Source organism: Balaenoptera ricei, chromosome 1 (assembly GCF_028023285.1).
Source record: "Balaenoptera ricei isolate mBalRic1 chromosome 1, mBalRic1.hap2, whole genome shotgun sequence".
Lineage (NCBI taxonomy): Eukaryota > Metazoa > Chordata > Mammalia > Artiodactyla > Balaenopteridae > Balaenoptera > Balaenoptera ricei.
The window spans coordinates 30,851,983-31,140,340 of record NC_082639.1 but is presented as its reverse complement, the minus strand read 5'-3'; positions in this window follow the sequence as shown (position 1 = coordinate 31,140,340).

The following is a 288,358-nucleotide window of genomic DNA, read 5'->3' as shown; positions in this document are numbered from 1 at the left end:
GCTGGATCTTGGCATTGAGACGGAGATCTCTGGTAGAGCTCTTGCCAATTGATATTACTTGCGGCTGGGAGGTCTCCAGTGGTCCAGTATCCTGAACTTGGCTCCCCCACCTCAGATGCTCAGGCCTGACACCAGGCCAGAGCACCAAGACCCTGTCAGCCACACGGCTGGGAAATCAGATGTTTCCCAAAGGTTCTGATTGATGCTTTTTCTTGTGAAATCCAAGGTCCTCTGGAAGTGGTTCTGTAGTATGAATTGATTGTACTAGATTACTGGTTTACTACACAAGGATATAACTCAGGAACTGCAAGATGGAAGAGATGCATAGAGAAAAGTATGTGGGATGGGTCACAAAGCTTCCATGCTCTTTCCAGGTGCACCACTCTCCCCACCTAATTTTTTTAAATAAAAAATTATTGAGGAACTTGAGACATTTCCCCACATAGCTAGTGAGTGGTGAAACTAAAATGAGAATTCAAATTGCCTTATTCTAAATCACATATTACCTGCTATGAACTGAATTGTGTCCTCCCTAAAATTTGTATATTGAAGCCCTAACACCCAATTTGACTGTATTGGAAATAGGGCCTTTAGGAAGTAATTAAGATTAAATGAGGTAATCAGGGTGGGTCCCTAATCCAATAGGATTGGCAGCCTTATAAGAAAAGGAAGAGATCTCTCTCTCCACCCTCCCCCTACCTCATGCACACACCAATGAAACGCCATGTGAGGACAAATCAACCATCCGCAAGGCAGGAAGGGAGAGCTCTCACCAGAAACTGAAAGCTGCTGGGCAATGACCTTGGACGTTCCAACTCCAGAATGGTGAGAAAATAAATTTCTGTTGTTTAAGCCACCCAGTCAGTGGTATTTTGTTACAGCAGGCAGAGCAGATTACCTTAAAAAAAAAATACTGTCATTTATTGAGTTCTATGTCCAAGCACTGTTCTGAGAGCTTTATAGACAGGCAAATCTCACAGCAATTATGAAAGGTGGTTAAGCAACATTTCTTCCCCATTTTACAGGTGAGAAACCTGAGGCTTAGAAAGGGTAACTTGCCTGAGATCAACAGCTAACAAGAGTCAGAGGTGGGGCTCCCACTCATGATTATTTGATCTTAAAGCCCAAACTCTTTCAACCCCTCCCCAGGATCTATTTGTGGGGAGTAGGGAGTTATGCTCCAGGTCCTTGAGGACAGAGCTGCTGCACAAATTATTTGGAATTCTCCTGCATGGGAGATTTGTCCCTTCTGCCCCATTTATTACTTTTTCCAATCTTTTATTTCTATCAGTATGGACTTGTGGATATTTATTTTATACAATGTGTTATAATCCAATACTACTTCATTTATTTTGTTATTCAGATTGTTCCAGTTTGGGCCACTGGGAGCTCTTTCAGTGGCTCCTATGTCCCTTTGACATATTCCCATCATTATGTGTTTGTTTTTGCTTTTTTAGTTAGTTTTTTAGAACACTTCTTTAGTTCCTAGCACTACAAGATCCTCCAGGATTGTCTTGTATATTTTCTGCTCCAGTCCTAGATTCAACCATCTTTCCTAAGAACCCTGGTTCCTTTCACTGGAGAAGGCTATTAGAAACCAAGACTTGGGCATTAGGTATAGTCATTGCTACTGCTCTGTCTTTGTTTCTAGGCCCTCTCAGTTGACAGAGCAAAAAACATGTGTTTATACTAATCCATGTATAGACACATATCTATAAATATTTCTGTATGAAACTTTTGTGTCTATACTAAGCTAAGCATGAGTTCATGGTATGTCTCCCACTCAAATCCACTACCACATGGATTATTCTAGTTTCTTCCTTTGCTTATTTGTAACCTCCCACTGTAACAGTGAGAAACCTCACCCCCACCATCTGCCATCCATTTACTTAATTGTTCGATTCCAGTGAACATGCTTATTGCTATCAGAATTGTTAACTCATACTCCCATGGGAAACAAGTTTATCAGCTAGAGTCCAGTGCTTATTTATAGGCTGTCTTTTTGTTTGTTTGTTTACCTTTAGTTGTAAAGGTAAACATACACACTTATTTCCGAAGTTACTTAGTTCAGGACCGGTTCCCCCCACCACCTTCAGTGAAGTTGTTCCATACATTTGTAATATAGTTAGATTGCTTTGTCACATTCTCTCCTAGACCTTGACTTCCTTAAGGATTTGTTTTAATTCAAAAACGTTAAGGTTCCCTTTTTTGTGCTGTAAAGTTCTATGAGTTTGCATAAATGCAATTTGTCATGTATCTACCATTGCAGTATCATACAGAATAGTTTCAGTGCCCTAAAAACTTTTCTGTTCTTCATCCATTCAACCCTCTTCCCAAACCCCTAGCAACCACTGATCTTTTTACCCTTGCTACCTTTGTTTTTTCCAAAATGTTATGTAATTGGGATCATATAGTATGTAGTCTTTTCAGGCTTCTCTCATTTAGCAATATGCACTGAAGATTTATTCATATCTTTTCAAGTTCTAAAAAATCATTTCTTTTTATCACTGAATAATATTCCATTGTTATGGATGTACCATTTGTTTATCCACTTACCTATTAAAGGACATCTTGGTTGCTTCCAGATTTGGGCAATTATAAATAAAATTGCTATAAACATTTGTATGCAGGTTTTAGTGTGGACACATTTTCAAACCAATAGGGGAAATACCTAGGACCACAGTTTCCGGATCATATGGAAAGATTATGTCCAGCTTTGTAAGTCCTCAAATTTGTTGTACCAGTTTGCCTTCCCATAATCAGTTAATGAGAGTTCCTGCTGCTCTGCATTCTCATTAACAATTGATATTGTCAGGTTTTTTATTTTAGCCATTCTAATAGGTGTGTATTGGTATCTTATTTTTGTTTCAGTTTGGAATTCCTAGTGACATAGGATGTTGAGCATCTTTTCATATGCTTATTTGTCATCTGTAATATCTTCTTCGTGATGTTGCTTTTCAGATCTTTTGCCCATTTTTAATTTAGTTGTCTGTGTTAGTATTATGTTTTAAGAGTTCTTTGTATATTTTGGGTACTAGTCCTTTCTCAGATAACTGTGTTTCAGATATTTTCTCCCAGTCTGTGGCTTGTCTTTTCATTCTCTTAACAGTATCTTTTACAGAGCTGAAGTTTTAAATTTTAATAAAATCCAGCTTACTTTTTTATTTCATGGATCATGTTTCTAGCGTTATAGCTAAAAACTCAACACCAAACCAAGGTCATAGATTTTTCTCTCATTTAATCATTTTGACAAACATAACTCATATGTTAAGGGTTGAATTGTGTCCCCCCAAAAGAAATATTGAAGTCCTAACTCCTGGTGCCTGCAAATGTGACCTTATTTGGAAATGAGGTCTTTGCAGATGTAATCAAGTTAAGATGAAGTCATTAAGGTGGGTCTTAATCCTATATGATGAGTGTCCTTATGAGAAGAGGGAAACTTGGACACAGAGACACTGAGATTGCCATGTGAAGATGGAGATAGAGATTGGAGTGATGCATCTACAAGCCAAGGAACACCAAAGATTGCCAGCCATCACCAGAAGCTAGGAGAGAGGCATGGAACAGATTCTCCCTTAGAGCCCTCAGAAGGAAATGACCCTCCCAATATGCTGATTTTGAACTTCTAGACTCCTGAAATGTGACAGAATAAATTTCTGTTGTTTTAAGCCACCTGCTTTATGTTATTTTGTTATGATAGCTAACTAAAACATCATATGTGACCACTACCTCAATAAAAATATAGACTATTTCTATGACCCCAGAAAATTCCCTCATTCTATTCCAGTCTATTTCCCACTTAAAGATAACCATTATTCTTGTTTCTATCACCATACCTTAGTTTTCCTGTTCTAGAATATCTTATAAACATAATAATGCAGTATGGGCTTGTTTTTTTCTCAAGCTCCTTTCACCCAGTATAAATGTTTTTTATATTTATCCATGTTGTTACACGTTAGTAGTTTCTTTTATTTATTGCTGAGTAGTATTTTTTATTTATATGTTACAACATGTTTATCCATTCACCTATTAATGGACAATTGGGTTGCTTCCAGTTTGTTGCTATTATGAGTAAAGCTGCAATGACTATTCTTGCACAAATCTTTTTGTGAATGTATGTTTAAATACTTACGAGTAGAATTGCTGGACCGGAGTGAATGTATGTTTAACTTTATATTCTGAATATAAGTCCTTTATTATTTACAGGATTTGCAAATATTTTCTCTGAGTCTGTGGCTTGTTTTTTCATTCTTTTAATAGTGTCTTTCAAAGAATAGAGGTTCTTAATTTTGATGAAGTACAATTTATGTAATTGTTTTCTTTTATGGATAGTGCTTTCAGTGTTCTATCTAAAAGATCTTTGCCTAACCCAGGTTCACAGATTTTCCTCCTATGCTTTCTCTTAGAAGTTCTACAGTTTTAAGTTTTACATTTAGATCTACAGTTCATTTTTAGTCATTTTAAAATTTGGTGCAAGGTATAGATCAAAATTATTATTATTATTATTATTATTATTATTATTATTAATTTATTTTTTACATATGGCCATCCAATTGTCAAAGCACCACTTGTTAAAAAGACTATCCATCCTCCACTGAATTGATTTTGTACTTTTAAAAACTCAATTGGCTATATTATATGTGGGTCTATTTCTGAACTTTCCATCCTGTCCCATTTATTTCTCTGTCTTGAAGCCATTACCACATTATTTTGATAACAATAGCTTTATAATAAGTCTTACAATCATGCAGTGTTAAGTCCTTCCATGCAGTTCTTCATTTTCAAAGTCTTTTTTTTTTTGGCTATTCTAGGTTCTTTGTACTTTCATATGAATTATAGAATCTGTTTGTCAATTTCTACAAAAAAAAAAAATCCTGCTAGAATTTAGATAGGGATCCAGTTGAATCTGTAGATTCATTTGGGGAGATTTACAATCTTAATATAAATTTTTCCAGTCTAAGGACATGGCATATCTCTCAATTTGTTTATGTCTTTAATTTTTCTCAAAAATGTTTTGTAGTTTTCAAATATAAATATCTTAAACATTTTGTCAGAGTAATCCTTATTTCTTATTTTTGATGCAATGTAAACACTATTATTTTTAACTTTAATTTTCAATTTTGTGTTGCTGATATATTAAAATATATTGATTTTTGTATCTTGCAATCCTGTTAAGTTCTTTTACCAGTTCTAGGTCTTTGTTAGCACTTCTACTACACTACTGAATAGAGGTGGTGAGAGTGAGCATTCTTGCCTTTTTCATGATGTTAGGGAGAAAGTGTTCAGTCTTTCACCATAATTATGGTGTTAACTGTTAGATATTCTCATATGCCCTTTATCAGGTTGAGAAAGTTCCCTTTCTAAAAAAAATTTTTATTTAAGTATAGCTGATTTACAATGTTGTGTTAGTTTCGGGTGTATGGCAAAGTGATTCAGATATATATATATATTCTTCTTCAGATTCTTTTCCATTATAGGAAAAGAAGCTACTGAATGTATTTCTCTGTGCTATACAGTAAGTCCTTGCTGTTTATGTATTTTATATATAGTATTGTGTATCTGTTAATCCCAAACTCCTAATTTTCCCTCCCCCGCCCTTTCCCTTTGGTAACCATAAGTTGGTTTTCTGTGTCTGTGAGACTGTTTCTTTTTTGTAAATAAGTTCATTTGTATCATTATTTTAGGTTCCACATATAAGTGATATCTTATGATATTTGTCTTTCTGTGTCTGACTTACTTCACTTAGTATGATAATCTCTAGGTCCATCCATGTTGCTGCAAATGGCATTATTTCATTCTTTTTGATGGCTGAGTAATATTCCATTATGTTATTTATATATATATATATATATATATATATATATATATATATATATATCTCACATCTTCTTTATCCATTCCTCTGTTGATGGACATTTAGGTTGCTTCCATGTCTTGGCTATTGTAAACAGTGCTGCTATCAACATTGGGATGCATGTAGCTTTTTGACCTAGAGTTTTCTTCTTTTCCAGATATACGCTCAGGAATGGGATTGTTGGATCATATGGTAGCTCTATTTTTATTTTTTTAAGGAATCTCCATACTGTTCTCCATAGTGGCTGCACCAATTTACATTCCCACCAACAGTGTAGGAGGGTTCCCTTTTCTCCACATCTTCTCCAGCATTTATTATTTGTAGACTTTTTGATGATGGCCATTCTGACTGGAGTGAGGTGATACCTCATTGTAGTTTTGATTTGTATTTTTCTAATAATTAGTGATGTTGAGCATTTTTTCATGTGCCTGTTGACCATCTGTATGTCTTCTTTGGAGAAATATCTATTTAGGTCTTCTGCCCATTTTTTGATTGGGTTGTTTGGTTCTTGATATTGAGTTGTATGTGAGAAAATTCCCTTTTATTCTTAGTTTGTAAGAGTTTTTATTAGGAATGGATGTTGAATTTTATAAAATTCTTTTTCTGCATCTAGTGAGAAAATCTTATGGTTTTTAGTCTGTTGTTATGGTGAATTATATCTCTTGATTTGATAACGTCAAACTAAACCGTCATTCCAGGGATTAAACCCAATGTGGTCATAATGTATTATTATTTTTATATATTGTTGCATCTGATTTACTAAAATTTTGTTAAGAATTTTTGAATTTATGTTCATGATAGAAATTGATCTTTAGAATTCTTTCCTTAATGTTTATCTGGTTTTAATATCAGATTAAAATTGGCCTTATAGAGTGAATTGGGAAGTATTTCCTCCCTACCCCTTCACCTTTCTGGAAGAGTTCATATAGAATTGGTATTTCTTTCTGAAATGTTTGCTATAATTAGCCAGCAAAATTATCTGGGCATGGAGTTTTCTTTGTGAGAAGGTTTCAGCTAAAAATTCAATTTCTTTAATAAATACAGGACTATTCACACTATCAATTTCTTCTCGAGTGAGATTTGGTAAATTGAGCTTTTAAAGAAATTTGTCCATTTCATCTAACTTTTAGAATTTATTGACATAAAGTTGTTCCTAATATTCCCCTACTACACTTTTAAAATCTGTAGACACTGTAGTGATATCACCTCTATAATCCCTGATATTGATGATTTGTGTCATCTCTCTCTTTTATTTTTTCCTAATTAGCCTACATGGAGGTTTAATAATCTTAGTGGAGTTCTCAAAGAACTTGCTCTTGGTTTCATTTCTTTTCTCTATTGTTTTGTTTTTTCTTTTTTATTAATTTCTACTCTGATATTTATTTCCTTTTTCCTGCTTATTATGGGTTTGATTTACTCTTCCTTTTCTAGTTTCTTAGAGTGAAAGCTGATGTCATTGATTTGATACCTTTCTTCTTTTCCAATATTGGAGTATAAATTTCCCTCTAAGTACTGCTTTAGCAACATTCCACATATTTCGAGATACTGTGTTTTCATTTTAATTCAGGCCAAAGTACTTGCTAATTTACTTTTTGATTACTTTATGACAGAAGGGTTATTTAGAACTGGGGTGTATAGTTTCCAATACTTGGGAATTTTCTAGATATCTTTCTGTTATTGATTTCTAACATAATTCCATCTTGTTCATAGAATATGCTTTGTATGACTTGAATCATTTTAAATTTATTGAGACATAATTTATGGTCCAGACATATTTTATGTTCTAGCTAGTTTATGTTTTGTTTTAATGTGTACTTGAAAAAATTTGGATATTGTTGTTGTTGAGTGGAGTGTTCTATAAATGCCAAATAGGTCAAATTGGATGATAGTGTTGTTCAAGTCTTCTGTATCCTTACTTGTTCTATAAATTATTGAGAAAGAAGAACTGAAATCACCAACTATAATTGTGGACTTGTCTATTTCTCCTTGCAGTTCTGTCAGTTTTTACTTCATGTATTTTGAATATTTGTTATTTGGTGCATAAACATTTTAGATTGTTTTGTCCTCTTGATGAGTTAACCCCTTTATCATTATTAAATTACCCTCTTTATCCTTTCTAATGTTTTTGTGATGAGATTTACTTTGATTTTAATGTAGCCACTTCAGTTTTCTTTTGATTAGTGATAGCATGGTTGCTTTTATTTTTAACCTATTTGTGTCTTTTTAAACCCATCTATATTTTTAACCCACATACAAGTGGATTTCACATAGGTAGCACACACAGGCATATCTCGTTTTATTGCACTTCACTTTATTGCTCTTCATAGATACTGCATTTTTTACAAATTAAAATTTTTTGGTAACCCTACCTCAAGCAAATCTATAAGGACTACTTTTCCAACAACATTATTTTAAATTAAGGTATGTAAGTTATTTTTTAGACATAATGCTATTGCACATTTAATAGACTACAGTATAGTGTAAACATAAATTTTATATGCACTGGGAAACCAAAATATTTGTGTGACTTGCTTTATTATGATATTCACTTTATTGTGGTGGTCTGAAACATAACCTGCAATATATATGACGTATGTCTGTACTTGGATATTGCTTTTTTAATCTAATCCGATCATGCCTACCTTTTAAGTGAAGTGTTTAGACCATTTATATTTAATGTGATTATTGATACAATTGTGTCTAAATATACCATCTTGCTATTTGTTTTGTATTTGTCCTAGTTGTTCTTTGCTCCTCTTTTTATTTCTTCTTTTGGTTTCAGTATTTTCTATGATCTCATTTTATCTTCTTTGTTGGATTATTAGCTGTAAATCTTTGTTCTGTTATTTAGTGGTTGCTCCATGGTTTATAGTATACATCTTTTACTTACCACAGTCTAACTTTAAGTGATATTTTACTACTTCCTGCATAGTACAAGAAACTTCCAAGTATATTTTGGTTCTCTCTTAACAGTTTTTGTGCCTTATTATCATACATTTTACTTCTACATATTTTAGGTATTTCATAATAAGTTGTTATTATGCTTTAAAGAGATGATTATTTTTAAAGATATTTAAATAATAATTTAAAATCGTTATATTTACTCATGTAATACTATTTCCTGTGCTGCTCAATACTCTGTATAGATCAGGGGTCAGAAATTTTTCTGTAAAGAGCCAGGTAATAAGTATTTTAGGATTTGCAGAACATGTGCTTTCTGTCACGACTACTCAACTCTGCCATTGTAGCACAAAATCTGCCATAGACAATACATAAATGAGTGGGCATGTAAACTTTATTTACAAAATAGGCAGCAGGTCAGATTTGGTTCATGGACCATATTTGGTTCATGTGGTTATCCCTCTCCTGGGTCATTTATACCTTTTTCCTTTGCTTCATTAATTCCTACCTTCTCTGAATGGGACAAATTCCCCTGTCATATGCTCTCAGATGACCATACACCTTCTCTTCATAAGGACTTATCACTTTTAAAACTTTACATTTATTCATATGATCACTGGATTGTCTTGCTTTTGCTGTAAGCTCCATGGCTGTCTTCTTGTCACTGTATTCTCAACACTTAACACAGCGAATAACTGTTGAATGGCAATAAAATGGCTTTGTGTTTGTGTGTGGCTAGATGCACAAAGTAGTTTAACCCTACCCCTCACCCTAATTACAAGTCACAGTTGGTAATTCACCATGAAAAAAAAAAAAGAAAAAAACTGATATAGGTCTAGGTTTCCATCTGATATCATCTTTATTTTTCTTCTTGAAGAACTTCTCTTTACATTTCTTGTTCTGGCAATCTTCTGCTAATGAATTTTTTTTTTCAGCTTTTCTGTGTCTAAAAAAGTATTTATTTTGCCTTCACTTTTTAAAGATATTTTTGCTTGGTAAAGAATTCTAGGTTGACAGATTTTTTTTTTTTTTCTTTTGCACTACTGTCTTCTAGCTTACACTGTTTCTGACAAGAAATCTGCTGTCATCCTTATCTTTATTGCCCTGTATGTAATGTATCTTTTTTTCTCTATCTGCTTTTCAAATTTTATCTTTGTCACTGGTTTAAAGCCATTTAACTGTGTTATGTGTTAGTGTAGTCTTCTTCATATTTCCTGTTTTTGGTGTTCATTGACCTTCTCAAATCTGTGGGCTTATAATTTTCATCAAATTTGAAATATTTAGTCACTATTTCTTCGAATGCTCTTCTGTCCTTCTCCTCTTTTCAAGACCCCAGTTACACACATATTTGACCACTTGAAGTTGTCATTGTTGCTCTGCTCTTTTTTTTTTTTTAATAGATCTTTATTGGAGTATAAATGCTTCACAATACTGTGTTAGTTTCTTTTGCACAACAAAGCAAACCAGCCATATGCATACACGTGTCCCCATATCCCCTCCCTCTTGAGCCTCCCTCCCATTCTCCTTATCCCACCCCTCTAGGTCATCGCAAATCACTGAGCCAATCTCCCTGTGCTATGCTGCTGCTTCCCACCAGCCAACTATTTTACATTCAGTAGTGTATATATGTCGATGCTACTCTCACTTTGCCCCAGCTTCACCCTCCCACACCATGTCATCAAGTCCATTCTCTATGTCTACCTCTTTATTCCTGCCCTGCAAGTAGGTTCCTCAGTACCTTTTTTTTTTTTTTTAAGATTCCACATATATGTGTTAGCACATGGTATTTGTTTTTCTCTTTCTGACTTACTTCATTCTGTTTGACAGACTCTAGGTCCATCCACCTCACTACAAATAACTCAATTTGGTTTCTTTTTATGGCTGAGTAATATTCCATTGTATATATGTGTCACATCTTCTTTATCCATTCATCTGTCGATGGACATTTAGGTTGGTTCCATGTCCTGGCTATTGTAAATAGTGCTGCAGTGAACATTGTGGTGCATGTCTCTTTTTGAATTATGGTTTCTCAGGGCATATACCCAGTAGTGGGATTGCTGGGTCATATGATAGGTCTATTTTTAGTTTTTTAAGGAACCTCCGTACTGTTTTCCATAGTCATTGTTGCTTTTTTTTTTTTTAAACTCTTTTTCACTTTGTGTTTCATTTTTGGTAGTTTTTATTGCTATGTCTTCAAGTTTACTATTCATCTCCTCTGAAATGTCTGATCTTCTGTTAATTCCATCCATTATGTTTTTCAACTCAGGCATGGTTATTTTCTTCTCTAGAAGTTCGGTTTGGGTCTTTCTAACATCTTCCATGTCTCTACTTAACGTTCAATCTTTTCTCTAGCTTCTTGAACATATGCAACACAGTCATAAAAACAGTTTTAATGTTCTTGTCTATTAATTCTAACATTCATATCATTTCTGGGTGAGTTTTGATTGATTTTTCTCCTCACTATAGATTTTAATTTCCTGGTTCTCTGTGTGTCTGATAATTTTTTTACTGGATACCAAATAGTGTGAATTTTACATTGTTGGGTGCTGAATATTTTTGTATTCCTGAAGGTATTCTTGAGCTTTGTTTTAGGATGTGGTTAAGTTACTTGGAAACAGCTTAATCCTTTTGGTCCTGGCTTTTAAGCTCAGTTAGGCAGGATCAGAGCAGAATTTAGCTAGGGTTAATTTTTCCCACCTCTAAGGTAAGACCCTACTTATTATTCCAACTGTTATCACATGACTTATGATGTTTTTCACTCTGGCTATTCCATCCTTGTGTGAGTTGCAAGCACTGTTCCCTCTAAGCTTTTTGGGTAATTATTTTCTTGGTCTCAGATAGTTCCTCACATACACGTGCTGATGGTCACTCAATCAAATACTCAAGGGAAACTTCTGCAGACTTCTGAATTTCTCTCTGTGTGCAGCTCTCCACCTCAATACACTGCATTGAGAATTCTAGATGCCTTGGTTTTTCTGGACCTCCAATTTAGACTTTTCAACTCAGGAATATGGTGAGGCTCTGCCAGGGTTCTGTCTTCCTGCATCATTGTCTGGTAATATTCTCCAGGCAGTAAACTGGGTCAGTAATAGGGCTATATTTGTTTTCTGTTACTTAGGGATTACTATCCTTCATTGTCTGATGTCCAATGTCTGAAGAGCCATTGTTTCCCACATTTTGTTCAGTTTTTAAAATTTGTTTCAGGTGGGAGGTTAGAGCCAGCCCCATCTTGAGCAGAAGTCCCATCAATTCATTTTTTTAAATATTTAATAAAAGAAAGAAAAAATTTTTAATATTTTTCACATGGTTACCATTTCCAGTGTCCTTTATTCTTTCCTTTAGATCTGAATTTCCATATTGTCTCATTTCTCTTCAGCTTGAAGAACTTTCTTTAGCATTTCTTATAGTTAGGTATCTTAAAGACGTATTATCTTGCCTTTCATTTGTCTGAAATTATCTTTATTTTACGTTCACTTTCATAAAGTATTTTCCCTTGATATAGAATTTTAGGTTGGCAGGTGTTTTTTGCTCTTTTTTTTTTTTTTTCTTTTAGCATTTTAATGATGTCTTCTGGCCTCAGTTGCTTCTGATGAGAAATCAGCTATCTCTGACTGCTTTTAAGATTTTCTGTTTATTTGTGTTTTGGGGAAATTTAACTTTGATGTGCCTATATGTGATTTTCTTTGTATTTATCTTACTAGAAGTGTGCTGAACTTTCTGAATATGTGGGTTTCTTTTTCTTGACCAAAATTTGAAAATACTTAGCCAGTATTTCTCCAAATATTTTTTCAACCCTCTCCTTCTGGGGCTGCTGTTGCTCATTTGTTCAGCCACTTGATGCTGTCTCACAAATCACTGAGGCAATGTTAATTGTTTTTCAACCTTTTTTTCCCCCTCCATGCTTCAGTTCAAATGATTTCTATTGAAATGTCTTCCAGTTCACTGATCCTGTCCTCTTCTTTGTCCAATCTACTATGATATTTTCTAATGAATATTTTTAAATTTCTGATGTTACATTTTTCAGTTCTAGTATTTCCTTTTGATTTTTAATAGTATTCATATTTCTTCTCAAACTCCCCATCTCTTCACACATTAGATATACCTTTTCTTACAGATTTGTTATCACATATATCATAGTTATTTTGATGTTCCCTTCTGCTAATTTTGGTATCTGGTTCATTTGTCACTTTGTTTTTGTCAACTGATTTTTCTTTTCACTGGGTTATATTTTTCTGTCTCTTCACATATTTAATAGTTTTTGTAAAAATTGTGTGTGTGTGTGTGCATGCTACTCTTTATATTTTATTGGGAAGGAGTTCACTTCCAATTATATAATTGGTTTTCTCTCTCAGAGTTATACCAGAATTAAGTGGGGTAATTTTAAGTAAAACATACAGAATAAGAGGTATAAAACTATTGAAACTTGACTAACCATTCTGACCAGCATTCACCTAATGGATGAAAAACAAAACAAACACTCCAAAAAACCCAACTATACCATTTGTTACGATTGTATGGCCATTTCAAAAGAAAAAAATCTCTTTTTCTCAGAATTCCAGCTATTGTTTTCCCCGTGGGCTTCTTGGAATCTCATCCACTGTTTCAGGGTTTAAGTGTCAGCCAAGGACTGGAGTGGGGGCTCTTCCCACTATGGTTCCTTTCTTTCTGGGATTTCTCCCCTTTAATTTCCAACCACTCTGGCAAGTCCAATATTCATCCTTTGAATCCTCAAGCCAATATGATTGCAGCTTTCTGCTTGAGCTCTCTCTGAAGTGCCCCAGCACACCACACAGACTGGAGATTGCCCTCGCATGAAAAGCTGCATAAATGGATATTGCCTTGTGTGGTTCCCTTCTTTCAAGAGTCAAATCACCTCTAGTTTCTGCCTGATTAGGGTCATTTTCCAGTACCTTCAAACAGTTCATTTTTTTTTCTATTTTGCACAGAGTTTATAATTACCATTGGTAAGAGAGCACAAAACAAACTACTATTACCCTAAGTTGTAAGTCTCCCAGTTACTTGCTTTTAAAATGAGGATAATATCTACTTCATAGGTTTATTTTTCCTCTGTGCAAGAATTAAATAGGAATATACATGTAAAATGCCTGGCATAGATACATATTCAAGAAATATTAGTTTCCTTCTCTTTATGTTGAATTGGCATTGGCTTCCTTTTATCTTCCCCTCATTAGCCCTTGCTTTGCTCTCTGGCTCCAACCTATATAGGATAATTTCTTTCCCATGTGGCAGCTTGTCAGGGATTTGGTGACAGAGATCACATTTTGTACCTCCAAGTCTCCTTTATCTTCAGGCCAAAAACCCCAGTTCTTCCTGCCATTTCTCAGGCCATAGTTTTCTCCCCAGGGAACTTGGAATCTCTTTAACCACCCTATTTCTTTTTTATTTTTTTAATTGGAGTATAATTGTGGAATCTCCTAAGTTCAAGCTCCAGTCCTGCCATTTATAAACTCTATAATTTGAGGGAGTCAACTTATCTTCTGAGTTTCAATATCTCCTTTTGGAAAATGGCATAATAATCCCTATCTAGTGTGTGCCTTACAAACCCAGACACCTGAAACTTTAGCTACTGTTGGTGGGAGAGTCTGAGGCAAGGTCTCCACTGCCCAGGTTTCTGCTGGCACTGATGGAGGGGCCTGGGCTCCCTTCCTCTGATTGTCTTGGTCAGGGGGGAGAAGAGGAGAAAGGAAATATTAAACCATAATTCAGTCTCTCTCCATCAGGGAAGCCTGAAGCTAGTTTTCTCTTGAATTACCAAAGGCCATCATATCTTCCTGTTGCAAGTTTCACTTTTCTTCCAAAGACCACACAGCCTAATCTCACCTGAGAAATGCATATTCTTCCTGTGATTATAACTTTGACTCTGTTTTTTATAAAATAACACTGGTCTTATTATGCCATAGAATTATTTTCCTCCCTCCTGAGTGTCTCTGTCACTAGTGTCACCACACTAGTGGTGGGGTGGCGGGGGGGGAGCTTAGACATGATCACCTGTGCAGAGCCACCAGAGAAAAGGACTGATGTGGGCACTTTTGTCTGAAGCATGGACTCAGCTCTAGAGGCAAAGACTTGAGCTCAGATCACCTTCTTGCAAGTCAAGGACTCACTGCCCCTCATTGAGCTGTGTCCTGCCTGGCTAATACCTGTTTACTCACACAGCTTCCGCAAAAGGTCACTGCCTTCCCCCAGAGGTGCTTGTTTGCATGTAACAGAGCTACAAAGTGACCCTCCTCTCCTCCAGCTCAGTTCAGCCCTAGTCCCAGCCCAAGTCTAAGTCCCAAACAGAATATTCAAGAAATACACAAGTTGCACTCTTCTTGCTATTTTCTGAACAAGGCATGCTTTTTCATGTGTTGCACCTTTCCAACTGCTATTATTGTGTCTAAAATGCCTTCATCCTTTCTAATCTTTTCTGTCTGGTAAGATTTTACTCATTTTTCAAGTCCCAACTCAAATAGCATGTGCTCTGTGAAGCCTTTCCTGACACCTCTCACCTCTACTAATCTTTTCAGGTGTCAGAATTCATTAGGATTTGCTTCTGCTAACATAATAAAAAAAATTTTTTTTAAAGCATGACAGTTGTTTAAAAAAGATAGGACTCTATTTCACTTTCACATAGTAGAAGTCAGAAGGTCAATAGTCCAAGGCTAGTACGGTGGCTCCCTGGTACCTTTAGGGATTCAGGCTCCTACCTTTCTGCTTTGCAATCCTCAGAAGGTCACTTCATGGTTCAAGATAACTGCTGGAGCCACAGCTGCATGTCTGTATCACAGCTGGAAGAAGAAACAGTAGAAGGACAAAAAATGGATTTTCCTGCTAATCATGTCTTTTTTATGTTAATGTTATGAATTACATGAAAAAATTTTTCCATACATTAAACCAACCTTGAATTCCTGAAATTAATCCAACTTGGCCAAATGTATTAGCATTTATACTTATTGCTGGATGCCACTTGCTAATGCTTTAAGATTTTTGCACCTGTGGTTCATAAGTGAAAATGATCTGTAATTTACCTTTGTCATGCAGTCCTTGTCAAGTTTTGGTGTGATGATTATTTTAATGTCATAAAGCAGGTAGAAACTACTTCCTTTTTTTTCTGATGCTTTGGAATGTTTATGTAAGATTAGAATTATTTGCTCCCTTGAATGTTTGGTAGAACTCACTGATAAAACTTCTGGACATGGGCACTTCCCTGGTCGTCCAGTGGTTAAGATTCAGCACTTCCATTGCAGGGGAGCACGGGTTCCATCCCTGGTCGGGAAGTTCTGCATGCCATGAGTTGTGGCCAAAAAGCAAACAAACAAACAAACAAAAAACCTCTGGATCTGGAGTTTTCTTTATAAGACTATTAGAGTTTTCTATTTCTTCTTGATAAGTTGTGTTTTCTAGGTAGATGTGCATTTCATCTAAATTTTCTTTAATATATTCTATCTTTTTGTCTGGTTCTTCCATCTACTGTTTCTGCTGCATTCCAGATAATATCTTCAGTTCTGTCTTTTGTTCATTGATTCTTATTTTTTATTTTTAGGTTTTTCTTTGATTCTTCAAATCCACTTGCTCTTTTCTGATATTTTCGAGCATTTAGCATCTTTATTGAGTTATAGCTAACATAAAATAAATGACACATGTTTATAGTATACAATTTGATGTTTTAACCTGGGTATACACCTGTGAAACCATCATCACGGTCCAGAAAATGAACAAATACATCACCCCACAAATTTTCCCTGTTCCCTTGTATAACCCCCTTTTCTGTCCCTCCTTGCCCACCTCCCATTCCCAGGCAATCACTGATCTGATTTCTGTCACTATAATTTAGTTTTCATTTTTAGAATTTTATATTAATGAAATAATATCATAGGCACTCTTTTTTGTTGTTGTCTGGATTCTTTCATTCAATATAATTACTGTGAGATTTATTATATTCTGACAAGGATCAATATTTCATTCCTTTTTATTGCTGAGTGTATTCTACTCTATGACTATACAAAAATGTGTCTTTTCATTCACCTCTTGGTGGCCATCTGGGTTGTTTCAGTTTGGGGCTATTACAAATAAAGGTGCTATGAGCATTTATACACAAGTCTTTGAGTGGACATATGCTTTCAATTCTACTTAGTACCTGCAGATGGAATGATCAGGTTATATGGTAGGTGAATGTTTAACCTTTTAAGAAACTGCCAACTGTTTTCAAAGTGGTTCTACTATTTTACATTTCTGTCAACAGCATATGAGGTTCTGGCTGTTCCACATCTTTGCTAATACTTGGTAGTTAGTCTTTTTAGACAGTCCAATAGATGTGCAGAGGTATCTTATTACAGTTTAAGTTTTCATTTTCCTAATATCTAATGAAGGTGTATCTTTTCTCTTTTTTTTTCTGATCAGTCTGGCTAGAGATTTATCAATTTTATGATCTTCTCAAAGAACTAGCTCTTCATTTCACTATTTTCTTTATTGTTTCTCTTTTCTATTTCATCGATTTCCACTCTGATTTTTATTATTTCCTTTCTTATGTTTCTTTTAAGTTTCATTTACTTTTTGTTTTCTAGTTTCTTAAGGTGGAAGCTGTGGCTCTTGATTTGAGACCATTTTTTTAAATATATGAGTTTAAAGCTATAAATTTCCCTCTAAGTACTCCTTTAGCTACATTTCATAATTTTGAAATGGTACATTTTCATTTATATTCAGGTTAGGTCAAAATACTTTCTAAATTTCTTTTTTTTTTCCTTCTTCTAGCCATGGGCTATTTAAAGTATGTTATTTAACTTCCAAATATTTGGAGATTTTCTATGTATCTTTCTGTTACTGATTCCTAATTGAACTCAGCTGTGCTCTGAGAACATAACTGGATGAATTGAATTCTTTTAAATGTATTGAGACTTGTTTTGTGTTCCAGAATTTGGTTAGTCATAGTGAATGCTCCATGCACACTTGAAAAGTATATATATTCTTCTGTTATTTGGTGGAATATTCCATAAATGTCAATAAGATTGTTTCATAGTACTGTTCAAGTCTTCTATTCCTTTATTGATTTTCTGTCTATTGTCCTAACAATTCCTGAGAGAGGAGTACTGAAATATTTGACTGTTATTGTGGATTTGTCTATTTCTCTTTGAAATTCTATGTTTTTACTTTAAATATTTTGTTACTTTGTGATTAAGCGCATAAGTATTTAGGTTTGCTATGTCTTCTTGATAAATTGTCTCTTTTGTCATTATAAAATAATGCTTTTTATTCCTAGCAGTATTTTTTGCTTTGAAATATACTTTGATGTTAATGTAGCCACTCCAACTTTCTTTTGATTAGTGTTAGCATAGTGTATTTTTTTCTATCCTTTTATTTTTAATACATTGTGTCTTCATATTTAAAGTGGGTTTCTTACAAGCAATTGAATCTTGTTTTGTTTTGTTTTTTATCTAATCTGATCATCTCTACCTTTTAATTGGAGTCTATAGACCATTTACAAATTTAGTGTTTTTATTTACATGATTAGTTTTAAATCTATTAGCTATTCTTTTTCTATTTATCCCAGCTATTCTTTGTTCCCTCTTCCTCTTTTTCTGCCTTCTTTTGAATTAATTATGTTTTTATGATTTCTTTTATCTCCTTTGTTTGTTTATTAGCTGTAACTCTTTGTTGTGTTATATTAGGACAAGCATTCCTGCATACCTCATTTTATTGCACTTTGCTTTATTGCACTTCAGAGATGCATTTTTTTTTACAAATTGAAAGTTTATGGCAACCCTATGTGGAGCAAGTCTATTAGCACCATTTTTCTAACAGCTTTTTCACACTTTGTGTCTCAGTGTCACATTTTGGTAATTCTAACCATATATCAAATTTTTTCATTATTATTATATTTGTTATGGTGATCTGTGATCAGCGATCTTTGATGTTACTACTACCAATTGAAGTCTCAGGTGATGGTTAGCATTTTTTGGCAATAAAATACTTTTTAAATTAAAGTATGTACTTTTTTTTAGACATAATGCTATTGCACACTTAATAGACTATAGTGTAAACATAACATTTATATTTATATGCACTGTGAAGCCAAAAAATTCATGTGACTCACGTTATTGCGATATTTGCTTTATTGTGGTGGTCTGGAAATAAACCTGCAATGTTTCCAAGGTCTGCCAGTAGTTGATTTAGAGTTTACAGCATACATCTTTACCATCACATTCTACCTTCAAAAGGTATACTACTTCATCCATAGTGTAAGAACCTTACAAATGTACTTCCATTTCTCCCCATCCCAGCTTCTGTGCTACTCTTGTCATGTATTCGACTTCTATATCATACCTTACAATGCATTTCTTTTTTTGCTTTAAGTGGTCAATTATCTTTTAAAGATATTTAAATAATAATAGTTATGGATTGCCACCTCTTACTAGAGTTTCCTTTCAGGGAATTTTTTGCTATTCTGTAGCTCTTTCTCCATGCTACTCTTAGTTGTTCTTTACTGCTTCACCCCAAGGCTAGATACAAAATCTTCCATTAATTCCTTCAAAGAACACTCAGGACAGTAAGGGTATGTGTGTGTTGCAGAGGGAGGGACAGTGTCAGGAGGGGGGAAGAACATGTATGAGGCTAACAAAAGTAATGGAAAAATTAAAACCGGATATCAGATATACCTATTCCTAGGGTCCATCAATTGTGCCCTCCATTGTGGTCACCCTTGGGCACCTCTGCTTCTCACTCTAGAACTACTTCTAGAACTACTGCCATGTTCTGGGCCAACTTACCTCCACAGATGGGAGGCCCCTTTGACCACATCCTTCTCCATGGACTTCAGGCCCTGGAAAGACAGTGAGATCCTCTTTTCCCCCAATCCGAGGCCTACCTCATTTCCTTCCCAGGGGACTGACAGTGAGAACCTCCAACTCTTACAGACTAAATACCCTCCCTCCATTCCCAAGGCAAGGTTGGACCCTATGGCCTGGCAGTCAGTCACAGGGTCACCAGTATATTTCCCAAAGACTATGCAAATCCCCTCTACTTCCATGTCACAGTTCTTTGTCTCCAATGTGGGATGAAAAGAACATCAAGCTTGTACATCCCTCCTTATTGAATATAGGCTCATGATCTCAATAGCACATATTTGAAAACAATACACACACATCTCCCAAGAAATGAGTGAAGACATTGTTGGGTAGTCCTTTAAATTTTTACTTTTAGAAAAATAGTCTCTCCACAAAGTCCTGGTCCCACTAAAGATACAGCTGATCCACAATATTGAATGGAACACTCAACATCTCGGCGTACATTTGGACCATGGCACTGGTTGAACAGTGGGCATATCTACCGCCCTTGCATCTGCAGTACAGTGTGGTGGTTAAGAGTATAGACTGAAAGGCCTCCCCTTAATGGCTCTTCTCAGAATGAAAGGAAGGTCTTCTCGATAAAAAAAATTCCTGTTTCCCCCTAGAAGCAGACACTTTTCATGACTTCCAAATGAAAGGTTCCCAGCCCTACCAATTTTAAAATCTAGAACTAACTCTAGGTAAACTTTCTGCTAGCAACCTTAACCTAATATCTCCACTGTGTGGAGTTTTGAGACAGAATACTATAAAATCTTTAATCATCATTGCCACCAAATGTGCACAGGAACTAGAACATGACATTACTTGCCTTACCCAGAGTGCATTTGAGGAAGCCTGCTCAACCTCAAAAGGGCTGTCTCATGTTCTGCATATTCCTGCCCTTCTTTTTCCACAGCATGTATTTGGACCAGGTCTGGACACTTGTCCCAAGGCCAGTCATGGGCCAATGAAACCATATTACTCCAGAATTTAAATAAGAATCAGCACTTGGTAGGTAATGATGGGAATTTGAGTTCAAATATACAGTTGAGGATAGAGTAGGTTCCATATGCAATACCTCACACACTCTGAAGTTATAGGGAGCAGAAATCACAAAGGCAGCAGAGGAAACAGGCTAGTAGGAGAGGAGAACAAAGCAAGAACCATGTTTTCCCTGGAAAAGAGATGAGGAGAGAGATGCTGCCTCCATTCCTAATATCACTGACCTTAGTTGCAGGCCCAGTTGTTGCTTTTGCCCTGGATCCTGTGACATCTCTCCATGTGATGTGATTTTTCCATCCAAACCTTACTCTCCCATTCTTGGTTTTATTCCATGTAGTGTGCACAACAAAAAGAGGGCACCTCCCACCTCCCTAACAGTAAGAATAGCTTTAGCCTAAGTCCTGGCCAAAGAAACTTAAGTGGAAATTGTTGGGTTGAACTTCCTGAAAAGCTCTTAAAATGGCTTAAATGCAGCTGGAATGTACTTTTTGCCCTTCCCACACTCCTTCTAACTGCCACCTGGAATGCAGAGTTGATGGCTAAAGCCCTAGTTTAAGGGTGGACTTCTTAGCTAAGAATGGAGGAGCAGATTTTCATCTCTGATGACAATCAAGCTGCTATACTAGCCTGAGATTGCCTGCCTCTCAATTTCTTTTAATGAGAGAAAAACAAACTCTTCATGCCAACTTTGCTCCACTGAGAGCCAGAGGCAGTCAGCAATACAGGTCCCTCACAGAGCCAGAACTCCCTCAGCAAATGGTCCATGCTAAACACATGTTGGTGGCCCATGAGCTGAGACATGGGCCCTCCCTCACCGTGGTCACTGCCTTCCAAGACCCCATTTCCACAGAAGAGGTGAAAGAGCAGGTGCTGACCACCTAGAACAGAAACAGAACTACTTTGTGGAGTGGCATCAAGGTGGCTGTGTGGGGCACCCTTTTCGAGGGCTCCAGATGGTCATGTGAGGAATTCCTTCTTGGGGTCTCAAGTTGGCATCCATGCTATGGACAACAACACCACTATTCATAAGTTTTAAAAACTCATCTGGGAATGGTTTTCTGTAATGGTCATGTCAAGACTTCCTTCACTAGTTTATAGGAAAAGAGATGGATGGGATGGAATTCACAAAAGTTGAAAATGACATGATGATCTGGTGTTGTAATACCAGCAGTGTGAAGAAGCTATAGTTAATGACAGAGAAGAAACTTTTATAGATGGTGAGAACACCATCAATGAATAAAGGAGACTTCCTGCCTCTAATTCTAAAATAAAACCATGGTATTTCTTTAACTCTTTATAACCCTTTGAAGACTTGAGCATCTTCAAACTTAATGGCCACTGAGTCTAATGGCTCACATGTTTCTAAATAAGTTTAAATAGGACCCTCAAAGACATGAGAAAATTGAAATAGCGGCCATCTGGAATATAGGAAGTACACTAAAATAGCAAGAGATTGGCAACCCCACCAAACTGATCAGACGATGAGGACTTTCTAGTACAGGACTTGAAAGATCTGGTGGGCCATAAAAGGCTAAATAAATAAGCCTTATTTTCCATTAAGCCATGTCTGAGATTTAGCATGGAGTGTAGTTAAAATAATTAGTACTTTTTTATCCCTTTTGATGAAACCCTGAAGTTGTACAGGAATATCATGTCTTGAATATGCAATACTAAACTTTGAAACAATCTTTTCATAATAAAATAGTAAAAATTATAAAAAACAGTTTGCTAAAAAAAATTAATTGGTATTATCTAGTAGCATTGAAAGTATACAAATCCAAATGATGCAACCAGCAAGGGCTTAATTTCCAAAATATACAAACAGCTCATACAGCTCAATAACAAAAAAAAAAACAGGATGAATTGGGAGATTGGGATTGACTTATACACACTACTATGTTTAAAATAGACAACTAATGAGAACCTACTGTATAGCACAGGAAACTACTCAATGCTCTGTGGTGACTTAAATGGGAAGGAAATCCAAAAAGGAGGGGCTGTATATATATGTATAGCTGATTCACTTTGCTGTACAACAGAAACTAACACAACATTGTAAAGCAACTATACTCCAGTAAAAACTAAAAAAAAAAAAAAACCCAATCAAAAAATGGGCAGAAGACCTAAAGTGACATTTCTCCAAAGAAGACATACAGATGGTCAACAGGCACATGAAAAGATGTTCAACATCACTAATTATTAGAAAAATACAAATCAAAACTACAATGAGGTCCCACCTCTCACCAATCAGAATGGCCATCATTAAAAAGTCTACAAATAACAAATGCTGGAGAGGGTGTGGAGAAAAGGGAACCCTCCTACACTGTTGGTGAGAATGTAAATTGGTGCAGCCATTATGGAAAACAGTATGGAGTTTCCTTAAAAAACTAAAAATAGAGTTGCCATATAATCCAGCAATCCCACTCCTGGGCATATATCTGGACAAAACTATAATTCAAAAAGTTACATGCACCCCTATGTTGATAGCAGCACTATTCACAATAGCCAAGACATGGAAACGACCTAAATGTCCATTGACAGATGAATGGATAAAGAAGATGTGGTATATATATATATATATATATATATATATATATATATATATATACAAGGGAATACTACTCAGCCATAAAAAAGAATGAAATAATGCCATTTGCAGCAACATGAATGCAACTAGAGATTATCATACTAAAGGAAGTAAGTCAGAAAGAGAAAGACAAATACCATATGATATCACTTATATGTGGAATCTAAAATATGACACAAATGAACTTATCCATGAAACAGACTCACAGACATAAAGAACAGACTTGTGGTTGCCAAGGGGGAAGAAGGGGTGAGGGAGGGATGGATTAGGAGTTTGGGATTAGCAGATGCAAATTATTATATATAGAATAGATAAACAACAAGGTCCTACTGTATAACACAGGGAATTATATTCAATATCTCATGATAAACCATTATGGAAAAGAATATGAAAAAGAATGTATATATATGTATAACTGAATCACTTTGCTGTACAGCAGAAATTAACACAACATGGTAAATCAACTATGCTTCAATGAAATAAATTTTTAAAAAAAGTATGCAAACCCCATAATCATACAATTCCTTCATAAGCATATGCCTTAGAACAGGGGTTAGCAAACTTTTTCCGAAAAAGGCGAGATAGTGCACATTGTCAGTTTTACAGGCCATGTAGTCTCTGTTGCAACCTTCAACTCTGCATTCATAGCATAAAAACAGCCATAGACAATATGTAAACAAATGGGCATGGCTACATTCCAATAATGCTTCACAAAACTAGTGTTGGGCCAGATTTAGACCAAGGGTTATAGTTTGTCAACTCCTACTATAAAAACTCATGCAGATGTGTACCAAAATATGGGTACAAGATTATTATTGCAGTATCGTTTGTAATAGCCCCGAACTGGAAACAACCCAAACCCAAATGTCCATCAACAGGAAACTCAATAAATAAATCATGGTATATGTATCAATAGAATATCAAACAGCAAGTCAAATGACCTCTGTGTACACATAACAACATTTTTTTTTAAGATTCATGAGTGAATCTTAAATGTTGAGCAAAAGTAGCCAGACACAAAGGAATACGTGCTGTATTATGTTTGATTTGGTGAGACTAAACTATTGTCTAGGAATGCTGTCACATAAAGCAAACTGGCAACTATGATGAAAGTCCAAAGGCAAAAACAGGTTCATAGTGGAGCTTTGGGTACTTTCACCATCCTATTTCTTGACTTACCTGATGGTTGCATAGATAGTCACTATTCAATGTTTTATAGAAGTTGTACATATATTGTTTTGTATGTGTGTAAATTCCATAAGAATAATGTGAGTTTTTTAGTTCTTTCCATCTATAAAATACTACAGACATGACAGGTGTTAATAATATGATGTCTGAGTCTCTCTTGAATAAAAGGGGCTACTCACAGTTTTCATTTTCTGGGTAAGAGAAGGCTCCTGTCTTGTCCTATGTGCTGTGAGCTGAGGTCGACCAGCAGTACGAACCAATCAGAAGCGTATTAGCCAGGGCTCTGTATCTGTGTCCTTTCATGTGCATGAAATGTAATTTCTTAGTAGTGCATATACCTTTTTTTGAATTTTTAAAAAATTTTTATTGGAGTATAGTTGCTTTACAATGTTGTGTTAGTGTCTACTGTACAGCAAAGTGAATCAGCTGTATGTATACATATATCCCCTCTTTTTTGGATTTCTTTCCCATTTAGGTCACCACAGAGCACTGAGTAGAGTTCCCTGTGCTTTACAGTAGGTTCTCATTAGTTATCCATTTTACACATAGTATCAATAGTGTATACATGTCAATCCCAATCTCCCAATTCATCCCACCTGATATGCCTTTTATTTTGTAATCTGCAAAATATGAATGTGCAAACTCTTGAGAAAACATCTGCATCATTTCTGTAAGTGAAATCAGACATTGACTACATGGTATTCTGGAGTAGCTGGGGTCTGTAGTTGTCTTCCCTATTTCACTCTGAAAAATATTATGAAATTGAGAAGTGCTATCTTTGATAGTGTCTCCTGGGAGCAAAGCACGTGATGAACAGACTTCCACCATGGAAGAGATGGGTGAGGAGGTTAAGTAAATTTTCTTTGTGTAGTTTCCATTAAACTTCAATCAGAGTTACAGAAAGAAATTTCCTCCGGGTGGCTGCGAATACAGGTATTGGTTTCACTTTAATAAAAGTCATAACTGATCTCTCTCAGGTCTCTTGTGGAATGAGCTCAGCAGAATTCAGGCAGGTCCTTCAGAGGGAAAGCGCCCACTTTAACAACGCATTATCCTAATAATCCCATTCCAGAGCTGCCGTCCCATTATTTTAAAGGTCTTCATTTGCAAATTGTGGTATTTGAAAGTTTTCTTTTTATATTATTGCAGAAAGCGGGGCTGGATCTTTCTGAGGGCCCCATACCTATTTACACACTTCCTCTGCTTCCAGACCTGCATAAGACAGCTTTGTGGGTCATCCGGGCTGCCCAGAACCTTTGCATCATCACTTTGATTAAACCACCCGTTTAAAGTGACACCTACTTCAGAGGTAGGACTGATTTTTAATGAGATTTGTTAAGAAAGGGAAAAAAAAAAACCTCTCTCATTTCTAAGAATAGCCCTGGTCAGAATGGAGATCAAGAATAACATTGTCATAAGACATGAAATATCATCCATTTGGTAGTTATCCAACAAGTCTTTTCAGGGCATGTACTATGTGTTAGGTGCTATTCTAGGGACTAGAATAAAGCAGGTATCAAGGTAGACAAGGTTTTTCACAATCTAGTAAGGAAGATATGCAGGGAACACGTGAAGAGTTAGTAAGCTAATTTCAGATATAAGAAGATATAAAGAAAGTAAGATTGGATAACAGGCTAGGGGATTGGGGCACAATGTAGATAGGGCGGCCCCATTTAGAAGGTAGCATGTGAGTTGACAACTAACTAATGAGAAGGAGCCATCCATACAAATATTCCAGGGAAATGGGTTTCCCAGGAGAGGGTATAGCAAGTGTCAAATACTTAAGGGAAAACAGGAAGAAATTTGGAGCTGCCAGGGTGTCCTGAATGGGGAAAGAGGGCTGAGATGGGTCTGGAAAAGCAGACAGGGGCCAGTCCTGCAGAGCCCTGTGGGCTGTGATAAGGTGTTAGATTTTATGTACCTGCAAAATCTCTTTGCTCTTTGAATATGTAAATAAGTATTTCTTAGGATAAAGGCTGGCTTTCTTTCTGGGATGCAGCGATACAGGGTGGATGTGAGGGAAAATGCAAAGTGGCTCTGAATCCTGGCTTTGCCATTGGACTTCTGCACCACTTTGCGTAAGGGTCTCCAGCCTCTCCCAGCCCCATCTGTAAAATGGGGATATCTGCCCCCACTTTACAGTCATCAGGAGTATTAAATGTTTGTGAATATGCCCCACCCAGTGTCTGTACTCAGTAGGCACTAGATAATTTTCAGTAGAATCTTAATCTGAATAACTTTGGGGCCTGCTGAGCCTCTGGGGAAACCTTCTTTCCAGTAAAACTCATTGTTTAAAATGAGGTCAAGCCAGTGATAATGCATCAAAAAAAAAAAAAATTTGAAGATATTAACTGATCCTGGGCAGTCCGCCTTGGTATAGTGAGTGAAGCACCAGGTTCTGGTCCTAGCTCTGGTGTTCACTAACCAAATGATCTCAGGAAACTGGACCTCAGTCTCCAAATCTGGAAAACAGGAATAATCACCATTAAAATTCTGGCCCTGGCCACCTCACAGAGTTATGAGGGTTTCCGATGCAATGAAGGATATAAGCCACGAGGGCTTTGCACAGGTGAAGTTAGCTTTCTGGGCGACTTTGCTAACGCTTCTCTCTCTATCCCAGGAGATGGGGGCAAACTTATGACCTCTGAGTAAGACTGAACCATTGCTAGGAGCTGAAGGAGGGAACAGACTATCCCCTTCAGGACTTCCCTCAGTCTTATCCTCTACTGGAATGAAAGGAATTCATTTATGAATTGAATTTTCTTGGGATGGTCGGTCATTTATGCTCTTTATCAGATTTAGAATGGCTTTAGTCTAATTCCTTTGTCAAAGGTCCCCCCTCTTTGAGAGGATTCTAACGCAGAAGCTTCCTGCCCATCCTCTCCTTTCTCCCCTCCCTCTTCCCTCTCCTCTCTCCTTTTGCTGAAGCAACGCCAATTGACTGACTTTCACTCTGGGCCACCCAGGAGTCTCATCAGGAGGACTTAACAACCCTGGTCAGCACAGTTGACAAAGCAAGCCCGACAATGTTGCAGGGATTCAGCCTCTCTGATTAGAAGGGGTCCGCTAGGTTCAGGACTGCATCAGAAGCTCTAGCTACCCTTGTGCCATTAGCCCAAAGCAAAGGGTCTCAGATAAGAAAGGGACCAGGTGGGAATGAAGGGCTGCTGGGAGTAGGCAAGCCCGGCTCATCCTCAGACAGAAAGAGTGGAAAGGCAAAGCTGAAAACTGGAGAAAATCATAACAGCTCCAGCTTGACATCAACAGACACATGTGTTTCTGCGCCTAAACTGAGATGGGGACCCAAAGGGACAAGCAGTCGTGGGCACTTTAGTACGATGAGGAAGGAGAGGAGAGATGTAAATACAGAATCAGCTGGGTTTGAGTTTTGTTTTGGTTATTTTCAACTCTTGCTGGCTGGGGCAAGTCTGTTTCTAGTTCTAGAAATGATAATGGGGGGTGGGAGAGAGGCAGGGATGTGGAGGGAGATGGGGGTCTTTCCTCCAGGGAAGCCTGATGACACACATTCTACTATTTGATAGGTCAGTTCTGTGAAGTAGGATAGGATAGATTGTTACTCCTGTTTACAGGTGAGAAAACTGTGTCCAAAGGGATAAAGGACTCGTCCTTTGGGAGACAGCTTGTGAAAGGCAGGACTCTTACAAGGGGCCTCTCACCCACCCTCAACTCCACCCCCACCTCTTTCACCACCTTCGCCCTGCACACAGGAGGGAAGAGGGAGAGTCCAGATCTCGAGAAAGGATGCTGACTGCTCATTAACTGGACCCACAGCTCTCTCCTGCTTAAAGGAACAATTTGTACTGATTAGGAAGGGCATTTGTTCAAGTTGGCAAATCCTTTTAAGAACTAGAATTCACTTCTATGCTGAAAACGCCTGTGCTCAGAGCTTCTAACTGGTGATAATTACTAGTCAATGACTCTTTTGTGAAGCCCTTGAGCCCAGCAGAGCACCTTGAGGGGGTGATGCCCGCAGGCTCAACTCTGCCCTGCCCGGCTCCTCCAGCATCTCTCATTAGGAACTGGAAACCAAGCTGCTGGGCTCCAAAAGACGCCAGCAATATGCCCAAGTCTGGTCTACCGCCCATATTTTTTGCCATATAAAACGCAGGTGTGCCATTTGGGACCTACTTAGCTAAAAAATGATATGTTGTTTATCTGAAATTAAAATTAAATTAAAATTTAACTGGGTCTCCTGTATTTTAATTTGCTGAATCTGGCAACCCTACATGCCACCCACCCCTTTCGCATGAGCCCTGCCACCTGCCACCTTCAAATCATGGATGATCACTTGGGTAAAAACGCCTTTTCTCCTCTGGACCCCCCCCCCCCACCGTTTGGGCTCCCCAGAATCTGTTGAGGTCGGGGGCACAAATACAGAAAAATGCCTACTATGTGCCAGGCTCCCTTGGATACTCCACACACAGTAGGCCCCCTTATCCGTGGTTTCTCTTTCCGTGGTTTCAGTTACACACAGTCAACTGTGGCCTGAACATATTAAATGGAAAATTCCAGAAATAAACAGTTGATAAGTGTTAACTTGCACGCTGTTCTGAGTAGCATGATGAAATCTCTTGCTGTCCCGTTCTGTCCAGCGTTTCCCACTCGCTAGTCACTCAGTAGCCGTCTTGGTTATCAGATGGCCTGTCGTGGTATCACAATGCTTGTGCTCAAGTCACCCTTATTTACCTAACAATGCCCCCCCCCCCCAGCAGAAGAGTAGTGATGCTGGCAATTCAGATAAGCCAAAGAGAAGCCCTAACGTGCTTCCTTTAACTGAGAAAGTGAAAGTTCTCGACTTACTAAGAGAAGAAAAAAAATTGTATGCTGAGATCACTAAGAACAAATCTATCCGTGAGATTGTAAAGAAGCCAAAAGAAATTCGTGCTAGTTTTATTGTTGTGCCTCTAACTGCAAAAGTTACAGCCACAGTACGTGATAGTGCTTAGCTAAGATGGAAGAGGCATTAAATCGGCAAGGTATTTTGAAAGAGAGAGACCATACTCGTATAACTTTTATTACAGCATATTGTTATAATTGCTCTATTTTATTACTAGTCATTGTTGTTAATCTCTTACTGTGCCTAATTTATGTTAGACTGTAACATAGGTATGTTATGTACAGGAAAAATATAGTATATACAGAGTTTGGTGCTATCAGCAGTTTCAGGCATCCACTGGGGATGTCTTGAAACGACATATCCCCCATGATAAGAGGGGACTGCTGTATTCTAACTCATTTTAATCCCCATTACAACCCTCTGAGGTGTGTATTCTTAGCCAGTTTCACAGTTGAGGAAGTTGGGCATCAAAGATTTTTCTTAACTTACTTCCTTTGTAAGGGATCAGACCAACATTTGAGTCATGTCTATGGATTCTGGGGAGAGAATGGGTGGTGCTGTGATGTTACCTCTCTAAGCCTCCGTTTCCTCTGTACAACGGGAGATGGTCGTAATGATGCATGACTCGCACCGAGGGTTAAATGAGATGCTGTATTGACACCCGAGGGCCTGGCGTGTGTTTAGGGCTTGGTACTTGAGAATGGCTTTTGGGCTCATTTCCACTTTCTACCTGGATAGATCCCAGGCAGTCCAGTTCCCACAGCAAGGCAGAGTGGCCTATAAGATTCATTTGGGAGAAGCAACAACTTTAGGGCTGTGACTGAAGCCCAGGAGGACTTGCAGCTATGTCCTAGCTCTGTGGGGTCCCAGATGCTTCATCTCTAAGCACCTGCTTTGTGGTGTATAAAGTGGAAGATGATTATATTCAAAGCCTCAGTGTGTGGGGTGATGAGTTAATGGTTCAAAGGGACCTTTGAAATCTCAAACCCATGGGCAGTCCGAGGCCATCACCACCCGAGCCTCTCCCAACCTGTGCCCTGTGTGCCAAGGATGACCTCATTGGAAGTTCTGGGCAGTCAGACCTTGTCCTTAGGGAAGGGTGATGCCTACCTGAATGGAGTCCTGCCTCCACCTCTGCTATGGTCTGTTGCCTGACTGAACTCCCTTTCAGAACCTGCACGTGGCTCTTCCAGGTAAGTCATGGCCTCTCTCCAGTGGATGGGTCAACTTCTAGGTCCCAAGAGCCCTTGTGAGTGCATCAGCCTGGGTCATGCTCATTGGGGTCCCAAGATAACACAGGTGAGCAGTCAGAAAGAGTTCCAGGAACTGGCATTCTCAAATGTCTTCCGCAGCCTTCAGGAGAAACCCACAAGAGGCATGGTTTGTGAAGAGGGTTGAAAAAATTCTGTGGCTGAGATGCATACCTCAGAGGGCTTCCAATTCTTCTAGTTACTACATTAACTAGATATCTGGTTGCTGAAGATATGAGAGGGGCAGGAGAGGTAAAGCGAAGGGTCTCCCAGGTCTTGCCTGAATGATTAGCAGGTTAAACTCCAAATGGTGTGGCACTAGGTATACAGGTAGGTAGGTAGATAGGTATTTCTTAGCACAAGTGTCCAGAAGAGGCTTAAGATCTGAGAGGGCCATGATCATGGCTGTCTTGGTCGCTATTGTATCTCTTGTACCTAGGTGGGTGTCTTGCACATGGTAGGTTCTCAGTAAATATTTGATGATGGATGGATGGATGGATGGGTAGCACCCAACATTCAGATAGAAGACAACAGTTTAGCAAAAAAAAGAAAACAGGATGACATTCTAGAAGGAGGTCAAGAGTAGCAGTTCTGGGGCAGAAGAGGGCAGCTCATCAGGGTCCCCCTGTGTAGACGTGGTAGGGAAGGATGTAGACCTGGAATAGGAGCCATAAAATAGAGACCCTAGGTTGGTGCTTCCAAGCTCTCAGATAAAATCTAAATCCACGCTCCATTCTCTTGCATTTTGCAAAGCCAAAAACCTTGATACATTCTCGACTCCTTTCTCCTCTCATACCCTCGATCCAATGTATCATCAGATCCTGCTGTCTCTATTTTAAAAGTACATCCTGTATCACTTATATGTGGGATCTAAAATATGACACAAATGAACCTATCTACGAGGCAGAAACAGACTCACTGACATAGAGAACAGACTTGTGGTTGCCAAGGGGGAGGGGCTGGGGGAGGGATGGACTGGGGGTTTGGGGTTAGCAAATGCAAACTATTACATATAGAATGTATGGACAACAAGGTCCTACTGTATAGCACAGGGAAATGTATTCAATGTCCTGGGATAAACCATAATGGAAAAGAACATGAAAAAATATATATATATGTGTGTGTATAACTGAGTCACTTTGCTGCACAGCGGAAATTAACACAACATTGTAAACCAACTATACTTCAATTTTTAAGAAGTACATCCCGAATGCCATCACTTCTCCATCATTACGGTTTCCATCTGGATTCAAGCCCTAGCATCTCTCATCTCTCATTTCCACAGCTGCTAACCTGCTCTGCTCTTGCCCTGGCACACGCTCCCCACACAGCAGCCACAGCGATTGCTTTCAAAAGTCAGGTCAGATCATGTCACTCCTCTGCTCAGAATCCTTCAGTGCTTCTCAGCCCCGACTCATTCAGAGTAAAAAGCATGAGTGGCTGCCAAGGCCCCACAGCCCTGGGCCCCACTGCCTTGCTGACCAGCGGCCTCCACACTCACTGCTTCCCTGAAGCTCTGGCTGGCTGGAGCCCGCTCACGATTCCTCCGGCTGCTGTTGTGAAGCCTCAGGGCTTCTGCACTAGCTCTTCCTTCTGCCTGGGCATTTCTAGAAGGTTCTGGCCTAGCTCTGAGATCAGCTGGAGATGAGTGCTATACTTGAAGCTTCTGCTTTGCCATCGTGAAATTTCTGTTTCTAGCTAACTGGTCTCTTGGACCCCAAGCTGGCTCTTTTCCTGACCAGGCCTGCCTATAGCTTATTCAGGTCTTCCCAGGAGAAAAAGCCAGTAACAGTCAGTGACTCAGCCCCTGTAGTAAGGAATTTGAGAATGCATCGTTGTGTGGGTTGTACACTGCACAAGGGCATGAGTCAAGGTGGCCACTAGGGGCTGGAACCCAGCCTAAGCACTGCTTGCCAAACTTTCCAAGTACACCCCCAGGCAGGGTTGCATCCTCCCAAAGGAAGCAATGACCTGCTTAGGAAGCTGACCCAGCTACCAGGGCTGGCTGGATGGGAGGCATCTGACATTCAAGCGAGAGGCCCAGAAGGCAGGTGCTGCAGCCTGAGTCCTGAGCCTGGAAATAGTGGGTGGTGAGGAGGCCTAGCAGTGGGAAACCAGGAAGAGACAGATGCTAGGCAGCTAGGTGGATGGTGGGAAAGCCCTCAACTCTCTCTGCCTCTCCAGCGATTATACATAATTTGGATTCCAACTTGGCCAGGGATAGGGGCAGCCTCCAACTTGCTCAGAATTAATGAAAGCTGCAGACACTTCTGCAGAAAAGAACACACACACACACAAACTAAATTTTGCAAACAGTTTCTGGGGACCTACATCTACTCTATCTCCTATTGGTGGCTATTAAGTCAAGTACCCCTGGTAATCCAGGGTGTTTCTAAGAGTCGTCCCAGCTCAGATGCAGAATCTAAGCAGCATCTGAACACTCCAAGGAAGCACCTGCTCATGGCAGCTGCCTCCCCAGCCATGGCAGCTGTGCTGGGGGGTTGGGGCTACAGCGCAGGACAGAGGTTTTGGAGAAATGTAAGGGAGGGTGACCACATGGTGCTGGACCTTGCTTGACCCAAATGACCAGGAAGCTCGGAAGAAAGTTTTTCTTCCCCTCCCTACCTCCCAACGCCAGAAACCCTGTTCTGTGCCTTTTCCTTCCAGAGCCCTGGCCTCCTGCTCCTCAGCTCAGACAGCGCCATCACCAAAGGGCCCAGACAATTAATTACCCACCATCATGGCGCCATTTAGCCTTCAATTTTCCTGACGACCACAAGGATTAACTCAATCTGCGAGACTTTACCGGGCCATTTAAGGGAGCATCGTAACTCTTTCTGTTCCCCAGAAATTGTAACCCCGGACTCGGTTTTGTAATGCTAATTGCCTTATCTTCATAAATTCTACAGTCTTACATAATTTACCCGCATTGTAGCAGGATTTCCCAAGAATAAAAAAGCAGGTGCCGTCAATGGTAATTTGAATAAGAAAAGACATGTTAAGTGGTTCTTCTCTCACTAGTAATAGAAATTAATTAGCTTTGAGCGGCTTTGGAGGTTTCTGCATTTTTTGCTCTAACCTGTTATGTTTTCTAATTGTATGGAAAGAAGGTTTGATTTGATCACATTATTTGGTGACGGAGAGGTCTCTGTTTGGAGTCAAAGGTACAGGAAGGGTGGCAGCCAGAAGTACGGGAAGCCTGCGGAGGCGTGCGGAGAATGTGGGCTTTGCAGTCAGATACACATGGGTTCTGAGCCAGGGTAAGCCGCTTGCTGGCTCTGTGATCCTGGACAGATCACTTCCCCTATTTACACTTCAGCTTTCTCATCTGTATGACAAGGGTCACCAGCTCCAACTGGAAGGGAGGGGGTGTCGAGCCGAGTGGTTGGAGCATTAGATCCAGAGCTGGACGTATTCAGCTTTGAACCCTGGGTCTGCATCTTACTTGTTCTGTGACTTTTCCAGTTAGGATGGCTTTAACTTCAAGAAACGTCAAATGCCATTGAAACTGGTTTAAACAATACGAACATGTATTTGATTGATGGACCAATATCATCAAAGATCCAGGGCTATTTTCTCTCTTCACTCTGCTTTAACCTAATGCTGGTCCTCCCCTCCCCTGGCAAGGAATTTAAGTTCCCTGGTTCTCATCTAACAGAAGAGGGAGTGAGCCTCTCTCCCTAACATGGGATACAAATTTTTCCCTTCAATGTGACTGAGCCGATTAGTTTACTGGTCCACCCCTGGAGCAATAATTGACTCCAGGGGAAGGCCACCCATGGGTGGGTTGTTAGACTAATGAGGATCTATGTCCGTAGAACTGGGATGGGGTCTGCTTCCCTTAAATCACATGTTCCAGTCCCTGGTGTAGACACACTGTGCTGTAGTCTGTAGTGGTAACTACAGTGACTTTGGCAAGTTACATATCCCCTCTAAGCTCGGTTTCCTTGTCTGTAAAATGGGAACAATAAAAGCACCACCTCCTGAGGTTATTGTAAGGATTTCATAACACAGATCTATAAAGCATGGCAACCCCCCTACAACATTCTAGTTTCTTCCTCCTGCTTTCTTTTCTCTTTCCTGGAAATCCTTTCCTTAAAAGAAATCCTCCAGTAGGTTATTCAAAGCAATTCTCTGGGCTTTGGAAGAACTAAAAGCAAAAGAGGAGAGAGACAGGAGAAATCATTTCCTTGAATATATTCTCCAAAGTAGCCTCTTTTCAACCACAAGAAAATATAGTTAAGGGAATGTGCTGCCCAAGATAAAATTAAGGGAATATGACTAACATGAGAAGAAACATTATGAAAACAGGACATGAGACGTGCAGAAGATCGTCAAAGGTTGATCTGTTCTTTTACACACTTGTACCAATCAACACCACAAACCCCACCCCAGAACCCTCCCGTTGGATGGTTCCACCTTGAGTCCTGGCTTCAAATCATGGCAAGCTAGGCGACAAGCAAGTTCCTTATCTAAGGAAGAGCCTTGGGGTATCTTACCCCATTGATCAAAGCCACAGAGGCAGGAACTGAAAGGCAACTCTCCCATCAGCTGGTTGAAGCCCCTCATTGTAGAGCTTTAAAACACCTGAAGTCCAGTGATTATCAAAGTGGATAAAAATGCGAAATCCAAATATTTTCTGTCCACACACACACACACAAAATGCATTTGAAATGTAAAGACCCAGATAGGTTGAAAGGAAAACGATGGAGAAAGATAGACCAGGCTCTTTCTTATGCAAACAGTGAGCATAAGAAAGCTGTTGTGACTATATTAATATCAGACAAATTAGACTTCAAGATAAGCAGTATTATCAGAGATAAAGAGGGATATTTCATAATGATAAAAGGGTTAATTCATTAGAAAGACATGAGTATCCTAAATGTGTATACATCTATTCATGGATCCTCAGAAGAAATGAAACAAACGTTGGCTAGAATAGTTTCTCTCTCAATAATTAATAGAACGACTAGACTAAAAAATCTGTAAGGCTATAGAAAATTTGAACAACACTATCAACCAACTTTACCTAATGCACATTTCTGGAACACTCTACCCAACACCTGCAGAATATACATTCTTTTCAAGTGCACATGGAATGTTCACCAAGATAAGCCATATACTGGACCATAAAATATGTTCCAATAAATTACAGAAGATTGAAAACTTAGAGGGTGTGTTCTCTGACAACTGTGGACTTAAGTTAAATATCAATACATTTTCAACCTAATATGTAAAGACAACATTTTTTTAAAGTTGTTAAAACGCACGCTGTCATCAGAAGTACATGGTTTCCCTTTCATCCATCACTCACTGCCCATCCCACAGAAGAATCTTTCCAATGGTTTGTTTTCATTTTATTTTCTTCTCTTTATCCATTACTGGATTGGACATGTTCCTCCTCTTCATGGGTTTTACTCAAAATAATGTGGTGTGTTTCCTTTGGTTCTTATTGTCTGCAGAATACTTGGACCCAGGCTCACAGTGATAAGCTGGAGAGCTGGATTCTAGGATGGTTATACCTCTTCATCTTTCTTGCAGCCTGAGAGTGCCGCCGAGGGTATCTGCCAATGAGCCTTCCGTGAAGAGTGCACATCTCTGTGTAACTCATTTTCTCTGCCTTCAGTATATTTCCATTAAAAACAGACTCTTTTTTTCCACATCTACCTAAATTCTGCCCCAGTGGCACAGGCTCCTTTCACACCACTGCACCTGTTTCTTGCTGCAGCTATAACCAAATAGACCACAAATTTAGTGGCTCCAAGCACTGCTTGTTTATGATCTTACATTTCTGTAGGTCAGAAGTCTGACACAGGTCTTCCTGGGCAAAAAAATCAATGTCTTGGCAGGTGTGTTCCTTTCTGGAGGCTTGAGGGGAGACTCAGATTCCAAGCTCATTCTGGTTGTTGGCAGAATTCAGTTTCTTGCCCTTTTAGGACTGTGACCCCAGTTCCTGGCTGGCTGGCTGTTGAGGGCTGTCCTCAGCTTGTAGAGGCTGCCCCCCTTCCTTGGCAAGTGGTTCCTTCCTCTCCTGAAAGCCAGCGATGGTGTCTTGGTTCCTGTTCATGTCAAGTCTGAAAGACCGCTGTGACTAGGTTAAAAATCAATAACATTAAGATTTGGAAAAGCTCTAAATAATTGGCAATTAAACAATACACTTCTAAATAACCCATGCATCAAAGAAGAAATTATAAAGGAAGTTGTAAAATATTTTGGACTGAATGACAATAAAAATCAACATATAAAAACCTGTGGGATATAGTCAAAGCAGTGCTCAGAAGGAAATTTATGTGTGTATACATGTGTACTTAAATGCTTATTTTGTAAAAGAAGAGAGATTTTTCAATAAATAATCTAAGTTTCTGCAGTAAGAAACTAGAAAAAGGAAAAAAATAAATAAATGAAAGAAAGGAAAGGAAGGAAATAGTAAAGAGTGGAAAGAAATGTAATAGAAAAAAAGCAAAAAAGATAGAAAATTAACAAAGTCAAATTTCTCTCTTTGGAAAGATTAATAAAATTCAAAAATTCCTGGACTTCCCTGGTGGTCCAGTGGTTGAGACTCCGTGCTTCCACTGCAAGGAGCACAGGTTCAATCCCCAGTCAGGGAACTAAGATCCCACGTGCCGTGCACTGCATTTAAAAAAAAAATTTACTAGCAAGACTGATCAAAAAGAGAAAGAAAGAGAAATTGAGAGAGCGAGAGCTAGAGGGAGAGAAAGAGAGAGAGAGGACATAATATCAGGAATAAAAGCATCACAGATAATGAAAGCAACATAGGTACTATAGATAGTAAAAGAAAACTAGACAATATTTTGCCAATAAATCTGACAACTTAGATTAAATGGACAAATTCCTTAAAAATACACATACAAACACAACTTATCAAAATTGACACAAGAAATAGATGATTGGAATAGGTCTTTTTTATTGAATAATTTGAATGTATAATTTTTTAAATCTTCCCATAAAGAAAACTCTAGACCCAGATGATTTCCCTGGTGAGTTCAATTAAACATTTAAGGAATAAATAACATCAGTTTTACACAAATTCTTTAGAAAAATAGAGGATGAAATAATTCTCAGCTCATTCAAAAAGCCAGCATAACCCTCATACCACAACTAGACAATGATATTATAAGAAAGCCATATGACAACATTTTTCATGAACCTGGGTGTAAAAATCCTGAATAAAAAAATTAATAAAGTGAATCTAGAAATACAGAAAAGGGAGGCTATATGATAGCCCAGAAATGAAAGGCTAATTTAACATTTGAAAATTAATGTAATTCACCACATTACAAAAATAAAAGGAGAAAAATAATCTTAATAGATGCAGAAAAATCATCTGAGAAATTCAGCACCCATTCAGCTCTCAGAAAACTCCCTCATGGAAAAAACATGACAAAAATATACCTCCACCATACACAAAAATGAATTCGAATGGATAATAGACCTAAATGTAATCGCTAAAACACTAAAGTGTTTAGAAGACAACCTTTGTCATGTTAGGGTAGGCAAATATTGTTTTAGTATATAAAAAGTAATAATCATAAAATAATTGATACCTGAGACTTCATCAAAATTTCAACACTGCTCTGCCATTACTAAAATAAAAAATAAGCCACAGACTGGGAGAAAACATTCTCTATACATAAGTCTCTGTAGCTCTATAAAGAAGTCCTAGAAGTCAATAAAAAAAAGACAAACCATCCAATAAAAATGGGCAAAAAAGTTGAACATACAACTCACCAAACAATATATATGAATGAGTATAAGAACATGAAAAGTTGCTCAATATCTTAGTCACTAGAAAAATGGTCTAAAGTTGCAGTGTGATGCTTTACACACACTAAATGGCTAGAATTAAAAAGATAGAAAATACTAAGTGTTGACCAGGATGTGGAGACACTGGAACTGCTAGTCAGAGTATGAAATGGAGAACTGTTTGGTAGTAGTTAAATGTACACTTACCATATGATCCAGATATTACACTCATAGGTAGTTACCCTGGAGAAATGAAGACGTGTATCTTCTAAAAGACCCGTATGTGAATGTCACTAGCAGCATTATTCATAATAGCCCCCAAACTAGAAATAACCCAAATATCGTTAACATGTAAATTGATAAATAAATTATGGTATAGTTCCACAATTGAATAATACCCAATAATGAACAAGATTGAACTACTGATACATATTACAGCATGGATGAATCTCAAAAACACATTGAGCAAAAGAATCCTGATAAATTAATCTCTGGTAATAGAAATCAGAACAATGGTTGACTATGGTGGATAGAGATCGACCAGATGGGAAAAATGTGGGAACTTTTTAGTGATGGATATGTCCGATATCTTTACTGGGGTGGTGGTTACATGGGTATATACATTTGTCAAAACTCATCAAATTATACATTTAGAATCTGTGCAGTTTACTGTAGGTAAATTTTAGCTTAAAAAAAAAAAGAAACTGTTATGGAGAATGGATTTGAGGAAGTGTGAAATTCTGGGGGAACAGTCAGGAGGCTATTCTGTAGACAAGGTTGGAGATGATGGCCCTTGGAATACAGCAGTGGCAGAGGAGTTGAAAAGAAGTGAGCAATGTCATGAGATATTGAGGAGGTAATATAGATGGGCCTTGGTGATTAGAGGAAGAAGGTGTGTCTTGGATTACTCTCAGCTTTTGGCTTCATTCATTGAGATGAAGAACACAAAGGAGCACCCGATTTGTAAGGTAAGATCACAAAGTGCAAGAGTCAACTTTCTAGGATGAAGCTCTGACCATGTCCCTTCCCTGCTTACTCTCCTTTAGCAGGCGACATCTGCCTCAAAATACAGTCCAAGCCTCTTGCACACATGAGGCCCTATATGATCTGGACCCTGTGACTTCTCCAACCTCAGGTTCCCTAACTCTCCTACCCTCCTTCCCTTCAATCCTGTGCTACGTTCATTTCCAGGGGTGTTGTGTCTTTTCATGCCCTTACTCATGTGCATTTGCTGAACTTTCTGCTTGGAAAATTCCTCAACTTGAGTGATGTATCAATCCGTTCTTTTGGAATCCCAGACTATTCAGTGCATGCCTCTGGTGTAGGAATCTTTTGCTGCAATTTTTGCTTTACACGTCTGTCTTTCTCAATAGATTGTGAATGCCTTGAGGGTAAGGCTATTTCTCATTTAACTCTAGTACTCCCTATGCCTAGTGTCAATAATACTGAAAGAATGAGTAGATGGTGAAGGGTCAAGATGTCTATCTTTGTACTTACCATTCATTCTGTAAGATCTTGTTAAGGTTCAGGTAAGTTCTCTGCAGAAGAGGAGAAAAAACTAAATCCTTGAGGTGGTGACAGATGATCTGGCAAATGACATTTAACCAGAAAGACTCTATGAAAGTGATTTCACTACAGCCATTCTCTGAGGCTCTGTAAAATGAAAAGAGTCATAGCTGTCCCCAAGAAAGCAAGACTACCATGCAGTGTGCTTAGGTAAGGAAGGACACCCCAAAATACAGAATCTGTTTATAGCAATATCATTAATAAGGCGATACTGAAACCAAGTTAATGAGTCAGCTTTGTTAGAGTTTTGGACACAAGGGAAGTGTCAGTTAGAATATTTCCTTTCTTAAAGATCTTGAAGAGCAGAAGTAATGTTATCTTACTGGATGCTCTGCCTCCAAATCACAAATCCACTCTATCTTCCCTGCTTCTCCCTTGGTTCAAGCTCTTATCATCTCTTGCCTGAACTGCAATAGCCTTCCAGGTCTCCCTGTCTCCTAGGCTCCAGTGCCTCTAATCCATCCTAGCCTCTGGCCACCAGAGTGATCTTTTCCTAATGCAGATCTGACTGTATCACCCTCTCTTAAAACTCCATATATATCCTACAGGAGAAAAACCAAGCTTCTCAACATGATCCAAAAAGCCCTTCATGTTGATGGCCCTGTCTCCTTTCTGCAGCTAATTTTCTACATTGCTATTGGTGCCCACTGCTTCTGATGGAAGGTGTGCCATATGAGCAAAAAGATTGAAAACTATCCTAGCCACCCTGCTTTTCCTACCATTCTTTTTACATGTTGCATTTATTTTTATTGGTCAGTAACAAATTACCACAACGTTAGCAGCTTAAAATAACTTACATGTATTATCTCACAGTTTCTACAGGTCAAGAGTCCAGGCATGGTTTAGCCAGGTTTTCTGCTTCCGAATATGACCAGGTTGCAACCAAGGTGTTGCTGGGCTGTGTTCTCATCTTGAAGTTTGGCTGGGGAAGGGTCCACTTTGAGGCTCACTAAGGTTGTCAGCAGACTTCAGTTCCTTGAAACTGAAGGACTGTGGCCCTCAGCTCCAACGAAGCCCCTGCAGCTCTTTGCCACATGGGTCCCTCCACAGGCAGTTCACAACATGGGTGCTTGCTTCTTCGAAGCCAGCAGAAGAGAGAGAGCAAGACAGTTAGACATATGGGGTCTTATAAATGTAATGTAATCATGAGAATGGCATCCTATCACCTTTGTCATGATCTACTGGTTGAAAGTCGCAGCTCTCAACTGCACTTAGGGCATGAACACCCTTAGAAGGCAGAGATCATAGAGATCATCTTAGGGTCTGTCTGCCAGATGCCTTGGACTTTCAAGTTTCTGAGCCTTTGTCCATGCTGTTCCCTTTCTCTGATATGTCCTTCCCCTGATCTCTTGCCACTGGTGTAGAGGAACAAGCATTGCACTTGAGTTACCCAAACAGGTTGCAGATCCACCTCTGTTAAGATGTAAAGATGTCTGTAAGATGTCTGGCTAGACAGACAGCCTCTGAGAAGACAGATGGAAAAGCTTCGGTTCAAGTCTGCCTCTGTCGCTTAACCTGTTTGACTTTTGAAGAGATACTGATCTTCTCCCAGTGTCAGTGGTCTCATTGGTACAATGGAAAAAAAAAAAAAAAGCAATCCACTCCCAAGAATGTTTGTGAGGATTAGATGAGTTAATACATGTAAAGTGCCTGTGGAGTGCCTGGCACACAGGAAGCCCTCAGTAAGGGTTTTGTCCCATTGAAGATGATTCCTGGGTTCAGCTGCTCTGAGGCGTGTCCTAGTGAGTCCCGGATGCCATGGGAACTTGGATGGGGACATTGTCTCTGGGTGGGGGCTCCCCCTCCTCTCTGCAGACCCTACCCTTGTGTGGCTTACAGAAATGACTTTTTCCAGACGGCATCCTCCTCCTGCAACCCCTCTCCACCCAGGCCTGCCCCTCCCGAGCCTCAGAAGTGGTCAGCACTGCGGACAGCGGTCAAGCTCTCAGGGGACTGGGGTGTCTGCTCTTTAGGGGAAGAGAGAGCAGCCAGCGTAGCCCCAAGACAAGTACAGCTCCTGCCACAGCTCTCAAAGCCTGGTTCCCTGGGGGCAAGAGGGGGGGCACCATCCACCTTTTCCAGGGCTGCCTCTGAGTACTTTGAATTTCATTAGGGCAATTATTTCAAATGGAATTAAAAGGGTTTAAAATTAGACCCTAAACTCTTAACAATTAGTGACGCAGCAACCTGCCATCCACAGAGCCACAATAGACCTATGTCGATTGGTACACGAGCACAATGCCAGTCTCCAGATTTGCATGCACTATTACAATAAACGGCTTTTAATAAAATGAATATTCTTAATTACCACCGCATTAATAAGCTGCAAATTAGTCATCATTAAAGGCCCCACGGTCCCTCTCCACCTCTCTGAGAATCACTGGTGGGCTTCACCAGCTCAACTGCTTCTGCAAACTCTCCAGTTTTCCTGTGGCCTCTTAGGAGGTGCCCAGTTTGGAGATAAACCCCAGACTGGCCTCAGGCCAGAGGTTTGAATGCTGAGTTAGGTCTCTGGGATCCTTCTTGCTGCCCTGGCCTGAGGCTTCCAGTGTTTTCTAGGCCTGGGAAGCACTATGCCAGCTTAGGACCCTCAAACACCTTGACCATATCATTTATTCACTCCATTTTCCGTTCATTTATTTGCTAGACACTATGTTAGGGATACTCACTGAGAAGGTATCCAGTATCTGAGTAAACCTCTCCAGGAGCTGGGGGCAGCCCTGCTAAAGCAGGGCTGAGACCTGCCTGAACTTGACTTCTGGGGCACTGGGTTCCACCCACCCTCATGCCCAAGGAAGTTCTCTTGGGTAAGAGCACTAGACTTGTAAGTCTGGAGTCTGCCCGCAGGCCCAAACTTGGGGAGCTTGGGCAAGTCACCTGCCCTCCTGGCCTCTGGTCCCCCATCTGCATGGTGGAGGCATTGATCTAGGCCAAGAGCCAGCACATTTTTTTTTTCTGTAAAGGACCAGATAGTAAGTTTTTTAAGCTTTGTGGCCATGTGGTCTTTGTCATAAAGTGAGAGACACAACTCAGAAACTGGCAGGGACCAAATTTGGTCCCTGGGCTGTAGTTAGCTGACCCTGGCCCAAGTGAATCATAAAAGCCCTGGTAGCTCTTATATTCTATGAATCTATAAGAGGGTTATTCTTCTACTAGGAAGTTTGGGAAAAACTTTGAGCAAGCTTTCATGAAAATCATTTAGACCGAATTATTAGGATGTTTTGTTTGGAAGGTGACTGGTATCAATGGGACAGAGGATGTGCTTTTCTTTCCTGTTTCATATTACACCCACCAACACACACACACACAGAGACACACACACTGCAGTGGGATACATCACGGCCCCATGATATAGCAGATCCTAATTTCTGGAACCTGTGAATGTTACCTGTATGGTAAAGTTTTGCAACTGTGATTAAGGTCCTTGAGATGAGGGGATTATGCTGGATTAATCAGATGGGCGCTAAATGCCCTCACAGGTGTCCTTATAAGAGAAAGGAAGAGGAAAAGTAGACAGAAGAGGAGAAGACAATGGGAAGATGGAGGCAGAGACTGGAGTGATACAACCACAGCACAAGGATTGCCAGTGGCCACCAGAAGCTAGAAGAGGCAAAGCACAGATTCTCCCCTACAACCTCCAGAGCAAGTGCAGCCCTGACAACACCTTGATTTCAGCCCAGGGAAACTGATTTCAGACTTCGGGCCTCCAGAACTGTGAGAGAATAAATTTTTGTTGCTTTATGTCACCAAGTTGAAGTCATTTGTTACAGCAGCCATAAGAAACTAATACACACATCTTTTCTCCTATAGGAACCATTGACATTCTTCATGCCTATGTAGCTATATTTTGGCTAAAAGGAGAAATAATAGTAATGACGAACCTTTCCATGTACTCCTGAGCTCCACCAAGCACATACTGTGGTTTATATTGGTAAAACACTTCTATATGCATACAGAAGCCCTATGAGGAAGATGTTAAAGTCTCTATTCCATACGGGAAGAACTAGACTCCAAAATGTGAGGGGCTTTGCCCAAGGTCACTCTATTAGTAGGTGTCAGAGCCATAACTTGAACCCAGATCTTCTGATTTCAAGTCTACACTGCAGTCCACGTTGAGGGCTATGCTAAACACACCAGCTGCAGGTAAACAAGCAGGATGGGAGGATTGGAATCAAATTGTAGTTTAAGAAAGCAGTCCCCTGGGAATGGAATGATACTGCATGTGTCCCCGGGTAATGCCTGACTCAACTTCAGGCTCTGATGAGGATTTATTGTGTATTCAGTGCCCAAGTAGCTGGCAGACCCCATCTGAGGGCAGCTCCTGGCTAGCAATCAGTAGATCTACTGGGGGTTTGGACCCACCCAGGAGCCAGGACTGTTGTGTGCCCTGAAGACAACTCATTGACTTAGGCCTTTTCAAGCCATTTGGGAAAGTCCCAAGCAACACTGTGGTGATTGCCAGAAAGGGACGCTCTGCAGTTAACTACTCCAGTATTCATTCCACCATATCACAGCTGGAAAAACCAGTCAACAGATGTGCTGATGCTCTTGGATGTGCTAGTGTGAGGTGGAACAAACCCAGCCAGAAATCCCCCTTGCTAAAAAGCAACGTCCTGTAAGGGAGGCTGGTTATCTAGTTTGCAACCAGAATCATGACTGTTATAGCAGGGGACGTCACCAGCCTGGATCTTTATTTATTGCCAAATCCAAATGAGTACTTTAACTCAGCATTCTCAGAAGACCACATTATTGACAGAATAATTGAAAAACCCACACTAGGAAAGGATAATGTATACAATTTATTATACATTTAATTCAAGTACATTTATTTCTAACAATCACAAATGATATATAGCCTGGCATTCTAAAGTTGGAGGACTTATACTACCTGATTTCAAGACTCATTATAAAGCTATAGTGATCAAGGCAATGTGTTATTCACATAAAGATATATAGATAAGTCAATGGGACAGAATAAAATCAAGAAATAGATCTATACATATATATTCAGTTGATTTTTAACAAAAATGTCAAGATGATTCAATGGGGAAAAGGGTAGTCTTTCAACAAATGGTGACGGAACAACTAGGTATCCTTATGGAAAAAAAAAAATGAAATAACTTTGACCCCTCCCTCGCACCATACCAAAAAAATTAGTTTGAATGGATTATAGGCCTAAACATAAAACTATAAACTATAAAACAGAACACAAAAAGTACTTTGTCCTTTGCTTTATATATAGTATTAATTAGGGTTCTCCAGAGAAACAGAACCAATAAGATATATATATAAATATATAAGAGGAGATTTATTATAGGAATTGGCTCAAACAAGTATGGAGGCCAAGAAGTTCCACAGTCTGCCATCTGTAAGCTGGAGAATCAGGAAAACCAGTGGTATAATTCAGCTCATATCCAAAGGCCTGAAAACCAGGGGGCTGCTGGTTCATGTCTCACAGTCCAAAGGCCCAAGAATCCAGAGCTCTAACGTCTGAGAGCAGGAGAAGGTAGAGTCCCAGCTCAAGAAGAGAAAGTGTTCACCCTTCTTTCACCTTTTTATTCCATTTGCTCCCCACCCCTGCAATGGATTGAATGGTACCCACCCACATTGATGAGAGCAGATCTCTTTACTCAGTCTACTGACTCAGATACTAATCTCTTCCAGAAACACCCTCACAGACACACCCAGAAATAATGTTTACCAGCTATCTGGGCATCCTTTAGGCCAGTCAATTTAACAAATAAAATTAACCACCATATATATAATATTTTTAAATGAGTAAAATATTTTATTAGACATTTTGCAAAAGAAGATATACATATGGCCAATAAACACATGAAAAGGTGCTCAACATCATTAATCACCAAGGAAATGCACATTAAAACGTCAAAGAAGTACTGCTTCAGACTTACTACAACGGCTAAAATGAAAAGACCAACAATACTAAATGTTAGTGAATATATAGGTCCACTAGAACCCTCATACGTTTCTGATGGAGGGTGAAAAATTGTACAACGCCTTTAGAAAACAGCTCTGCAGTTTCTTAAAAATTTAAGTATATACTTACTTAATGACACAGCAATGCCTTGGTATTTACCCAAAAAAAATGCATGGCCACAGAAAGACTTGTACACAAATACAGCTTAAAACTGGAAACAACCCAAATGTCCATCAACAGGTAAATGGATAAACTGTGGCACATTCTTTTGGTGGAATGCTATTTGGCAATGAAAAAAATAAGAACTACTAATACGTACTACAACATGGATGAATCAGACGCCAGAGAAAACATATTGTGTGAATCCATGTATATGATGTTCTAGAACAGAAAAAACTAATCCATAATGATGGAGATCACAACAGCAGTTGCCTGGGGGAGAGAAATTTTGGAGGATTGACAAGGGCACTTTTTGGGGAGATAGAAGTGTTCTATATATTGATTGGTGTGGTGGTTATACAAGTGTATTCATTTGTCAAAACTCAAGTGGGTTTATTTATTGTGTATAATTAATTTTCTCAATAAAATTTATTTTGAAAAAACATATATATATATACATGTTGTGGGGTTGGGATAATTAATTTCCATATCCTACACCCAAAAGAAGCTGGTGAAAACTCACACTCAGATTTAGACACGAAGCCAAATTCAGCCCAGATTTTTCTTTTTCTTGTGCTGTTCACATATAAGGATCCTCTAGTATGGGTTCTCCCCAGTCCCCAACTCCCACTGACCTGCATTGACATGCTATGCTCTTGTATGAGGGCCTTTATCTAATTCTGAAAACTCCCAGCCTCTGCTTAGGACAGCTGTTGGGTTTGAGAGAGTGAGAGTCACTATCTGCTCTGGGTATAGAATCAACTGAGAAGGAGATATTGGAATCAGACAGACAGAACTTTGCTAAGGTTGATAAAGGTTTAGATCAGCTGTCAGCTGAGGCTCTTAATATTTCTCCCTCCATCCAGTCACAGGCCAACTAGATAGTCTAGGCCTTTTCCACAAGTGCACACTTGCCCCGTAAGTTGACCCCGTGGAGGAGGTGAGAACCCCGGCTCCTAAGCAGAGCTGCTCCAAAAGAGAGAGGACCTGGAGGGGACTGAGCTGTACTCAGTCTTCAAAACAAAGTACTCAGATTCAGCTAAATCCTGGGGAGTAGGAGGAGGAATGGGGAGAGGCCAAGAGCGGAAGTTCCGCCATCTATAAAATATAAGGAGTTGTGGTGGGGGGAGCAGTACTCATCTCTGTGGTGACCTCAAGTTCTATTCTTTCAGGAACAATCTCAATTTAAGTCTGCTGTCATGTGATAATTACAGATGGCGCCCTTTAAACACCCTCAAAATTGCACCTGTCCGGACAATTAATGATATGGTCATGCCGCCTACCAATCATTTGGAAAGGGGTGTGCTTTCCTCCATTGCTGATTGCAAATGTCCCTGCTTCTCACTGATTACTTTCTTATTTTTGAGGCCCAGCAACTCTTTCTCTCTGGGCACTCAATCTACTGCCTCTAGGTCCTGCACACACTGCAGGGTCAGGAAGGTTTTGTAAGTCTTATTTTAACCAGTCATATAAGATCCTTTGGCAAATTGGATGCAAGCTGAAAATTAGTGGCCTACTGGGCAAATTCACAACAGCCTTGATCTTTCTTTTTTTAAATTGAAATATAGTTGATGTACAATATTTTGTTAGTTTCAGATGTGCTACGTAATGATTTGACATTTGTGTACGTTTTGAAATGATCGCCATGATAAGTCTCCTGATCTTTCTTGAGCATTACCACGAAATGCTTCTCTGCTCAGAGTTTTGCTGTTTCATTTTTTCCCTCTGCTGTGACGGTGGTGGGGGGGGGGTGCTACACTGGAAGAGCCACGGGGACTTATGTGACAGGGTTTTGTCCTTGCAGAGCTTCTAACCTGGACTACTGTGGCCACTGGGTAGCTCACACGTGGTGGGCAACTCAACAGAGGGCCTTGGAGCTCAGAGAAGGAGGAAGATAATCGAACACATATGGACAAGCAGGATGAGAACACAGTACCTGGGCAGGGCCTGAGAGGTGAGAAGAACAAAGACCAGGGAGAGGCCTCTTGGCTCATGCATGCAATATGATGGCAGCCCATTGGATCTTCACTGCTACCCCTCTCCTTGTCCAGGACTTCAGCCTCTCTCACAGGATATACTCCAACAATCTAAAGTACCATCGTCTTGTCCATTCTCTGCCCCGATGCCAGAGCTATCTCCCTAAAACACAACTCTGGACATTCTACTCTCCAACTCAAGAACTTGCAATGGCGCCCCTTGCTTACAACATCGAAAAATGCACTCTCCTCTTTTCAGGAGTTTGCATCTCCAATTAAAGTCCTCACTCCCCAAGAACTAGCTCAAGTGCTCCCAGGTTGCAGGAGCCTCAAGCTTTCCCTCGTTGTATTTAGTCATACTTGTGTTTGGAACTCTCCTCAGTCTGCTTTGTCCTGTAATTCATTGGGGTCGTGTGCCTCCCACCTCCACTCCAGACTGCAAGACCCAGTAGGGCAGGTACTGCAACCTTCATCTCTTCATCTCCAGGGTCCACCCCAAGGCAGGGCTCAGAGCAGGCAATTAGGAATTTCTGCTTCGTCCTGTGGAAAGGACCCCATGGGACAGAAGCCTACCACTGCCTCCTTGACCTGTGCTCTGTCCAGGCCCAAGGCCCCACGACGCGCCGTCAATGACCAGCCAGGCCTTTCTTTGGGGGAGTTTGCAGGAGAGCCACCTGGCCCTCCAGTCATCATTTTGTCCTTTGGGTGGAACTAGAGGCGGGGGGCAGAAAATGAAGTATATTAGTTTACAGCTTGATCTTTGCTCCCGTTAAGCAGAGCCAAATCTAACGTGAATATTGATGACATTACAAAGCGCAGCGTTTGGTATTCACTGAAAACCATTGTGTATTCCCTAAATCATTTTGTTTTCAAAAGTTCTAAAAAACTCACTGTATTGAAATGCATGTTGTTGCATCGATTTTTCTAATATATACCTTGTTATCTTTTCTTTGGTAATTGGTGACTGGTAATGACTTTGGCAATTTAACATGTTCTCACAGACACTTTTTCCATTCCCCTTGATAACTGAAGTCAGGAGCGAGGGCCTGTCTGTCAATCTCTGACGCCTGTCAGCCGGCGTGATTGACGGCTTTTGGTCCCACAATAGAGACCATTTTTGCAGCCCCCGTTCTGTTATTTTCCCCTCCTTTAATACTTGTGGGGGATGGTGTTTGCCTTATAATCTGCGTTTAAAATCCAACTTGGAATGAGGCCAGCTGCAGAGAAATTATCACAGTGTCTTGTTAGCTTTGCATCAGGAAAATTCTCCAGAGGGTTCCTTAAGCCATGATTCCACCTTCTGAAATTACCTCTGCTCAAAAATCTAAGCTTCAGCCTTCATCCTGATCCCTTCAAATTCCTGGAGAAAGGCCGAGGGGTCTGCCCAGCCGTGCTCTAATAGAGGGCACGACCAGGGGGAGCGTGTGCAGCTGGAGTGGAGTCGGGCCAGCTCTCTCTCCCGGGGCCTCCGTGTATAAGCCTCCACATAATGAATGTGGGTCTGAGCGCCAGAGCTCAGCAGAATGGAGAAAGCTCTGGGTCTGCTGGGCAATTAGATTCCTCAAAAACCAGAGCAAGCAGGAGCCTCTCCCAACTAAGAAGAAGCCGCATTTGGCTCAGCTTGACACCACCAGGTCATAGGATTGTCTGAACCTTTTGGAGAAGCAACTAAAAAGCGAGATCAATGAGGGTCAAGGATTTAAGTGATGACGTGTCTCTCTGTGGTTGTGACTACTTTGGGGTTCACAGATCCATCTTAGAATCTGATGAAAACTACGGCCCCTGTCCCTAGAAAAATGCACATCCCTTCATGCTCAAATCCTGCCAACAATTTCACAAGAAGCCACGCCTCCTCCAGGGTCCATTGCCAACTCCGGTTAGATCTCTTGCTCTATGTGGAGGTAGCTGGTGATCTTAAATAGAGAATGTCACGACTCTGTAATGTTGGATGCTCATCGGGAGGTTGACTCCCAGAACAGAGTCTGTATGAGGCCAACTCTTGGAACCAGTGCCCTTGGTGGGAGCTGCCTGTACGTGCATGTGGCTGGTGGGGTGTGGGTGGGCGGCAGGGAAGCCCAGACCTGTAAACGTCCACTGCCAGGTGATTAGAGACTTGGGCAGATAGGAGAGGATAGGAGAGCACTAACCAGATTCCATGCGGCAGAGAAGAAGACTGGAAATTTGGTCAAACTGAGAACCAAACCACTGCTGGGGAACCAGAGAAAGAAGAGGCTAGGTAGTTCAGAGGATGGCCAGTTTCTGCGTCACTTATAGAAAGAACTTCAAGAACTAACTCAGCAAACACCTCCTGAGTCTAGGCCTCCCTCTTCCGTGTAACCTGGGACGTCTTGAGAAGAGATGGCAAGTCGTTCTTAAAGGGACTGAGCCTCATGGTAAAAAACAAAAAAAAAAAAGAAAAGTCCAAAATTTAGTATCTTTCCTTCCCTGCTTTCCATCTCAGCCAAACTACTGTCTATATGTTGTTCCAGGGCTTAAAACCTGGGAGTTTTTTAAGGGAAATAATCTCCATTTACTCCCCGGACCTCCCAGGATGAGGCTCAAGCCTCTTGATGTGAACTCAGAGCTCTTTATAAGAAGAATAAGGTGGGCCCTAGCTAGCAGGTACCCTGTGCCAGGCATTTAATCTTCATAACAGGAAGCAGGTGGGTGTGGTAGGCAGAATAATGACCCCGCAAAGATGTCCGAATTCCATCCACAAAATTTGCAAAAGTGTTACTTTACATGACAGAAAGGACTTTGCAGATGCCATTGAGTTAAGGATCTTGAGATGCAGAGCTTATCCTCATTGTCTGGGTGGGCCCAATGTCACCTCAACGGCCCTTATAAGAGGGAGGCAGAAGGGTCAGAGTCGGAGAAGGAGATGGGATATGATGGAAGCCGAGGTCGAGGTGTTGTGACCGTGAGCCACGCCATGTGGACCCCTGAAAAACGTAAGGAAGCAATTCTCCCCTAGGGCTTCCAGAATAACAGCTCTGTTGACACCTTGATTTGAGCCTCGTGAGACCCATTTTGGACTTCTGAACTCTATGAGAATAAATTCATTCTGTGTTAAGCCACTATGTTTGTGGTTTTGGGTTATAGCAGTAATCGGAACCTATACAATTTGATAACACCCCTCATCCGCCTCTCCTGTTTTTTCCCCAGTTGCAGAGACCAGGTCTCAGTGAGGTTATGTGACTTGGCCCAGAGTTATGGTTCTTCTAAGTATCCAAGTCTATATTCAATTCTAAGTCTTCCTGGTTCTAAAACCCATGGCCTTAACCATCTACCACGCTGCCTCAGTGGGCTCCGAGCTCATTATCAGCGGCGTCTCCCACCTCCTCCCCTACCCTCTGTACTCCTGCCAAGTTCATGTCTTTCCTCCCTCCATTCTCTCTGCTTGGACATACTTCCCCACTCACCTTTACAGTGTTGACATCTCTGGGCCAGACCATGACCACCCATCAGAAGAGCCTTCTCTCTCTTTCCCAGTGAAGCACACACTTCTCTCCCACACCTAATTCATCAGAGCCCAGGTTAGGTCAGTGTCAGATCAAGGGGTGCCTGTGGACCACCTACTTCCAAATCAAAATTCCCCAGGGCGTGGCATTTTTATGCACTAGCAGGTACATTTAAGAACCATTAGGTGGTTATTTCCTTCCCGGTGGCTCCCGGTTAGAGTATGAATTTCCCAAGGGCTGGGTCTTTCCTCTGCATTGGCCCAATTTTACATGTGAACTTGGCTGGACCACAGTGCCCAGGTGTTTATTTGGTCAAGCACATTGTGGATATTTCCGTGAAAGTGTTTTTGGGATGAGATTAAATTTAAGTCAGAGGACTTTGAGTAAAGCAGATTACACTCCACAATGTGTGGACCTCATCCAATCAGTTGAAGACCTTAATAGAACAAAGACTGACCTGCCCTGATTAAGAAGGAATTCTGCCAGCAGACAGCCTTTGGATTCAAACTGCCACTCCCTTGTCTGATGACCCACCCTGCTGATTTTGGACTTGTGAAGCCTCCACAATCGTGTGAGCCAATTCCTTAAAATAAATCTCTCTATATAGATCTCTTCATATACAGGTCTATAAATCTATAGTTATATATATATAGATGAATATATATACATACATATATACGTACATACACACACTTATACACATCCTGTTGGTTCTGACACCTATTAATGTTTGTTGGACAAGTTCAGGGTGGGGTGCATAGATGGCCTTTGTAGAAAAGCTTCAGTAAAATTTTCTTTTAGACCCAAAAGACTAGCAAGAATTATTTCACAGAAAGCCTAGGAACCCAGAGTAGATGGGCACTTTCCCCTGAATCAAGATTCCTGAGAAAATATGCTTCTTTCACTGACAGGAGGTGTCTACAAACCAGGGCAAAGCTAGAGGCAGATCCTTGGGGATGAGAGTCCCTCTAGGAAGGCTCAAAAGTGAGGAGGTTACATGTATGTGCCCTGGCACCAGAGTCCACTGGGGCAGCTAAGGGACCGTGGAGACTGGGGTCTGGGACACACAGACTGATGAAGCCCAGGGACCCCTGGCCACAAAACCATTCTGAGAATATATTTCAGAGCTTCTAATGATGTTTTCTGAGTGGTTGCTCAAAAACTAGAGCTGCAGGGGCCCTGAGAGGCCATCTCAGGTTCTGTCATACCTCGGAGCACTTCATTCATCGCTTCAATGAAACGTATATGTGCCTCCTATAAGGCAGGCACTAGGAATACAGAGGTGAACCAGACAGAAAAATGACTCTTCCACCATGGGTCTTATTTTCTAGTGGGGTGGAAGTTGGGGAGAAAGGATAATAAACAAGTCTAAAAATACATAATTAAGGCAATTTCAGGTACTGTAAGTCTCACAGATACTAGACAGTCCAGCAGGTAGTATTTTCCAAAGATGGCCACACTAATATCTCTGGTCCCATGTGTCCTTCTAGAACCTTGCCACACCCCCATGAAGAATTGGAGAAGTCCCCTCCCCTTGAATCTGGGGAGCCTTGTGACTCAACAGTAATCAAGAGAATGAGGCAGAGGGAAGCTGTATGACTTCCAAGGCTAGCCAGAAAGGCGATACTACTTCCACCTTGTGTGATAAAGCACCTGCCCTGGAGCCCTGAGTGTCATGAGAGCAGACCAGCTACCCTGAGGCTGCCATGTTGTGGGAAGCCCAAATCAGCCTCCCTCGAGAAACCACAGGAAGAGGCCCCCAGGTTACGTAAACAGAGAGAGAGAGAGGGAGGCCCGGCCAGCCTCCAGTTGCTCCTGCCCTCCACCATTCCAGCTGCAGCATCGTTACTGCAACTGCAAGAGGGATCCTGAGCCAGAATGCCCAGCCTAGTCCCTCCCAATTCCTGACCCACAGAAGCCATAAGAGATCATGAAATGAGTGCTGTCGTTTCAAGCCCCTAAATGGTGGGTTTATTTGTTGCACAGCAATAGATAACCAGAATGGAGACCGACTGGAGGAAAGGGACAACTTTATACTAGGAGGTCAGGAAAGCCTCTCTTGGGAGATGACGTGTGAGCTTAGACCTGAACGACAAGCAGTCGTGTGAAGATATGGGGGAAAAGTATTCCAGACAGAGCGTGCAAAGGTCTTGGAGTAACAATATGCTGGGAATTTTGCAAAGGAGCAAGAAGGCCAGCAGGGCTGGGGCATCGTCAATGAGGGGAGAGTGGATGGGGAGAGGTTCAGCGAGGTAGGGAGAGGCAGATCACAAGGACCTGTTAGGCAGGGTCACCTTATGTCCTAGTTTGCCTGGGATAGTCCTGGTTTAAGCTTGTAGCTCTAGCATAATTATATGGCCAGCCAGCTTGTAGGCCTTGGTAAGAGCTTGGACACTTAATATTATGTGTTTTCTCATTCTCCCCAGTCTCTGGACTGATCCCTTCCTCCCATACCCCAGCCCTCACACACTCCTCCCTGAACCTAAGACACAGCTCTTTCCCTCTCCCAACCTTGCTATTATTCCTCTTTCTTCTTATCTACGTTGGAAACAGCCAAGTCTGTTTTTTCCATGGTCCCAGACAGACCACTGTGCCTTCAACCTAAGGGAGATGTGAAGTGACCGGATGGAGGGGCCATTTAGAGTCCAAGATCTGGGTTCAAGTTCTGGACCTGCTGTGTCTGGTCTGTGTGACCTTAGATGGCTTGCTCTACCTTCCTGGTCCTTGAGATTCTTATCAAGTGGAAATTTAAAATGTCTACTCCACAGGGTTGCTGCCAAAAGAACAGGTGACTCTCACAAGTTGGTTTCAAGTCTGAGGAAGCCTGACAAGCAAAAGGGATTTTAAATCAAACAAACAAAAAAAAAAAGGTTGTGATTGGACACAAAGAGGAAATGCCTGCTGTTTGGGGAAGGGGATAAAATCACTGAAGTGATAAAAGGTGGGTTCAATGTGGAGATGTTTAAGATGAAAATAGCTGGCTGCCTCTCTGGAGGGCGGTTTATACTCCTGATCTAGAGGCTGGAGTCTGGAGCAGATGACCTCAAGACCGCTTCTGTTGATGAATAAGTTCACGTATTCATTCAAACATGTCTGGATTCAAGTCCCAGTTCTCGTACTTGCTGGTTTTGTCAGTTTGGGCAAAGCGATGCCTCAGTTTCCTCATCTGTAAAATGGGGAAATCATAGTACCTATTCTTGGGAGGTATTGGGAGGTTTAACAAGGATAAAATGAAAATGCAAATCCCTGCGTGTCACACGTGTAAGTGTTACAACGTTGTTAGCTTGCTTTTTCCTGCTGACAACGTACCAGGCCCTGGGTTATACCCTGGGCAGGGGGAGGGGAGGGAGGTACAAATATGAAGGTATTTCCAGTCATGGAGAGGAGGCAAGTACCGTACATCAGTTGCCATCACAGATTTAAATCAATGACAGGGTCGCGGCAGGAAGGCAGGTACCCACTGGGAGATGGGGAGTCACTCTCAACCCCTCATGACTTCCCAGGACCCAGTGTCAAGTCGCATGAGGTCTGGCAGAGTTTGGTTTCTCTGAGACCTCTATGTCCTTACAATAGCCACCATCTCGCCCCCTTCTTCGAGCTGGATTTCTGCTCCCTTGTAACCAATGATCCGTGAAGAATTCAAAAATGTTAGATGGTCATCAACATTTTTGAGGGAGCCCCAGGGAAGGTGAAATTGATTAGTTCCTCTTTGTGCTGAGGGAGATTGGGGGCTAGGAGCTTAAAGCTTAGGTAGGCATTGGACTTACATCGTTTGGGGGTGAGACTTCTATGGAGTAAAGAGCATGGTCAAGAGGATGGAAGCTGGAAAATGCAAGGCATGTTCAAACGCTGAGAAGTGGTACAATCCTTCAGGAATCTGGTATGTGTGAAAGGGAGTGGAGAGCCCCAGGTCCGTCGACGTAAGCAGGAGCCAGGTCCTGGAGGTTCTAGATGACAGATTAAAGAGATAGGACTGTATTCATACAAAGCAGGGCATCACCACAGATGACTTTTAAGCATGGGAATGGCAGAGTCAGGGACGGTGAGCCCCCGCTGATGCTAGATGAGCATTGCCCAGCCCTGGATGCACAGACAGCAGAGAGAAGGCTGTGGCAGTGACCTGGGCAGAGATGACGAGCCTGGGGCTAGTGCAGGGACAGTGGACATGGACAGTGGAAACTGATGGGGTTATCCTCAAGGCCGGCAGGAAGGGGTGCTCTGATAGGACACATGGTCTTGTGACTACCCCCCATCCAGTCCCAGGGGATGGCGGAGCATAAAGGCAGACACCCCAGGATCACATGGAGTGAGGCGGGAGTTCCCCAAAGGAACCAGAAGGAAGACAATGGAACCATGGACTGGATGAAAACCAAACAAACACAAACTAGCTCATCAGAAGTTTTGCTAGAACAGCAAAACTTGGGGCAGGTGGAAAAGAAAGAAAAGGCATAAAAACTCAGCGTCACAGAGGTGTTCACGGCAGCATTGTTTTTAGCAGTAAAAACTGGAAGGCGCTGGAATGTCCAGTAGCATGGGACAGGTTAAACAAATTAAGGACCATCCATTCCACGGAGCTGTCCCTTATTTAACAGGAAAGGGTAGATTTGAATGCGCAGGCGTGAAAATGCATCCGTGAGATAGCAGAGTGTGAAAAAAAAAATGGTTACTGAATAATGCGTATAACATGATCCTATTTATGCCATAGAGAGATGTAGCCATTCTTTTTCTTAACAATTCCAGGAGGGCTGAGTTTTACAATAAATGCAGTCACAGAAGAACAGCACTTGCTGAGAGCTATACTTGGGGTGAGGGCCGCATGTTGATAGGGTTCAGGAGGGCACAGCCCAGAGAAAGAAGGGATGAGTGGGAGGAAGTGAGAAGAGACTTTTCACAGCTGCTGGGAGTGAGACACTTGGGGGAGAAGGAGAGATGTCTAAAGCTGACTTTTTCAAAGCTGTAAAAAAAGCCCCGGCACCACCTTTTTAAGGAAACCAACAATAACGATTCACATAATTCTTCAGGCTTCTGGAGTCCGAGTTGGGTTATTTTGGATGCGCTGTTGGGCAGAGACTGGCCTTAAAGGCTTCTTAGGTATATCTGGGTCACATTCACATATATTTATATAAGCATTAAAAAAAGTCTGAAAGGATATACACCAAACTGTCAACAGTGGTTATCTTTGAAGGATGAAATATCAAGGGACTGTTATTTCCTCTGTATTGTTTATATGAAAAAACTATTTTTACTTGATCATGCATTATGAGAATAAAGAAAACAGATACAAAGAAAGGAGAAGGGGGAAAAAATCTACTAAAATCAGACAAAGTGCATAGTAAATAAATACATCTTAGCTACAAGCATGCTCAGTAAACAGTAATTAAGTGACAAATTAAATAAAGCTAAGAACAGAGACTAAAATGATGAAAACCCAAAAGACAATGGGAGAGTTCCCTCCCCACACCCCAGCAGTGCCAGGCAGGGTCTCTGTGGCTGGGGACAGAGGCCCGGTCTCCACTTCCAGAAGGAGCCTTAGGGTGAAAAGTCTTTAGCCCACAGGCTATGACCTGTTCCAGAAAAGACTGCTGGGAGAGGAGCCCCAGGGCAGATTCCCCAGATGCATTGGATGTTTATGCTGGTACCTGGGTTTCTCTCCTCTTCCCTCCCCTCCCCTGCCCTCCTCCCTCTCCAGCAATCTCAGTTTGGTTCAGTAAACATTATGGGAGTCAACTCTACATGAGACCCCACGGCTCTTAGGGTGAGTCGCAGTCATGGGTGGGGTGGGTTCCCAGGGAAACCAGGAGAAGCACATTTGTCTTCAAGGAACCCCCCATCCAAAGGAAAGAGGCCCCACAAAGGCCCCAGGCAACCAGATCTATGGGACAAGGAAGGTGCCCACAGAGTGGTCTGAGAGTACGGTGTAGGTCAATATCTCTCCCTGGAGGCCAAGGGGACACTGGAGCAAAGAGGGAGAATTCGGGCAAGTACACAGCAGACAGAGAGCGTGACTGGGACAGGGGCTGTCAGGCATGTAGGATGATGCGTGACAAGGAACAGCAGGACCCAGACCCCAAGGTGAAGGGCCTTGAATGCCACACGAAAGAGCTGAGACCTTATCTTCTAGGCCTGGGGGAGTCCACGACAGATTCAAATGGAGGAGTGACAGGGTCAGGTATGCTTTTGAGAACAGTGTCTGGAGATGATGTGGAGGATGGGTTCGAGAGGAATGGGTTGAAGCCAGCAGAGAGTACCAGGGCTGCAGAACAGACTGGGCATGATGTCATGAGGTCCCAAGCAAAGGCAACAGCAGTGGGGATGAGAAGACACTGGGAGAACCAGGCCCACCCTGTGCAAGGCCACCTGTGGTCTGGGGCAGAGACCACAGCACTTCCTGTCGTCTAGTTCACAGAGAGAAGTCCTTACTGTGCATCATTCATTCATCCTGTGGTGTATCATTCATTCATCTGAGAGACATGATTGATGCCTTCTCTACGCCCAGCCCAGGCCAGTCACCAATAGAGAGACATGAATGGGACATAATCCCTGCCATCTAGGAGCTCAGAGTACAGTAGAGAAGGCAAATGCAATAGACTGAGTGTAAAAATGGCCCCAATTGTTCCTCTCCATATAAATATATATGCCTTTGCACAGTTACTTTGGAGGTCCTCTCATATAAGCTGGACTCTATTTCCTATGCCATGAATCTGGGCTGTCATGTGATTTGCCATGGACAAGACCATGTGGCAGTTCCAAGCCGAGGCCTAGGAGCCTTAGGGGTCCTGCTGCTCAGTCTCTTGGACCCTTGTCATGAAAGCCCACTTGGAACAGAGCCAAGTCTGCTCAGCGTCCTAGCTGGGGTGAAGGAAGTCTAAGAAAGCACAGCCAAGATCAGCCCAGCCCAGGCCAAACCAGTGGAAGCTCCCAGATGACTCCGATTCATTAGCAATAATAAATCATTTTAAGCACCAAGTTTTGGGTGGTATGTTATATGGCCATAGCTAACTGATAGAGCATATAATAAAAGAATTCTTTTCAAAAGCAGAGTATAAAAGCTCATAACCCAGATGTCATGAAGGCATTGCAAACAGCTTCTGGTCTCATCCCACACCCATCTTGAAACAGGGATCACCACTATATCTTACTCTGGGGAGAAAATTCTCCATGAGTCTCTTGCATTTCTGCACATTTTGCAAATCAGGGTACCGACTGCCTGTGTTTGGGACTATCCTTTAATGTATGTCTGTGTAGCAAACAGCCCTGGAAACTGGAGACAGTCTCTCTCCAGAGTCAAGAGAAAGTTTGTTTGTTGTCCAACGTAAAGATGTATCTCTCTCCAGGGAAAGTTCCAGTTGGGCTTACTGCTCATAAAAGACTTGGGTTCTCTAAGCCAGGGGTTCCTTTCTTGTGACAAAACCCACTGCATGTGCTACAGGTGCTGGCTGACTCTCTTGGTGTCACCCTGCAGGAATCAGAGCTTGGGAAACCAGCACGAATGTGACACCCTGCTACTGCTATTGTCGCAAGTCACAATGTCTTCTGTGTCTTATTCCAGGGTCTCCTGTGCTCTGCCAGCATCTATGACACTGCAGCAACCTCACTTGTCAGCTCGCAAGCAGGGTGAATCTCAGACCCTTCACAGTGCTTGATACTTACCCTTCCAGAAACAATTTAATCCAATTCCACAAAGCCTTAGTGAGTCAGGTTTTCCTGAAAATGTCATGGGAAGACATCAGAGAGGTTTATAACCCACCACACACGAAACTTAACACAAACATCCCATGACACGTGTATTTCCTCCACATGGCCCCCCAAACTTCTTCTTCAGCCATCAGCGGCCTCTTCTCCCTCTAGGCCTTCCCCCATCGCCCCCTGCCCCTAGTCAGCCCCCCAGATCTATACCTCCACCCCCAAGGCTTTCTACTGCTCATCCTTTGCTTAAGCAGAGAAATTAGACACAGCACCCTCCAATTTTGCCAGTCTAGCCTTCCCATAACCATCAAAGTTATGGGACTCACCGCAACAAAGGACCCAGCTTTCTTGGAAGGTAGCTAAATGGCATAAATAATAAATAACTTTTTTTCACAGACTTTTTTTTCTAACAGAGATATAAGAAATGTGTCAATGTCCCTCCCTGGTGGCCAAGGGGACACCTGAGCAAAGAGGGAGAATTAGGGCAAGTACACAGCAGACAGAGAGTGCAGCTAGGACCAAAGTTCGGGGGCTGTCAGGAAACAGGATGGGTGGCAAGGAACAGCAGGATCCAAATCCCAAGGTTAAAGGCCTTGAATGTCACGCTACAGGTACAAAGGAGGGAAATAATATTTCTGACTACAACACCTAGTAAGGATTTGAAAAAGGTGACATTGATCCCTGCAGGATGACTAAGAGAGGCTGCCGGTGGGAATGGCGTGTGAGAGATGATGACACAGAGACAGAGAGAGGACCCTCAGAGGCTAGCGGTTAAAGACTGGCTTGGGGTATAATCCCAGACATTTGCTGGAGTTCGCGGAACAGAATGGCGCATTGAAACCACTGTGAAATGTAGCCTGTCTCCAGGAGCTGGGCACGTGTGTGAGGTTCTTTATATTCACACATGAAATATCAAAGCACAAGGACTTGTAACCAAAGGAAACACCCACTAATCATAGTTTTCGCCAGGAACACCCTAACTGACATTTTAATTAACAAGCTGTTCTCCACACCCACCCCCCGACTCCGTTTTTAATATAAGGACTTCTTGTTGCTTTAAATCTAAAATTAATTAAGTGAGAGTTCTTCTCTGGAGTAGAGTCCATGGCTCATGCTAAACGGACGGGAGTGAAAAGGTAAGATCTACGGCTGGGAGGGGGTGGGCACGGAAGAACTCTTGGCCTCCGCAGCTGAGGCAAACCCAGCCGCCTTCTCCCTGAGGACCCGGGGATCCAGGACTTTTTCCAAGAAGTAGCCCATCTGAATCTGCAGCCCAGCTAAGACCTGGGATTATAGAAGAGCTTAAAACGTGGTTACAAAGCCCTCCGTGACCCGGCCCCTGCCTGGCTCTCTGACCCTAACCTCACCACCTCCCTGCCTTGTTCACAGGCCCAGCCACCCTGGCCTTGCTCTTCTCTGAACACAGCAAGCTTATTCCCTCCTCAAGGCCTTTGTGCCTGTTCTTTCCTATGCTTGGGACACTCTTTCGCCCAACGGCCGTGGCTGGTCTCAGGTGAGAGGTCACCTCTCTCTCCATACCTTTCCTAAGTGCCCTCTCTCAAATTCTCATCAATCCCTCTCCCCGCTCTGTTACCCTGATTTAGAATGGATAAATTCATGGCACTCATCACTAACTGAAATCGTGGATCATTTATGTGTTCACTCTCTGTCTCCCTCCACTAGAATGGCAGTCCCAAGAAAGCAGGAATTTGCGCCTTGTTCACCCAGGACACAGCTGATGCTCGGTCACTATTGAATCAATGGAGGGAGGGATGCTATTCCTTCTGCTTACTCGCCTCCTTCCTCCTCTCCCCTCTCCCCAGCTTTGCCTGGCTGACTCATGCTCATTCTTCTGGCTTCAGATTAAGTATTTCTTAACCCTTCTAGATTAGACCAGGCCCCTCTCTGATACTCTCCTTTATAGCTTTCATCATAGCCCATGTTAAAAATGATTATAATTGGTTATTTCATGTCTATCTAGAATATAAGCTTCGTGAGGGCAAGGGGTTGATGAAACACTACATACTGAGTAGCTGCTATTTTAATGTTATTTTCATCATCATCATGACAGGATTTTTCTGATCAAGGCCAACAAAAGGAAGATCTTCCAAGAGAGCCTCAGACACAGCCCTGCTCTCACTGGGACATGTGAAGGTATTTGGGGACAGGAGGGGAGGCACCTGTGTGATCGGAGTTGAGGTCTACAGTACGAGGGACCTTGGCAAGTGTACAGCTGAGGCCCCTTCTTGCTATTGCAATTTGTTCCTCCAGGCAATGAGTCAGCTGTAGAGGATCTCATCCTTTTGAATATAGCATATTTTATTTATCTATTCTTCTCCTGACGGACACTTTTAGGCTGTTTCTAATTTTTTGCTGTGACAAATAATTCAGTCATTATCTCTTCACTCTCCTGCACCATCAGATCGCTTCTTCTCTACTGGATTGTTCCCACCAGCCAACAAACACATTGTCATTTCTCTTATCTTAAAAAAAAAAAAAACAAACCTTTGTCCCTCTACATCCTGTTCCAGCCACCACCCCAGTTCTCTGACCCTCTTTAGAGCCAAACTCTCCAAAAATCAGCTTTCACTCAGTGCCTCCATATTTTCTCCTTCTCCCTCTCCCTTGAGCCCACTCCCATCAGGTCCTCACCCACCACTTCACCAAAACAGCACCTGGCAAGGTCACTAGTGACCTCCGTGCTGCATCTGAGCTCGCTCGTCCTCCTTAATTGTCAGTACCCTGTGGCATCCTTACCTCTTCCTTGAAAACTCTGTGCACTTGCTTTTTTCTTGGTCCTTTTTCTAAGAAGGGCTATTTCTTCTCGGTCTCCTTTTCCGATTTGTCCTTTGTGCTCCAAACACAGGACTCACTCCTGAGACTTCTCTTCCTGAACTCCTGGTTCCCTGGGTGATTCCTCTGCCCCTGCAGCTCTACATATGAGCTACACGCTACTGACCCCCAAGTTTCTACCACCCACCTGATCTCTCACCCCAACTCCAGCCTTGTAAGTGCAGCTGCCTTCTTGACACCATCACTTGAATGTCTAATAGGCTTGTTCCTGGTAATGCTCACACACACAAACACACACACACACACACACTCACACCCCCCCCCAAGTCCTGTTACCTGTGCGGTCTCCCCCACCTTCACAACTGTCAGTTCCACTCTTGCAAGTGTTCAGGCCAAAAGTCACGGGGTCAGCCTGGACCCCTGGTTTCCTCTCACACCCCAAGTTCCATCCTCCAGCCAGTTCTGTCACCTCCAATACGTACCCAGCATTGATTCTGGATACATCTCCACGACAAGCCGCACCATCCCTCTCCTGAATTATTGTCACAGCCCCTCATCTTGCCCTCTCCCTAATCTAATTGCCAACACAGCCACAGCAGCTGGAGTGATCTTTACAAAATGTACCTCCCCAAGGGCTCCCCATCTCACTCAGAGTCAAAGCCAAAATCCTTACAATGCCTGCCAGGGCTCTACATGAGCTGGGCCTTGGTTACCCTCCTCCCACACCTCCCACTTCATCTCCTACCACCCTTGCCCCACTCTCCCGGCTCCAGCCACCCTGACCTACTTGCTGTTCCTCAAACTCCCCACGCCCGCTCCCACCTCAGGGCCTTTGCACTGGCTGGTCCCCCTGCTCAGATCCTCCCCCTCCCCGTGCAGCCTTGTCCCCATGCCTCGCTCTGTCCAGATGTCGCCTCATCAGAGCGCTCTTCCTTAACTGCCCGACGCAGAATGACAGCCCCTTCCCCAAGGGCTCCCTTCCCACCTTACCTGGCCTCACTTTCCCCCATAACCCTTATCAGCATAAAAACTGGGAGATTTACATAAAATTTTGGCTTTCCAGCTTCTTCTTGAAAATGGAAAGATCTGGCCACACTGGGCTTGATTTCCAGCCTGGCTCCAGTTGCTAAGGCTGAGCAATGTTTGTCCCTTTAGATGGGGCCTTGCTTTCATACTCTTGATTTCTTCATTGACTGATCATCACCAGTCTCTCCCCAAGTAGAACATACGCTGCATGAAGGAAGGGTCTCCCACGCATTTTTGTTTACTGTTCTATCCCCAGTACGTAGACCCCATAGCTGGGCACATAGTAAACGCTTGTGGAATGAATGAAGGATGGCCTGTAAGTGCATCGTTATGCATACCCCGCTTTCTCCAGGTCGGATGCAGGCGCAGGACAGCTCATTGATGGAGTGCGTGCGTTTTCAACTTTCCTGGATACGGCTGAGCCACTGTCCAAGGTGCCTGGCAGTGAACTTGCCCTTTTCCCAGATCCTCTCCAACACTTAAAATTTTTGCCAGACTGATGGATAAAAGCGGTAGCATGATGTTTTAATGTGTTTACCCCTGGTTATTCGTGAAGTTGAGTGCCTTTTCTTGTTTCCTATGACCTGCCTTTCATCTTCTTGCCTCATTTTTTTCCATCAGGTTGGCCTCTCTAGGCCTCAGCGCCCTCTGACAACCGAGAAGTTCTGTTCAGATGCTCCCCAAGGTCCAGGCCAGCTGTGTTCTCTGGCGTAATTCAGTTGGCAATCATTTACCAAGCAGCCCCGTGGGCCAGGCCCTTGTCTAGGCCCTGAGGCTATTCTGTGAACAACAGAGACCAAGTCTTACTCGCATAAAGCTTGTGTTCTCGGAAGGCAGGCGAGGCAGACAATGAACAAGGACACAAGTAAATGATATCAATTCAGCCCACACTCAGTGCTGTGAAGAAGAGTGGCAGGTGGGAGGGGTTGTTGCAGAAAGACTATCTGAGGAGAGGATATTTGAGCTGGCCTCTAGGCAATGAGATGGAGACAGCAGTGGAAAGACCTAGGGAAACGCAGTCCCGGCAGAAGGAACGGGAAGCTCAGAGGCCCCAGGATAAGCTTGGCAATTTTGAGGGAAAGGAAGAAGCCTGGGGACCCTGCACGAAGGAGCTGGACATGCAAAAATCTGGGGAAGAACATTCTAGTCGAAGGAACAGTAGATGCACAGGCTATCAGGAGGCAGGAGCCAGTAAGGCTGGTTGGAGGGACTGAAAGGGACCATTGATGCTGGAGCAGAGGGAAGAGGGGGATGGAGCAAGTGCAGGGCGGGGGAGGGAAGAGGGCCAGAACTACAGAGCCTTGTGTGGCATTGAAAGGGTTCTGGACTTTATCCTAAAACCAATGGGCAGACGAGGAAGGCTTTTATGCGGGGGAGACGTGTCTTCATATTGACTTCTTTAAGGGAAGCCACATAAAGCATGAATTGGAGAACAAAAACAGGCTGAAGTAGACGGGTTAGGAGGCTGGAGTAGACACTGGCTATTTTTATGAACCTCTGAAAGCCCTTCTTGGACTTGGGAGCCCATCATCCCGAGCCCTGCGGGGACGCAGGGCCAGTTCTGCACGCCAGAAGCTAAAACGACAGGGGCAGGGAACTTACAGGGGATGAGCTCGGAGAGCCACCTCACTGCTCACGCCTGGGGTTTGGGTCTGGAGTCAGTGCCACAGAAGGACCGGGGCCATTCAGAAGTCCTTCCACTGTGGAGGTGGTAGCATAGGGTGACATTCACCATGACCATCAGAAGAGGTGCTCTTCAGTTCTAATGCACACATGGGCTGGAGGACCCGGGGTATTTGGGAAAGCAAGGCCCCATCTAAAGGGACAACCATTGCTCAGCCTTAGCAACTAGAGCCAGGCTGGAAATCAAGCCCAGTGTGGCCAGATCTTTCCATTTTCAAGAAGAAGCTGGAAAGCGAAAATTTTCTGTAAATCTCCCAGTTTTTATGCTGATTACAAATTTAAACAAAATTTTTTTTAAGTAACATACATTTTTTTTTTTTTATTAAAAAATTTAAAGCCCTGCAGGTTAGAGCAGAAAGGTCAGAGAGAACTTGCCGGGAATCAGTTGATAACCTCTCCTAATGTTTTATCCTTTTGAGATCAGGAAGTCCTTCCATCTAACAAGGTGAAAAGGAAAGCATTTTAGCAAAGGGCTGGGGGATGGGCAGCTGGAGACAGAAGTCTCTTGGTTAAAAGGAAGCAGCTAAACTTCCGCTGCTCCCTAAAATACAGAAGTCCAAGGGCAGAGACTGAGCTGAATCCAGAGAAAAGTAAGTTGTGGCAGCTCTAGGTTAAAGGAGCGTAGCTGTAGAAGGCCAAGAGGGGGAAGGAGAGCAAATCGCCAGGGAGACAGCCCTCATCTGTGGGTGACCCTGCCCATCCCAGCAGCATCGCGGTTCCTCTGGAGAGAAAAAGGCAGCACCAGGCAGGAGGAGGCAAGAGCCTGCAACCTGGGCTTTGCCACCAGTGCATCCAATGACCCTGGGCCTGTTGCCAGCCTCCCTGGGCCTCAGGCTGTCCCTCTGCCCCATGAGGGGGTAGGGTAGATGAGCCCTAAAAGCATGCCCAGCCCTGCCATCCTATGCTGCTGGGATATCCCCCCACACCCCAACAGCTGTAGGATGAGCAGCCTCTCCGGAGACGTCCTTTGGGGGGGGGGGGCAGCAGAAGCATGCTGAGGACGGCCCCACCACCACCACCACGCACTGAGCAATCATTTCTGGAATAACTTCAGATTCAAGCAGCTTTTGTAAACTGCCCCGTTTAAATTAAAACAAATCAATATGCTTTCTAAAATTTAGTCTCAGCTAAACAGCTGTGACAGTTCATAGCAACCTGAACTTGAAATGAACCCACCCTATGTATAAATAAAGCCTTTGATGTCTTCATTAGTTTCTCACATGTCATTTTTTCACAGTCTATCAGGCTAAGTGCTTTGCAACTTATATATATTTTTGCAGGAGGAGTATTTAACCTTCTGATTAGTCACCGCAAGCAGCACAATGACAGAAACCCTGATTTTGCACACAATGAATTTATTGATAGATTTAGCCCATTAGCTGTATTTACCTGTCAGTTCTATGGACACTAATGAGTTGTTTTTCGAGGACTAATGAGAACTGTAATGGCTAATGGATGTTTACAGCTTCACCGCGCCGCACCATGTGATGCCGTGAGCACCCGCTCCCATCCCTCCAGTCTTTAATTGGCACCACCAGAGGACTCTTTAATTACATTTGAGCAGACAATAAAGATCCCGGCCAAATCAATGGGAGGAAGGCAGCGGGATTCCTCACGAGGCTGGTCACTCCGATGGGCAGCACAGCCCAGCGCTCCAGCCAGCACTGTGACTTCCCCTGTAACAACCTTCGGCGAGAGGAAGCGTTGCAGATGGTCCAAGCAGGATGTGTCTCTACAGATCTGTCTCCCAACTCAGCTCATGGTCCTGCCAGGGGAGTATTGTCCACAAAGTGGTGACCCCTCTGGGCTTGAGGAAATAGTGCATTCTTGGATATAGTGAAACTTCTTTATTTATCAAGGACACGTCTTCATAAGTGACACACCCAAAGATCAGCCCTGACTGAGGTTAATATTCACCAGATAATCTTAGCATTAGCAAAGGAGAATTGGCTAATGCTAAGCTGACAAAGAAAAACCTGATATTTGCAATAGTTATTCACTCATTCATGTATTTATCCATTTATTCAGCATTTAGCAAGTACCCACTGAAGATAAAATGCACCAAAAAAGATAAAAGTACAATGACATTTCACCAAGTAGGTGAATAAAGAGAAGGAGCCCCTAAATGTACAGGATGCTTTTAAAGAAGTATATTGTATGACTTTCCATTGCATAAAAACTCATTGCAAAGATAATATTTCTATACCGAGGTCCCCTACTTGCTACATGTTTCTGATCAGAGTCAATATGCCAGATGGCCAAGAGCCTCTTGTTCTTTTTAGTAAATAGAGCTGCTGTTGACCAGTTCTCCACAGAAAAGGCAGGGACCACCTTGGCTGATCAATCCAATCTTCCATCAGATGAGGCTGGTGAGAATGGGAGGAGCCTGTGGTTTGTTTCCTAACAGGAGAAGGTTATGGGGACGTTAAGGAACTGAGGCTGTCAAGCCTGGAGAAAAGTGAACTGTTGGGATGGGCAGGTTGGAGGGATGTCACGGAGAAAGGTCATCTATTTGTTGACCCAATGGTGTCACACAAAGATCACTGGGTGTGAGGCATAAGGGGGCAGCTATTTGAAGACCAACCTACCTACAGGTGAATCTACAGCTGGATGTGCTCTCCTATCAGCCTTGACTTTGCCCAGTGCCCTAGCCAATCCTGGGAGGGAGGCCTCACCTTTCTCAGTGCTTCCTATGGGCCATGAACACATTCAATTTGGTGATGAGGATGCTGCTGGAGAAATTAGAAGAGCAGTTTCCATAGAGAAGTGGGGGCGGAAGCCAGATTGCACAAGGATGAAGGAAAGAGTGGGTGGTGAGGAAGTGGCAGCAGTGACAAGTTGAATGATGGAGAGAGATAGAGCAGTCACTCAAGAGGGTCAGGAGGACCTGAGCACGTTTATAAGTTTCTAGGAAGATGTCAACTGAAAGGGAACAATTGGAAATGCAAGAAAGGGGAGGTGACTGATGGAGGAAGGTCTCAGAGGTATCAGGAGTGAGGTGAGAACAGAATAACAGAAAGAGGAAGAAGGATTGTCTTCAGAATAAGAGAGGAACCCTACAGCCAATAGCAAAGGGAAAGCAAATGAAGATGCCCCGCATTTTTGAAGTGGAAAAAGAGAGCAATGCAGGACGTGTCAGTCTCTCCTCCTTTTGTTATCTGAGAAGACCAGGAGATCTCACTCATTTTGGCCTGGAGGAGAGTGGAGAAGATTTGAGCAGCCATGTAGGCTCTCAACCAGAAGTCACTTGAAATAAACAGATTGGTCCTCCCAATAACCATCTCCAGGAGACTCAATCAACAAGGCTGCCTGGCTCTGCCCAGGAAGGAAAAGAACTGGCAGAATGGTTTTCCCAGAGTTCAGGATTAGCAAGGAGCCATGGGCAGTCAAGGGCACATTGGATGCTTGGAGGTTGTGAGATCCTTGATGGAAAAGCTGGCCACGGGGTCAAGGTTGGAAGTCTAGAGGAGAAGGATGGATGAAGAGAATCAAGAAAAATAGGGAAGGAGTGAAGTGCCTGTTGAGGATGAAGAGAAGGTTCTGAAGGAATGAATCAGGATAGGGGTAAGCCAAGGGAATTTGGGGTTCAGTAGAATTTCAGGACTGACTCCACTAAGGCGGGGCCCTTCTCCAAGGCTGGGTTGCTCTAAGTCCCTGAGACCATCTTGATTGGGGAAGGGAGGCCATAAGCAGCCTTCTCCTTTCCTGTAGCAGACAGGTGTCAGAGTTAGTGTGCTGACTTACTAGACCCAATATCTGGTATTCTTGGGGTGAATTTCTGACTCCCTTGTGCCCACCCCTAAGTCACAGCCGTCTTCCAAGTTATGGCAGGGTTTCCACCTCACTTTTCATGAACAACATCCTGAGTCCTTGTGAGAACAGAAGCATCCTCAGATCCCAGCCTGTAGAAATAGGCTCTCCTTGACCCTTTCTTTGCCTGGATCTTGTGGGTCCTTCCCTTAGGAAGATGGGGTCTTATGCTGGATCCTCTCAGGCTGACACCAGAGAGACACAAGACCATTGACCAAGTCTAGGGAGCTGTGCTGGAGAGAACCTTTCCATAGTGATGTCCTCAGCTGCACCAAGCCAGAGTTCACATCCCTCTGGTTCTGAGAAGTCCCTGAAGGGATGACAAAGCCATGATGGGCCATGTTGGCGGCATTGCGGAGGAAGCCTGAGCTGGGAGTTGTGGTCACTGAGGAAACAGGACGATGGTGGGCATGAGAAGAAGGGGGCTTGGGATGGGTTCCCCCACCGCCATTCAGCACTTCGTTCATTCAACAAGCATTTACTGAGCAAATACTACTGGACAGCAGGTTCTGTGCTTAGCAGGGGGGTGGGATACCTAGACAAGTGAGTCACAGCTCTGAAGAAAAGAACAAACCATACAATGTGGGTGCTATGGTGATGGATGAAAAGGGTGCTACGGGGGGAGAGAGGGGACCACGGACCCAGCCCAGTGAGGTAAGGGAAGACTTTCGGAAGAGGGGGAAAACAAGTGGAAGGGGAATCTCCAGAAGAAAAGACAAGATGGTATTTATTTATTTATTCACTGGCTCTCTCTGTGAGGCCCTGTTCTAGGGTCTGGAGATACAACAGTGAAGAACAAAGATCCCCAAATCCCTGTCTGCATTGAGCTTACACTCTAGGGTAAGGTCAACCATGTTGTGTTCAGGGGACTGCAAGCTTTTCAACACAATGAGAACCAAAGGTCTAAAAGGATGAGTAACAAGAGACAAGGGTGAGGAGGTGTGAGGGCTGAAATTGGAGGAGCCTTGTATTCCCTGATAGGGAGTTTGGGGCTTATCCTGAATGCAGCAGCAGTCTTACCGAACAATTTCACACAGCAAAAATCTGCATTTGAATTAGGCAGTAATTGGAAAGGTGAAGGTAGAGTAAGACTTGACATTGGAGACTAGTTAAGAGGCAGCTGGACTCTGAGAAATGAAAGGGGCTGCGGTGGGGAGGGAGAGAAGTAGATGAATTTGAGGGGTTTTTAAGAGGAAGAGTCAATAGAAGTGGGTGATCTGTTGGAGGAGAAAAGAAAGAGGAATTTGGGATGACACCCAGGTTTCTTACGTGGGTATCTGGAGGGATGCTGGTATTGAGCAGAATTTAGAAAGAGGTGGAGATTCAAGGGGAAAATAATAAGGTTTCAGACCTATTGAGTTTAAGCTGTTGAGTGTCACTGATGTGCCATGCTGGTCTGAAGCTCAGGAGAGAAACCTGGGTTGTTGAGTCATCAGAGGACCAATGGGGGCTGAGGCCATTGGGGGAGGGGGATGAGAGGGCTCAGGGAGAGGGGGTATAATGCAAAGAGAGGAGAGCTGAGGGCAACGCCTTGAGGATCCCCAACGTTGAAGGGGTAGAAAGGGCCGAGGCAGAGGAGCCTGGGAAGGACCGGTCTTTATAAGAGGGGAGCCAAGGACATTGGACATGAGACAGGAGAGGGTGGCCAGGTGTCGGGTAGCTCAGAGAGGCGCTGGAAAGGCTGAAAATAGCCATTAGACTCAGATGAAACAACATGAAGGCCTTCACGAGGTGGGTTTCCGTGGGAGTGAGGCTGAGCCTGGTAGGGGGAGCAGTGAGAGGGAGGCAAGGAGGTGGAGACGGGCTGCCCCTCCAAGAATCTGGCTCTGAAAAGGAGAGAAAAAAGGCAACGGGGATAAATAATCATTGGGCTGAAGGAGGAAGGATTTTATTTTTAGATGAAAAAATGCTCAGTTTATTCATAATCTGAGAAGAAATATCCAGGAGAGAGGGAGGAGAAGTGTGAGGTTGGCGCCATGAGGCAGCAAGGAGGTGACTGGCTGAGCAGGCTGGGTGGGGCCTGGGCAGGGGCTGGATGCAGGGCCCACGTCCAAGTTTGGCCCAGACAGGAGAGCAAGAAGGACAGCTCTGCCCCCTGGATGGGAGGAAGGGAGCTGGGCATGGATAGGTTTACGATTGAGAAGCCGGAGGGGAGGGGAGGGGAGACATGGAAGCAGGTCTCCAGCCATAACATGGTGAGTGTGGGACCCCAGCGGCCAACCTCTGGATGTGGAGGAAGCCCTAGAAAGCCTCACCTTGTGTCTGGGATTTCGGTGGCAGCTGTAGTGATGCCTCAAGAAGGGGTGCACAGATGGCCTCTGCAAAGCAGTGCGCAGGGCAGGGGATTGAAGGGGGCAGGGTGGTGTTGTGGGTGCTCTTGGCTCCCTAATCTTCAGTTTCTTGTGGTTCCTCCTGCCTTCTCTCCCCTCTGGCTCTGAAACCTCCGGAAGCCCCCTGCAGCACCACAGAATCCCACCAGCTGGCAGGAAGCACCAAGTTGCCCCTGGCACGGGAAAGAACGTGAACCAAGAAACCAAAGCTGCCATCTCCAGAGGGAAACATCTTGTGCCCATCAGCCTAGATGACAATAGAAGATTTTGATTGGACGGAGGAGTAGAAGGAAGGAGAGAGGGAGGGAGGATAGAGGAGACAGCGAGAGAGGAAGGAAAGAAACATCTATCTCATTTATATTTATTGTGGGCAACGCCACGTTGGGCGCTTTGGGAATAGTCACTTGTTCAATACTCCAACGAAGAGTTTGTGTGAAGTGGTGCTATCTCTACTGTAGTGATGAGAAACCCAAGGCTCTAGGTGGTTGCTCAAGAGTTTCCACAGAGAGGTGGTGAAGAGCTGGGCTTTCAATCCAGGCCTTTCTTCCCTCCACGGCAGGGGCCCGTCCCATGGCACACACTGCTTCCTCCAGATTGTCTCTGCCACCGCTCTTAGACCCACTACCACCTGCATCCTAACTGCAGCCACACCATAGTCCCTGCACCACAGTCGCTTGGAGGAAGACCCCTGCCTGTGTGGCCTGGAAGGGAACAGCAATGCAGTCGCACGCTGCTAAACGTAAAAATGACAACTAAAAGAGAAAAGCATTTGTCTTGCAGCCGTAGACACGGGTGAGCTCAGTTCCCGGCTCTAAGACCCACCAGCTGCGACCTTGTAGGTGTCATTTCACACTATAAGCCTCTGCAGAACAAGAATCCCTACCTCATCGGGTTGTCGGAAGGGTCAAATACAATTAGGGTGTGCTGGTAAAAGGTTAACAACCAGCTCTCCAAAAAAAAGAAGAAAGAAAAAAAGAAAGCCCAGATGTGTGCTCTTGGCCGATTTCCCTGGTACAGATACTCCCAGCACAACTGGTGTGGAACACAAACGTGACATCGCTGAACACGGAGTTGGAAAGAGACATGGGGTAACCCACCATTGCAGAGTACTTCCTCCAGACAGATCCAGTAGACGGAAAGAGCCTCTGGGGTACTCTTTCTAGGATAGAGACGATAATAAAAGAATTAGAAAATGATGTCATTTTTAGAGTTGATTGCCTTTGTTTTAAACATAATTTATTTAATTGTAAGTTTATATAATCTAATCTTTCATGATGGCTGTGTTTAACAACTGGTTCACAAAATCCGTAAATCAAACCAGCAGCTCTTGTGAGCCAGCTCCCTCATGCCCCTGATCGTAGTGGCTGTACTGGCGCAGAGTTAAGGGGTGGAATTGGGATTCAAACCCTGGTCGGGCTGACTCCAGAGTCCCCACGGCCACCAGCTTCCTGCCTGCACTGCAAGGTGGGGCTCTGGCTGCCTACAATTGCTAGTCAACCCCGGCCCTGGCGGGGAGGAGGGAGAGAGACACTGCTCCGCAGGCACCACAACAGAGAAACTTGGCAGGGCCTCCCTCCTGCTGCTGTACCAAGTTTGGGGTCAGTTCGGGTAGCAGCCTCCTTCCCTGCTTCTGTTGATCAAAGCCAGGAGCAGCCTTTGTAATAATACTGTCATAAATTCTGTTTCTGGGACCCAGTACTTTTTGTTCTTCCCAAGAGTCAGACCACCAAGTCCCTCCATCCATCTTTAACATCCCAGAGCCTCAGTTTCCTATCAAAATGAGCAGGTTGGACCAGCTAACCTTAAAAGTCCCTTCCAGATCTGAAGTCCTCGGACCTGACTCCAGACATAAGTGATGCTGGAGATTCTGACAGCTTCAGAGTCAGGGGTGACAAGATCATGGCAGGACCCCAAGGATGTGCTGAAGGAGGTTGGATGGGAGGCAGAGACCATATAGGAAGCAATCGCTCTGGTTTCCTTGAGAAGTTTCAAAGAGGTGGCTGAAAGGGCGACAAGAGACTGCATTTTTGCACAGTGGAACGATGCCTGCCCGAGCGTGAGCAGACTCCTGTAGCCCTGCTCCCCGCTGTGACGATCATGATGATGGTCACCGCCTTCTCTGACATGCACCTCCCTCTCCTCATCTATACAGTGAGGAGGTTGAGCTCTATGGCATCCGTACCAAGGGATAAAGGCGCAATTGTGGGTACGGAGATGGAGAAGAGGGGAAGGACGTGGCACGTGTGACCGCTGACCTAGGCAGGAGACGAGAAGGGCCCAGTGGCTCAGTACTCTCACTCTCAAGAGTGGAAAGAGGGTGAGAGGAATTGTTGGGGGGCGGGGTCAGTTTAGCTTTGGAAGCCAGCGTGCATGGGGCTGGCAGTACCTCCTCTACTATGTGAATAGCGCCCCAGCCCTGCGGTCGTCCCGGGGCCTGGGCACAAGGGTGACTTTTGCCTGGGGATTCTAGAGGGATGCTGGGCTGATCTTCGTGGTGTTGCCATGGAGCCCCAGGAGAACTTCAGGCTGGAAAGTGACTGCTGAGTGCAGCTCCATCTCTAAGGAGCCCACATCATGCCTTTGGCAGAATATCGGGTGGGAGTCTCAGTACACAATGAGCTATTGTTCTTGGAGACTTTACACGAAATCTGTTTCCAAGGTTTTATGAATCATTTTGCTGCCGATCTTAAAAAAATAATAATATACAAGTCTCAGTGGAGGAAGCCTTCAGCTTCTTTTCTCCGAGAGGGGGACATGAACTTGAGGAGAATTTTTTGCCGCGTCTTGCCTGCACAGACGCTTGATCTTCCCCACAACTGTCAGAAAAGCCTCTTTGAAGACTGTGATGCTGCCTGTGGCACAGGCCACCTCGGCATTGAGCCTCTCAGTCTGGGAAGCAAAGCCTGGATCCTGAGGAGGGAACAAAATGTACGTACACTTGGGGACTGCCGAGAGAAATTGATGAAGCTACTCAAGCTAAGGCCAAGCAGCTGCTGTGTGACCCGGGCAGTTGCCACACAGGCCTGAGCCCTCAGGAAGTCCAGCTCAGCAGGGGCAACCTCTCAGGAGAGCAGTTTAGGCCTCCCAGGAGTAGGAGCTTTTGCCTTAAAGTAATAAAGTTCTCCCTGTGTTTGCCAAGAACTCGCTTCCCAAAATGCACGTTCAACTCATGGCCAGACAGTTTCCTGCTTTATTCTTCACTCGTCTGCCCTCTTGCCCACTGTCCTGTCTGCTGAGGTTTCTCTTTGAAAGCCAGACTACAGAAGATCATGTGGGAACAGCCTTGGATGCCAGATACCAATGGTTCATTGGCCGTGCCACTTAAGGGGTCCTCAGCTCCCAAGCAGAAGCTAGAGCTTTGGGTCCCCTTCAGCCCACCTATTCTCGCCCCACCCCGGCCTTACAGCAGATTTTAGCAACTTGCTGAACCAACTGCCAAGAGATGAAATCCACACCAGACTGTGGTCCATGAGGTGTGCTCACTCATACGATGGTCCCTCTTGGTTTTATTTCTCCAAATGGAAAATAAGGGTAAGGGTTTGTCTAGAGTTTATCTGGCTCTGCCGCAATCATCAGTGTGGACCCTGGTTTCCAACTGCTATTCTCCAGCAAAAGCTGTATCCCTTCACCTGGTCTGATTCTTGACCTAGACATGCACCAGATTTTGCATCCCCCCTCCCCATCTGGACTTGAGCCCTGCCTCAGTCTCTCCTCTTTCCTCCAGAGCCCCAACTCTAAAACACACCCCAGCCCCCTCCCCAGCCCCAGCTGATGCTCTCCTCGCCTCCCAGTCCTCCTACTGCCTGGCTCCTCCTTACAGATGGTTCCAGCGCTGGTTATTATTTAAGCGAGCTGCTTCTGGCTCACATGTTAATTAAAACCCGCTGTCCAAAATCTCTTGGTACAATTTGCAGTGTAATCTGTAGCCTCTAGTGCATCATTGTATCTCTATTAAAAGGGATTCTCTGTAATGATGCGGGGATTTAATTAGTTTCTTTGCCAATGTTGTAAAACACAGTGATAAACGAGCCAACAGGTCCACGGATCATTATTCTCCTCAGGATGAGCTTATTAGCTGATTATGAATCATTAACAAAGTCTACACGGGATTTTCTTATCTAATTCAACGCAATTTTTAACATTCAGTGCTCAGCATCCATTTCCCTCCACCAGCAACACTGGGTGGTGATTGCAATCTGTATGTATGGCTTCCTATTCTGGGCTTGGGTTTTCCCTCTCTTGGTATTTAATTTTAGATATATCGCGAAGGAGAGCTCTATATAGGGTTTCCAAATTTAGATATACATTGGACACCATATTGTGATGAATTCAGGGACCCACTTTATGGAGAGAAACAGCCACTATGAACTGGGAATGTGTGTTTGTCTGTGCACACTTGTGTACGTGTGTCTATCTATAGTAGAGGGACTGCCTGGGGCTGTACAAGTTCCTATGTGTATGGCCGTGTGTGCTCTGAGTAGTCACATGTGTGTGTGTCCACAGGCCTGTGGATGGTGCTTGCTTGTTTAGTATGCAACTTGTGTATCTGTGTGTGCATGTACGTGCACACATGTGAGCACACTAGTATGTGCACATAGAGGAGAGCTTAACGAAAGAGAAAATTCTGGATAGGCTTTCAGAATGATGCTATTCAACCACTCCATGAGATACCAATATCCCCAAAAAGTTTCAGATGAACCCCTCTTATCTTCCCAGACTGGGGTCATTCCCCTTCCGGTCAGCACACGTATGGGTCTCTGACGTGAAGAGAAGAAAACCAAGCATTATCACTTCAAATCTGTAATGACCAAGAGACTCGACGTGGGGGACGATATACACATGAGCTTAACTGTCACAGCTTGGGTGGCTTGAAGGCCCACCAAGTTCAGACTTCAAATACATAGGCCAGAGGGAGATGAGAAAAGCTAAATTCAAGCATGATGGGTGTTATGGAGAGACTTGTGTCTCCCTGAAGTCCATATGTTGAAGTCCTAACCCCTAGTACTTCAAAATGTGACTGTATTTGCAGATAGGGTCTTTAAGGAAGTAATTCAGTTAAAAATGAAGGCATTGTGGTAGGTCCAAATCCAATATGATTGGTGTCCTTATAAGAAGAGGAAATTTGAACACAGACACATACTGAGAAAGGACCATGTGGGAACATAGGGAGAAGATGGGCATCTACAAGCTGAGGAGAAAGCCCTCGGAAGAAACCAACCCTGCCAGCACCTTGATCTCAGACTTCTAGCCTCCAGAATTGTGAGAAGATTAATTTCTGTTGTTGAAACCACCCAGTTTATGGTACTTTGTTATGGCAGCCCCGCCATACTAATACAGGGAACAAACCCTTACAGAGGAGAATTCTTCATCCAGCAGTCAATGCCATGTTCAAAGGAAAGCAACAGACAGGTGCTTACTTCAAGCCAGTGTCCACTGGTGACCAAACATGTCCAATGTGACCAGGTTGGTGAAGCAATGTACAGCTAGGCGATAAGAAATGCTCTAGATGAGGTATAGTGATTCCAAGTGATCCATCCATTCGAAGACAAAAACCATCAAGTGGGGGTGCTGAAAAGAACTTAGCAGGGATAAGGGCCCAGCCAAGCCAGTGTGGCATTAGAGCAGCTCATATCCCAGTAGGGATATGAAGTTCTGGACAAGGACACAGAGGTAGAACCTTGGTCATGCCAACAGAACCAGGACAGTGGTGGGTGGGAAAAGGCCTTGCAGAGTTTTCCACAAGCCCACAGGAGCAAAGCAGATGTCCCACAAAGGTTTGTTGAGTGATTCAGCATAAGTTAGCTACCGTTTCTATGTCAGTTAGCTCTTGCCATGTAACAAAGCATCCCAAAACTTGGTAGCTTAAGACAACCATTTATTATTACTAATAAGTTTGTAGGTCAGCTAGGCTTTCTGTTGATTTGAGTCTACTTTCTGCCAGTCTGGGCCAGGCTTCTCTGATCTTGGCTGCACTTACTCATGCATCTGCTGTGAATTAACAGTGGGCTGGGGGCTGAGTGTTCTAGGATGGCCTCATCTAGAACAACACAGGTCTCCTCCATGTGTCTCCCACTTCCCTCCACTAGGGTAGTCCAACTATCTTCCCAAGTTATCAGCAGGGATCAAGACAAGAGACACAAGAAATATCAAGACAAAAGAGAGCTAGTCTTGGACAGGGGTCCAAGAGAAAGCTAGTCTGCTTATCATGGGGAAGGCAGAGGTGCAAGACAGGACATTGAAACATACAAATACTTTTCCAGCCTCAGCCTGTATCACATTTGCAAACATCACATTGGCCACAGGACGTCATGTGGCCAAGCCCAGCGTCTGAATAGGAGGGGACTGCAAAGTTATAGAGCAAAGGGTTTGGATACAGGGAAGTCATTAATTGGAGCCATTGGTGTCATTAGTCTACCACAGTAGTGAGTTAACAAATGTTTAAAGCAGAAGTCAATGGGAGTAAAACGAAATCCAGACTCACTTGCTGGTGGGGTGAGGCCACTTACTCCTCCTGTCCTTGGTCAGGATTGATTCAAAGGAAGTAAGAGCTGAGTCTGACCCTCTGTAGCTCTGCAGGGAGAGGCTGCAAATACTCTCTTCTGGATGATCCCTGAGGCTACACCTGGCCCCAACTGTATACAATTAAAGTGCCTCTAGATTTTGTGTGGGAATCTGAAAATAATAGAGTCTTCAGAGTGTTGCCCTGAGCACTATTCTCACCCCGTACCCTCTGCCTGGATAATCATGTTCCCTCTCACCATTTCAACCACTTTTCTCCTGCCCAGACACAGCTGAGGACCCATCAGGAGTAGTGGCTCTACAGGACAATACCTTTTAGTTGGGAACTGGGGGAGAAAGGGAGAAAAATATCTCCTGAGGTACATTGAAGTAGATATCAAACTCTGAGATGTGCTGTCATAATTTAGAAGATTCTCCCAAGAAGTTCTGATAAATATTGCACCACCATCAACATTAAGAATTACAGATCTATATAAGTAGATGGTTTATAAATCTAAATCTCCAACCCAGATTGTTCTCTTGAGGAGCAAACCCATAAATCCAGCTTTCTGTATATATCTTCACTTGGACGTCCCATAGGTCACCAAAACAAAAGTGAAGTAATGCTCATCAAAATCTGATTCTCCTCCTATGTTCCTTATCTTGATGAACGGCCCCACCACCCATCCAGTCACCCAAACCTGAAGTCTGGAAGTCACCCTCAACTACTGCTTCTCCCTCATTAATTCAACCCCACCCCATATTGCCACAATTAGCAAGTTTTTGTCATTTCAACCATGTATAACAGGTTGAAGGATATTTCAGAAAATAAAACCTATTCAGTGGTTTCCCATTGCCCAAAAATCTTCACACCATTCAAACCCCCTGACCCCCTTTCCAGCCTTTACTCTCTCCAGTCTTCTGAGTGGATTTTTTCCTATCCATCTCTTTCAGTTCTTTAAATGGCATCTCGACTTCACCCTGAGGATTTTGCATGCATTATTTCTTCTGCTTGAAATACTCGCCAGCAGAGTGATATAAATAATACTTTGTATATTATTTATAATAATAAATAATCACCCCACATTGCCAAATTGCTCCTTGTGCTTCAAATCTCAACCCAGATGTCCCTTTCTGAGAGAAGACATCCTTTACCCCCATAGTTTGGTTCATGTCCTTTCCCATGGTATCCACTTTACAGGATTTGTCTCATTGTATTTTATGCCTCTTTGCAACTCTGTGTCTCCCACTAGACTATAAGCTCCTTGGAGGTAGAAACCATGTCATGATCCCCAGTTTAGTTCCTGCACGTGGTAGAGTAATTAACACAAAGTGAACATATATTATTGTTTAATAAATGAATGAAATCCAGATGAGTCACACGGGATTAATTTACATACCTGAGGGGAATTTCCAAGCTACTTATATAAAATTTCTTTGTAGGATGCCAGTAGTCACCTCTCAGTTAAGGTTTTTACATCTGTGGCTTGCTTTAAACAAGGAACTCTCAATACGCATGGAAGCAATCAACTGGGAAATTCATTCTCTGCTCTCTGCTTATATAAGAATCCTACTCCATGGCCAACACCTAATGAAACCGTCTAGAATTATTGATTAAAATTTAGATATTGATTTGCTTTTCAAACTTCCTGTTACTGTATTGCAAGCGGTTACTACACTGTAAATGGTAGCATTCATTGTGATCTACTTACATTTACAATGACCTTTAGTTGTGATTTTTAACCTAAAGAAAAAGAGAAAAAGTGAAGCTGTCATCTCTGTCTTCAAATATCTCGAAAGATTTTTGGAGGCAGATTTGAATGGTTGTCTTCATAGGACAGATCAGGACTGGGGGGAATATTTTAGCTCAGTAGAACATCTTTCTCATGGACAAAAGCAGCATAATGGGATAAACTCTAAAATGGACACACTCAAAGAGAGAATTAATGGAAGATGATACTTTTAAGAATTTCTCAAGAACATAGAACAAATAGATTTGAAATTGTAAAAGAGCAGTTTAGAGACATGTAGGATAAATTGAGAAGCTAATATTAGTCTAATGGAGCTTCAGAATATCAAAATGGAGAATTTTTCAGAATTAAAGGAAATAGAATTCATTATATCAAAAATATATTAAATGAAGATAATTCTACGCCTAGAGACATATAGAAAGCCTGTAAAATATCAAGGAGAAACATAAAATCTTTAAAACTGCCAGAAAAAAAGACAGATAATTTAGACAAGTGCTAAAGGAGAATAATTGGCAATCTTGAATTTTATACCCAGATAAAGTATCATTCAAAGTGAGGGGAAAAAAACTTTTTAAAACATAAAAAAGCTATAAGTTTCCCAATTCATTAAAAGAACTATTAGAGACTAGAGTTAAAGTTGCATCTCCAACGTGTAAAGTTGGAACTCCCATCCCTACAACAACAAAAAAAGCTGAAAAACTGAAAATCAGTGACTTTTCTTGGACCCATTAGAGAATTAAGATCAAAGAACAAACTATGCTGAAATCTGGAGAGACAGGTGAATGCAAAGAATCACAGCCAAGATCAACTTACCTAAAGCAAAACTTGCTAGGGCCATAAACTGGTAGGAACACTTCAACAGTAACTTTGATGAATTTATGGATACAGAATGTAAAATAGTGTCAGTGAGAAACTCTTCAGAGCTGCAGTCATATGGGACCTTGCACTTTCATGAGTTTTACCTCCAGGAACCCCACAAAGTTGTCTTGGTGAAGAGTAAAGCTAAAAATCCTATGTTTCTGGTAAGGAGGAGGGAATAGTAACAATTTTGAAATAATGCCCAGAGCATTCTCCTTAACAAAGACCTATTCATTGATGGAAAGATTTTAAAAGAGCTTTATCTGAAGGGAGAGAGGGAACTTATCTAATTCCAGCCCCCTCTCGCCTTCCTGTCTCATCTAAGTGGGGAAAAAATGTGAGATACATTTGTGAAGGTCACAGCTCAGGGACAAGGGCTCACTAAAGACTGAGGCTTAATCATAGAATTATAGAACTTTCCCCTCCCCCCACAACAGACCACCCATCCATAGGGCTGCAGTATAACAGTGGGTCACAGCTGAAACAGCTGCAAGACTCAGACTCTATTCAAGACGGAGATTTTATGAAAACCCAAAGATAACAGGTGAGGCATAAAACAAGGATACTAGAGGAAACTAAAGCCTTTAACACTTACAGCTACAACCAACGTTAAACCAGCCTAACTCCTAGCCACATTAACATAACACCTCATACTAAAGGCCTATTTACCTCAGTTCCTATTACCTGATACATCACATTCTACTCAATAGCATAAATAAATAAATAAGTAAATAAGTAACCCAGTTTAAAAAAAGTGGGCAAAGGACCTGAACAGACACTTTTCCAGAGAAGATATACAAATAGCCAACAGGTATATGAAAAGATGTTCAACATCAGTAATCACCAGGGAAATGGAAATCAAAACCAAAATTTAGATATCATCTTACACCTATTAGGATGGCTATTACAAAAATGCCAAAAGATAACAAGTGTTCACAAGGATGCGGAGAAAAGGGAACACTTGTACACTGTTGGTGGAAATGTAAATTGGTACAGCCATTATGGAAAACAGTTTTTAGGTTCCTCAAAATTTTTAAATATAACTACCATGTGATTCAGTAATCCCACTTCTGGGGTATATATCCAAAGGAAATAAAATCACTGTCTCAAAGAGATATCTGTACTCTTACGTTCATTGAACCATTATTTGCAATAGCCAAGATTTAGAACAACATAAGGGACCATCTACAGATGAATAGATAAAGAAAAAATACACACACACACACACACACACACACACACACCCCATGGAATATTATTTAGTCTTAAAAAAGAAGGAAATTCTGCCATTTGTGACAAATGGATGAATTTGAAGGACATTATGCTGAGTGAAATAAGCCAGACAAAGAAAGACAAATACTGCATGATCTCACTTATATGTGGAATCTTAAGTGTCAAACTCATAGTAACAGAGAATAAAATAGTGATTACCAGAGGCTGAAGAATGGGGAGAAGGGGAATTATTGATCAAAGGTTACAAACTTTCTAAGATGAGTAAGTTCTGGAAACCTAGTGTACAGCACGATGACTATAGTTAATAATGTACTATATACTTGAAAATGCTAAGAGAGTAGATCACACGTGTTGTCACAAAAATAAAATGGTAACTATGTGAGGTGATGAATATGTTAATTAACTTCATTGTGGTAATCATTTCATGACATATACATATATCAAAACATCACCTTAAATATATACAATTTTTATTTGTCAATCATACCTCAAAAAATCTGGAAAAAAATTTTAGCTTAAAAGCTTAGTGTTCTCAGAAAAATTGAAATACAAATGGCTTATAAATATATTAATGTATTTTCACATATCATTAATAAATACAAACTGAAATAATAATGAAAACAAAAAAAGTTTTTTGATAAAGCTCTAGCCCAGCTAACCAAGAAAAAAGAGAGAAGACACAAAATACCAGTAATAGAAATGAAAGAAGAGTCATCCCTACTGATCTCATGGACATCTAAGGAATAACAAAGGAATATTATGAAAAACTATACCTGCAAATTTGATACCTTAGATGAAATAGACAAATTCTTTGAAAGACATGAACTACCAAAGCTCACGAAATGAGAAATAGATAATACGAATAAGCCAATATCTATCAAAGAAATTAAATTAACAGTTAATATCCTTCAAAAAAAGAAAGCACTAGGCTCAGGTGGTTTTGTTGCTAAATTCTACCAGACATTTATGAAAGAAATAATATCAATTCCTTATAGTCTCCTCCAGAATATAGAAGCTTAATTGACACTTCCCAATTCATTCTATGAGGCCAGCATTATCCTAATACCAAAACTGAATAAATATATTACAAGAAAGAAAAGCTATAGGCCAATATCTTTCATGAACATGGATGCAAAAATTCCCAACAAAATATTAGCAAATTGAATCCAACAATGCATAAAAAAAATTGTACACCACAACCAAGTAGGATTTATTCCAGCTATGCAAGGCTGATTCAACATTTAAAAATCAATTGAGGGCTTCCCTGGTGGCACAGTGGTTGAGAATCTGCCTGCCAATGCAGGGGACATGGGTTCGAGCCCTGGTCTGGGAAGATCCCACATGCCGCGGAGCAACTAAGCCCGTGAGCCACAACTACTGAGCCTGTGCATCTGAAGCCTGTGCTCCACAACAGGAGAGGCCGCGACAGTGAGAAGCCCGTGCACCGCGATGAAGAGTGGCCCCTGCTCGCCGCGACTGGAGAAAGCCCTCGCACAGAAACGAAGACCCAACACGGACAAAAATAAATAATAAATAAATAAATAAAATCAATTGATATAATGCACCCCTTCAACAGGCTAAAGAAAATCATATCAATCAATGCAGAAAAAACATTGACAATGTCCAACATCCATTGATGATTAAAAAAAAAAACTCAACAAATCAAGAATAGAGAGGAGCTTCCTCAACTTTATTTTTTTTAACTACCAAAAAAACAAAAACAAAAACAAAACAACCCTGTGGCTAACATCATACTTAATGGTGGAATATTGAGTATTTCCCCCGAAGATTGGGAAGAAGGCAACTGTGTTCCCTCTCCCCACTTGTACTAGAAGCCCTAGCTAATGCAATAAGACAGGAAAGGGGGGCGGTGGTATACAAATCAGGAAGGAAGAAAGAAAACTATCTCTATTTGCAGATGATATTTTTGTCTGCGTAGAAAATTCCAAAGAATCAACCAAAAAACTCCTGGAACTAATAAGTGATTATGGTAAGTTTATGGGATATAAGGCTAATACACAAAAGTCAATGGTTTCTTTATATACCAACAATGAATAATTAAAAATTGAAATTTAAAACACAGTATCATTTACAATAGTACAAAAAATGAAGTACTTACATGTAAAACTAACATAATATTTACAGAATTTCTATAAGAAAAAACTACAAAATTCTGTTCAAATAAATCAAGGAATATATAAATAAATAAATGGAGAGGTATTCCATGTTCACAGATAGCAAGGCCCAAAATTGTTAAGATGTCAATTCCTTCCAACTTGATCTACAGGTTCAACACAATCCCAATTAAAATCCAAAGAACTAGTTTGTGGATGTTGAAAAACTGAGTCTAAAATTTATATGGAAAGACAAAAAATCCAGAATAGCCAACACATGAAGAAGAACAAAGTTGTGGGACTGACACTACTGAATTTCAAGACTTACTATAAATCTACACCAACCAGGACAGTGTAGCATTAAAGAAAGAATAGACACATAGATTGATGGAACAGATAGAGAGTCCAGAAATAAACACACACAAATACAGTCAACTAATCTTTGACAAAGGGAGCAAAGGCAATTCAATGGAGAAAGAATAGTATTTTCAATAAATGGTGATGAAAAAATTGGATCTCCAGATTTTCAAAAAAATAATAATCCAGATTTAGATCTTACACTTTTCAGAAAAAGTAACTTAAAATGAATCATAGACATAAATATAAAATGCAATTCTATAAAACTTTTAGAAGAAAACATAGATCTATGTGACAAACAAAATCTATGTGACAAACAAAATCTATGTGACACTGGGCTTGGCAATGAGATTTTAGATACCACACCAAAAGCATGATCCATGAAGGAAAAAATTGATCTATTAAACTTTATTAAAATCTCAAAATTCTGTTATTTGAAAGATACTGTTAAGGGAATCAAAACAGAAGCCACAGATTGGGAGAAAATACTTGCAAAACATATATCTGTATATACAAAGTACTCTAAAAACTTAACAATAAAACACAAATAACTTAATTAAAAATGGGCAAAAGATCTGAACAGACACCTCACCGAAGAAGAAATACAAATGACAAATAATGCATACCGAAATATGCTGAACATCATTTGTCATCAGAGAACTGCAAATTAAAACAATTAGATACCACTATACACTTATTAGAATGACAATTTTTTTTAAAATTTAACATGAAATATCAAATGCTGATGAGGATGTGGAGCAACAGAAACTCTCATCCTGTGATAGTGGGAATGCCAAATGGTACAATCACTTTGGAAGACAGTTTGGCAGTCTCTTACAAAGCTAAACATTGTCTTACTAAATAATCCAGCAGTCACACTCCTGGGTATTTACTGAATTGATTTGAAAATTTATGTTTACACAAAAACCTGCATGTGAAGGTTTATAGCAGTTTTTCATAATCTCCAAAAACTGGAAGCAACCAAGATATCCTTCAATAGGTAAATGGTTAAACAAACAGCAGTATATCCATACAGTGAAATATTATTTAGCAATAAAAAAGAAATAAGCTATTAAGCCACAAAATGACTTGGAGGAACCTTGAATACAAGTTGCTAAATGAAAGAAGACAGTATGAAAAGGCTACATATTTGTGATTCCAATTATATGGCATTCTGGAAAAAGCAAAATTATAGAGATGGTAAAATGACCAATGGTTGCCAGGGGCTTGGGGATAGGGGAGGGAGAGCCATGAATAAATGAAGCACAGTGGATATTTTAGAGTAGTGAAACCATATTATATGATACTGTAATGGTGGATAGAGGACAATATGCATTTGTCAAACCTATAAAACTTGACAGCATGAGTGAATCTTAATGTATGCAGTTTTTTTAAAAAGTCAATTAGGAGGAAGTCAGGGATCTCAGGAAGGAATGAAGACTATGACAAGAGACTCTAGCAGTAGTACAAATGTATGAAACAACCTCACTGAAAGAGGTGGGGGGACAAGGTGTTGACCTAAGTAACTTTGGAAATCAGTAGACACTATAAGACTAAAGACAAAAGTAACTTCATTTAAGCACTCTACTTGATAAAGTTGTTGTTTCCCATGGGGGTATGGGTTAAAAATTCCAATATCACTATACATATGTATTGGAATTGAACAATTCCATATCTGTTCCATCAATCTATGTGTCTCTTCTTTCATTAATGCTATCCTGTCTTGATTAAATACATTTACAGTAAGTCTTGAAATTGGATAGTGCCACTCCCACAACTTTGTTCTTCTTCATGTGTTGGTTATTCTTTCCGTATAAACTTTAGACTCAGTTTGTCAATATCCACAAAATAGCTCTTTGGATTTTGATTAGTATTATGTTGAATCTATAGATCAAATTGGAAAGAATTGACATCTTAACAATTTTAGGTCTTGCTATCCATGAACATGGAATACCTCTCCATTTATGTAGATCTTCTTTGATTTCTTTCAAATCAAATCAAATGGATGGTGTATGTTGGGAGCCAGGTTTCTCACTATTGGGGTGGACAATTACAGATGAGAGAAAGAGGACAGAATAATACAAGGATTTGTGTTGGCAACATCAGTACGAACTCAGGGTTAGCTTTATATTAATAAAGGTACAAATAGTTATTTACAGAAATATTTATAGATATGTGTATATACGTGGGTTAAAATAAACACATAATTTTTGCTCTATCAGCTGAGAGGGCCTGAAAGAAATGACACTTCAGTAGCAACAAGCATAGCTAAAGCCCAGATCTTGGTTTCTAATACCATTCTTCAATAAAAGGAAGCAGGGATCCTTGAAGAAACAACTGATTCTAGGACTGAGGCAGGAAATATATAAGATGATCCTGGAGCTTCTTGTAGTGCCACAAAGTAAGAAAGTATTGGAAAAAAAACATATTGATGGGGGTGTTTCAAAGGAGCACCAAAGCCAACTGAAAAACCTCCCAGTGGCACTGATGCTGGAATAATTTGAGCAAGAAAATAAAGTAGTTTTGGCTTATAACCCAAAGTATAAAGTTAATATCCATGACTTTATACTTATATAAATAAATGATTGAATAAGTTAATAAATGATTGAGAAGAGAGAAATCTTCCACACAGAAAAATCCCAAATAATTTATATAGATACTCTGCCCTCAAGGAAGGGGAACATAATGCCCCACTCCTTATATGTAGGCTGCACATGGTGACTTCCTTCCAAAGAGTAGGATATAAAAGGGGCACAGCGGCAGGGAGAATAAACTTTACAGTGGAAAAACCTGACAAACACTCTCAGCCAGGTGACCAAGGACAACTTCAACAGTCATAAATCATGTTGATAGTACATTATGTACCCTTGATATGTTGCAATGAAAATGACACTTTACCTCTATGATCTTCTTTGAGTAAGCCATAACACCAGTCTTATAGAAAAATATCAGATAAATTCCTAGAGTGGAGCATCCTACAAAATGCTAAGCCAGTACTCCTCAAAACTGCCCCGAGCATCAAAAATAAGAAAATTCTGAGAAAATGCTGAAGCTAAGAGGAGCCTAAGAAGACATGATGACTAAATGACTAAATGTAACATGGTATCACAGATGGATAGAAAGTCCAGAAAAAAGCACATTAGGTAAAAACCAAAGAAATCTGAATAAAGCACAAATTTATCAAGTAAGGTGTTTAGTTGGTAGCAGTGTATTAATATTGGTTCACCAATTGTGACAATGTATCATACTAATGTGAAATGTTGATAATAGGGGAAACTTACAAGGTATACGAGAAACCTCTAAACTAGCTTTTCAATTTTTTCTGTAAACCTAAACTCCTAAAAAGATAAGATCTGTTAAACAAATAAACAAACAAAAAAAGAACAGTTAAAGGATATACTTCAGCAAGAAGACAAGTGAGTTTAGAGGGAAGCTAATGAGCTAGGAAATAAACTATGTCAGTAAATTTAATTCACTATTAACTGAAAAAGAGACAATTATTTTGTTAATAATAGGTAAAATTATAATTAGAAAAAATAACCAAATGAAAAGGGTGTTCAGTTAGCAGTTAAAGAGGGTTAAAGTCTGTGCCATGTTTTGGAAGAGGGTAGAGATATTGAATGACTTTTAAATCTGTTTGAAAAATGTGTACTTAAGTATACTCATATAATTATGTACAAATTCAGGGGTAACCATTGTAAAAATACAGTCTATTTTCCAAACTGCCAATCAGGAGGAAACGGTATCGAGGTGGGGAGAAATAAAGAAAACTTTTTCTGTTCAACAGAAGGCAGGAAAAGGAGGAAAAAAATGAAACAAAAACCAGAAAACAGAAAACACTAAATAAGGTGGTAAAAAAAAATAAGCACAAATGTATAAGTGGCCAAAATGGACCTTGTATGAGATGCATCTTGTTCACACCCTCAAATTTTCTTGGCCTCACCTGTCTCCCAGACACTCAGCTTCCTGCTTTGCTGCAACTACTGCCAAGTGACAGTCAGCTCTGTGTGGCCCTGTGGCCAGAAGCTACTGCCCATTGTCTTCCTTCCCCCACACAGCTGACATTTTATGCCACAGTGCACGGACTAGGTAATTCAACTGGAAGTTCAGGTGAGCTAAATCCCTAAGGAGTAAACTTTGATGAATTAGAGACACGAGATTGAAGGAACCAGCAGATAAATTCCTTCTACTTTCTTCTCCTCAGTTTACTTTCCCAAGGCATGAGTATGTCTATCTATCATGTGTGAAAATGTACCAAGAGGCCAAGCAAGTGTACCTGTCAAGCATTAGCATTGCTTCATGACTTGTGAAGTCCTTACATCTGCTTTCCATTCTCCCTGCCCTGTCCCCCTTTTCTCTCTCCCTTAGTGCCTCAGAATTGCTTTAGGCACTGTTATTAAAACAAACATGAAAAAAAACAAAGTCTACTTAATAAAATAGGTTATAAAATTACATTTAAATCTAGCAAAATGCCTACAAGAGACACACCAAAAATGAAATTAGTTAGAAATATCAAAATGAAGGCATAGGAAATGTACACTCCGTAATTACCAACAGCAACAACAAAAAAATGGTGCAGCGAAACTAATATCAAAATAAAAGTTAAGGTACAATGTATTGTATAATTTATATTTTATATATATTATATATATATAACTATGATTATATACCATTTTGAGAAAACAATCCACCAAGGAAATAAAATATAGAAAACAATATAATATATTATATATTTTATACATTAAATAGAAATATAATATATTTTAATATATAATCATAATTGTATATTATATTATTTAAAGAAACTAATATATAATTATATATTACCTATTGTTTAAATGAAACAATCCACCAAGGAAACAAAGCAATAATGAATTTATATGCACCTAACAAAATTACCTCAAAATATACAACATAGAAACAGAATTACAAAGAAAAAAATGAGCAATATAGAAACATAGTGAGAGATTTTAACAAGCTTCAATTAGAAACTGTATATCAAGCAGACAAAATATTATTAACATATGAAAGTTTTTGAACAACTAAATCAACACATTTTCTAATAAATGTAGACAGAGCCTTCAACCAGTAAATAGAGAAAATGCATTCTTTCCTAGTACATATAAATCATTTACAAAAAGTGACCACATATAACAGTAGGACACAGAGGAAATCTCGACAAATACCAAAGAATCAATATCACATAGACCATTTTCTCTTGTGACAATAAAACTAAATTAGAAAGCAACCATAAAAGTTAATTCGAAACAAAACAAACTTGTTGGAAACTTTAAAATACATTTCTAAATAACTCATTGTGAAGAGGAAGTAATAGAAATTACAGAATATTTATAATATGCATCTAAAGGTTGCACATTAAAATATGTAGCTAGAAGGGTACTTAGAAGAAACTTTGTAACCGCAGATGTACTACTTAAGTAAGAGAAAGAAAATAAATTAGCATTGCTCCACTCAAGAACTGATAAAAAGGTCAGAAACAGAAACAAGATAGAAAAAAGGAAATATTAAAATTGAGTAGAAATTAACAAAATAAAAGATAGAAAACAATTTTTTAAAAAGATCTGGACTTCCTTGGTGGCGCAGTTGTTAAGAATCCGCCTGCCAATACAGGGGACATGGGTTTGAGCCCCCTGGTCCGGGAAGATCCCACACACTGCGGAGCAACGAAGCTCATGTGCCACAACTACTGAGCCTGCGCTCTAGAGCCCGCTAGCCACAACTACTGAGCCCACGTGCCACAACTACTGAAGCCTGCGCACCTAGAGCCTGTGCTCCGCAACAAGAGAAGCCACTGCAATGAGAAGCCCGCGCACCGCAACAAAGAGTAGTCCCCGCTCGCCACAACTAGAGAAAACCTGCGTGCAGCAGCAAAGACCCAATGCAGCCAAAAATACATAAGTAAATAAATTTTTTTTAAAAAAAAGATCAACAAGAACAAAAGCTATTGCTCTTAAAAATTGTTTTTAAAACTAATAAAATAGACTTCCAACAAAACTGAACAAGGAAACAGAGAAAAGGCATAAATATCCAAAATTAGGAATAGAGGATATAATCAAATTAGAGACTTAAATATCAGAGTAGAATGTGGTCAGCTTTATATTTTTAAATTTGAAAGCCTAAAGAAATTTCCTATTTCTAGAAAGTAAAAGTTACCAAAATTAGCTTAAGAAGATAGGAAACCTGAATAAATGAAGCCACTAAAAAAATAAAATAATCAACAAAAGTAAACCCTTCTCAATAAAAAGATCCACTCTTAAATGGAAACTTGTTATATGACAAAGGTGATGTCACAAGTTAATAGGAAAATGATGAATTCTTCAATAAATGGCACTGAGACAACTAGCTATCCTTAGATGCCTACATTTTCATCGTACACAGAGATTATTTCCAGGTAGATTAAAAACCTAAACAGAAAAGGCAAGCCTTTAAAACATCCAGGGGGAAAAAAATAGAGAAATGTCTTCAGGGTAGAAAAGTATTTCTTAAAGCACTGTAAGAAAAGATAAATACTGATAAATTTGACTGTTTTGTAATTAAAAACTTTGTTCAACAATAGCTACCATAAGCAAAATGAAAAACAAGCTCCAACAGCCACTTTGGAAAATAGTTTGGCACTCTAATAAAGCTGAAGATATGCACACCTGATGACTGAGAAATTCCTTTCTTAGATATGTTCTCTGGAGAAACTCTTATGTGTATGCACCAAAAGATGTGTACAAGAACATTATAGTGATATTGTTTGAAATATTCAAAAACTGGAGGGAAAAACCCAACTGTAAGATGGATAAATTGTGGAATGTTCATTTGATAAAATACCATCAGCAGAGAAAATGAGGGACTATAGCCAGCTATACATCACAAGGATTAATCTTACAAACACATGTTGAGTCAAAGAAACAAGGCATAAAAGAAAAACTACAAAATGATTTCACTTACATAAAGTTCAAAGCGAACAACACTACAGTGTTTTGGGATGCCTATATAAATAGCTAAACTATATAAAGAAGGAAGAATGTAATAAATAAAAATCGGCAGTGGTTACATCCAGAGAGGGATAGTAAACGTTATTAAGAAGGGATGAGAGGGATTTCTGGAGCTGGCAACTTTCTACTTCTTAAATCGAGTGGTAATTTCCATGAGTGTTCACTTTATGATTATAGTGGCTATTTATGTCTTAAGCTCAAGCCACAAATGAGGAGAATATCTTTGTGATGCATGTGACCAATAAATGATTAGCATTCAGAGTAAACACACACATATTTTTTTAAATTAAATTTAATTAATTAATTTTTTTATACAGCAGTTTCTCATTAGTTATCTATCTTATACATGTTAGAAACACATGTATTTTTAAACCTTTAAATCAATAAGAAAACGGGCAAAAGATATGAACAGCTTGTGGTGGTAGACAGAGAGAGGCAGAGAGATATAGCTATATTAGACAGATGGATAGATATAGATAGATAGATAATAGACATTCGATAGACGTTCGATAGTCTATATATACACATATATATCATATATGCATATATGATTCTCAACATCAGTAATAAATTGGGGAAACTCAAATTAATTAAAACAATGATGAAATGTCATTTCACAGCCATTAGACCAGCAAACATTAAAAGCCTGACAACACCAAGTATTGGAGAGTATATGGGAAAACAGAGCCACTTATGCTTCTGGGAGTGTGTTTGGGGAAGCAATTTGTCCAACACTGAAGAAAGTCACATCCTATGGCCCAACAAGGCAGCTTTGCACTGTGCAGAACAAGTCCTTTTTAAGAATATCTATCTGTGCCATTGTTTGCAATAGCTAAAAATTAGAAACAACTTTAGCATTCTGAAACAAAAGAAGGAATAAATCGTAGTATAGTAACACAAAGCAATATCACATAGCAACTTGATGAACTAGAGCTTCAAGTATCAAAATGGAAAAGCTGATTGTAGGATATTCATAGTAAGACACATTTTATATAAACTTTGAAAACATGCAAAACAACACCACATATTGTTTATGATACATACATATGTAGCAATCATATGAAAATATGCATGAGAATGATAAACACTGAATTTAGGGTGGTATTTGCCTTGGGGGAGGAAGGCAAAAAATGAGATCCATGCGGGACACACAGAGCTTCAATTATATCTGAAATATTTTACTCGTTTCAAAAAGAACCAAAGCAAAAAGAAAGTCTACCATTTTAATTCACCAGATTAACAAATTAAAGTAGAAAAACCACGTGATCATGTCAATAGATTTAGAAAAAGCTTTTGATAAAATTCAACAATGCTAATTCATGATTTTTAAAAAACCTCTTAACAAGCTAGGAAGGAAACCTTAAGCTGATAAGAGTTATCTACCAAAACCAATAACAAATATCATACATCATGGTGAAATGTTGGAAGTATTAAAAGATTAAAGTCAAGAACAGACAAAGATGTCTGCAGGGCCTAGTAAATGTCATGTGGGAACTCGGGGAGGGAGAGAGAAAGAAAAGTAAATGTAACACTGAGATAACTTTTCATGCTTAGCAGATTGGCAAAAATCAAAATCGTTGATAAAACCACATATTTTGGAGGATGGAGGAAGAAGGAACTCTCACTGTTGGTGAGGCTCTAAATGGGCAGATCACGTTGAAGAGGAAATTATTCATATCTGATAAAGTTGAAGATGTACACATAATATTATCCAGCAATTCCACCTTTAGATATTTTGAGAGAGAAAAATCAGGAAGCAACTTAAATGTCCATGAAGAGAAAATAAATAAATCAAGTGCAGTTCATTCATACAGTGAACTGTTATATAGCTGCTGAAATAAATGCACTGAATTTTCATACATCAACATGGTTAAGTCTCAAAAACATAACATTCAATGAAAAACATCAGTTGCAAAAGAGCACAGTCAGTATGATACAATTGGGGTTAATTGTAAGACCACAAAAAACAATGCTACATGTTGTTTATGGTTACATATAAATGCATTAAATGTATGAAAACTAGTATGGAGTGATTTTTTCAAAAAATCACCTTTAGGCTAATGGTTACCTCTGTGGAGGAAAGAGAAGGTGGAGACTCTAAATGCATCTGTGATTTTTCTTCCTTAGGAAAAGAGGAGAGGACTACAACAAATACAGCAAAATATTAACCTCTTAATTCTGAATGGTGAGCTATGAGTGTCACAAATTATTTTCATCTTCAAGTCTGCATGTTTGAAATATTTTGTTAAAATGATTAATTTTTTTTTAAAAGATGAAATATCATGGCACAACAGAATCTCAGAATCAAAAGCAAACTCAGAAGTAAATTAATCTAGTTGCACCATTTCCCAAGAGTCCTCCAGTCTTGATTTACATGCCCCCGCTGATGGGGAGCTCACTACCTCCAGGTGGCTCACTTCAGTTCTGGACAGGTTTGCCTATTAAATTGTATTCTCCCTGTCAAGTTAAAATCTGCCTCCTTTCACTTCCCCTGACTCTAGCACCTGAATAATAGCTTTGCCCCCACATACTCAACCCTTGCACCCTGGCCTGGTTCTGTCATGACCTCCTGGGTAGGACTTTCCAGGCTCTTGCTATCATCTCTCCATCTATCAATTGTATGATTTGAATGGTCACTCTAGGCTCTGAAATCTAAGAATTCTATAAGATAAATGTAATTCCAAAACCTTGGCTCAGCAGAAACTTTGGTAAAACATAACTATTGTATTTAATAAAATTCACATCTTTAAAAAGCGTGCATATTTTCTTAAAACAAGGTTTAACCTTCTGTCCTAAACTTGCCTTGCAAGACTGCTCCATTCTGCAAAACTGGAAACGCAGTGCGCAAACAGGCAAAGAGAAACCCTGGCCCAGGCAGCAGAGTGGAGTTACTCCAGACCAAAAGCCAACTTCCCTGTGGTAAGGCTCACGGTTTCCCAACAGCCATGTGCATCCCAGGGCCCACTGCAGCTCCGTGGAGAGGCCCTTCCCAGCCTTCCTTCGGGGAAGCCTCAAAGCTGGCCTCTTAGGGAAAGCTGTGGAAGGAACACCTTCAACCTGCTCCTTCTCCACCTCTGGAAGTCCTTCATGTCACTCAAGACACAAGCAGGTGCCCCCACCTCTCTGAGGCTGGCCCCCATGTTCTGCGAGACAATGAACTTCTCTCTCCACAGACCTTATATTTCTGATATTACACTGCACATTTTTGCTTAACAAACTCTCACATCTTGCTTACTAGATTCCAGGCACACTTCTAAGCACTTTACATATGCTGCCTTATTTCAGTGGGTGCTATTATGAATCCCCATTTTACGGATGAGAAAACTAAGGCACAGAGAGGTGGAGGCATTCATCCGAGCTTACATAGCTAGTTTTTAGCAGAGCTGGGGTTTGAATCCAGCCAACCTGGTTCTGGAGTCTGCGCTTTCTTTCTCCTATGGTACTAGGCTGATTGGAGTCTTTCTGAGCCCTCATGTTTGAGTTTATGTACATGGCTTACTGCCTCCAGTACTTCATCTGTTTTGTGCCTACTTTTTCTCATGTAACACTTTATCATGTACATCTTTCCATGCTATTAAATATTACAGGTGTATACCTCACTTTATGGCACTTTGATTCATTGCGCTTTGAAGATATTGCGTTTTTTTACAAATTGAAGTTGTGTGTCAACCCTGTGTTGAGCAAGACTATTGGCACCATTTTTCCAATAGCATTTGCCCACTTTGTGTCTCTGTATCATATTTTACTAATTCTCGCAATATTTCAAACTTTTTCATTATTATTATATTTGTTATGGTGATCTGTGATCAGTGATCTTTGACGTTACTATTGCAAAAAGATTACAATGCACTGAAGGCTCAGATAGCATTTTTTAGCAATAAAGTGTTTTTAAATTAAGGTATGTACATTGTTTTTTAGGTGTAATGCTATTGCACACTTATTAGACTATATTATAGATAAATATAACTTTTATGTGCACTGAGAGATGGAAAAAAGGTCATGTGACTTGCTTTATTGCTATATTCACTTTACTGCGTTGGTCTGGAATGGAACCAACAATATACCTGAGGTCTGCCTGTATCATTTTTAATGACTACCTAGCAATCCATTGTGATGTGTAACCAGCCTGATAGTTAGATACAAATAGCTTTCACTTTTTCAGTACCATCAACAATGTTTTGGTAAGTACACTTCTAATTAAATCTCTGTGTACATCCTTGACTGTTTCTTTAGGATCTGTTCCAGAAGGGACCACTGGATCAAAGCAGGTGCAAATTTTTAAGGCTTCTGATTCACATTGCCAAATTACCCCTGGAAAGACTCACCAGCAGTGAATGAGAGAAACTGTTCTTTGGGGCTTCGCCAACCCAGGCTACAATCACGCACTAGGAAAATAAGCAGTCTGCTTTTGTTACAGGGGAAAAAGGCATATTATTGTTTTAACTTATATTTCTTTGTTTATAAGTAAAGTAAAACTTTTATTTCCTTATTGATTCTTTGTATTTCATCTCTGTTAACATCCTTTGCCTATTATTTAAATCATTTTGCTCTTCTCCTTACTGGTTTGCAAGAAAAGAGAGAAAGACAAAGAGAGAGAGAAAGGCAAACACTTAGAAGATAAAATCCCACACTTTGTCCCTACCCTGTGGGCAGACACAGGACCTAATAAAAATGTAACATACATTTGCACGCTTTTATCAGGAGCTTTAGCAAAAATAAACACTAACAAATCCCTGCCCCTCCCAGTTTCCAGGGTCTGGGTTGTAAGGACGTTCCAGGCAGCAACCCTACCCTGTGGTGGGTGTGCGCCAAGATAGGGGCATCAAACTACTACCCAGGTCCAAATCCCAGCCCTACTACTCATGACCATGGGACCTTGAGCAAGTTATTTAACCGCTGTCTGCCTCTATTTCTCCATCTTTAGAATGAGAATCATAATAATAATACTTTATTTGGCTGTTGTAAGGTTCGAGGAAACACACACTTGGTCCTGATTACATGCCAAGTGGCTTAAGTGGTCCTTAAGCCACTTGGCATGTAATAAGGACCAAGTAAATATCAGCTATTATTATTATTACTATTGTTTATTATTATTATAGTTATTGTTATTTTGTTCAGGGTTTTCTCTGGATATAGCTACCCTGCTCCCCACTCTTTTGAAATTCACATTGAAGGAGGATTTTCTCTGGGTGTTATAGGCTTTTCCTCTGTAGAGAAAAACAATCATTTGAACCTTCTCATTCATTTACTCAGTGTGTTTGAGCCCAAATATGGAGCAAGACCCATGCTGGATATTGGGGATAAAATACAGTTCTTGTCTTCAAAGACTCCCCAGATTACACAAAACGATATGTACATAAAAACTGTCCTAGTTGGGGCTTCCCCGGTGGCGCAGTGGTTGAGAATCTGCCTGCTAATGCAGGGGACACGGGTTCGAGCTCTGGTCTGGGAAGATCCCACATGCTGCAGAGCAACTAGGCCCGTGAGCCACAACTACTGAGCCTGCGCTCCGCAACAAGAGAGGCCACGATAGTGAGAGGCCCGCGCACCGTGATGAAGAGTGGCCCCCGCTTGCTGCAACTGGAGAAAGCCCTCACACAGAAACGAAGACCCAACACAGCCAAAAATAAATTAATTAATTAATTAATTTAAAAAAAAAAAAACTGTCCTAGCAGGTAGGCTGAAAGAAGGGTCGTGTGCTGGACACTTCTCAAGTGCCACTTCAAAATGTCTCGGCAGTCCTGTCAGGCCAGCCAGCTCTGAGTGACCAGTGTGCACAGGCTTTGACCAGCTTCCCGCAGGTGCAATTTGACAGAGCCAGGTGTGAGGCCATGACACTTGCCTCTCACTTCCTGCCCTGGCCTTCTCTGACCTCGTGGGGAGAGGTAACAGAGGGAACCCGCTCGGGACACACATGTGCCACCCGGCAGGGGAAGTAGTTAATACCTGTGGGGCTTCCTTTCGTTCCCCCAGACAGACAACCCTAAGACTAATTCCTTAAGGCCTGGAATGGTGGCCAACTCAGCAACCCGTCCCTGTGTTGGTTCTCCTCACTTCCCCATTTCACTCCCCTGAACCCTCGCACCTGCTCGCTGGCACCACTTTCCAAATAAACACACCCAAGACTGTTCTTCAGGCTCTGCTTTCAGGGACACCTAGGCTAAGAGAGGTCCTAAGTGGCTGTGGGATTTCAGAGAACAATCCAGGTAGGCTCCCTGGAAAAGGTGGCATTTGGGTGGAACTTTGAAGATTGGCCATGAATTGATGGAAGGAAAACCATGGATGCAAAAATGCCCAGGGCACAAATGGGAGAAGAGGAGCTTAGATTCTCTGAAACACTGTGTGTGGATAGAGACTCAGGGGAGATAAGGTGGGAGAGAGAAGCAGAAGTCATACCTTGAAGGGCCTTGAATGTCAGGTATGGAGTGTGGTTTCCGCTGAAGGCAACAGGTGGCCAAGAGGTCAGTTCTGGGTCTTAGAAGAACCATATGGCTGTGATGTAGGGCAGTGGTCCCCAACCTTTTTGGCACCAGGGACCGGTTTCATGGAAGACAATTTTTTCCACGGACGGGGGGGATGGGGAGATGGTTCAGGCAGTAATGCAAAGCGCGAGCGATGGGGAGAGGCAGATGAAGCTTCGCTCACTCGCCCGCCGCTCACCTCCTGCTGTGCGGCCCGGTTCCTAACAGTCCACGGACCGGTACCGGCAGTTGGGGACCCCTGATGTAGGGGATGGTAAACTCCTCTCCTCTGAATGTGGAGAGGAGAAGACCAGTCCAGAGGCTTTTGGGTGGTTCTGTTGAGAGATAAGAGGGACTAACCCATGGCTGGGCAGTGGAGAGAGAGGACAAATGGGAAAGCCAGAGGTGGAATCTACAGGACTTAATGGGACATGGGTTGAGGGAGAGAGTAACGCTTACCCTATCTAATGTGCTATATCAAAGGCTACTATTGGTCTTCTTTAATTAAGATGCCTTGTATTGAATAATGCCATTTCTGTCCATGAGCAAAGATTCTTCATGTTGTCCAATGGTACACGTCTCAGTCCATTTAGTCTAACAAATTGATGCTTTTCATGATGATGTGAACTGATTTCCAAACTCCTCTCCACAGCCAGACTGTGGATTCCTGGTAACTGCTGGGCCTGGGGGTGGGGTGGGGGGCTGTGCAGACATGGTGTGAGGCTGTGTGGCCAGGAAACTCTAGTTTTAACAAATACATGTTGAAGCCAAGACATGGAAGCAACCTAAGTGTCCATCGACAGATGACTGGATAAAGAAGATGTGGTATATATACAATGGAATATTACTCAGCCATAAAAAAGAATGAAATAATGCCATTTGCAGCAACATGGATGGACCTAGAGATTATCATACTAAGTGAAGTCAGTCAGAAAGAGAAAGACAAATATTATATGATATCGCTTACATGTGGAATCTTAAAAAAAATGATACAAATGAACTTATATACAAAACAAATAGGTCCACAGACATAGAAAACAAACTTATGGTTACTAAAGGGGAAAGGGGGAGAAGGGATAAATTAGGAATTTGGGGTTAACATATACACACTACTATGTATAAAATAGATAACCAACAAGGACCTACTGTATAGCACAGGGAACTCTAGTCAATATTTTGTAATAACTTATAAGGGAAAAAAATCTGAAAAAGAATAGACATATACACATATATGTATAACTGAATCACTTCGCTGTACAGCTGAAACTAACAAAACATTGTAAATCAACTATACATCAATTAAAAAATAAAATTAAAAATTAAATTAAATTAAAAAAATACGTGTTGAGGCAAAGCAGTAAATTAGTCAACTAATGCTAGCTGTTAAAATAAGCATCCCCAAAATATCAGTGTCTTAACCCAGAAAGAGCTTATGTCACATTCATGCAAAGTCCAATGCAAACATTCCCTTTGGTCATCTCTCCTGGGGGGCTCAGGAATTCAGGGTACCTCTGTCTAGTGCCTCCTCAGAGTCCTTCACTACATCCTTTGCAGCTGGTGGAAGAATGAGGGAAGAGAGAGGGTGTAAAGGATTGGATGCCCCCTGTTTAACCACTTTTGTTCAGAAGGGACACATATCACTTCCACTCACGTCACGGCCAAAGGTAGTTACACGGATGGAAGGTTGGGATGTGTAGCCCCTATCTGGGCAGCTGCTTCCCCAAAGCAGCTCTGAGCTATGGAAGGGGAGCAGGAGTCTTTGGTGTTTGGTGGTGAACAGACACCATTGCCGCCCTCCAAGAGCTTACGTCCCAGTGGGGAACATAGACAAGGGGTTACGAGAAAGAATGTGCTAGATAAACTGCCATTAGGGTGGGTGGGTCCGGGAGCAGTGCACTCAGGGAAGGCTTTCTGGAAGAAGGGACACCTGAGATGAGACCTAAAGGGGGTATGGAATCAACCAGGAAGAGGTGGAGGAGAGGGTTCCCAGCAGAGGAGGCGGGATGTACAAAGGTAGGAAAAAACAAAGCATGCTGTATTTTAGGAACTAAAAGAAATTCAGGGAAGAGTATAGAGAGAAGGAAGCAAGAGATGGAGCTGGAGAGGTAGGCAGGGGTCAGGCCATTCACTCCCTCTACCAGCAAATATTGACTGAGTGTCTGGTCTATGCCAGACATAGTCCTAGGCAACGGGGACAAAGCAGAGGACCAAGGTCATGAGGGCTTTTTGAGTCAGGGAAAGGAGGCTGGACTTGAGCCTAAGGGCAAGGAGATCCCCTGAAGGGATCCAGATTTGGGGCCCTCCTGCCAAGGCCTTTGGTGCAGAGATGGGGTGAGCTTGCATCCTGCCGCCCGCTGCATCCTGCAGAGGCGTGATGGAGCAATCAGGGCCACAGTCTGGAATTGGCAGCTGTGTGTGGATCCAATTTCTGGCATTTGGGCAGGTGCCCTTTGCTGCGAATGGATTGTTGACTCTGCCATTTGTTGTAATCATTTCTGATCTTTTGCTTATTGTGTCAAAGATAAACACCACTTGGCTGATCCCCCGGGAGCAAGACGCCTGTTCCACGGGGCTTTGTGAGCCGTCACTTCGCACTCGAAACAACCTGTTATTTCCTCTCTTGAAAGAGACTCATAAAATGATAGATGAATCTCCAGTAACTATAATACCTTCCTAATGGTTAGAGAAACTGGAGCCATATAGCAGGAGCGCAGTCTGGAAGAAAAATAGGAGAGTTAGAAAGACAAGCTTTAAAATATAATGGTGTCGTAATGGGCAAAATGAAACACGTGGAGGCTATTAGAATTCTGCCCGATGCAGCTTGAGCACGGCATTAGCTGGAGAGCAGCCCTCTCTGCCAAGAGCCCCTGCTTTCCCCAGGGTGGATCCCATAAGAGCATTTGTTGAATGACTGAACAATGACAGTGTTTGCTGAATGACAAAATCCACAAGTACTGTTTACTGTGTAAGTGATAGATCTGTTTCTAAACAAAGTATGGGCCCCCTGAAGGCCCTGGAGAAATGCACGCTGATTAAACAAACAGATGATTCTAAATGCTCAACCCACAGGGAACTCAAAATCATGGGTATTTACCAGGCTTCAGGCCCTATGTTGAGTGCTCTATGACGAATACTTCATTGACCTCCAAAGCCACACAGCTAGTGGCTGATACACATGGTCATTATGACAGATAAACATGAAGATTAAAGGCACTGATCCCCAAAACATGTAAATGTGCAAAATAATGTTCCAAGGAAAACAAGAGAAAAAACACTGTTTTCCCCTGACTGCAACCCACTTTGACATGTCCTGTAATAGTGATTGCAAAGTGTCCCTTTGAATTCTATTTAGCTCAGTCATGGCCAGTTGCATTTTCCAAAAAGATGGCCACAACAATGTTCCACCTCGCACATGTTCTTCTCCAGGGTGGCCTTGTCACTGCCCCATCTCAAGTGTGTGGAGTCTAGTTCCCCTCCCCTTGCATCCAGGTGGGCTTGTGACTGCATCGACCAATAGAATAACAGGGAAGTGATGCTGTAGGGCCCTAAGGCTGGGTCCTAAAACGTGATGCAGCTCCACCTTTTTCACTAGAACATTTGCTCTCAGGGCCATGAGCTGCCAGGTAAGAAGCCCAACTCCCCAGAGGCCACCATGCTGGCACCATGCTGGCAGGAAGCCCAGGTACATGGGAAAGTCATTCCAGTTCCGATCCCAGTCTGTGGCATCCCAGCCCCCAGGCTAGACCGGTGATTGAATGAGCCTTCAGAGGATTCTGGCCCCCAGCCTCTGAGTTGTCCTAGCTGAGGCCCCAGATATCATGCAGCAGAGACAAGTCAGCCCTGCAATGCCCTGCCCAACATCCTAACCCACAGAATCCATGAGAATAATAAAATTGCTGTTTTAAGCTGTTAAGTTTGGACGTAATTTTGTTACACAGTGTTATAGGCTGAGTCGTGTCCCCAGAAATTCATATGTTGAAGTCCTAACCCCCAGTATGTCAGAATATAACTATATTTGGAGATAGGGTCTTTAAAGAGGAGATTAAGGTAGAATTAGATCATTAGCCTGTGTCCTAATCCAATACAACCGGTGGCCTATAAGAAGAGGAGATTAGGACACAGTCATGAACAGAGGGAAGATCATGTGAAGACATGGGGAGAAGGCGGCCATCTATGAGTCAGAGAGAGAAGCCTCAGACATCTGGACTCAGACTTCCAGCCTCCCGAACTGCAAGACAAGAAACTTCTGTTACTGAAGTCTCCCAGTCTGCGGTACTTTGTTAGGACAGATGAATACACACGGGCATAGTAAGCAGGACATCAGTTCACACTTACTGGTCCCTACTCCCGGCCAGGCCCTAGACTGGATTCTGCGGGTGCTTCCCTCACCTGAAGGAGCTCTCAGTGGGAAGGGGGAAAGAGACATATAAGCATTTAAAGTGCATGAGGTGAGGGGCGAGCCAGAATGCCAGGTCTTGTCTAGTTGCCAAGAGAAGGGAATGACAAATCAGTCTGGAGGTGAAGGGAATGCTTCAGGAAGAGGTGATGCGTGAGCTGGGCCCTAAAGGAACACAGAGGTTCACCCAGCAGAGAGAGGGGAAAGGAAACCCCAGGACGGGGACCACGTTGAGCAAAAGCACAGTTGTGTGAGAGGGTCTGGAGGTGACGACAAAGGAAAGAAGCTCCATGCAGTTCCTGGGCAGAGTCCATGGAGACGCTAAGGGTGGAGCCCAGGGAACTCACAAAGGGCCTTGAATGCTGTGCCCAGGAGTTTTCCGGGTATGTTTGCTGGGTCCCCAGAGCTGAAGGGCGCAGAGAAAGCTAACAGGAGGGTTGTGAACGGAAACTAGGGCTTGAAATCTATGAAGACGGGAGATGAGCCTCCACCAGCACCTGTTCTCAGTACGAGGTGGGCGGTGGAAGAACCATGTCCCCTGGCCTCCAAACCTCCTCCAGGGCTGCCCAGGCCAGTCAGTGAGCTGGCAGGGAGCCAGGGGTGGGGCGGTGGGCAGGCTGGAGCCCCCATGAATATACATGATCCCGCCCTGGAAGCCCGGTTTCCCACAGCGCGTTTACCAAGCTTTATCTTGACAAGGTGATGTCCTTCAGCAGAGGACATTATATGGCTCTTAGTTCAGCACTTCTGTCAAGTCCAAGACAGGCGTTTGATTTCCGCTTCATACATATGCTTAGGTGCTCAGAAAAGGCAGCAAGGAGAGGAGCAGGGAGGCCAGGGAGGGAGGTCAACCCCAAGGAGGACGGCTGGGGCTCTCCTCGGGCTGCGTCCGGCTCTGACTTACAGCTGACTTTGGCCACACCGGCCGTGGGCTGCATCTTAACAGCCCTGACACTCTGCACAGTGACTTGGGCCAGGTGCTAACCAGGAAGACTCATTCAGCTCTGCCCCTGGCCAGCTGGGTGACTATAGAGAAGTCTCTTTCCCTCTCTGGGTCACAGATCCTTCCTCTGACAATTGGAGGAATTGCATCAGCTGTCAGGAGGTCTGTTTTTTTTTTTTGAGCAGCCGGACCCTGATTTCAGCCACAATTCAAACAAATCGTAGTAACACTACCCTGATTGAAACAGAGGATGGGCAGAGTTACCCTTCCCCTCACCTCTCCATAGTTTCTGAGGCCCCTACAGAATCCCCAGGCTTCACAGAGCTCAGAGAGAGAACCCCCGCATTAAGTGGCTTCTGTATGCCCCAGGCCGACATCTGGGGAGGTGAGAACCCCTTGTTAATTTCAAAACATCCCACTGACCCCACCAAGAGGGGTAATTGTACTTTTACCAGCCCCTCTCCCCATAAAGAACACTAATGTTGAACAAAAACGCCTGTGGGTTTTTGGCAACAATTCAAGTAAATTTATATTTTGTTTATTATGAATGTTTAAATAGAAGTTCATGGAAGTTAAAGATGTATTCAGTCCACCACAGCACTTCCCAAAGTGTGTTTCTCAGAACATTAGTTCTTCTGGGGGAGTGGTTCTAAAAGCTTGGTGGCCTCTAGAATCATCTGCTGCTGGAGAAACTGGCAGATCTCAAGCGCCCCATCGGGGAGCTGCTGACGCAGGATCTGAGGGCTGGGGTGGAGGCCAAAGCCTGCATTTTTAAGAAGCTCCTCAGGTGGTTCTGATGCAGGTGGTTTGGGAAGCCACACTTTGAGAAAATCTGAACTTAGATGATTTAAAAAAAAAGAAGCATTCTTTGGTTAAATACGAGTAGAAAACTGCATCCTCTCTACCCCTCGTGGAGCATCACAGAGGCACAACAAAGGGGATCTGAGGAGTCCTGCAGTTTCTAAACTTATCTGACCACAGAAGCCTTTTTCTCCCAAGTAACACCATTTAGTTCTGGAATACGCTTTGAGAAGCGCTGGCTCATTAACAAGGTTTGACGATATACATGTGAATTTGGGGTCCTTTGCAATAATTTCTTGGTCTAATCAATACATGTTAATTCTATCTTCTCTGTTAGCTTTTGTTTATGGCTCCAAACCAAGACAGTTCGTGGGGAAGGGAGAAGGCCACTGGCCAACATGCCTCTTTTCTTTCTCCAGCAAGAGGATCAGGGCCCTTCCTTAGACATATACGGCATTCACGATCTTTCCATATCCCTCATCAGACTGATACCCTGTGAGACAGGTACATTAAAAAGTTTCTCTCTCGTTGTTTTTGCACGTTCGTTTGTTTGTTTGTTTTTTGTTGTTTTGTTTTTTAACAGAGATTGATGTAGTGTATTTGTCTTTAGTTATCTCACATCTCCCAAGTAGTGATTCTTTTTTTAAATGTTTTTTTATTGTGGTAAAAGTCACATAATATAAAACATACTATTTTAACCATATTTAACTGTACAGTTCGGTGGCACTAAGTACATTCACATTGTTGTGCAACTCTCACCATCATCCATCTCCCGAATTTTTCACCTTCCTAAACTGAAACTCTGTCCCCATTAAACACTAACTCCCCTTTCCCACTCCCCACCGCCCCACCCCCCGGCCCCTGGCATCTCCCAATGTACTTTCTGACTCTATGAATTTGACTATTCTAGGTACCTCATATAAGTGGAATCAAACAGTATTTGTCTGCTCCCAATGTATATTGGAATGCATAGTATAGTTGATTTACAGTATCATGTTAGTTTCAGGTGTACAGCACAGTGATTCAGTTATACATATATATATATATTCTTTTTCAGATTCTTTTCCCTTACAGATTATTATAAAATATTGAGTATAGTTCCCTGTACTGTACGGTAGGTCCTTGTTGATTATCTACTTTGTATATAGTAGTGTGTATATGTTAATCTCAACCTCCTAATTGATCCCTCCCCACCCCTTCCCCTTTGGTAACCATAAGTTTGTTTTCTATGTCTGTGATTGCAATAGCCAAGACATGGAAGCAACCTAGATGTCCATCAACAGATGACTGGATAAAGAAGAAGTGGTATATATACGATGGAATACTACTCGGCCATAAAAAAGAATGAAATAATGCCATTTGCAGCAACATGGGTGGACCTAGAGATTATCATATTAAGTGAAGTAAGCCAGACAAAGACAAATATCATATGATATCACATATGCAGAATCTAAAAAAAAGATGCAAATGAATTTACTCTACCTGGTTTTACAGTGAGCCTGGCAATATATCAGTGATGGATCATGACGACTTTGGAGTCCAGTGGATTGTGTTTCAAATCCATTTAATACCACCTGTGTGACAGTGGGTAGACACTATACCTCTGAGACCTTTCATTTCCTTGTCTGTAAAACAAGGATGATACTTAGCGCATAATTTTGTTAAGAAGATCAAATGAGAGAACAGAAGCAAAGCATTCAGCACAGTGTCTGGAACACAGTAAGCACTTGGTAACAAGGATGATATGATGATTCCTTATAACATCCCCAATAATATGAGTGCATATATATGGGTGGATGAGAATGGGAGCTGGTGGAGGTGAACCAAACCAGCTGGAAATGCCTGGATCAAGGCAGTGGGTAATAAAACCCCATTACAGTTTTGTGCTTTCTACCTAGGCTGGTCATTCTCAAACTAGACTATATATTAGAATCACCTGCAGCTCACATCAGTGAAATCAGAATCTCCGGAGTGGAACCCAAACAAGCATGAGGATTTTTAAAATCTTCAGCCCTAACTTTTCTTCTTGAGTTCAAGGCCTATATACCTGTCTATTTCACATCTCCCTTGGATAGCTTATCCTCAACATATCCAAGACTATCCTGGGCTTCACTCCAAATCTGGACCCCTTCCAGTGTTCCTGCTTCCAATGATGGTGCGAGCCAGCCAGTTCCAAAAGCGAGACTCATAAGAGTCCTGCTTGATCCCTCTCCTCCAATCGCCAGCTCATGTTGAGGGTTGAATGTTTCAACATCTCTTGTCCTCACCACTATCTATCATCCAGTCCAGGCTCCCAGCATCTCTCACCTGGACCACGGCAATAGCTTCCTACTAGTTTATACATACCCATTTTGGTGCCCCTCCAACTCATTCTAGCTGCAGCCAGAATGACCTTCTCTAAACACAAACCCAGTAATGCTGCACACACACACACACACACACACACACACACACACACACACACATTCCCATTTCCCACTGCTTATAGGAAAAGGACCAGATTCCTTATCTCAACGCTCCTTTTTGCTCCCTGTCATACAATACTGGCCTTTAGTCCGTCCTACTCGACATGCTCCCTCCTTCACCAGAGACTTTGCAGATGCTGTTCCCTCTCCTCAGAGCACCTTCTCATCCCTCTTTCCCTGGAGAGTTCCTACTTAAACTTCAGAACTCAGCTCAAGCAGCCACTTTGACCCCCACGACCAAGTTGAATTCACCTACTCCGGGGTCTTCCCAGCACCCACCTGCCCTTCATTGCACCTGTCAGAGCTGCAGAGTAACTTTTGTTTGGGTGACTATTTGATTCATCTCTACATCACCCGCCGCCCAGACTCTATGTTCCTTAAAGGCAAGGCCTATTTCTGTCTTGCTTGACACATTTCTGTCTTGTCTTGCTTGGTTTTGAGTACATAGTAGGCACTGAATCAATGTTTGAGTCCTTCCTGCAATCCCATTACAAACCGCTTTCCCTTTCTGGGGAATTTTCCCATCTGCATTCTTACTGGTGAGCTTTATAATGAGGATTCCCAAAGAATGTGGAGTCATAGGTATGAGTTTTAATTAACTCCAATAGGCATTTAATGTAGATTTAATAAGACAGTTATTGTATGTTAATTAAATGTCAACTGATTGCTAAAAGGTTTTTGCAATTATTGAAGTTTACTAATTATCTAATAGATAAATCAGTTTCCCATGTAAATAACTAGCATCTACATAAGCAATAAATATGCCATTAGATTCCACACATTAACATATTGAAATTAGAGGTTAGCCCCTAGGGGAATTCTAGAAACCAGTGTCCAATTCAGAGAAGGAAAGTACCGATCATATCATAGTCGTTATGCCCCATCCTTTGGGACACAGAAATCTGGTTGCCAAGATGAACCTGCTCAGAGCTGGAACCAGTTTTAGGGGTGCTTCCTTCCCATGCTTTCCGAAAGCAGAAAACTGGTAGCAGTTTTGGCCTACCCTAGAAAGGTTCCTTCATGCTCTTGAGGGTCTATCTTGTCTACTGTAAAATGGGGGTCTGGGGTCTGCAAGGCTCTCTACCTCCGGGTGTCTGTGAGCCCTGATGGCCAATATATGAGCCCCGAGCACAGAGTGAGTGTACAATGGACGGCAGCGTCCCTCTGTTCCGTTCTTCACGACTCCTGGCCCAGCCCTAGCTCTTCCGCCAGGCTTATGGTATGACCTTGGGGAGAAGACTTCCCTCCCCAAGCCTCGGTTTCCCAATCTAGAAAAGCTACCTCACTTGGTTGCACAGATGAGTGAGGAGTGGAGAGAGAAGGAAGGGGCGACAATTGAAAGCAACGGGGATGTTTCAGAAGAAAACCTGGAGAGCTGTCAGCTCTCTCCCAGGTGCTGGGTATTGCATCAGGCACTGTCAGTTATTTTCTCCTTTAATCTGTAGCCACTGTTCAGCTTGAGGTAGTTTAAATCATCCCCATTTTAGAGATGAGGGAAGAGACACAGAGAGGCTAAGGAATTTGCAAAAGGTTACATAGCAAGAGAGTGGCAGAGCCCCCAGCTCAACTACAATTACCGGGACCCTCCTGACCTTCCCCCCCTCCACCCTTGCCCTGCCACCAAAGGTCACTGAATCCCCCTAAACACAGTGCTTCCAAATCAGAAGTAAGAGCTAAATGCAAGTTAGCATTTGTTCTGTTCCAGGCAGTATTTCTAAGCACTTCACATGTACAATCTTTCTTAATTCTTACAATAACGCTCTGAGGTAAGTGCTGTTATTTTACAGATGGAAAAAAACAGGTGGCACAGAGGGATTTAGTAACTTACTCAAGGTCACATAGCTAGTAAGAGCTGAACCCAGAATCTGAACCCAGGCAGGCTGGCTGGCTCTTAGACACTGAGCCAGGCCACCTCTAACATTCTCAGGGCCCCCAGCAAGAACACGAATGGAGGCTCACATACCATGTGCCCCAATATTTAAAACGTATAACTATGTTGAATGACATACCTTGACGAATGAACATTCACAAGGACCTGGAAGGCCAGATTTGCATTTAGATTCTCGGACTCAGCAGAGTGCCACGCATGCCGCAGCCCGGCTGCCTTCGCTGTCAAGACACACCATCCCACAGCCCCGAGCCGCTGCCTTTCAACCACACCTCGCAGCGTGGCCTGCCCCGGGATGATGGACCCAGGAAAGGGGTCCACACAGGCCCTGGGAGTGGGTGTGGCGCCCTGTGCGAGGGAACGCTGGGGTCCCAGATACCCGGAACATGATCTCCTTCTAAAAGAGGAGGAGGGGTCCAGGTGGGCACTTCCCCATGGATTCCTCACCCCAGAGGAGGGCCAGAGCAGTATCCTTAAAGGCACAGGGCTCTGGGTAACAGCATCTTTTTCTCAAGTCTGGGAAGCGGGGAAGCAGCCCTGCCCTTCAGCTCTGCCACGCCGCCCACGCTAAGTGGCAGAGCTGGGATCTGAATCCAGGCAATCTGACTCTAGAGCCTAGGTGCTTAGCAGCTACACTCGAAGGCCCTGGAAGACGGCCCTGCGTGCACCTGGGGTCCTCTCTCTCGTCTGAGGGATGGGCCAGCAGTGGGAGGAATCAGGGCAGCCCGCAGCGCGGGAGCGCTCTGCCTTTGAAGTCAGACACAGGAGTGCTCAAGCCGGACAAACGCCCAGGTATTGAGCAGCTCACTTCAACCATCTGAGCATCAACTTCCTCATTTATAAAGTGGGGATAATCTCAGCTCCTCGATTTTGAAGAGTTGTTGTGGCAGAAACTGACATAATGTTTGTAAAACACGGAGTACGGTACCGGGCACATAGTAAATTCTCAATAAATGTCAGAGAGAGAGAGACACATCTCTCTCTGTCCCAAGTAAGACCATCAAGGGCTTTTCTTTCCGCAGCTGTGAATTCTCGAGCTCAGAATCCTGAGATGCTCTGTCTTTACATCTGCATCCAGCCTCCCCAGCCGGCACCTTCTCCCCCACACACACCAGCCCGTTCCAGCAAGCGGAGCTCTCACAGCCACAGCACAGCCAGGCGTGCCAGCCCCGTGGGCACCTCCCCAGCCCTTCGGGGGTCCTGCTTGGAGCCCTGGATATAAGGAGTCCCATTTACAGGAATTCTCTTCCATCCCAAGAAAGGGGCTTCTTTGGGAAATCCTCTTCCTTTCACTGGCCAGGAGAAGAGAGGGGCTTTCAGCCAATGAAAACTCACAGAGTAAATAAAGGGGGGCAAACCCCGCAAAGGGTTCCCAGGACCCCTGGGGTCAGAAGCTAGGCTCTGCATTTATGTGCAAATGGAGTCGGATTAGGGATTAAGGATTAGTGGAATCCCGAATTACAAGCAGCTGCCAGATCTCTTTGTCCAGAGGGATCAGGGAGATTTCTTGGTTTCCCCCTCCCGTCCCCTCCCCTCCCCTCCCCTCCCCTCCCTTCCCCTCCCCTCCCCTCCCCTCCCCCCCTCTCCCCTGAGGCAGAAGGCAAGAGGGATTCATACTGCCTGGAGGGGGAGGGCTGAGGAAGGGGTGGGGAGCGGCAGGCCTCTAATCGATGGGCAGCCCACGTGGCCCAGCTACCGATGGGATCAATGCACCTTCCTGCTGATTCCTGCACATCCCTCGGGGCTGGGTCGGCAGCGAGCTCAGCACCTTGCCCGAGCTCTGGCCTTTTCCCTCGCAGCACCTGGCCCTGAGAAGGGGGCCCTTCCCGACATCCATCCTCAGGTGTAGCAGTCCGCATGAAATCTTTCCTTGTCCGGACCAGTTACAGCAGCTTCGAGTCCACTCTCCAACCTTGAGCCGGGGCCCTGCCCGAGGTGACTTAGCTCCAGGGGCAGGAATGAGAACGTGGGTCTTCTGATTCCCAGTCCGGGTTTGGTTCTACACTGGGATGTTTGCACTTTGCAGCCAGTGGAAAGCAGGCCAGAAATTCAGATCTCGTGCAATGTTTTTTTTTTTTTTTGGCATTTATCTCTACTAAACGCTAATACACAACCAGAATTTTTTTATATTAAACACTTGACCCTCACAGGTAGTTATGGTTATCCCCATTTTATTTTATTTTATTTTTTTATAAATTTATTTATTTATTTTTTGGCTGTGTTGGGTCTTCGTTTCTGTGCGAGGGCTTTCTGTGGTTGCGGCGAGCGGGGGCCACTCTTCATCGCGGTGCGCGGGCCTCTCACTATCGCGGCCTCTCCTGTTGCGGAGCACAGGCTCCAGACGCGCAGGCTCAGTAATTGTGGCTCACAGGCCCAGTTGCTCCGCGGCATGTGGGATCTTCCCAGACCAGGGCTCGAACCCGTGTCCCCTGCATTGGCAGGCAGACTCCCAACCACTGCGCCACCAGGGAAGCCCTATCCCCATTTTAAACCTGAGGAAGCTGAGGCTCAGAGGAGTTTGGGAGTTTGCCCAAGGTCACCCAGGAAGATGACAGCATCAGGACTGTAGCCCTCAGACTGTTCCCTACTGCCTGGGCCCCCAAGGGTTCTGCAATCAGGCTAACAAAGCTGAAGCCTGTGGAGAAGTCGGGACAGCCCAGGCTGCGAGCTGTGTGCACCCTGGGGTCACTGGTCCCCAGAACAACTCCCTGGAAGGAGCCACCTTGGTGAGGCATCCCTGGGTGTCCCTGCCCAGGGAACCAGAGGGGGCAACTGGGGCCAAAGAGCTTTTGCAAAGCAGCCATAGACCCTCTGAGGGGGTTGACTGCCTTCCTGCCCTTCAGGGGGTTGAGATACAGACCCTACTGAGGCCTATGCGGAGGCAGCACCAGGCTTTTAGCTCAGAATGCTTACACTTGGGGAAAACTCACCTACAGAGATCACAAGCAGAAGAATAGTGTAAACCAGGGGTCAGGAAAATTTTGCTGTAAAGTAAAACTTTTGTCGGATAGTAAATATTTCAGGCTTTGTGGGCCACATACAGTCTCTGTCACATACTCTTCTTTGTTTTTCTTTATAACCCTTTAAAAAGGTAAAAGCTGTTCTTAGCTCATGGGCCAAGCAAAGGCTGGAATGGACCCTCAAGCCCCACAGTTTACAAGCCCTGGTCTAACCTGTCCCCATCACTGGGGCTGAGGCAGGGGTCTGGGCTTCTGTCGCAGCAATTGCTGCTTCTATCTCCTTGGCCTGAATGGTTTCACATGGCTGCTCTAAATGAAAGGGTGTGTAGGGAAGTATTTTTAACTGAACATGTGGCTGCCCCGAGCCAAAGACTAGGGTAGGTGCCAGGGCAGGGGCTGGGAACAGGCCGGGGCAGGAGCCAGAGCAGGGCCCAAGGGGCCAAGGCTGGGGCTGAGAGCAGGCTGGGCCGGGGCTGAGTGCAGCTGGAACAGAGCCAGACCGGAGCCCGACACTCTCCCCTGAGCTCGAATCAATAACTATTTGAATTTCTTTCATCTGAGCAGGGATCGCAACACAGGCAAACACGGAAAGGGAAAAGGCATTGATCCTTCCCAGCTGCTGCCAACCCCTCCCCACTGTTCTCACCACTCCCCGCATCTTGCCATCTGGTCTCCCCTCCCCCAGGCCTCTCCGCTTGACATAAGCTCACGGTCCCACACTCAAACGTCCACAGGACCTCCAAGGCAGCCAGTAACGCGAGGATGCTTTGGTCCTCACAACAACCAGGACCCTCCAGGGGGTGTACGTAGGAGGACTCCACCTCTCAGCCTGCCCCAAGACGGGACAAGCCTGGGCTTCCCCGGGTGAACCCCCTCTCAGGGCAGCCTGGCCCTTATTCCCTGTGCCAACTCTCCCACCCTGCTAGCTCAGGAATCCATTTTCATATTCATGAATCAGAGAGACAAAGCAGGAATCTCATGATCGGTTTCTCTTGCAGAGTGTGATTTCAGATTCAGCCAACATCAGAGTGGTTCCCTGAGGTGTTCGATAATGGATTTCGTGGGGAGAGACTGGAGGCAGGGAGTATGGTTAGGGGAATGAGGCAGAGGGACCAATGGGAGATGATGGAGGCCTGAAAATAAGGTACTAAAGACAAGAGGGGATGGGTTGAAACATATTTGTGACATAAAATTACTAGGATGTCATGATAGGATAAGGGAGAGGGAGGACTCCTAGAGAAACCTAGGATCCTCAGGTTTCTGGTTTGGGTGAGTGGGTGGCAGGTCATTCACCAAGAGAGGCAACAGGAGGGGAGGTGGGTTTGCAGGGAAAGATGGGGAGCCTGGCCTCAGATATGTTGAGCAGGAAATGCCAAGGTAACAAGAAACACAAAAGTCTCGAGGGCTGTTACACGAATCTAAATCTCACAGGGCAGCCTGCACTACAAATATGAAGTTGGGCATCCTTATCTCTCTCTCATCTTCTTGTAAACCCTTCACTCCTTTGAGACCCATGCCATTGGGCTATACTGCCCTCTCTCCTGTTCCAGTTCTCTCCTGACTACTCTTCCTCATTCAAGGCAGACTTCAGACCCTGGATCCCAGTCTCTTTTCCTACCCAACTCATTCTTGACTGTCCAGGGGGGTGGGAATCCCTCCTGCACGCTGCCTTGATAGTACTTGATTTCCTCATCTCCACTTTCTTCTCCTCCGTACTTGCCACTCTTTACGCCTTGTCACCACCAGGAACTGCACCACCTCTAAAATCACTAATTAAAAATACTCCCAACCAAAATGTATTACCATTCTAGTTTCTTTCCACAAGTATTCTTCATTGAGCTTATTGAGACCTCAAGCCACTGGTCCTTCCACTTTCTTCCTATCCTTAAGCTCCCTATGTAACTTAGAAATCGTCTTTAGCTGCATGTAATGGAAATCCAACTGAAGTGGCTGAACCAAATAGGAATCTATTTTTCCTTTCCTAGCAAGATCTGGCTCCTTCAGGAAGTCATCAAGCTCCTTTTGGCTTTCTGGTCTACCATATTTTGAAGATAGCTTTCATCTCCATTGTAGTAGATTGCATTATTGACCCCAGTGCTTTGCCCCTCTCTGTAGTCATGCCCTTTGCCATGTGACTTTGCAGTTCTTCCCACTAAAGGAGAGAAATATGTCCCCACCTCTTGGCTTTGGGTTCCATGTTTTGGCCAATAAGATGAAGCAGAAAGTTACTCTGTGCCAGTTCTAAGCCTAGGCCTTAGGAGATTTTGTGCATTTCGAATTGCTTTCCTAGGCTTCTTAGATTCCATAGTTTGTCATTATAGTCCTTCTTTTCAAATGTCCTCAACTCCCTTGCCCATCCTTCCAGCCATTACATGCACACGATAAGAGCCCAACCTTGAATGAACCCAACTATCCCTATTTTTTTACAACTTGAGCCAAGAGGCTGAATGCATTGAAAAAAATCACACAGCTAGACAGACTGGAGTCACCATGAATCAATGACCATCTATCTCAAAAAGTAATGCCTGGAAATCTTACTACATTTAAGCTCGCCCCTACATTCCCCCACAATCTTTATATCTTTGTCTCTCTCTTCAAACCTTAAATCTCCCCTTCTCTCCCTCAGTCTCAGTGGATAAACTTTCCTTATAGTTTATAGAGAGGCAGAAACCATCAGATTGGAAATTTCCTCAACTTTCTACCTCCAGATCTTCTAATCTGCAGGTACTTGCACTTGACTTATCAACATTTTGTTGTAGCTCCTTCATGGTTAAGCCTAAATGTCTCTTTTCTGAGGGCTTCTGAGGACTCCCAATCCAAAATAGATTATATTTCCTGAATTTCCATGCTTATAGCACACTATATTTCCCCATTATAGCAGTTATCATTGTTATAATTATATAAATATTTGTGTCCTTTTGCTTATTGTCTCTTTATCCCATTTATGCACTCATTCACCAAATATGTGTTGAGTATCTGGCATTGTGTTAGATGCTGGAGAGGCAACAATGATCATGAAACTTACATTCTAATCTATGAGCTCCAAGAGGGCAAGGACCATGCTTGTCTTTCTCACCTATGTTTCCCAGTGCCTGACACCTACTGGGAACCCTGTAAACAGTTGTTGGATCACATGGTAAAGAGGTAGTTAAAACCAAGAGGTCAGAAGAGCAGGTCATGAGTCCATGCCATAATCCTAGAGAGCACTAATATTTAGGGATAAGGAGAAAGAAATAATAGTCTGCCAATGACAGGGAAAAGAAACAATCAGACAGACAAGGGGAGAACCAGTCATATGCATTGTCTCAGAAGCCAAGAAGAGAAACAGTTCATGAGAGAAGGTGTAATCAACTGCAGCAAAGGCAACTGCTCTGTCTCCAGTGATGTAAGGACTGAAGCTGGACTTGTCTTAAGAAGAACATTGATTGCATTTACCAGAGAAAAATGATGGCAGTTAAAGTGTTGTTAGGTGGGGAGTGCACGGGTGCTCAGGAAGTGGACTCAATAGGTGTGAAACAACAGCTCTCTTAAGAAGCTTGTCTAGTTTGTTGAGAGATAAGTTGGAGAGAAGATCTCACTCAGACTCACAGTATCATAGAGCTAGACGAAGTTGGCCAGCAAACACTTAATGAGCAACTACTATATAGTAGACACTGATCTAGTCTAGGGTGCATGACATAGACAGAATCCGTGTCCTTAGTGGGAAGAAATAGAAAATAAACACTTACATAAGGAAAATGATAATTTTAGGCACCGAAAATCTCTATGAAGAAGATAAGACAGAAAGAATGAGCTAGAGGATGACTGGCAGACCTGTACGAGCTCAGAGGGTTGGAGAAGTCCTCCATGATGGGCCTGGCATTTGAGGTAGAAATTTAACAATTCAAAGGGAGCAGACAGTCGGTGTAAAGGCCTCAAGGTGGGAGTATGTTCAGCATATTTGAGAAACGGCAAGAAGGCTACTATGCAGTAAGTGAAGGGAATGAAGTCAGAGAAGAGGGCAGCCCTATAGGTTAGATATCTGAGTTTTTTCTAACTGGAATAGAAGTATGACTTCAACTGTTCTGTGGAGGAGGGATCACGGGGGCCAAGAGTGGAGGCAGAGATATCAGTGAGGAGATAGTGACGGTATCCAGGCAAGAGAACTTACAGAAGACATGGTAAGAAGTGCATAGATTCTGGATATATTTTTGAAGTTTAATCACAAAGATTGATAGATTAGATGCAGTTATGGACAAAGGAAAAAGAGAGGAATCAAAAATGATTTCTAGTATTCAACATTGTACTGGAGATCATAGCCAGTGCAGTAAGGTAAGAAAAATAAAAAGCATATAGATAGAAAAGAAGAAATAAACCTGTGTCTGCTTGCTTGTCTACATAGAAAATTCCAAAGAATCTACACAAAAGTTACTAGAACACATACATGAGTTTAGCAAGTTCAAAATATACAAAGTCAATATACAAAAAATCAGTTGTATATAAAGCATACACCAACACAAAAAATTGAAAATTAAAAATTTAAAGGAACCCTTTATAATAGCACCAAATACTTAAAATACTGTTATAAACATAGCAAAATATGTGCAGTATCTGTATGCTAAAAACTACAAAAACTGAGGAATGAATTCAAACATAACCTAAATAAATGGAGAGATATACTGTGTTCAGGGAATGGAAGAATATTAAGATACAAATTCTCCCCAAATTTGTCTGTAGATTCAGCAAAATCCTTATAGAAATCCCAGAAATTTTTTTTTGTAGAAATCAAAGCCTGATTCTAAACATTACATGGAAAAACAAAGGAACTAGAATAGCCAAGACAATTTTGAAAAGGACAAAGTTGGAGAAATCACACCACCTGATCAGGTCTTACTCTAACGCTAGAGTAATCAAGACATTTGGTACTGGTGAAAGGATAGACACAGAGATCAACAGAACAGAATAGTGTTGAGCAATAGACTTCTATATATATTTGATTTTTGACAAAGGTACAATGGTAATTCAATGGAAAAAGAATACACAACAAATAGTGTTAGAACAATTTGCACATCCATATGGAAGGAAGGAAGGAAGGGAGGAAGGGAAGAAAATTGATCTATACCTGTATTATATATAAAAATGAACACAAAATGGATCATAGCCCTCATAAAATTTCTAGAAAAAAACAAAGGAGGAGATCTTGGGGTTAGGAAAAGATTTCACAGATGTGACACCAAAATCATGATCCATAAAAGAAAAAATAATTAATTGTATTTTAACAAAATGTAAACCTTCTGCATTTTGAAAGACACTGTTAAGAAATGGAAAAGTAAGACATAGACTGGGAGAAAAATATTTACAAAGCACATGTCTGATAAAGAACATAAAAAGAACTAAAGAAAGAATTCTTAAAACTCAGAAATAAGAAAAGAAATAACCCAATTTTAAAATGGACGAGAATTTTAAATAGACACTTCACCAAAGAAGATATATGGATGGAAACACACACACACACACACACACACGCACACACACCCCACCACCACCACCACCACTATTATTAATAATTAGGAAAATATAAATTTAAACTACAATGAGATACCATCACACACCTATTGGAATGGCTAAAGATTATTTTAAATCAGTCAATACCAAGTGCTGACAAGAATGCAAAGCAACTGGAGCTCTCATACATTGCTGATGGGAACACAAAATGGAAAACATTTTGGCACTTTCTTATAGAATTAAATATAACTTGCCATATGAACCAGCAGTCTCACTCCTAAGTATTTACCCTTGAGAAATGAAAACTTATGTTTGCACAAAAATCTGTATGCAAATGTTTACAGCAGCTTTATACATAATTGCTAAAAATTGGAAACCATTCAGATGTCCTTCAAAGAGTGAACAGATAAGCAAATTGTGGTATATCCATACAAAGGAATACTACTCTGTAATAAAAATAAACATGCTACTGATACATCTACCCACAAGGAAGAATCACCTGAGTTAAAGAAGCCAGATTCAAAAGGCTACGTACTATTTGATTCCATTTATATCACATTCTAGAATAGGCAACACTATAAGGAAAGAAAATAGATTAGTAGCTATCAAGGGGCTGTGGATAAGGGGAATGGCTGACTACAAAGGAACTTGAAAGCTTTGGGGCAGATAAGATGATGGCAATGTTCTATATCTTGATTATGGCAATGGCTACACAATTAAATACAATTGTCACAACTCATCAAGCTACATCCTTAAGAGGGTGTATTTTACTGCGTGTAGATTATACCTTAATAAATTTGACTTTTAAAAAATGATTTCTAGGCTTTGAGATCATTTCAACCAAATTCTAGCATCCGACAGAAGTTGGTTTCATGAAGATGGGAGAAAGGTAAGGAAGGAAGAAGATGGATAAATACATGGAAGGATTGATTGATTGATGAATGGTGGCTGACCGACTAGCTGACCAGCCTCCTGGACAGACAGATGGACCGTCATCAGAGTGGAGAGATGGATTGGGCTGGACAGAACAGGAGGCTGCAGAGGACAAGCAGCTGGGGCAATGGCAAGAACACTAACTGGACTCAGACCACTTGGGTTCTAGCCCCAGCTGTGTGACCTGGGCAAATCCCTATTGCCTATCATGTAAATGGGAATAATAATCATCCCCTCCCAGTTAACCATAGTTATTCACTTAACAAGCATTTATTTAGCGCCAGCTCTGGGCCAGGCATTCCTCTAAGTACTTCCCCTATATTAGTTCATGTCATCCACACAACACTTTCTTTTTTTTTTTTAGTTGAAGTATAGTTGATTTACAATTTCATGTTAGTTTCTGGTGTACAGCAAAGTAATTCAGTTACATATATATGTGTGTATATATCTATATATATATTCTTTTTCATATTCTTTTTGATTATACTTTATTATAAAGATATTGAGGGCTTCCCTGGTGGTGCAGTGGTTAAGAATCCACCTGCCAATGCAGGGAACACGGGTTCGAGCCCTGGTCCGGGAAGATCCCACATGCCGCGGAGCAACTAGGCCCGTGAGCCACAAATACTGACCCTGCGCATCTGGAGCCTGTGCTCCGCAACAAGAGAGGCCACGATAGTGAGAGGCCCGCGCACCGCAATGAAGAGTGGCCCCTGCTTGCTGCAACTAGAGGAAGCCCTCGCACAGAAACGAAGACCCAACACAGCCAAAAAATAATAATAATAAATAAATAAATAATAATTAAAGGTGCTAATAATTAAAAAAAAAAAAAAAGAATCCGCCTGCCAATGCAGGGAACACAAGTTCGAGCCCTGGTCTGGGAAGATCCCACATGCCGCGGAGCAACTAAGCCCGCGCACCACAACTACTGAGCCTGCGCTCTAGAGCCTGTGCGCCACAACTACTGAAGCTCGCGCGCCTAGAGCCCGTGCTCCGCGACAAGAGAAGCCACCGCAATGAGAAGCCCACGCACCACAACGAAGAGTAGCCCCCACTCACCGCAACTAGAGAAAGCCCGCGTGCAGCAACGAAGACCCAATGCAGCCAAAAATAAATAAATAAAATAAATTAATTTTTTAAAAAAAGATATTGAAAAGAGTTCCCTGTGCTATACAGTAGGATCTTGTTGTTTACCTATTTTATATATAGTAATTTGTATCTGCTAATCCCAAACTCCTAATTTATCCTTCCCCACCCCACCCCTTTCCACTTTGGTAACCGTAAGTTTGCTTTCTATGTCCACACAACACTTGTATATTCCTGTTTCACAGAGAAGGAATGGGGGTACAGATAAGTTGAGCGACTTGCCCAAGGTTACCCAGGGAGCAAGTGGCGGAACCCTCAGCGCTATCCCACAGCCCCACACTAACATGAGGGTGATCTCATCCATTGATATTAGGTTACACCAGATGAAATTGCTGATATTTAGCCACTTCTGACTTACATTCTGATAAAAAATGGCATTTTTATCTGGTTCAACACTGTTTATTGAGTGCTTCCCATGGGTCAGCTGTGCCCCTAGCATTTTGCATGCATTATCTCATTTAAGGCTGTCAAAAAACACTCTTAGGTGTGAATGTTCCCATCTTACATATGAGGAAACTGAGGCTTAGAGAGGCAAGCATCTTGTACATATTCAAACTGACAGAAGTAAGATTGAGCTCTGTCTGTGACCTCAGAGCGTAGAGCACCTCTGTTTGCTGCTGGGAAAAGCCAGGTGCTGAGTCTCTCATCTCCCATTCAGCCCATTTCAGTTCCTGGAAGTCCTTGAATCTACCTTAGTCCTTCCAAACTCCCCCCACTGTGTCCACTCCCCACAAGGCTCAACAGATAAAGGAGAGACAGGCCAGCAGGGAGAAGCTGTTGGGCTTCATTTTTTTTAGAAGTTTAGGAGTTTCTGAATTCTTTGGCCGCATCCATATTTCAGGGCCTGATAGGTCCAGGACAGCTGCCTCCTTCGCCCCCATCCCCTTCCCTACAGGCCTCTCCACCACTTCCTCCAGGGCTCTGTAGCCCCTGCAAGGCCAGCCTCCTATGCCAGCCTGGTTATGAAAGGTTTCAGCATCCAGGCAGCCCTGCTTCAACAGCTGGGTCCTTGAGCCCTGGCCCCAGCCCCAGGCCCTGGCTGCCACCAGCCCAGCTTTGGCTGATGACAGGAAGGTACCCTCAGTGACCGCCAACTTCTTGTTCCACTGCTGGTGCATTGCTGGGGTCTCAGTGTGGGGACTCAGACGCCCCACACTCGAGGCTGACCTCTGCTCCCGCCTTCACAGGGCCTGAGCCCAGGCCCAGCTGAGCTGCTGCCCCAGCTCAGAGCTGGAGGAAATAGCTGCTGCTGCTATGGCAACAAGGCTTTGTACTGTCTGCCCAGAACAAAGAGGGTTTTCTTGTCCCTCTTTGGGTCCCAGGGTGGGAGAGCTGCTGCTTTAGGGCAGAGGCTGGGAGGATGCTCCATCCCCCTTAGCCCAGCTACTGTGAGGACCAAACAGCTAAGAAAAGCTCACTCCATGCCAGCCACTTTGGACACTCAGAAGCTGGGAACCACAGATCGCCAGCCCTCTGCTGTCTCCCATGGCAGACCTCTGAGCAGCATTTTCCATCCAGGGCCTAGGGGTGCCTCTTCTTGTTAAGGCAGATGTGTGAAAGAGAATGCAGAGACTATAGAATGCAGCCCCTTTTTCTAGTCCAGAGAATCAAAGATGTGTGCGCTTGAAAGTATCCAAATCCATCTCATTTGACATTCAGAGAGGGGCAAGAATTCTCCTTAGGCCACACAGCCGACTTTTATCAGGCTTGAACTGGCCACCATTTCTGCTAACTCTCAGTCCAGTTCTCAGCCCAAATATCCCACCCTCTCCCACCAGGCACTGAAGTCTGGGAGTCAGCCTCAGTGTCCTTCCTTTCATTGTCACAGCAACAAGGTGGCTTCTGGGTACTCATCCTTACACCTAAGATCCCTGAGAGGCTCACGGTGCTAGATCTGTAGCCAAATAATGACCTCTGAGCATCCAGCAAAGGCCCAGCTTTGGAAGGTCATCAATGACAGGCAGCAGTGATCCCTAAGCCAAGATGTCCTTGGGTATGAAAGAGTCACTGAGGCCAAAGAATCAAAGAGACGGATGACACTTAAAACTGAAGACTGATGGAGGGACAAGATCCAGAAATGGAGGACAAGGTCAGGCCTGGCAGACACCAGCTTGAGCTGAGAGCATCTGGGTCTGAGGCACCTGCTGTCCTCTCCAGACCTTACCTGGTTGTACTCGCCACCCCCCAGCTGCTGATGGGCGATGTTGCTTCCTTTTGGCACCAATGGAGAAAACTCTGCAGGGAAGCCCCCTAAGTGTCTAATTTTGAATGCATGGTCAGGAATTGATCCTCTTCTATGATGTTTTTCTGCTGTTTCTAAGTAAACGGCACAGTGAGAAGTTCTCCTGAGCTCTCATGAAAATAGCAGACTGCTGTGAGACAGGAGAGCATGGGGCCCACAGCATCCTGTGTCCCCTTCAGTCCCGGCAGCTCTTCCACTCACTTGCTTAGTGACCTTGGACAAGCCAGTTCTTCCCTGGGCCTCATTCTCCTCATCTGTTAAATGCAAGTGTTAAGCCAGGAGGTCTCTTAGCTCCCTCTCAACTCTGTCCCAACTCGGAAATTCTATGGGGCCAAGATTCCAACTGGTTTATTTGCTGTTAAAACTTAAATGATTTGGGGCTTCCCTGGTGGGGAAGTGGTTAAGAATCCGCCTGCCAATGCAGGGGACACGGGTTCGAGCCCTGGTCCAGGAAGATCCCACAGGTCGCGGAGCAACGAAGCCCATGCGCCAAACTACTGAGCCTGCGCTCTAGAGCTCACAAGCCACAACTACTGAGCCTGCGTGCCACAACTACTGAAGCCCACGGGCCTAGAGCCTGTGCTCCACAACAAGGGAAGCCACCGCAATGAGAAGCCTGCGCACCGCAAGGAAGAGTAGTCCCCGCTCGCCGCAACTAGGGGAAAGCCCGCGCGCAGCAATGAAGAAAGACCCAACACAGCCAAAAATAAAATAAATAAATTTATTAAAATTTTAATGATTTGGGTTAGAGAACAGATTTGTGGTTGCCAAGAGGGAAGAGGGGTGGGGGAGAAATGGAGTGGGATTTTGGTATTAGCAGTTGTAAGCTATATTATATAGAATGGTTAAAAAATAAGGTCCTACTGTATAGCACAGGGAACTGTGTTTAATATCCTGTGATAAACCATAATAGAAAAGGCTATGAAAAAGAATGTATACATGTATAACTGAATCACTTTGCTGTACAGCAGAAATTAACACAACACTGTAAATCAACTATACTTCAATACAATAAATTTTCTTTTTAAATTTAAATGTTTTGGGTTTGTTTGGGGACCAGTGTGTTAGTATTTAGCTAGGCTGTCTCAAATATTTGCATCGGCCTGGGCTTTAGGAAAGGAAAAATACACACACACACGCACACACACACACACACATATACCTCTTCTCTCAGACTCAACAGCCCACTGTCTCTGAAGTCTGAGTTCAGATCCTGACTCCACTGCTCTCTGGATGCATGACCTCGGGCAAATCACTTTCTGACTTCTCTGGACCTCAGTTTCCTAATAACAGTACCTCTATTACTGGGTGATTGTGTTTTCAATGTAGTAGAGTATATAAAGTTCTCAGCACAAGGTTTGGCAGATAGTAAGCACTCACTAAATTAGCACATGTTTAATAAATATGTGAGCGAATGAGGAATCTGCAGGGGGCGGGGAGCTTTGTTTCTAGCACTCAGCACCTGCAGCTTGGCTCAGGTAGGTATGACTCTGGGGGCAGAACTTCCACTCCAGAGCTGCCCTGTGGGGTCAGACTGAACCCACCCTCAGCGGATTCTGCCTGAAGTCACACCCCCGGGTGGCTCCCTCCCCTTCCTTGCCCCACTTCTCCCTTCCCTTACTGAAGTACTCAGGCCGGCTTCTGGATTCTCTGACCCAAGACTCTTGGCTCAAGGGGCGTCCTCCAGCTGCAATCCCAGAGCCTTGCACGGAGGGAGGACCACGGAAAACCCGGCAGGAGGAGGACATGGGCGGGTGGGTGGGCGGGATGTGTGGGGTCACAGAAGTCCAAGTAGGAGAAAGGAAATCCTTTCCTCATCGCCCTGTGAGTGGGCCATACCCGATGACCCTAGGGACGATCACGTGACCCCAGCGCGGCCAACCTGTCCTCTCTCCTGAGAATTGGGGCTTGGGAGTGAGGGCCAGCTAGTTAGTTTCTTCCCGTATCAGGAACTGTCCGGTGGGTACATGAACATCAGACAGGGGTCCAGCAGGATGGTCAGCAGGGGTTCTGGACACAGCAGCACAAAATGGATGCAGGTCAGGGCCTTGACATGTGGACAGGGGATCAAGGGCAGGATGCTGAGACCGGGAAGGAGAAATGGGCAGCATAGAGGGAGGCCAGTGGGGACTAACAACAAGGCAGAATCTCCGTGATAGAACTGGGAAAAAACGCCTGCCTCGTTCAAGAGCCCAGGGACTCAGGCTGGGACACAGGGAGGGCTTGGGAGGACCCAACGCGTGAGGGCTGGCGCCCAACCTCTGGACCTCTGGACGGCTACAGACCCTGTCCTGGGGCGGAGCCCGGAGCAGAGCCGAGTCTGTGAGTGGGGGCAGAGCAGCCGCTGGGGCAGAGAGAGGGCTCCAGATCAGGCAGGGAGATTGAGGGTCACCCTGTCCAGACACAAACGAGACTTCCTGGCCGCCTGGCTAGGGCTGCCTCCTCGGCCCTCCGGGGTCCTCAGCCCAACAGCCTCAAATTACCCTGCCATTACTGGTGATCCATCCCTTCTGAGCACCGTGCCATCTCATCGCACCGCCTCAGCATCCAGCATGAGGAGATAACCGTGCTCACAACATATGTCATTACTCATTAAGGGACTTTTTCTGGATTATGGCTGGGGCTTAATGACTTGTTAAAGATGTTTAACACTTACAATTTTGTTTTTAATTTAGGAAGCAGCATGATCAAACTGCGCCCTGAGACTCTCCTCGATTTGGTGAAATCTGGAGATGGGCCGGCTCCAAGGCTGTCTGTGTAGGGGAGGTGATCTTAAATTGAATTGCAGCCCTCCAAGGGGTGTTTGCCCGTCAGCGGCTGCCAGGATCTGACATGTTAATGGGGCTGAGGAAACAATGGGTTTCAGAGGTAATTGCTGAAGCAATGACTTCCAGGCAACATCTGACTTAAAAAAGAAGTGTTGCTGCTGCTGGGAGGGGCCGGGGGCGGGGGCTCTACCGTAGGCCTGTCTGCAGATTCCAGCCAGGTTTGCTTACCGGCAGGGCTCTGGTGGGCCCGCCCTCCACGCAGCCAAGGGTGCTTACAGCTTCCTTTCTCATGGGCCCCCTTTTTTCTGTCCATTGTCTGCAGCGGGACTTGTTCCTCTGGGGGCTGCCAAGCAGAGGAATTGGAAGATGGGGCTCCTTTTAAGCGTGCCGCAAGACGATGTGCTTGGAGTGAAAAGAAGCTGAGTCCACGTTTGTCCCCACCATGCAAGAGCTGTCTCCAGGCTTTGTGGTAAGTTTCCTTCTCTCGAGAACTCAGTGGACTCACCTGTATGACTCTATAGAGTTCTGGTAAGGATTCCGTTAGATGCCCCAGTCACATGCTTAGCTCTAGACCTGGGCCATCGTCAGTAGCAAATGATAGGAATGGCCGGCATTTGATGCTGAATCCAGCCTCTGTACCCCAACACCGAATTAAATCTCGGAGACAGAGTTTTGGGTGTAATAGAAAAGAATAGCTTTATTGCTTTGCCAGGCAAAGGGGGCCACAGCAGGCTAATGCCCTCAAAACTGTGTGTCCCGCCCTGGAGGGGGTAGTGAGGAGTTTTATCCTAATGGTTCAAAGACGAGGGCGTGATCAGCTTGTGGACCTTCTTCTGATTGGTTGGGGGTGAGGTAAGTGGAAGTCGGCATCGTCAGCCTCCGGGTTCCAATGGGTCTGGGGTCTCCGTGCTTGTGGGCAGCAGACAGTTAACTTCTCCCACCTGGTGGGGGTGTTCAGTTTCTGCAAAACAGCTCAAAGATATTGTGTGTATCCCTTGAGGGGGCGCCAGGACCCTGCCCCAAGGCTGCACTCTTGTTTCTTGACTCTTCCTCGTCTCCGCATCCCCTCCCCTCCCTGATTAGACCCCACAGGTTCCTGCTCGGTTTCACATTGAGCGAGCACCGTCTAATTCCCAAAGTCATCGAATCCACCCAACAACCCTCACAGGTAAGAACTATGATGTCCATTTTACAGCTGCGGAGACTGAGGCTCCGAGAGCTGAAGTACTGGAGTCAGAATCCAAACAGGCCACTGACTCCCACGTTCTCAGACAGCACATTAAGGCCACTGCCGTCCAGTCATTGCTTCCTGGTTGAGTGGCTCTAGGCAAGCCACTTTGTTTGTCTGCACATTGAGGCAATGATTATACCACAAGCTGGTCCTCCTCGTTGTCTGGGTTTTTCAGAGAGTTCTGGGCCTCCAGGAACACCAGACCCTCTTTATGGAAGAGCGGTCTGAGGTCCCTCAAGCCTCTTTGCTCTAAAACAAAAACAAAAACAAAAACAAAACCTGGGGAATCACATAAGAAATTTTAGCAAATGCGCAGCTGCTGCAGTAGGAAATAGGTCAGAGGTATATTCTGGCGTGAGTGACTTTAGCCTTGGACAAGGAGGTGGGAAAGACGGATGGATCCTAAGTCTGGCTCCTTGGAAAAGACATGCCAGGCTCAAATTCAAAGACGCGACGGACTGGGTTGAGATTGAAGCCCTGAATAGAAACTGAGGCTCATTGAAGAGACTGGAGGAAAGTTTCATCAAATCATCCATGTATGCATATATGCATGTATGCATGCATGTCTTTAACAAAAATTCACCCAAGCACCTACGAAGCGTGTGGGTCTGTATTGGGCAATGGTAGAAAGACAGAGATCCCTGCACGCCTGGACCCCCCAGCTGCCGTCAACCAGTGCTTAGCAAGTGCCAGACTCCAGCACAGCCTTCTCCCGACCCTTTATCCTGAGCCTGCCAGAGGCCTCAGATCTTGTTGCCACGGCCATGGATTTCGTTGGTCTTAGGTCCCCTCACTGCCCAGAAAAGCAGGAAGTCACCATTCCTTTACTACGGCAGCAACTTCCCACAGCTCAGGGCCAGGCCGGGGGAGAAGGGAGGTCTCCCACTCAGGGCCCTCTTTCACTTTTGTTGCCACTACAGAGAAACCTCCAAAGCATCAAGGCTGGGACCGGGTTCCAAAGGCCTCTGGGTGCACTTCTCCTCTGCCCTGAGCTGTTCCAGCAGGAAGGAGACCCAGGAGGTAGGCAAGTCCTCACTCACTGAGGATCAGGGTCCCCAAGCTGGGCCAGCTCCGCCACTGTGGGAGCTGCCAGCCCAGGGATGGTCCAGCCCGTTCTTGATTAATCCAGTAGAATTCTGCCAGGTCTCAGGAGACACCACTAAATGAAACTTTCTGTGACAAGAGTCATGGGTGGTGTCTTCACGTGGCCTGAAAGCCCTGAGCACCTAGCGTGGGTGCACAGCAGCCCCAAGGGAGGGAAATCCAGAGGTGGGCAGAGTCCAGCCACCCCCTCATCTGGTGCAAGGACAGAAAAGGTCCTAAGGCCATGGCCAGGGCCCTTGTTTCCGATACCAAGGCCTCCAAGGAGGAGTGTCCCCTCCGTTGATGGGCTCATTTCAGCAATGGGGAAACAACTATGGGGAACCGAGACAGAGCAGAGCTTCCTAAAGCAAAGGAGAAGGCTGTCCCCATCAATATTCTTACTTTTTTAGGCCTACTTCCCCAGCACACACATACACACACACACACACACACACACACACAAGACCAAATGCACAAGCTTAACCTCCGCACCTTTGTACCTGCTTTGCTTTCTCACTAGAAATCTTCACCACGCCCTCCCAATCACTCATCCCTCCAGCCACAGCTCAATGTCACCTCTTCTGTGAAGCCTTCCCACCCCTCCCTCCTCTGGGTTTTCACAAAACTTTGCACAAACCTCTATCATAAGATGTGACTGTTGATTCCCAAGCAGGCCCCTCCTACAAGACTAAAGCTCTTTGAGATCAAAGCTCTTATCTTGTTCATCTTTGTATCCCAAGCATCAAGCAGACAGTAGGCATCCCAAGTGTTCAAACATATTTGAAGGAGAGGGAGGGAGGAAGGATGGATGGAAGGGGGGGAGGGAAGGAGGGAGAAAAAGGGAGGAGAGGGGGAGGGAGAGGAGGGGAGAGGAATGGGAGGGAGAGGAAGGGAAGAGTAAGGATGGGATAGATGGGATGGGATGGGATGCAAGACAAGGAAATGTAAGTAGCCAATTGTAGCCATCTCCTGCTATGCACATCTACATGCCATTAGCTCAGGATATAGTAATAACCTGACTACATTCTCTTCTTTCTGGAGATGGAAGGCAGAGCCAAGCACACTTCTCACTATTCATGGTTCCGGTTCTAGTTCATGGTGACTCCTGTTCAGCCACTCACGGTTTTGCATAGTTTTTACTTTCTACCCGGATGGAAAAAGAATAACATTTATAGTGTCACTGAGCAAATAGAACTATGACTTCTGTTTCACTGGGTTTTTGTGTGTGTTGCAGTTTAGAGGGGAAAAGTGTATTGAAACTTGCCACGTTACACCAACAATGCACCCTCAAAGAAAAAAAACAGCACCTTCATTACGCATACCTTCGTTAGGAAGACATAGGCTCTGCAGTTGCAAGCTTTCTGATAAGAGTGCATTGTTCTCATCTACATCTTACTGCTCTTTCCTAAGTCTTCCTTACTAACTGTTAAAATCATCTGTTTCACTATTTATGAAGCAAATGTCTTCTTTCATTCTATGGCTTTCCCACAAACGCAGGGTTTTTCCTCCAGGAATCTGCAGGGCAGACATGGACCTGTGCTTCCCCACACCCCAGACTAATGCTATGTTTATGGCCAGAGGGACCCAGAAAACAAGTGCTCCTGGGAGAATCTTCTCACTGGACCTCTGATGGGCAAGGGCCAGGTCCCAGAGGCGGGGCTTGGAGGTCCCAGACACTGTTTTCCCTCCCAACAGCACCCTCTTTCTCCCCAGGGAGCCAAAGGCAGCATCTGAAATGAGGCAGAGGCTTCGGGAAGAAGCCAGAATGTTCACTAGAGAAAAAGAGTGGATATGGTGCCAACACTAGTGTGGGGTGTTTAATTACATTAATTAATCCCCCAAATAACCCAATTCTATAGATGAAGAAGCCAAGTCTCATGGAGGTAAAGAAATGCTATCACTGATATGTGGAATCTAAAAAAAAAATGATACAAATGAACTTATTTACAAAACAGAAACAAACTCACAGACTTAGAGGATGAATTTATGATTACCAGAGGGGAAGGGCGGGGGGAGGGATAGTTAGGGACGTTGGGATTAATATATACACACTACTATATTTAAAATGGATACCCAGCGAGGACCTACTGTACAGCACAGGGAACTCTGCCCAATATTATGTAACAACCTAAATGAGAAAAGAATTTGAAAAAGAATAGATATATGTATATGTTTAACTGAATCACTTTGCTGTACACCTGAAACTAACACAACATTGTTAATCAACTATACTCCAATATAAAATTTAAAGTTTCTTAAAAACAGAATTTTCCTGGCCATTTAGACAGACATGCTTACTTTTGAGATCTCCTGTGTGGTTCTCTCTTTCCAGAGAGCTTAGCTTTCCATCCAGATTGTAAATGCCTTGAGGTAGGGGCTGTTCTGAATACCTCTTGTATCCCAGCAGAGAGGCTAGTCTGTAATATTGCTCTGTAAATACTTGCTAATAAAGGTAATTTGCTTTCCACAAAAAAAAGAAATGCTAGTCATTCAATGAATACATTTTGATGTCCACGGCACTGTTCCCACAGAGCAGACGTTCTAGCTGGAGGGGAGGGGCGATAAAACAATAAATATAATCAATACATGAAAGGGAGAGTCAGCTAGAAGGGGATCAGTGCCGAGAGCGTGCACATACGCACAGGGTAAGGGGAAAGGGGACACCTGTCATGAGATGGGGGTGGGGGACTTAAAATAGGATGGCCAGGGGAGACCTCACCAAAAAGGTGACCTGACAGAGATAAGCGTGTGAGCCCTGTGGATACCTGGGGAAGCGTGTTCTAAGCAATGGGGCATTAGGTGCAAAGGCCTGTGGCTGGAGTGATGAGTGAGGGGGATAGTCTCTAGAGAGGTGGTCAGGGAGGTCAGGTGGATACCTCTCATGGGGGTCTTCAAGGCCATTGTAAACTTTGGCTTTTGTGCTCAGTGAAACAGGGGAGCCACTGCAAGGTTTTGAGCACAGGAGAATTACGATGTGAGTTGTATTTAAAAGGCTCTCTCTGGTTGCGGGGTTGATTTACACCTTAAAGGGCTAGGGTAGAAGAAGCACAATCATTTAAGAAGGCTGTTGCAATAATTCAGGTGAGACAGGACAGTGGCTTGGACCAAGTGCACCCATGGGTATCTCCGGGGTGGAGAAGAGTAGCGTTCCAGGCAATAGATGTGGTGAGAAGTGGTCAGATCCTAGATGTATTTGCAAAGGAAGAGGCAGCTAGTTTTCCCGATTGATCAGTTGTGGCAGGTGAGAGAAAGAGGCATGTCAGAGAGTCTCCAAACCTTTTCAGCCTGAGCAGCTGGTAGCACATGTTCGTTTGAGATGCTCTTAGACACCCAAGAGGAGATCTGGGGGACAGTTAGGTACATGAGTCTGGGGTTAGGGAGAAGAGTTCCCAGATGGAGGTATACATTTGGAAGTCATGAGCCGAGATGGTACTTAAAACCACGAGACTGGATGAGATCCCAGGGAAGTGCGGGCAAACAGAGACACGGGAGGAGCCAGGGCTGTGGCGCTCCACGGTTCAGAGGCTGCAGAGAAGAGGCTGAATCAGCCAAGAGGACCCAGGATGGGTGGCCAGTGAGGTATAGGAGAAAAGCCAGGAAACTGTGACATCCAGGAAGCCAAGAGGAAGAAAGGGTTTCAAGGAAGAGGAGGAAGTGGTCAACTCTGTCCAGCGTTGGGAGTACGACCCACTGAGATTGAACTAGGAAATGACTGTAGACTTGAACCAGGGGCTCAGGGTCACCCAGCCAGTGAGGGACGGAGCTGGGATTCAAAGCCAGGTCTCGCCCACAGTCAGGCTGCAGGGCTTTCCAGAAGAGAACCGTTTGGAGAACACTTCATTTTCACTTACTAGATGCTCTCACTTATGGCTGGATAGAGGTCTTGACATTTTAGCCAGATACCCAGGCGGTGGTTTAAAGTAAAGAGCAGACTTGGGGATGGGACATGCTCTGTTCAGGGCGCTAGTACTCGCTGTGGTGGGGCCACAGGCAGCTCACTTCACCTCTCTGAGCCTCGGTGTCTTCTTCGGGAAACAGGGATGGCCATACCCACCTCTCAGGAGCAGGAGAGCATGGCGTCCAGGCACGTGGTAATCGAGAACGCTGACGGGAGCGTGAGCATCCCCCGTTATCAGTAGGCCTGGGCGGTCCCCCCTCCCCTCTCCCGCCCTCCCTTTGTGGAACCAGTAGCGCTCTTACTTCGTGGTAATAGCACAAGTCCCTCGTGGAGGGCGTGTTGGCCATGAGGTATTTCCTGAGGGCCTGTTCCGAGCAAGGCATACGCCGCTGGGGCCTGGGGGCAGTGGCAGGCCCGGCCCAGAGGCCGTGTGGAGTGATGTCTGGACCACGCACAGGCCCTGCAGAGATTTCTGTTCAAACCAGGCCTGGACTATGGCTTTATGAAGGCGGCAATGAGAGACATTCGTGTGCATTTTCTGGAAGGGACAGAGGTAGAGAGGGTTTGGGCCCCTGCCCCCTCCCTCCTCAAAGCCTGGTATGCTGAGCTTGACCCCCAGGGTTATCTTGGGCTGTGGGGTCTGTGTTTCCAGGAAACAATAGCAAGATTATTTCCAGCCTGAGTGCTGTATGTCAGCGTGGGTGAAGATGTATGTGTGAGTGTGTGTTCGTGAATGTGCATTTTTACATATACACAAGTGTGGGGTATACACAGAGTGGCTGCACATCCCTGGGACTGTTCACGGGCGCTCATGCGTGTGCGCACGCCTTCAAGTGAGCCCCTGTGTGTGCAGTGTGCACTATAGCGGCTAGTCCTTGAACAAGCTGGTATCTAAAAGAAGTGATGGGCGAAGGCCAGCGGTCTGATGGCAGTGCCCCAGCCCAGGCAGTCTGGATCTCCTGGGAGAAGTCAAGTCCCCAGGGACTCTGCTGGCTGGGTTGTCTGCACATCACACACAGCAAGGTGCCTGCCCCCTCCCCTGGCCTGAGCATCACTGACCCACCAGGACAGCAGAGTCAACGAAAGGTTCCCACCTTGGTTTCCGTGGCCAAGTCCCAGGAAACCTTTCTCTGTCCATACCTGATGACGGCCTCACAGTCTTCGCACTGAGGACACAGAGCTCAGAGGAATGGGTAATACTGGGCCACACCCCAGTGCCAACCAAGGCCACCAAGGCAGGGACTCCATCTCTCCCTACAAGCCTGGAGCTCTGTGCTTCCCTCTGCAATAAACCAAAGTCACAGCCGCCCAGCTTCTGCCCTTGGAAATGAATCACTGAAGATTCCTCTTTCATTCTGGAACCTCTCAAACAGCCTCACGAGCTGTGTGCATGTCTCCCCAGGTAGAATTGAAGGCAGCTGCAAAATGCCTCGATATTTTCAGAGGCCTTATTGTGCTTAAACTCGTTAGAGAGGCCATGGAGTTAATTAGTATATAGATTTTTCCATAGAAAGCTAATTTTCAGGATGATTTGCAGCCACTGGGTCTGTAACAGACTGCAATCTATTTTCTTCTCAATTTTTTTTTCGCAAAGAAAAGCCCAAATTGAAGTGGCCAGATGACTTCCATACCTCGCTCCCAGCCCACCTCCTCAGGGACCTGGAGTCCCCAGAACCAGGCTGCTTCCCCACAGTCCCGTCCAACTTACCAGCCCTCAGCCAGTCACTTTCATTTCCATAGATGCCAGTACTGGCAGTTGAACCAGCTTTGAGTAAAGGGTAGAGAGAAAGTGGGCTGAGGGCTCTTGCAATGGAGCACAGTGCAAGGGTTAAGTGCATGAACCTGGGGTCAGATAGACCCGCGGACAACCCAGGCTCTGACCTTCTGGTAAGTTATTTCACCTCTCTGTACTTCACCTCCCTCATCAGTAAAATCAAGAGAGTGATCATGACTTCATAAAGAGGATTATAAGGATCATTATTAACACTGATTTTTTTTAAGGCAACATTTATTGGTGCTTCCAGTGTTCTAAGCCCTTGCTATAAGTACTTTATATCATCTCATTAAATTCTTATTACCTCCTTATTTCATGGGAGAAAACGGAGGCTCAGAGAGGTTAAGTAACTTGCTCAAGGTCACATAGCTAGTCCGTGACACAACAGGTCTTTGAATGCAGGTCTACCTGATTCCAGAGATAAAAATAGGTGAGATAACTCATGGAAAGTGGTAGTTGCTAGGATGATGATGATGATGAAGAAGAAGAATACAGCTACTTCTATGACTTTTTTCCCAGGATTCTGAGCCCTCCCTTACACTTCACAGCAATGAGATTCTGCTGTCCCGTGCTCCTAATGGCAGAGAAGTAAGAGAATCACAGAGCCTTGGATCTGGAAAGTCCCTTAGAGATTGTGGAATCATTCCTCCCCCATTGGACAGGTGGAAAGGTTGAGGCCTGGAGAGGTTAATCGATCCACCAAAGTCACCCACAGAGAGCACAAGACTGCTGTCCGCCCCCGACGCTCTTCATCCACACAGAGTCTGCTGCTCTCCCGTATTGGGACTCAGAGCTCCTCGAAGGGCCACTCAAAATGCAAAGCCAGGAGATGAGCTGACACCTGACAGCCTGGGGATGGTTTGGATTGTTTCTGAGCCTTTTGCTGAGTGAAGGCAATATTAGTCATCAGAGATCTGCGGCGCCTGGGAATCCTCGTCAGAAAATGTGACGACTTAGTGGACTGAAAATGTATTTCCCTGCTTTATCACACATCTGGAGTTCCAGCAGAGCAGCCCAGCCTCAAGAATTTGCACAGATATTGGTGTTTATCAGAAGAAGTCCAAATGGAGGCTGAGCCGGGAGGGTGACGGGGAGTAATAGCTTGAGAACATGCCAACGGCGATAAGGAAACAGTATCTGCCCATTACCCCAGAGACCTCTCCCACCACCTCAGATCTGCAGCCCTGTCTGCCCCCGGCTGTAGGAGGTGATTCCATTTGCTCTTCTGACCAGTGGTGAAGGGAGGGAAAATACTGGTTTCTTTGGGGAGAAGCCAGCAGCTTTCCCAGAACTGGGCTTCCATCCCATTGAAATACCATGTAGCAAGCATTGACTGAGCACCCTGAGAGCCAGGTCCCTGTGCTGGGTGAGCTCCCGTGGTGTGCCAGGTCCCATGAATGCCTCCTAGACACCATTGCCTTAGCACGAGGGATTGCACATACACCGGGACCTATGCTAGGTAGACGCCTACTGTGTGCCAGACCCCAGAATGGCTGGGCTTCCATAGCATCCTGGGTCCCGTGTTGTGTGGGCACCTCTAGCAAGTGCTGCTAGTGCCGGTTGCTAGGGCATAAAACCCAGTGAGGAAGAGTCCCTGCCCATAAGGCATTTGTACTTTGTCCGGGAAGAAAGGCACATGACCCAGTAGCTAAACTACCCTCTGAACCATATTTTACCCATTGGCTTACAAAGTCCTGTAGGGACCTAGCAGAGTGAGAGATTCATTCTGCATGAGGCCCTCAGGGAAGGCTTCCTGAGAAGCACACCTTTGATGTGGGCCTTGAAGGATGAGTTGGAGTTTGCCGAACAGACAACAAGGCCAGAGCATTCCAGGAAGAGGGAACAGCTTGAAGAAAGGCAGGGAAGAGTGACAGTGTGTGGCACCATTGGGGGACTGGCTAGTTGGCCAGTGATGGGGGAGAGGGGGTGTGGGTGAGGAGACAGCAGGAGATGAAGCTTCAAGGGGAGGCTAGGGCCATCTCATGAGGGGTCATCCATACTCTGAGAAGTCTTATGGGCTGCAGAGGAGGCTTAGAGAGGGTAGGTTCCGGGGATCCCAACCACACTTCAACCAGATGAGCTCCATCTTTCTTTATTTCATATATTGGGCATCTGTGTAAGAGTACACTTGAAAACAGGATTTGGCAGCTATAAAGAAAGGAAGGAAGGAAGGGATGGAAGGGGGAGGGTAGAAGGCAAAGATAAATAGTGTTAAGTTCAAATTCCATAACATGTAAATATGAGGAATCCGAGGCCCTAAGAGGTTAATTGACTCAAACAGAGTCACACAGGGAATTCAGGGCCAAGGTGGGAGTAGAACCCAGATCTGCCTGCATCCTTTCTTTTTTTTTTTTTAGGTTATTTTATTTCATTTCATTTCATTTCATTTTTTGTCTGCATTGGGTCTTCGTTACTGCATGCGGGCTTTCTCTAGTTGCGGGGAGCAGGAGCTACTCTTTGTTGTGGTGCATGGGCTTCTCACTGTGGTGGCGTCTCTTGTTGCAGAGCATGGGCTCTAGGCATGCGGTCTTCAGTAGTTGCAGCACGTGGGCTCAGTAGTTGCAGTGCACGGGCTGTAGGGCACGGGGGCTTCAGTAGTTGTGGCATGCGGGCTCAGTAGTTGTGGCTCACGGGCTCTAGAGCACAGGCTCAGTAGTTGTGGTGCACGGGCTTAGTTGCTCCATGGCATGTGGGATCTTCCCAGACCAGGGATCGAACCCCTGTCCCCTGCGCTGGCAGGCGGATTCTTAACCACTGAGCCACCAGGGAAGTCCCCTGTTACTGTTTCAGCATTGGTCTTGAACCTGTCCATGAGTGGAACCCAAGATAAACTTCTGCTGACCACGGATGCCCCACAACCTGCTAGGATGCAACAATGGCCACCTCTCCCAAATCTCAGAAAGCAATAAATCAATGGACAGAATGCTTCCCATTTACAATATTTCTGCTGTGGAAGTCTCTTACACCTTTGTCTGGGCATGCCTCTGCTCTCAGGCAGGCCTGATGGAGATGGCAGGCTGAGTTTTCCAGGTGTCTGCCATAGTAACTTCCAGCTACTCTGTCGTTTTCAAATGAGGAATCTGAGACCCAGAGGGAAGAGACATCCTATCCAAGGTCCCTTGGAGGGCAGGGCAGAACCAAGGCTAGATGCCAGGTCTGTGAGCCTGACCCCAGGCTTCCCCAATGTATCTGCCTTTCCCAAGCCCTGGGAAGCACTGAAGAAGCCTACTGAGTGCTAGTGATCATGACAGTGAGTATGTCTTACTCTTGTTTCTCAGCATGACTCTGGTGAACCCTTGTGTGAGCACATACTTGATACAAATCTGGCCTGAACCAGACATATGAGCACTCTGGGAAGTTAAGATTTGACCCACCTTCAATCTGATAGACTTGAAGGATTTTTTAGCAGTTATTTGGGGGAGAAATTGAAGATAAACAAGGCAGATGCTTGGCCTCTTCTACTTTGTGCCATCTCCTTCACAGTCCCAGAAATTCCACTCTACCCCAAACTTGCATACCTCCACTTAACAAAGCAACAGCCCTGCAATCAACTGAACCACTCTCCTTAGAAGGCAGTTTAGAAGTCATCTATTTTTCCTTTGGTCTGGGGGTGCAAGTGGGGAGACATCCCCACCCCAAGCAGCTTCTGTTCAGCCACACCCAGTGTCCTCCCTGAGACAAGTTCTGGCAAACATAATTGTCCCCATCTTATTACATCTCCAGAGTTTTTGGTGGCCCAGCCTTGGCCAATAGGAACTACCATAGCAAGGTGGATTAAGCCCTGACCTCAGGAATGAATATTTATTGAGCACCTTCTATGTGCCAGGCACTGGCCAGCAGCTTTCACAACAGTTCTCTCTTCAAACTCTCACAATGGCCCCAAGATATAGGTATGGTCACCCTCATTTCACAGATGAAGAAACAAAGGCTCAGAAAGATGTTGTCACTTGCCTGAGGTCTCACAGCTCAGGACCTGGGTTTATTCCCAGTCCTGCCATTTTCTTAACCTGCCCCGCCCCAGGAGGGGATGCATTCCTTTCTCCCTCAGTATAGAGGTCCCACTTCCTGGGTAATCCAAATGGACTCTGCAGTTATAGACTTGCCTTTGAATCCCTTTGGACCTGGTTACTTAGAAAACCCATCCCTTCTTCCAAAGTCACTCAAAAACCCTGGGATGGGGGTGCAGCCCTCACAATCACAAGTTAGGTGGGATTTCTGGAAGCCTCTGCCCTAAAAGCCCCAGCTCTCCATATAGTCCCTCCATTCCAGACACTGGCTCTCTCACTCCCTCACTGCTATTTAGTACCAGTTTCCCCAAGGGTTAAAAATGGGAACCAAATAATTTATTTCAAGATCTTCAAAAACAAATTCAAATTTTTTTTAATTATGTCAAATTAAGGCCATTAAAAGTTAAGCTGTGTACCGAGAGCATTTTCCTGGGAAAGGTGCTGTAACATCATTATTTCTCCCCAAAACGCACTTACTGTACATTTCTCAAAGCCATCAGCCTTGATTGAAGGCTAATGAAAAAGCTGTCCTGCGTCAGTTTATTCCTTGTATCCATTAAGAATAATTACGGCTGAACAATTTTTGATGCCTGTAACCTTCGAAAGCGTTGCTAATGGCATTATAAATTGCTCCTTGTCCAATGACTACGGCGAGATACTTAATTCAAAGGCGCTCTGTCAACAGGACTGATTTGTGTGGCTAATGAGTGCGTTTAAAACAACAGCCTCGGCTCATGCATCCGAATGTCAATAAGAGGACGAGGTTCAATAAGCAGGCTTGTCCGTAACAATTAGCAGGGACAAGCGCTCCGGATCAGGCCCATTTTGTGGCTTTCACAGTCCTCTTCTCAAGACACCACCAGCGGCCCCAGGGTCCGGACACAACGCTTCACTCCTGGGTTGGGGTTGGGACCAGGGCAGAGGAGGAGGTATTGCCTAGAAAGAATGTTCAAGGCAGTGATAACTAGAAGGCTAGCTACCATGTATCACACAGTTATCGATTCTGTATGCATCTGCTGAGCACCTTCTGTGTGCAGGTGCTGGGGGATACAGGGGTAAGTAGCAGACTTAGCAGACCCTGGCCTCCCTGAGTTTACCAGCTGGTGGGGCTGGCAGACAATGAACTAAGCCATAACCAGTGAGGCTGGTAAGTGTTGTAGCGGGTGGGGGGGGGGGGGCGGAGTGGCAGAGGATGCAGTGAGAACAGGGTGCCAGGGGGCAGTGTTTAAGGTAAGGCTGAAGGATCATTAGGAGTTAACCAGGCAAGGAGGGGGAGCGTCCTGCCATCAGAGGAAACAACCCCTCGGAAGGAAAAGTCATGATGAGAAAACTATAGGAAGCCCCACCTGCTGGAGTGGAGGGAGGTAAAACAGCATGTGTTGGCAGAGACCCAGAGAGGGAGGGGTGGGGAACATGGAGTGTGGGCTGTGGGGGTGGGCCAGAGGGATGGAAGTATTTTAATGTGCAGGTCTCTCCCCAGTCTCAGAATGCCCTCTCCTTTCCTGGTCCTTAAAAGGCTCAGTGCCAATGCCACCTCCCCCAGGAAGTCTGCCCTGATTTTTCCTTGATTTCTTGTCAACCTACAACCCTCAGCTAGCATCAAGGTTGCAATTGTTAGCATCTCCTTGTTTCCTGTATATCATATAAACACTCATCTCCTTAAGAATAGAGACAGAATGTCTTTATTCTTTCTTGGCCCAAAGGGCCAGCCACAAAGTTGTGTATATAGATGACCCTCAGTCAGGGCTTGTTAGCTTCTCTGTTTGACTTTTCCTGATATTCCCATGGCTACGGCTATTCCCACGGTTATCTTTCATTGCAAAAACATTCATTGGAAATTAGGATTGGAGGAAGAGTGGGAAAAGGAGAGAAGATGTCAGAGTTGGAAGAAGCACTCAGAGATGAGATGACGTGGGCCCTGACCTCCAGGACTGGCCACTTTCTGCTGGATATGAACACACATAGCATGTTTGTTAAACTGCACATTGTGCTGGGTGCTAGGATGCAAGGTCTGTGTGAGGGAGGAGGAGAGGTGAGGCCCTGCAGGCCCAGCGAAGGCATTTGGCTTTTAGTAAGCATCTGAAGGAAAGCCAACATGTGTCTTTAAGCTGGGGAGTGACAGGCAGACAAGTAATGTAAGAAAACGCCTCTGACAGCATTTGAGGAGTACGTTGGAAAGAAAAAAAATCACAGTGAAAGCAAGTGGCCAAGAGCTCAGAACCCAGCTGCCGGGTTCAAATCCCAGCCCTGTCACTTCCAAGCTGTGAGATTTCCAGCAAAAGTTACTTACTGTCTATAGCCTCAGCTTCCTCCCATTAAGAGGGGAGTAATACCTGAGCCCACCTTATGGGGCTATGGTGAGGATTCAGTGAGAAAATGTGTGTAAGGCGTTTTGCATAGTCCCTGGTACTTAATTAGTCCTGTTATTGCTATTGTCCTGGCATATCAGGCATCTAAAAAAAAAAACAGATCCTCATTTTACCAAATGAGGAAACAAAAATGCCAAAAGGTGAAACAACTGGCACCCTTCGCTAGGATGATGCGTGAGAGCTTGGATCCCAAATCAGCTCCGTTCCTTCTGAACTGAGCAACGTTCCGTTGCCTCCCCAGCGTGGTATGCAGCAGGCGGGGGCGTGCATCGGTGTGCATGCGCGTGCGCGCGTGTGCAAGCGTGTGTGTTTGCAGGTGGCAGGGTGCAGCCACACACCGTATGGCTGTCTGTCGGATGTGGGGCTTTGTCCCAGGACAGCCCTGGGCCTGCCGAGAGGGCTCCAGGTGTTTGCCTGCAGGAGCCGAGGGAAGCAGACACCGTGGGGGCCACGGCCCGCCCACCGGAGCCCGGAGCCTCCAGGGGTTCTGCAGGTGCAGAGGCAGCGGGCAGGTTTCAGAGGACAGGCTGTCATGATCTGTCTCCCCACTTCTGATGACAAGCCTCAGATTTCTATCTCAGTAGAGAGGTGCTAGAAAAATCCCAGGAGGAAATGATAAACAGGGTGTTTGTTCCAACCCATCTCCAAAGAGATATTTCGTTCAGAAAGCCCTTCACTTCGAATACTGCCAAGAGACAGCGAGAAAGCCAGTGTCATGTTGAGATCCGTGCTTGTCTTCCGTTTGCTCCAGGACGGAGGCTCCATTCTCTGCCTCGGTGAACGGAGGACAGTTTTGAGTCCTTATCTTAGCGGACCTCTGCAGCATCTGACCCTTTTCACCTTAAAAGGTCCTCTTCTTCCACTTCCGTGACAACTCTTCTGAGTTTCCTCCAAGATCTCTAACCAATCTCTCTTGGTTTCCCAGACTGGGATTTTTTTCCTCTGCCTTACTCTTACTTTCCACGTTCCTCTCACTTCCATCCTGTGTTGTCTTCTCACTCCACGCCTCCTCCTTGGGTAAGTTCATCTATCCCCACAGTTTCATGTGTCACCTGAAGGCTACTGGTCCTATAACGTCTCACTCTAGCCTGTGCTCCTCTGACCTAGATGAGCCAACTACCCTTTGAACATCTCTGTTCAGATGACTTACAGGGAACACGGGGTTGGCATGTCTGAAGCAAATGTCACTATCGTCCTCCCCAGCCAGCTCTCTTCCTGTGTCTTCCATCTCACTGAACGGTACCATCATCCATCCAGTTGGCTGAGTCAAAAATCGGGATGTAGGAAAGTCTGGCTTTAGATCTAGGCTCTACCACTCACCAGCTGTGTGACTTTAGCAAGTTACTTAACTTCTCTGAGCCTCAGCTTCCTCAACTGCAAAATGGGGATAATAATGGTTCCCACCTGATAAGCTTTTGTAAACCGTGAATGAGTTAATATATGTAAAGTTAGAAGAATAACCTCTGTATCCAATCAGTCACTACTTGGATCAGTTCTACCCCCTAAATGTTTCTTAATCCTTCTTCTCTTCCACCATATTGTCAATATTTAGACCTTCAGGACTTGCTTCAAAAACCACCTCACAATCCTGCCTCCCATGCGTCTTTCCCCCTTCGTTGTTCAACCAGAGCGGGTCTGCAGGATGAATGACATTATAACCCCTCTGTGGCTCCTCATTGCCATTGTCACAAAGTTCAAGGTTCTGACCCTGGTTTTGACTAATGAGGCCCTTTGGGGTTTTGCCCCCTGCTTACCTACCCAGGCTCCTCATTTACCGCCCCCTCTGAGCCCTGGGCTTGAGCCAGGTTACTTGCTCTTTTCCAAAAGAGAAGGGCCTCCGGGCCCCGTCATTCCCACTACCCCGCCCACCGCAACTGCCGCTCATCCTTCAAGTCTGGACGTAGGCATCAACCCTCTGGGAGACCTCCTATGGGGGATGCTGGGCTGAACCACCCAGAGCCCCTCTCGGGACCAAGGTGCTCATTCCCCAACTACCGGCAGCCAGAGCACTAGCTGCACCCTCTGGTTATACCCCGCCCTGGGGAGCCCACAGCCAGCGACTGAGCTATGAAGGCCCAGCTCCCTTGCATAACTCTGGACAACTCTGGCTTTCCCAGCCCCAGGGCTCCCTGTGGGATCGGCTGAGGCCTCTCCCCCTGCCAGGTCTGCTTCCCTCCCTTCCTCACGTGTGCGGTTCCCAAGACCACTCCCCTGGAAACTTGCCCCACACAAACCTCCATCCCGGAGTCCATCCCCAGAGACCTTGACCTAAGCCACCCTCCAGAATGTCCCTGCACCTGCACCCTAGGCTGGGTTACATTCCCTTTCTTGGAGCCCCCAAAGCCCCTCTGCTCCACTCTGCCAAAGCTCCTATGACGTGGGATGAAATTATGTGTCTTTGTCCATCCCCCACTAAGTGGAAGCTGCTTGAAAAGGACCACACTTACTCATCTCTGTCTGTACGGCACTGGGTTTGGTGCCGGCAATGGCCCCCTGATACTTAGACTCAGAGGTTTTTATGTAGCCATTTCAAGCAGGGATTTTTGATGTGCCTTACACAATAGATCAATAGATTCCACTCTGTGTTATTACCAAATAATGGATAAGATAAACATGCCAGAGCTTCATTCCATCCCTGATGCTGAAGGATGGGGGGGCGGGGCTTGGGGATAAGAGATGGGAAGAGACTTGAGAAGAGAAGGGAGAGACCAGAGATAGCGTAGGGATGAGGGAGGAGAAGGGGTCTAGTGGAGGCAATGACTGCTAGCCGCATGAATCAAAACAGCACCTTTCACACTCTGATGCAGCCACTTCGGTGGCAAAACAGGCATATCAAATACACCTGTGCTTTAGCCTGGCATTTGCTGGGTGCTCCCTAAAAGCCAATGGTTCCTAGTTACCCCCAGGATAAAGCCTGGACTTCTTAGCAAGTCCCATCGTGGGCCTCCCTCAGCTGACCCTTGCCTACTTTTCCCAGCCATATTTCCTGCCATGCTTCCCTCATATATCTTCTGCTCTGGCCCCCTCCTCCAACACCCCCCACCCCCATTCATATCCTCCTGCCTATACACGGGGCAGCTCCTATCCTGGGATGCCCTTCCCCACCTCTGCCGCCAGGGAATTCCTATTCAACTCAAGCCATGCCCCCACCCCAGATTCCTCCAGGAGATTTCCTTTCCTCCTCTGATATTTTTGGTACCACTTTGCACTGGGATCATCTGTTGTCTTGTCCGTGTCCCGAGCAGACTGTGAGCTCCATGCACATTCATCTCTATCCCCAGCACAGCACTTGACCTAACCCAGAGCGGAAGCTCAGACCCTATTGGCTGAGGAGGTGAAAGACATGTCTCTGCATCTGAGCCGGCTCAGGGCATGCCTGTGGGTATGATCTTCAGCTCCCTGGGATGTGGGTTGAAAGCTTACAGCATTCTGGTAGCTCTGGAAAACATGGAGTTAGGGGCCTGGCCGAAGTCTCCAGAGATGAAGATGGGAAAAGGTACCATGGCCTGGGTGGTCAGAGCAACATGTTTCCACGTAGACCCCACTTGGGGGAGGTGGGCACCGACAGTCTTGACACCCACCTCACATCCATGGTATCCATAGGACATCTGCCCCAGCATCATCATGATCGGTAGTATTTCTACTTCACAGCAAGCCTGAAGCCAGTGTGAGTGGCAGCCCTATTTTACAGGTGGTGAATGAGGCCCAGAGGTCTCCTAAGTTCCTTCCAGCTGCAACATTCCTTGATTTAATGACTCTTCCTGGACGTGATACATGGAGACCATCCATGACTCTGGCCATGGAGACCATGATCTCGGTGCTGGCCCTGGCTCTGGAGTCTTCTGCTGGGAGCCCAAGTCCTGTCCAAGAAGAGGCAACAGAACTGGGGGACAAAGGAGACATCTCTTCCCTTTAGTAGGGCTCACCCTGACCCTCCAAAACTGGTTTGCTCCCGGAGACCTGGTCAGGTTTGCTGAAGCCTGGCTTAAGAGCCATACTTGGCCCCATAAACCTCCCAGGAGCCCTAAGACCAACCTTGAGATGTTTTTTACAGGACAACTGATGTAACATGCATGACGGCTTTTCAAACTGCAGAGTGTCACAAATATGGAAGTTATTATCATTACTGCTATTGTTATTCTTATGTGTTTTTTATTTTTGAGGAGGGTTCCTGGCATTCCCTTTGTTCACAGAAATAGATTCAAGAGTCAGCCTGAACATGGAGATTTCAAACAAGCCATTGAATAGAATCTCTGATTACTTTTTTAAGTATTAGTTTTTATTCTAGAAAAATCTCAGACTTGCCAGAGATTAAAGGAGAAAGATAAACGATCAGGATGATTTTGAAGTTTGGGGTTTTAATTAGCAAGTGTATACATTTTAATTCCTAAAGCCTGTGTGGGTGCCAGAGGAGTAATGTGGGTGTGTACACATGCGTGGGCGCGACACACCTTGGCTGTAATGCCCAGATTTTGAGTTCCCCAAGGGCAGGGACCGTGTCTTCTTTCTTGTCCCCTGCACAGAGGCTGGCACATGACTGATGCTCAATAATTACTTGTTGAGTGAAAGAAAGTGAAGACAGTCAGTCAATAAGAAAGAGCTGATGTAGCAACCTTCCCCTGGGCAGCGTCTTGATGGGCCGTGACCTTCTGTCAGTTACCAGCAGTGGGGTTGGGGCAGGGGAAAGAAAGGGGCTGAATTGCTAATGCTACGACTCAGCAAAGTACCAGGAACTGTTTCCCAGTGTTGTCACTGCCGGCCTCACCCTATCAGAGGTTGGCATCTTCTCAATCCCCCATCCTCACCACACGAGCACACACACACACACACGCACCCGCACGCGTGCACACGCGTGCACACAGCCACTCCTCTGAGGGCCTGAACCGCTTCTGTCCTTCCTGACACCATCATCTACAGGCTCTGTGTCACTCCTCCTCACTCTCTGAAGACCTTAGCACGTGGATCTCGGTGTACATCCCAAAGGAACTCAGTGTGGGAACTAATGATCTGTCCAACCCTAGGACTCTCAGGGCATTAACTGTGCTAGGTTGGAAAATGGTCACACTTCTTTCCAGCTCCTCCCATCAAGAGGAGGAGCCCATTTCTCTACTCCTTGATTTGGGGGCAAACCTCACGACTCACTGTGGCCACTAGGCTGCAGAAGAGAGGATGCCGCACTTGTTCTCAATCTGGGCCTGAGCTGGGGGATGAGAGATACAATATCTGGCCACCCCAATAACTTGGCCAACAGTCAGCCAAACCCCAGACCTGTGAGTGAAGCCATGTCAGACCAGCCGGCACCCACCAACATGCCGCTGACCTCAGACACATGAGGGAGCCCAGCCAAGACCAGCCAAGCCTGACCAATATCAGCAGAACCTCCAGCTGACTCTAGACGGCTGATGTTTTAAGCCACCAGGTCTGTGAGTGGTTCTTTATATTTCAGTGACCCCTGCACTGCCCCTCAGCCTACGCTCCATGGCCCTTGCTCTGTGCCGCTACCCAGGACCACACGCCTCTGAAGCGGGGAGGCTCTGTCCACCCACTCTCTGACCTGAGCCCCCTCACCCTCTTACTGCCACCACACCTGTTCTTCAGTTTCAACAAAACCACCAACAATTTCTTCCCCTCTAATTTCTCCCCATCTGCCCTTCCTACCTTCCTTTCCTTCCCAATCCCACCGAGATCCCATGATCTATTACATCATCCGCTCTTTTGCCAAAGCCTTCAATTCCTTCGACCCTTGTCCTTCCATCACACTCTCAGAGAAATCCCCCTTCTGAGTCAATCCAACTGTCCACCTTCTAGGCTTCGACACCTATGCTGTCAAACGCTGCTGCAGGAAGTTGTCCAGCCTCACAGGCAGCCTTCCTGCCAGTTCATGGTTATCACCTGAGGCCCCACTGTTGCCCAGTGGGTAACACAGTGCCCAGTGTTTGCCTGGTTGGCTTCCTGTCATATGACCCTCTGAGATCTGTCCATGCCTTTACCCTTCCCTCTCTCCTTAATGCCCCACTTACTCCACAGCCAGTGACCTCAGCTACTCCACCAAGAAACGGGGCCACCAGCATCCTGCCCCCGCCTGTAAACTTGCCTGCCTCCCGTGCCTGTCTTCCTCTGACTTTGCACAATCAGAAAGCCCTCCTTCCTACCTGACATCACTCCAGGACAGTCAGTGTGACAAGTGTCATATGTGTGGAGCACAGATTCCAGCATCAGATGATCTGGGTGGGTAGAAAGTCCCCTGCATACATGGCCTGGCCCAGCAACAGACAAAGTGGCCGGAAGGGCTAAGAGCTGAAGGGCCATTCCTCTTCCAACAGGGCATCTCCTCCTGTCTTTCCCTCTCTCTCCGTCTCTGTTTCTCTAGGTTAATATGTCTGTCCCTCAGGTTCTCATTCTGTGTGTGTGTGTGTGTGTGTGTGTGTCTGGTTTGTATATGTGTGTGTTTCTCTTTCTCTCTCTCTCTCTACACACACACACACACACACAGTCAAGTGGAGCCCAGGGGTGTGAAGAGAGATGAGTCTGGAAGGGTGAACAAGGAGCCGATCAGGACCTAGCATGTCTCAATAAGGAATCTGGGATTAATCCTGAGGGCAGTGGGAGCCTTGAAGGATTTTAAGCCCGGAAAGGACACCGTCCAATTTGCATTTTAGAGAGATCGCTGTGAGAGCAGAGTAGAGAAAGGGGCAAGACTGGAGACAAAGGAACAAGCCTGAGGCCGTTACACGGATCCCAGCAAGAGGTGGTGGAGCTGAAGGAGAGTGGGGCAGGTGGGCGGAGAGAGTAGATGGATTGGGGAGGTACTGGGGGAGGAGAGAGAGAGAACAGAGATGGAGAGACAGGGGCAAGATACATAAGAAGGGACAGAAAGGAGAGAGGCAAAGGTACAGAAAATGAGACAGAGTCCATGGGAGACAAAGAGAACAGAGGGAAAAGCAAAAACAGACAAATGGAGCGAGGAAGAGAAAGACAGAAATCCATCCATGTGAGAAACCGGACAGGAAATGTTGGGGGCAGGGCTGCAGGACTCTTGGCTCCCCTCGTGGGACCCTCCCACCCCCCTCAGTGCCAGACCTCAGGTGCTGAGCCTAAGGGATGGAGGCGGGCAGGGGATGGAGAATAGAGGAGTGGAGGTGAGGGAGGGGTGGGCGGGAGGGAGGGGTGAGGGAGGGCCAGGAAGCCCAGTGGCCACAACCTCAGCTCAGCTCCTTCACCGGCTCGCACCTGCCGTTCCAGCCTTTACATGTTGGGAGACAGATTTAGAACTAGGAGCATATTTGAGTTTATCCAGCAGGGGAGCAAGGCAGAGTTGGATATTTCTCATTTGGGCGGTCCCCAGAGACCTGAGTCTCCATTAGTGAAGTGGAGAAATTATTGGGGATTTATTTCTGCTCCTTTCCTGGTAGAGGGGTGGGAGAAAAACCTGAAGGAGAGAGACGCTCGCCTCGGAGAACAGCACAAAAATTCAGCTGGAACCGGGCTGCCCAGTTCTAGAGAGGAGGCCATCAGTCCATCTGGGACCAATGACAAGGCCCCCTCCCTCCACTCCCACACGCCCTCCCCAGCGTGGCCTCGCCTCCCACCCAAGAGAGGAGGAAGACCCCAGTCCCAGCTCTCACAGACTCTCTGCTCCTCAGAGACATGACAGGCGCCAGGCCCTCCTCCAGGTCAGGTCTGCAGGCTCACTGTGCTTCCCACTCACTGCGTGACCGCAGGCAAGTCCCTCGGTCCCCCTGAGTTAAGAGAAGGGCGAAACCTCATGATTGGCCCTGGAGGTACCACGTGCCAAACGCCTCTGCTGAAGTCACTTTGTGGAAAAGCCCTCTGTAACTGAAGGGTGCAGGCCACATGTGATCTGTCCGGGCAACTGAGGCCAAAACAGGGCCCCTCCTCCAGCCGCGGGTATCGGACCTCACCCTGGCCCCTGGCTCTCAACCCCACTTGTTCCCTGTGTGCGGGTCTTGTCTTTCTGCACAGCTAGATAGATGGAGGGTCAAGGCTCAGGGAGAAAGCTCAGAGGCTGGGGAGGAAACGTACATTCAAGCTGCCTCTCAAAGAACATCTCAAGGCATCTCAGAGCTCAAGGGGTCTTCTGCCGGGCCAGTGCCAGGGCTGGGGTCAGGGCAGTCTTGGAGGGAACAGACAGGAGACTCCCTGGAAGAAACCAAGTGACAGACACCTGCCTGGGGAGAGCCTGAACCATTGCACAAAAGAGAACAAGCCTTGAGACCATCTGCTAGGAGTAGCATTTAACTGAGGGCCTCTGGACAGACCCGAAGAGGAACAGCAGCCAAGGAAGGAGACCAGGGTGGCGACTGGAGGCCCGAGGAGGGGCCCTCGCTCAGCTGGGAGGACAGCCTACTCTCCCAGTGCCGCACCCACCTCACCAGATTCTGGACAACAAAAGGAACCCACCGGCCACGTCTGGGCTGGTGGGGTGGGGGCGGGAGGCCTGAGACAAGTGTGAGGAGGAGCACGGGATTCTGTCCATAAACATCTCAATAGCGTGATTAACTGAGCATCGCAAATTGTAACCCTTTCCTTTAATGCACTTTCCCTGAATTACCGCGAGGAGCCGGCGGCCGAGGAGCCCGTACAAATTGCTGGAATGGGCAGTTAAGCGGAGAGGTCGGAGGTTAAATGAACACGGTTGTTTATGAAGACACAGCCCGAATCCATTTGCATTTTAATATTCTCTCAGTGAGACGGAAAGCCACTTTTGAGGACAGCTTGTTTGGAAATCCCATTAACGGGTTATTTATGGGGCTCGTGGCTGCATGACCCTTGCCCTTGTTTTGTTAAACATGAACCAGACATGAATCAGACGGGCAGCGGGCTAGCTGCTATTGTTTCCCGTAGCACGAAATGTCATCCGATTCAATTATTCTGAGGCTGACACTTTCTGAATTATCACCCTCATAATGCTCAATTTTCCCTTTTTTCCCCTTTGGTCAACCTGATTATTTCTGTCTTTGTAGAAAGCTGACTCTCAGAGCAGCCATTTCCCTGCCATCAGCTGTCGGCGGGGCAGGGGAGGCCTCAGACTGGGGCTGCACAAGGCCCCGCAAGGCTGCCGGCCTGGGGGTTGGATGGCTCAGGTGGCACTGAGGAGGAACCCACACCGTGGACAGCCAGCGGCCTCTGCTCCCTACTTGCAGGTCTAGGGACCAGCTCTGGTGCTCTGCATTTCCTTGAGAACTGAATTCTTTGGCTCTGTCACCCAGGTCCCTGAAAAAGCCTTCTGATCAACATTAAAATTGATTTCTCTGAAAAAATGAGCTGGAAAGTTATCGTAAAAGGTGCGGTGGTTTGGGGGGGGGAAGCATTATTCTGGCACTTGGGGTTTCTTTGTGAAAAGTTCAGTGGCTTACTAAGTCTTGTAGAGCCTAAAGGCAGAGTCTTCTTTGAATCTAAATGATATGATGGGGGCAGAGAATACTCAGAGAAGTAGGGAAACGCCCGGTGCAAGGTCACGCTCCAGTGTTTGTCACACCGAAACGAATTCAACAGTCCTCTGATGGATTTGCTTTAAATGGATGTAATTTTAAAAATAAAAAGGGATCCTTGTGTCCTGAGTCCCAAGATTAGGCCCATGGCCTGGAGCTCTCTCTCCCCGGCACTTTCTAGTGCCCACACTGAGCGCTCACAGAACCAGTAGGACTATTCCATGGGCCCGGTACCAGTGGAGAGAGTAAGGCTTCTCTCTGGTTCAGGAAATCGGGAGCCTGTCCATCTGGCCAGAGCTCTACGTTCAGCCCCATGTAGCGCAGTCCAGCTCTGTGCCAGGGCCGGGTGCTGGGAGAGGTGAGAGAATGGGTGCCTATCACCTCTCCACATCCCTCCCCGACCCCAGCCATCTAAGCCATTATTTCAGAGCAAGGAAGGACTCCAAAAGAGTATCCTAAAACACAGGGGAACATTGTGACCCAGAGATAGGGACAGAAGGACCTCAAGTTTACAGCTTGCTAGGGAAAGAGCTGAGACAAAAACACAGAGTTTATCTCCTTGGTGTGACCCTGGGATCACATAGATAGCCGGCATGGCATCTGTTTTTCTGGAATAAAATAAATGCTAGAACCCAAGGAAGAGCCCTGGGGTGGGCTTGGAATAACAATGCCAGTAGCAGGGCAGCAGAGACCTGTGCCCCTTTACTTTGACTCTCCATGACCCACTGAACTTTCCTTGCCCAGGGGCTCTCTCTGGTCCCTGGAGCTCACTTTGATACTTTCAAGGTAGAGGCCAGAAACACCAAGAAATTAAAACCACCTCGAGCAGCCTTGGAGGGATGGCTTTGGGGATTTGGTGTGTACATACCCCAGCTCCCTCACCCTTCGTGTAGGCTAACTCTGGTGCATTTTCTACTCTGCTCCCAGAGCTGCCCTCAGAGGTAGCTGCCTTGCGGTTGTGCCTTAGATGATGCCTTTCCTTAGGCATCTCACGTCCCCCCCCTCCTCTACCTTCACCTTGTATTCAAGTCCTTGTCTCAGGGTCCTCTTCTGGGGAATCCCAAACTAAGACAGCTACCCTAATGAGGGCCTCCTGCATGCCAGGATCTTTATATGCATCTCCTCTCAAATGATCCATGAAATAGGTGCTAGTATTACTCTGTTTGCAGATGACAAGACTGAGGATGGAAAGTCAAGTTCTTGTTCAGGGTCACAAAGCTGTTTGGGGTCAGGGCTGGGATTCTAATCCAAGCAGCAGGTCCCCAAAACCTGTGCACCTAATCGTCGCGTTAGACAGTAAATGTAGGGTCTACACACTTGAAGGGGGTGGGCCCCATTGTCTGGGGGAATCTGACCTCAGCAGTTAGACCACTCAAGGATGTACCCACAGTGGGTCAACTCAGGGTGGGCAGGAGCAGGCCTGCCCCCCAGGCCCAGGTGCAGGGAAGGCTGTTAGAGCACCTGCATTTCCTGGGGAACTCTCTTCCCACCACTTTCTGCAAAAGCCTTTTGACCAAGTTTAAAACAGCTTTCTCCTTATGAATTGGCCGTCTGAGGAATTCTTCTCCAGTGGTTAATTCGATCTTAATAGAAGCTGATTTTTTTTTCTCCCAGAAGAAAAGGGAACAATACATCTTTAGAACGGGTTTATAAGTGTCATGATTTTTCTACTAATTTACCCTGCATTCTCTGCTTTAAAATGTGAAATTACCTCATTGTGTCTCTGAATATCCTCCATGCTTGGGCCTGAAATTAAGCTCGCCGTAGAGAAGCCTAAATGACCACAATTTGCTATGTGAAATGCCCTGATTGCAAGTGCAATCCTCAGCAATACCAGCCCCAGCGTGGCCGGGCTCCTCTCACTCACTGATCGGCCTTCCCCATCGGCTTTGCCAGACACACCTGGAACTACCTGCCGCGTGGGGGAAGGGCGGCAGGGACCAGGAGAAATGGCTGCCCCCACCCTGCACCCCCTACCCACGGCCACCTCCCAGGAACCAAAGATTATATGCTCCCTGCTCAGCCACCAAAACTTGTGTTGGGTAAACAGGGTGGACAAACAGCCCCCAGATCCCCAGGGGCACTTCTCACCCAATCTTACAGCCAGCACAAGTTTTTCAAACCCTCGATAACATCATGACTGTCCTTCATTCTTTCTGGGTTGCTCTGTGGTTCCCCAGCTCCTGGCCTCTCGTGAGAAGACTCACTGTCACTAGATGCCAGACCGCTGAGGTACCAGGCCTTGGGTGCTGTGGGATCTGGAATCAGTCTCTCCAGGTTCAAACCCAAGCAGTACCACTTGCTGTCTGTGTGACTTTGGCTAAGTCACTTCACTTCTCCGTGTCTCAGTTTTCCTCATCTGTAAAATGGGGACAGTAATACTACACACAGAATTGTCAACAGGATTAATACATGCAGTTAACAAAATGGCTCTGCTGGGCACTCAGTAAATATTCATGGGTCTTATTTCAGGCCACATATTCAGGTGTGCAAAAATTTTAACTCTATTTTTCTATAATGCACACTAATATCTACCTCAGGTGGCTCAGTTCCCATGTAATTTTTAAAAATTCTCCTTTGGGGGAAAACGCATTGACCTGGAAGAGTCAAGAGGTGGAGGTCGACCCAACTCATCAACTTTGTCTCATCTGTCCAGAAGCAGACACCCCTGCTCCCTGCTTCAGGTTTCCAGGTGCATGTTCCAGGTCCCTCATCCCAAGACACAGATGTCCCTAAACTCAGCACCAGACCTCTGCCTGGGCTTGGAAAGCAGCCCCTCCTCCACCCAACTATTCCCAAAGGACCAGCAGTTCCCTCTGGGCTCCTGGGCCTTTTTGACAATTTTAGTTTCAGGAACGAAGATAGCCTGTGGCTTCAGCTCCAAGATCCTGAAGCAGCAAAGAGCAGATTTTATCCCTCCCCCCACTGCAGGTGCCCCTGTTCCAGCTGGTACCCAAGGCTGCATCCTAGAATCACAGAGTTGGAGAGGCTTTAGCTGGTGGGTTAGATTCCTAGAGATGCTGTAACAAGGTACCACAGACTAAGTGGCTTAAACAACAGAAATTTGTTGTCACAGTTATGGAGGCTGGAAGTCCAAGATCAAGGTGCCACCAAGGTTGGTTCCTTTTGAGGGCTGTCGAGGAAGGATGTGTCCCAGGCCTGTCTCCTAGCTTCTGGTAGATTGCTGGAAATATTTGGTGCTCCTTGACTTGTAGATGCAGCACCCCCATCTCTGCCTTCATCTTTACATGGTGCCCTCCCTGTATGCATGTCTGTGTCCCAACTCCCCCTTTTTATAAGGCACCAATCATAATGGATGAGGACCCACTCTGATGGCCTCATTTTAACTTGACTACGTCTGTAAAAGTCCTATTTCCAAATAAGGTCACATTCTGAGATATTTTGGGGTCTAGGACTTCAACATACAAATTTGGGGGCAACACAGTTCAACCCATAACAGCTAGCCATCCCTCTTATTTCATAGATGAGGATGCTGATGGCCAAGGGGGGAAGGGTTTGCCAAGTGCAATCAACTACCTGGTTCCAGACTCTCATATGTGTGTTTTGTCTCTGACCTCTTGACAGCATCGGCCCGGGGGAGGTTTGAGAGGCCTAAGGGAATAGATGTGGCCATGACCCAATAGGGCTGACTGCGACAACATCTCTGATGGGTCCCATCCAGGCCCAGAAGCTGCGCCCACGCATCCCAGCTCCAAGCTGAGTGTTCATAATGGTCAATCAGGCTGCACCAAAGAGCTTTGTAACAAACATCATTCATCTTATTCCGATGCCAGTGATGGGACCGGCTCACACACAGAGAACACAAACCCTGAATGCAGCATTAAAATGATTTTAACGCTCACCATCGAGCGCCAGAGCCGGGGTCTCCCATCTCCACCGCAGCCCATCTTGACGTGGGAGTTGGGCTCCTGAAAGGCAATTTTGTTGATGCTACTGGGAGGGGCATGCAGGTCCGGAAACTCATCCATCATCCTAACGGGCTTCGGGATGCACTGGGAAGATAAAGCTTTCATCTTCTCCACCAGGCAGAGCCTCTTCAATTAGGCGCTGCGGGCTGAAGGGGAGGGTGGAGGCAGGGACAGCCTCCCGAGGGGTGGAGGGAAGGGAAGGAAGGAGATGGAAATTCCTCCCGTGCAGAAGAGCCTGGGTATTAGGAGGACACCGCCTCCATCCTGTACAATAAGCGCAGTGTGGAAAATGAGGTGGCGGAGGAGACACAGGGTCTGAGTTTCAGAGCAGCGCCTGGGAGAGTGAGCGGAGGAGACAGGAAATGGTAACAGTGGGGGAAATTGTCTTCAAAACACCCAGAGTTTATCTGGGTTCCTTCCCCCCACACACACACAGGAAACTGGTGGGATGGAGAGGGTTCTGCCTTAGGAAACCACTGGCCCCGGTCCTTCCCCCCCTCCGAGATGTCTCTAGCCCCAGGGAAGAGTCCCAGTCTGCGCAGCCGCAGGGCTGGGAGCAGGGAACAGCTCAGAGTCTGTCAGCTGAAGCGGGTACCCGGCTGCCCGGCTGCAGAGGAGGAAACCCTAGGCTACCGGGGTCCCGATGGAGAGGCGATGGATGACAGCAGCGGGGCTCAGTGGCATTTTCACTTTCTCCTTCCCCTCTGTCGTTCTTCCCTCAGCTCACAGACCTGCAGCAGGAGCCCCTGTCCTCACGAAGTTCATAACTACCTGTCTAGGCGCCCAGGGCATCGGTCCCAACTCCTCAGGCCACCCCACCCAAGTATCTCACCCCTAGGGAGTCCCCAGAACTCCCACAGAAAGAGATGAGCAGAAGCCTTCTCTCTCCCCTTCTCTCCCCACAGCAACACTTGTTCCTCTTGGTGACACCCCCTCTCCAGGAAGTAGACAAGGGGAGGACAGGGCTATGCCATGAAAAGAAGCCACCAGATTCCGAGGCTCCCAGGGTCAGGCTGCAGGTGGACTTGGAGGGAGCCAGAAGGACTTCCCCAGAGGAGGGGTTACGTAAAAAGCCAAGTTTACCTGAACTTGGACTTGGGGTAAGGTGTTCACACTGTTACTTATGTCTTTATCCTGACACATTGTCACCTGCCATGGCTAGACTATCCCAGAGTCAATTGATTATTGATCAAGTTGCCAATAAGCAACTAGGGATTTACTGAGCAATATCCACTAGGTGCTTAATGGGCCAGTTAGCCAAGAAACATTTGTTGAAACTATCCAATAATAATAACAACAACAATAATAATGGTAGCTGCTATTTACTGAGCACTTACTATGTATTCTAAATGCTTTACATGTTTAATTCATTGCCTTTCTTGCCTGCTCCATCTCCCATCTTGCCCTGCCTCCTGTTTTAAGCTCCAGTAATACCTATCTTCCTACCCCACTGTTTCATATTTCACACTCATGCTGCTTCCCTGCTCAGAATGCTTTGCCCATCTTTCTTCAGCTGACCACCCTCTACTCATTCTACAGATGTCTGCTCAGTGTCACCTTCCCAGGAAGCTCACCTGAGCCCCAGCTTGAGACCAGAGTCCCTCCTACAAGTTCCCAACTGCACTCAGACGAGAAGAAAAATGGAGTCTTGACATTCCTGTGGCTTCACCCATGGCAGACATCACTAATGGATCACAGTACTTTCTGAGAACTTTTCGTGGCTCAGGGGGAAATGCCTGCCCTGAGTGCACACAGTGGTGATTAAATGAGACAGTGCCTGTGCAGAGCTTAGCATAAGACCTGGCTCACGGCAGCTCATTCAGCACTGCTGCATTCTCATGTCCCAACCCTGCCTGCCCTAACCCCACCATGGTCCACTTCTGTCACTTTCTTAGCATGGGTGAGAAAGAAGGACCCAACAGAAAAGAACAGAACAATAAGAAAGGGCCATTTCTAGAGAAGAATGTGAACTAATAAAACAGGGGAACAATGGCCTATATCCTCTGCCAGCAACCAGGGCCAGCAATCTACCTGTTTCTGGGTCAGAACAAGAGAAGGGCTCTCTTGGAAGGATGGGAGAGGAGGCCAGGATGGGGCAAGCGCTTGAGTTTTCCTGTTTCCTAAACCTCAGTAATATAACGACCACTTAGGGATCCTATATCCTCTACCCAGCACAGCACAGAGTGCCCCACACGCACGTACTCACTCAGTGGGGTTTATATGATCCCCATTTTACCAGCAGGGAAACTGAGGCCCTGAAGGAGTCTTTTGTCAAACATGGCCCTGGGGTTCAAATACGGGGTTCTTGACTCCAAAGCCCCTCATCTTCCCCACAGCACGCTCTGCCTTTCTGCATTCACCAAGATCGCTAGTCTTTGAAAATAGAAGCCGGGTGGTGTCGAGGCTGGGGGCGGGGCCAGGGTAACTAACAGTGGGGGGTTGGGCGGAGTGGGAAAATAGCCCTAAAAATTTCACAGGGGCATATGTAGATAAGAAATAAAATTGTTCTAAAACACGAACAAATAAATAAATGCAGACAACGAACCAGCATCTGCCTGCCCGACACCTGGCTTCTTTTTGTTCAACCTGATTTCATCCTCCCCCACCCACACTCCTGGCCAGAGGGCCCACTTAGAGTCACCCAGAAAGAGAGAGGAGGGCTCCCTAATCGCAGGTGACCGGGAGTCTCCTTTCTGAAGACAGAAGCTGCTCCCCAGCGTTCTATGTAAATGAGCTGTTTGGAAATGTGCATCCATAATGGGAGAGCTGTCAGGTCGGGCTGGGGATTGGCTGGGACGGAGGAGGAGGACAATAGATTTCATGCTCTGGGGTCAGGCCCGGGGGGAGGGGGCTGGGGTGCTCAGGAGGTGGAGGGAGAAGGAGTCGGGTGCTGGGTTAGCCTGGGCTGGGTCCCAGACAAGAGGTGCTAGGGCCCAAGTCAGAGCCTCGCTGAGACCTGGAGCCTGGGGCACAGAGGTGACAAGGAGCAGGGAGCCGGTGGTGACAGCTGGGGTCGGGGGAGTGCCATGTGCCAGGGTGAGGGGGAGCGGCCTGGGGCTTTGGGGAAGTTGGGGGCCCCCCCTGGGTGCCAGGAACAGGCCTGGGGGCAGCCTCAGCGCAGCTGCATTGGAAACAGGCAGGGAAGACTCTCCTGCATCCAGGGCAGCGCGTGTGCTCACCGTGGCATCGTGTGAGACCCAGTATCCCGGCGTGGCCCATGCCAGCAGGGAGGGGCCTGCCCAGGTCCCACAAGACAGGATAAGGTTCAGCCCAGCTCCTGATACATCTAGAAATGCTCATAAATGGTAGGGCTGATATTTAAGACTTTCATTGCAAATAAAATTCAAACGACTCCAGTGCAGCAGAAAGGAGGAATTTATTATAAGGTCCTGGGGTATCTCCTGGACCCCAAAGGGGGACTAGAGCCAGCTCTGGCCTCTCTCCATTCTCCGCAGGGCCCCCTAAGTCTCCTCCCTGTGCAGACCTGCTCCTCCCGCTTCTTTGGCAATTGGTGGAAGATGCACCCCACAGACCCTGAATTCACAGGGCTGTGTTTCTGCCGCTTGCAGAACCTCGAGAGCTCTCAAGCTGAGTTCCAAATTATCTGGAGAGAAAATCTGATTGGCCCAGCCTAGATCTGGGGTTCTTCCTGGTTTATCAGTCACAGCTGGGGGAATGGACATCATGTAATAGTCATTCATTTACTTAATCATTCATTCATTCAACAGAAAATTCATGGAGAACCTACTCTGTGCCAGGCTCTGTGATAGGTGCCAGGGGTAACAGAAAAAGGGCTGCCCGCATGGAGCTTACGTTCTAGCTCAGGGAAGACAGACGAGAAAGAGCCAATTAAATGTGTAAGATGCCAGGACAACACGGCAGAGTAGAAGGAAAGAGAGTGCTGTGGAGGGGGCAGGGAATAAAATGCCCTTTTATAAAGGCGGCCAGGGAAGGCCTCATGACCTCTGACTGGAGACCTGAAGGGAATTAAGGAGACAGGAAGACAGGTATGTGAGAGAGCATTTCAAGCAGAGAAAGGCAGGTCCCAAGGAGGGAGGGCGTGGTGGGTTTGAGGAAAGGCAGGGAGCTCGGGCGGGCGCTGCTGGAGCAAATAAGCCATGAGGGCAGTGGAAGGAGCAGGGGTCCCACAGGGGAGCGTCTGTGGCCCACTGAGGGGTGAGGAGCCGCATGGGGATTGAGCCTAGCAATGGCATCTTTCTGTTTCCCAGGGTGTCGCAGAACCTCCTGTGTGACTTCAAATCGTCTTGGCCTCGCCGGCTCTAGTGTCCTTGACTTCTTGTTTTGCCCCAGCTGTCACACTGACCGACTCTCCAGGTGGGCCAGGCTCCAGCACGGCGTCAGGAACCTGGCAATTCTGCAGCCCAAGACCTCTTCCAGGGCCTTTTGGTCCCGCAAAGAGTGACAAGACTGGGAGCAGCTCCCAATATATACAATGATGCTTCATAAATGGTAGGGGGCCAGGAATCCTCTGGATCCTCCCTCCCCTTCTGCACCCAGAGAAAAACAGCACACCGGAAGGCATGGCTTCTGATTTCTTCAGGGTCACCAAAGGGGTGCTTGACACAACCCAGAAGTGCAGGAGAATTGACATCCCGTGGGGCAAACTTGAGGTGGAGATGAGAGGAAGGCCTGAGGATAAATTCCCTGTCTAACCTCCCCCGTCACTAGATATTCACTGGTCTGTTCAGTTGGCACGTAGGGTCCTGCACCCAAGAAGATTCACCTGAGACCAGCCATCAGCTGCCCTCATTACAAAACTGTGCTTTGTGAAGCTCAGTATTGCACTTCCTGATGTCTGCTCCGCTCTCCCCTCTCCCTGTCTCCTTCTCCACCTCCCTCACTCTTGTGGCCCTGGGATTGCACTCTCCATTTGTGTGATCATATGAGGTTTGTCTCAGGCCCTGTTTTCCAGGAACCCGTGCTATGGCAGTTGGTACTAGGCATGGTCCTAGAGAGCAGACCTTCAAGATGGGATTTAGTTGGATTGCTCCTTCTGAAGCTAGTAGGGACCCCATTGCTGGTGGAGGGTGGAGTGGTGATAACCTCTGGTACGCAGGGCTTCACGAGTAGCAATAAACTTGAACCTGTGGTTAACGAGACGAGGTACAGGAAGAAGGTGAGGGCTGGGGAGGGATATGGAGTGTGTGTGGGGCTTGATCAGTCTGGAGGAAATTATAAGGATTGTGGTAAGAGCTAGCTGCTTTTGACAGCCTTGAAAGCCTTGTAAAAATAAAATGGTGGGCACAGGAAAGCCAACTGACAACTTAAGGCATGCTTTGAAAACCAGGGGTCCCATGACATCTTTAAAGGAGACTCATCTCCTGCTGCCACAGGGCTGAAAACTGGACCCAGGATTTGATTTAATAATTTGATCATTAAGGGGGAGATCTGCAAAGGAGATGAATGCACAGTCTTACAGTTGTCCTTAACGTCTGTGACAGGTAAAGAGTGGGACCTTGACATATGGGATGAGGACATTTGGGGAGACAAGCTTGAAAATCTTGAGCCTCAAATTCCCTTCTGAGGCTTCTGTGCCAGAGGAAGCAGCCTCTGCCCTCACCCCTTGCCAGTGGAAAGCAGCCTCCTTTCACCTGGAGACCCCACCCTCCCCGAAGCAGAGTGAGCTGCAAAGACTGTGTTCAGAAAGTAGGATGCTTGAGATTTTGGGAGGGAGACCGTTACTGTGAAAGGTGGGCACTAATGTAGGACCTGGGAATGAAAGGTAGAGATAGAATGGAAGAAAGGAGGTCAGGGATGTGAGAAGCAAGCCTGTTGGAAGGATCATCTCTATGTACATTGAAATCACCAAGAATTGCGATGGGCACTGTTGGAGAAACAGTGGACAAGAATTTTTAAATCTTCAGGGAATGGGAGTGGGGGTGACTAGAGGTCTATAGATGGTGCAACAGGAGGAGTATCAGAGGCATAAGTTTTGATGGCATGATTTCAAGGCAGCAGTTTTGGGGGGGATACACGAGAAGGAAGGATCTGAGAGTAGCAATGAAGAGTAGGGTGAACCCTACTCTAGAACCCTACCAGACTGAGGGTTCAAGGGCTGTGGTGTCAAGAAAGCCACCCCTTGGGAGGGTTGCAGGGAAAGCAGTGTCCCCAGCAGGGAGCATGGTTTCCACTAGAGTGAGAAGGTGAAAGGGGTCGTCCGGGTACAACGGTGAGGATGCAGGATGTTTTGCTGATGACGAACCACAGAAAGCACAGCAGAAGTTTTTCTTGAGTAGGGAAGGAGAGAGTCAGAGTCATACTGATGGACATTCAGAGCCAAATGAAGATTAGAGGCCAGGGGCTGAGGGGTAAACTGGGAGTTGGGGATTTTTGTGGTGATTAATATAAAAAAGGATAAAGGGCATGATGAGATTCGTCTGGATGGGCTCCAATGAGATTGATGTGGTGAGGCTGTGAGTGTGGGAAAGGAAGGGAAGGGGGCCTTCAGGAAATGGGGCTCTGGGATCCCTTCTTGACTCTTGCCAAATACATACAAATCTGGCTACTGGGGCTCAACTGGAGGATCAGGGCGAAGACGGAGCAGATCCTAGAGAAAGGGCAGGTAGTTAGGGTCTGGTGGGACCTGGGTTCAAATTCTCACTCTGCCTTAACTGGGTGATTTGGGACAAGTCCCTGAACCTCTCTGAGCCTGTTTATTCACCTATAAAATGGAGAGTTAGTACCTACCTACCTCGTGGGATTCTAGGATTCTAGGATTACGAGGATTCTATGAGATGGGACATGATGAGAAGGAAGCACGGAGCTCAGCTCATGCCAAGCCCTGAGCTGTTTAGTGAAATGGGCTGCACACTCGAAGAATCCAGACTGGCCCAGAACCTCGACTACAAATCTCAGAAGGTCCCCCAGTTCCAACCCCTCTTTCCTCTGCAATGTCTGATGGAGTGCTTTGGACCTCAAATATTTATTTTAAAAATGGATAAGCTGATGGGCTTCTCTGGTGGCGCAGTGGTTGAGAATCTGCCTGCCAATGCAGGGGACACGGGTTCGAGCCCTGGTCTGGGAAGATCCCACATGCCGCAGAGCAACTAGGCCCGTGAGCCACAATTACTGAGCCTGCGCGTCTGGAGCCTGTGCTCTGCAACAACAGAGGCCGCGATAGTGAGAGGCCTGCGCACCGCGATGAAGAGTGGCCCCCGCTTGTCGCAGATGGAGAAAAGCCCTCACACAGAAACGAATACCCAACACAGCCATAAATAAATAAATAAAATTTTTTTTTAAAAATGGATAAGCTGAGAATAGATAAAACCCACATTATGGAATGAACTACATACCATTTTCTAAAATGTTAATTTCCACATACAGACATGGCACACTCTAAATGCTCTATAGAATGGGTCTGAAGTCTATACCTGGCTCACTGAGGTCTTAGTATACCCCCAAGATAGACGTGACTGGTGTCACTAGAATCTAAGGTTGCTCCCTAATATTCACTATGAATTCATTCTGGACCAGTCACTTCCTTATATCAAGATTTGTTCATTCATTCAGTAAATATTTATTCACTACCTATTGTGTGCCAGGACTTGTGTCAGACAGTTCAGTCAGGAAAACAGAAACCACTGTAGGAATTCCAAGGAGGGGACTGCTTTCAAAATCTTGGAAGGGCTGGAAGGACACACATTAATGATGAAACCTGTTGCTGTATCATAATAAGTTACATGAAACAAGGAAATTGCCAAAACAGTTGCAGCTACCCCAGGACCAAGGTGTATGCTTTGCAAGAAAACATGCAGAGGCCACCACAAACATCTCGCATTTACCAAAGCCCATGCATCAGCCCATTGCTGCTGGAGAAACAATGATATTGATTCTGCCTCTCTTCCATCTTCCAAATCTTGCAGATGTGGCATTGGCAGAATCAAACCTGGAATCCTGATAGTAGGGATTCTGGAAAATGTAGTACTCAAACTTCTAGCCTTTATGATACAAGAGTGCGCAAAGAGGGGAAATGGTGCTGAGCTGCCACTGACAATCCAACATAGCCCTATTCTTGGTGCTTTGCTAGAAAGCAAAGTTCCTGCCTTCATGGAGCTTATATTCTAGTGGGGAAGGAAGGTGTTAAAATAAGTTTAGTATATATAATGTCATTAGTTAATGTAGTGAAGACACAGCTACGTTAGAGGAGAGAGATTAACTGGGATGTTCTTTTAGTTAGGGTGGTAAGAAACTTGAATTAAGTGAGGAAGCCATGTGGATATCCAGGGGCATAATGTTCCATGCAGAAGGGACAGCAGGTGCAAAAGCACTGAGTCAGGGGGAAGTTTAACTTATTCAAGAAACAGCATGACCATTGTGAGCAGAGCAAAGGAAGTGAGGGTCCCGGGGCTGGATGGCACAGAGCCTTGTAAGCCATGGTAAGTGTTTTTCTCAAACCATGATATGACGACATTTGAGCAAAAGAGTGATATGATGTGACTTACGTTGTAACAGCCCCACTCTGGCTGTTGTGTGGGAGTCAAGGTTGACCCCAAGATTTTTGACCTGAGTAACCGGATGACTGGTGGTACCATTTACTGAGGTGGGGAACTCTGGGTAAGAGGCAATGGGGGGCAGACGGAAATAAAATATCTGGTTCTGACATGTTCAGTTTTACATATGTAAGTGGAGATGTGGGGTAGAAAATTGAACATACAGGTGTGGAATTCAAGAGATAATTCAGAGCCAAGGACAGACATTTAGGAGTCATCAGCCAACAGGTGACGTTTAAAACCACAAGACAGGATGAAATCACCCAGGGAGTGAAAATTGACAGAAGAGATACGAGGTGGCGGACTGAGTCCCAAAACTGATATCAATGGCGGAGTATTCTTAGTCTCTTTAACTGAATTGCTCCAAATTCATACCTAAAGCCAGAGCCCCATCAGTTCTTCCTTATATTAGCTCACAGCCCTGTGAAAGACTGAACAAGCCCTAGGGTTCCTACTCTTCCAGGAGTAGAACTCTGCCAGTCAACTACTGGTTTGCTCTCGATCCATCCCTACCCTTCTCTGATCTGCTCAGTATCTCAGGAAACTACATTTCCCCAGCTCCCTCACCCTCTAGCTTTCTGGTATGCTCTGCCAATGAAAGCCACATGTAGAAGATTGGAGGGTGGGTGGAGGTAGGGTATTCCCCGCCCCCTTTCATTCTGGCAGTGGCAGTGGTTGTGCTGCTCCCTTCGCTGCCCTGCCCCAAACTCCATCTCCTGCAAGGTAACCCCCACCTGACAGCCCCCACTGAAACTCCAGCTCCCCGTGGATGGCCTCAACTTCTGGGCTTTGGTTACACCACCTCCTCCCACTGTCCCTACATCCCTGAGGGTAGTAGCAGCTTCTAGCTCTTGACAGTCTCTCGCATCTGCCTCACAGTCCCCTGTCTGGCTTCTCAGATCTTCTGTCACCAATTCCCTGCATTCAATTCCCTCTGTTCAAAAGACCTAGAGTGGTTTCTGTCTTCCTGGCTGGATGCTGACTGACACTGGGCCCTTTGGCAAGACATTGGCAGCAGGCGTCTGTGATCTATGAGTGGCTCCTCCTCTCCCTGCCTTTGCTTTTTCATGCAGCAGAACAGAGACACTCTGGACTACCCAGACTGTGGTGGAGAATGACTCCCAAGTCAAGGGCAATTGAAAAGAGTCTCCCCTATCATGCATAAGTCACTGACTCTATGTTACTTCCCATGTCACACTATCCCCTCCCTGCCTACCTTTTAACCATCATATGTCTCCTAGAATTGGGGTCATGCAGTGTAGAGGAAAGGGGCTGAGAAATCTTGCCTCCAAGACATACTGGGCATGTCACTTAACCTCTCTGATCCCCAGTGTCTTTACCTCTATAAAGTGACCCCAAGATCTCTTTCTGATAGAGCTGTGGGATTTGATGCGATAATAGATATGAGAACTCCCAGTGGCTGACATATAGTGGACTCAAACATTATTCCTTCTTGACGGTTATCCCCACACTGCTCCGTGTTCATTCCCTCAGTCCTTGAGTCATCCATCCCCCATTCATTCATTAAGTTTACAAGCATTTATTGTACATCTATTATGCACTAAACAATACTGGGCGGGGGGAGATACACAAATGAATAAGACACAGTCCTGCCTCCAGGGAGTTCAGAGTCTCCCAGGAGAAGTTGGACAGGTCCATCAATGACTGTATCATAGGCAGAATGAGGCACAAGGAAAAACCAACTGAACCAATAGGAATTGAGAGCGAGAGAAAACTTTATGAAGGATCAGCAAAGACCCCATGCAAGATTTCTTAACTTTTTTTTTATGCCATGGGTCCCCCAGGAAAGCCTATGGATCCTTCTCATAATGATGTTTCAAAATGCAGAAAGTAAAATCCATATGATTACAAGGAGAAACGATTTCTCTTTTTGCCGTGCCACACAGCTTGCAGGATTTTGTTCCCCCAACCAGGGATCGGATCCGGGGTCCCAGCAGTGAGAGCTCTGAGTCTTAACCACTGGACCACCAGGAATTCCCAGAGAACCAATTGTTTTGAAATACAGACATCAAAATATTAAAAATTGTATCTGTGAAATAGAAATATAAAAGCTTCTTTATTATTGTATTAAATAGTAAGATCTAGTGGTGTTCTTAAAGCAACTATAATTTCTAGGTAGTTTAAGTGATATTTCAAGATATTTGTTACAACTGCAATGTCTATAATTTCCATTGGTGACCAAGTTCTGGCACTACTAATTCTACTGTGGTTTGTTGCCTACATTCATCATAAAAGGAGATGCTGCATTTCAGTTAGAGATTGGTGAAAATAAAGATTTGATTGTTTTTCCCATGCCCATTTAAAAAATCCCATGGATTTATCCATGGACTCCAGTTTAATGAGCCCTGTAGATGGAGTGGAATATTATACAACTAACTATCAAAAACCTAAACTCTGGACTCAAGCAGGCTGGCTTCCAATCTAAGGCTCTGGCACCTGTTTCGTGACCTTTCTAACATTTCGTGACAGTCTCCTCACCTGGAAAATGGGATGATAACCCAAAACTCCTTAGTAGTCCTGCGGATTGAAGAAGTACTATTTGTAGACCCCTTAGCCCAGTGCCTGGAACCTAGTATACGCTCAATGGGCAGCTGTTACATTAACACAGAAATGAGTAATATTGAGGCAGTCCGTGCTGCAAACTAGGTTCCAGGCAGACAAGTGTCACCACCTCTCTGAGTGAGGGTTTCTCAGCTACTTTATGACTCAGAGAGATGACTTTCTAATTCTGAATTCTGAAGGCTGGACAAGGACCCAGCCTCCATGGCCAGAGACAGAGAGTGGAAGGGAAAAGCCTGTCCCGAGGGAGGAGGGTCCCTCAGCAACACATTGGTCAATGGATGGGGCTATATGAAGAGTAACAAGGGAAGGGACTAGCCAGCTCCAAAAGGTGCTCCCAGGGGCTGACACAGGACACTTACATAAGTGGACACCGAAAGAGCTCATGGAGAAGTAGAGATAGTTGATAAGGTCAGATGTTAGGATTACAAGTATGTTTTCCTCCTTTTGGAATACTTTTCCAGTAATCCTTAATGCCCCCCACCCCATCCTGTGCAGAATGAAGTCTGTTCTCTTAGAGTGAAGTTTAAGGCCCTTTTTGATCTAGCCCCTGCCTACCTCTCCAGCCCCCTCACGATTTTCCCCAGCACACACTCTGTACTTCTGGGAAAGGAAACTGGTAGGATGTCTCAACACACCCTCACTATGACCCCCTCTGGGCCTTTACTCCTACTGGTCTGTCAGCCTGAGTACCCTGGTCCCCAATCCATGACTTTCTCAGCCCATCCAGATGACACTCTTCCAGGAATCACCCTGCCCTCAGCTGGGAGCGCCCCAGCTGTACCTCTCCATGGTCCTGATCCCACTCTGCATTATCCTAGACTACAACCAAGCCTTATGTCCCAGCTCAAGTGAACACCCCTTGGGAGCAGGGCCCAAGAGTACCTCAGATCTCCCCTAGCAGCCTCTCACGTAGTGAGGAGCTACTCAGGAAAGGGTGACTGAAGGGACCGCTAAGCCTGAGACCTCTCCAAAGGGCCCTAAAGCACTGGGCACCTGGCTGGCCCTGCCCATCCAATGGGCCTTTTGGCCCTCCATCCACTTACTCATTCATTCAACAAATGATTACTGCATGCTTAGTGGGTGCCAGGAATTGTTCTCGGGAATACAGCATAACCTCCTGCTGTTATTGGAATTCACATTCTAACGAGGGGAGGAAAGAAGTAAGCAAAATAAATCAATAGAATATGGTAAGTCAGCCAGCTATCACGTTCTCTGGAGACAGGAAAATGGAGAAAGGGGAGAGGGAGTCCCAGGGTTCCCTCCTAAACAGGGTAGTTAGGGAAAGCCTCATTGAGAAGGTGACAAATATTTGAGCAAAGTCCTAAAGGAGGTAAGGGAGGCGACCATTCGGCCACTTGGGGGAGGAGTGTTTCAGACAGAAGGAACAATGTATTCGTTTCCCATTGCTACTGTTAAAAAAAAAAAAATACCACAAATTTAGTGGCTTAAAACAACAGAAATTAATTTCTTATAGTTCTGGAGACCATAAGTCTGAAATGAGTCTTCTGGAACTAAAATCAAGGTGTCAACAGCTACTTTCTTCTGGAGGCTCCAGGGGAAAATTTACCCCCTTCCTCTTCCAGCTGCTGGTGGTGCCAGCATTCTTGGCATTCCTTGGCTCAGGGTCTCATCATTGCAATTTCTGCTTCCATCACCACCTTGCCTTCTCCTCTTCTGTAGTCAAATCTCTCTCTGGCTCCCTCTTATAAGAACACATGTGATTACATTGGGCCCACCCAGATAATCCAGGGTAGTCTCTCAATGTCAACAGCCTTAACTTCGTCACATCTGCAAAGTCCCTTCTGCCATATAAGCTGACATTCACAGGATCTAGGAATTAGAACATGGATATCTCGGGGTGAGGGGTAATTATTCAGCCTACCACAAACAGCAAGTGTAAAGGCCCTGAGGCAGGAGCATACCTGGGCACAAGTGTGGCTAGAGTGGAGAGAATTCAGGAGAGGGCAGTGAGAGATGAGGTGAGAGGTGTGGCAGAGGCCAGAATAAACAAAGCCTTCATATCAGATGGGGTCAACACTCACTGCTGTGTTACTAACTCCTCTGAAATTTCAGAGGCATAACAAGGTAAAGGTGTGTCTCTGCTAACATCCCCACCTGACATGGGCTCCACTCATCTTTCTAGTGACTTCTGGATCCTATAGACCTCAGAGTGCTGGTTGGGGTCCTCCACATCCAGCTGGCAATGGAAGGAAAGAACCAGTGCGAATCTTTCTAGACATTTTAGCTCCCAGGCCTGGAAGAAGTGGACATCACTTCTGTTCACTCCCTAGTGGTCAGAGCTAGTCACTCGGCCCCATCTAGATGTAAGGACGAGAAGAAACTTGGACTTCATTTGTACAGGAGGAAAATGAAATTGTTTGGTAAACATGTAGCTTTTCATTTGCCACAGCAAAGCCATTGTGACTTAACTTAGTCACATCTGCAAAGTCAAAAAAGAATTTTGACTTTTTACAATAGCCAAGATACGGAAGCAACCTAAGTGTCCATTGACAGAGGAATGGATAAAGAAGGTGTGGTTTATATATATACAATGGAATATTACTCAGCCATAAAAAAGAATGAAAAATGACATTTGCAGCAACATGGATGGACCTAGAGATTATCATACTAAGTGAAGTAAGTTACACAGAGAAAGACAGATATCATATGATATCACTTATATGCGGAATCTAAAAAAAATGATACAAATGACCTTATTTACAAAACAGAAATAGACTCACAGACATAGAAAACAGGAGATAGTGAGGGGGATGGGGAGAGATAAATTAGGAGTTTGGGATTAACATATACACACACTACATATAAAATAGGTAAACAACAAGGACCTACTGCACAGGGAATTCTCCTCGATATCTTATAATAACCTGTAATGGAAAAGAATCTGAAAAAGACTATAGATGTATAGATATATAACTGAATCATTTTGCTGTACACTTGAAACTAACAAATATTGTAAATTATACTTCAAAAAATTTTTTAATATTAAAAAATATTTTTTTGACTTTTACTTAAAGGAGATGGGGACCCTTAGAAAATGTTGAGCAGAACAGTGACATGATTTAACTTAAAAAAAATTTTTTTAAACACACACACACTCATAGAAATGTTCCATATCTTCATTGTGGTGATGGTGAACTTGACTGTTTACATTTGTCCAAACTCGTTGTACGTTTAAAGTGAATAAATTTTATTATATGCAAATTATACCTCAATAGAGCTGATTTTTTAAGAAAAGGATCATACAGACTACTATTTTGAGAATAAAATATGCCAGGGAGGTACAAGCATAAAAACAGGGAGATTGGTTGTCAGGCTACTGCAATAATCTTAGCCCGGGAGGTAGCTGTGGAGGTGGCAAGAAGTTGGGTTTGTGGTGTGGTTTTCAGGCAGATATAAACAGGATTTGCTGACCTAACAGATACAGCAAAGGAAGTTAAGACACAGGTCTTAGGTTCGGGCTTCTTGGGGCTGAATCGTGGCTCTACCACTTAATTGTCATCTTGGACAAGTAATTTAATATCTCTGAGCCTTAGTTTCCTCCTCTGCAAAATGGGAATGATAATAGAAATGTCTTCACAGGATTTAGGGAGGTTAAAATGAGATGATATATGAAAAATACCAGGCACAGGGTCTGGCATAAAGTGAGTACTTGATACATTGCAATGGAGACAGTAACCACCCCTGGACTGAGTGTACACAAGCCAGGTAATAAATCATTTCTTTACAGTCCTTATCTCATGGCATGATGGCTGAAGGGCTGGTCCCCAAGTTTTTCTGGTCCCAGGCTGGAGTGACCAGAGTGGGAGGCTTCACTGCCTACAACCTGGGTTCCCAGCTCAGACCCCACGAGGGCATCTCCAGAGAGATTCAGACCCCTTGTCAAGGGCGTAATTCAGATGAGCCCCCAGCAATAAGGGTCAAAGCAATTCCTTGTAGGAAAAATACAATTTTACAACAAACTCTTAAAGGTTAAAAACAAAAACACCCTATAAGAGATGGTGGGAACTTGTCACTATGATTGCTTGGAAAAGACCCTCTCTTTGTTTCTCAGCAATCCCTCGATTCTCCAGAAATGGCTAAGGGAGAGGCAGCAGTTAGCATTCTCTGAGCAGCTGCTGTGTTCCAGGCCCTAAGTAAGGGACTTGCCCAAATCTTGCGGCCTCAAAAGCCCCACATGAGAAATATCATCATTCCCTTTATCTGGCAAGGAAGCCACAGTTCAGAGAGGGTAGGTGACTTTCCTGAGATCACACAGCTGGTAGGCTCTAAGGAGTAGTAACTTACCCAATGTGATGCAGTAAATGGCAGGTGTTACAGTGGTTGGGAGCACAGACCCTGGAGCCACACTGCCTGATTTGCAGCCCGGCTCCATCTCTTACCAGCTGCACGAACCTGTGTGAGCTACGTAGTCTCTCTGGGCCTCAGTAGCCTCGTGTGTAAAATGGGAATAATAATAACGCTGGTACCCACTTTCTAAGATTGTTTCATGAGGATGAAAGGAGTCAATATACAAAGAGCTTGGAAAGGTGCCTGGCACAAAGCAAGAGTTAACTCATTATTATTCCTTATGGCGGGCCCTGGTGCCGATGCTCAGCCCAGCGCAGTGACTAAAGGGATAAGAAGAGAATCAGAAAGTTTCTAATTGGAAGAGCCTAGAACAGTGGCTGGCAAATCATGACCCACACTGGCCCTCCGCCTGTTTTTGTGAATAAAGTTTTCTTGGCACACAGACACACTTATTCGCTTACACGGTGTCTTTGGCTGCATCTGCTCTACAACAGTAGAGCTGAGTCGTTGGGCGCCTAAAAGAGTTACTTTGCGTCCTTTAGAGAAAAAGTTTGCTGACCCACCTAAAAAGAGTGAGGGTAATTCCTTACCATCTAAATCATCTCCACAATCGATCTTGATTGAACACCCCCAGGAATGGGACATTCTCTCCCTCAGGGCAACCTAGCCATTTATCAGATAACTAATCTTTAGAAGGTTCTTCCTTATATTGATGTAATCCATCTCCCTGTAACTAAAACCAGAGACCTTTCCAAGGCCAACCTCTCACGGAGAGAGCAAGATGCTTGCCCAAAGCACACAGTCCCAGAGGCATTATAGCCAGGAGCCCAACTTACTTCTGTTTTATCTCACCTGTTAGACTATAGCTTCCTCCCATCAGAGTTGAGTCTGGAAACCAGTTCTGAGTCACTAAAAAAAGTTAAAATATGTTCAATGCACTCTGTTTCTCAAGGCAGAGAGTGTAATTAATATACTTAGGGAAAACTTTTACTCTCCAAAAGGATTTTAAGCTTACAGTTTTAATGCTATTGGAGTAAAACTTCTGCTATTGGTAAAGCTCATCTCTCAAGAATGACTCATTTACAAAAATAAAATAAAAGACATTTTCTAAAAAGGTAGCTAGAGAGGACAGATAGATATAGTAATTAAGAGCTAGAGCTAAGCGTCATACAGACCTGGCTTTCAATCACACAGTAAACATGAGACTATGGGTAATTATCTCTCCAAGCCTCAGTTTTATCGTCTGTAAACAGGGACCACAAGAGTGCTGATCTCAAAGGATTATTGTGAGTGTATGACCGTATAACACAGGCAAAGCATTTAGCACGGTCCTGGTGCTATGCATCTGCTCAATAAATATTTCTATTATTACAACTGAAAACGTACTCTATGGCTTTCTCTCACCTTCTCTCTTTCTACTTTTCTTCCCTTCCCTGAGTTGGCATAAAAATTATTTTTCGTGTCCTCGCCTCCAATTAGATATTGATTAGAGTATCTGATTGAGAATGAGCACTTAATAAAAGTAAATAAGTTCTGACATTTTATTTTTACTCTTGAATAAAAATGCTCGCCATCCTCCTGAAAATGAGCCGTCACATTTTATTTAACAGCAGAAAAGATTTGTACAGTTGGCCCTGCAGGAGCTGAGGAATCTATTTTCATTATAACAAACATTGATTTTGCATTAAAAAGTCTCATTATTTGAGATAATGACTGCTGGGCTCCTTAGTTATTCTTTTGGTTCCTAAATCATTAAAACTCTTAACATTTAAAGAGCAAGTGGGACCAGGGCGGCTCCCAAATTATTGCCAATGAGCCGTTCCCTCTGTGCCCCAGTCACGGAGGAGTTGCGAGACCAGGAGAGACAATGAAACACACAAGGCCAAGTCCACTTCTTCCTCTTGCCACTCCAGAATTCCAAATTCCAAATCAGACTTGGTTCCTTCAAAACCTGTCTACAAAATAAAAAGAGAAGCAAACAAACAAAACAAAAACAAACAAAACAAAACAAAAAACACCCCTTTGGTCTCTGTGTTCATGTTCAATCAGTTCTTAGAACAAATCTTGATTCTTAAGGAGCTGGAAAGAAGGGAGGAAGCAGCACCTGGCCCCAGAATCAGGAGCTGGATGGCATATTGGGTGGTCATGGTGGTGGCAGAGAGACGTGGGAGGCCGACCTTCTACCACCAGCAGGATGAATTATTGACACCAGGAATATTCCCTAGTGGATGGTTTTCCACGGTTATACGCTCTGATCCCGGGCATTTATGCTGCAGGAGACCTGGCTGGACACTCCATTGGCAAGCCACGTGTACTACAACTGAGTTTTGCAGAATTTCAACCACATGCCCCAATTTGGATAATGTATTCTTTCAGAAGCCAGGGCTGAGCTTTAAACAAAGCATAATCCTGCCTGCATATCAATTTCCCCAGGACTGTGAGAAGGGAAAGGAAAAAACCCAGAACCCCAATGCTTTGGGCAGCAGCGTTTCCATCCAGGGCTGAGCAGTGGGGACGTCCGAGCAGGACTCAGTCTGCAGGTTCATTAACAGGAGCACAAGGAAGGAAGAGGGGGAAAGGTGGGGGGACACATCATAAAATATGAAAGGACTTCCCTGGAAATTGGCGTCAATGTGATTTATTCAATCCAGACCCAAGCTCAACTATTTGAAAATAATTGAATAGCTGATACCCACTGCCACTTGTAAGTGACGGGAACATGGGCTGGGGGTATAATGAAGGGAGATGTTGGGAGAAATTTTAAGAAGCCCCAGATCTCAGCCCTGCCCAGACTTCTGGAAGAGGAAAAAGAACTCTCCCTGGACCCCACCCTAATCACCAACCACTTCTTGTGGGAAGCTCCTTCTTCTTCTATTCATGTCCGCCCAGATGCAGGTTTCTGTAGAGTTATAACCACCGTATGTAAACAATTTTACGTCCTACCATTTGTATTTGACATTGTGTTGTAAGCATTTTCTCTTTGTAAAAATTACTGGTTTTTTAAAATTATATAAGCCACATATGCTCGCTGTAAGAAATTAAAACAACACAGAAATACACTATAAAAATAGAAATAAATAATAAATTTATTTTTAATAAAGTATAGAAATAGAAAGGGAACATTTCCCCCACGCATAACAACTATCCTCTAAGACTGACACTATTAACAGTTTAAGGCTTGGGCGGGGGGAGGGATAAATTAGAAGTTTGGATTAACAGATACACACTACTATATATAAAATATATAACAAGGACCTACTGTATACACAGGGAACTATATTCAATATCTCATAATAGCCGATAATGGAAAAGAATCTAAAAAAGAATATATATATATATATCTGAATCACTTTGCTGTACACCTGAAATTAACACAACAACATTGTAAATCAACTATATGTCAGTTAAATAAATAAGAGGGAAAAAAAGTTTAAGGCTTGTCCTTCCAGATAGTTTTCTATATCTATAAACACACACACATACACATATATATGTATACTTTAGAACTTCTTTACAGGAAAAGATGTATAAATTCTGTTTTGCAACGTTTTCATGGAATGATGTTGTGGATATTTCAAAGTCAGTACAGATAGAGACACGCTTCTATCTTTTCATCTACTATGTACATCCCATTGCTTATTTTACTTATCTCTGCATTGCCAGGCAATTAGGGTATTTCCAATGTTTATGACAAGTAGTGCTACGGTGTCACCGTACATATATATTCATACATATGTGCAAATGTTTCTGTAGAGTTGATTCCCAGAAAGGAGAACGCAGGATCTTAGCATGTGACCTACAAGCTTTCTCAATATTGTTTCACGCATCCCAATTATCACTTTTAATATCTGCAGAAGCACCTTTTGAATCCAACTTAGCCAACTCACATAGCAGGGGGGGAAAATAAATCTATTTAAAGTTATCCTATCTGCAAGTGCCTCCATGAAGTACAAGGAAAATAGTGAGGTGAGCCTGCTAGGGTGTAAAATATGAAACCCCTCCCCCACCAGGGCATGGTCTGGAAAAAGAGAGTAAAGCTGAGAGAGTTGAATTGTGTTTGGCATTTAGGGTTTCCCAGAAGATCTGGGGGAGATGGGAATGTACTGGGTGTTTATGGAAAGAAGAATGCCAGCAACATGGCCGAAAACTTGGGGTCCTATCCTTTACAGAGCATGGTATGCACTGAGCTGTCATCAGTGGTGTGCTGGCAGAGTGTCAACACCGACTGATTTGTTTGCTGGTTTCCCTGGTGTAAACACTCCTTCCAAGGTGCAGGCTGGCTCCAGGGCACCAATAAGTGCCCCAGATTGTCCTGTAAACTATGGCTAAAAGTCTGCTCCACCCAACAGCCTTGGGCCAGTGGGACCCTCCAGGAGCAGAGGCCATCAGGCAGGGTCCACCTTGGAGTGAAACGATCAAGTGAGGATGGGTGCTGCAGGGTCCAGAGCTGGGTTCGGAAGTCAGCTGCAGTGTAAACTGAAAGAAGGGATTAAAAGCTCCCCTTGGGGATCCATGGGGATGCTTAGGGGGGCTTCATGATGGGGAAGGGGTTTGAATTATCTTTTTTAGATGTGAAAGAATGATCCCAGAAGGCTGAAGGACATGGGGACCCCTCGTGCCTCACTTTGGGTTACTTCTCACTCGCTGTGTCAGCTAATCCTGGGTGAGCATCTTTAGCAAGAAGTGCAAGTTAATCCTCAGCCCTTTTCCACCATACCCCTTCCTCTCCCTATCGACACACCCACCCCCCTGCTCCATTGCACCACACTCCTTCTCAGTCCAACCCTCCCAATTCCACCCCTTTGCCCAGCCCAGCCCTCTTCCAGAGGCTATTCCCCTCCACCTAGGCTGTCACAGCCATATCCACTCCTCAAGGCCACATTCACCCGCTCCCTCCTCTACAAGCCTTTGCAGGTGGAATGTGTCTCCTCCTCCCCCAAAGCCCCACAACTTTTTGTGTAAATTGCTTCCATAGACAAGCCCCACAGAGCTTCCTGGAGGAGGAGACCAGGACGTAACCACACCCCCTGTCCTCAGCATGACACGTGGTTCCCACAGAGCTGGCACCATCTAAGAAGCCTCTCATACGCTCTGAGTCTTGCCCCAGCCTCTGACAACATCCATGTGATGGTCACCTGAAAGGTAAAAAAGAACTGTCCTTATTATACAGGTGGAGAAACCGAGGCTCAGAGAGACTTGGCACCTCGCTCGGTCTCCCAGGGACAAAGCTAGGGCTCAGGTCTTCTGACTGTAAGCCCCACCTCATTTCTATTCACTTCTGCTTTCAGAGGGAGGAGGAATCTGCAAGACAATCTAGCCCAGGTACTCCTACCTGGGGCCTTGGAGTGCTGGGGATCTGCAGGGTGATTTCAAGGAGACCTCATGTCCATTTGCACACAAAGGGGAAAGGAGGAAATCCATGCCTCTTTTTTGTTTGCTTTTTTATTTTTGGTTTTGGGGGGAGTTGTTTGCATTAAAAGAGGAACCACTGAGGACTCCATCCCCTCACTTCACAGACAAAGAGACTGAAACTCTGGGACCACCCTGGTGGTCCACTGGCTAAGACTCCACGCTCCCAATGCAGGGGGCCCGGGTTCGATCCCTGGTCAGGGCACTAGATCCTGCATGCCGCAACTAAGAGCTCACATGCCACAACTAAAGATCCCTCGTGCTGCAACTAAGACCCAGCACAGCCAAATAAATAAATAAATATTAAAAAAAAAAAAAAACAAACTGAAACTCAGAGAGGAACAAGGACCTGGCCAAAGTCACGCAGTGAGTGTGGGAGCTTTGTACTTCATCAACCTAGCAAAGCTGGAACTGCATTTCCCAGGATACCTTTCCCCAAGTGGTTCTGGGTTAGGAGTAGCCACAGAGAAATTCGCATGAGATCTGGAGGGTGGAAGTTGAGGAGCAGCCACTTTTGCAACTCGGGCCCATGTGGGATCAGGCGATGCCACACTCACACAGTTGCCAACCACCTGCTGGCTCACCTTGTTGCCTTGGGCTACCAGCCAGACCTACGCAACCCGAGACCCCACTGGATTTCCTCCTTCAGCTTCCCTGAACTCTGGGCCAGGTTTGTGTGCAACATCATGATGAAGCCGGCCAGGTCATCTGCAGATCACCCATACCATCCGTCAGAAGCTTGCAGGCAGTGAGACCAACCAGGTTCCAGCGACAGACAGATGTGCGTCCCAGTGTTCTGCCTGCTGGGTTCTAAGTCCTCCTTTCAGGTTCTACATTGTCCTTGCTCACTTCCTCTTCATGTCACCTTCCCTTCCTGACTGCCAGCTCTACCGACCTCCAGACACATGGGTACAGACTAACATCACTGCTCACCAGCTGCCGTGATCACAAAAGGCCTCATTCCCAGACCACTCGTAGTGTATCTGCTTCTCTGACAGACCCCTAACACACACTGCAGTCAAGAGCCCGGGTCCCTGCCCCTGCTCTTGGCTCCTGGCTCCTCTCAAGATCTGGAAAGTTCCCCCAGGCCCTGCCCGTCAAGATCACTGCCTCCGTCTACACAGTGGAGTCTCTCAGAGCTGTTTCCCTAGGCCAGTGGCCGAGGGAGAGACTTAGGTCTGGCCAGTGCCCCAGACCATCTGCCTTGTCCCTGCCAGGCTCCAGGGATGACCAGTCCCGGTACTCTCCTCGTATGGCCCTCAGGGGACTGGGGGAGAGACGCCTTGCCTTGGCTTCACATCCTCCCCCCAACCCGGTCAGGGCCTTGGAAGGCTATTTATTTCTCCCGGTCCCTAGGCCCATAACCTCAGAGCTGCCTCGGATGCCTGCTGTCCCCAGGGCTCTATTAATCAGACAGTAAAGATGTCACACTACCAGCTTGGGCCATTGCCCAAGCAAGCCCTGGGCTGGCCCTTCCTCACAGTCACCGCCTCCTGCATGCTGAGCTGGGACTTATTACTGCTCCCCACATCCAGGATTCCCGCCATCTGTGGCCAGAAAGAATTTCTCCACACCGTGGCACTGAGCGAGAGATTTCAGGTCAGCCGTTCTTCCCTTTCCTCATCAGTCCCTCCTTCCTCGGGAAGGTCTCTGGTAGCCAAGGGGACTCTCCTTTTTTAGAAGCTGCTTCTGCAGAAAAAGAGCACTAGTGAAGCTAGGGACACAAATGGATCTGGATTCAAACTTCTCCACTGGCACTTACTAGCTGTGTGACCTTGGAGAAGTCATATAACCTCTCTGAGCCTTAGATGCCTTGTCCATAACATTGGGATATTAATATTCACCTCCTAGGAATGTTGTGAGGATTAAATAAGGTACTGCATGGATAGCACAAAACCCAGGCTCTGGCAAATGACGTACTCTGTAAATGGAAGCCATTATTGTTACTATTATTGCTATTGTTTTTATCATCATAGACACTAAACTGTATGCGCCACAAGGATGGGAACTGTGTCTGACTTGTTCTCACCAGTGCCTAGAAGGAAGTGTTGAATGAATGAATAAGTAGATGTTTATTGACTAGGCCCAGTGGATGTCACGGATAAAGCACCTAGGACTAAAGAACTTTTAGAGATTTCAGTAGGTAAGGTTCTATTAGAGCCGCTTGTGTCAAGTCTAACCATCTGTGGCCGCTTTGAGTTTTTTGTTTGACCACCTGCTGACTCCCAATCCACTGGCGGAGACTGCATTGGAATTCCCCCACAGGGTAGGAAATCCCGCACCTGCCAGGGGTAAAGACCCCAGCCACACCTCCTGGCGTTGCACCCCCAAATAGGCAGCTCTGACCCACAGCACAGCTCTCCTTCACAGCAGAATGCAAACGGGGTCCAGTCCAAGTAAAAGGCAGACCCTATTAATATCCTCCATTTAACAGATGAGAAAACTGAGGCACAGAAGTTAAGTAACTTGCCCAAAGTCATATGGCTAGAAAGTGTTGAAAGTAGGATTCAAACTTACCTATTGCCTCTGAGATACAGATTATATACAGATCTTGTATACTCTGTAAGGTAGCTATGAATATCTTCACATACAGATAAGGCTCAGAGAGGGTTAGTAACCTGACCAAAGCCCCTCAGCTAGCCCAGTGAACTTACATCTTATGCAAATAGATGCATAGGAAAAAGTTGCAGACTCCAAATTGCTCTTGAAATCCCCTAAATGGTCGACATAGTTTTCTTTTTATATAGCCCAGTACCGTAATTTTACACAAACATGCTCAAGTTTGAGAACTAATGAGCTGGGCTGAAGGAAGGCCCACAAGGAGAGTCTGTGTGTGAAGATGACGGGACATCAAATCATTAAACCATTTAGCCAGTTAGATAATTATTAGGCACCTGGCCCAAATGAGGCAGGGGAGAGGAATCTGAGTGTTCCTGCCAGATTCACCCGATTGCAATTTAATGCTAGTGCCCTTTGGTCTTAATATATGTGAATAGACCTCATTGTGGAACTATTCAGTGAGTAACATATATAAAAGCACCTGCACAGGGACTGGCAATGAGTAGCTACTCAATACATGTTTTAGATTTGAATCTCAAATAATTAATTCATTCAATAAGCATGAGTCCCATTTCTACCAGGTGCTAGGCACTGCGTTAGGCATCAGGAAACCACTATGAAGCAGACAGACAAGATCCCTGGCCTTGTGGGGCCGACATTCTGGCCGAGGAGACACATAGTAAGCAAGTAAACCCATAGGTATAGAATAAGATGTCAGGTGGTACTCAGTGATGGGAAGAAAAATTAAAGCAGATGGGGGAATTGGAGGGGCGCAATTTTTTGATAGGGAAGGGAAGGCCTTTCTGAGGAGGTGACATTTGAGCTAAGAACTGGTTTGGCCTGGGCAAACCAGCCCATGCACCCAGACCTTTCTTGGTCAAGTACAAAACCCAGTCACTTGCTGCCTGCCTTTCCAACTGAGCATTATACTTTGTGGTCTCCACTGACCAGAAATCACTATCAGGCCCTTAAGCATTGGGTGATTCCTCACCACATGGGGGAGGGGTACAGGGGGGCCGCTAAGGTCGACTTGAAGCTGAATGTGACTCCTCTGTACAGGTGACCCCAGTTCTCCTGACTCCAGGACCCAGGATATCTGTGTGCCACAACAGAGCTCCTATGCTAGAAAAAAATCTGCCTTTAGCTGTGGAGCTAAAATTTAGCGATGATCTCTAGTTACATCCATGTTGCTGCAAATGATCATACTCAGTGAAGTAAGTCAGAAAGAGAAAGAAAAATACCGTATGATATCATTTATATGTGGAATCTAAAATAATGACACAAATGGGGAATTCCCTGGCAGTCCAGCAGTTCTTGGTGCTTTCACTGCTGTGGGCCCGGGTTCAGTCCCTGGTTGGGGAACTAAGATCCCACAAGCCAAGCAGCATGGCCAAAAAGAAATTAAATAAATAGATAAATACATAAATAAATAAAATATGACAAAAATGAACCTATCTATGAAACAGAAACAGAATCATGGACATAGAGAAGAGACTGGTAGTTGCCAAGGGGGAAGGGGGGTGGGGAGGGATGGATTGGGAGTTTGGGATTAGCAGATGCAAACTGGTATACATAGAATGGATAAACAACAAGGTCCTACTGTACAGCACAGGGAAGTTTATTCAATATCCTGTGATAAACCATAATGGAAAAGAGTATGAAAAAGAATGTATGTATATATGTATAACTGAATCACTTTGCTGTACAGCAGAAATTAACACAACATTGTACATCAACTATACTTCAATTAAAAAAAAAAAAAACTTAGCGATGACTTGAACCAGAATAGTTGCTTCTAGAATTTCATGATACTTCTGTTCCTTGGGGACCTAGAAACAGGAAAGATCCTCAAACATACTCAGCAGTTAACTTCACTGAGTGATAGTATTCATCACCTCACTTGATTACTTCCATTCTTCTACAAGGAGGGAAACTGAGGCCCAGAGGCTGCAGGACTCTCCCCAAACCACAAAGAATCATCAGTGAAAGAAGTTAGAACTCAGATCTCACTCCCAGTCGGGTGTCCTTCAGGCTTCAAAACACTGCCTTCCAGTTCATGGGACATCCACAGGTGTATTTGGTTTGGGGTCCTCTAGCCAGCAGATGCACAGGGCTCTGTGGGACCTGGCTCTCCAGGGGAAGAAGGTGATGATGGAGAAGAGGATGAGGACAGCCTAGGGGCTGAAGACACACTGGAGAGAGGGAGCAGGATGGTCAGGTGTGCCTGCTGAGCCCAGGAGACCGATCACAGCACAGGTGGGGCCCCAAGGGGCAAAGCTTCCTGCAGTAACAGCAAAGCCAAAAGGGGGACCACACGAGACCACTGCATCTTTCCCTAGTCTTGCCTTTGCCCCGCATGCAACCCACATTCTATGCCTAGCTCTGGAACTGTGGGAGCCGGGGGGGTGGGGCATGGGGCAGGGGGCAGGGGGAGGCCTGTGAGGGATGGTCTTCATTTCTAAGGGCCCTTCTCCTACCTCATTTCATTTCCTCCACACCACCACCCTATGAGTTGCTAACTTTTTTTTTAAAATAAATTTATTTATTTATTTTTTTGTCTGTGTTGGGTCTTCCTTGCCGCGTGCGGGCTTTCTCTAGTTGCGGCGAGCGGGGGCTACTCTTCGTTGCAGTGCGCGGGCTTCTCATTGCAGTGGCTTCTCTTGTTGCAGAGCACGGGCTCTAGGCACGTGGGCTTCAGTAGTTGCAGCACGCAGGCTCAGTAGTTGTGGCTCGCAGGCTTAGTTGCTCCGCGGCATGTGGGATCTTCCCAGACCAGGGCTCGAACCCATGTCCCCTGCATTGGCAGGCGGACCACCAGGGAAGTCCTGAGTTGCTAACTCTTGACCCCATTTTACAGATGGGGCCTGAGGCTTGATGTGGGGCAGCTTGCATACAACCTCCTGTGCCCACTCAGTGGCACAGTTGAGATTCCAGCCCCATCTGGCCAGAGCAGAAGCAGGGCTGTGGTAACACATGGTCTCCCACGTGGCCAGAGGGATGTTCCTTCTCGGGTGAGGGAGACCACGCGGGGTGTCTGGATTGATGGTGAGTTCGCCCCATCATGCAACCCCTCCCTGCCAGGCCCGTGCCCTCTGCTGCTCCGGATGCAGGCGGGGAGCGAGGCTGGGCGCTAATTTACACTTGTTTAACTACAGCTGCCGCCCTCCTGCCATGTGTCTCCCCGTCATTTATTGCGTTTTCCAAAGCTCTGCCTGGCACTCAGGGGCATTTCCTGCCTGCGCTAATGGAGGAGAATAGACGCATTATATGTGAATAATGGATTATGATGATACAATTTGGGTCTCTTAGCTCTCACCGAGCCTAAGCTGGCCTTGCATTATTGATAACTTACACACACCTTCCTGAGCGTGTTTATGTAAATATTTAATAGGGAAAGCAAGTTAACCCATTGGTTTCAACCATTTCCAGAATATTGGAAGTAAAAGCTGTGAGGGCGACTGCAGGGACCCCCCCAGCGAGAGGTGATGACGAGTCACATCCCTTTGGAAAAGCCAGAAAGTTCCCGAGATGTTCATTTGGTCACAAGAAGTGTGTGGCCTCAAAGTTCATGGCTTTCCAAAAACTGAGAAAGAAGGGTAAGTCTGCCTCACAATGGGAAGACCCACATGGGGTCAAGAAGAGGGGTGGCCAGCATAGAGCCCACAAGAATGTTGCAGGGGTGTGGGGGGGATGGGTGCAGGCTCAGATTACTGGAGTGAGGCAGTGGAGGGTCGCCCTGCTGAATGAACAGGACCATTGCTTTCCATTTTCCATGGTTGACTTCCTGTTCTCTCACACGGCTTCCGCATTTCACACTCCATTTCCTGTTGGAAGACCATGTTTAAGAGACTTGCCTGGGTTGCAGTCTGGGCTCCTCCGCTACCAGCCGCATGGAGAGTTTCTTCATCTCTCCGTGTACCAGATGTCACATCTGCAAAATGGGGAAGTAATGTACTTAGCTCATAGGTACTCACCGGTTGCTGTAAGAAGCCAACGAGATAAAGTATCTGAAGTGGCTTGTACGGTGCCCAGAGCACAGGAAGGGCTCAGTATTACCCTGTGATCATATAGCAGAGATTTTAAGATGCACATGTTTTCACATGGGTCTTAAAATAAATGCCATGGTGTACGTTAATTGGCAGTGTTTCTTAGTAGTATGGAAAATAGTTGTGCATCTCAGACACGTTGAAATACAGCCGTTATTTTGCTAATATTGTGTTTCTGGCAATCAGACCAATTTCTCCCCTCTAGGAAGTCACGAGAGTGAGCATGTGCCCCATCTGCTAATGCAGAGGGTAGAGGAGACCTCCCTCCCCACCCCTACCACCAGCACCCTGGCCCCTCGCATCAGCCCCTTCGGGGCTCACCTCCCCCAAACCCCCTCCCAGGTTGCCATTGACAACCTGCCATTCTCCAAACGCACTTCCTTGAGCTGCCAAGGCTTCAACACATGCTGCCTCCTCTACCTGAATTCCCTTCTTTTCAGTCTGTGGTTCAGCCTCACCTCCTCCACGAAGCCTTCCCTGCCTCTTGACCGAGCTCATCTTAAAACTGCAATGGCCAGTTCTTCTGCCCACCCAGCAGAGTTGCAGGTCCAAGGTCCCGGGACGCAGGGCTGTGACCGACCTGTCCTGCAGTCACCACCTCTGCCACACGGGGCCCCAGGCTGGGTGCTATGGGAAGGCAGCTGTGCACAAAAGGTGATAGTCTGTGCCCTTGAGGGAAGAGACAGACAATAACACAAGAGACAGGAAACGCTAGTGTGCAAGAAGATGGTAAGCACAATGGAGGAGGACCAGAGCAATAAAGACTACTGGATGGGGGCATATTTTTAGGTAGGATGGTCAGAGTCAACCTCCCTGAGCGGAGGGCTGAGGATATCCGGGAGAGGACGGAACAGCCAGGACAAAGACCCTGACGTGGGAGGGTGCAGGAGTTCAAGGAAGCAACCAGGTGGGTATGGCTGGCACAGAGAGAGGAAGGGCTTGGCAAGGAAGAGGTTCAGATTGTGTAGGACCTGGTGACCTTGGTGAAGACTTCTCCTCTTGCTATAGGGGGACGGGGAGCTGCTGGAGGATTCTGAGCAGAGGAGTGATGGGATCTGACTTTGTTTCAAGGGGATCATGGGGAGCCTAGAGGAGAGGGGGCCAAGTTCCAGAGCCTGGACACCCATTAAGAGATTGTAAAAATTCAAGCAAGACAAGGCGGTGCCCGGTTCTAGGATGGAAGTAGGGGAGGTGGTGAGAGACGGCCAGGTGGTTGGGTTCGAACAGAGGTGGAAGGTGGAGCTGATCAAATGTTTGGACATTTGGCGTGAAAGAAAGAGCAGAATCAAGGACGACTCCAAGGCGTCATCACTGACGGGAAGGATGGAAGGCGGTGGGCGGGGCAAGCTTGTGAGAGGAAGGTCAGGAATTCTGTTTGGGTTGTGTCATTAGACATACTAGATTTGGGATGTCTATGAGACATCTCAGGGAAGGGCTGGAATGGGCAAATGGACCCAGCAGTCTGGATTTTAAGTGAGAGGCCCAAGCTAGACTTATAAATATGAGAGTCAAAGAGCATACAGATGGATGAGGTCACAAGGGAGAGAGTGTAAAGAAAGAAAGAGACACCAAGGCCTGAACCCAGGGCACTGCTGTGAGTAGAGGTAGGGAAGGAAGGAGAACCAGCAAAGGAGGCACAGAAGAAGCGGCCTGTGGGGTAGGAGGAAAATTCATTTGTTGAAATGTCGGTGCATTGGAGTTGCAACCAACGATTATAATCAAGTAACTGCCATTAATTGAACGCTTACTCTGTTGGACACATCCCATATAGTTTCTCCCTTGATCCTGAGATTTAGGAATTCTCACTCCCATTTTACAGATAAGGAAACGGAGGCTCAGAAAGGTTAAGCTGACCAAGATTTCATGGCTGATAATTACAGAGCAGCAATAAACCCAACCTTCAGCTCAGCTCAACTAACATTTCTTTTTAACTCCTAAGAACTGGGCGCTCTTTATAGACATTATTTTATTTAACCCTCTCAATGCCCTGATGTTCCAAAGTGGAGGTCATTTCCACCCATTTTACAGATGTGGAAACCGAGGCTTAAAGTCTCATTGAGTGATCTACTCAAAATTACCCAAGGAGGAAATGGCTGGCAGAGATTTGAATGCTGGTCTCCTGTTTTCCTTGGACACTTGGGGTTCTCCCAACGCTGCATTTGGAGAAGGAAACAGGGTTGAGGGATTAACAGTGGCTTCTCAGCTTGACGTCCTAGGCCTCTTCCGGGGACCAGATGTCAGGCTGGTGCCGCAGGGCCCTCCGCTGAGCCCTAGACTGGGAGCAGAGAGGGAGGGGTCTCCATTACCAAAGCCCAGGCTGAGTGCTCCCAGGGAGTCCCCTTCCTCCCTGCCCACCCAGCATCTGCCCTCCACCAGCCCCTGCCTGGCTGCCAGATGTGCCAGCTGTGGCTCCTCTCCATGGAGAGCCTCATTTATTAATTAACGTGGACGCCAAGGGGGCAACTTCTCAGGCCCAGCCTCAGAGCAGATCTTGGCACATTTTTCAGACTTTGTTTAATAATTTATCATCTTTTAATCATAAAAATAATTAGCACAAGAGTGATAATCTGTGCTCTGCCGAGAGCAGACTGGCGGAGGAGTTTTCAGACGGTGCCAGAGCCCCGAGAGCTGAGCTTCGGCAGAGGGGAGAGGGACGGGCTAGCTCAGAGGGACGGGCTAGCTCAGAGCCCATATGGTTTCCTCCAGGGCTGGCCTCTGGGAATCAAGGTGTCAGAGATGTCACCTGGCTTTGGGAGGGACTCAGGGACCCACATCGCTTTCCTAGGAATCTGAGGCTCCTGCTCCTCTCTGATCTGACTCACCGGCTAATCTTCTGGGAAGTTTCTTCTCTCTGGGTCTTAATTTTCCCACCTGTAAAATGGGAGTTAGACTAGCTGGTCCCTAAGGGCCCTTTTGTTCAAGATGTCATGATCCAATGAGGCAGCAAATGTAGTAGCAGTTAAGGGAACGAGCTGGAGGGCCCACGAGGCCACGAAGCCCTCTGTGGCCTCCTCCGCATCCCGCGGCTGCTCACAGAGCCCTGGGAACAAGACTTAGTTCTGCCAAACCTGAGCTGTGCGGCTGGAAGCAAGTCACTTCTCCTCTCCGAGTTTACCCATCTCAAGAGTGGGAGTGATCATTCACACCCTGCAGGTTTCCCAGAGAAGATCTAAGCCAGGGAGGGACAAGGGTCAACCTTGGAGACATTGACCCCATTCTGCCCTGGATTTAACTGCCACTACCTGGCCAGACTGCTGGTCCTGGGGGTAGTCAGGGCTGTCCCTCCTCTGGGGCCTGATACCTCCCCGGTAGGGAATGAACAAACTACCTGTCCTGCCAATTCCAGGGACCTGTCTGGAGGTCGTTTGACCTGTGCAGGCAGACACATCCTCCCCCAGGGGACAGCTGATTCTGGTGGCTCTGGGAAAGACCACAGCCGTCCAAGAAGGCAGCTCTGCCTCACCTTGTTGGGCTGTGCTCGGCCTTCAGGTGCCTCAGTCTCTTCACCTGTCAAGTAGGAGACCTGTCTGAGGTTGGAGGCCCCAGAAGGAGACCCTGAGACAAGAATCTGAGAGCAAGTCGATTCTTTGGGACAAGACCCAGACACTCCAGTAGGGAGTGGAGAAGTGAGACTGGGAAGAGGTGGAGGCCAGCAAAGGGTGGGTCAATGATCTGGTGACCATTGTGGGCCACCGGGGCTCAGTCCTGCTGGGGACATCTTAGGGGTGGGTAAACTATAGACCTCTGGCCTCCTGATTTTTTTTTTTAACTTAAATTTTTGAATTTTATTTTATTTTTTTATACAGCAGGTCCTTAGTAGTTATATGTTTTATACATATTAGTGTATATTTGTCGATCCCAATCTCCCAATTCATCCCACCACCACCACCCTCAGCCCCGCTTTCCCCCCTTGGTGTCCATACATTTGTTTTCTATATCTGTGTCTCTATTTCTGCCTTGCAAACCGGTTCATCTGTACCATTTTTCTAGATTCCACATATATGCGTTAATATACGATATTTGCTTTTCTCTTTCTGACTTCACTCTGTATGACAGTCTTTAAGTCCATCCACGTCTCTACAAATGACCCAGTTTTGTTCCTTTTTATGGCTGAGTAATATTCCATTGTATATATGTACCACATCTTCTTTATCCTTTTGTCTGTCGATGGGCATTTAGGTTGTTTCCATGTCCTAGCTATTGTAAATTGTGCTGTAATGAACATTGGGGTGCATGTGTCTTTTTGAATTATGGTTCTCTCTGGGTATATGCCCAGTAGTGGGATTGCTGGGTCATATGGTAATTCTATTTTTAGTTTTTTAAGGAACCTCCATACTGTTCTCCATAGTGGCTGTATCAATTTACATTCCCACCAACAGGGTAAGAGGGTTCCCTTTTCTCCACACCTTCTCCAGCATTTGTTGTTTGTAGATTTTCTGATGATGGCCATTCTGACCAATGTGAGGTGATACCTCATTGTGGTTTTGATTTGCATTTCGCTAATAATTAGTGATGTTGAGCAGCCTTTCATGTGCCTCTTCGGCCTCCTGATTTGTAAATAAAGTTTTAGTGGCATCCACATAACCAGGCCCATTCATTTATGTGTCATCTGTGACTGCTTTTTTGCCACAGCGACAGAATTGAATAGTTGCAACAGAGACCGTATGCCCTAAAACTATCTGGCCCTTTGCAGAAAAAGTTTGGCGGCGCCTGGTCCAGGACGGAGTGAAGAACTCACCTCAGAGCTGTCTGCTCTGAAGGAGGGAAAGCTGGGCTATTTATCCAGCAACTCCAGGCTATGGTTGGATACTCCCAGGGGTCCTAACAACTACCCCACCACACGCATACCCAGTTCTGGGGTGAAACACTCTGCAGCCAGGGGGACCCCTCAGGCAGAGTCAAGGATGGAGGGGAGATGGGGGGCCAGGAATCCAGGGCATCTGCCCCAGCACTTTACCGAGCCATGGGGAGGACTAGATGAGATAGTATTTCAAGTACTAAGAACAGGGAGTGCTCCCCAACATTAGGCAACCTTGATCATCACTATCAGCCCCTAGCCCATCATTGCTGGCTCATTGCAAAGTGAGCTGCCTTTACCTCCTCGCTTGGCCTCTGCCTGCCCGCCACAGGCACCATTCATTTCTGAGCCCCAGGTCACTCTGGTCCTGGGTGGAGAGCTCTTCTCCAGGCCCAGTTCTATCTGTCTGGTCAAAATTCCACCAGCGGACTGCCCTGGCGATCCAGTGGTCGAGACTTCACCTTCCAATGCAGGGGGTGCGGGTTTGGGGAGCTAGGATCCCATGTGCCTCACGGCCAAAAAACCAAAACATAAAGCAGAAGCAGTATTGTAACAAATTCAATAAAGACTTTAAAAATGGTCCACAGCAAAAAAAAAAAAAAATTTTTTTAAAGAAAACTGCACCAGCATTGACCCCTCAGGAACCCTGCATTTCTTGCTTGTCCCCCAAGACCACCTGCGCTTCTGCCTCTCCAGACCTTGTAAGCCATGCTCTTGGGCTCTATCCTCAGGCCTGAGCTTTGGGCCAGCCCTGGGGGGGACTGCTATCTGGCCTCCATCCCATCAACTCCTCCTTTCTCTGCTGGTCAGTTCTTGCCACCCCCAGACCCCCCAGGCTCGTGGTCCTTGCAGCCGTTCCTCTTCTATGCCTTCCGCAGGCTGTCAGTTCCGGCTGGACCCCATCCTTCCTGGGGAGTATTCTGGGCACTCAGCTCTGGGCTCCTTCCTGAGAAGGACATAAGCAGCTGAGTTTGGTCAGAAGGCAGTCAGAATGATCGGGGCTCAGTGGGGGCTGCCATCAGGGCTCAGTCTGAGATCAGGGTCAGGGCTCAGTCTGCTCAGTCTAAGACCAGCTTCAGGGCCCAGCAGGGTGGCAGCCAGAGTCGGCCCTCAGTCTGGGTTCCTGTTCAGTCTGAGGCTGGAGTCAAGGAAAAGCCTGTCAGGGCTGTACAGGGCCACGATCCAGGGGTCAGTCTAACCACAAAGCCCAATATGCCCATCTGGTCTATCTGACGATCCAGCCCAGGCCACAGCACCCACCCCTTGGCTCACCACCCTGGCCGTCTCCAGGAGCCTCCAGCCCGTCCCTCCCTGCTGGGACGCCTGCATTCCCGTGCATGTGTACACCCTCCTGGCCAGGCGGTGAGGATCCCCAGGTCCATCTGTCTACTGAGCTGTTGTGGGAACCGAGCTCAGCGAATGGGCCCGAGCCTCTCTCCCTCCGGAGCCTGCCTCCAGACTGTTGGCGTTCACGGCTCTGCCTCGCAGCCTCCGAGCTGGGCTCGCGCTGCTGAGTCCAAAAGCCGTCCACTGCTCAGTTCCAGCCAGCCACCAAGCACTCCCCAGATGGGCAGGGACCGCACCATGCCTGCCTGCCTCCTGCCTCGGCACTGCTCTCTCCCTGCCAGGGGCCCAGGGGAGGTGCCCACTCCCCAGGCTCACAGCCCAGGGGGCCAGGCAGGGCTGCGCGAGGCTGGGGACGCTGTCATCGCTAGCCCCGGGGCCCTGAGCATCATCTAAGCGGTGACTCCCTCCAGCCCTGACCCTGGCCCTGGTGAGGCCTGGCTTTTCTCCCACCAGGTGCCCATCACCTCCTGTCCTCTGACCACAGAACCGCCCAAAGCACTTGGGAGACCCAAGGTGAGCCATGGTCAGTGTGCTCTCCCAGGGCGTCTGCCGGAGAAGCTCCAGGCAGCATGGAGTTTCAATGTTAGGCAAAGCTTCAAGTTGTGTGAACTTAGATAAATCACACTGTGCCTCAATTTCCTCACAGAAAATCTTTTCAAAAGACAAACCTTGCCCCTTCTCCACAACACGTGGGTCTAATGGGGCAGCTGATCCTGAGACCTGGTTCCCTAGGCCAGAGAGTGGACACAAGTTGACTCACAGGTGGAAGCAGAACAGAGAGGGGGTGAGAGAATGAATGAACAGCATCTTACTGACATCACTCAGAACCTCTGGAATCTGACCAGACCCCACACTGAACCACCCGGTCACTGAGCCAGTGAATCCCTTTTAGCAGAAGCTATTGGACTTGGCTTTCTGTCCCTGGCAACAAGGTTCAGAAACAGAGCGTAAGCATGTGTCGTGGTCAACAGCCTTGACCTGAAGCCAGAGTACTGGGGTTCAGATCTCAGCTGCGCCACTCATTAGCAGTGTCACGTTCGGTAAGTTACCCAACCTCATGGTGGTCAATTTCCACATCTGTAAAATGGGAGTGATACTGGTACCCACCTCCCAGGATTGTTGTGAGGATTCAATGAATGAATTTGCGTACAACACTTAGAACAATTCCCGGCACATAGTAAATACTATATAAGTATTTGCTGGTGTGTTATTATTTAATTCCCTGCTCAGCCCCTCTCTCCTCCAATCTGGAGGGCAGAATCAAACACCCAGCAAATATTGATTGAGTTCCTACTACATGCTCTATGCTGATACGCTGGTGGACAAGGCTGATGTGGGCTCTGTCCTCCAGGGGCTCACTTCCAGGGAGGGTGGGTGGCCAAGGGGCTGCTGCTCCAGGACCACCGAGATGAAGCTGCCCCCGCAGTACCCACTCAGCACCCACTGCACAATGGGGAGCTAGGATCGCACGTGCCTCACGGCCAAAAAACCAAAACATCAAACAGAAGCAGTATTGTAACAAATTCAATAAAGACTTTAAAAATGGTCCACAGCAAAAAAAAAAAATCTTTAAAAAAGAAAACTGCACCAGCATTGACCCCTCAGGAACCCTGCCTTTCTTGCTTGTCCCCCAAGACCTTCCAGGACACCTGTCAGAGTGACCAGCCAGGACTTGGGTCAGGGTTCCCAACACCAGTTGGGTCCAAGGAATCATCTGATGCTGGAAAATTCTCTCTGAGCAACTGGGACCTCCAAGTTTCTGCTGACCAGGAGCTCTGAGAACCCCACTCATCCTCCCCAAACCTGACGTCCCCAGCTGTCACTTGGGACCCTGGAGAACATGTGTCTTCAAACATGTCCAGAAGGTAATGCAGAATCTAGGAGAAGGAGGGTATGGGCTGCAGGGATGAGTGGTAGAAGAATCTCAGGAGGACCCCAAGGACAGAAAGGGACTTTGGGGTCAAGACAGAAACAGCAAGAGGAAAGAGGGATGCTAAGAATCTTTACTGTGGGTAATTAAGCACCTCTACCCCAGGCTGTGTCAAGAGAGGGTATCTTGCCTCTCGGCTGGATGGACAGGAGACCTGAGTCAGCCAGCCAGTGACTTACTGGAGAGCCAGACATCCCAGCCTAAGCCACCCAGGAGGCAGATGGGCTCAGCCCAGTGAATGAGATTAGGGATGGTTCTGGAAGGCTGAGGGTGTCCAGGAAGTGTCAGAGTCTGCATGCCATTTCCAAAATAGTATGGGCACAAGTCTCAATTTTTGGCGCGTTAAACTTTGCGATATGATTCTGGGGTGATAATAGTTACTAATGGCTAATATTTGTAGCATAGGGAGATGGTTAAGGGTGAGAGCCCAGACTGCCCAGTTTGACCTCAGTCGTACTGCTTAATGGTTGATTCCACCTTGAACAAAGTACTTCACCTCTCTGTGCCTTAGTTTTCTCATCTGTAAAATGGGACTGATAGAATAATGGCCCCACTTCACAGAGTTGTTACCCCAGACTGTTCCCCCTTCAGCATCACTAATTCAAGCACTGTTCTCTGATTATAATCTCCTCTCCTTCTTTGCCAGTTTTCATTAGGGTCCTTCTTTAGCTTCACCAAGACCTCAAGTCCATCCACGTCTTTAACTTTCTCCCCATCCGTCAGCCCCCTCTTTCTTCACTTCCCCCTTTATCCAGCATGGATTCCATAGATTTCATCACTTTACTAACATTCTTGCCAATACCCTAAACTCTCCTCCCCAATGTCTTTTTTGTACTTGTTTATCAAAACCCCAGTCTCAGATGAAACCAACCCTCTGCTCTCTCTGTGCTGCACACAAACCTACAATTTCATTATCACACACTTTCCAGGACTCTTCAACTTTTCTCCATCATCTTCCCTTTCCGCTCTTCATGACTATTCAAACTTTCCCCAATCTCCTCAAAGCTCTGAGATACTTTCCTCCTCCCCATCCCCATCAGATGACCTCATCTCCCCTTTCACAGAGAAAATGGAAGTCATCAAAAAGGAATTTCACCTACAAACCTACTTACATGGCACCCATTCTCTTCCACTCCTGTGCTGGAGGAGGGGTCCTCCCTCCTAGCTCCCCCTGTGTTTTAGAGCCCATCCTCTCCCACCTTCTCAGGAGTCCCACTTTATCCATTGTTCCTCCTCTCTCTTCGTATCCACATACTTCCTCTTAAGAGGATGTCTCCTATGACATTTGAAGTGTAAGTCTCCCTGTTCGGGTAAACCGTCCATTGGCTACACATCTTCCTCTAGTTTCAGGTCTATACCTCTCCTTGCCTTCAAAGCCAAACTGCTTGATAGAGTTGTCTTTCTGTATTTTCTCAGTATAAGTTAATGGTTAAGAATATGGGCTCTGCACAATTACTGACCCTGTGCGTCTGGAGCCTGTGCTCCGCAACAAGAGAGGCCGCGATAGTGAGAGGCCCACGCACTGCAATGAAGAGTGGGCCCCGCTTGCCACAACTAGAGAAAGCCCTCGCACAGAAACGAAGACCCAACACAGCCATAAATAAAATAAATAAATAAAATTAAAAAAAAAAAAAAAAGAATATGGGCTCTGGAGCCAGACTGCTTGGGTTTGAATTCTGGCTCCACTAGCTGTGTGACCTCAGGCAAATTACCTAATCTCTCTGAGCCTCAGTTTCCTCATCTAGGAAATGGAAATAAATGTACGTACTTCAAAGAGTTGTTGTGAGGATTAAATGTAGAGCGCTTAGAAAGGGCCTGAACATGGTAGGTGTTTACTTCCTGTTTGCCGTTGATCATTACTCTTCTTGTTGCTCTGATCTTTTCCTCACCTCCGGTCATTCCTCCACCCACTAGTCTGACCTCTGCCCCTTTACTCCACCCAAACAGCTCTGGCTAAAGATATTAAAGATCTCCTTCTCTCTAAATCTGAAGGGCATCTTCCCATCTTCTTACTTAACCTCTTAGTAAGTTGACCATTCCTTCCTTCCTTAAACATTCTTTTCCTTCAACCTCTCTGAGGCTGCTTTTCCAGCTTCCACTGAATTTTTATCCTCCTGTCCCAAACATGGGTTTGAGTGATATGGCCACTGGTCACTCATTACCCTCCATGAGCCAATGTCTCCCCAATATATATCTCCAACCCAAGGTGTCCTCTGACCTTATAGGCAGTATCCTACTCAACGTTTCCACTCAGATTTCTCAACCACCCATGAGATCTAATATAACCAAAATGAACTCATGATCTTCTTCCCACCCTGTTCCACCAAAATAAGCTGGTCCTCTTTCAGAGATCACCACCATCCATCCAGTTTTGCAAGCCAGAAATCTGGGAGCCATCCTTTCTCCCTCTCTCTTCTTCATCCCCACCAATCACTCTCCAAGTGAATATTACCTCCTAAATAGCCTTCATCCTCCCTACTGCCTTCTCTCTAACCCAAGCAACTCTCATCTCTTTCCAATACTTGCTTACTCACTGGTCTCCTGGCTGGACTCCTCTTCTAATCCAATTTCCGCACAACACCCAGACTGATCTTTTCAAAAGACAAACCTTGTTTTTATCTGCCTCTTGGCCCTGATCTCTTCCATGTTGACTTCTTCTTGGGCTCCAGGTGGTGGTGTTGGCAAAATGGTTGCCACAGCTCCAAGCCTCACATTCTCTGCCTTTGAGTCCAATGTCTCTTGTCCAGAATTCTCTGCAAAGTCCCATAGTGTCTCAGTAGCTCTGATCAGACTATGTGCCTATCCTCAAACCAATCGTGGTGGCCAGGGAGATGCAATGTTATGAGTGGCTTAACATGGGTTATGGGCCCACCCCTGGAGTTGAGGAATAGACTCCAACTAAATCACATGGACTAAAAAACGGGGGAGGGATGGATTTCCAAATGGCTGTTTCTGCAAGGAGAATCAATGGCTACTAAACACCAAAAAAACAGATGGCCATCACTACGGTCGCTAGTACAATTAATCGTGGTGCATCAGTGTATCCCAGAGTGTGTTCAGTTGAATACTAACCTCTCAAAATCCTCTGGGATAGGGGTTAGGGGAGAGAAAGATATTCATGGGTAAATAAGTTTGGGAAAAATTGAATCTATCCCTGCTGCCCTCAGGGGTGCATGGTGCATATTAGCATATTAAGGGCACTGAAATCTCCTACAGCCAAGAAACCTGTCTGGCTTTATTTAACCCAGCATTTCCTAAATATATTTGAGTGTCCACCTCTTTCCCCGTTTTATACTATAGAATTAATTTTGAAAAATCTCACTGTGCTGAGTTATTTTTTTGTCTGCTTTTTGGGTTATTCTCTCTTCCTTCACTTTCAGCTGTGATTTCCTGCTGCTCTGGGTGTTTTTGTTTCTAGAAGCCTCTCTCTCCCTCCTCTTTCTACTTCTAAATCTTCTGTAGGCCGGACAAACAAGAATAGGGACCATCAAAACTATTTGTAAAGTAAGAGAAAGGAGCTGTGAGTGAGGTTCTGATGCATCCTTCTGTGAGTCAAGTATGTAGATTCTGTGGTATTTTGTCTTTGTGGGTCTGATTCTCTGAGCTCCTGATCCTTGACTGTGTTCTGGAAAGATGGAGTTGTCAGAGAGCTGAGTTCTGGATATGAGACTGCTCTTCTTCACTGACCCCTCTCAAGTGTAAAGCAGAGTTCAAGAGAGATTCTGGAGCTCTGGGCATATGTGTGTGTGTGTGTGCGTGCGTGTGTGTGTGCATAAGCATACCTGCATGTATATGCATATATGAAAGGGTGCCTTTGGAGGAGAAGACAGACATATAAAGGGATGGCTATGTGTGTATAAGAGAAAGGCAGAAAGAGACTTGACCCATCTTAACCAGAGGAAGGGTATGCAGATAAACACAAGGCATAGAGCTATCATGACATATTTCCTAAATCCGAAAGCAGCCGTCATGGACTTCTCTGGTCTGATATGTGGGTTTCTCCTCCATCTGTCTCGCGAATCTATGCATGATCTGATACGTAATCTGACCCACACACAGGCCTGTGGTCTGACTTGCGGTCCATTGCAGCTCCACCCAGAGACCGACTGTCCAAAATCGGGCCAGGCACAGGACAGGCGGCTTGCTGGGCTGGGCTGCACAGTCCTGCAGTCTGTCCAGGCCCCCTTTCAGGAGAGAGGCGTCGGCGGCCCCTGTGAGTTATGACTTTTATTATGTAGGAAACAGGCACATTAACTTCAGGTCCCTTGAAAAATGTGGTCCTGTAATCAGAGGCTGTGTCTGTCCTGATGCACGGTGGCACCAGGCCAAAGAAGTGCAGGGATGAAATAAACATTTAGAAAGACAACTGCATTTGCAGATCTAAGAATTGAGTTATATTCATTTCTGACAGCTTCCTGAATCACAGCCCACGTCTCCACCCGGCAAAACTGGGACCTGGCCCTTTAACTAGACTACATTTCACATAATTAAAGACTCACAAAATTAAATGGCCTGCATGGAAAGTGGCTTTCAGTGGACTAAATGCCGGGAGCAATCTCCTCGCCAGAGTGGAAAAGTGACACTAGCTTGCAGATCAATATCATCTCTGTTATTAATATCAAAAGCACATTACTTTGTTTTTGCCTGGCTCTCCTCCAAGCCTCCGGCCCTGCCGCGGAGCAGCCATTTGCCCAGGCCATAATTTACTTTGGTGAGTTTTTAAGGTATTGTTTTGTCAGGACCAATCACCGTGACGTTATAAATGGCTGGGAGGACTCGCGCTCCCCCTCAGTGGCATATGCAGCGAAATTAATTTTTAAAAGTTTCACGTCAATTACTCCTGTCCTTGAGTTATGCAAGAGGACAAAGGAGCAGAGACGTAAGGACGTGAGTGATCTCAAACAGATGAGGTAACGACACACAGAAGCCGGGGCTGCAGACCAGAGCAGACATTACACTATCTTTAATTGATGCATTGAATTAAACAATGCTAAAGCCAAATAAATATTGACCACTTAGCAAAGGAACCATTGATTTTTACAATGGACAACAATGCCATCCTCCACTTGGCTGGTTGGGGGTTTCAAGCTCGGGTCTTGTGGGTTCCAGGACAGTCCCTTGGCTGGAGTCCACTGAGATACCATGGCTCTTTGGTGGGACTTTGCAAAATGGTTGTAAATGTTTTCGCTGTTTCTTGCTCTCCCTGGCTTGTGCTCTCTCACTCTGGTCTTTGCATGTCTTCCTCCTGGTGCTTTTGCTTTTAAGGAGACTCCAGGCTGGCTCTGCCATCCTCCGCTTCGGTGTTGGCAGCCAGGACGGAGGCACAGGCACGCTGTCCCCTGACCCCAAGGGCTCCACGTATTTCCCGTCCTCCTCCTACACCACCTCCCTGAACCTAAAGAAATAGCTCACCTACAGGAGAGTTTCAGGGCAGGAAAATGCTCCATATGATCCTGTAATGATGGATACATGTCATCATACATTTGCCCAAACCCATAGAATGTGCAACACCAAGAATAAACCGTAATGGGAACTATGGACCGTCAGTGACTATGATGTGTCAATGCAGGTTCATCAATTGTAACAAAGGTACCACTCTGGGCCGGGGGGGGATGTTGATAATGAGGGCGGCTATGCTTGTGTAGGGGTGGGGTGTATGGGAAATCTCTGCACCATCCTCTTAATTTTACTGTGAACCTAAAACTGCTCTAAAAAAGAAATTTTTTTTAATGGCTCACCTTCAGCCCTGAGCACAAAAATCACCTCTCATGTCTTGCTTTGCCTGAAAATCAGGGCAAGGAGGGAGATACAGGAAGAGGGACACAGATAGATCTGTGTCTGGAGAAAGAAAGGGGTCTCCAACTTACAGAGGACCCTGGATGCACCCAGCGCTACACCAGACGCTATGCAGACATCATCTCCATTAATTCTCCCAGAGACTTGAAAGGTTCAGACTTGAAAATGAGCAGCAACTTTCAGGAATGGGCATCTAAAACCAATGGGCCTAGAAGTGGACTTCCTCAACCTCACAAACAACAGCTGCTTTAAAACTTCCGTGCTTCTCCTGCTAGAATGCAGGCTCCATGGGTGTGGGGACTTGTCTGTCTTTTCCCACTGTATCCCCAGTGCCTGGCACAGTATTTGCACACGGTAGGTGCCCAGTGACTATTTGTGGACTGAATGACTATTACAAGAGAGGCAGTGAGTAGTAAAATTTAACATCATTCTCTAAGACAGGTCACTACCTGGCACCCCATCACACGGAACCACCTGCCAGGATGCCTTCAACCTGAAAGAGTGAAACAAGGAACAAGGCCAAGGTAGGATGAAGGCAATCAGCAATCAAATAGGGCCACCGGGCTTTGGCGAACCGCCTTACATATATTATGATTCCCATTTCACAGATGAGAAAACTGAGGCTCAAAGCAACTAAATAACTTGTCCAGGGACTTAGCATCTTCACCCTATCATCAGTGACAACTATACATTTCAGTTAAGCAATTGTTTCCCCACATCTCAAAACTGGGCATCACAGTGATCAAGTATGCAGATTTGGAACGTGGCTTTTAGCATTTACCAGGAGGGTGCCAGGTCTTGTGCACTTAGTCCAATTTGTGCCATGCCCACGGGCACTTCCTGGAGACTGTGGGTGTGCAGGCAGCTCAGTGCCCAGGGTGGGCTAGGGGGAAGGGGAGGGGAGCTAGATGCCCCCTGCAGGGAAACCCACAGGCCTCAGCCCAGTCTACCTGCTCCACGTGGTGGGAAGAGAAGCAGCTGAGTTTGGTGGAGGGAGTTAGAGGGAGACAGCTTTTAAATACATTCCTAGCTTAATAAGGAAACGCACAGTTCTTCTATACCCATAGGTTAATTAGAACCAAATCAGGCAGCCTATGTGGTGTTCAGTGAAAAATAAAGGTTTACAACCAAGTATTTACTGGAAGCATTCTAACAAATGTCTTATTTCTAACTCAAGTATTTACAAGAAGTATTTTTAAAATGTATTCTTCTTTAACAAACATTGATGGTCTCAAGGTAACAAGAGAACAGTCCTTGAGAGAGAGAGAGCTATTCACATGTTGATGATCACAGACTATTGCTGCTTTTAGTAAATACTTAGAAACTTAACCTTCAGATGTCAAAATCTAAGTATAGATTTAATGTGAATGTTACGGTAAATAGTATGTTACCATACTTCTCATCTTATTATCTGTTTTAACAAAGGGTGCTTGCCCATCTAGTGCATTTGCCAGCGATGGGATGCTCAGGGAGTTCTTATCAACCAGAAAGCATCTGTCAGCCGCTCAACCTGGGCCGGCCTGGTGCAGGGCCCTGGCTCTCAGAGCTAAGGCAGCCACGGTCCTGTGCTTGAGGAGCTCCTTGTCCAGCCAGGAGAGGGACCCGGAAACAGGCATCAGGGTTTCTGCTCAAGGCTGGAAGTAGGAAAAGGCAATGAGAACTTGAACTCACCCTGCCTGCAGGGAAGGGGGAGGGAACCCCAGAGAGTGTGTCTGGGAGCTGAGTCCGGAAGAGTGAATCGGAATGCTCTCTAGAAGTAAAGGGAAAGGCATTCCTGGCAGAAGGATTTGCAGGTGCAAAGACCTAGAGGCACAACAGTGTACAGTATATCTGGAGAAGAGTTTGGTGTGGGTTAGGATTTGTGGCTGTCTTGGGAATCTACTTCCTGTTCTCAACACGGAAGGGAGAGTGAACCTCTACAAATGTCAATGGGACCATGTTTCTCCCCTGATCCAACCCCCCAAGAACTTCCCATTGCACTTAGGATAAAATCTAAAGTCTGACTGTGGCCTACAAGCCTCTGCATGATCTGACCCTTGCCCACCTCTCCCCCTGGTCACCCACCACTCTGCCCCTCACTCCCCAAGCTCCAGCCTCACTTCCGTTCCTTGAGTTGGTACAGTTCATTGTTACCGCTGAGCCTTGGCACTTCCTTCTCCCTTGATATGAGGTGTTCTTCCTCCAGATCTTCCTTCAATAGGCTTCTCATTCAAGTCTTGGTTCAGAAGTCCCTTATATGCTAACCAAGCAGTACACACACACACACACACACACACACACACACACATACCCCATGCCCTCAGTCACTTCCTATGACACCAACTTGCTTTACTGATATCAAGGCACATGTCACCCCCTAAAATCCTCTTGTTTATCCACTGGTTCATGGTCCCCTCCAGGAGGACAATGGTCTGGTCTGCTGTGTTCACTGCTGTGTTCCGAGCCCCTGGAACAGTATCCAAAACATACCAGGTACTCAAAACATATTTGTTGAATGAGTGAGTAAAGAGCCTGGAGAAGTCTTTGGGCTCCAAATCTGGGGACATCTGAGAGGCGAGGAAAGCAGAAGAGGAGGCTCTTTCACCCCCGTGCCCAAGCTGTGGGGAGGAAGGGAGGAAGCCCTAGAAGACGGATGGCGGGACAGAGGCAAGTTTGAGAGCAACTGGATCAAATCCAAGTGGGACCTGATTCATCCATCACAGGCCAGCAGGCAGATCCCCACTTCCTTGATGCTCAAAGGAGGGGAGTGGGCTTGACCCTGAGACAGAGAGGAGGGAATGTGGGTGAAGCTGATGGAGACCTTGGGGATCACCTGGCACACGGCCTACTGGCCCCTCCCCCACCATGAACATCTCTGCAACCCAGTGAGGGGAGTGAGGTCTGAACTGTCTGAGGCCCGAGAGAATTCAGGACCAGCCAGACTGAAAGGTTCACGTCCTCTAACCAGCCTTACCCTTTCTTGCCGCCATGCTGTTCCCTCTCCCTGGAACATGATTCCCCATGGTCTACCTGGCAAATCCCTTCTCATTCTCCAAATGTCAGCTTAGAAATCCCCTCCTCTAGGGAGCCTCCCTGCCGTTCCCCTGCCCCCTGCCAGGCTGGATTTGAAGAGCTTCTCTCAGTAGAGCTATTATCATCCTGTGTCTTGATTGCCTGCCTCTGGAATCACACACACACCAGGGCTCAAGTTTCAGCTCAGCCAATTGCTGCCCAACCTCTTTGAGCCTCAGTTTCCACATCTATAAAACTGGAGAAATAAGATATATCTTGCAAGTGTGTTGGGAGGATTATTTGGCATGGTGTCTGTAGCTGGTGAGTCACAGGCTTTTAATAAATACTAGATATGATAATGAGGAAGAAGAAAAATTTCTGAATCTACCCCAGATGCCTAATAGGTGGGCAGCTGGGCTGTGGTAAAAAAAACAAAACAAAACAAAAACCTGCCAGACTTGGACTTGGAATCTGAAGCCCTGGCTCTGCCACTATCAGTGTGATTTGAATAGGTGTCAAACTCCTTTTCAGCTTCCAATCTTCCTCTGCAAGTTGGAACTCCAAATACCTTCCTCACGGGGTTGTGGTAGGTTTACATTTATTCCATCATTTTTCAAGTATGTGAAGAACACCTCTGTGTGCCTAGCACTGGGCTCGGTACTAGGGTCAGACATACTGTGAACAGACTCTGGTCTTTGTGTTCATGGCGGGCAGGGGCATCAGACTAGCCATGAAGACACTCTAGCGCATGCGTGCTTGCATTCCGCTGTATTTATTCAGCACCTACTATGTGCCAAGCTGGGAGCAAAAACAGGTAAGGCTCCTGCCTGAATAGTATTAAAAAATAATAGTGAATATTCATTGAGCATTCACTGCATGACCTTGGGCTTCAGTTCTTTAAGCTTCCTAAACATAGATGCAACTCACAGCTACCTCATGGAGTGGCAGCAAAGATTATGTGAATTACTGCATGTGAAGCTCAGAGCAGAGGTCCTGGCACCTCGTAAGTGGTCAGTAAATGGAAGCCCTAATTCTATTTATTAGCTCACTAGGTAGCAGCCTTGTGTTTAGAGCTTTATGTGCCTTATCTCATTTAATCATTTAATCTGGGGTGATAAGTACTAAGATACTACACGTGAAATCGCCTATAAACTTAAAAGCCTTTACCCATGTGAGTATGTGTTAATGTTTCAGGGGGGCAGCGGAGGACTGTAGGATGGGATGAAGCAAGATCAGCTAGAAATGCTTCCGGAAGGTGAGCCTGGATGGGGTGATGGGGAGCAGGGATGAGTGGGGCTGAGCATCAGAAGGCAGGGGGGCCAGCCTCTCTCCTGCATACTGGGCCACCGGGGCGTTTCTGCTACTGCAGAAGGCCGGATTCAAGCAGGGCAATTTAAAAACATGTAAAAAGCATAAAGCGAGAGCAGCTGTGCACAGCTGCTGCGGAACGCTCCATCACTGCCTCGCTGTGGACTCTAAATGACAATAAACCTTCCACCCCTTATAAATTAAGCAGACTTTCAAAAAAACCATATCTCCTCCTGCAACTTTTTATGGCTGTTTGGCAACTTTAATCATTTTGCAAAATGCAATTCCTGGCCATAAATTCTCTCCCAAGTACAGATTTAGGGAGATGTAGAGGACTGTGGCGGGTTGATAGGTAAGTTTTAATCTGACAAGGCCAAAAAGTCTATTAGATTTATAGGGAGGCAGCAGATACCCTGTAATTACACCAGGCCCGACCTCCAGGGAATCTCGAATGTGAAGAGGGAAGAGAGCAGGAAGGAGGCAAGTGGGGCAGCAGCAAAGGCAGACTGGAACCCCCTGTGTGTGCCAGCCCCTGGGCCCAGCCTTTCAGTCACAGGCCATGGTGATTTCCCACAAAGGTGCAAAGACCTTGGGTTCCAAGTCACGGAAGCCCGTGATTGATGCACATGCTTTGGCCACGGCTGGTGCCTGTCAAGAGAAGCTGAACTCTTTGGAAAGAGATCACATATCCCTGAACAGGGTAGAGAGTGAGTGAGAAGGCAGTAGATTTCATTCAATTACGCATTCACAAATACCTAGTCCACATTTGTGCTATGGGTCACGCGCTGTATGAGGTTCCGGGGACAGGACCATGGACAGCGTGCGGGTTGTACCCAGTGCATGCACCTGGCTAGGAGAGCCCCCGGGGAAGGGCGGGAGCTGCCATATGCCACAGCACAGGCTGCTTCAGCCCAGAGGAAGGAGAGCCTTTCCTGACTGGGCTGCCCAGGACCATCCCTCTCCTCTCGCTGCGGTGCTAGCCTCCCGGCAGCCCGGCTCTGATCATGGGGTTCTCACAGTCTAACAGGACCCCAAAGAGCACGCTGGCAATCTGCAGGCTGAAGGTTTTATGTGGTCAGCACAGTGTTTTAAAATTTCTCAACTGGAAACAGATTTTCCTTTGCCATCACACCTTCTTATCTTACACTCAGAGAATTCCTTTACTTTAGCTCCTGGCCCCTAAGGGCACGTGAGTTTGAGACCCCTGGAAGAGGGCGAAGAGTGGTGATGGAGAAGTAAAGGATGTCACAGGAACACCAGGCACAGCACCCAACCCGAACCCCCATGGAAGTGTGGTGGGCAGAGGAGGACTCCTATAACAAATTATCATAAACTGAGTGGCTTGAACTACAGAAACATATTTCTCAGTTCTGGAGGTTAGGAAATCCAAGATCAAGGTGCTGGCAGAGTCACTGTCTGGTGAGGGCCCCTTTCCAGGTTTGTAGACAGCCATCATGTCACTGTGTCCTCACTTGGCAGAAGGGCTGAGGGAGCTCTCTGGGGTCTTTTTTATAAGGGCACTAATCCCATTCATGAGGGCTCCACCCTCATGACCTCACGTAATCCTAATTACCTCCCAAAGGTCCCACCTCTGAATCCACTTCTGAATACCATCGCACAGAGGGACAGGGAAGTAGATGTCAACATATGAATTTGGGGGGTGGGGGGACACAAACATTCAGTCCATAACTAATCCCCTAAACTGTGAATATGTTATATGACAAATGGGGAACTTAGGTTGCAGATGGAATTAAGTTTGCAAATCAGCTGACTTTAAAGTAGGGAGATTATTCTGGGTTATCTGGGAGGGTCCAGTATAATCACAAGAGTCCTTAATAGTGGAATCAAGAGGCAGAAGAAGAGTCAATGTCACAGTGATGGGATGTGAGAAAGACTGGACTGACTTTGAAGATGGAGGAAGGGGCCACAAGCCAAGGAATGCAGGTGGCCTCTAGAAACTGGAAAAGACAGAAAGAAAAAATCATTCTCCCTAGATCCTCTAGAAGGAAACACAGCCCTGCCAACACCTTGATTATGGCACAGTAAGACCCATCTCGGACTTCTGACCCCCAGAACTGTAAGATAATAAATTTGTGTTGTTTAAGCTACTAAATTTGTGGTAATTTATTACAGCAGCAATAGGAAATAAGTAACTTTTAAGCTGAGGCCCAAGAGATCAATAGCTTTGGGATGGGAGTGATTCAGGCGAAAGAAACACACCCAATGTCATCCCTCTGTCTCCCCATTTTGTGTCCTGTTCTCTGGGACTTGGGTTGGGTTATCCTGGGGATATGAAGTGTTTGTGGATCTGGCCTCCACGTGGGTGCAGAGTGCAAACAGAGACTGCCAAAGGAGGCCGAGCCACCAGTGAGTTATTTTGAGGTCATGTTTATTAGGCTTGTACCAGGATCTGTACTCAGCATCTTCACAAGCAGCCCTGTGAGACTAGATCTCATAGCAGCTAAAAGTCTGGCACCTGGATCCAGAGTACATGGTTCTCAAGCAAACTCCACCTACTACTAACTATATAGCTGTAACTTTGCCTCTTGTGCTGCCATTCCTTCATCAGTACAGTGGTGATAATTATAGCACATCATGGTGTTGTTCGGAAGGTCAAAAGAGAGAGTTCATGAAAAGCACTTAGAACAGTGCCTGGCACTGAGTAGATGCAGGCTGTCATTGTCAGGTGTGTTGGACAGACTCGAAGGTGATCCCCACGTCCTGGTTCATGCCCTCATGCAATCCCCTCCCACCAGTGTGGGCAGACCTGGGACTTGCTTCTAACCAATAGAGTATGGCAAAGATGATGCACTGTCACTCCTGTATAATACATTACATTATACGTTACATTATAACGTATACATTATACGTTATATTATACAGACAGTCCTCAACTTACGATGATTCAACTCATGATTTTTTGACTTTACGATGGTGTGAAAGCAATACACATTCAGTAGAAACCTTACTTCGAATTTTGAATTTTGATCTTTCCCCAGGCTGGCAATACATGGTACATTACTCTCTCCTGATGCTGGGCAGTGGCAGTGAGCTGCATCTCCTGGTCAGCCACACAATCAGAAGGGTAAACAACGGATACACTTACAACCATTCTGTACCCAGACAACCATTCTCTTTTTCCCTTTCAGTACAGTATTCAATAAATTACGAGACACTTAACACTTTATTGTAAAATAGGCTTTGTGTTAGATGATTTTGCCCAACTGTAGGCTAATGGAAGTGTTCTGAGCATGTTTAAGGTAGGCTAGGCTAAGAGATGATGTTTGATAAGTTAGGTATATTAAATGCATTTTCAACTTCAGATATTTTCAACTTATGATGGGTTTATCAGGACATAACCCCACCATAAGTTGAGGAAGATCTGTATAAGACTCCACCTTTGCAGGCTGGAGATAGAGGCTCTCCCTGCAGGTTTGATGAAGTAGATGACCATGTGGGAGAAGCCCACATGACAAGGAGCTGGGGCCACATCTAGGAACTGAGGGCCACCTCTAGCAGACAACAAGCGAGTAGTCAGGGCCTCCAGTCCTACAGCAGCAAGAAAGTGAATTGTGCCAACAATCTGTGTAAGCTTGGAAACAGACTCTTCTGCAGTTGAGCCCCCAGATGAGAACACATTCCACTGACACCTTGATTGTAGCCTGTGAGACCCTCAGAAGACATTCCAACTAAGCCACGCCTGAACCCCTAACCCACAGAAACTGAGAAACGTATGTTGTTTAAAGACACTAAGTTTGTGGTAATTTGTTAGAATTTGTGCAGAAATAGACAAGTGGTATATCAGTTGAGTACTAGTATTTTTCCCATTTTACAAACGGGAAACTACAATTTGTAGATAGTGGGTACCTTCCCCATGGTCACATATCTAATTAGAGGCACAGCCAGAATTCAAGCCCAGGACTGTCTAATTCCAGAACCCTTGCTCTTAATCACTGCTCCAGGCTGTCTCCCTCCCTCCAGGGTAGCCAGAGCTCATCCTGTCACCAGCGCTTCAGGCTCCCTCAGCTGCTTCTTACCTTTCCTCTTCTTCCTTCTCCTCTCCATCCTCCTCCAACCTTTTGTCCTTCTCCCTCAAATTCCTTTCTCCCCTTTCTCCTCTTTCCCCTCCCTTACCCACTGTGGGATAGTTGCCTTGTCACAGTTCCTGCCTTCCCAAATCTCTCCCTGCAGGGACCCCTCTAGGACCATCCCTAGAAGAAACAAATGGGGAATCTACAGCAGCTTCAGCCCACCTGGCCAGGACCTAGATGCCCATACCCCTCTCCCCTGACCCCAGCAGACAGCCTGAGTTCTTCTTCCAAAGAGCCAGAAGCAGAACCCCCGAGGTAAGGCTCCAAGGCTCAGGGACAGCCCACCACACATGGCCTACACCCGTACCTGCAGCTCCAGGTGCAGAAAACAGGTAAGAACCTCTGCCCCCTCTACTCTAGCCCATCTGCAGGTCTCTGGCCCCACTCCCTTAGCAGGAAAGGAAGAGGGACTTCTTTAAAGACAGAACCGAATAAAATATAGATAAGCATTCGTCAAATGAAATTAATGCTTCCAATATTGTTTTAGGCTTGCTCATATGCATCAAACGTTTATGATATTGCAGTTTATCACGTGGGGATATTGCAGTTATATATTAGCTGACTATCTGGTGGCCACTCCAACAGCTCTCTCTGGACCCCGGGTCACCCTTCACAGGCAAAGTCAGACTTGCTGACATCCATCTCCTTCCTCTGCCGACACATCCCCAGATGCTGATAAAAGGCCTTGCCCCCAACAACATATGAATATTTAAATGACAGTTAATTATTCAGCATATAATGATATTATTAGCATCCACTTCAGGGCTGGCTGTGGGCCCAGCTAAGCCTATCCCACACAAAAGGGTGCTACAGAAACGACCAAATGCAGGCAAACTCCATGTCTGCTGCATCTGCAGGAGCCCTTTGTTATTTGGGGGAGACGTCAATTCACAAAAATGATTGCCAGGATCTCCCCCACCTGCTCTGTGTCAAGTCATGTGCTGGGTGTAGGGAGGAGATTTAACCAACATAGTCTCTGTTCACATGTGCTTACGTGTTCACCCTGCCAAGCACTTCATGCGAGCTTCACTGGATCCATAAGACAGCCTTATGAAGTCAGGACCACTATTATCCCCTTTTCTTATAAATGAGGAAACTAAAGCTTAGAGCAGCAAAGTGGCATGCACAAGGTCACACAGTAAGTGAAGGGGTTGGGACCTGGGATTTCAACCTAGACAGCCTGACCCTGAGCCCCTCACTCTACCAGCCGTGAGCACAGCTTAAGCTCCCAGACAACAGGAAGGATGTGATGCCACAGAGATGCAAGCAAGGGCTCTGAGAGCTGCAAGAGAGGATGAATGGAGATGAGGCAAAAAAGGCTTCTAGAAAAAGGTAGCATTGGAGCTGGACCTTGAAGAATGATTGGGCATGAGGCTGGGTCGGGTGAGGGGTGGGTAATAGAGAAGGCATCCTGACAGAGGGAACAGCACAGGCAAAAGCTTAGCAGAGAAAAGGTGCTCTGAAAATAGTGAGACTCTGGAATAACTACAACACGAGATTTGTGTGGGGTACGTAATGGGAAGGCAATTTGGGAACAGATCACGGAGGGCATAGGGAGCGAGCTAAAGGGTTTGGGTTTTATCCTGAGGACACTGGGAATCATGTGAGGTTGTGGTAGACTGCAAAAAGGATGACACTTTGCCCCTTCCCATAAAGAGGTGGAGTCTCTTTCTTTACCCCAATCTCCCCATTGCATCTGGGTGTGGTCATATGACTTGCCTTGGTGAGTGGGACACTAGCAAAGGTGATGCAAGCAGATGTGTAAAGCATATGCAAGACGTTTGTAAAGTGCTTGAATATTAGGGGCAGCGGCAGGGTTTGCGGCAAGAATCACGGCTTGCAAGCTGCCCCGGGCGGTCTCATCTTCCTGCAGCTTGTAGACCCTCAGGCTTAGGAGCTGTTTCAAGCACACAACCTTGAGAGAGTAAGGTGCTCTTGAGACCATCTGTACCGAATCCATGACTGAACTCAGTGAAGACTTCTATATAAACGTTTAAGATTCTGGCAGCACATGCGGAGACCTACTCTTTTAGCCACCGGCTGCTGGAGACAGCCTAGTAGACAAATTGCTCCCAAGTCAGCCTGTTCTAGCTGAGCAGCTATTGTAGACCCTCATAATCTGACTTTAATGGAGGCCGCCACATTCACTGCCGTGCAGCTGACAGGACCTTGGTGCTCTGGCCGGCTGTCAGACCTGAGCCTCCCAGGTGGGAGAGCCGAGTTCAGGACATTGGACCACCAGAGACCTGCCGGCCCCAAGTAATATCAATCAACAAGAGCTCTCCCAGAGATCTCCGTCTCAATGCTAAGACCCAGCTCCACTCAACGACCAGCAAGCTCCAATGCTGGACACCACATGCCAATCAACTAACAAGACAGGAACACAACCCCACACATTAGCAGAGAGGCTGCCTAAAATCATACTAAGTCCACAGACACCCCAAAACACACCACCAGACGCGGCCCTGCCCACCAGAAAGACAAGATCCAGCCCCACCCACCAGAACACAGGCAGAAAGCCTACACAAGCCACTGAACCAACCTCACCCACTGGGAGCAGACACCAAAAACAATGGGAACTATGAACCTGCAGCCTGCAAAAAGGAGACTCCAAACACAGTAAGTTAAACAAAATGAGAAGACAGAGAAATATGCAGCAGATGAAGGAGCAAGGTAAAAACCTACTAGACCAAACAAATGAAGAGGAAATAGGCAGTCTACCTGAAAAAGAATTCAGAGTAATGATAGTAAACATGATCCAAAATCTTGGAAATAGAATGGAGAAAATACAAGAAATGTTTAAGAGGACCTGGGAGAAGCACAGAGCAAACAAACAGTGATGAACAATACAATAAATGAAATTAAAAATTCTCTAGATGGAATCAATAGCAGAATAACTGAGGTAGAAGAACGGATAAGTGACCTGGAAGATAAAATAGTGGAAAAAACTACAGCAGACCAGAATAAAGAAAAAAGAATGAAAAGAATTGAGGACAGTCTCAGAGACCTCTGGGACAACATTAAAAACACCAACATTCGAATTATAGGGGTCCCAGAAGAAGAAGAGAAAAAGAAAGAAACTGAGAAAATATTTGAAGAGATTATAGTTGAAAATTTCCCTAACATAGGAAAGGAAATAGTCAGTCAAGTCCAGGAAGTGCAGAGAGTCCCATACAGGATAAATCCAAGGAGAAACACACCAAGACACATATTAATCAAACTATCAAAAATTAAATACAAAGAAAAAATATTAAAAGCAGAAACGGAAAAGCAACATACAAGGGAATGCCCATAATGTTAACAGCTGATCTTTCAGGAGAAACTCTGCAAGCTAGAAGGGACTGCCAGGACATATTTAAAGTGATGAAAAGGCAATACCTAAAACCAGGATTACTCTACCCAGCAAGGATCTCATTCAGATTTGAGGGAGAAATTAAAACCTTTACAGACAAGCAAAAGTTAAGAGAATTCAGCACCACCAAACCAGCTTTACAACAGATGCTAAAGGAATTTCTCTAGGCAGGAAACACAAGAGAAGGAAAAGACCTACCAAAACAAACCCAAAACAATTAAGAAAATGGTCATAGGGACGTACATATTGATAATTACCTTAAACGTGAATGGATTAAATGCTCCAACCAAAAGACACAGGCTTGCTGAATAGATACAAAAACAAGATCCGTATATATGCTGTCTACAAGAGACCCACTTCAGACCTAGAGACACATACAGACTGAAAGTGAGGGAATGGAATAAGATATTCCATGCAAATGGAAATCAAAAGAAAGCTGGAGTAGCTATACTTATATCAGGTAAAATAGACTTTAAAATAAAGAATGTTATAAGAGACAAGGAAGGACACTACATAATGATCAAGGGATCAATCCAAGAAGAAGATATAACAATTATAAATATATATGCACCCAACATAGGAGCACCTCAATACATAAGGCAACTGCTAACAGCTATAAAAGAGGAAATGGGCAGTAACACAATCATAGTGGGGGACTTTAACACCTCACTTACACCAATGGACAGATCATCCAAAATGAAAATAAATAAGGAAACAGAAGCTTTAAATGACACAATAGATAGATTTAATTGTTATTTATAGGACATTCCATCCAAAAACAGCAGATTGCACTTTCTTCTCAAGTGCGCACAGAACATTCTCCAGGATAGATCACATCCTGTGTCACAAATCAAGCCTCAGTAAATTTAAGAAAATTGAAATCATATCAAGCATCTTTTCTGACCACAATGCTATGAGATTAGAAATGAATTACAGGGGGAAAAAAAGTAAAAAACACAAACACATGGAAGCTAAACGATACGTTACTAAATAACCAAGAGATCACTGAAGAAATCAAAGAGGAAATCAAAAAATACCTGGAGACAAATGACAATGAAAACACTATGATCCAAAACCTATGGGATGCAGCAAAAGCAGTTCTAAGAGGGAAGTTTATAGCTATACAAGCCTACCTCAAGAAAAAAGAAAAATCTCAAATAAACAATCTAACCTTACACCTAAAGGAACTAGAGAAAGAAGAACAAACAAAACCCAAAGTTAGCAGAAGGAAAGAAATCATAAAGATCAGAGCGGAAATAAATGAAATAGAAACAAAGAAAACAATAGCAAAGATCAATAAAACTAAAAGCTGGTTCCTTGAGAAGATAAACAAAATTGATAAACCATTAGCCAGACTCATCAAGAAAGAAAGGGAGAAGACTCAAATCAATAAAATTAGAAATGAAAAAGGAGAAGTTACAACAGACACCGCAGAAATACAAAGCATCCTAATAGACTACTACAAGCAACTCTATGCCAATAAAATGGACTACCTGGAAGAAATGGACAAATTCTTAGAAAGGTATAACCTTCCAAGACTGAACCAGGAAGCAACAGAAAATATGAAGAGACTAATCACAAGTAATGAAATTGAAACTGTGATTAAAAATCTTCCAACAAACAAAAGTCCAGGACCAGATGGCTTCACAGGTGACTTCTATCAAACATTTAGAGAAGAGCTAACACACATCCTTCTCAAACTCTTCCAGAAAATTGCAGAGGAAGGAACACACCCAAACTCATTCTATGAAGCCACCATCACCCTGATACCAAAAGCAGACAAAGATACTACAAAAAAAGAAAATTACAGACCAATATCACTGATGAATATAGATGCAAAAATCCTCAACAAAATACTAGCAAAGAGAATCCAACAACACATTAAAAGGATCATACACCATGATTAAGTGGGATTTATCCCAGGGATGCAAGGATTCTTCAACATATGCAAATCAATCAGTGTGATATACCATAGTAACAAATTGAAGAATAACAACCATATGATCATCTCAATAGATGCAGAAAAAGCTTTTGACAAAATTCAACACCCATTTATGATAAAAACTCTCCACAAAGTGGGCATAGAGGGAACCTACCTCAACATAATAAAGGCCATATATAAAAAAAACCAAAAAAACAACAAAACTAAAAACTACAATGAGTTATCACCTCACACCGGTCAGAATGGCCATCATCAAAAAATCTACAAACAATAAATGTTGGAGAGGGTGTGGAGAAAAGGGAACCCTCTTGCACTGTTGGTGGGAAGGTAAATTGATACAGCCACTATGGAGAACAGTATGAAGGTTTCTTAAAAAACTAAAAATAGAACTACCATACAACCCAGCAATCCCACTACTGGGCATATACCCTGAGAAAACCATAATTCAAAAAGAGTCATGTATCACAATGTTCATTGCAGCTCTATTTACAGTAGCCAGGATATGGAAGCAACCTAAGTGTCCATTGACAGATGAATGGATAAAGAAGATGTGGCACATATATACAATGGAATATTACTCAGCCATAAGAAGAAATGAAACTGAACTATTTGTAGTGAGGTGGATGGACCTAGAGACTGTCATACAGAGTGAAGTAGGTCAGAAAGAGAAAAACAAATACCGTATGCTAACACATATATATGGAATCTAAAAAAAAAAAAGTTCATGAAGAACCTAGGGGCAAGACAGGAATAAAGACACAGACCTACTAGAGAATGGACTTGGGGACACGGGGAGGGGGAAGGGTAAGCTTGGACAAAGTGAGAGAGTGGCATGGACATATATACACTACCAAATGTAAAACAGATAGCTAGTGGGAAGCAGCTGTATAGCACAGGGAGATCAGCTCGGTGCTTTGTGACCACCTAGAGGGGTGGGATGGGGAGGGTGGGAGGGTGGGAGGGAGGGAGACACAAGAGGGAAGAGATATGGGGATATATGTGTATGTATAACTGATTCACTTTGTTATAAAGCAGAAACTAACGCACCATTGTAAAGCAATTATACGCCAATAAAGATGTAGAAAAAAAATGTTCCCTGGTGGCCTAGTGGTTAGGATTCCAGGCTTTCACAGCCATAGCCCAGGTTCAAGGTCGGGAAACTGAGATCCCGCAAGCTGGGCGGCACGGCAAATAAAAAAAAAAAAGAAGATAATCTGGCTACGATGCAGGGGATAGGTTAAGAGTGGTAAAATTGGAGCTGGGGACCCTTAAGGAGACTGGTGTCAAAGTCCAGGTGAGAAGATGAAGATCTAATCAAGACAATGGGGATGGATAGAAAGAGTAGTCCCAGGGTCTCTGAGGGAGACACAATGACGTCAGGGAAGCATATCTTTGAGGCTGCTCCCTACACACATGCACACACACACACCCAACACCCTTGGTTACCTTGGTCTCTCTCCCTCCATCATTTCACCCCCTCACCTCTCCACTTAGCACCCCTTCTCCAGCTCCTTCTCTACTCCAAGATGGAATTACAAAAATAGTAGAGGCAACAGAGTGGAAACTGAAAAGACCACTAGACAAAGAGTCAAGCCTCTCCCCTCTGCTCCACTCCCAGCTGTGCCTCCAACTGGCTATGGGACCTGAGGCAAGCCTCTGCCCCTCTTTGGGCCTCAGTTTCCGCCAATGCCTTCTGCTTAGACTGGGTTTGTGACCTGGTACTTTGGATTCCCAGGATGAGGAGGCCTCCGCAGGCCTCACTGCCCACCTTGTTCCATCTGTGCTTGGAATCTTGGGAGAGGCAGAAGATGTGCCCACTCACCCACTCAGCGCCTTTCCTGGCCCTGGTGATGTCATAGGGAGACTGAAAGAGATGGCCATTGACCAAATGCATCTTCCTCACAGGCCCATCCCAGCATCCAGCCCCACAGGGCCTTCTGGGGACATGGGCTCACCGGACTTGCCCAGCACAGCTAAATCGAGGCAGTTCATCCATTGGATGAGCAGAATCCTGAGGATGGAGGATCCAGGGAGAGGGGGCAGCATGGCTGGGCACAAAGAACCCAGGACTTTTTGGAAATAAGAAATCTAAGTTAACTCTGCTATTTAATTGATTTTTGTGACCTTAGGCAAGGGACTTAACTTCTCAGAACTGCCCCCTGCATGAAGTGGGTGACAGAGAATAGATGGAAAATACCCAGCTCCATGCCTGGCCCTCAATAGTTGCCTAGCAAATGTTCACTTCTTTCTTCACCCCACCACCTCTGGCGTAAAACAGGGATGTCCATCTCCTCTCCTCAAAATTGTTTGGTGAGTCTAGGTAAGATAACTCTGCAAAGTACTTTGCATATAATACACAACCACTAAACCTTATTTCATTCTTTTAAAGTAAACTTCAAGAAAAATTCAAAGAAACCAGGCTGCATTTCTGATGTGTTGCAATATGAAGTGTAGCTGGGGCATATTCTTGTGAATCTAATTTGAATCTAATTAAGCATCTTGGACTGACTTCCAGTTTACCAGGTAAACATCGGAAGGAGGAACAAGTTAAATGACACCAGGAGGAGACAATCAGATAAATTTAGCATCTAGAATCTTCTCCAAGAAAACTGGCCTCCACTTTTCAAAAAGTTAATGTAGTAATAAGAAAAAAAAAAAGCTAAGAGGACTATTGTAGATATTTAAAGACCAAATGCAAAACATATACCTTGACTGTATTCTAGTTCAAAAAAAATTTTTTAACAACCATAAAAAGCATTTTAGGATAACTGGAAATATGAGTATGCACTAGAAATTGACTGATGTTATGGAATTACTGTCGATCTTCTTATGTGTGATAATGGTACAGCAGATGTGAAGAAGAATGTCTTTATTCTCAGGAGAAGCATGAGAAGTGTTTAGGGGTGAGGTGTCATGATGTCTACCACTTATTTTCAAATACTAAACCAAAGAGAGAGAGAGATGTAGCAAATATGGTAAAAGGTTAACTAGTGCTGGATCTAGATGGAGGATTTATGGGTAATAACTGGACTAGTCTTTCAATTTGTCTGTAAGTTTGAAAACCCCCAAAATAAAATGCTGGAGGTGGGGGCAAAAAACCAGACAGTGGATCCAGAGCTGCGGAAGCAAACTCAGCCAGCTGCAGAGGCCCTGCCTGGCAGTGTGGCCGGGCCATCGGGGGACAAGGGCTGAGTCACTGTTGGAAGCAGTCCTTCTGGCTCTGGCTCAAGCTGGGGAGGGCAGGAGGGCAAGGGGTTGGGGGCCCAGCTGCAGCCCCACATCCCCCTTACCCCCTTCTTGGAAAGGTCAGTTCCTCAGGCATCAAGGAGGGCCCTGTCCCTGGGGAGGCTGGAGCAAGGAGCATTCTGTGAAGCTCACTGCTCCCTGGCCAGGAGGTGACCATGGTCACCAGCCCCTTGGTACAAACATGCTTTTGTTTTCATCAGTCTGAGATTTTGGTCCCTGGTGCGAGAGCTGCTGCTGGTTCCCATTTCCAGATACTCCTGTAGCAACTTCTTCCCACCTTCTTCTGCTGGATGATAGGGCACCAGCTGCCTGGGCAGGGGATTTTTGTGAGATTTGCGGGAATGTTTCCAGGGGGTTCCAGACTGAATGGGTTGGGCCAGGCAGAAGAGAACTAACAACTTGGGGATACATAAGGAGGGGGCCTCCAGAAGACAGGACTGGAGAGCAGCTCAGACCCCCAGAGAGAGGGCAGGTGAGGCCTGGATAAGGTCTGAGGGGGGCAGGAATTGTGGGCTTTAATCAAACCATCCAAGAGGCTGCTGGAAGCTCCCATGCAGCCTGGATCCCTGAGGCAATGACCAGATCTCAGAATCCATGGGAAGGAGCTGTGGGATCCACTGAGTCTGGCGGTAAGTTCTAGCACCCTCATTGACCTCAGTGAGGACACATAAAGAGACAGGACCCATGCAGCTGAGAGCTCACGACAGCTTAGTATTCACGGAGCCCTTCCCAAGCGCCAAGCACTGCGCTAAGCGCAATCCATGCATTACGCCTTTCGGTCCTACTAGAAGTCCTGCTTCAGCTCCCTAATTATAACTGGAACACGTGGACCATCTTTCTCCTGTGTCTGGGTATGGATGAAATACTAAGGAAATAAGAAATGTTGTCTAGCTCATGAACCAGGTAAATCAGGACTTGCACCCAAATGGATGGTCACTCCTGTCCACCCAGAGGACAATATTCCTCCTCTGAAAACAGCGCTAGCTCCAACCCAACACATGGACAAATGGACTATCAAAAACTCAAGTGTGGGTCATAGACAAGGTTTTCCAGAGTGGGTCTAATTGGTTGTGTTTCCATAAAAAGGGGATTCTGAGGTTAAATGAGCTTAGGAAACTCCAGACTACGTTCCTCTCTTGGACACTCACAAAGGACCCCAGCACCTTGATGGCTCTGAAAAGTCCTGGAGTAAAGAAGTCTCCCAATTCTGTTTAACCCAATGCCTCCCAAAACCATTTGCCCTTCATAACACTTATTAAAGCTTCAGCCATAATATACTGGAACACCTTTAGGAAATTCTGCCATGGTCGTCATTCTAGCCTGTGGGACAAATCTAGTTCTTGTTCCATCTCACTCATTTCAAATTCTTCCCAATACATTGGCCAAACTAAAATTCAATAAGTTGCAGACATGAAGTCACCCCAAGTCCCTGGAAAGGGCAAACATGGAGAAAAGAGCCCTTCTGAGATGGAACCCTGAGCTGGGGACAGGGGAGAAGCGTTGGGTGGTCTAGGGTGCTTGCTGGCAATTCTGAGGAATAATTCAGTCATGAGACCAGCTGTTCTCAACAGATCCTTCCCTTTTTAAATCAGGGCAAACATGGAGAAAAGAGCCCTTCTGAGATGGAACCCTGAGCTGGGGACAGGGGAGAAGCGTTGGGTGGTCTAGGGTGCTTGCTGGCAATTCTGAGGAATAATTCAGTCATGAGACCAGCTGTTCTCAACAGATCCTTCCCTTTTTAAATCAGACCCCAACTCAACGGGAACAATAAAAATGATTGTATGAGTCAGAGTCTAACCAGGAAAATGAAAACCAACTTAAGAATGTATAACAGAAGGAATTTAATGCAGACAATTGGTTACTTAGGTGATAGTAAAGCTGAAACCCAACCAGGTGGCAGTGAGGTGCCCAGAGGTTAGCAGGAAGCCACTGTCACCTCTAGATTAGAGACAAAGGGAGGAGGAGGCGGTGTCACTGGAGCCCAGGGGCAGAGCCCAGAGCTTTGAGCTCAGTGGAAGTCATGGGTTGGACTTAAAACCCAGCAAAGTCCAGGCAGAGGGCACCTGAAATATGACCACATTTGACCCCTGAGTCCCAGCTACCCAGCACAAGCCAAGGCCGTGGCAAACTTCATCCATACAAAACATAATCTCAAATGTTCAAAATAATCTGAGCAGCAAAAGGCTGAAAAGGGTCAAGGTGGTTAACATAGGTTGGATTCCCCAGAAAACAGACTCTGAGATGGGGGTTTGCGTGTAGGGAGTCTAAGGAATCCAACACCTGCCAGGGAGTGAGGGCCGCAGAACTGAGCAGAGGGAGAATTTGAATGGTGATGCAACATCAGTGAAGGCCTCGGCCAACCAATGGGGAGCTCTGGGACTTGAATGGGACAGCAGAGAAGGCTTGAATTGAGGCCTTTCACCCTCGCACAGCTGGTCTTTGGATGTGGGCTCCCCCGGGGAGGAGGTATCGCCTTGAGCAAGGCGGGTATCTGCAACCAAGGGCAGTTCCCAGAAAGGGACTCTGCAGGAAGCAGTCACCACTCCAGAATCTAGGGGAATGAGTGCCTCCATCCTGAAGAAGGATCTGGACACCACACCACAGTATCCACTACAGTTGCCCAAAACCAAAAGAATTTTCCAGGCAAAAGAGGCCCAAGGCTGAGGGTGGCCTTTAGGGAGCCAACTTTGCTTTATGTTTTTGTTGTTTTTGTTTTATTTGTACAGCCCGTATAAATTGAAACAAGAGAGTGAGGGATACTACGTGAGCATCTGAGTCAAGGATTTTCCCATCCATCCATGACATTGGTGATACCTGGAAATTCATCTTGTTATGTGAAGAAACAGGCGTCCTAATACACAGGTTATGAATTGAAAGTGTGACGTGCCCCAATGTTCACTGCAGCACTATTTACAATGGCCAAGACGTGGAAACAACCTAAATGTCCATCAACAGGTGAATGGATAAAGACGTGATATACACACACACACACACACACTGGAATACTACTCAGCCATAAAAAAGAATGAAATAATGCCATTTGCAGCAACATGGATGGACCTAGAGATTATCATACTAAGTCAGAAAGACAAATATCATGTGATATTGCTTATATGTGGAATCTAAAAAAATGATACAAATGAACTTATGTACAAAACAGAAACAGACTCACAGACTTCGAAAACAAATTTATGATTATCAAAGGAGAAAGTTTGGGGGGGAGGGATAAATTAGGAGGTTGGGATTAACATATACACAGTACTATATATAAAATAGGTAACTAACAAGGACCTACTGTATAACACAGGGAACTATACTCAATATTGTGTAATAACCTATAAGGGAAAAGATTCTGAAAAAGAATATATATATACTGTATATATTATATAACTGCTGTGCTGTGCACCTAAAATTAACAAGATATTGTAAATCAATTACACTTTAATTTTTTTAAGTAATGTAAACAGTTAATATTGCAAATAAACTGATAGTAGCATTTTACAAGTTCAAATAAATGTGGAGTAAAATGAACTCCGAAAAAAAAAAAAAAAAGGCTGATGTAGGTTTTGGAGCTGCTAGCCAGAAACCCTTCTTTTAAACAGCAGTTAGCCAGCAAAACGAGCTGTTTATCAAAGACACTCCTGATTTGTTCAGATAAAATCATGTCAGTGGCATCTAGGAAACTGCTGTTCTTTCTTTTTCTTTGGAGACAAGGGGACAGGCATCCAGCCACGTAGAAGCCGGAGCAAGCATTTTGAGAGAAATTAGCAGAATGAATGGATCAGAACTTATACCTGTTCTAGCCCTGATCAGTCAAGAGACTGGTCCTGCCAACTTTCCCTTTGACTTGTAGCAAAAACTGGTCAGCCTTGACCCAGAGTGATGGTTGTACATGAAGATTCCAGACCACAGCCTTAAGAACACACAGCTCTTTTCATAAAGCTATTTTTCAGGCCAGAAAATATCTGGAAATGACACTGTCCTATGAAAACCTACATCGGTTATGACTCTCCAAACCACATGCCCTGCCCCTACAGCCCCGTCAGGCCAGCCACATTCTGACCATGAGAAAGGAAGTAAGCAGAGAGATGCCATCTCCCTGTTACACAGGCCACCAGCAGCACAGAGAAGTAAAATCACCTCGTTAGAAATACAGTTGACGTCGGTGCTGTATTTGAAACTTGAACTTTTCAGACCACGCCTGGGAATTTTCTGCTGTTAGCATTAAAAGAAATGACCCTCCTGGTGCCAAGGTGTGAGACTTGATTGTCAAGCAACACACACAGAGAAGAGACACAACAGGAGGAAAGGACCACGCTTCATTCAACCGTCTGTTTACTAAGTACCTTTCGTGAGCCAGGCACTTGGAATACAGCGGTGAGCAAAAACACAGGGGCCTTTCCTCACAGAGCTCAGAGCCACTGCAACACAGATTGGAAAAGCTAGCATCGCAAATAGAGGGGGTAAAAGCTACAAAAAGCAACACTAGTGACTGTGAGATCTTATAGCAGCAAACCTGACCCAGCCTGGGGAGTCGGAGACCAGGACAGACGTACTCCTGTTAGCTAAGGGCTGCCCCACATATTTCTCTATTTGTCTGCATCGTATATGTTTGCATGTGTATTTATATAAATATACATACACACACTAAGCATAGATGCTTGAGTTAGCCATGGAGTAACCTGTATATCATTCTCATTCCAAAGCAGATTGTTCTGGTCTCAGTTAATCCTGTTGTTGACTTTGTTTTTAACTGAAGTATAATTGGTTTACAATGTGTTAGTTTCAGGTATACAGCAAAGGGATTCAGTTTTTTATATATATATATATATATATATATATATATATATATATATATATATTCTTTTTCAGATTCTTTTCCATTATAGGTTATTACAAGATATTGAATATGGTTCCCCATGCTATACAGTAGGTCCTTGCTGTTTATCTATTTTATATATAGTAGTGTGTATCTGCTAATCCCAAAAATTTATCCCTGCCCCCCTTTCCCCTATAAATAAATTTGTTTTCTATATCTGTGAGTCTATTTCTGTTCATGTGGATCATTCTTGTAGATTCCACATATAAGTGATATGAGATGATATTTGTCTTTCTCTAATCCTGTTGTTGACTTAGTGAGCCCCTTCAGATATTGTTGACGATCACTCGTGTGCAGAGTGAGCCGAGCAGGTCGGAGCCCTCATCCAGAACAGACACTTAGCCAGGGGGCATCCCGTCCCGATGCACCTGCTTTGGAGAGTGTGTAGGAATTTGGATGGGGATGTGCCTGCAGGCCTGTGAGGGAGACCCTGTGAGCCTCACCATGTGTGTGTGTGTGTACACACGCATGATTACATGTGAATCTGTGTGTCACATGGGCCCATGTGTGGATATGTGGTTGTGTGGATGCTTCGTGTTCTGCCGAGGGGGGCGGGGGGTGGAGGGGAGCACCTCATTTTCCTGGGTCGGCAGTTTTGTGGCTCAGCGCCTCTGGGAGTTGAGCGCTCACTGCACGCCCTGGTGTTCCTTACAGCCTTTTTGCCTGCAGCGGTCACACAGTTGAAAAATCTGGGTCCCTGTGACTGCTCAGAGACTCTGCAAAGGCAAACAAGTAGGATTCGTGGCCATTTTGCAATTCCTGCTCATTAGACATGTCTGGGGCCTTGTGAGTGAGCTCTGAGGATAAATAAGTATAAATATTATATTTGCCTCCAGGTTATCTTTAAAAATGTATTTCCCTCTCCCTCTACCTGCCCCACAACCCCCACGAACAACTGTCAGTGCCTCCAGAAAACTCCTGGGTGTCAGGAGCGCCAGAGTGAGAGTCTAGGGTCTTCGCAAGTTGTTTGCTGCCCAGGGATGCCCCTCGTCACCCGGTCCATGAGGTGGCCACAGGCACCAGGGCACCCCATGAGATTCTTTGTGCCCCCTTAGGTGAGGAGGAAGAGCATGAAGGTCCCCTATATGCTGAGAGTCTGAGCCATCCAGCGACACCCCGCACAGAGGACAAGGGGCTTCTTCCTCACCAGCCCTGCCTGACCAGCACAGTCAGGGCCTCAGAGTCAAGGCTCATGTGTGCCAACCCTCAGTTGGCATGGTGTCACCGCCCAGAAGCAACAAAAGCTCCCATGTCCAGGGAGAGGAGGTCCAGGTCCCTCTCATTTGTGGGTCATTCGGTGTTAAGAGAGCAAAACCTACTCCAGTAACTCAAGGAAAAGAGGGGATTTGAGGGAAGCATATGGGGATTCAGTGCTCAACCCCAGGATCTACTGACTCAGCAGTGTTTTCCAGGGTGGGATTCAGGAAGTGGTATTTTTAGAAAGCTGCCATGTGATTCTGGTGTTCAGCCAGAGTTGAGAGCCCCTGGCATGGAGTGAGAAGAGAACAGAGGTCAGAGCCCTGCCCGTCAAGTTTTGGACGGGCCTGTGAGTCTCAGAACCCACACTGGGGCACAGTGCCTTCTCTGATCCCCTCCCTCCTCTCCAGGTTACAGCAAAGTATCGGCTCTCTCTGCCCATGACAGCTTTTCAGTGATCTAAAAAAAAGAATCCCCTGCGTGGATCTTCTCCAGGCTGAGCTGCCTCAGTCCTGCCTCACAGGACAATATTCCCAGTTCTCCCACTGACCCCAGCATCCTCCAAGGGAGCCCCGGTGCCACTGTCACCTAAAATACAAGACACAGTGGGATATTCTCAGTGTCTAGCCAGAAAGCAGGTCATGGGCTGCCCCAGCCATGGAGAGGGTCCGTCCTCCCTCCTGCCTATCCTGCCAAAGAGACCTTGGATTCTTTATATGGGATGGGATTGCACCACCCTAACAACATGAAAAGTGCCCCCCCAAATTGCACAACAATAATAGTTATGATTTGTTTCATACTTCCTGTGAACCAGGTAATCAGCAGGTTGCTTTACAGGCATGATCTTATTTATCTCTACTATAGTAAAGATAGCATTATTATCATTTTGCAGATAAGGAAACTGAGACCCAAAGGATAACCATCCTAAGGTCCCACAGCTTGAATCCAGGTTTTTCTCTTGACCACAGCTCTATGCTGCCCATAGAATCTTCATGAAGAACAGAGTCCAGCTGCCTATGGGACTTCCCCCCTTCAGTAATACTATGGAAATGGGAGCTTCAAAGTCTCCACATGGAGAGCAGAGTTTCTCCAGAATTGTGAAAAGAGATGACGCATCCCTACTTACTGGAACATGACTGGTCTACACCTGTTACCTACACCCAGGGTCATATCATTTGACTTGCTGGGCTCCCTGTGGTATGACCAGAGACCATGGGCTACATCAAGCCTGAAAACAGAATTTGGATAGTAAAATGAGCAGGTCATTGATGGAAGACCCCTAGAAATCACCTGATCCAACCCTCTCATCATACAGGGAGAAACCCAGACCTAGAGAAGGAAAGAGCTACTTGAAGCAGCAGTGGCAATGGATTTCATCTCATATACCAACTCTTGCCAGTTGGCTGGCTTTGAGTATTGTGTTGAGAAAACTTCTGGAGCCATATCTGGTTTCAGTGGGAAGGAATGCATAGTTAACTGGCAGTGACCACCATGGCTTCAGGAAGAAGTAATGGTAGCAAACATGTCAGGTGACACCAATCCTGTGTTAGAGCCATGATTCAGGTGTCCTGATGCAAGTCCAATGCCCAGCAGGCATAAGCATTCTAGTTAATTATGAAACATTCTAGAAAATTCTGTTCTAGAAAATTGTGAAACAAGGATACCTCAAAGTGTCTCAGTGGTTGTCTTAGGCATAATACATTTGGTTGCCAAGACTAGAAACTCACTCAAGTTAGCTTAAGTAAAGGAGAATTGGTTGTCAGGATATGACAGGCAATCTCATAGATAGGAAAGAGTGCATTCAGCCCACAAGACCCAGAAGTGGGAATGTAACCTCAGGGATAGAGGCCATGCTCTTTGCCTCTTAAAGACACATGTGGCAGAAACTATTGACTGCCTGTACAATAGTGATTCTCCACCTTCTTCTGCACCAACAGGACACAGAGTTTGTTCAGAAATCAGGCAGTATTGCGTCCAGCCCAAGAGATGCATCGTGACTGTTCTAAACCAGTCTTGATAATCCTATTCCCCTTTGCCAGTGGTTGATTTATCCCAGTTCTGAGAAATGACACAGAAGGAAGTCTTCAGGGGGCTCAATGAAAGAAAAAAACACAAGGAGAAGCTTATCCCTTCCTCCCTGCCTTAGATGCGGCCATGTGAGGTTGTTGCCATGTGATTGATCCAGATTGGCCAGGTGTTTATCCCTCGTCCAATCATCTGTGAGCAGATGTGGATCAGCTGCTGCAGTCATCTCGCCAAGACAAAAGGAGTAATCACCTACACTCTGAGGGTAGCAGAGTGGAGAGCTGGGAAGAAACTTGAGATTTTTGAGTCACCAGCTATGCCTTCCCTCTTTTGCCTCACTTCCTTGTGTCCCTGTTAAGTGAGATAATAACTGGGCATGTTGTTTAAACGTTTTTTAGTTGGATGTTCTGCTTCTTGACACTACAACATCCATCATAATTTATTTCATTTGCTCCACACCTCAATGTCCTCATCTGTAAACTGTGAATAATAATAGGATTGTTTTAAGGATTAAAGGAGATAATGAATGTAAGACGCTTAGAACAGTGCCTTGCACACCTGTTAGCAATCGTTACTGTTAAAAATCATTACTGTTTGTGCTAGCTTGTCTCCAAGATGGCCACCATGAAGTCTTCCCTTCCCTTTACCACTGACATTTCCCCATCTAGAGATACAGCCATTCCTCCCACCCCTTGAATCTAGGCTGGCCTGTGACTGCTTGGAGAGATAGAATAGGGTAGGCATGATACAGGGCCAGTGTGAAGCATAGCCTTTAAGAAGACTGGAAATCTTTGCTTCCCTTCTCTTCAGACACTTGCTTTTAGGACATCCTACTTGGAACCCAGCTACCACATGCAGTGAGAAGCCCAAGCCACATTGAGGGTCCACCTGTAGGTACTCCAAGCAATATCCTCAGCAGAGCTCCTAGCCTACAATCAGCAACAATTGCTAGCCAGTGTGTGCACCATCTTGGACATCTAGCCCAACTGAGCTTTGCGATGACACCATTCCCAGCCACACTCTGATTTAAACAACATTAGAGGGCTTCCCTGGTGGTGCAGCAGTTAAGAATCCGCCTGCCAGTGCAGGGGACACAGGTTCGAGCCCTGGTCTGGGAAGATCCCACATGCTGCAGAGCAACTAAGCCCGTGAGCCACAACTACTGAGCCTGTGCTCTAGAGCCCACGAGCCACAACTACTGAGCCCATGTGCCACAACTACTGAAGCCCACATGCCTAGAGACCGTGCTCCACAACAAGAGAAGCCACCACAATGAGAAGCTGCGCACTGCAAAGAAGAGTAGCCCCTGCTCACCACGACTAGAGAAAGCCTGCACACAGCAACAAAGGCCCAACACTGGCAAAAATAAATAAACTAAATTATTTTTAATTAAAAAAAAAAAAGAAACAACATGAGAAACCCCAATGAGAACCATCTAGCTAAGTCCAGTCAACGTTCTCAAACTCTTCCAAAATACAGCAGAGGGAGGAACACTCCCAAACTCATTCTATAAGGCCACCATCACCCTGATACCAAAACCAGACAAAGATGTCACAAAAAAGAAAACTACAGGCCAATATCACTGATGAATATAGATGCAAAAATCCTCAACAAAATACTAGCAAACAGAATCCAACAGCACATTAAAAGGATCATACACCATGATCAAGTGGGCTTTATCCCAGGAATGCAAGGATTCTTCAATATACACAAATCAATCAATGTGATAAACCATATTGACAAATTGAAGGATAAAAACCATATGATCATCTCAATAGATGCAGAAAAAGCTTTCAACAAAATTCAACACTGATTTATGATAAAAAACTCTCCAGAAAGTAGTCATAAAGGGAACCTACCTCAACATAACGAAGACCATATATGACAAACCCACAGCCAACATCATTCTCAATGGTGAAAAACTGAAAGCATTTCCTCTAAGATCAGGAAAAAGACAAGGTTGCCCACTCTCACCACTATTATTCAACATAGTTTTGGAAGTTTTAGCCACAGCAATCAGAAAAGAAAAAGAAATAAAAGGAATCCAAATCAGAAAAGAAGAAGTAAAGCTGTCACTGTTTGCAGATGACATGATACAATACATAGAGAATCCTAAAGATGCTACCAGAAAACTACTAGAGCTAATCAATGAATTTGGTAAAGTAGTAGGATACAAAATTAATGCACAGAAATCTCTTGCATTCCTATACACTAATGATGAAAAATCTGAAAGTGAAATTAAGAAAACACTCCCATTTACCATTGCAACAAAAAGAATAAAATACCTAGGAATAAACCTACCTAAGGAGACAAAAGACCTGTATGCAGAATATTATAAGACACTGATGAAAAAAATTAAAGATGATACAAACAGATGGAGAGACATACCATGTTCTTGGATTGGAAGAATCAACATTGTGAAAATGACTCTACTACCCAAAGCAATCTACAGATTCAATGCAATCCCTATCAAACTACCACTGGCATTTTTCACAGAACTAGAACAAAAAAATTCACAAGTTGTATGGAAACACAAAAGACCCCGAATAGCCAAAGCAATCTTGAGAAAGAAAAACGGAGCTGGAGGAATCAGGCTCCCTGGCTTCAGACTATACTACAAAGCTACAGTAATCAAGACAGTATGGTAGTGGCACAAAAACAGAAATATAGATCAATGGAACAGGATAGAAAGCCCAGAGATAAACCCACGCACATATGGCCACCTTATCTTTGATAAAGGAGCCAAGAATATACAGTGGAGAAAAGACAGCCTCTTCAATAAGTGGTGCTGGGAAAACTGGACAGCTACATGTAAAAGAATGAAATTAGAACACTCCCTAACACCATACACAAAAATAAACTCAAAATGGATTAAAGACCTTAATGTAAGGCCAGACACTATCAAGCTCTTAGAGGAAAACATAGGAAGAACACTCTTTGACATAAATCACAGCAAGATCCTTTTTGACCCATCTCCTAGAGAAATGGAAATAAAAACAAAAATAAATAAATGGGACCTAATGAAACTTAAACCTTTTGCATAGCAAAGGAAACCATAAACAAGATGAAAAGACAACCCTCAGAATGCGGCTCATGCAGCTCAATATGAAAAAAACAAACAACCCAATCCAAAAATGGGCAGAAGACCTAAATAGACATTTCTCCAAAGAAGATATACAGATTGCCAACAAACACATGAAAGAATGCTCAACATCATTAATCATTAGAGAAATGCAAATCAAAACTACAATTAGATATCATCTCACAGCGGTCGGAATGGCCATCATCAAAAAATCTACAAACAATAAATGCTGGAGAGGGTGGGGAGAAAAGGGAACCCTCTTGCACTGTTGGTGGGAATGTAAAGTGATACAGCCACTATGGAGAACAGTATGGGGTTCCTTAAAAAACTAAAAACAGAACTACCATACGACCCAGCAATCCCACTACTGGGCATATACCCTGAGAAAACCATAATTCAAAAAGTCATGTACCACAATGTTCATTGCAGCTCTGTTTACAATAGCCAAGACATGGGAGCAACCTAAGTGTCCATCGACAGATGAATGGACAAAGAAGATGTGGCACATATAGCCAATGGAATATTACTCAGCCATAAAAAGAAACAAAATTGAGTTATTTTTGGTGAGGTGGATGGGCCTAGAGTCTGTCATACAGAGTGAAGTAAATCAGAAAGAGAAAAACAAATACCGTATGCTAACACATATATATGGAATCTAAAAAAAAAAAAAAAAATGGTCATGAAGAACCTAGGGTCAAGACGGGAATAAAGACACAGACCTACTGGAGAATGGACTTGAGGACACAGGGAGGGGGAAGGGTAAGCTTGGACAAAGTGAGAGAGTGGCATGGACATATATACACTACCAAATGTAAAATAGATAGCTAGTGGGAAGCAGCTGCATAGCACAGGGCTCAGTGCTTTGTGACCACCTAGAGGGGTGGGATAGGGAGAGTGGGAGAGAGGGAGATGCAAGAGGGAAGAGATATGTGGATATATGTATAACTGATTCACTTTGTTATAAAGCAGAAACTAACACACCATAAAAAACATGTATAACTGTAAAAAAAAAAAGAAAGATGGATTTCTGTGATTTCAAAAAATAATAGTAATAATAATAAATTGTTTTAAGCCATTAAGTTTTAGACTAGTCTGTTACACAGCAATAAGTAACCAAAACATTATTAATATAATTATTATATCTGCTTCTCTGTGATTCCCTGTAACTCCTACTTGTGTGTGAATGGAGTATGTCCCAGAAGCAAGTGGGCAAGCTGGGGCATCCACTTTTGGCCCCAACTTTACATGATTTTTCAATTCTAATGCCCAAGTAGGACCATCTTACTGATTTAATCCCTGTGTCTCTGTTCCAAACGACTAGGAGAAAAAACCTGATTGGTCAGGTTGAGTTACGTGTTCACCCCTATAAGATCACTAATGATCAAGAACAAAGGTCACATACTGCCTAGTACTGTATGGGGGTCAGGGGCAGAATTCCCTAAGGAAGGTACTGTTATGGAGAAAATAGTGGGTACCTCTTCTATGCTGGCTTTTTTCCTCAAGCTCCACATGATGGCAAGATGGCTGCAGCAGCTCCAACCACTACATCTTCTTGGGTTCAAGTGCAGTGAAAGAGAACCAGACCCTTCTGGTAACTCCTCCAAAAGTCCTGAATCAATTTGCAATCAAGGGCAAGAGACGCTTTGACTGGACAGGCCTGGCTCATGGATTCCATCTGTGGAGTCTAGACCTGCTTCCAAAGGAAGGGTGAATGGATGTTGGGGTGTGTGTGTGTGTGTGTGTGTGTTTGGAGGTTGAACGGATTAAATAATAAATCTCCACCATACACATCAAATATCAATGGAGCTACCCAGGAACCTCAAGAGGGAGAAGGGGGTGTTCTGAGCAATGGACCTGTGTTCTGGTCACTGGAAGGCACAGCTACTTTGTAAACAAGAGTTGGTCACCTCCTTCACCTCTTAGACTTAGACAAACTTCACCAGTCTGAGTCTTCTCTTCTCCAGACTCTAAGTTCTGGCTGCTTCTACCCTTCCTCATGGACCTTTGTCACACTGAGTCATGTTTGCCAGACCTGTGTTCTGCCCCTACAAGTGGCAGCTGCCAGCTGTGGTGCTTGGACACCTCTTCAACACTAATTATAGCCACCGTAATAACTTCTCCAGAAATCCACACTGTCCCATCAAGATCCCTTGGGGTGGGGTGAGGGGGTGGGAAGAGGCAGGCCCTTACTTTCCCAGGCCCTATCTTATCCTTTATACTTCTGGCTATTTGTCTTTCCCCCAAGGTTCCATTTTTACTTGCCTTTCCACCTGGAGCTGGTTATTAACTGCCCTCCAGTGAAGTCAGTTGGAATGTTTGCCTCCTTAAGACTGACAATTATGTTACATGAAACAAACAGGCATCCTTAGCAGCCATTTTGGAGGGAGTGGGGAGAAGTGGGCATCAGAAAAACCCCACTCTCTGCATTGGCCTCAGAGCCATTCATCAGAGGCTGACATTTCCTTCATTGCTGGCCCAGGGCCAGGGGAGTGAGTGGCTTATTTCTGTTGCATTACAGTTTGGGTCCATATGCAAACCAGAGGGCTGTGTCTATAAATAAGATATTATAGTTGAATCAATATTGATTATTAGGAGTTAGTGTTATATTTAAAGCCATAAAACTGAATAAATATTATGGTAAAAGTGTCCTAAATCTCATGGGCAAAATCACTGAGCAAGGCAGAGACATGGGCTTTGGATTGATGGAGCTGTGACCCCATTTCCCTACCCCCTAAAAGGCAACGTCAGGCATGATGGCTGCCCCTGATAGCGGCAAGGGAAAGGCAAGGTGGGGATAACGGCGATGTCCTCCAGCCCATTTCTCAGCCACATTCTTGACTTTATTCAGACCCTGTTACGTGTCACTCGGTATACACTCAGCTGATTCTCATGACTGGCGGTAAAAGGGTAGCATATTCACAATAATGACAATTGTACTCACCGAGTGTATTTTTCTAAAGCAAACTTTTCTTCTGATTTAAAGGTATTTCATGTTTATTATAGAAACAACAGAAAAGGCAAGATAAGCAAAAAGAAGAAAACAAAATCCACCCGGAATCCTACCCCCCAGAGATAATCACTGCTGGCATTTTGGCACCTACCCTTCCAGTCATTTCTCTGTGTGCGTGTGTGCGTGCATGTAAATTTTTAATAGGCTTGGAATTAGCCAGGCTGTTTTGCAATCTGGACAGATTACATTCTATTGTATGTATTAAAATTTATTTACTCAATCCCTTATTGCTATATATTTAGATGGTTTCCAATACTAATTCAATTACTTTTCAGTTTTGTTCATTCATTTTATAAGTAGAACTAAAAGGCGCTTATCTTGAAGAAATAAGCCTTTATTTTTCCAGTTAACTATGAGGAATGAAGCCTGAGACGGGAACACAGTTCCAGGAGAACACAGGAAGTCACTGAGCTCCTGCTTGCAGCGTGGAGCAGAGGCAGGCGCAGGCAGTGACTGGCCCCAGTGGGCACGGAGGCCAGTAAGGCGCCCCATCAGTCTCTGCCACCCATCTCCTCACCTGGCAGAACCTGGAGTCCTCCCGAGACCCTGGACTGCCCCATCACAGAACTGCTCAGTCTGGAGAATTTGGGGGTGTCCTCTCCCGGTGAGCATGGGTTAGAAATAGTCATCATTGCGCAGAGTCACGGCAGGAACTAATTCCCCATGTCCACCGCCCGCTGCTTATCACCACCTATGCACCTAAGGAGAGTCATCTCCCTCATCTATTTGACGGACTGGGAGGAGAACATGATCTAAAGTCGACCAGTCACTGTCTCCCAGGACCCTGAATCTTGAGCAAGTGCCTCAAGGATCACAGGGCCATTGGAGGTTAATTTCAACAGCGGCAGAAACAGCCATGGCACTGGCAGCTGTATCCTCTCCCATCTGCTCCTGCTGCGGACCAGTTTCTCAGCTTCCTGCTTTCTGAATCCCAGGCTTCCAGTGTCTCCTCAATTCCTGCCTTTCCCAGGCCTGGTCCCCCAGCCTCCTGTTGATTAGTTATGCCGAGTTAATTCTGATGCTCACACACAAGAATGCAAACTGAAATCGACTTCATCCCCACTCCATTCACTCAGCTTTCAAGGCTCAGGTCAAATGTCACCTCCTTGCTGAAGCCTTCCCCAGGTGCCCTAAAGGTAATCACTATTATCTTTCTGCTTCTCTTCTACAGCCCTTTGCTCGTAACTTTTATGGCACTTATTTTACCCTGCCTGGTATGATAGGCAATTTTTAACATGACATAAAGCCTAGGTTGTGTCTTACACCATAATCATAGGAACTTGTTGAATGAATGAATGAATGAACAACAAACATTTATATCTATGAGAATAGAAATAACACAATTTGTGTTCAACAATCAATGGATGAACCAATGTTAAGAGAGACACTGGGTGTTGTTCAGTATTTAGTTCAAACCATAATTCACAAACATTTCCATCTTTTGCGGTAATAAATAGTGAAATAGTCCTGGTCACCTGGGGACACATGGATATTAAACTGTAGGTGTTTCCTAGTGCTTTTCACTTGCATCCAGTATTAACACTTGGCTATTGTTAGACCCAAGTATGCCTCCAGTCCCTCTGTGATTCTGTATCAGGCATCACAAACTGACCGCCTGCAGACCAACCTCCTCCTGCAGCCTTGTTTGGCCCACCCTGGTAATATTTTTTTCAATTGATTAGTTGCCAACATTTAAACTTCAGGGGACTTCCCTGGTGGTGCAGTGGTTGGGCATCTGCCTGCCAATTCAGGGGACGCGGGTTCGATCCCTGGTCTGGGAAGATCCCACATGCCGTGGAGCAATTAAGCCCGTGCGCTGCAGCTACTGAAGCCCGCGCACTCTAGGGCCTGCATGCTGCAACTACTGAGGCCACGTGCTGCAACTCCTGAAGCCCGCGCGCCCAGAGCCCGTGCTCTGCAACAAGAGAAGGCACCGCGATGAGAAGCCCACACACTGCAGGGGGAGTAGCCCCGCTCACCACAGCTAGGGAAAGCCCGCACACAGCAACAAAGACCCAAAGCAGCCAAAAATAAATAAAATTTTAAAAATAAAATAAAATTCAGGAGATTACACGTAAAGTTTCAGACTTTTGACTTTTCTTGAAAACTCAGAAGATCCAGCAACACCAGTTTCCACTTCCTACATGTCAACAATCTGTTGGTTCCAAGCAGTGGCCACCCTACCTGCCTGCCCCCTACTCTCACACTTTGTATAGAATATAAACTCCCCAGTGTCCCCACAAAGCCCACTTCACTTACTACCTGCCTGGTCCCTGAAGACATCACTATTCTCAGTCTCTGTTCACAAGGTTGGTCATCAGAGGTGGAAAGATGGCTGGATAGGGGGGTTACTAAAAGGTGATGTCCTCCTGTTGAGTCAGTTTCAGTGTTTTCGTATGTCATAGTCGGGAAAAGTCATCTTTAGAAGATTCTAGAAAACTGCCCTCCTCCTTTCCATCCCCACTTTCCCCCATGGAGGACTCGCCTGCTTCTGTGAAACTAAACCCAAGCTCCTCTTTTCTCCTTTAACCTCCAGCGGCACAAGTCTGTCCTCCCCACAGGCCAAAGAGGGGAATTCTGATACCCAGAGTCTCCAAAGTTCAACAAGGAGCCATTTCAGGCCAAGTCTCCCATTCTGCCACATTGAGATGTAAACCACAGTCCATTGGGTACCACAGACCTCCTCATCCTTCAAGGCCGTGTGAAGAACATCTCCCATGACCTGCCTGGATAACACAGGGCAACAGGGATGAGGGCCAATGGCTCCCTGGCCTGATTGCTCTCAGGACAAAACACAGTTGGGGGCAGGAGACTAAGCCTGCCTGGGTTCAGCCCCCTCCTCGTGGCTCAGCTCATGATCAGGGCTTACCCTGTTGGCTCAACCCCAGGTCAGGCTGCCTCCACACAAGACAAGTTTGACCCTCTGCCCTTCTCTGAGCCAGCCTTGTCAGAGCAGAGGGATTAGAATTCTTGTCCATGGGCCTCTCTTTTCTCTGTGATGGAGGCACAGGGAGGTCAGGGGGGAGGTCTTGAGGAGATATGCTTGATTCCTCTCTCTCTCACCGTCCCACATGCAATCCATCAGCAAGTCCAATGTCTCTGCCTCCAAAACAAGTCTTGACTACATCTCTTCCGGTCCATTTCTACCACCCTCAGCCCGGACACACTATTGCAATGACCTCCTAACCATCCCCCAGTCTCCACATTTGACCTCACGCCACCCATTCTCAACACAGCAGCCAGAGTGAGCTTTCTAAACTGTAAATCAGATCTCATTTGCTTAAAACTCTCCCCCAAGGCTTCTCATAACCCTTAGAATAAATTCTCTGCCATGACCTGTAAGGCCCAGTATGCTGTGGTCTTCACCTACCTTTTGAAATGCATTTCCTATTAGTCTTCCCCAAATTCATCACCCTCCAGCCTTTTTTTGTTCCTTGAACCCAGCCAGGCTTATCCCTATCCCAGGGACTCCCTCTGCTTGGAACATTCACCCAGGTCTCAGCTAAAAATCACCGCCTAGGCGAGCCCTTCCTGAATACCCCATCTAAAGGAGTTCATCCGTGGTCACTTTCGTGCACATCACCCAGTTTTATTTTCCTGGCAGGACTAACATTATTTGAAATTTATCTCTTTTAAGAATGTGCTTTCTTGTCTATATACTTAGGGTCTCTCCCTACTAAGAATCTTTGTCCATGAGAGCTAAGTGTCTGCCTTGTTTGATCCCTTTTCCCCCAGTGAGCAGCACACAGTAATATGCAATAATTGCTGTTGAATTAATTAACTAGTTAATTATCCAGGGGAGAGATGATAGGGGCATAAACTAAGGGCATTGAGAATGAAATGGAGAGAATAAATGTGAGAGGTATTTAAGAACCAGAATCAACAAGGCCAATTCTAAATAAGAGATGAGACGACAGAAGCCTCGGGCTCCAACAGCTTAGTAGGTGGTGAAATACTTCATCAATATTGGTAATTTATGGGGAGGAGCAGGTTTGGAGGAGACCATAATGAGTTCAACATTGGGAAGCTGATTTTGAGGTACCAGCAGGACTTCCAGTTGATGGCCCATTGTACACACATTTTGGAGAAATGAAAGGAGATTTGGGCAGCTGGTTGAGATTTGGGGAAGACATGGATGGTAAGTAAGTGGTAGGTCATCGGAGCTGTGGTCCAACCCTCAGACCAATAAGAGGAGGACCGAGGATGCAACCCCAGGCAATTCAAAATGTAACAGGGCAATTTATGATAAAAACTCTCCAGAAAGTGGGCATAGAGGGAACCTACCTCAACATAATAAAGGCCATATATAACAAACCCACAGCAAACATCATTCTCAATGGTGAAAAACTGAAAGCATTTCCTCTAAGATCAGGAAAAAGACAAGGATGTCCACTCTCACCACTATTATTCAACATAGTTTTGGAAGTCCTAGCCACGGCAATCAGGGAAGAAAGAGAAATAAAAGGAATACAAATTGGAAAAGAAGAACTGTCACTGTTTGCAGATGACATGATACTATACATAGAGAATCCTAAAGATACCACCAGAAAACTACTAGAGCTAATCAATGAACTTGTAAAGTAGCAGGATACAAAATTAATGCACAGAAATCTCTTGCATTCCTATACACTAATGATGAAAAATTTGAAAGAGACATTAAGGAAACACTCCCATTTACCACTGCAACAAAAAGAATTAAATAGCTAGGAATAAACCTACCTAGGGAGACAAAAGACCTGTATGCAGAAAACTAAAAGAAACTGATGAAAGAAATTAAAGATGATACCAACAGATGGAGAGATATACCATGTTCTTGGATTGGAAGAATCAACATTGTGAAAATGACTATACTACCCAAAGCAATCTACAGATTCAGTGCAATCCTTATCAAATTACCAATGGCATTTTTTATGGAACTAGAACAAAAAATCTTAAAATTTGTATGGAGACACAAAATACCCCGAATAGACAAAGCAGTCTTGAGGGGAAAAAAAGGAGCTGGAGGAATCAGACTCCCTGACTTCAGACTATACTACAAAGCTACAGTAATCAAGACAATATGGTACTGGCACAAAAACAGAAACATAGATCAATGGAACAAGATAGAAAGCCCAGAGATAAACCCACGCACCTATGGTCAACTAATCGATGACAAAGGAGGCAAGGAGATACAATGGAGAAAAGACAGTCTCTTCAATAAGTGGTGCTGGGAAAACTGGACAGCTACATGTAAAAGAATGAAATTAGAACACTCCTTAACACCATACACAAAAATAAACTCAAAATGGATTAGAGACCTAAATGTAAGACTGGACACTATAAAACTCTTATAGGAAAACATAGGAAGAACACTCTTTGACATAAATCACAGCAAGATCTTTTTTGATCCACCTCCTAGAGTAATGGAAATAAAAACAAAAATAAACAAATGGGACCTAATGAAACTTCAAAGCTTTTGCACAACAAAGGAAACCATAAACAAGACGAAAAGACAACCCTCAGAATGGGAGAAAATATTTGCAAACAAATCAACGGACAAAGGATTAATCTCCAAAATATATAAACAGCTCATGCAGCTCAATATTAAAAAACAAACAACCCAATCCAAAAATGGGCAGAAGATCTAAATAGACATTTCTCCAAAGAAACATATAGATGGCCAAGAAGCACATGAAAAGCTGCTCAACATCACTAATTATTAGAGAAATGCAAATCAAAACTACAATGAGGTTATCACCTTACACCAGTTAGAATGGGCATCATCAGAAAATCTACAAACAACAAATGCTGGAGAGGATGTGGAGAAAAGGGAACCCTCTTGCACTGTTGGTGGGAATGTAAATTGATACAGCCACTATGGAGAACAGTATGGAGGTTCCTTAAAAAACTAAAAATAGAATTACCATATGATCCAGCAATCCCACTACTGGGCGTATACCCAGAGAAAACCATAATTCAAAAAGACACATGCACCCCAATGTTCATTGCAGCACTATTTACAATAGCCAGGTCATGGAAGCAACCTAAATGCCCATCGACAGATGAATGGATAAAAAAGTTGTGGTACATATATACAATGGAATATTACTCAGCCATAAAAAGGAATGAAATTGGGTCATTTGTAGAGACGTGGATGGATCTAGAGACTGTCCTACAGAGTGAAGTAAGTCAGAAAGAGAAAAACAAATATCGTATATTAACACATATATGTGGAACCTAGAAAAATGGTACAGATGAACCGGTTTGCAGGGCAGAAATTGAGACACAGATGTAGAGAACAAACGTATGGACACCAAGGGGGGAAAGCGGTGGGGGTTGGGGGTGGTGGTGCGATGAGTAGGGCGATTGGGATTGACATGTATACACTGATGTGTATAAAATTGATGACTAATAAGGACCTGCTGTATAAAAAAATAAATAAAATAAAATTTAAAAATTAAAAAAAAAATGTAACAGGGCAGACAAAGCAGAAGCAGAAAAGGATCCTAAGGAGTGTCTGGAAAGATAGGAGAAGAGCCAGGAGAGTGTTGTTAGGGAGAAACATTTCAAGGAGAAGAGAGCAGTCAATAGTTTCAAAGGCAAGAAGGATCCTGAAGATACAGACTGGAAGGTTTGCCCTTGCAATTTGGGGATCATTAGAAGCCTCCTTAGAGCAGTTTCAGTGGTGGGCTCTGGATGGACACCAGATTGGAGTGGGTTGAGGAGTGAATGAGAGGGAAGTTCATGGAGACAGGGATGGAGTAGAAATTCCTCCAATCAATCTGGCTTTGAATGGAAAGTCAAAGATGTGGTAATAGCCCGGGAGGAGAGAGGGTCAAAGAATGATTTTTCATTGGAGAACACGGGCCTATACGTAGCCCAAACCTGTAATTATATGTGAGTCTATAACGTGGTTTAAATTCTCTCCCACAGGGCTGCTAATGACCATGCAAATCACTGAAGGCAGTGTGTTCTAGGTACTCAGCAATATCTGTGGTATGAATGAATGATGAAACTGCCCAAGAAAAGAAACCCTTGAGCCAGGTACCAAATTCTTCCCCCAACTTGGGAGAGTAAAAGGAACAGATGACAGTGAGAAAGAAGTAATGAGTGGTGTCATGGATAATATAACCCTAAAAGTCTTGGAGGGGTAGGGAGGTGAAGTCTGCTTTAAGGGCCTTTGAATTCCCCTTCCTGGCTTTGATAAATAGAAGCTGAGCAGAACAATGCAATAATAACTACAAAAAAACACTGGAACTGTTATCCGGATTTTACCTCTAGCTTTATTATCGACTATGTGACCTCTCTTCAGGGCTCAGTTCCCCATCTGTACTTTAGGGACGTTAACCTAGACCGTCTCTGAGAACCCACCACCTCTGACACTCTCTCTCAAGCCAATCTGCCTGGATTTAAATTCCAGCTCTGCTATTTTCTACCTGTGTGACCTTGGGTACTTTACTGAACTTTTCTGTGTCTTGTTTCCTCGGGGTTTTTTTTATAAATTTATTTATTTATTTATTATTTGTTTTTGGCTGCATTGGGTCTTCATTGCTGTGCGCGGGCTTTCTCTACTTGCAGCAAGCAGGGGCTACTCTTCATTGCGGTGTGTGAGCTTCTCATTGCAGTGGTTTCTCTTATTGCGGAGCACAGACTCTAGGAGCATGGGCTTCAGTAGTTGTGGCACGAGGGCTCAGTCGTTGTGGCTCGTGGGCTCTAGAGCACAGGCTCAGTAGTTGTGGTGCACAGGCTTAGTTGCTCTGCATCATGTGGGATCTTCCTGGACCAGGGCTCGAATCCACGTCCCCTGCATTGGCAGGCGGATTCTTAATCACTACACCACCAGGGAAGTCCCCTCATTTTTAAAAGAGGATTAATAATTGTCCTGCGTCCTAGGGTTGTTGTGAGGAAGAAATGAAGAAGTCCTTAGGATAGCGCTGGGGACATAGAAAGCACTGTATTGCCTTGGCTAACGTCATCACTATGGTAGCCCCTTGGTTGAGGAGAGACCCCCAAGTGAGTGGGTGAAGCATGCTGGTCTCATCTAGAAGGGCAGGAAAGAGGGGAATCTAGAACAGGCGTAGGCCACCTTTTTCTGTAAAGGGTCAGACAGTAAATAATTTAGGTTTTGTGGGTGATCTGGTCTCTGTCACAACTACTCAACTCTACCATTGCAATGGAAAACAGCCCCAGACAACATGCAAACCAATGACAGTGAATGTTTTCCAATAAAACTTTATTTACAGAAATAGGTAGCGGGCCCCATTTGCAGACCCCTATTCTCAAACAAGGAACCCTGGGAAAAGGGATGGTGAGTTTTCCTCTCTGGTGTGTAGAACTAAGAAATGTCATGCCTCCAGACCCAGACCAGAGGTCTGACCACTCGTGGCTATAAACTCACCAAGAAAGTAAAGCTTCCAACTCATAGAACAAGCAAATAATAAACGAGTTTTGAAAATAATTAAAATTAAAAATTGATTGTCTGGGCCAGAGCAGATTTATGCAAAGGGCCCTGGCTCCATAGGGAGTGAAAGGAGGGTTTCTAAGCTCTGTGTTGAACAAGCTAAGCATTTTTTCAGATTATTCCCAGCATAATATGCCAAAGGGAATAGGCTCCATTTATTATTTCCTTAAAAAAATCAATGGGCTGAAACATTCCCTCTAGACCTATAATATTTATTTCAATGTTCTGTCAATAAATATAACAAGGTTAGCTTTCTATCAGTTTAGTTGGAAGAATCATTTGAGGGAAGTTCTATTTGTTAAGCTCAATTACAGAAAGCAATCAATAGGGGAAAATTCCCTGGTCAGTACAGGGAAGAAATATAGAGCTCAGAGGAGCCATCCCAGGAAGGAGATTGATGCCACTGCCCGATCCTTCCCTCCTTCCCCCAGAAGTAGGAGATGTGGGTGCAACATTGAATTACGGAGTGTCCCCATCTGGTGCTGATAGAGAAATGGAGGCCCAGAGAGAGAAAAGGAATTATTCAGAGTCCTATAGTACCAGAATCCAAACTAAAATCTAGCTATGCTGATTTCAGATTTCTCCCAGGTCCTGAGTTGTTCAGTTGACTCAGGTTTGACAGTGGGATACAGAGACCCATGGAGAAAGAAGGATTTTTTTCCTTCATTTGAACTCAGCTTCATTGAATAGAGCTTTTCAAAAGACAGATGAAGGTAGGGGGGCTCTCAGAAGGGTATTTAAAGAACAGAATAAAAATATGCCATCTATGAATTGGGGATTCCTAGGGACTTGGAGATTTAGGGGAGATGTCTCACCATTTTACCCTCACCCTCCAACACACACAGATGCACACACACATATGCAACCCTGGCTGAGTTGTCCGGTACGTCCTGTCTCCTAGAACTTGAGTCTCACCTTTTGGCATTGCTGCTGGAATGGGCTGGATGGACTCACTCAACTATACCTAAGTCTTCCATGAAATGAGTCACAGGAGACATGGATTCTGGGGTCAGAAGACTTGATGAGTTCACTCAGCTTCACCATGCTCTTGGCTGAGCAAAGTCATTTCACCTCTCCAGTCTCCTCTTTCCCACGTATAAAATGGGAATAATAATGACACCTTACTCATAAATAAGAATATAAGGAATGCATGCTATTGCAATACAGATAAAAATGATTAGTAGTATTATTGCTTGTTAAATTATTATTAATAGCATTTATTGAATGCTTTCTGTATGCCACACATTGAACTGATATACGTTTTATCACATTTAATTTTCACAACAACACTATAAGGAAGATGACATGAATATCTCCATGTTACAAGTATGGAAAATAAGGCTTGGAGGTTAAATAACTTGCCCAAGGTCACAAAGCTAGGAAATGGTGGGGTGAAGACTTGAACTCAAGTTATCCAACTCCAAAGCCTAACTTATAACTTCTATAATCAGGATACAGTAGATCCTGATCCAGAAGGAGAAAGTTGCCTTCTTTACCCCACCTTCATCCCACAATCACCACCTCATTCAGAAAAGCTGGGTCCTAGGATGCATGTGGGTCTTTGTTTCCCATCCCTAGGTCTTCACGGCCTTGAATATCCAAATAAAGCTTCAGTGAGTCAAGTGCTTAGTGGAGACTGTCCAAAGCCGTGCTCCATCAGTAAGAGGTCTTGGACTTTAGCTAACTAGTCCCTCACTTAGACTAAATTATCCCAAACAGAAAGTAACAACAACTGGCCATCACTGAGGTTGGGTGTTGCTGGGGGAATGTGGGGAGAAAAATTTAACTAATGTGTTTGAACAAATATTTATTGAGTTCCTAACATGTCAGGCATTATTTTAGACACTAGAAATACAAATATATTCAAAAGACTGCTGAACATTATTATTTTGATGTTCCTCAGCATATCTAAAACTGAATTCAATACCTCACCAACCAGTTACCCAGGCCAGAAACCTGGGAATCATCAGACTCTGCTCCACCTCTCACCTGGCCCAGCATACCCTGACTGCCCCTGAGTCCACATACAGTCACATTACTTTGACCACTTGAAGCCCCCCAGCTGACTAATGGCAAGAAATCCAGTCTTTCAAAGAGTTATCTTCCGCGCTACTTCCTTGTATCTCCTCTACCAAGTATTTTCTAGGAACCTTAAGGGCTGCCACCATGTTCCATAAATCAGTCCTGACTCCTGCTTTTTGCAGCGATTATCAGCTACACACCAGAGCCTTGGGACTCAAGAGCTTTGCAGGGGTGCCCTTAAGAGTGGCTCAAACAGAGCTGGAGCCCAGAGTCTTTGCTCTGCTGAAGAGAACAGTCTCTCTCTGTTAGGCTAAACTAGGAAGGTCCCACCACAGTGCTCTTGAGCATCACATTGCTTCAACATCCAATGATAAAGGTCTTTGATTCACATTTACAGCCTTTTCCTCCCAGAAGATAGCTACTAACAAGAAATACAAGCTGGGCATGTCTTAGAGCCGCTGACTGGCCTTAGAGAGAACAATGAGTGCACAGACAAACATGTGTGCATGCACTAAGGGTAAGCGCTGAACAAATTGATTTGAAACCGATCAATGGAACTCTTGTCTTACTGATTCTGTTCCTTAAATATCCATTTACTCCTGTCTCCATCTCTACCACCACCATCATATGAGTCCAGACCACCACCATCTCTTGTCTGGACTATTGGAATTGCCTCCAAACCAGACTACCTTGTCCACTCTTTCCCCTCCAATCTGTTCTCCTCACAGCCACGAGAGTCAATTCTCTAAAATGCAAATCTGATCATGCACTACCTTTGCATAAAATGCTTCAGGAGGTTTCATTGCACTTAGGACAAAATTTAAAATCCTATTGTCTTATTCTGTTCCCCACAAAACACACCCTGAGACATGGACTTGAGTGCAGGAAGTAGTCCCAAGGAGCATAAGAAAAGTAGAGAATGGGGTAAGTTCACAGGAAGTAGAAAAGTTCTAGACTTATTCCGTATTGCCCCCATTATGTAACAGCAACCCTAGCTCCTTTCTTTGTATGCTGGTCAACTAGCATGAGGAATTCAAAATGACTAGCTGGAAGTCTTTGTTTTAGGTTCAGTGGAATCCTTACTCTTTCCCCTTTTGGACTAGGGGACCTCTAGTCGCACAGAGCCTTAAGATTCTAGGACAGGAAGCATAAGTTTCCTCAAGGTGGCCCCTGGAAGGGATGGTGAGAGAGCCCAATCCCACTTTCACCCCTTGGTTCTCAAATCCATATATTCTAGCTATTGCAACACAACATCAATTAATGGCCATTAGTGTAATATACATACTGCATCCTGGAAAAACAGAATCTTAGCCTTGCAGGGTACTATTTTTCAAGCCGCCACTTTGCTCAGTTTTTAAGGGGCTATTACAGTATTCTATCAGCCAGCATCTTCCAGGTGATATGATATACAATAGGACAAATGAATCTCAATGTCAGGTGTCCATTGTCATACCTCCTTTGCTATAAAGTGGGTCCCTTGGTCTGAGATGATGTTATGTGGAATCCCAGGTCAGTAAATCAAGTACTCTGTAAGCCTTTGGACAGTAGTACTGGAATAGGAACTGCAGGCAGGGAAGACAAATCCATATCCAGAGTATTTGTCATTCTCAGTAAGTACAAATTGCTGCCTCTTGCAGGGGAACTTGTCATCAAGTAGCCGGTCATTTGCTACAAGGATCAGTATCATACTGAGTGTTCTGAGGTTGTTGGTTTCTTCTGCTGACAGGTCATACATTTAGCAGCTACATTAGCTAGATCAGCCTTAGTGAGAGGTAGCCCATGTTGTTAGGCCTATGCATAGCCTCCATCCCCACCATCATGCTACTCTTTACATGGGACTTTTGTGCACAGGTGGCATGGCTGAGGACAGAGGCTGGATGTCAGAAACATCCAACATTTAGGGGGTTTTTTTCAAATAGTAAATTACATTTTCTTTCATTTACAGAGCCTTAGGGCCAAAAGGTGGTATTTGGAAAGTAACACACAGGAGAGAAACACCAACGAGAAGCCTGCTATAAGTACACCAGTGTGCTCTAAGTAGAGTGAGCATGGGGTCCTGAGAGTGGCAGTCTAGGGAGAAGCATCTCTCTGCTACCCTCTGGGTTTACACCCATTCACCTGCCTGCCAGAGCAGCTGCCTCAACACCACTGACCACTGACCACTGACCAGAGCCAAGAGCTCATCCTGCAAACAACACTACAAGGAAGTACCATTCCCTTTAGAAGTCTTCTTGTCCCCTATTTGTTTGATGCCTTTTATATACTCTCTGGTGAGTATTCATGTGAGACAAAAAAATCTGAAAACTCTGTGTCCATTCCCGTAGGGCCATCCACACCCCTTATCCCCAGACTTCTTATCTCTGATCATTCAATCTAGCTTCATCTAGGCCCTCAACCAATAAGTCAAGCAACTCACCACTGCCCAATAGAATATGTATACACTCACCTCAGACCTCCATAAAAAGTTGACAACCAAACTGTACTGCTTGAAGCTCTACCTAGTGAGAGACTTTCTCTCAACCCTGTCCTTTAGGGCCACCAACATATTGAGCTGACCCATCTGTGAACCAACCCAGGATTTTTCCTTCTCCATCATCAGCTGGTCATGAGTTCTCTTCACAAGGTGGTAGATCAAAGCCAAGGGGAAGGTGTTGGCTCAAGAAGGACAGATGACATGGGAGGATAATGCACCTGCGAGTGTACTTACTGGTGCCCCCTTGACCTTTTCAAATCGGACTCATACGTACCATTTCCCCTATACAATGGACTGCTGATGAATCTACCCAACCTTGTGACTCAGATCTTATACTATCTAGCTCATGATGGGCAGCTCTGGCCATATAGACCCTAGTGGTCCATGGTCAGGTAGTCGATCTCTGCTAGGGCCCAGTAACGTTCCAGGAGTTGGTTTTCAAGCTTCAAGTAGTTTCTGCTACAGAAGACCTGGCCTTGCTCCATAATTCTCCTAATAGCGCTTGCCAGACTCTAACATGAATGCCTCTAACAATATCGTAATTATCATGTCACATGGCCCAAGCAGTGGGGCAGATTACATTGCAGCCCAGACTTGCTGCTGAACCCTCTTTTGATCTAGGACCCATTCAAAACTGGCAACCTCCTAAGCCCCTCCATAAATGGGTTAGAACACTACTTCCAACTGTGGTAGACATTGCCTCAAAACTGCGAAGAGGCCCACCAAGCACTGTACCTCTTTCTCAGCGGAAGGATATTCAAGGAGCAATACCTCTAAAAGCTTTACCAGTGTATCCAGCCCTGAATCTTTGCAGGGCTTATCTCCCCCTCCTGACATGCTTTTCTCCTTTTAGGGCATCCAGAGTACTTGCCACCTCCCATTCATTGGGTTTGATGAAAATGATGCCACCAGTACAGTAGATCAGCATGACGTTTTTGAAATGTCAAGAAAATCGAGGTCCTTTTTGATGATATTGTGACAGAAAGTGAGAAAATTAACATAGCCTTGGAGTAAGACAGTGAATATATTTAGCTGTCCTTCCCATGTGAATACAAACTGCTTCTAATCCTTTTTCCTGATGTGAATTTAAAAGATCAAATGCTGCATATTAAACGCTAAAGGCTATGTTGATCTGTTCTAGTAAAGATACCATTTCCAGCACAGCAGCTACAACTGGGGCTCTCACTGTCACCATCGTGACCAGTCTGGATTTTTCAGGGGCCATACCGATGAATTGAATGAGAATCTGATGGGGAAAATCAACCCTGAATCCTTTATGGCTTTGATGGCAGCACTAATTTCGACAATGCCACCTCAGATTTGGAATTGCTTCAAAGTTAGCATCTCAGCCAAGGAGTTGGAGAGTACTTTTAAAGGCCTCCACTTGGGCTTCTGACCATAATGTTCAGAACTTATACACTTATTTTACACGAATTTTACATTCAGAAACCAGGAAAATGAACAAAGAGTCAGAGGTAAGCTATGCCCTAACTCTAATATGGGGGTCATTGTGGCATTTAGGTTCTCAGGTCAGACCCTAAATCAAATGATCTTCAAAAGAGCTTATGTTCTTCCTTTCTCCCAACATTACTCTGAAAAGTAGCTGTAGGTCTCTTTAGAGGAAGAGTGGGAAAATATTTATTGTATATGCTCGAAGCGATATTGCAGGGTCTTTCCTCAATGGCCACTGGTCCCCCTTCAATCAATGGATTCTGAACAAGAGGCTCAGATCTGAAAAATGGGAAAAGATTCATTATTGTCTACTGCAAAAGCTGTCATAAGTCTTTAAGTCTTTTGTTCACCTGCTCTTGATCTTTTTTCTTTTTTTTTTTTTTGGTTACATAAGTCAAGCAATACCCTTGTTTGCTGCCCATCTATCTAGCCCCTAGGAACATGGTCTATTAGCTATCAGCACAGATCCTTTTGGGTCAAGGCCTCTAGCAACTTTGCTACTTGTGGTAAACAAGTCCACCTTTCCTCTATCAGTTATCTGCTGGCACGTGGCCCCTGCCGTTCCAAAATACTATCATCCCCATTGTCATCAGGGAGCCCAGTTCCATGGCAGTATGTCTTACCATTAACCTTCACCTCCAGAAGATAACCACCCTTGAGATCCTCACTGGTGCTCTATACCCCTGACTAGCTCGTTCCTTCTTACTTTAGTGAAGGGAATATCCTCTGGACCCTTCCAGAGGACATAGTCAGCTGGCCTCATAGTCTTGGGCCACATCTCTAAATCCTCTGACCATTTCCTCAATATGCTTCCAAGGCAATTCCACCATCTCCACCTAGTTTACTGCAGGCCACCATTATGTCCAAGCTTCATGGAGATATCCCTGAAGTATGTTAGCACTGGTTCGAAGTGTCCTTGCCAGACGTTAAATCCTAACTCCCAGGAAAGTGTTCTTATATCAGCATTCCCCAGTCTAGACTTATTATTCCCACCCACCGCCACCCCAGCCCAAAGCCTCAGGATTCACCTCTATGTGTACAACCATGGTTCCTACTGGAACATATCCACAGTTCATGCTGCTCTTCGGGTAAATAAGCTATTTCCATCAGGAGCAGGATCTGAATTCCCCTGCTCAAGCTATGCTGAAATCAGACCCCAGTTAGTTTTTCTATTAATATTTCTATGATAACCATGGGAGTCACATGTTAAAGATATGGGAGTCACAAAACAGAATTAAGGGGGTCCCTAATTGCCACTTGGAAGAAAGTCACCAGTGATTGGGAACATCTATTTTGGAAGCAAGAAATCATTTTTACTCTGTTAAAATATTGAGATGCTAAGGGTTTCCTCTCACAGCAGTTGGCCTTACCTTAACTAATATAATGCTCTAGTTACCTCCATGCCTTAGAATCCAGGACAAACTGACCCAAGGTTCCAGAAATAGGAGGAAAATTTTCCCTTAAATCTAAATTCTACCTCATACCTCCTCATTCTTCAGGATTAACCTTCTCCCAGGATGATTGAAATTGGGAATACCAGTCCCTTCCCAGAGAAATCTCAGCCCCCACCCACAAAGATATGATCAGGCCCTAAAGCCCCCAAAAGACCATTAAACAATTATCCAACATTAATATATTTCCCAAAGTTTGAACTTTCAGCCTTCATACCACACCTGGGTCCTCAACAGCCCCGCAGTTTGGGCGAGGCTGTGCTCTGCCCAGTTTCTTTTATTCTCTCACCAACATTTCAAAAACTCTTACCCATGCTCATCTTTTTCCAAAAAAAATAATAATAATGAGATTTTTGAATCAAAGGAAAAGGAAGAGAAGTAAGAAGAGAAAATGAAAAAGGAAGAAAGAGGAGGAGAGATAAGAGGACCGTTTGTAAAAGATGCTACTGTGCTATCTGTATCCTACAAATTATCCACCCTGGAGACTTCAGAAGACATCTTCTGTTTTGTCAGAGTCAAGGCCAAGAAGTAGTAGCCTGTCTGAGAAAGTATTCAGTATCTGGAGTCTCGAAGATTGATTCTGGCCTAGACTCGGCCACCCACTGACCCTTAGTCTTGTCTACTTGCTGGGTCTTGGTTTTTGCACCTGGAGGTTAACTCCTATTTCTCAGGCCACACAAGAATGAGAGCAAACAATAGCCCAAAAGAGTGAGAAATGGATGTGCCATCACTGGCATCAATGTCACTGCCACTACTGCTATCACTGCACCACTATCAGCACCATTCAATCATTCATGCACCAAATATCTATTGCATGGTCTGGGATAAAAGAGTAACAAGGAAGTCATAGCCCCTGCTCTCCTAGAGCTTACATTCTAGTGGAAGAAGCAATTTTGCATCACATAATCAAATAAATTAGTGTATAATGATAAACTGACATAAATATTCTGAAGGAAAGCAAACCACTGTATGAGAGCAAATAAAGAATGAGTTGGCTTAACTGCTTCTCTGAGAAATGCAAATCAAAACTACAATGAGGGACTTCCCTGGTGGCGCAGTGGTTAAGAATCCGCCTGCCAATGCAGGGGACACAGGTTCAAGCCCTGGTCCGGAAGATCCCACATGCTGCAGAGCAACTAAGCCCGTGCACCACAACTACTGTGCCTGCGTGCCACAACTACTGAAGCCCGTGCGCCTAGAGCCTGTGCTAGGCAACAAGAGAAGACACCGCAATGAGAAGCCTGCGCACTGCAAGGAAGAGTAGCCCCCACTCACCGCAACTAGAGAAAGCCCACGAGCAGCAAGGAAGACCCAACACAGCCAAAAATAAATTAATTAATTAATTAAAACTACAGTGAGGTACCACAATCATGGGACTTCCTTGGTGGTCCACTGCGTCAGACTCCGTGCTCCCAATGCAGGGAACCCAGGTTCGATCCCTGGTCAGGGAACTAGATCCCACATTCATGCCGCAACTAAGAAGCCTACGTGCCGCAACTAAGACCCAGCACAGCAAAAATAAATAATAATATTTTTTTTTAACTTTTAAAAAATAAAAAGAATGGCTATCATTAAAAAGTCAACAAATAGCAAGTGCTGGAGAGGGTGTGGAGAAAAGGGAACCCTCCTACACTGTCGGTGGGAATGTACAATAAATTGGTGCAGCCACTATGGAGACCAGTATGGCAGTTACTCAGAAAACTAAAAACAGAGCTGCCATATGATCCAGCATTCCCGCTCCTGGGCATATATCTGGATAAAAGTGTAATTCAAAGAGATACATGCACCCCTATGTTCATAGCAGCACTATTTACAATAGCCAAGACATGGAAGCAACCTAAATGTCCATCAACAGATGAATGGATAAAGAAGATGTGGTATACACATGTGGTATATATACATATATACAATGGAATACTACTCAGCCATAAAAAAGAATGAAATAATGCCATTTGCAGCTACATGGATGGATCTAGAGATTACCATGCTAAGCGAAGTAAGGCAGAAAGAGAAAGACAAATACCATATGATATCACTTATAAGTGGAATCTAATATATGACACAAATGAACTTATTTACGAAACAGAAACAGACTCACAGACATAAAAAACAGATTTGTGGTTGCCAGGGGGGAGGTGGGGTTGGAGGAGCATTGGATTGGGAGTTTGGGATTAGCAGATGCAAACTATTATATATAGAATGGATAAACAACAAGGTCCTACCGTATAGCACAGGGAACTGTATTCAGTATCCTGTAATAAACCTTAATGGAAAAGAATATGAAAAATATATATATATGTATAACTGAATCACTTTACTGTATACCAGACACTAACACAACATTGTAAATTAACTATACTTCAATTTAAAAAATGCTTCTCTGAAGACATAACACTTGAACTGACATCTGAAACACGAGCAGGAGTGAACCAGACAAAAAAGAGAGGGTGGAGGAAGAACATTCCAAGCAGATGGTAGAGCAGGTGCCAAGGTTCTGTGATGGGGGGAGAGAGAGATGAAAGTGTTGGTGGAAGTGAAAGGCCAGTGTAGAGGGATCACAGAGGCCAAGGGGGAGGCTGCCATGAAATGAGGTTGGAGAGATAGGCAAGGGCCAGGTCCTGTGGGCCTTAAGACCTCATTCAAGATTTGGGGAAGACTTATTGGAGGCCAGTGAAGGAGGAATTTGGTGTTTGGAAGAGATCACTTTGGCTGAGCTGTAGATAATGGACTGGAAACAACAAGAGGAGAAGCAAAAAGACAAGCGAGGAACGCTTCCCAGTAATCCAGGCACAAGCCGATGGAGGCTTAGACCATGGGTGTAAAATCAACAGGATTTGGGTGATGGGTGGATAATGGGCTGAGAGCAGCTGTTGCTGACATCTTGTGCTCTCAGTGTCTCATGAAATTTGCAAGGTTCTTTTGGTTTTGAACAACAGAATCTCATTTTACATAGGGGTTAGATTTTGAAGTCTGTGCATAAGGTAAGAATTGCGTAGAGTCAAAAGTCCCTTTGAAAAACTCTTAAACCACTCATAAAGTCCAGCATCTATGGGTTTGTTTACAGAACGATGAACAAGAATTTTTAGGCATGCCAAAGTTAGAGAGACATTGAACTAGAATAAAGAAAGCCACAGAAGGAAAGCCCATGTGCAAATGTCTGGGCATTCAAATCACTCTGCCTTTAAGACAACTATTCAAAGACTTAGCAGTGAATGAGGTGATGGGATGGGGGTGGGGGGAGAGGGAGAATATATATATGGAGAGGAGAAAGGGGTAGGAATCTTTAAAATGCTCCCACTTTCCTGAATATTTATTCCATTCAATTTTAACATGAAGCCTTTATAACTCTAACACATTCATTAGAATTCATTAGAATTCGTTTCTTATGTTAGGTGGCCTGTGTTTAGGATCCCCACTCCAACAACTATTCCTCCTTCCCTGACGGTGAGTTCTTTCCAAAGAGTCCTGCCCCCATCCCACTCCAGATCTACCTGGAATAAGGTAGATCTAAGATGAGCTCAGCTAGCTTGGGTCAAGCCAGGACCCTGTATCAGTCAGGCTACAAGGTCATGCTACCGTGACAAACAACCCCTTCATGGTAGTGGCTTCACACAACAAAGACGATTTCTTACTCTTGCACATCATGGGTCAGCTGGGGCTCTGCTCATGGCTCCTCACCCGACTGAATGGAGCGGACACCAATTCCAACATTGCCAGTCACCGAGGCAGAAGGAAAGAACTCTGGAGAGAGCTCCACACAGCAATTAAATGCCCAGACATGGCATGAGTCACTTCCACTCACAACTCATTGGCCAAAATTAATCACCAGGCTGCACCCAACCACAGGAGGGCCAAGAAGTACAATCCTTCCATGTGTTCAGCAGGTGCGTAGCCGAAATATTTGACAAACAACGCTAATGACTTCCACATGCTCTAAATGTACAATGACAAGAAAGAGGAGAGACGAGCCTTAATTATTAAGTCTGTGTTTGGATCCTGGGCCCTGTGCAACCATGTGGATGAATAAAATGTGCCCCACTCATGCCCCAGAGGGCAGAGTCTGTGCCCAGAAACAGACTCCCAGACACATTTGGATCTGTTCTCTTGGAAATTAAAGAGATGTTCCAATAGAGGCAGCTGACAGCCTAAGGTTTGGCTTGACTACCTCTCTACCCCTTCCCCAGGCTCTATGGGGACCAAACACAGCCTGAGGAATACTGAGCTCACTCTGTCACCAAAAATCTCTGATGTCTCCTGGAAGTGCCCTGGCTAGGAGTAGTGAATATACAACTGAATCCCTGCCCTCAAGGAGCTCCCAGCATAATGACTGTTATATGCTGTGGTTGATAGTTTCCAAATATGGTCATTGACTATTCCCTTTTATCCCTAGACACAAATGATGCTCTTCCCATGAACAGGTGGAAACTATTTCCCTTCCCCTTGAATCAGGCCAGCCTGGTGGTGACTTGCTTTGACCAGTAGAATGCAGCAGAAATGAGGTTCTCAGCCTTCTAAGCCCAAGTCTTAAGAGGAATGGTCACTTCCAGGTCTTCCCCCTTGAAGTCCAGCTGCCATATTATAAGGAAGCCAAAGCTAGACTACTAAATGATTAGAGGCCGCAAGGAGAGAGGCCCTGGAGGATAAGTGGCATCTTGGACAGCCTGGTCACAGTGGGGCTCTCAGCTGAGTGCAGCCACACAAGTGACCTAAACTTCACCAGATGGAGCTGGACTGCCCAGTCGAGGCCAGTCATGAGGAAAAAAGTCAATTATTATTTGTAGCCACTAAGTCCTGGGTTGGTTTGTTACACAGCAATGGGTAAGTGAAAAACACACAGTATCAGATGTATATGCATGGTCCTAAAGGAACCCAGAGAAAGAGGATCTACGATTACCCTAAGAGGTATTTTAGATTGGGTTCTCTGGGAACAGACTTTGAAATAATGTTGCAAGGGGTTTATGGGGATGGAAGAAGCAGAGGAGTGCTCTGGAGCGATAAACCTATAAATAAGTACAGAAGCTAGCAATTGACCAGCAATGTGGTTGCATCTTTTTACCCCCCTCCTCAGTCAGCATTGGCTGGGGGCTGGCCCCGGCAGGGGGGCATAATCTTAGGCAAGGTGCCTTCTGTAGCTGAGAAGAGTTCCCATGGAAGGAAACAGCTGTAAGCTCTCAGAGCCAGTGTTCTTAGTAGCCGAGGACAGAGGTGCCAGCCCTGAAGAGGGGAGCTGGGAGGCAAACACAGTGTCTTCCAAAGGAGGTGATCCAGTGGCACTTGAAGGGGGACAGGAAAGTGCCTGGTGAAGTCAGGAAAAGGAGAGAGTTTCCAGGCAGAGGAAACAGCAAAGCCAAAGGCTCAGAGGTGGTAGCCTTCATGGCAGGTACAAAAAGAAAAATACGTAAAAGAGGAGGTAAGAGATGAAGCAACACTGAGCCCCAACATGCGGACTTCATCCAGAGGCAATGCAGAGCTGCTGAAGAGTTCTAAGCATGGCAGAGACGTGATGAGATATGTTTCAGAAAGATTCCTCTGTTGGCAGCATGGAAGGTGGACCAGCAGAGCAGAGACTAAAGGCAGAGGGACTGCCAGTGATGCAGGAGAGAAATGAAGTTTAATACCTGGCACCTGCTAGTGTAGCCTGGCCAAGTCCGGAAGCGACTCCTTCCCTTAGCAGGCGGGTTCTGTTGGGTTGCCAGAAGGGGAGGGGGAGTAGAACTTGAGGGTAAGGGGCAGGATGTTGCATGATGCTTGGCTTCTTGCGAGGTAGAAGCTTCTGCATCCTCTTCAAGCATGGGGAGCTCTAGCCTCAAGTGGGAAAGAAAGGACACTCGGCTGCTTCAGAGGGCTCGGCGTGACCCGGCATTCGGAGGCATTCAGGTTCATCAGCCCAGATGTCCCTGTCCCAACTGTTAGAGCCCTACTCCTTCCCAATCAAAGCCCTGACCAATCAAGGCATAGCCAACTTGCTATGTTGAGAATTCAATTTTCTCTGGAAATCTGCTACTCTCATAATTAAATCCTGGGCCAAACTTCAGTTTTTTCTGCCCTCCAGCTGCAGAAGAAAGTCTGTTTATCGATGCGATGGCAAGCAGGCCCTCTGGCTTTTACACTTCACCTCAAATTGGTGATGAAACACCCTCAGCCTTCATCGTCTTTTTCCAATGCGCTGATAGCCCCCCAGCAACAATTGTCTAATTCCGTAGTCTTTATCGTTACGATTCCCTCTGAGCCTCTCCAGTGTCCGTGATACTACTCCTCTACCAGTGTGTTCCCTTCCAACAGTGCCCGTCCCAGTTCACCACTGGGAAAAGTTTGAACAATTGCACTGCTGGAGCGTGTCAGGGGCTATTAGGACTTCTGCCTACCACCAGCGATGGGGTTCTCATTACCAACTGGCCGGTGGGTGATACAACTCCAAACTCCCACTTGAGAGTCTGTTTCCTAGGAACCACTCCTAGCACCAACTGTAGTAGGAGGTCAGGTTCCCTAGAAACAGATCGAAGATGGAGATGTGCATGCGGGGGTTGGCGGGGGGCAGGGGGCTTCTTGGGCAGTAATCTCAGCACCTACATCTACATCTGTGAAAGAGGAAGGGCAGCAGGACTGGGCAGAGGGAGAAGATAAACTCTGATGCATTTGCAACAGAAGCCTCAGTCAAATCCACAGAAATCTCTAGAGCAGGTATAACCCTATAGAGATGTCCCCAAATGAGGCAAAAACCATCATTTGGTTATTGAATTCGAACTGCCTCCAGGGAGGGGCATAACCTTGGGAGAGACCATTCCCTTGGACCAAAGACAATTCCTGGGGAGAGACTCAGCGGAATGCTCTTGGCCACCAACGCTCCCATTGACTGAGAGGGTGAGTACCTCAATCCTAAGGGGGTGGTGCCTGGGGCCATCCCCCAGTTCCCACAACACCCAGAGAGTGATCTTAGGCAACACAAGATGGAGAGTGGTGATCAGTATCAGTTGTTGCTGAGATCAAGGAGGTCCACTGGATTTGACCACAAGGTCACTGGAGACTGGGAAGCAAGATCTTTCAGGAGAGCAAAGAGGGAGGAGCCCATGCAGGAGGCAAAGGGTGAGCGGAAGGTGGGAAGGAGAGATAATTGTCTTGACCTCTCCAGACCCCACTAATGCCTGGCTTCCTATGTGGGCCTAATAACTGGGACGAATGATCCTTTAGGAATGTACATCTTTGAGCACGGCCTACATTATCTCCATACAAACATTATACAGACACATATGCACACTCAGTTACACACTGAGATTTCCAGAGGTGGGGATTCCAGCCATCAGCTTATGAGCAGATCTCTACACTCATTCGCCGAAAACTGAGCTCTGAATATCAGACTTGCAGAAACAGAACCCACCTCTCCTTGTATACCTGGAAGGTCAAGGTACCCCCACTGGGGTTTCAGCTTTGTCTTTAAGTCTGATCTGAATCCTGGCAGCAACCCAAAGCAAGAAGAGTCCAAGGCATGAACAGCATCATCAACAGCATTTATTGATTACCAACTTTGTTCCAGGTACCTGCTAAGTGCTTTACAAGAATTAGCTCATTTCATCCTCTCCAAACCCTGTGAGGTGGGCATTTCTATTATCCCATTTCACGGATGGAGAATCAGAGGCTCCAAGAAGTTAGACAATTTGCCCATGGTTGCACACCTCGTTGACAGCAGAACTGCGATTGTGATGCCAATAAGGTTGGAAACGCACTGTCCTTGAGAAAAGCAGAACGTGGAGAATGGGCAGGCTCATTCACTCATTCAGCAAATATTTAGGAAGAGCCTACTGTGGGCCAAAACTGTTAAAAGCACTTAGGAAACGTCAGGGAGCTATGCCCACAGAGAGCCCTTCCCTCCTGGCCCTCATTTTCTAGCAGGAGAGATAGATGTAGACAATAACTATAGTACAATTACACTTCCTCGTTTGGGTATGTTGAAAGGTGAGGTGCATGCTGCAGTATGGCTCCCAGCTCTCCCACATCTGAACTGAGGCGGTCACTTCCCCAGCTGCCAGGAGTACTGGTAGCCCATGGCAGTCGTCAGCTGAGTCTCTCTCCTCCAGAACGGCCCTTAGAGAAGACAGCTCTGTTCCCCTCAAGGTGACTCCCCACATCCAACATCTGGGCCATAAGTGGTCATAAAGGCCCCCATGCCCTTGCCTCAATGCTGAGCAACTCTGAGTGTCACCCCAGCTCCACATGGGATCAGTTGGGGTCTTTGTGACAATCCAGCTTTTCCCTCTGCCCAGTTCTGCTTCCTTCCTCCCCAGAGGTCTTGATCTGAGAACTCCTCCAAGAAACATCCCGCAAGCAAACTTATATGAGAGTCTGTTTCCTGGTGTACCCAACCTGCGGCAGAAAGTCTACATTCTGTGGGGAAAAAAAAGGAAAACCAGAGTGGAATAAGGGCCTTTGGGAGGGTAGGGGCTGATGGGGCAGCAGATAGGAGCATTAAATAAAATAGTCAAGGTGATCTCGTGAAGAAGTGATAACTGAGCAAAGACTTGAAGAAGGAAAGGGGGTTATCCAAGCAGAGATGTGGAAGGAAAGCATTCTAGGAGGAGAGGGAACAGCAGAGACCCAAAGGCAAGAGCACAGCCAGGAGGCCAGTGTGGCTGGAGTGAAGGGACAGAGGGAAAGTAGGAGAAGACAGGACGGGGTGGGGAAGGGGAGAGGTCACAGGGAGACTTGCAGCCACTGCAAGGTACTCAACCATTTCTCTGAAAGGAGTAGAGAACTGCATGAAACTTCTGACTGGGAACTTCCTCTGGGGGACTTCCCTGGTGGTCCAGTGGTTAAGACTTCGCCTTCCGATGCAGGGGGTGCGGGTTCGATCCCTGGTTGGGGAGCTAAGATCCCATGTGCCTCAAGGCCAAAAGAACCAAAACATAAATAACCAGAAGCACTATTGTAACAAATTCAATAAAGACTTTAAAAACGGTCCACATCAAAAACAATCTTTAAAAAAAAAAAGGAAAGGAACTTCCTCTGGTTGCTGTGGAAGGGCAGAAGCAAGCCAACCTATTTGGAGGTCTTTGCAGTAAACCAAGTGTTACCGAGTCCAAGCTCGTACTGCTCACCCCACGACAGGCCAATAAATTCAGAGACCAGGAGTTGGGGCAAGAAATAGCGACTTTATTCAGAAAGTCAACAGACCAAGAATATGGTGGAGTAGCATCCCAAAAAACCATCTTCCCTGAGTTAGAATTCAGGCTTCTTTTCTGCTAGAAGGAAAGGGGGTGTGTCTGGTTGTGGCAACCTTCTAGGCTCAGGAATCCTTTGTTCTTACAGCTGTTCACAGGTGGTCTGGCCACAAAGTTCCTGTAAGCCTCCAACAAGACAAATGTTATTCTCTGTTCTGCAACTTTTTAGCTCTATGTGAATGGAGAAGTATTGTACCTTTAAAGGTCAGAGCCTTGAGAATGGGCTGTCATGTATATTTCAGGCTATAGACAACCTTCTTTTACAAAAGGTGCCGAGCCAGCATGACTAAGCACAGGCAACAGAGCGTAAAGGGTAAAGCTAAAGGAATAGATCCAATATGGAGTCAGGTTTGTTCTTCTCTGTTACACAAGTAGAGGTCTTAGCGGAGGCAATGAAGGTGGTGAGAAGTGGTCAGATTAGGAATGTATTTCTAAAATCCAGCCAGCTGAATTTGCTGATGGACTGGATGTAGGAAATGAAAGAAAGAGAGGAGTCCAGGATGATGCCAAGTCGTTTGTGATATTGTGATTTATAATAAATCCATAGTTGGTATTTATTATAATAATGGTACCCATTCCTGGCACAGAGTTCCTAAAACCCTTGGCATTTCCTAAGTGCTGAGAGCAATGAAGGTGTCCTTTGTTATGTCAATGAGGTGACTTTTGGAAAACCCTTATGTAGGATGGAGGCTACCAACCACGTGATTTAAAGGGTTGGAATTTTCAATTCCAGTCCCCCCCCCACCCTCCCCCTTCACCTACAGGGAGGGGAGGGGGCTGGAGATTGAGTTCAATCACCAATGGCCAGTGATTTAATCAATCATGCTTATGGAAAACCCGAAAGGATGGGGTCCAGAGAGCTTCCCAGTTAGTGAACACTTGGAGGTACTAGGAGAGCGGTGCTCAGAGATAGCATGAAAGCCCTTTCCCCATACCTTGCCCCGTGCATCTCTTCCATCTGACTGTTCCTGAGTTAAATCCCTTCACAGTAAACTGGTAACCTAGTAAGTAAACTGGTAACCTAGTAAGTAAACTGGCTTCCTGAGTTCTGTAAGCCGCCCTAGCAAATTATTCGAACACAAGGAGGAGGTGGTGGGAACTTGTGATTTAGAATTGATGGGTCAGAAGCACAGGTAACCACCTGGACTAGCGATTGGCATCTGAAGTGGAGGCGGTCTTATGGGACTGAGCCCTTAACCTGTGGATCTGATGCTGTCTCCCAGCAGATAGCGTCAGAAGTGGGTTGAATTGTAGGACACCCAGCTGGTATCAGAGCATTGCTTGGTGGTGCGGGGAAAAAAAAAAAAACCTACACATCATAATTGGTGTCAGAATCAGAGTGTTTCGTCCTGAGCAGTGGAAGGAAGGACTTGTCAAGAGCTGAGGTGGTTAAGACTGCAGTTGAGGCAAGTTTGGGGGAGACCAGGAGTTCCACTTTGGACATGCTGAGTTTGAAATTGACAAGAGTAACAACCTTGGGACTGAGTAGCCAGCTGAGCTCCGTGACACGGTACAATCCAGTTGGGTATGAGGTGGGGCTCAGGGACACAATGGAAGTGGGTGACACAGGGGGCTCTGTGGCACAAGGGCCTGACTCTAGAATCCTGTCACCTGACATTCCAAGATCCATTCCAAGCTCCTATGACAGCCTGATCTGTGAATGACAGACAGAGAAGTCTCCACGTGACAATAAAGAGTCAAACTGTGTGCCTGTGTGGGACTGAGCTGAGAGTGTATTTGGAGCTAAGAGTGGGGGGGGGGGGGTCAGTGCAAATAGAGTATGTCCTTGTGTATGGAGGTGTTGTTGTGGGTATGCGTGAGTGCTTGTCTGTGCGTGCTTTTGTAAGCGTGTGAATGTGTGTGCATGCGTCTATGAATACTGTATGTATGTGCTCGCTCCTCTGTGTTTGTGTGTGTGTAGGCTTCTTTGATTCTGTGTGTGTGCATGCTCCTGGGAGTGTGTGTATGTGGGTGTCACAGTGCCTCTGGCAGCTGGGCGCACACAGATGCGAGTGAGGAGATGATGCCAGCTCAGGACCTGACACACCCCAGATGCCTATAGTTGCAAAATGCACGGAATAAACAAATAGCTGCCATCAGCCTTCGGAAAGGAGCACTTGGGTCACCTGGAGAGTTGGGGTAGAATTCCCCCTCAGCCCCCCTGAGCCACATGGATCCCCTCCGAACCCTGCACTGACCAGTCCAGGACATGGCGGTCCCCATGGCTTTCCTGGTCCATGCCCTCCTGCTCCCCTGGGCCGCTCTCAGGCTGCGCTGGGGAAACTGCAGACACAGCTCATGGGAGGGAGGCTGGTTAACTCTCCATTTGCCATTAAACATAATCAGGAAGAAATCTATGTGGAGTCCGCTGCTCTGGCTGATAAGTGATTCCCTAGAACAACAGATAAAAGCCTGGCACTAAAGTGCAGCCAGAAATGATGTGTAATTGGGATGAAAGAATCCTTAAATCTGTGTGCGGCTTTTAACTTAGGAGGCTTCAATTACAATTAATAGTTCCCCTGAAGAAAGCAGGAGGGGCGATAGAGGAATTCTAAGGCCTGAGCTCAGAGCCCTGGGCTCTGTTCCCAGCTGTTTAGGGGGTGCTGGGGGTGGGATGTAAGGAGGGAGGAGAAAGCTGGGGGTGGGAGGAGAGGCTTTTCAGCATCTCAGGCCCCCTGCTGGGTTGCAGCCCTTACAAGTTCCAAATGCACCAGTTCCCAAACAAGTTCAGTCGAACTCCTGGACCTTTGCCCAGCCTCATGCCCTCCCTGGAATGTTGCTAATGGCAACAATTATCGTGCCCATTTTGCAGACAGGAAATGAAGGCGATACACCTGCCCTAAGGCTCTGGAGTGCAGCTAATCCATCTGCATCTCCAAAATGAGAAGGGGTCTGAGAGAGCATCCCTCCTTATGGTTCACTGGGGGCACGGACATTCACAGATGGGAAGGCGTTTGGAGGATATCACACGCGGCAACAGTGTGGAGTTAGCCTCAGAACCCCCGCCTCCTAACGCCAGTGGCCATTCCTTCCTTTGCACGCCTGGCCAATAAGCCCAGAGCTCTCCGAGGAGAGCACGGTTCTCTGGCACCGGCCACACAGCCCCGTCCTTCCCAGCCTGCTCCCTGGGGTGAGGACTGAGGCCTGGCCATGCTTACCTGAGGAAGGCTGGCAGTCCGCCCCCATGCCTGGGTCTGCTTCCTCCGTCTCTGCTTGTCCGGGTCTGGGCTGCCTGCCTTCACCCCAGCACACAGACGTGCCAGCTCTCCCTCTACCGGAGACTTCCTGCTTTCTGCTCCAGCGTCATGCCCGGGGCTCTCCCTCTGGGGTCCTGCCCTAAGGGCAAAACCGCTGGCAGTGGCAGGCTGTGGGCAGGTGGCAGCTAGGTGCAAATCAGAATCGTGAAGCTGGCTGGCTGTCCTCCAGGAATGAGGGTTTGGGCTCTCAGATGACACAAACAGACAGTCAGAGGGAGACTTGTGGGCTGCCTGGCCATTCCTGGTGCTGGCTGAGCAGCTACCCCACAGACTCCTGTGTTGGCGGGAAATCCAAAGCTCCCTCCCAGGAGTTCATGGGTGGCTGGGTGCCCAATCCCACAGTTCATGGCTTTGGAATATATTCTCCAGGCTGGCCCGCATCAGTCCCCCTCCATCTCTCCAGAGGAAGTGCGGCTGCCAGCTCCTGGCCCTTCAAAGCTGGACAAGTTCCACAAATGGCTTTTTTTCTAAGCCTGACAAATTGTGTAAGCGTGTGCATGCACAGGTGTGTATGTGTGTGTGCACAGGCATGGTGCATACATCTGTGTGCATGGGGGAGCTCGTGTACTCCTGTCTCTGCACAAGTGGCACACAGGCACATACTTGTGTGCATATGTATATATTTTGTGTGTGTGTGTGTGTTTTGTGCATGCATCGTTTTAAAAGAACGCAGCAGAATCCGCCCGGGGCCCTGTGTAGCTGAGCCTTATTTATAGCTCTCCTCTGTCTGGTTCGTTTCCTCTAACTTCCCTGCAGAATGATATGAATGAAAATGACACTATTGACTATCTCGGTAACCATAAAAGACCTTATAGAAATAAGATTTTTATAGTTTGTGGACTGGGAGAATCAAAAGACTAAGAGTTACGGACTTGGAGGATAGGTGAGAATCAAGCTGAGGCAGTAGGAGAGGTCCCCACAGTGGATCGTCTGTGGGTTTTTTAAAACAAACTCATATAAATAAAGTGATTGTCTTGAAAGAGTTATGAGAGCCCTGAAGCTGGTGGGCAATATCTCTGTGGCCTCTGTAAAGGCGGGAGAGTGGGCATGCCATCTGCCTAGGAGGAAACTGTTGCTTCGTCTGAGTTCCTGGCCCTGGCCTCCCAGGAGAGGCGAAGGAGGCTGCCCCAGGGCCGATGCTACCTTTTCTCTCCTGGAGAGTGACAGTATTTGGCAGCCCTGGGAGAAAAGCCCCGGGGCTGGCCGCCCACTAGCTAGTGTGGGTCTGTAAAACCCTACGGGGATTGAGCCCACAGATTCTGGGTCAGCAGCCCCTCCAAGCTTGGATGGAAACCCCTCCCCAGTGAAGGCTGAGCATCCAAGCCCTGCGCAGGGACTCCCCCAGACCCTTCCTGGGAAGCACATCATCACCACCAATGACAACCCTGCAAAGAGAACCCCTGCATCTCCCAAGCAGGGCCTGAGCTCATCCATTCTAGCAAAATCCAAATCCAGTTCCCCAAATCTTTACCAATGACCACTTTGCATGTGTGGCTTCAGAGACTAACAAGACTCCATCCTGCCCTCAAGGAGCTCCCTATCTGGTTGGGAGTATGGAGAGGGGAAGTGTGGACAGGGTGTGTGTACATGCCTGCGCAGGTACACAGGTATGCAGGTACAGACAGAGAGCCGTGTTGAAACTCGGTGATGAAACTCCTGATTTTATCCATCCCAACAAACTAGGTGTTGGGCCCTGGGCACACAGAGCTAAATCAGACTCAGTCCCAGCCCTCGAGGAGAAGTTCATGCCCAGTGGGGAGAGGGACGCAGACAATCATAGTACAGATGTTAAGGGCTGAATGTGCAAATTGCCCAGGGAGCATGGATTACCTTTGCCTAGGGGACCAGTGAAGGCTTCTCAGAAGCGGGGACATTTCTGCTGAGACTGCAAGGACAGGGAGATGTTCATTAAAGATGAGGAAGAAGGGGCATGCCTGGCAGGGAGGATGAGGATGGGGAATGCAGAGGCCCGGAGGTAAAAAAAAACAAATATGTTTGGAAAACTGCAGGGTATCCAGAAAGATTACCGGCTGGGGGCCTGGAGGTGGGGGGCAGGAGGGAGTCAGAAAGGAATACTGGGTGCAGATCTTGAATATTCACCATGGTTCATTTTCTTCGGGCAATGGGGCAGCCTGCAAGCACTTTAGGAAGGGGAAGTTACAGTCAGATGAAAGTTCATGGTGGACATACAGAGATCAGGGAGGAAGGGTGACCAGCCCAGGGATTCAGGCCGTGGCAGTGACACTGGAGAGGTCATATCGAAGGTAGAAAATCAAGAGAAGGTGGGAAGGGCTCCTCCCCAGCTTTGCATCTGCAGACTATTCCCAATCCAGCTAATGGATTTTCAGACAAAGAGCAGGATGGCACCCTTAGCAGCTGAGCAGTCCGCAGCCCGGCTTCCCTGGCGTTTCTCCTTCACTTTCTCCCCTCGTTCCAGCCTCCCCAGCCCCCGACTTGGTCGAAGCCCTCTGGAGCAACACTAGGTCCACACCCTCTTCCACCATTAAAGGGATGGTTCTGAAAATCAGACAGAAGCCACTCCATCCGGTCGGGCAGCCCATTGGAAATCACTGCCAGGACTGAGAGGCCATCCTGCCCCCTGTGTCCTCTCCCCGGGGACCTGGGGACCTGGGGTGAAGGTCGAGGAGTGCCTGCAGCACTTGTCAATGCCCTGACTCCTTGTCTGCAGGCATCGATTCCTCTCCTTCCTGACCTTTCAGGAGAGATGCCCTGAATTCCATGCCCCATCATTACAGAGCCCAGAGACTCTGGGAGACCAGCCCCCCTGGCTGCAGGCCCTCCAGGAGAACAGCCTGGCCTGACTGCCGCTGTCAGCCGGCCCGAGCGTGTCTGAATCGTGGCGAGTGGAGCGGGGCTGGATTCACACCGACTCAGCCTTGAGGCGAGTTTATGGTTCTTGATTACACCCAGCAGGGAGGCCTTCTTAGTGATGAGAGAGAAAATATTCAACAACCTGTCTTTGCAATGTGCTGATCTCTTGGAGAGAAGGGAGAGCGGGAGGGAGTGGGGGAGGGGTTTGAGAGAAAGAGAGAGTGACTTACAATATGTGAGAGAGGAGAAGGGTTTTTTTTTTTAATCCTGGGCTCCCCAAAACTGCCTCAACATTTCCTCTCTCTTTTTTTTTTTTTTATGTTTGACTGCGTTGGGTCTTTGTTGCTGCACACAGGCTTTCTCTAGTTGTGGCGAGTGGGGGCCACTCTTTGTTGCGGTTCGTGGGCTTCTCATTGCGGTGGCTTGTCTTGTTGCAGAGCAGGGGCTCTAGGCACACGGTCTCAGTAGTTGTGGCGCACGGACTTCGTTGCTCCGCAGCATGTGGGATCTTCCTGGACCAGGGCTTGAACCCGTGTTCCCTGAAATGGCAGGCGGATTATCAACCACTGTACCACCAGGGAAGTCCCTCATCATTTATTTTTGCCTTGGGGTAACTTTGAAGCCAAATGATCCCATCCCTATGGGCCCCCGCAAGCCCATGGAAAGCTTAGAAGGATGTGGACCTGAGCATCTGCTCAGAGCTGAGGGAGCAGTGCTGAGCGATGCTGCCTCTTCCGAAGCCCCCTTCCCTCCTTCACAGCCCTTCTCACATTCTGCTTTATACTCAAACTGCATCTGCTTGTGCTTGGCACCCAAACACAGTGCCTGCCCCATAGTCGTGGTAATAAATGAACAAACAGGACTTCCCTGGTGGTGCAGTGGTTAAGAATCCGCCTGCCAATGCAGGGGACACGGGTTCGAGCCCTGGTCCAGGAAGATCCCACATGCCGCAGAGCAGCTAAGCCCTTGCGCCACAACTACTGAGCCTGCGCTCTAGAGCCTGCGAGCCACAACTACAGAAGCCCGGACGCCCTAGAGCCGGTGCTCCGCAACAAGAGAGGTCACTGCAATGAGAAACCCCTGCACTGCAAGGAAGAGTAGCCCCCGCTCGCCGCAACTAGAGAAAACCGCGCACAGCAGTGAAGACCCAAAGCAGCCAAAAATAAATAAATAAAATAAAATAAATGAACCAACGGAAGATGGGTATGCATCATTCTCGCACCCCATGAGGACACCCCTTGTGCCTCCCACAGCCCCAGTCCAACAACTTGTACAAAGTCAGCACCGATTTTGTATTTTGGATAAATGAGTGAGTGAATAATAGATTCCACACCCTACAGGGCTTCAGCACTCTAGCTAGACTGCCCTTTACTCTGCACGCTATTTCTGAAGCTCATTCTGTTTTTTTAATGGAACATCCCATGCCCCCCAAAAAAACAGGATGCCAGGGAAGAGAGGAGGCTTTCTGGAGACTACTTTTTTAGTTGCTTCTTAAGAATTCATGAGAACTAGCGTTTTAAATTATTGGATCTGAAAGCACCTCCCACTGGATCGATATGGGGGATGGAAGGCAAGCGTCCCTCCGTTTCTGCAAGAACCCAAGCTCTTCCTTCCCAAGCCATCAGGATGGAGTCTGGGGGCTGATCATGTTCCCTTTCCCCTCTCCCTCATGTCCTCTCTCCACCCTCCTCAAGTCCCCAAGGGCTCTCCTATGGCTCATGTAAGACCCCTGCCACTTCCCTTTTTGCTTCAGCCTCCTTACTTGAGGGAGGGATGAGGGATGGAGAGGGGTTACTCAGAAGAAAAAGAAGGCACCCTTGCCTTTTCATACACAGCAGATTCCAACCTCCAGCAAGTGTCCTGGGATACTGAAGAGAAGGGGGAGCCCAGAGCCCAGTGGGGAAGGGGTGGGTGGATGTCAGACCCGCCACCACCAGCAGAAGAGGGGAGGCTCTCACCCAGAACCAGCCCCCCAAGGGAACTTTGCAAGATCTCCCAAGCTTGGAAGTTCAGTGTCTGCGGGAGTTAGGCATTGGGCATCTGGTCGACCCTGAGGCAAGCCAGTCACAGGCTGGGCTCTTCAGGCTGCCAGGGGTCCCAGAAGGGCCTCTGCCTGCCCAGCCTTCCTCGTCCAGGGCTGAACCCTGCGGCTGCTGAGAACGCGTGTCAGCCAGTTTCCCTTGCCTCTGGCTCTGTAAAGCATGGTACCCACCGAAAGAGGGGGGGGGGGGGGGGAGGGCGGAGCCGCAGGGACGAGGCCCGAGCTCGGAAACTTTACACTGAAAGTTAATCCACTGAAGCATAGCCCAAAATAAGCGCACTGCCTAATGTGCCGGGAACTGCCGGTCGCAAGGCCAGACTGCTAGCGGATGTCTGTGCATCTCCGCCCGGAGCCTGCATTTAGCGCCAGCGAGGGAGTCTGGGCTGGAGCGCTGCTTTCACACCGACTCTGAGCCGTGAGTTTATGGATCTTGATTGCACCCAGCAGGGAATCCTTTTTAGTGATGAGAGAAAAAATATTCAACAACCTGTCTTTGCATTGGGTGTGTTGGACACACTTCCCTGCTTCGGATTCAGACATATGCAAGTTGTGGGAGTGAAACTGCTGTCAGCAGGCCAGAAACACTCCTCTCCTCCCCGAGTCCCTGTGGAAGGGGGTGGGGAGCCCAGAGGGGCCGCGGAAGGCCCCAGCTCCTCGGGGAGAGGAGAGGCAGCCCCTCCCCCCCCACAGCGAGGCCCTCACCCCGGCCCCATCCCCAGCCGCATCCCCTTCCGCCTCCTCCCCGGTCCCCAGGCCGCCCGCCTCCCTCCCCGGCCCGCGGCGAGCGCGCCTGGGCAGTCCTCCGGAGAGCCGGCGCCCGCGTGGGGCCCGCTGACAGCGAGCCCAGTAGAATATTGTATTAGTTGGTTGTGAGCTGTGTTCTCGTCAGGGTATCTGAGTTTCACAGAACAGACGGGGTGAGAGTTTTTGTGCTATATCCAGATTGGCTTAAAATAATGTCGTTTTTGTAGCTTATTAAACCACAGAAACTACACCAAAGTCATCTACGCTGCTGCCAGCAAACTCTCTGAGTTGGGGTTCGGGTAAGAGCTGAGCTCAGCCCGGGGCTCAGGACCCCAGACCCCAGGGCAAGTAGGGGAGGCGGGGGAGGAGAAGGCAGGCAGCCGTCCCCTCCAGATGCCTCCCTGGAGAACCAGGCTGAGGGGTCTGCAGCCACACTGGGTCCCTCCCTGACCCCAGATCCACCTCTGGGATGTCTGGGAGAGCTCAGGGATGGGGCTTATAGGCTTAGGGGCCACTCCAGCCTGAGGCTCTGCCCTGAGGCTGGGAGAAGGTGGGCACGGCCTGCAGCCAGGGGAAGGCTGAGAAATGGCTTGTCCAGATCCTATCTGGGGAGGCTGTGTCTAGGCAGGGGTGATGGGCATCTGAGTTTCGGCTTCTGTCTGGGTTTGCCACCTCCTTCCAGCACTGGGGAATTGGGAAAGGAAGGGGCCTGACAGAGGAAGGGTTCTTCAGCGCCCCATCCTGGCCAGAAAGTCCTCTTCCTTCTTATCTGGCAGACGGTCCTGCTCCCGGTCCCAAAAGAACGGGGGTGTCTCCCACGTGTGGGGAAGGTGGAGACAAGGGGGAAAGGGCGCCTATGAGACCTGAGCAAGAAAAAATGCCCAAACTGCCCCTGTTCTACGTCATCCTGCCTAGATCTGAATAACCGTAACTAGAGCTGCCATGTGGTGACGAATCTCATGTCATCTTCAAAACTAGGCCTATGAGGCCCATGCTGTAATGATCTCTATTTCTCTATTAGTCAGATGAGGAAACTAAGGCTCAGAGACGTGGAGTGATTTGCCCAAGAACCCACAGCTAGAGTGGTGACGTTGGAATCTGAACCCAAAATGACCATCGAATGAGCGTTCTAACCACTGTACCACAGGGCCTCGCTGGGATTTGAGATTTAAGAATGATGTACAGCTCCATTTCTCTTACAGTCCTCTGTGTGAGCTTTTTAGAATTGGAGACACCTAAAGAAAATGAAAAATATTTGAGGGGAAATCAATACTCCTCCCCCATTTCCCAATGTGTCCATTGGCCATGCCTCTGACCTCCTCTCCTGCCTTCCCAACCTATGGTGTCCATCAGGAGAGAATCCAGGGCCAATCCAAATCTCTCCAGGGCCACGCAATGCCCTGGCCATTTCTCATGGGCATCTTGTCTCAGCCACCAGGGCCGCGGGCTTCCCTGCCCCGCTGAGGGACCCATGGGTATGGCAGAAGCTACTCTCCTCCTGTAATCTGCATCCACCCATGTGCCCAGAAACCGAGGAGCCATCCTCAACAACTCCCTCACACCCCTCCACATCCAGTCCACCACCAAATATTGAGGCTTCTACCTCCTCAATTGCATCCCCTGCCCTCTCCCCATCACCCTACCCCAGCCCAGGCCTTATCACCCTTTCACCTGGACTGTTGCATCACTCAGATCACTGGCCTCCCTGCCTCCAGTCTCTCTAATCCATGCTGGAGCCAGAGTGAGCCTTCTACAGTGACCCCGTCACTCTCCTGCATAAAACCTTCTCGGGGGCTCCCACCACCAATGCTGTAGGAGGGAGGTCTCCCACCTGCCTGGCTTGCAAAGACCCTTCACAAGCCACCCCTGTGTACCCCATACACCAACCACTCAAAGTGAATGGCCCTCCCGAACCCAAACTCTTTTGACACCTCCCTGCTTTGGCTCGGTTAGGCCACCTGCCTGATACTCAAGCTTTGTAGGATCAACTTCATATTCCACCCCCCCAGCAAAAGTCCTGCTGAGAATAAAGAGAATGACACAGAGATAGAGCACCAAAGCAGTGGTCCAGAGCCCCATGCATGAGGCAGTGTCCTGGGCCACACCTGCAGGTCTGACAGGCGGTACCTCTCGGTAGTTAAGATGTGGGCCTGGGCTCAATTCCTGGCTCTAGTATTTGGGGATATCATTAAAACATATACATATATATATATATATATATCTGTGCCTCAGTTTCCCCATCTGTAAAATGAGGTTATCATAGTACCTAGTATAGTACACGGTTTCAAAGATTAAAATGTTTTATATACATGTATATTATACATATAATATATATATAAATAAAGGGCTTGGAACAGGCTTGGATATAAATAAAGGGCTTGGAACAGGCTTGGCATATAGTGTTATATAAATGTTAGGTGTTATTATTATTATTATCATTATTATCATTGTTATTATTACAACCCTCATTATCTCACATGGCCCATCCAAGCCCCACTTCCTTTGACTTTGACCCCTTCAATCTCTGATGACCCCAACAAATTCTCCCTCCCTCCTCTCCTCTTCCTTTCTCTCTCCCTCCCCCTTCTTCTCCTTCCTCTTCTTCCTCCTCCTCCTCCTTCTCCTCCCCTTCCTTCTTCTTCCTCTTCTTCTTCTTCCCCTTCTCCTTCTCTCTCTTCCTCTTCTTCCCTTTCTCCCATATCCACACACACATATATGCCCGGCTTCATATATTCAGAGGCACGTGGGCACACACAGCCACCTACACACACATACACACATGTGTACAAGTGCCCACATGCTCACACACCAGCCTCCTCATCCTCAGAACCCTTCTTGCGCCCTGAGGTCCTCTGCAGCCGCAGTGTCAGAGCCTGGTCTCTGTCTCTCTATGCCTTTGCCACAACCGAATCCAAAGTCAGGAGCTCCCCACTGTATCCCCAGCCAGGACCTGGCCCCCCACACACTCAGTGACTGGAGTGCTGGCGCCTGGTAGAAAGGGGAATAAAGCTGATGCGGTGTAACCAGCAGGCATGTGGGCAAACAGGGATGGTCCCTGAGAGGATGGGAGTTCCTTCCAGAATGATCGCAACTCAGCAATGAGGTCTCCTTTTTCAGCTCCTGCTCCAGCAGATCCCAGCCAGCCCTCCACACCAGCCCCGGGGGCAGGAGTTCCCACCAGAATTAGAAATGTTTGTTTCACAGGTAGTTTGTTGTGGTCTGTTCTGCAAAGTGCCTAGGACCCTCCAGATCTTCATTCATGAGTGGCAGGCAGGACTTCCCTCATGACCTCACAGAAGCTTCTAGACAGGGCCCTTTCACACCAGGAACCTTTTGTAACACCCAGCTCAGGCTATCACTTTAATGCATCCAAGCCTCTATTTCAGGGGGAAAAGGGGGGATTTGGAGTCGGGCAAAACTGAATGCAAATCTATAACCTCCTTACTGTGTGATTTCCGGGACATCACTTGACCTCTCTGAGCCTGTTTCCTCATGCAGATAAGAATCATTACTTAGGGCTGCTGTGGGGAGTGACCAGGAAAATGAATAAGAATGTGCTAGAGAAATTCTGAAGCATCAGACATTGAAAGGTTAGGGTCACCCTGGGGCCATGCTGGCCATTCTCCAATTGCTCTCCCCCAGACCCATTTTCTGCCCTGCTCTGTGCCCCAGGGGCCTCACCAATACGAAGGATGTCACCCAGGCTCCCCACCCACTGGCTTCCAGCCCAGCCCAGCAGCACCAGCAGGAGATGGAGGGGAGGGAAAGAGAGAGGTTGGGAAGACATCCCGTTTCTCCCTGGATTCACTGCATCTCAGTACCTGCTATGATAGTCCACGGCCGCAGCTCTGTCAGTGGCCCCTGTCTCTGTCCCTCCTTCTCTTGCCTCTTCAGGCCTAAGAGTAGCCACAGCTTCCTCTCCTCTTTGCTAATGTCCAGATGCTTCACCATCCTTTGCTGCTTCTCTTAAGCCTGCCTCAGGAACTCAAGGAAGGGTTGTGGCAGGAGCAGCGAGTCCCTCTTTGTCCCCACAGCATGCACCCGCCCCAGGACAGAGGGGCCGTGGTAGTCTCCAGCCTGGTTATCTGATTTGGGGGCTGATGGGGTTTCTAGTGGAAAACAATATGGTAATTTCAGAATGTTCCTGATTAGATGAAAATCATATTGCGTCGAAGTTACTTCCTTAATTTATTCAGAAAATAACAAGAGAGAATTCTCTCCTAAGATCCTTAATTAAACCAGAGCTTTCCACCACGCAGTCATAGCAGGCGCTGAGCGCCAGGTGAGGGGGACAAAGGCCGCTCCTGGCCTAATCTTGCAGGGGCTGCCCTTGGGCTGCAGGTCTGGGCAGGTCTCCACCCAGACACGCTGCCGGCTCTGCCTGGAGGGAGTGCTGGCAGCAAGAGGGCACGGGATGAGGCTCCTTCCGCTGCAGGGACCAAGGCGGCGGTCATCGTAGAATCATTCCAGTCCTTTCCGGTCTCTTCCAGCATCATCCTGCGAGCTCCCAGTGACCCAAAGCCACTGAGACTCAGCGAGTAGGGGTGGCAGAGCTGGGCGCCCAGGGCATTTGGAAGACACAGAACAGCAGGGCGAGCATGGAAGATGCTGGGAGGTCCGGTTACGATCTGCACAGGGATCAGCTCGGGAAAGTTGGCATACCCCAAAAGGCTTTACCGAGGATTGTTTGATTTCAGAGGGAGAGGCAGGTATAAGAGAAACAGAAAAGGATGGTGAAGCATCTGGACATTAGTAATAGGTAGAGGAAGCTGTGGCTACTCTTCGGCCTGGCTCTCAGCAGGGCTCCTCGGCCAGGGCCGGGGCTGGGGAGGGCTCCCCCAGGCCAAGGGCAAAGGGGAGGTGCCCAGGAAGGCCTACAGAGCAGGTCAAAACCTGTCCGGGAGCTTCTTTGGCAGTTGGGTTGGGAAAGAGGAGAGATCAGACTCTTAATCCCAAGCCCCCGCTCCCATTCCCACCCCAGGCAGCCTCACAAGGACAAGAGGAAGGGGGGTCATAGGGTCCTGGCGGGCACCACGGGGCAAAAGAATGGAGGCCCAGGGATCCGGCGTCTGAGAAAAGGCTGAAGACCGCCCATGCAAGGTGGGGTCCAGAGGCTGCTGGGAATTTACAAAATTTGCCCGCAAAGCTGACGAAGCTCTTTCAAGGCTGGAGCTGAGGGTGTCAAGACCACAGCAAGGCAGGAGCCCAGGGAGCAGAGATGGGAGAATCCCTGGGCTGGAGCACCCGCCAAGGAACCTCACTACCACCGTCCACGGTCACGGTCTCCCCCAGGGCGCTCTCCAACCCGGAACAGCAGGGTGGGAGCCAAGGCCAGGGAAGGACTCAGGCCCCTTTCTGAGGCCCGTTCCAAGGCTGTACAACCATGTACTGAGAGACCCAAGTCCACCCTTAAGAAAAGAGTGTGGGGACTTCCCTGGTGGCGCAGTGGTTAAGAATCCGCCTGCCAATGCAGGGAACACAAGTTCGAGCCCTGGTCTGGGAAGATCCCACATGCCGCGGAGCAACTAAGCCCACGAGCCACAACTACTGAGCCCGCATGCCACAACTACTGAAACCCGCGCGCCTAGAGCCCGTGCTCCGCAACAAGAGAAGCCACCACAATGAAAAGCCCACGTACCGCAACGAAGAGTAGCCCTTGCTCGCCGCAACTAGAGGAAGCCCGCGTGCAGCAACGAAGACCCAACGCAGCCAAAAATAAATAAAATTAATTAATTAATTTTAAAAAAAGATAACATTCTTTAAAAAAAAAAAGAGGGTTATTTTTGTAGAAGTGCCTGGTGATCAGGTCAGAATCTCTTTCTGTTGGTCTGTTTGTCCCTATTACTTTTCTCAGACTCTGACTTTAACTCTTGTCTCTCTCCCACTCTCTCTCTTTCTCTCTCTCTCCCTCTCTCTCTTCCCTTCTCTTCCCCTCGCCCCCTCCCCAGCCCTCCCTCCATCCTTCCCTCCCTCCCTCCACCCACCCCTCTTTCTTTCCTGTGTCCACTTCTGGCCCTGCTTCAGGCCTTCAAGAAGCCAAGAGCCTCACCCAGAACCCAGTGGGGACAACCTCCACCCCACTCCCAGGTTCCACGTGATCCTGCATTCCCCAGAGCCAAAGTCAGAAAGGGAGGGAGTGGGAGATGCAGGAAGAAATCGGAGCGTCTCCACAACACTCCTGACGCTGCCCCAGAATCAGAGGGCACAACCAGGCAACGTCATCCATCCGAAGCCAGGATGCAGGAGGAAACGAGGGGGTGGAAGAGAATGATGCGGAGGAGGAGGGTGGCTGTCATGTGGCAGAGAAAATTGTGTGCGAGGGCGCAGAGGGGAGTGAACTGGAGGAGACGGGCCTAGAGAGGGTGGGACCCCAGGACAGAGTGGGAGCCAGCCTGAGGGTCTTGCTAAGCCCCAGATGTGCTTTGGAAGCACTGTTATTCTCCTTGCCTCTGGGCCCCAGAGCTCAGGAGAGGGCCAGGCACATGGAAAGCTCAGGGAACAGTTACTGAACTGAATAAATAACTCAGACAACAACCTACACTAAGATGCAGCCATGTCCCTCGAAAGCACGTAGAGGAAAGGGGCTCTGGACTGCTGCTCTGATACACGAGGCCTGGAAAGGCAGCCACCAGGGGGCGCTCTGGAGAGTGGGGTTGTGGCCCTTGGCGCCGGGGCAAATGCTGGGTTTGAGACTTGAGCCCACAGACACGGAGCATGGCCAACAGAGGCCAGTGGCTCACAGGTGGGTCGTTCATTCGTTATGCAAAGGTGTCTCAGGTGGCTGTTTGCGTGACACTCCTGGGTGAGGCCCGCTTGCCTCGCTGCAGGTGTGGGTGTGGGATGTGCACGGAGGCGGTGGACACAGGCTGGGCAGATCGTCAGGGGTGGGGGCGGGATGAGCAGGAGTGAGCCGGAGCGAGCTCGCAGGCCCAGGTGGCAGCCGCTGAGGGACAGGACAGAGGCGGGACGGTGGGGCGGGAGGGTCCAAGGGCAGCGCCCAGCCAGAAGGCTCAGACCCAGTTCCCTCTGCCGCTGTGCTCACTTTCTGCTCTAGTCACTCAGGGGTTGGGAGAAGGGGGCATTTTCCCCCAGAGACCTTGCCCACAGGTTTCCAGGAACCCCACAGCTCCCGGGGGACCACCCCTCCGCCCCCAGCCCCCAGTCAACCAATTGACATTGACAGCCTATCTTACCACGGTGTGCATCTCTGGGCTCCATCTGAAGTTACCAAGAGGTGTTTTAATATGTTTGGCATGGTGAACACTTCCCATGGTCTCTTCCAGGCTCTTCTAGCTTTGGTTTTCAAATCAGCTCCTGCTAGCACACCGCCTGGCACACAGTGGGTGCTCCTGCTGGACCTCTTCCTGGTCCTCACCCCCATCCCAAGCTGGGACGGGTCTCTAAGCTCCCTGGGTCCCTGGAGAGTATCAACTTCCCTTCTTCCTGGACCACTGGTCTAGCTCTCAATGTCAGTCGTGAATGAATGGCTTTCTCCAGCCCCGGCCCTCCCTCCCTGCCCCTCCCCCAAACACCCCAGCCCCCAGGGAGCTGGAGGGGGCTGGAGTCCCCTTAGAGACCTATAGGCTGTTCCCAGAAGAGGTGGCCTGAGCCCTGGCCGAGACCCAGCCAAGCGCGTAGGGACAGCCCTGGCACTGCTGGCTGAAGCTTGTTGTCTAAACTGGCCTGGAGGTGCCTGGGAGCAGCGGGGAGGGTGGCCTGACAGGGCTCAGACAGCCAGCACACCCTGGGTGAGGTCATGCGTGCCTCAAGCCTCTGGTATTCTGGCTGATCGCTATCTCCTCCCCCAGCCCTCAGGTAACTCCGTGAAGATGCAGGCAGAAGAGGTGCTAGTACCGCAGATCAGGCCCGAGGCAAGACGGGGCTGCTGCGGGCCTGGCCTGTCTGCCTACAGCTCCCCCTCACCCCACCACAAGGACAGACAGACAGGGCTGGCTGCCCCCTGGGAAGGAGGTCTGCTCCCCGCTGGGTGTCCTGCAAAGGACCCTCCCTCCCCTCCTCCCCCAGGAAGCCAGGCCAGGAGAAGAGAGACAGGGGGCGGGTTCCCAGAGGGTTTTCCCCTTGAGAACACCCTTAGTCATCTCCCACCCACCCCCCCTCTGGGGTAATGATTCCAGCCACCATTATCAGTAGGGGAACCATACGATTTATCAGGCAACTTTTTTTTTTTTTTAATTTATTTTTGGCTGCGTTGGGTCTTTGTTGCTGCACATGGGCTTTCTCTAGTTGCGACAAGCGAGGGCTACTCTTCATTGCGGTGCGCAGGTTTGTCACTGCAGCGGCTTCTCTTGTTGCAGAGCACGGGCTCTAGGCACGCGGGCTTCAATAGTTGTGGCACATGGGCTCAGTAGTTGTGGCTCGCGGGCTCTAGAGCGCAGGCTCAGTAGTTGTGGCGCACGGACTTAGTTGCTCCGCGGCATGTGGGATCTTCCCAGACCAGGGATCGAACCCGCGACCCCTGCATTGGCAGGCGGATTCTTAACCACTGCGCCACCAGGGAAGTCCTTATCAGGCAACTTTTGAGAATGAAAAGATGAGAATGATATACCAAGATTGTCCCAGGCAAACCAGATATACGGCTGCCCTAATTGTGTGCCCCAACTGTGTGCACATGAGCATCTTGGTGAGCTCAGAATCCGAGAAAACCTGATTCTTCAGCCAGGGGTTCTCGGGGACCAGGGAAGTATCCAGCCCTGGATTCTTCTTCTTGACAGATTGGGGGGGGCGGGAATTAGGAAGGGGGCGCACATGCCAGCAGCTCTCAGGAGACTTGCTTGTATTTCCTGTTCTCTTTACAACCCTCATACCTGGACTTGTCTCCGAGTTGGGGAAATCCAGGCCCTAAGAGAAGGACAGGCCACACTTTTTGTGGGAACGTGACCTTCCTGGGGGATTGAGACAGCCTCCCCCCTTCCTTCCACCTTCCGACACCCAACACACCCCCCTCCACTTCATCTCCTTCTGTCTTCCTCCCTCACACACTGCAGCTAAGCCAGGGGTCTTCAAAGTGTGGTCCCCAGACCTGCAGCGTCAGCGTCACCTGGGAACTCATTAGGAAAGCACTTTCTCAGGCCCCACCCCGTATCCACTGACTCAGAAACTCTCAGATCTGAAGCCATTGAGAGCCCCACTTTACTCCTCAGACTTTAATGGGTGTACAGGTCACCTGGGGATCTTATTAAAATACAGACTAGGGGAGGGGGAATGCAGATTATGATTCAGGGGGTCTGGGAGGGGCCTGATACTCCTCATTTCTTAGAAGCTCCCAGGTAAGGCCGATGGTGCTAGTCGACACTTGGAGTAGCAAGGCTCTGGACACCCTGTTTCTCAACTCTGGCTGCCCTTTGAATCACCCTGGGAGCCTTTAAAAATACCAATATCTGGGCCCTGGCTCCAGAGACTCTGATGTAATTGATCTGAGGTGAAGGCTAAGGCACAGGTAGGTTTTTAAATCTCCCTGGTGATTCTAACACACATGCAAAGTTCTCAGCCGATGGTGGTAAGAAACGCTTGATACATATACACCCCGGGTCCCCACCCCACCCCCTGGCATCCCCCTTCTCTCTTTGGTCCTCCTTATCTCTTTCCACATCTGCTCGTCCCATCTGCAGACATTTGACACACATCAGCACGAGTACGGGACATGAAGAGGTGCAGGGCAGGCAGACACTCAGAATCACACAGAGGCAGGCAGGCAGGCAGGGGGCTGCAGCCGTGAGTGCACACACCCAGAAAAACCAGCCGTGGACGACCCATTAGGTCACGTGCTGCAAACACCCCAGGCGTATAGACAGATGGACACATGAGCAAACCCAGGATCTGTGAGAGCACACACCAGCCACAAAGGAGTCAAAGGCCTCCGGGATCTGAATCCCGTGATGTGACTCTTGGTCCTGACGCCCCAGACGTCGGGCTTGAGTCTGTCCCTGACAATATCAGCAAAGAGGACGGCTGGGCTTCAGCCCCTCCTCTGGCTCAGCACCACTGAGGTGCTCTGGGCGGGATGCAGGACTCCTTGGGAGCCATTCGGACCGGGGGCAGCCAACTCAGCCTCGGGATCTCTGAGGGGCCTCAGGAACCATGGCGCCCAGACCAGCCGTGAAGGGGCACCGCCCCAGGGGGCTGACCCTTTCCAGGGGGATGTGGGTGTCCTCGAACCCTCAGCCCACCACAGACTGGCTGCACTAGGGCCTCCTTCAGGTTGAAAATCCCGCACCCCACCCCCCATACCCCGCGTGCAGACAGGCCTGATTGATGGCTCAGGGGGGGTTGCGGCTGCTGCAGGCCTATTTTATGATGTCATTAGGCAGCTTCGGCAGCGGGGAGGAATCCCTCCTGACATCATAAAGGACTTGATATTTCGCTAATGTTATCTTGGTGGCGTGTCGCCCTGACATTTTCTCTTTGCGGCGCTCCCCCCAGGACCAGGAGCAGTCTAACTACAGCCTGCAAAAAATGCAAAACAGACAAATGCATCCTCAGGGGACAGCGGGAGAAAGCTAACAGACCAGTCCCCGGCTCCCCACCCACGGAGGCGGTGTAGGTGGGAAGCATGATGTGTTTGTCAAAGGGACCCAAGGCTGACCCCCACTGCACTCTCTCCCACCTTGGGCTGCCTCTGGTGCTTAGCTTCTGGAACCAGCTCCGCCAGCCAGAGGCTATGTGACTTGGGCTATGTGACCTGGGCCTCAGTTACCCCATCCATGGCACAGGCGGCCTGGCCCAGACAATTTCAAAGACTGTTGAGGGCCTTGAAGGTGCAGGGGAGGGTGACAATGCCACAGAGGTAAAAAGGAGGGACCCCCTCCTAGGCTCGGAACTGAAACTCTAGACGGCTGGGGGACACTGGGCGGTATGGTTTATGCTCCTCGTGGCCAGAAATGGTTTTGGGGGGCAGACTCCGAATAGGAAAAGGTTTTCCAAGCCTGAAGCCCAGTATCTTCAAAAGACCAAAATCAGTGGCTGGTTGGGAGGCAACACCGAGGTGGTGCTGGTGCAAATTCCTGGCAGGGGGCTGGCAAGAAGAAGCCACCAGAAAGTGACCGTTCTCTCTCCTTCCCAGCCTAGTTTGGCTGGCTCGGGGCTCGGTGAAGGAGAAAGCTGCAACTGCCGCGGGTACCTCCTAGATCCACCTCCAAGAGACTGATTTTAAATCAATCAGAATCCTGTCTCACCCAAGCAGCAATCACTCACCCCACCCAGACCCCAGAACCCCTGGCAGATGGGCCTCCAGCTCACCACCTCCAGAAATGGGGAGCTCACTCCCACCCACCCAGCCCCGGGGGAAGCCTGGCCATCCCAGTGGCTTCCTCCAGGGGTTCCAAACTCCGCCTCCTGGGCGGGGCGGGATAGCGCTGCTCCCTCCAGCCCAGGACAGCCTTGCAAAGATAGGCACAAACTCTTCCCCCAGCCCCGCCCTCCAAGTGTAAAGGGGGAGAAGGCAGGGCGGTGCTCTGTTTTCAGAGGGCGGAATATTTGTCTTCAAAGAGCGTAACTGGCCATTTGAACCTGGGGTCCATGGTTAGAACTATAGAATGAGTTTCCTTTGTAATCCTATGTATCTTATTTTATGCATTTAAAAACACTATTTGAGATGGGTCCATAGGCTTCTTTTAGCCTTGAACGTGGCAGGTTTGGGGAGGTCATTCTGGCCTGGGCATATCTCCCAGCTCTGGAGAACCCCTCCTCCCCACCTTTGAAGGAACTACTTTTTTTTTTTTTTAATTTTTAATTTTTTACACAATTTTAAAGGTTACTTTCCATTTACACTTATTACAAAATATTGGTCATATTCCCACGTTGTACCACACATTCTTGAGCCCATCTTACACCCAATAGCTTCTACCTCCCACTCCCCAGCCCTTATTGCCCATCCCCCACACACACACTGGTAACCACTAATTCACTCTCTATATCTGTGAGTTTGCTTCTTTTTGTTGTATTCACTAGTTGTATTTTTCAGATTCCACATATAAGTGATATCATACAGTATTTGTCTTTCTCTGTCTGACTTATTTCACTTAGCATAATGCCCTCCCAGTCCACGCAGGTTGTTGCAAATGGCAACATTTTGTTCTTTTTTATGGCTGAGTAGTATTCCATTGTATATATGTACCACAGCTTCTTTATCCATTCATCTGTTGATGGACACTTAGGTTGCTTCCATGTCTTGGCTATTGTAAATAATGCTGCTATCAACATTGGGATGCATGTATCTTTTCAAATTAGTGTTTTTGTTTTGGGGGGATATATACCCAGGAGTGAGATTGCTGGGTCTTATGGTGGTTCTATTTTTAGCTTTTTGAGGAACCTCCATACTGTTTTCCACAGTGGCTGCACCAATTTACATTCCCACCATCAGTGTACAAGGTGAAGGAATTACTTTAGAGTAAAGGTGGGTAAGACCAAGACCGACTCCCAAGTGTGACCTTCACCATCCTGTTTCTTCTGTGCCTTGAGGCAATGAGGCCACCCAGCAGATACTGACAGCACTACTGAGGGCTGAGCACTGTTTCAGAGGGACAGGCAAAGATGGCTGGGACCAAATCCAGGCTTCTGGAAGCTCTCATTAGGTAAGGTAGACACACTCCAGCTACATCCTGCAGCCCGCCCTTCCCCAGCACACCAAGGAATTCTTACATGCTTGACTCTGCCCATGCTGCTGTCTTGGCCTGATGCCCATCCCATGCCCTTCTCATAGCTGACCCCCCCAGAGCCCCGCTGGACTCCCTCCGTTAGTCTGAATGCTCTTTCTCCAGGGGAGAGTCCCAGGTGAGGGTGAGCCTCCAAGAAAGACCACATTGGCCTTGAATTCACTTGTAGCCATGGTGCATGGAGATAAAAGATGGAGAATGCCAGGGAGCAGGCAGCCCTGGCCTCTGGCTGGCGCATGAGGACACACTGCTGACTCACAGGCTGGGTCAGGAATCAGCATACGGGTGCTTCCTCCTGGGCTGGCTGCCCTTAGTAGGAAGCCCAGGGGGCAGGTTTCCTCCTGAGTGTCCCCACTGCCTCACTAATGAAATAATGCTAAAGTCCCCTGTCCAGAGCTACAGGAGCATGGTAACCTTTGATTGCTCAAGTTGGTAGACAGCCACTCCTCTGTTTTGGGACTCTCCAAAATGACAAGCAGTTCATTCGTTCAACAAAAATTTATTGAGCACCATTCCAGGTGGTGGAAACAAAGATAAAAATCCCTGCTCTCAAGGAGCTTACATTCTCTTGGGGAGAGACAAGCAACATAGGAAATAAGTAAAAAGTATGGTATGGTATACTGAAGGGTGATAAGTGCCATAGACAAAAATAAATCAGAAAGAAGGGCAGGGTATTCCTCACAGAGAAGTGGACATTTGGGTAAAGACCTGAAGGGCACAACAGAGGGAGCCATAAGGATATCTAGGGGAAGAGCATTCCAGCAACTGACACAGCACATGCAAAGGTCCTGAGGCAGGACTGTAGCCGACATGTTTGGGGAACAGCCAGGAGAGGAGTGCGGTTAGAAGGAGGTAAGATGGGGGAGAATAGCAGAGACAGTGACAGATGGAGAGGTTGATCCTGTGGGACCTTGAGGCTGCTGTGATGACCTTGGCTTTTACTCCAGGTGAGATGGAAGCCATTGGAGGTTTTGAGCAGACAAGTGATGTGACGTGACTTAATTGTTAATAGGATCACGGTGGCTGCAGTGTAGAGAATAGACCACTGGGGGGTTGGGGGCAGAGGATGGTGCTCAGCCCGCTGCCATTGCAGTGGAGGTGAAGGGAAGTGGTTGGATTCTGGGTGTATTCTGAAGGCGGAATGATACACCAAGCTTTGCCCCTGGTCCTGTGCACCAACCTCTCTCATCCTCACAACTGCCCTATGGAGCGGTTCTTTTATCCCCATTGTACAGATAAGAAAACTGAGGTTCAGAAAGGTCACACAGCCAGTGAATGAGAGATTTCAACCCAGGCTTATTCAACCTGAACCCAAGTTCTTCACACCCCACTTCAGTGCCTGCCTGGTCAGGATTCCATCAAGGAGAAACATCTAGCCGGGACCCCAAGAGATGGGATCATAATCAAGACACTTACCAGCTGAGAACTTCATGCTAATTTGGAATTGTCCATAAAATGTCATCTTAACATGCTTTCTCTTTACATTAGAGTTACTGGTGTTAAGCATTTTTATTTTCATTTATAGAGTTTCCAATTTTTAATCAATCATTTTATTGTAAACTCCATCCAAAATCATCAGTGAAGGGAGAAGACCGTAAGAAGAGGGAAGGCATTTGGTAATTACAAGGTATGAGCTGGAACACCTTGTTTCTTACCAGAATCATCCATCACCACTTATGTTCCAAGCACTGCTGTGGCCCAGGGCACCTGAGGCAGACAGGGATGACTCTGACCCAGTCCCTGCGGGACAGAATAGAAGAGACATCTAGAGGCAGCACATGAGAGGAACCGTATCAGGGTGAGGCCGCCTGGGAATGACCCAAGTAACTGAACAGGGAGGGCCAGCCAGGGCAGGCTGGAACCTGAACACAGACAGGAGGAAGAGCAGCCCCAAGCTCAATCCCAGAAAAGGTCCAGCGGTGGCAGAAGGGACCGTCGTCACACAGGTGAGCTGGGACAGAGGTGCTCTGAAGTCCGAGCCAGCAGGTCTTCCAGCAGGTAGTGGGGCCACCCTTTACGAGCACTTTAGGAAGGCTGGGAGGTGACCCTTCCAAATGGAAGGAGAAAAGGCATGGGCTCTCACTCGGAGCTACTGTTGGGGCAATTATTAAAATGCAGTGAGGGTGCAACGACTTTAATCTAAAGAGCCCCAGGAGCGTGTATGGCTCTGGGCCTGAGTCCTCATGGGGGATGGGAATGGGGAGCCCCTCTCTAGAGGCTAAAGTGGGGCTTCTAAGGATCATCTGTCACCTCCAGAGCAGCCCAAGGCCGGGTCTCTTCAAGTGAGTTGCAAAAAGGGAAGGAAAGGGAGAGAGAAAAGGGGAGAAAGGAAGGGGAATGGGAAGGAAGGATAGATAAAGAAAAGGAGATGAGATAAGGAAAAGGAGAAGGGAGAAATAAACAAGTGCCAAAGGGCAGGTGGGTCTTTCTCCAGAAGTACCAAGCCCTGATCTAGTCGGGGTGGCACCCTGGGAAACAGAGAAAATCTTCCCTTCAAACATAGCAAAGGCACACAAATGTCCAGGAGGCTCCAGACACAAGACAAAGACCGAAGTGATGACCTGGAGCTGCTGAAACCACACAGAAGATTCCACCCTGCTCACCCTGATACAGCTGTGCCTGCATCCTCAGGTAAATACCAACACCCTCACAGGTAGATGTGCACACCCAGAAATGCACCAACAATATGGGCACAGCCATAGAGACACTCACGGATACGTGTACGCGGGCAGATTTACAGATGTGTACAACATACAGAGAGGCACAGGGCACCGGGAAGAACACACATGCTGTAACCAGGACACTTGGGTGGACGCCAACAGAAAGGTGCAGACCCACGTCCGCATTTACCGACACAGGTGGCCAGACGTGCACCAATATGGACACACCTGTGATACTGATATTGAAAATTATATACATATGGACATTCACAGATACAGGCAGAAATGTACAGACACACATATTCAAACACCGACAGATGCGTTTGTGCAAGAAGTTCACTTATACGCACGTGCAGGCACACGTCCACTGTTACACACTGACACCCAGACACACGTTGACACATAGATGTGCACACATGTACTTAATTAACTCCTGTACTGATAGGTGATGCATAAACACACACATAAGGACACATGCTCCCAGACGCATCCTCAGACACACGTACGTGCACAAAGGCACACTCAGACACTAGCCAACATGCTCAGGCACTGCCAGCAGCCAGGCCGACACACACACGCACACAGGCACGGCCGGGCTCTCAGCTCGGGGGTGTCCTCAAGTCAGGTCCTCTCCTGCCCCGCTCCTGCCAGCTGCCCAGCTTTGGCTAGCTCCTGGGACTCAGGCTCTCCCACCATCCCTTCGTCTGTCCACTGGCTCCAGCCCAGGCCGCAGGCTCCAGGATGGCAATTGCCCCATTCTCCCAGGTGCCGACTCAACCAAATTTCACACCCCAAAGTGGAGCCAGGCCAGCGGGGCGTGTTACAGCCCGCTAGAGGCATCAGCGTGGGAGTGGCAGGAGGGAGCCAGGATCCTGCAGTGGCAGAGAAAGGAACAGCCCCAGCCATGCAGGTCTGTCTGGCAAGGCTGCCAGTTTCCTCTTCTCCAAGTCATCCACCCTCTGCAGGCCTCAGGCTCCTCACCTCTGAAATGGGACAATAGGCCTGTCCCTCTGACACGTCCATTAAATGGTCACATCAGCTCCCAGATGACCAAGAGATTTTGCCTAACTTTCTTTTGTTTCATCTTTACAACAACCCTAAGACATAGGTGTTCTTTTCCCTGTTTTATACTAGGAAGCTGAGCTCCGAAAGGGTAAGTCATTCAAGGGAGCAGACAGCACTGGAACCCAGGTTCCTGCTCCAAATTCACTTCTTTCATGGTCAGTAAATAGGCAGCACATGAGGTGCCAGCGTCCAATGACTTGCCCACAGCAGACATCACTAATTGATCATAGTCTCCCTCTTGGTGACTCCAGAGGTGGACTCAGAATCCTTCTTAACACACCACTCCAGGCAGTCATTCGTAATTAGTCAGAGATGGTACCCACGATGAAACCTACTGCCATCATCACTATACCTAATTCTTCTAATTCAGAGGGTAGATGTAAGATTAAACGAAATCAAGGGCAGAAAGTACTTTGGAGGAGCACAAGTGACGTGCCTATCAGAGAAATTTTAGTATAGTTTCCAAAGGCTGTTTACATCCAAATTCTTCCAAGTCTCACCACTCTGGGGTGGAGGACTGGAGACAAGATGGTCACTATCATTGCTCCATTTCACAGAGGAAGAGACTGAGCCTTGGGCAAGTGAGTGCAGGGGCACAGAGCTACGAGTCAGAGGTGGGACTGGCATTCAAGCATCTTCTCCTGTTTCAGTTCTCTTTGAACATCCACAGCCCCGGCCAGACGGGCCTTGCCGGAGTGTGAGGGCCTGGGCTGGGAGGGCAGCAGGAGGGCCCAGTCTCCCCCCAGCAGAAAGGAATCGACCCTACAACTAATTGGTTCAGAGTGCTTCTTTTGACCCTAATTAGCTATTTGTCATGTCTCCATTTGCATACCAGAAAAGATGCAAATTTGCATATTTGTAAATGAGGCCGGGCCTGGATGTAGGTCTGGAAGAGCTTGGCAGTTGCTGGCAGGCAGGGAGGCATCTGGCTCTTGCCACCGAAGCATGGACCGCCGAACAAGGAGATTTGGAAGACAGCTCCTTGGCTCGGGGCTCCAAGGTGCTCTCAAAGGGGGGTCAGACAGGACGGCCCACCTCGCTCCCTCCCCCAGGGCTGAGTGGTGGGCAGGGAGAATGGGTGAGCCTAATGCTGCTATTTTGACTAGATGAAACCAGGAGGGGGGAATATAAAGTAATTTCAGGACGCTCTGTGCTGGGAAGCCTTCTGTTCCCGTCCTTGGATAGAATCTGTAACACTTGCAAAGCGGGGAAAAGAGGGGGACGTCCCCCTCTACCTCGCTGGAGAGGAAAAGGTTTGGGGGGGGCAGGGCGGGGGAATTGCCCGCTAACACACACACACACACTCTCTCTCTCCCCCAGGCTCTCAGAAGCTCACATACACCCTCACGCACACCTACAATTCACTTACACATACGCACATACACACTCACACACACAAGCCTCAGCCCCCCAGGAGTACCCTCATCCACAACCCTCCCAGACCCACAGAGATACACACACAACTCTAACTGGAGAGGCACATTCACACATGTAGACATTCCCAGACTTCCCGCCACACACACATTCACGCCCTTACACATACAGACACACACTCAACCACTCGATCATAGATGTAGGCATACAGACTCACTTAAGCTGTGCGTAAATATTTACATACACACACACACACAAGCCATACACGAGCACATCCTTGCTGAGACCAACTTCCCTGGCAAATTCTGGAAATTCTGACCCCTCTGTCAGAGTTTCTGATGCTTCTTTGGGAAGAGACAAAGGAAAGCAGGTAGCCATCCTTCTCAGAAAGGGAGCAGGTGTGTCCCCGGGGAATTGGACCCTAAGTAGGCATCTGTGCCTTCTCTAGGAAAGCAGTGAAGGGCAGATGCCCCACTGCCTTCTGGGCTTTGGTCTGGGGCTTGGAGCAGGGTCTGGGTGTGCCTTGACAAACAGGAGAGCACAGGAGGCAGGGGACCAGCCAGCAAAGACATACTGGTGGGGCCTGGCCCATGCACTGAGCAGAAAAACAATGCCTCAGGACGTCCATGCTCAACTTGGGGGCCAGTGTGGAATGGGGTGACACAGGCTGCTGCCCCTTCAGGTGTGCAGGCACCAAATGCCAATCCCAAAGGGAGCCCCAGACCCAGGAGCTTCCCAGGAGCTGGGGCCCCGGGTGCTGGGCCCTGAAGGCCCAAGGTCAGGGGACCCAGTGCCTCAACCACTGCTCCCATTGCCAGCACCTCCTCCCCAAAGCCTGCACCGCAAAAGGCAAGCTAAAGAGCTCCGTATTTGTAAATTAAATATAGCTGCACTCCAGCTTTCCGAAGAGCTGGGAAGGAGAGAAGGAGAAAGAAAAAGAGAGAGGGGAAGAGAAGAAAAGCTGCCGCCCTCAGGGAAGTCTGGCTGGTACAGATTGCCTGAGTCATGAATATTCATCTGGCGAATGAGGAGAGCGGGAGTTTGCATAACAGCTCCACCCACCCAACTGAAAGAAATGTCACCGCCTTTGCCAATAAAGTGCCAAAGGAAGCCGGTGGAGGCTGCCAGCCAGACGGTGCCAAACTGCTGACTTCCACTCCCAGGCGTGGAGAAAGCACATTGTTTCCGGCCCAAGGAGCCGCCACTTGGGGCTGGGGGGATGGAGCTCGCTGCTGGGAGAGAACCAGGAAGAAAAGTTTCACTTGCCACCCACAGGAAGCCTGGAGGGTAGAGCGCCTGGGCCGCAGCCCTCCCCAGGACCCCTCCGAGGAGAGACTCGAACCCAAATGATCCAGGGCGTCCACTCTGGCCGACCACCCAGGGCCCAGGTCCCAATGGCAGCATCCAGGACTGCTCCCCGCTGAGAGCTCCATGCTTGGGACTCCCTTAAAGAAATCTCAAGAGGGTCCTCACGAAGCCTGGATGGTTACTAGAGACCCGGGAGGCAAGGGGACAAACTAGATGTCGCTTTGGGACTACAAGTCCACAGTAACCTTGGGCCCATTTTGCAGATGGGAACACCCCAATTGCAGGTGACTCTTCCCTCCCCGGGTCACACTCACTTCTAAGGCCCCAAACTATTGTCTCTTATTCCAAGAAGTCTTCTCTGACCTTTTTGCCCAAGACGGAGGCCGTCTCTCCATCCTCGGTACCCCAAGTCCTGAAAGCTTGCCTTGATGCCAGCCCTTTCCTGTCCATGGCTGTTTCCTCCCCAGGGCTGTGAGCGCTGAGGGCAGGGGCGGAGGCCGATCGGTCCGCCTCAGTGTCCCAGCCCAGCACAAGAGTCAGAGAAGGCGCTGGCGCAATTTGTTGAAAGGAGTAATTTTCTGCCAACCGTTCCCATCCCCACGCCTGTACCTGGCCCAGAGTCCTTCCTGCTGCTCTGAATCTTGTTTGTCAAGTCCCTGGGAGGTGACGCATCTGGTCCCGGCAGCTCAGTCTGGGTCCATGGGGATCAGGACAGATGCTGAGCAGATGACCTCCCAACCTCAGGCCCCGCTCCACTCCCCGCAGCATCCCATCCTCGCAGAGGCACCCACTAGGGGTTGTTACAAACCCGCCTGCCTGACCGCCAGTCTGCCGCAGCTGGCTCCCTCCAGCAATTACCAAAATGAATGGAAGAAGCGGAGCTGGAGAGAGGACGTTCTCTTACTACAAAAAAGCCATTAGGGCTGTGGGCGTCTCCAGCTGCTGCTCCTGTTATGTAAAGTTTGGGATGTGTATTTGGGACTTAATGAGGATATTTATGTGTTCGCATCTTACCTTCACAGACTGTTCATTTCAAGGGTCCCAAGTATTCTCGAGCTGAATACGTGGCAATACAAGCCAGGCAACAGGCTCCAAGGGAGCGGTACCCCCTCTCCGAGGGCTCATGGAACCCCAGAAATCAACGATGACACCCACTGGAGCCCGGCTCCCTTCTGCAGCGTCCCTGCTAGGTCCACACTCTGCTTGAGGCCTCTAGAGACTGGAATTCCCTTACTGCCTCTTTCATGGTTAAAACATCTGCAATGGCTGCAAACGTCTTCCTTGAACTGAGCCAAAATCGGCCTCTTTGCAATGTCCTCGCACTGATCCAAACACTGTCCCAGGGACCACACAGGACAGGTCACTCCCTCTGCCCCAAGGCAGCCGCTAGTCCTGCAGGAGATAGATTGGTGTTAAGTTGAAGATGTTTCTGTGGTTGAATAAACTTGGGAAAACTCTACATCAAAGTTTCTTCGCTGCAGGATTTCTCAGAGCCTTTACTATGCTCCCATGCACTACGCTGCGGGTGCTGCATTTCATGAACGTATTTGTTCACCGAACTCTTTTCCGTGGAATAAGCTCAAGAAATTAGGGTCCCAGGCACGTTTAGGATACAGTGCTTCTGCAGGTTAACAGCAAAAGTCTATGGCCTGAGTTTCCTCAAGCGTTGCGTTTCTCCTAGAAACGCCTCCCCGCGTCCTTCTCATTTCCTGTAGGCGAGCTCTGCCCATGCGTCTGCATTCCTCCACTGCTCCAGACAAGCTCCGGCCACTGAGGGTCCAGGAGGGCGTTTACCTCCTGTATCCAGGTCCACGTGCTCCCACCGATGCAATCAAAACACCAATGGAGTCAATGGCAGCTGACTCACACTGAGTGTCTTCCCTAAAAGTCCTCCCAGCAAGCCACAAAAGAACCTCAACCCCCCTTTCTGCTCTAGGGCCCCGCAGCTGGGACCCACAGGCAGACCCCCTCTATGCCAGGTGTTCCAGACAATGGGGTCCCTGCTACGCCTTCCCTGGACAGCCAGGTGGTGGGCCGTGGCGGGCTCCCAAATATCTGCGCACCAATCAGCAATCCACACATATAGTCAGGCTTTTTCACAGCATCACGCAAAGCATGAATTTGTTCTAGCATCTACTCACCTCAGCCTCACAGACAGAGCACTCCCACCATCCTGGGCTCCAGACCCGGAAGCATTCCCAGGCTGAGGCCACAGTCCACACCTGTACTGGAGGCCCTGGCTCCCGCAGGCCTCCTCTCTCCAGCACCTTTCATCACCCCCTCCATGCCTTCCTTCTCATCATCCTTCAAGTATGTGTTCAAGCCAGGCATGGAAAATAGGTTCATCCCACCAGCCAAGTCCAGTGGATTACGAGTGTCTCCCTGGCCTGGCTGTTGGGAGAAAGATGCTGAGGCTTCATCTGGGCTCGGCAGACTGATTACTGATGCCTGCCAGTGCTGGGGAGCCGGCAGGGTGGCACACGTGCTGGTTATTGCCGTCCCTGATCAAGGCTCGTTCCCTTTCCTTCAAATCTGCTCTCCCAAGCTATCACCCTCCTTTCTCCCATCCCAAACTCTCCCCCACTCCCACACATACCATGTACAGCCTCATTTCCCCCATCAAACGGCTCTCTCCAAGGTCACCAACAAACTCCTATCTGTCAAGCCCTGTGCCCTCTCTCTGATGTCAGTGCTTTCGCAGTATTAGATATGGTTGACCTTTCTCTGGAAATTCACCCCTGCCCCCATGGAGTTCCGAGGCACTCTATGCCCCTGGTAGCTCCTCGCCTTCCTGACCACTCATCCTGATTCTTCTCCCATCTCATCAACATGGCCAGGTTCCAGGGCCTGGTTTTCAGCCCTCTCCTGCTGAAGCACACCCACCCCGCTCCGCCCCACCCCGAGATCTCATCCATGGCTGGCTTTGTCCTCGGGGAAGAGACTCCCCACCCCTTGTTTGTGCCTCTATGATCAGTCTCCTAAGAGGCAGCCCTGCTGCCCGCTGGCCACTGCCACAAGCCAGAGCTCTGAAAACCCAGCACCTCCTCCTTCCTCCAGAATCAGCTTCTGCCCCGGGCTTTCCACCCCACCTAACCCTCCCCAAAATTTTGGCTTGTGTCTTTTTTTCTTTTTTTTATTTATTTTGGCTGCATTGGGTCTTTGTTGCTGCGCGTGGGCTTTCTCTAGTTGCAGCGAGCGGGAGCTACTCTTTGTTGCGGTGCGAGGGCTTCTCACTGCGGTGGCTTCTCTTGTTGTGGAGCATGGGCTCTAGGCTTGCGGGCTTCAGTAGTTGTGGCACGCGGGCTCAGTAGTTATGGCTTGCGGGCTCTAGAGCACAGGCTCAGTAGTTGTGGTGCACGGGCTTAGTTGCTCCACGGCACGTGGGATCTTCCCAGACCAGGGCTCGAACTTGTGTCCCCTGCATTGGCAGGCAGATTCTTAACCACTGCGCCACCAGGGAAGCCCTTGGTTTGTGTCTTGACTTCTTATCCACATCCATGAAATCACCACGTGCTGATTCTTCCTGTTTAATACTTATCTACTTTCCAAAACAAAAATAGCTCTATTATTTGTTCTGATTGAAAAGAATGTTATAGCCTCATTATTTTTTTAAAAAATCAAACCAATACTTTAAAGTATGAAAAAGAAAGTGAAAAATCACTCAAAACCTACCTCCCACATATAACTACCCCTAGCATTTTGGTGAACAGGCTTTCAGACATATCTCTGCATATATACACACAGAGATCTATGTATATAATTTTATAGACGAGGGATTGTATTATACATACTGTTCTCGCTGACACCTGCTTTTCTCTCTCAACAATATGTCATAGACATCTTTCTATGTCGATAAATAGAGATCTGCAAAATTATTTTAATTACTTCATAGTACTCCATTGCATGTATGTATCATACTTTCTTTAGCTGGGTCTCTATTGATGGTTTAGAATGTTGTCAAGATTTTACCCTCATAAACAAAGTTATGTGCGTATCTCTTTGCTCCTTTTTGCAGTTATCTCCTTAGAATAAAATCCTACAAATGAGATTGCTGCAATAAGTGTAGGCTATTTCTAATTGTGCCACTCTGCCCTTTAGGAAGCTTACAACAATGAATCCCAACAACAGTACTCAAGCATCTGTCTGCCCACACCCTTGCCAGCCCTGGGTTTCAATGTTTGGGCAAATCAGAAGGCAAATGACACTCATTTTTACTGGCATTGCTTAGTTTACTAGTTGGAGTAAATAAATATCTTTTTATATTTTCTGGTCATTTGTAATTATTTTCTTTGTGAATTGCCTATTCCTGTCCTTTGCCCATTTTTCTAATGAGATATTTATCTCTTAGTGAGTTGTAAGAGTTCTTTGTACATTTGAGATCAGATTCAACTTTTGTCTAATATATATGCTTCCCCCCCCCCTTTTTCTTTACATTCCTTTTAATGGTCTTTCAGGTATTTGTTTTAAATTTTCATATATCCTAATTTATCAATCTTTTCTGATTTCTGGATATCATATCATGCTTAGAAGGACTTCTCCACCTTAAGATGACCAAAATATTCATTCATATTTATATCTTCATGGTCTTCATAGCTTGTTCTTATTGGAATAGGAAGAAAATCAGCTTTTGTTTCATTGCTGGCCCATTATCCCAACACCATTTATAAAATAGCCCATATTTTCCCAACTCAGTTGAAGTGCCATTTTAGCAGATATAAAATTCCCTTAAATACTTGGATCCATATCTGGATTCTATTGGATGTCTGTTCTGTCCCAGTGATCTGTTTGTTCTTACATAAGAATTTTCATTATTGTCCTTTATAAAATATTTTAATATCTGATATGCTAAATACTCATCATTTTTCTTTTTCAGAATTTTCCTGACTACTCTCATTTTTTATTCTTCCAGATTAGCTTTATAATTATTTTTGTCAAAAAAAAAAAAAAGAATCCTGGGGCTTCCCTGGTGGCACAGTGGTTAAGAATCCGCCTGCCAACTCAGGGGACACGGGTTCAAGCCCTGGTCAGGGAAGATCCCACATGCCACGGAGCAACTAAGCCCGTGCGCCACACCTACTGAAGCCCGTGCACCACAACTACTGAAGCCCGCGCGCCTAGAGCCCGTGCCCCGCCACAAGAGGAGCCACCAGAATGAGAAGACCGCGCACCGCAGCGAAGAGTAGCTCCCACTCACCACAACTAGAGAAAGCCCACACGCAGCAATGAAGACCCAACGCAGCCATGAATAAATAAATAAATAAATTTATTTTTTTTTAAATCCTGTTGGGGTCTTGATTGGATTATCTTAAGTTTGTACATTCACTTAAGGAGAATTGGCATCCTTATAGTATTAAATCTTTTTACCCAAGAACTAGGTGTATGTAATATCTATTCAAGCCCCTTTTAGAGCCCTCAGAAGTTTTCTGGTTTTCTTCATGTAAACTCTATGTGTTTCTTCTAAAGTTTATTTCCAGCTATTTTGTGTTATTGTTTTCTTCTCGACACTGTGGATGAGGCCTTTTATTTTACCCTCTAGATGGTCATTTTATAAACAGAAAAGCCATTAGTTTCTGTATATATTGTTTTGTTACAGGTCCTTTTACTAAATTCTTTATTTTTTTCTAATTGCTTTCAGGAAATTGTCTTAGATTTTCCAGATAAATAATCATCTTATCTGCAAACTATGACTATTTTCTCACCTCCCTCAATATTTATACTTTCATTTTCTTGTCTAATTACAATGTCTAACACTTTAAGAAAAGTGTTTTTTAAAATATTGATAACAACAGCTATCCTGGTTTAGTTTCTATCTCTAACAAGATTATACCTAGGGTTTCACCAGCCTAGCATCTCTTGTTCCATCCTTTCCAGCTCTGTGACCACTATCCTGGTCTGGCCCATATTAATTTGTCATCTGTGCTATCACAAATGGGAGGAATAAGGGTAGAGGGTTTGAAGTCAGATGACCTGTGTTCAAGTCCTGACTGCCATTTACTAGCTATATGACCTATTCATGTTACTCCTCAAGATCTTTGAAATGCATTTTTTTTTACAAAAGAGGGGCTGCTGTTGTAAGGATAAGTGAGATACAGTATGTGCAATACAGTATGTGCAGTATCAGTAAATAATAATATTTTTTCAAGTCTCAGACCCCAAATTCTCCTTCCAATCCAACCTATATCCCAATCTTATGTTGATCTTCCCAAAATACCACTGTGTTTGCATCACTCTACCACTCCCCCTCCACTGCTCACAAATCTTCAATTATTCCCCACTGCCAACAGAATCAAGTCCAAATTCTTAAACTTGCATCTCAGTCCTTCCATTAATCAACCCCAAAATTCCTTCCACCCTTATTTCCTATAGTTCCTACCACCCCTGCCCATCACACATCACTAACCCACTCTTTACTCTAGCTGAAATGTTCTCCTCATTAATGACTGCCTAACACCAAGCAGGTTCTCACTCCCAGCTCAGATCCCTCCATCAGCCTCTGTATCAGCTTTTATTTGCAAGAAATACAAAAATGAAATCCCAACTGGCTTAAAAAGTGGATTTTTTTAGCAACTTAACTGAACAGTCCAGATGCTGCAGCCTTCAGGCATGGTTTGATCAAGGCTGGGATGCCATTTTTCTGTGATTTTCCAGGCTCTTCCCACCTCCATATGTTGACAGGAGTCTCACATCATGTTCCTAGTCACCAGATGCCTGCTAGGAACTAGGACCACATACTTCCTCGTTTGAATCCAGATAGAGAGAGATTAGGTGTCTTTTCCCAGCCATCTAACAAAAGTTCTGAGCTTCTGTCTGATTGGGCCAACCTAAACCAATCCCTATGACCAGAGGGATGTGTGTATTGATTGGTTTACAACCAACCGATGTGCCAAGGTTGGGGAGGGAGTGGATTATCCTGACTGGCTAAACCAACCAGGACCCATCTCCAGAGCCACACACACTGTTGGAGGTGGATGGGGTGCTGACCATCTTAATTGCACTACAACCCCTTCCATTTCATTTTCCTGGGACTTAGGCTTCCTTTAAGACCCAAGTCAAGCCCCAGAACTCCGATAATGTGCCCCCTGCCCTTTAGCTTCCAGGGCCCTTACTCTGCTCAATACCTGGTAACCACAGCCATATATAATTTATTTATATAGTCATTTGTCCATTTTTCCCAATTAGTAATGACAGAACTCATTAAAGCCTACCAAACACTTGATTCAAGTTAGCTCTTTTGACCTTCACAACAATCCTCTGAGACTCAGAGAGGTTAAGTGACTTGCCCTATGTCACACAGCCAGAGGTGACATTGCCCCAACGGCATCTACAGAAAGTTCTCTCTTGCTCTTGCTCTCATTCTCACTTTCTTGCACATACACACAGCCCACACTCCCTCCTCCACTCCCCAATCCAAATCTGACCTGGAGATGCAGAAACCCCCTGGCACCACCTCCTTCTTCCTATTCACCTCAATTTCTAGAGCTCTTAGACTTCCTCCAAAAAGTACAGAGAAAGTTTCTTGCCAGACAGCATTTTCTAAGACTTGTGTGATGAGGCCAGGTAAAATTCAAATGACTCTGGGTGACTTAATCTGCTTGGGGCCAGGGTGGTAAATCAGTACAGCCCAGGCTGCCACAGGCACCCCAGAAACACACAAGCCGAGCTGATGATAGAAGTTGATCTGCAGATCTGCAGGTGAGGGCCCTGGAAGCGTGAGCTGCAGCCCCGGGGAGTTCCCCTCCATTGCACTCAGAATACATTTGGAAGGTCTTACAGCCCACAGCCTCTCCCGGCCTACACATTCCACCAGAAAATACCTTTCCCAAGGATGCGACCCCGATTCCTCCCTTCCCCCACCTCCCATTGTCAGAGCTGGCGCCCAAGTGCATGCTGGACTCTTTGGGGAAGGAGACCAGCATTGGTCAAGCTTTCACTGAAACCGCTGCCTCGGTGCCAGGTCCTTGCACACCCACACACCCATTACCTCATTCCATCTTCACAACAATTTAATGAAGGGGGCATGTCCACCCTCAGTTTACAGGCGACTTAATTGAGGCTCAGAGCAATTAAATAACTTGCTCAGGGTTATTATATAGCTAGCAGGAGGCAGAGCCAAGATCCAAACCTAGATTCATAAGACTCCAAAATCCTCATCCTTTGACTCCATCTCTCTGTGAAGTCCAAGGGGAGTAAGAAGAATGGCAGCTTCCCTCAGAACCACCTTGTCTGAAACATGGAGAAAGCCCTGGCTGAAGGGGAGTTATTATTCTGAGCAAAGGAAACAATAGTCTTTCTCAAACAAGAGAAATGTCAAAGGAGAAGGTAGTCACACTTATGACACCTACTGTGTGCCAAGCATGTGTGCACATGTGGGGACTGTGTGCCAGGGGTTCAACATTCATCATCCTAACCATAACTCTGTAAGCAGTGGTATGCTGGTTATTTACCATCTAGCAATCTGGAAGAATAAAAGAGCCCTGATTTGTAGTATTTGCTAATTTCTGTGGTGTAAATATTCCTGCCATGGTCAACTTCCAGCTCCCAATGGGATGTCACTGAACACAGAATTGGGAAGAAATGTCCTTAATTGGTTCTATAAGCCAGTAGGAACCCACTCCAGCACACCACTGCCTGGAAGAGAGATTTTACAAAACCCACTTAACAGCTGAGGCGATACAAAAAGGCGCTCAGGCTGAAATCCATTTCTTTACAATTTTCTAAAGAAGTCCACATTCTCTGCACAGCTCCATATTCCCTGAACCAGAGGCAATGCAGGGAACCACAGTCACTGATCTCTCATCTCTGAAGGAGGGTAGACTCCTGCGAGGTCTTAAAGGACAGAATAAGACCAGTGGGAGAAAGTTCAGCAGATCGAGGTTCGGCATAAGGAAGAACTTTCTGAATGCCCCTCTAGACTGACAGCTCCAGCAAGTCAGCATCCAGCTGTGCCTGGCACATAGGAAATGCCCAGTAATGAATGACTGAATGAGTGAGCGAATGAATGAAAAAGCCATTCCATGCTTGTTCCATTGATGCCTCAAACTCACCAAATCCAAAACTGAATTCATCACCTTTCTCAAAAGGCTATCCCTCCTCCGGTATTTCCTGTCTCGGTGAATATCACAAAGTTGGAAACCTGGAGTCCCTGACTCTCCCTCTTCCTCACTCCCCGTAACCAGTGAATCAGCAAGTCCTCTCTACTCCACTCCCTAGTTCCTCTGGAACGGACACTGGCCCCATCACACCCACTCTGCTCTCCTGGCTCAGACTGTCACCTGAGCTGAGACAGCAACGTCCTAACTGGTCTTTCTGCACTCATCCCTGGCCTGGACCCACTCCCAGCCCTGGCCAAATCCATCACAGACACAGCTGCCAAAGTGGTCTTTCAAAATTGCCACTGTGAGCATGTCCCTCCCATCCCTTCAATGGCTCCCCATTACCCAGGGGATGGAGTCAAAGCCCCTTGGTTCTCCAAGGTCTGGCCGCATCTCTCTCTCCTGTTTGATCCCTGACCTCTGCCTCCACCTCGTGTTGGCCTTTATTCTCCAACAACACCAAATAGCTTGGTGTCCCCTGCACACCTGCCTCTTGCTTCCATCCATGCCTTTGCTCATGCTATACCCACCTGCCTGGAATGCCCTCTTTTTCCTCTCCCATCTACCTTCCCTTCACCTTGAAAACTCCTACTCATCCTTTAAGACATAAAGTAACATGGTTTAGTCAACAATTCCTGGGGGTCCTTTTAGCACTAACATTTCATGATTCTAATGCCACGTCTTGATATTCAAGGCCTTCTGGATTCTACTGTCACCCTCTTTCTTTTTTTTTAAAATAAATTTATTTATTATTTATTTATTTATTATTATTTTTGGCTGCGTTGGGTCTTTTTTGCTGCACGTGGGCTTTCTCTAGTTGCGGTGACCGGGGGCTACTCCTCGTTGCGGGGCGCGGGCTTCTCATTGCAGTGGCTTCTCTTGTTGCGGAGCACGGGCTCTAGGCGCGTGGGCTTCAGTAGTTGTGGCTCTCGGGCTCTAGAGTGCAGGCTCAGTAGTTGTGGCGCACGGGCTCAGTTGCTCCGTGGCACGTGGGATCTTCCTGGACCAGGGCTCGAACCCGTGTCCCCTGCCTGCATTGGCAGGTGGATTCTTAACCATTGTACCACCAGGGAAGCCCATCACCTTCTTTCTTTTTTTTTTTTTTTTTTTTAATGAAGTTAGGAAACAGACATTTCTTTCTTTTTATTTATTTATTTATTTATTTATTTTTGCGTGTTGGGTCTTCGTTTCTGTGCGAGGGCTTTCTCTAGTTGCGGCGAGCGGGGGCCACTCTTCATCGCGGTGTGCGGGCCTCTCACTATCGCGGCCTCTCTTGTTGCGGAGCACAGGCTCCAGACGCGCAGGCTCAGTAGTTGTGGCTCACGGGCCTAGTTGCTCCGTGGCATGTGGGATCTTCCCAGACCAGGGCTCGAACCCGTGTCCCCTGCATTGGCAGGCAGATTCTCAACCACTGCGCCACCAGGGAAGCCCCCTCACCTTCTTTCTTTATGGGACCCTACAAAGGTCCTTAGGGATCCTCTAGTCCAATTCCACCATTTTTTGGACAGAAAATCTAAGGTCCAGAGAGGGGAAGGGCTTTGCCGAAGGTCACATAGCAAGCCAGTGGCAGAGCCAGGACAAGAACTAGGCACCTGCCTCTCAGCCCAGGGCTCTTTCTTTGCAATACACTCTGCACCCTGATCACCCCCACTGCCCTGACTCTAACATATACATTCTTACCACAATCATCACTACCCACCCTGGACTTACCTCCCCATACCCAAGCCAGACTCAGACCTTTCCTGCCTTTGCTCTTGCAGCAAGGCCATTCCCTCATCTACATTCAACTTCCAGGGACCTCCACCTCCAGGAAGCCCATCCTGGTTATCAAGCCTCACCTACATTCAACTTCCAGGGACCTCCACCTCCAGGAAGCCCATCCTGGTTATCAAGCCAAACCCATCCACACTCCGCACCCTTCCCCCCAAACCACCCATATTTGTCAGAACTCAGCAACTAGGGCTTGGCTCACTCACAGTGGTCAGAGTCTTGTTCTATCTTGCCAGGTAGGATGCCCACTCCTCAGAGCTGGCTGATGTCTCCTCATCTTCTTTCTTCTCCTTCTCCTCCGCCTCCTCCTTTTACATCCCCCCAGCTCGATATACAACTGCTCAGAGTAACAACGAGGAGCAAAAAGACCATGGCATTTGAGGTCAGACAGAGGGAGGTTCAAATCCCAGTCCAGTATATCTCTGACCGGTTCACCTTAATCCCTCTGAGCCTCAACTTTCCTTATCTACAGAATGGATCCTGTCCCCCAAGGTTGCTATGAGGACTGAATGACCTCACCCACATTACAGGCCTAGCACTTAGTAGGCTCTTGATAAATGACAGTTCCCTTCCCCACAGCCTTTCTCAGTGAATCCCCAAGACACTTGGAGAAAAAGGCTCCTCTGGGCTGGGAGGTGGGCAGACTCTCTCTCACTCCCATCCTCAACAGGCTATGAGCAGCCTGTGTGCAGAAACGTGGGGCTTCTCCACCCCCTTCCCCACCCCCAACAATCTGCTTTAACCTTCCTATCACAAATGCCTTGTTTATTTCAATATCATCCGTTTTACTTTTCCGGTCATGCAAAAAAAAAAAAAAATTACAAAACCAGATTTAAGAGGAAAAGAAGTATTTAATGAGTAAAACTGTCTGCAGCCCTGTTTCTTTCTCAGGAAAAAGTGGCTGTGATTCTGGCACGAGAGAGGGAAGTGCCACAGCTTCACTTCACTGCAGCTGCCAGAAGAAGTGCATTTCAGAGTGGAACAGAACCTCCAAATTCAACTGTACGTCTCCCCGCCAGGCGCTTCCTGTGCCGAATTCAGCTTGGCAGGTGACACCCCAGCTCGAGCAGGGATCCAGCCCTGACATGAGCAACTGCAAGGCTCTCTGTTCCTGCCTGCCTCCAGCATGGGAGAACCAGCCCCGCCAGGCTCTGGCAAACCAATGACCACCGGACTAAGGGCTCCAAGAGCAGAGGGAGACAGCTGGAAAAGCGGTGGAAACACCTGACCAGCAGCCAAGGGGACCAGGACCCCTCCCTGTTCCACGACATTCAGCGACTAGCACTTTCCTCTCCCCAAATAAGAGCGGTTTGGCATAGAGATCAGATCCAGCACTTGCTGCTCAAACAAAAGTTCAAAAAACCTGCAGCTTCTTTTCCACCTTC